The sequence below is a fragment of the Rhinolophus sinicus genome, chromosome 12 (genome assembly GCF_057876585.1).
Source record: "Rhinolophus sinicus isolate RSI-liver-muscle chromosome 12, RSI-T2T, whole genome shotgun sequence".
NCBI lineage: Eukaryota > Metazoa > Chordata > Mammalia > Chiroptera > Rhinolophidae > Rhinolophus > Rhinolophus sinicus.
The window spans coordinates 10,265,902-10,509,694 of NC_142512.1; the positions used below are offsets into that span (position 1 = coordinate 10,265,902).

The following is a 243,793-nucleotide window of genomic DNA, read 5'->3' on the forward strand; positions in this document are numbered from 1 at the left end:
TCCCCAATAAACACATGGTGTAAATGTTACTAGTATTTATTTGAAAGTCGGTAAATCATCTGTAGTATCTGTCATAAATCACTAAGTTCATATAGGATCCTTCCATCAGTATGAGACTTTTCTCTTTATAGAACACATAAAGAAAACTTCTTATATGTACTAAGTTTTAACCCAAGACTTAAGGAAGGTGAGGGACAAAAGAACTGGCTAAGAAAGAAATGAGCAAACAACGGGCAAGGAGGTACAGAGGATATTGGTGAAGAAAACCAACCTGAGCCAATCTGGTGTCCAGGCCAAGTGAGATCCTTGTTATAAAGTCTGGCGAAATCTTTTTCCCATTCCTGTAGTCTCGCTGCCAGACCTAATCAAGTCTTAGACCAAATTCCAGAAGTTCACTAACAAGCAGGTGGAAATGGTAAAGCAAACTGCAGCTTGGGAGAGGCAGCCTCAGTTCCCCCAGCAGCCCCCATGCAGAACACGCTCCCTTGCAAGAGGATGGAAGCATAGCCGTGGGTCCTACAGGCAGACGAGGCTGTGAGACCCACTTGGGAGTGGAAAGGTGGGGATGGCGAGCTCTAGACATTAAATGCTGCACCATCTGCACAGATTTCAGGGTTGGTTGGTTCCTTCTACCTTACTCATGCAAGGTTGGTAGAATGTTACACTATTTCTCATTAATCATACAGCTTAAACACCACTCATTTCATCAATGCAAAATCACTCCTAACTATTCATTATACTAATCGGACGAACCTAGTATTGATTCTGATGAGAGTACATTACAGACTAATTAACCACCCCTATGGGATTGAATAGAAATAACTTGCTCTTATGCATCAAAATACTCCTGCTAAACTATTTTAGTATGATAATACTAATAATAAAGTCATAATTTTAGATCGAAGGGAGGAGTGAGGGGGTCACAATAATAATTTGAAAGCTAACATTTATTAAACACTACCCATGTGCTAAGTATTATGCTATAGATCTGCTTTATCTTATTTAATATTTGCGACAACACTGTGAGTTGTTTGGCTTATCTTCACTTTATAAATGAGGAAACTAAGGCTTAGAGAGAATAAGTAACTCTCCTAATTAGCGTTAGAGCCACAATACGAATCTAAGCTTACGTAACACCAGAACATACTACTCGGGAAAGGAAAGGCATTCTGAACGCTAAACTCAGTGGTGTGAATTTAGACCCTTGACAAAATATTCTACAGAAAGAAACAATATTTCCACCATAAGTAGAGAAATGTGCAGAAATCTGCTCCAGTATTTCAGGTAGGAGAGCTGGAGGATGTTGAAAGTGATTCAAACGTTCAGATTTTAGGAGTAAAAGGTCCCTAATTAGGAAACTGAAGAAATGGCAACGTTAACAATGCAGAAGAAATTGGCGAAGGTTTATGACCAACCACATAAATGAGTTTTTATTTTCAACACTTTGCGCTTCCAGCTGTGTCTGGCAATAGAATGCCTAGTACAGTAGACCGACTTGGGGAGAAACTGTTCTCCCCTATCCATTGAGCACGGAGATGAAGCCTGGCTCCTTATTATATGCTCCATAAGGCAAATACCAGGAACCAAACAAACCAATAAATGCCAAAGGAATGATGGCATTATTCAAGTAAATGCTAAGTAACATATACCACAGTGAGAGATGGTGGAGGAATTCCCATCTGCACTGCAGTGTATTAAGGGCACTAACAGAGCACCCGCCACCTGAAAGGACATAGGAAAGGAACTTTACTGAGCCTGAGGATGAGGCAAGTGTCCTGGGAAAAGTGACGCTTGAGTCATCATTGAAGTATATGCAGGAGCTTCGCAGATGAGAGGGGAGGGCCATCCAGGTGGAGGAAAATCCAGCTGTGAATGGGACTACAGGGTTTGGGGAGGAGTTGGTGGCCAAAATATAGACTGGCCCTGTCGTGAGCGGGACGTGCCTGTCAAAGTAGCCGTCTCACACACGTGTGTGTCCTTCCACAATGTCAGGCTTTATCAGAACAGAGCCATGGATCTAGTCCTACTGACTCAGTTTACCTGGTCATTAACCAAGGCTCCAGCCAGAGCAGAGTCTCCAATAGTCAAGGTAGAGAGGTTTCACATGAGAAGGTCACACAGGTTTGCAAGCGATAGAGTTGGGCAAGGCAAACGGAGTCTTACCAAAGAAGGATGAGAGTCTGGTGTGTGGCGAGAGTCCCTTCGGCGCTGGGGTGCCTAGTACTGGGCTTGAGGCCGGGCTGGTGAGATGGTCAGGAGGCGAGGCTTCCAGCGCTCCACCTGGGACGAGTGCAGGTGAGGCTGTGAGCTCCTGGATTGAGGCCTGAGTGAGGAGCCGTCAGAGAGCTCCGATCTTATGCTCGAGACTGGGTGTGGTGCCGCCATCTGCAGTCTGATAACGCCGTCTAAATGGTCACTGCGCCCTGCGTCTGGAGTTATCCGGGTAGGGCGTTCACTGGGTACGCGTTCAGGGGATGCTCTGGCATGACTGTCACTTCGTGACTGACATAGCTCTCGGAATTATTAGAGTCCGTTTTGTGCTCACAACACTCTATACAGGCCCAGATGCTGTCATGCTTTGAGTTCAAATCTAGGAAGTTTGAACTTTCATGTAAACTGTGGGAATGGGGCAGGGTGGGTTGGGGGACTGGTCCCTGAAAGACCTCGTGCTAACAAATTTGCCATTTCTGCACGCCTAGGTTTCTTGGAAACAAAAACACCACCCCTAGGCTTTGAGGGAAATTAGGTGTTAAGGATTAACCCCCAACTGAGAACTTCTCTGATGGACTCAGAAGAATTCAAAGAGGAAAGGGAGCACCTTAGAAATGTCTACTGCATCGATACCCTGAGCAAACTTGGAGTCCACAGGAGTATGTAGACCCTCCTATTTAAAGCAGAGGGATCTTTCATGGTTTCAGGCTCCGGCCATGGCACGTTTTAATGGACGAGACTGTTTCTGTGCTTGGTTTATAAATCATGGAGGTCAGGGTCGTTTCTCTCCAACTCACCCACTACTGCGCCTAACCCCAGGCAGCCCGCAATTAGGCACAGACATGCTATTATTAATGAGAGCTACACTGCTGTCTGATAGAAGTTCCAAGTCGCCAGTCAGTAAATCTATTTGCATTAAAATCTAAGGTTTCTTTCTTGTTTTTAATCCTCTGCTAACTGCCCTGCAGGAACAGATGTTGTTATTCTGAGCCTGGCATATTATTGGAATGACTTAACTGCATCTTCTCTTGCCAGCTCATTGTGTTTAGGGTTTGAAGACTTTGCAGCATTTCCTTTTCTTCTTTTGATTAAAATGATGTGCCAAAAACCATATAGATATCAGAGACCATAAGTCTTCCAAGACACCATCTTTGCAGGAGCAGAGAAGTTTCTCTGAATAGCAAGGCCTGCTCTCCCTGTCTTTTCTTTTCTTTTCTTTTCTTTTTTTTTCTTTTCTTTCTCTGCAGAGCTGGCTCCTAAGTTGCTCTCCTCTGGTACAACTTGACATGCTGTGTCTAACTGGTAGTGACACAGGCTCACATGAGGGAGGGAGGGGCAGCCAACAGCCTGGAGATCCAGACCTCAGCATTTGGACTTCGCGTATCTTTTCAACAGAGAACTTCTGTTTGCATATGAAACACCTAGGAGTGTCCCTCACTTTGTCTCTCTGTATAATCTCTGCCATTTTTCTTGAATCATGCAGCCCTCTCAGTCCGTCTTTTGTTTTCCCACATTTGACATAGATGCAACAGTGTATTTTTCTACTGAAAGAAAAATGACCATGTTATCACAATGATAATTGGCCATTGACGGCTCAACGAGGAGAGTGACTGACTTTCGGGAATGATGTGGTGAACAGGAAAGTGAGTTTCCTGTCGAAAGTGGGCAACCACTACCCAGCTTTAGCCAGTGTTTGTTTCGTGGGACTGGCTTACAGACAGTTTTAACAAACCTTTTGATTGTTTTTTGAGATAAACGTTAAATACATATTTTTAGGAGAAATAGACTGGTTTTTAAATGTTGACTTGTTGTTTTTTTCTAACTATGAGGAACCAGAAAAGATGGCTATTGGATGGATTTGGCCTGCAGTTCCCCTGATGTTTCAGTTATGATCTAAGTCCACCGTCCATTTCGCAGATGAGAAAACTGAGGTCGAGAAGAAAACTGACCTCTTCACGTCTTAGAATGAGCAAGAAGCAAGCAAAAGCAGGACAAGGACCCTGGTTAGGATCCCATCTATTAACATAGATGAATAGATGGACTGGTAGAAGAATAAATGAAAAAAATCGATGAACATAGTTTCTTAATGATAAGCATCAATCAGATTGTGAGAATGGATTGATCCAGGCATGGAGGACTCCAATTTCTGGCTTATTGTAGATTCAGATTAATTTAGCTAAATTAAGTGATTAGCAGTCTTAGAGTCTCATCAAAGTCCTCATCTGTCCCCAGCCATTTCCCTCCCACCCCAAGAAAGAAATAACCTTTTGATTCATTAGTTTGTAAAGAGATACACACGTGAATGTTTACTTTAGCAATATTTGGGTAAAAATGACTGGAAACAAAGTGAATACAACTCAATAGAAAAACCACTATATATACTGTAGTCCGTCTACACCATGGGATATTACACAACCGCTGAAAATAATACATTAGAGTGATTCAGTGCACGTGGAAGGCATTCCATCAGGCATAACTGAATGAAAATATCAAGATGCGGAAAAGTATAGTATCCTTATTTTTAAAAATTCAAGCCCCTCAGTATATGTGTGTAATGTTTATTTGTACATGTATCATCTGTTTTGAAGTATATGTGTACAGACAAATTACATATATATACATACATATATATGTGTGTGTGTATACATATATATGTATTTTTATTAATATAGAGTACCTTGCTTGGGGAGACTAATGAGAGAGGAAGAGGCATTGAGAAGAGAGGGCTAACCATGCAAAACAGTAAAAGTAAAAATGGCTTCTTTTTCAGGCACTGAGGAAGAAAAGTAACAGGGGATCTCAAGAGCAAAATGAGATCTGTTACAAAGCACAAAGAAAGTTAGATTGCTCTTGCTGCACGTCTGAATAGAATTGTGCACACTTTGACCCAGCTATACTTTGCATTTCCATGTAATAAACTACATCATTCTGTTTTATGTTAAAGACACAGTAAGAAGGTCACACAGATAATGGGCCATGCCAGTAAGATTTTATTTTATGTGCATGTCACTTTTTCCAAACAAGTGTCCTGAAGATGTAGAATACCCTAGTTGCTTGAAAAAGAAAATACTTCATTTAATACTTGTTTAGTTCATTCTGTAGAAATATGTAGTGAGGTCCATCCATGATGTTGTCATGTCAGCCCACATCAGAACAGAACCCTCTGCCGGAGCTCAGACTCTGTCTTACGAGGTCTGACAATTAAGTTCACAAACTGTGTAACGATGTTGCTAATCTTTTTTTATATCAGAGGGATCATTCATTATGAATTTGTATCAACTGGACAAAAAGTTAACCGAGTTTACTATTTAGAAGTGCTGAAAATGCTGTGTGAAAAAGTTAGATGACCTGAATTTCACTAACAATTCATGGCTCTTGCATCACGACAGTGCACCAGCTCACACAGCATTGTCTGTGAGGGAGTTTTTAGCCAGTAAACAAATAACTGTATTGGAACACCCTCCCTACTCACCTGATCTGACCTCCAATGACTTCTTTCTTTAACCAAAGATAAAGGAAATATTGAAAGGAAGACATTTTGATGACATTCAGGACATCAAGGGTAATACAACGACAGCCCTGATGGCCATTCCAGAAAGAGTTTCAAAATTGCTTTGAAGGGTGGACTAGGCACTGGCGTCGGTGCCTAGCTTCCCAAGGGGAGTACTTCGAAGGTGACCGTAGTGATATTCAGCAATGAGGTTTGTAGCACTTTTTCTAGGATGAGGTCGTGAACTTAATTGTCTGACCTCATATACGTGTGCCACCCCCTCCTGCACTGTTAGTCCCCTCCCCCATCTACCGGGTACAGTTTGCAGCTTGACCTGAATCTCAGCTCATCTTCCTCCATCCTTCCCAAGGCTGCAATGCAGCCACCTTTACTCTGTCCCATCCTTTGCTTCCCTGTCTATTTTTCTTTCTACTTCCCAGTCTCCACTCTTTCTATTAAGTTTCCTTACTAACATCTCAGAATCCTCATATCACTGAAACATCCCCGACTTCTCCAACACTTGGGGAGGACTGAAGTCTCATTTTCTTTACTCACCTAAAGCTCAGTGCTGCATCTACAGTATTTGACTGGCAGGAAACCCAGTCTTTGCCGTGAGTTAGCCTCCATAAATATTACCAAGGCCACCCAGCATTTGCCTTCCTCGTTCTGAATGGCAGTCCTGGCTCTCCCTGATTGCCCACCATGAAACTGTTTATTATAAAAATAAATATAACTCAGGAATATCCAGATGGAAGAGATACACAGGACAAGTTATGGAGAAAGGGCACAGAGCTGCCATGCCCTCTCTGAGCTGGCCACTTTCCCTGACTCTCCATGTGGTCATCAACTTGGAAGTTCTTCAAACCTCCATTCTTTTGGATTTTTATGGAGGCTTCATTATATAGGCATGATTGATTAAATGATTGGTCATTGGAAATTGATTGATTCCATTTCCTGGCCCTCCCCAGAGGTCTGGGGTGGGGAGGAGGGGAATGAAAGGTCAAACCCTCTAATCACATGGTTGGTCCCCGTAGCAACCAGCACCCATCCTTAAGGTACTTTGGGGCTTTCCAAAAGTCACCATATTTGCATAACAAAAGACACCTTTAGGCTTTCATCACCAAGGGTTTTATGAGCTCTGGACCAGGGACAGGGATAAGCACCAAATATATGCTTCTTAATATAAATCACAACATCACACCTTCATTTTATGTCTTTAACATAACATAGAATGATACAGTATATTATTAGGTTGGTACAAAAGCAATTGTGGTTTAAAAGGTTATAATTGCAAAAACCGCAATTACTTTTGCACCAACCTAATACAGTGTTTCCTCGAAAATAAGACCTACACCAAAAATAAGCTCCAGTTAAGATTGTCAGCCAGATGGATGCATTTAGTACATTGTGCTGATGTTGCAGAAGAAGATGACATGACTGTATTTGAATAAATGTAGATTGTTGTACATGAAAAAATAAGACATCCCTGAAAATATGCCCTACTGCATCTTTTGGAGCAAAAATTAATATAAAAAACCCAGTCTTATTTTCGGGGAAATACGGTATAAAACCCAGTCTTATTTTCGGAAAAGCATGGTATATGACGAAAAAATGTGCAGTTGGGTTGAAGCATGCATAGTAGTAATCGGATGGACAGAAAGGATAACTGAACTTTATGCTTTGAAATTGATCTTATTTTGCTAGTGTCAAGATGGCAGGGGAAGGTTATTTCTGGCATCAGTTATGGATTTTCTCAGGGCCAGCAGTATCCTTTTCCTAAGTCTTCTACTAGAACCCCTCTGCCTTAGTTCCCTTTCAGAGGCTCAGGTGTTTTTTCCTATAATTTGGTCTCATTCTGGGCCCACTTCAGTTTGCCAAAGATCCTTAAACCCCTCAAGTTCAGTGGGCTCAGTGTCCAGTTCTATATTCTCAAGTAAAATCCTCCATTTTGATCCAAATGAGTCAAGGGAGCTCCACTCTCCGCTCAGTTGGGGTCAGAAGGCTGGGGAGCCTGGAAGGTAAATAGAAGGGGTTGGACATCCCTCCCTAGTGCTGTCTACACCTCAGTTCCTACCCAGCTGAAGAACCCCTTTATCCTTCTCCAATCAAATAAAAACCGTCAATTGTGAGAAGAAGCCCTACGGAAGTAAAATTTCAAATCTGAGAAATTTGAGCAAGAAGTCTTATTATTTAGGGAAGATTGTTATATACTCCACAGAGCCCTACAAAGTGTATTAGGACAAAATGAGGGGAAAATGAGATTCAGGATATGAAAATTCTCTGTATTATCAGTAGAAACAGCCAGCTTTTACGGGGCAGTGGCTAATACACCTTCGTGAGATTACAAATGTTGTCCCGTGAAATTCCATGCTCAAACACTTAGCCTATTGAATAATCACAAAGTTGTACATTTTACCCCAAATATTATGAGCCTATTGTTCACCAAAGGCCCTAAAATTATTTTAAGTTATGTAAGAACAGAAAAACTTAAAGAGATTAAAACTGAATGATATAGGAGTCTCAAAAGTTATTAATATGTTTTTAAAAGAACATTATATAATGAAAATAAAGTGAAAAAAAAACATAAATAAGGAATATTTCTAGAGTATCGGACATGGCTGAGCAGGCAGAGTCATACAAAACAGCACACACCAGACCTGTAAAATCAATTTCTGTGGCTCTAACCTACTTTTTCCCGAAACTCTACTCTTTGTGTTCCTGGACCAAAGACCGAACCAGGTCCAATTACTCAGTAGTTGCCAGCCAAAAGACAACTCTGGGAGGATTTTATGAGAATGAACGTTCTTTATCACATGCCGGTAGCAAGGACAGACAGTGGTGGCGGGGGGTGTTTAGTTGCCCAAATCAGCGTGTCCCGGAACAAAGGATCGGATTCATCTTTATTCAGGAAAATCATCTATAAACATCAAGGTGAGCTTCCTCCTCACATGTATAGGTAGGGACACCGCTGTACCTGCGCAGTTAGAAAACACGCCTATACAAATCATCCTGGGCATCTCCCTGAAAAAACAGGTCTGGCAATTGTCCAAGTCAGGGATGGCACAGGTATGGAAGAAAGTTTAACTAATTAAGTCTCCACCCTTCTGTTAAATGCAGCAAATCACAGGATGTGGTTAGCAAACCTTATAACATTTAGGGTGATCTAACTAGGTTTACAAGTTAATCTAAGCAAAATTATGAATTCCAAATAAATTAGTTTATGCTAGGCTACCTTTAAGGAATATGAGTTTGTAAAATTAAGTTGGCAAACTCATCCTAGAAAAAGTGCTACATACCTCATTGCTGAATATCATCATGGTCACCTTTGAAGTACTCCCCTTGGGAAGCTATGCACCTATGCCACCACCTAGTCCACCCTTTAAAGAAATTTTGGAACTCTTTTCCTGGAATGGCCATCAGAGCTGTCGTCGTATTACCCTTGATGTCCTGAATGTCTTCAAAATATCTTCCTTTCAATATTTCCTTTATCTTTGGATAAAGAAACGAGTCATTGGGGGCCAGATCAGGTGAATAAGAAGGGAGTTCCAATACAGTTACTTGTTTACTGGCTAAAAACTCCCTCACAGACAGTGCCGTGTGAGCTGGTGCATTGTCGTGATATAAGAGCCATGAATTGTTGGCGAAAAATTCAGATCGTTTAAGGTTTTCACATAGCCTTTTCAGCACTTCCACATAGTAAACTTGGTTAACTGTTTGTCCACTTGGGACAAATTCATAATGAATAATCTCTCTGATATCAGAAAAGTTTAGCAACATCATTGCAACAAGTTCACAAACTTAATTGTCATATGCGTGTGTGTGCGCGCACACCACAAAATTCCCTGAGAAACTGCCTGTGTGATAATTTATTAATAAAATTGGAAAAAGCCAAAATGTACACTTACCGTGAAGATTCAAATTCGAAACACCATATACCTCAACTACCAAGAGAAGAGAGAGGAAAGCAGAGAAGAAAATGTAATTCTTTGTTGTGCAACTTTGGCTAAAGTATCCATTTTATAAACTGTTACTCTTCAGGAGATAAGAGAGTTATGAGCAGTAAAGAAGCCTGGGGAATCCCTGAGGAAATTATTTGCTAGATATCTCAGAAAATTATAAAATTAGCCAATGCACAGGTTGTGAGGGATCTATTTAAAAGCTCATGATGTTTCCTGAGAATGGAATGCCTCCCTGAATGTGACTATGAGAATTTTTGGCCAAGACAGGGTGCCCGGGGAAGGTTCTGGATCGGGGAGGCAGCTAGACTTTGGGGCATTGGTAGATGTGTTGTGCTTTACGGTACCAGCCCTCCCAAGCACTAGAAACCCAGCATCACCTTCATGGAAGCATTATATTTCCCCAGGCCATTCAGCACAGCTTGGCAAACTTTATTTTTACAGGAGACAGATAGTGACTATTTTTGACTTTGTGGGCCAAAGGATTGCATACTATTTCTGTCACAGCCACTTAACACTGCAACTGGAGTGTGAAAGCAGTCACAGACAGGTGGCTTTGGCCTACGGGCTGTACTTTGTGGATCCTTAGACTATAGATAGACAGGCTAAATTTCAAGGTACTTAGCTTGGCATTGAAGACTCCTGACTCCCAGTCCCTAACCTGCTTTCATAACCTCATAGACCATCATTCCTTCCAACAAATAGTAATTAAGTTCTTGTTATGTTACAGGCACTGTGCTAAGCAATGGGGGTACACGGACAACATGACAAAGTCCCTATACTCGGGGGCTTACCATTTCTTGCTGGATCAAAAATTACACAGACCTTGTATGAAACCATAATGGTGGATACATGTCATTATCCATTTTTCCAAATTCATAGAATGTGCAACACCAAGAAGGAACCCTAATGTAAACCATGGACTCTGGATGATGATGTGTCAGTTAGTGCAGGCTCATCAGTTATAACAAATGTCCCCACTCTCGTGAGGGTTGCTGGTAACGGGGAAGGTGGTGCATGTGTGGAGGTAGGGGGAAATCTCTGTACTTTCCACTCAGTTTTGCTGTGAACCTAAAAATGCCATTAAGAAGCCTATTAAGTATTCCAATTATTAATTAATTTCAATGATAATGAATGCTGTGAAGAAGACACACACTGGGCTATTTCTTCTTATAATACATCAGTCTAAGCACCCACATGCAATCTCCACTTCTATTTGTTTATTCATTTCTTACCCCTTCTTCAAATCTCAGCAGAAGTCCCATTTCCTACCCCAAATCTTCCTCAGTTAATTCAGTCCTCATCCTTTGGTCAGCAGACATTATTCAAGCACCTGTACTAACTGCTGGGGATTAGCAGTAAACAAGAAAGACACATTCCCTGTCCTCATGGAGCTCCTATCTAGTCTTCAAGAACTCTCCCGCCTTGACCTGCACCAGCACTTACTGTATATGCCATTCATGGTGCACACACAATAAACTAACATGTATTGGATGCCAAGGCCTACTCTTCAAGGAAATTATAACGGATAGTTTATTCCACATACCGATTCCTCAGTGCCCAATAGAAGGAGAAAGAAAAAGATCAGGCAATAGCAAACAGGAGCTCTGACTGTTCCAAAGCGACAATCCTAAATCCATGCTAAATAAATCAACAGATGACAAAAATTGGTGTCATAAATACAGATAGAGGGGAAGTGAGTTTTAAAAGTTGATAAAAGGAGATACAGTAATCTAGATCAGGGGCTGGCAAACATTTTCTGTAAATAGTTGAGTAAATAGTTGAGATGGAGTGGGCCACACATAGGTCTCTCACATATTCTTCTTCTTTTTTAAAAACCCTGTAAAAATGTAAAACCCGGAGTGGCCGATGGGGTCAGTGGTTAGAGCACAGTGCTCATAACACCAAGGTCTCCGGTTCGATTCCCACATGAGCCAGTGAGCTGTGTCCTCCACAACTAGATTGAAAACAACGACCTGACATGGAGCTAATGGGTCCTGAAAAAACACAGTGTTTCCCAATATCCGCCCCCCCCCAAAAAAAAAAAGTAGAAACCATTTTTAAACTAGCAAAAGCAAGCCAGCAGGTTGCTGGCCCCTGATCTACACAGATGGAACAGTACAATGGAAAGCTGTCAGTTATTCCCATCTTTTTAATCTGGGGAGGCTCTGGGGAGGAGGCGGTGGTATTTTGAGACCTGGAGTGAGAGCCTGGCCTTGGCTTGACCACAAGGTAGCAGGGGGGCGGGATGACCTAATGGAAAGGAGCCGGGCCCGGAGTCAACAAACCTGAATCTGAGTCCTGGCTCTACCGCTATCGGCGGCTTCGGCCAAGTCACCCCCATGCCTCCAGTAACTTCTGTGAGTTATCGCCATGAAAAATGAGCAGAAAAGCAACTTATTGTGAGAATAAGATGAGATCATATCAGAGCACTTTGGAAACTGACAAGCATCCCAGTAAGACCTTGATAAAATTAGTAAAAGCCAAAAATGTAAGCTAAACTTGAAGATTCCAAATTCGAAATGTCACATTATTTAGCTAGCAAGAGAGGAGGCGAAATGTGAGAGTCAAATATGATCCTTTATTATACGGTCTTGGCCAAGATAGCTATTTTATAAGCTGCAAGCCTTCAGAAGATAATAGAGTTGTGAGCAGCAGACAGCTGGGGATCCCTGAAGAGGATACACAGAGCCCATCGGAATGACGCCACAAGTGTGCGGAGACGCTCTCAATCCTCAGTGGCCTCCCACAAGTCTTTGCCTTCGCAGTCTGTGTGAAGGGTGGTCTAGAGTCCCTCTCCCCTCATTCAGCACCCAATGCAGAGGTGCTATCAGAGGTATGTGTGGTCTGAGGTGGAAACCTGCTGACTGTAAATAAATAAAAAGATCCTGGAGACAGAACAACTTTTGGTTTACAACGTTTGGCTTTTAACCAACAGGGTCTGTAGAGCCCCTTGTCTCTTTCCCGGAAAATATTGTTAAAGACAAAAATTAAATTAAAAAAAAAAAAAAACAAAGCCCCAAATTCCCCGCAAAATTTAGGATTAGAAAGATTATAACAGTCAGTCCACAGAATTCGAGAAAACTATCTACTAAGATGTCTGATAGAATGGATTAAGAAAGACATTTGGTGGGTACACTCATGTTTGTTTCATGACACAGAGTGCCATGCGTCCAAATGACAATAAGGCAGCCCTCTGACTTTCCTCCTATTGGCAGCCTTACTCAGTGTTATGGGTTGAATCGTGCCCCCTAAAAGGATATGTTGAATCCCTAAACGCCGGTCCCTCAGAATGTGACCTGATTTGGAAATAGGGCCTTTATATAAGTGATCAAGTGAAAATGAGGTCATTAGGATGGGCCCTAATCCAATATGACTGGTGTCCTCACAAAAAGGGGAAATTTGTACGCAGAGGCAAACATGAACAGAAGGAATACAAAATGAAGAGATACAGGGACAATGTCATGTGAAGACTAGGTGATGAAGGGAAGCAGCTAGCCACAAGCAAAGACAGGCAGCAAACCAACCAGAAGCTAGCAGAGTGGCATGGAGCAGATTCTCCCTGTCAGCCCTCAGAAGGAACCAACCCTGCTGACACCTTAATTTCAGACTTCTAGCTTCCAGAGCTGTGAGACAATACATTTCTGCGGTTCAAGACACCAGTTTGTGATACTTTGTATGTTAGCCTCAGGAAACTAATAGAAGGGACTTAAGCCTTGTAACCATGGCAGCTCTCTCTCTACTGTGCTAGGAACACTTTTTTTGAGGCACTCCTCTCCCAACTCCATTCACATACAGTAAGAACATAGTTGAGAATACATCAACCTAAGCTAATATGGCTGGTCACAATTTCCAGGTTCTTTGTGGTGAAAACCAGCAAGTTCCAATGACTAGAGGTCTGAGTGGGCTCCAAGGTCTTCCCCACACCCACCTTATTGCCTGATGTATGTTACAGTGAAAGCACTGATTAAATTCTAGCACATATAAAGATATATATACTAATGACCAGAAACAAAAACAGATACACCACTGGGTGAAATCGCAGCTTTCTGTCCTTTAAACCCTTGATCGGTACTTAGCAATAAAATTTTTACTCAAGGTAATTACTGTAATTTTAAAGGCAGAATTCAGCCGAACATCTAGTCTGATCAGATGTTGGAACCCTCTGTCAAGTGATGGACCCAGATTTGAATAATGTTATAATCTGAAGGAGCCATGGCAGAGTTGACTCAAGAAGTCCAACACCTGATTTAAAAAAACAAGCCCATTAAAGAAACTAAGGAAGTTACTAAAGCATTACCTCCTAAAAAGAAGTTCACCCAGACAGTTTTATTTTCAAGTCGGTTCAAACTTTCAAGGAACAGATAATCCCCATGCAATATAAACTGTCCCTGAATAGTAAAAAATAAAATAAAATAACATTTCAAATGTCCACTACAACTAAGAATCATCTTGATACCAAAACTTCACAAAGATAGCACCTACAAAATGTAACTATAAACCAAACCCACTATGAACACAAATTCCAAAATGCTAAATAAAATAGCCGCCAACTGAATGAAATCATATATTAGAAGATCATCCATCATAATCAAGTAGGGTTATCAAGGAATGCTGAAACATTTTAACACTAGGAAACCAATTTACAAAGTACCTCACAGACAGATGTGCAATAATCTCAGTAGACACTAAAAAAAGACACTAGAATACAACACCTATTCAGAATAATAACTCAGAGAAAAGTAGAAACAAAATGATTTCAACATGGCAAAGATCATTTGTCTTAAATAAGTCATGTCTTAAGAGTCAAACACTGGACACTTTCCTATTAGAATCAAGAAAAAGGCAAAAATTTTTGCTATCACCATTATTATTTAACATTTTAATGGAAATCTGGCTGATTCATGAGATATAAAATGGAAATAGTTACAATCATTGCAGAAAAGCAAAATTATTATTAGAAATATGACTATATACCTACAAAATCCAGTGAATAACTACATAACTATTTGAATGTGAAAGCTTAATAAAGTACCCAGATAATATATATGGTTACAAAAATCTGTAAATTTCCCATGGACCAGCCACATGGGCTTAGATAGCATAATGAAAATGGTTATATTCACAGTAACAAAAAATGCAAAATATTTTGGAAAAGGCTAACAAGAAATGTACCAATTCTTTATGCAGAAAACTATCAAATATTTCTGAGACTTATGTAAATAGTGGCTAGCAGCACTACCTACAGACATGTTCGACTTCCCATAAGTATCACAAGAGAGGGGTCATGTGTGTTTTGGATCTTAATTAGACCCACACTGGGTAAAATAATTCCCAATCCATAGTACATGTGTGTATTAGTCAGCTATCACTACGTTATGCTGCATTAACAAACAATACCACCATCTCAGAAGCTACAACAACAAAGGTTTGTTTCCTACTCACATTACATGTTCTTATAGTTTGAGTGTGGTGCTCCATGTTGCCTTTATTTGGGGACTTGGGATAAAAGAGTGGCCCCTCTCTGGACATGCGTTTTTCAGAGCAGAGAAGAGAACACGAGCAGATTAAGCAATGGCATTTAAAGCATGGTGCTTGCATATGGCACATATCCCTTCTGATCATGCTCCATTAGCCAAAGCAAGTCACATGACAGTCCTGATTTCTTTGAGGTAGGAAAGAATAATCCTCTCACAGAAGGGACACACATAATTTTAAACAGTTTCTAATGTGTGTATATATATATATATGTGTATATATATACATATATATGTATGTGTATATATATATATTCAGTGTTCAATGGAATTATATAGGTGAAGTCTTCAGTGGCTATAAATGAAAGATTAAGTAAAGGAAGAAGCAAAAATATAGGAAAATATGAAAACTCACATAACAATGATAATGAAGATTGAACTAATTTTAGAATATGGTTGAAGTTTTCCCTAATATAACATCAATCAAACCAAACTACGAAAAATTAAGCCATGCTGACCTTTGCAGCATCTTAGAGAACATAACTAATGACATGTTGAAAGACACTTTATTGATTCCGCAGAAAGCAAAAAACTATTGGAAAAGGAGACACTGACAAAATCACAGTTACAGGAGGAGTTAATATAATACCTGCAGGCCTGTCAGTTCAAGTAGACCAAACACACATATGTGGAGAAAGAAAATCCTGCTAGTTTTCAAAGAGTAGAAACAATGCAGACCACATTCTCACATTCTCTAACCACAAAGTAATAAACCCAGAAATTCATAACAGAAGTATTTTTACAAACACTAGAAATGTTAGACTCTATTAAATAACTCTTGAGTAAAAGTAGAAATCAAAACTACAAGTGTACACTATATTTAAAATTATGACAATAAGAACAGAATATATAAAATGTAGGGGTTGTGACAAAAGATAAACTAATAAAATTAATAACATTGAGATTTGATTGCTAAACAAGAAAGAGGAAGAGTATGTAAACTAAGCATCCAATTCATTAAGCTGAAAGAGATCAAGAGAATAAATCTAAAAAGATGCAGGTAGGAGAAATATATAAATATGAAATTATTGTTTTTAATTTATTTAGAAAACTAAAAAGTATTTAAGCTGATAAATAAAGAACATTGTTTTTAAAAATAAAAAAATAGTAGAACAAGGTCAATTGAACAAAAAGAAAATCATTAAAACCCTCTTAATAAAAAGGGATACGTAACATCTATATCAGAAATAAGGAAATGGATTTTAACTTTTAATAAAGCAAGAGTAAAAACACAAATATGAGCAACAGGAATATAAAAAGCAATGTAACCACAATCATAAAAAAAGATTATTTAGAATTTATAAGAAATAGTAATAACTATATGCCACTACATTTGAAAAGTAATGATTTTATTTAAAAAATTCACTATTAAAAATTTCCAAATAAGAGGCCAAAAACTTAGACCAATAATGATGGAAGAGGATGCGTGTGTGTGTGTGTGTGTGTGTGTGTGTGTGTGTGTGTGTGCATAACAGTTAGTCCCCAAATGGTGACATTTTTCAAATTTTCAAGGAACAACTATTCTATACAGGTTAAACTTTGCCAAAATATTAAAAAAAAAAAAACATGGAATACCTCAAATTTTACTTAATAGAGCTGACGTAACTGTGATACAAAATCCTGAAGAGTTAAAGAAGTTAAATGTGTGAGCACACCCACGGAGTGCTGTGCAGCAGTCAGAAACACAGCAACGTAGATGAATCCTAAACTCACTGGGCTTAGTTTAAAAAGTAAAAACAGAATGAGATCTGTAACATGATAAATTGACAATGCACACCACATGACAATAATACACATTTTCAAAGGATTCAGTCAAATAAACAAATGCACATTTAAATTGTTAAATTAGTTGTTTGAAGGGAGGCAGAAAGAAAAGAGAATAAATAAATGTGTTATAAACTAAAGAGTATGAATAACTCAATCCTCTACACTAAATATTATCTAAAAAAAAAACTGAGAAAACTATAGACAAACTTTCCCTTATGAATATTGATGCAGAATGTTAAACATTGACAAGTATAATACACAAAAGCCAAGTAGAGTTTATATATTAAAGTGTAGAAATTAAAATACAGCTAAATGTTTAGATTTTAATTGATCAAGTTAAAAAGAGAAAAAAAACCATAGTATAACCTTGATCAAGATGCAAATGAACATTAAACAATTTTCCAACAATTAATGCCAATTAAAACTCTTGGAAAAACTAGTATATTTCCTTAAAACGTGCCTGAGACCAATATGCAAGATTATATGGAATGGTTAAACACCAGAAGCATTTCCATTAAAGTCAAACATGACATGAATAGCATATTCAATACCAATATAGTGTATATGAGGAAAGCTAAAGAGAACCAGCTGAAAATCTATTAGAATTAATAATAAGTAATATCACAAATCAAATTATCAAAGTATTTGATATTGTAAACATGAAAGCTCTTTCTTTGGAGAATGTGATGGGATGGGGAGGGCCTCATTTTGAAGATCACATTGGGGGAAAAAATTATAATGAGGAAAGTACCAGACACCAAAACAAAGTTTAACTCATAACTATTAAAATAATATGCTCAAAAAAAAGTTCAGTGCAAGAGAATAGAAAGTCCAGAAATAGCTAGGTAAGTATGACAATTTGGTACCATATTTCTTGATCGTAATATTTCTGATATCAGAATATGACTCAAGAATTTTAAATTGCTAGGTTTCTAAATCAGATGTGAATCTCACAGTTGCATTTTAGAATCAAGGAAATAAATCACATGACATCCCAAATCAGTTAAAAAGAATTGGATATTGAACAAATGGTTCTAGGACAATAGGTTAAACTTTAGGAAAAAGGGTTAAATGTTTTCCTTATGCCAGACATAAAAATTAATTCTGTAGGGTTTACAAAACTAAATTAAAAGGAAGGAAGGAAGGAAGGAAGGAAGGAAGGAAGGAAGGAAGGAAGGAAGGAAGGAAGGAAGGAAGGAAAAGAAAAAGAAAGAAAGACAAAATGCAAGTGTCTTTATTCTCATAAAACTAAATTATTTACCTTAAGAACCTGTAATAGATATTAGGCTCTTTTTTTTTACTTTTCTTTGATTGCCTAGTAAGTGAATACACCCTCCACTGCCATGAAATTTTCTCTTATGTAACACTTTAAGAGTAGAGTCCCTTTTCCCACTGAAAACCCCAAAAAGTTCCCAGTAATCCTGGAATTGTGAAATAAAGTATTGATATACCCAAGAAGTTGTGTATACCACTACAAATCACATTTGAAAAAATAGGTAAATTTGTTAAGAAATGTTCAAAATATAATGTTTGCTGAAAAATGGGATGTGATCAAATTTTTAGAATATATACTTGTACATGCATGCACACGTGTATATGCACATATCATATAAAATTACTGAAAGGAGAACCATGGAAACATTAACAATGCTTATTACTATGTATCAGGATTTAGGGTAATTTTTACTGTCTTTGATATTATTTTCCATTTTCTGAATGTCATCTGAATTTCCTCATCATCTGCCCACACCTGAATAGATCAGAGAAGTAACTGACCCAGCTGGCTGGCAATTTATGGTAGAGCCAAAATCATGCTCAAGTAGAGATATGAGTTCTTAGTTGAATAAATCAGATTCTCTTTCTGAATAGTTTCAATTGGAAAATGTCACACAAATGGTACGTGGAAAGAGAGGCCATGAAGTAGAAAGGGGCTGTGTGTGAGCCACATTAAGCCAAAATATAAGAAATAAGAAACTACATGTGAGAAGAAGCTAGTAGGCAGAGAAAAATTGAGGTTAGTAATTAGTTGTGAAAACAAAAGTAGACAGACAGAAAGGGAAACAATACATGGAGAATAAAGATCCATGACTTCAGCTGCTTCAGACGCTTTGCATCTCCTACCAGTCCTGGAGACCCAATAACACTGTGACTATTAGTCATAGATGCTTATGAAACATCTTTTTATCCTATTGACCTTTACAATTAAAAACCAAAAGAGTGAACAATATATGAAAATTCATGTTTTGTACAAAAAAATAGAACACAAGAGTCTATAAGCCCTAAAAAAACAGGAAACTCTCAATTGTTAGTGTTAACATTGGTTATCTCCAAGCACTGGAAATTTTTTTTTTTTTTCATTTTTATACTTGTGGCATTTTTCAAGTTTTCCACCATGAACATATAATACTTTTATAATCGCTTATAAAACAAACAAATGCTATTTTCAATGGCATGTGTGTGAATATGTTCTATTGACCTCACGCTGATAAAAAACCTTCATAAATTTCACCACTAGTTTCCTTGCTGAACAAGACCAAGACCTTTGCTGATATGCATCTATTTCCCACATTTTTTACAACTAAACCAAATAACCAAGTGTAGTTGTTCTGGGCCAAAGTTTGGATCCAAGGTCAATAGATTTCCCCTGCAGTGACTGAGTGGATCCAACATACTTAGAATGGTCACCCACTGATTCATGTAACAAGCATTAGTGTTCTGGAACCGGAAATGTGTATCCATCCATTTGAGCACAGAGCGCATCTGTTTACAGAGTAGTCAGCTTGCTCTAAGAATCTTTATTAAATCAAGTTGTAGAAACAGGGCCTCACATGAGAGTATTCCACTTTTCGCCTGTGACACCACTCTGGCGTCAGAGTCCCTTTTCACCCCCCTCTTCCGAAAAGGAGAAGCAACCCCAAACAGAGAATCTAAAAGGGAGAGACACTCAAGCAGGGAAGCCTGTGTGGAAGTAAGTGTCCAGCCTCCTTCTCCACTCTCTAAAACCTGCCACCACCACCCTGCCCAGGTCCAATCCCACGTCCCTGTGCTGTGACCTTGACTCCTGTCAAATATTCTTCTCTTCGGGATGATATAGATACGTGGAAGCTTGAAATGGTTCTAAAACGAAGGGGTATGAGATCTTGAGTTAGACATTTAACCTTTTCAAACTTCAACTATAAAATGGGGGTGGAGGTGAACTTGTTATGAGGTGATCTGGATTGTTCCAGCAGTTTAAGGATCTATGCATAAGAAGCTATAAAAATAAGCAGGGCCTACCAGGGAGGGCACAAATGCCATGATGCTCCCCAGGCCTGCTGCTGTCTCTGGGAATGTTTGAAGCAACCCGGATGACACTCCTATAAACACACATACCCTTTCTTTACCACTCAGTAAAGCTGCTCTCTATGTACTTTTACTGTCTTTTGCCTACAGATCTGCTGTTGAAAATACACTGCTGAGAGTTGGAAGTTTGCTACATTCAGACGACCCTCCAAACTCTGAGTTTTGATCTTATTAAAATTTTGATATGTGTTTTCAAGACACAGCTAGCAAAATAACTATCTGGTTCTAAAAGTCCTGAACTTTAAAAGACTTCTCAAGTACCAACTCATGCTCCAAAGATAAATTTGAAAGGAGTGGAGTCGAAATGAATCATAAACATGTGGATTAAATTTCCCACAAGTACCCAAACCTTTTGAAAACTGAGAGAAATATGTTTGGGGGGGAAAAAAGTCTTAATTCTACAAAACTCAAAATCATCTCTAAAAGAATGAGACATTTGCCAAATGCTTGAGTAAAGGGGGCAACACGTCAATGTAACCTCCTTTGATCTGATCTGTAGAGTCGGGATAATCCAAATGACTATGTGCTATATTTTGCACATCCTGGTGAATGCCTGCCATCATGAGATACAACCTCGGGTCCCTAGATGATGTGAGAGCACAGAGCTCTGAGCCCACCCTGGTGCATGGTTTGCCCTTCTGCTCATCAACCCAAGAGCCCCACTCACCCTGGGGCAACTCTCAGCACCATAATGGTCAGATTGGGTGTAAATTTCTAAATCCAAGTTTGTTAGTGATGATGTAAGAAAATGAAATAGCACATTCAGGTGTTTAGATTTTAGGAAATGCTTGCCATAGCAATGCCATGGACAAAACAGACCACATTCAGAAGCTTAGCAGCCACCCTCCTCAGGGTTCCAGCCATCTTGGTTTTCTCTCTACTACTAGCAAACTACTCATAAGAATTTTCTGTAGTCTGTCTACGTTCTCATCAACTACCCACTGTGAACCCCCTGCAACCAGGCCCCTGACCCAATATCCCCATCATTACCTTTACCTTTTGGAAGCATTGGCCACATTAAACCACTGTCTACTTTTCTTCCTTGTTTCTGGGACAGAACACATTCCTGGTCCTCCTCTTGTTTTCATCATGCTTCTGTTCGCCCTATCTCATCCACCTCACTTCCTGGCATGGCCAGCACTGCCTACCAAGGAAGTCACCTTGCTCACTCCAACCTCCAAGGGCACCTGGCACCCTGCCCCAATCCCTCTCTCCAACCTTATTTTTCTTCCCCTACTGTAGTTGACTCTCTGACTCAACTGGACTTCCTGCTCTTTCCTTTTATGCCAGGAGACTTCCCATTACAATAGGTTCCCTCTTATCTCCCATCCGCACTGGGCAAAAAATCATACCAATTCACCCACATTGCCCTTAAATGCCAAGTACTTCCTGATAATTGCCAGTGTGCACGCCCCCCAACAAAGTGCTCATTTCCTTCTAAAGACCCAAACTCCAGCACTATGCATTTTGTATTGTCCCCACATTTACAGCTCTTATCCTGTCACATATTACAATTCTTTGTTTTATCGCCCCTACCATAAAGAATGCTCCCTGAGAACAAGGACATTGGCCCATGTCCTTGTGTATCCCACCAAGGGCCAACCATCATGCATACAGTGGTATTTGCTGAAAGGAGAGTCCTTTTCGCAGGGAATCAGCCTCCTTATCTACAAAATTGGCATGTTTCGTGGCATATGCTTTAAAGGCACTACCAGCAAAAGAGTTCTAAGGGTCGGAGTCATTCCAGCCATCCCTGTTTCAACTGGAAGCTGGACTACCAAGTGGGAATACAACCTTGAAATGATGTAACAATGTAGGAATGAAAGCATTGAGATTTGAGGTCTCATAATAAATATTTCATAAAGGTTCCCCCTATCCTTTCATAGTGACACGATAAAGTGTGCAGAGACTAAAATTAATAGTGCTGTTTTTGAATGAATCACACACTTCCATCGAACAGGGCAAGATAAGGTGAGAAGAGTCCCATTCCTCACACAAGCAACTTCTCTAAATAACCTCAAATTGGTTTCCTAAGAATTGACCTATAAAAGTTGTTTTTTAAGCCTTCCAGATAGACTCAGTCTATTTTATAAACACTTCCTCAGATTTATGTCTGGCCTATAAAAACCAGGCTGGGACTTTGGTTGAGGGCAGGGAGAATCATATTTGGCTCTGATACCCTGGAGCTCCACTATAATGCTATTTGTGTAGCCCACGCTGGGGGCCTTCCTCCTAGGTGAAACTTCCTTATAAGGAGGTCTTTTTTTATGCTTCAATAACTATCCCCACTTTGGAGAGCATCCAAGATGGATTGTCCTTATACCTAGCTCTATAGCCAAGAGAGATATAGTGAGGTCCCAGTTTATTTAGACAAAGCTTTGATAACCAGAGTCAACTATTCTTTCTCAGCCCAAGGCTTATAGTGCAGCCAAAAGTCTGTAAAGAGCAAATGCACTTGTAAAACATTGAGTTTGTGAGCAGTTGGGGAAGCTGTCACCTGTAAAACTGCCCAGGCATGTCCTGCCTGAGTCACGTGAGTTGTACGAAGGAACTTTGGATCAAAGACGGTGGCTGTGGTAGGTGTAAGGACTCCTAATGAAGTCACAGTGAACACTTCCAAGTCTTGAGGGAAATTAAGCCTGTTCCTGCGATCTCTGTAGGTATCAGTCACAGAGGACATTTTAGGATGGGAAGACGGGAAGTGTAATTGATGGAATGACAAGTATAATGTCATTGAACTCCCTTCATTTAGAGATTTTTTTATCTTATATTCCAGCCTGCTTGTTGTTCATTTTAGAAAGCTTTAATCAGTAACTGTGAACCCTGAAAAAACTTGTTTTCTGAAGTAGCTAAGCAGAGAAGAGAAGTTGAACTCCATAGTCAGTGGAAAATAAGATCAAAACAGAAGCTCTGTCTCCAGATCTAGATGGCACACTGAGGTCACACTGCAATCTTTTCCTCTAGCCCCTAAACCTGGAATTGGCAGAAGAAAAATAAAAGAGCTGGTAATTATACTAAGAAACAATGGTTTGCTCAGAGGACCAGAAATCAGTGGAAAATAATGAAAGAGAAAAGACAAAGGTAATTAGATGGCAGAAGAGGACAGGTGCAGCCTCCCGCTTCCCCCATCCCCTACTCCATGAACCCCCTCACCATCTTGTGCAAGTTTTAAAACCATAGCTTCAAATTGATTATGCACCAGTTCTCTACAAGACCCCCACCAGGAATAATCTCATCACGCCCCACCCTCTGGGGATCACAGTTCCTCTAGGTGTCCAAGCTAAACCCATCTCCTTTATCACTGGGACTCTTCTCCTCACGTTTTGTAGTCTCTCCAGACTGATCCAACTCACCACCCATCCTCTTGCTCTCTAATGCTCTCAACATTATCTCTGGAACTCCTGATTTTTGATCCGAAAGCTCTCCTATACCCTCAGTCTCTTCTCGGAAAGCCCTTGCCTTTTCCTTATCCAGCTGACACCTTGGTGTCTTCTGACGATACTGCTATTTCTACAATTCTCTCTAGTTAGTGTTTTCCTCCTAAATGCATATGCACGGAGACAAAAAAAAAAGTTTTTTTTTTAAGTCTTCCTTTCTCCCATCACCATTTTCAAACCATTTTTCCTGCTTCAAAAATCCAAATTCATATACGGAAAGGTAGAGCAATTCTCCTACACTATCTTTGTCACATCTCTAACACTAGTTCCACCAGACTACATAAAACTGGAAGGATTTGCACCAAAATATTAACAGAGAGCATTTGTGCTTAGTGAGATATATGGGTGATTTCTATTTTCTTCTTTGTATTGTTCTGTTTTACTAAATAGGCATTGCTTTTGTTCACTTTTATTATTTCTCTTTTGTTTCAGTTTATTTATTCTACATATAATTTCTTTCTTTTGGTTTTGGTTTTCTCTTGCTAAATTTATGAGATGAATGACTAATTCATTAATTTTTCAACTTTCATGTTTTTTTCTATTACGTAAATCTGAATCTCACATCTTTTGGCACATATTACAATAATTATTTATGTGATCCTAATTACTTCATAATTTCCAATACAATTGCTTCTTTAGCCACTTCTTGTAAGTGAATTTATTTAGTTCCCAAAGATTAAGAGGTTTTTCTTCTAACTTTATAAAAAATGTGCATTGTGGCTGAGGGATGTATTCTGCGTGATATTAATTCTGTGGTGTTTGTAGTTATAAGGTTTATGTTTGTAAATATAAAGGTTTTATGTGCTTTAAAAAATGGGGGGAGACTGTGCCTAGGAATATGTATTTTGACATTAAGTCATCTTTGCTAATCATGTTGTTCATATCTGGTATAGCCTTATTAATACTTTGCCTTCTTTTTCATTAGTTTCTGATAGTGACATGTTAACATCTCTTAAACTAATTGGAATTTGTTAATTAGTTTTTCCTTGTAGTTCTGTCCATTTTTTCCTTATATATTTGAGTTTAGGTCGTTAGACTAGAATTGCTATGTCTTACTTGTGAATTTTTTTCACTTATCACTGAGTATAATCTTTTTTATCTCCATCAATGCATTTTGCCTTAAAAATAATTTTGTCTGATAAGAATTTCACCAACCAAATTTCCTTTGTTTAGTATTTTCCTGGTACATGATTTTTCTCCTCTTAATTTTCAACTTTTTTTTTTTTCTCTCCTTTCCTAGCTTTTATTAGGTGGATTAAATTATCTTCATTCCCATTTTCCTTTTCACAAGCTTGAAAATTGTACATTGTATTTTATTTACTTACATACTTAAAATGCATACTTAACATTTTTTAAAAAATGGAAAAAAAACAAGGCAAACAAAATATCTGTCCTGCAGGCCTTGGAGGAGTTCAATTCTGATCTCCCTCCTCCCATCTGCCATTTTACTGTTTCGTATTTTAACTTCTTATTTTTGACCCTCTCCTCCAAATTAGTCCCTTGTTTGTAAGTCAATGTTTATTTAGAGTTATCAAAATATTCACCAATTTGTTCCATACCATTGTAACTCCAATCCTTCTCCAAATCTGTGTGTTCAATTGTCTCCTTACTGATGAACACAATTTCACGGTTATTTTAGCAAGGGTTAGTGAGAATTTTCTTGACAATGTTCTTATTTAGCCCTCACTTTTGAATGACACTTTTAGCTGGGTATAGAATTCTAAGATGATGTTTTTTTCCATTAGCAGATTGAAAGCATAATTACATTGTATTCTGACATATATTATTACTTATGAAAAGTCTGCTGTTAGTCCCATAGTTGTTCTTTTGAGAATATTCTATCTTTTATTCCCTGTGTGTAGAATTTTTCCCTTCCCAATGTTTTACAATTTTACCCCAATATGTCTAGGTGTAGACTATTTTTAATGTCCTGCTTAGGACTGTATATATTATTTTAATCTGAAGATTTTTTTTAATCTGCAAAATTTTCTACCATTCTCTTTTTAGATACTACCTCTCCTCCATTGTCACTATTTTCCCCTTTTGGAATTCCTATTAAATACATGCCAGGCCTTCTCATTCCAAATTTTAACTTATTTTATCTCATTTAAATCTCATCATATCTCTGTAACCCATTCTGAGTGGTTTCCTCAGATCTGTCTTCTAAATCTAATTGATCCCTTATGATTTTTTGTTTCTGTTTTTGCTTTTAGTGGCTATATTTTTCATTTCTTGAAGTGATATTCAGTTGTTTTTCAAATCTGACTGATTTTAAGAGTACCTTGATTTTGTTTCATGCTGCTCACTTTTTTCACTTTTAGTAATTTTAAACATATTTTATAGTCTCTTTTAGATTTTCCTATCTTTTCCAAATATTATAATATTACTTCTCCTATTTATAGTATTTGCTTTTTTAAAAAACTGTTTGAGTGGCTACTAGGCACTAGGCATTGTTCTTGGGACTTAGAATGCATCAGTGAACACAAGAGACAAAGTTCCCTGTCTTCATGAGGCTTTCACTCTAGTGGCGGGAGAGAGACAATATGTAAGATATATAAAATACATAGAATGTCAAAAGATGCTAAAGCTAGGGAGAAAATAAAGCAGAAAAGTTGAAGAGAAGGAATGAAGGCTACAATTTTAAATAGGGTTGTCATGGAAGAGACCTGTGTATGGTGGGAACAAGAAAACAAACCCTGCAGTTATCAGAGAAAAGACACTCCTGGCAGAGGGGATTGTGATTGTAAATGCCCTAAAACAGAATCATTCCTTCCCTATTGGAGTAAAAATAATGATAACAGCATAACTGGAGGAATGGGAGCCAGGGGGATGGTAGAAGCTAAAGTTAGAGGAAGGACAAGTAACAAAGGGCATCAGAGCTCCTGTGAGGACTTTGGCTTTTATCTTAAGTGATATTGGAAGTCATTAGAGGGATTGGATCAGAGGAGTGACATGATCTGCTTTATATTGTTAAAAGATAACTCTGGCTGCTTTGTTATTAATAGACTGCAATTGAACAAGGTCAGAATTAGGGAGACTAATAGGAACTATTGCAATAATCCAATCAAGAGATGATAGTGGCTTGGACCAGGATAGTATCTATGGAGGTAGTGAGAAGTCATCAGATTATGCTTATATTTTAAAGATAGAGCTAACAAAGATTTACCGGAAAAATTGGTGGGGGTGTGAGAAACACAGGTAACATCATCATTCAAAGATGACTCCTAAGTTTTTGGCATGAGCTTTGGAAGGATGCAGTTACCATTTACAGAGATAGGAAAGACTACAGGAGGAGAAGGTTTGGGGGAAGATCTGGAGTTTGTTTTGGAAACGTTGTGTTCATTATTCATTACTGCATAACAAATAACCCCTAGAATTTAGCAGATTAAACAACAATCCTTTAATATCTCACAGTGTCTGAGGTTGGAGAATCTGACCTCAGCTTACCTGAGTGGTTCTGCCTCAGGGTTCTCATGACATTGCAGTTAAACTTTCACCAGGACTGCAGTGAGCTAAAGGTGTGACTGGGGCTGGAGGATATGCTTTCAGCGTGGCTCAGTCACATGTCTGTCAAGTTCATGCTGGTTTCAGGGCTCAGTTTCTCACCACATGAGCCTCACCACTGAGCTGCCTGAGTGTCAAGAAATGGCAGCTGGCTTCCTCTAGAGTAAGTGACCCAAGAGAGCAAGAGCAACCAAAAGAGAAGCCACCACACCTAATCTTAAAAGTGAAATAATGTCACTTGTGCTATACTCCATTGATCACACTAACCAGACCCTAGAGCAATGTGGGAGGGGATACACAGAGTGTGAATGCCAGGAGTTTGGATCTTTAGGACCATCTTGGAGACTTGCTGCTACACATACTATATTTGAAATTCTTACCAGATACCTGAGTGGAGCTATCTTGAAGATAATCTGGAGTTGAGGACCATCTAAAGTTAAGAGGAGGGGTCCAGGCTGGTGATATTAATGTAGAAATGAACAGTGTAAGGGGAGTATTTAAATAATATCACCTAGGGGGTGAGATTAGATAGATGATAGATAGATAGATAGATAGATAGATAGATAGATAGATAGATAGATAGATGATAGATAGATAGATAGATGATAGGAAGAAAGATAGATAGATATGACAAGGTATACAGACTCTCCCTCATGGTGTTTCATTCTTCATTCCCCACTCCCCAGGGAGATTTTTTTGTGCTGTGTGCTGTGAAACTATTTCTGTGGAACAGTATTGAGTTTGTTTATGTCGTATCCCTAGAGGTTAAATTTTTTCTAAAAGAGTTTTTACATTAATTTCTTGGCTTAGTCTTCTCACACCAAATGATCTTCTGTCATTTAGGCAAATACATTTGTGGTACAAGCCTGGGGTTTGACTTTCTCCAGGGTGACTTTATGTTTCTCCCACCCAAAGGAGCAATGTCCTTGCTGCTTCCCTAGTAGGTGGCATGGGTGGGTTACAAAACAGTGGCCATTGGAGGCTCCAGGCTTCACTCAGCGAGGTCTGCTCTAGCTCCGCCTTTCAGCAGGCTCTTGCCCATCACTCCTGACCCACATGGGTCAGCCCTCAGCCTGGGGTCTATATGTGGGTCTCACCACCCCTCATTGCTCCTACATATTGTTCTGGCTTACATGTATCTCTTAATTTCTGTCACCTTGTGACTTCTTCTTTCTTTTAATTTAATTTGGGATTACAAAATATCTTTTATAAGAATTTAGCCAGAATTTCTATGTGCTTTTGGCAGGAAAGGGATGTCTTGTCCAAGTTCGGTTGACCCACCATTTTGTTGGGAAGGCTTCCACATATTGCTTTTCTATTAGGAAAAATAAATAAATCTAAAACTTCTTTATAAGAAACTTGATGAAACATTTTCTATTTTTGGCTCTCTGTTACAATTCTATTGCCCACCATTCTCCCCATATAATTCCCAGACGCTATCCTAAATGCTTCTCACCCTACAAGGCCTATTTCAAAAATTATTTTCTCATAAACTCTTCCCTTTGTTAGACTAGAATTAAGTAGCAACTCTCTCATCTGAAGTCATTTTTAAAAAGAGGAAAAGTAAAAAACCTAGAGAAGATATTTTAGCCCTTCTATGGAACAGACTCTATCTAGTTCTTTCACTTTTTCTATTCAAGTCATATATATGTTGAAATTTCTTTCATAAACTGTATTTACTTACCCAAAACTCTACTTTTTTTACATAGCTATAAATGGTAAAAATCAAAGTTTCTTCTATCAAAGGTTTGGAGACAAAACACAATGAATAGCAGTTTAACTTTTTATTCAGCTAAGAAAACATTCTTTTTGTTTATCATTAGGGAGAAATGCTCCTTTATCTTCAAATCATGAAACAAAATTGTGAATCTATTTGGATAATTAGAATCTATTTAGATAATGGAACAGAATCGCAAAGCCCATTTACAACTGGCAGTAATTAAACATTGTGATTGATTTGTAGAGCCTGCCACTTTACCTCCGATCTAGCCAATCATTATTTTTTCAACAAACCATCTCATTTTAAATCAATTTGCAAAAAGGAGACTCTCCTCCTTTTTGAGGCTGGTTCACGTCATAGCTGCAGCATTTTGGGATATGTTGGCAACATGCTTTCATGGCCCTCACACAGCCAGTAGCAGAAATTGAGGGTCCCAGAGTTCAAGCTGTAATATCATGCCTCCAGACTGAAAAATACTCCTCCAGGAAGAAGCAGACTGAAGATGGGAGCCTGGAGCCCCTGACATGTTCCAGGCAAAAGCCCACCCAACTTGACCCCATGCGACTGAGCGGCCTCACTACCACAGTCTGCCTTGGAATGCATGATGGTCCATCTCCCCATTGAATTTAGTCACTACAGGAAGCCCAAGATTCTCCAGTGGTCCCTCATCACACTTCCACTCTGGATGTCACTTAGTCCAACCCCATCTCTCATGCTTTCTCACCTCTGTACACTCATCCAATGTTAACATACTTGCTATATTCCGAACCCTCCTCTGAATATTCCCATCACCTACTTGCTTTAACTAAAACCTAGCTCACCCTTGAGGACACAGTTTTCCCTACAGGCTTCCAAAGTGTTAACCACTTTCTCCTTCATATTCCTTATGCCACTGGACCTGAAGGTGTGGTTATATCCTTCCTGCTTCTCACAGCTGTTCCCAAACCACTGTCCGTCTCTCCTCCCCAACACCCTCCACTGCAAAGCTCATGCCTTCAGATTTTACCACTGGGTAACTATCCATGCTTTAGTCATCCACAGACTTCTAGAAGACTCCCCTTTATTCCTTGAAGATTTAGTTCTTAATTCTCTTTAATAATACACTTGTCATGATTCCTGGTTATTATAATATCCTAATGTCGATCCTTCCAAAACACTGGCTTCTTGTATAGAACAACCTTGCCTCCAATTAAATCATCTGCTGCCTTTTCTCAGCCTAGTTATGCCCTTGGCCTAGCTGTTAACTATTACTGCACCCATTACTCTACAATCCTAACTGCCGCTACTTAATGACTCTCTCGTAACTGTCACTTACTTTCCTAGCTCATTCTTTTGAATGATCCCCAACTCCAACAACCCTGCAGCCCCACCTGGACCTCAGTCCATTCATCCAACAAGCTCTCTCTGTCCCTCTTCTTCAGTCATCCTCACTTCCCCTCTTACTTAGCTTAGATCCCACAGTCCATCATTATAACCACTTACTTGCATATTACCTCAACTCCTTTCCTTCTCCTCTCTTTATTTACTGCCCTCTTCCCTTGCTCTGACCCTGAACCTGTGCATCTGAACATGGCTGGAGAAAGACATCTGATCACGATGACCAAAGTCACTGTAAATTAATGACCACCCATTTCAAGTGGGTACGTGGTGCTGCTCAGCCATCACACCGTATGTCCCTGACCCAGTCATTTTCCCATGTACCTAGGCGACTCTTTATCACCGCTGTCTTCAAATTTTAAACATCCTCCTCTGTTCTTCTTTAGTGCCCTTGGTTCTAATGTTTCTGACAAAATAGAAGAAACAACAACCAAAGAAACCTCTTCCATATGCTCTTACCACCCCATCTACCAACCTACTTATGTTAGTAACCATTAAAACCTCCTTCCCTTGCCTGACTTCCTGTTTACACGAATTAATTATCTGGATAAAACAAATCCTTCCATTAGGTACTGAATCCCACAACTTCTTACCTATTCAAAGCTATCACTTCAACAATTCTGCCATCTCTCCCCATCATTATTTTTTTTCCTTTCTACTGTATCATCTCCATCACAATGTAAGATGCTATATCATCTTCCATTTTTTAAAAAAAGAATCTCCCCCTTGACCCCATATGCACCATCAGTGACAGTAATTTCTTTGCTTCTCTTAAAAGAAAATTCCTTAATGGTTGGAGATACTGAGTATGGACAATCACCCTCCCAGTCCCTCTTGAATCCACTATAATCTGGTTGTCAGCCCATTTACTCTCCAAAAATGTTCATAGGAAAGTCTCTACTGACTTCCACATTGCCAAAAACCATGGTCAGTCCCAGTGCTGGCACTCAGCACAGACTCCTCCATCCCTTCCCCAAACACTCTTTTCACTGAATGTCATAGAATCCACTCTTCCCGCTACTGCTCCCTGGCCCTGCATTTTTCACCTCTTCTACCTCTTCTGCTTCACCTTTGCAGCCTTTAACTGCTGGGCCACCAAAGGATCAGTCCTGGAGCCTTTTCTCTTCTCCAGCTCTATACAGCCCCTAGCTGATTTAACCCCAAACTAGGGCTTTATAGACCATACATATTGACAACTTCCTGGACTCTAGATTCATATCTCCAAACACCTATTTGCTATCTCCACTTGGATGCCAAAAATTATCTCACACTTCACACATCTTAAATCAAACCCTTGTTTCTATCTTAGTAAAACCTATTCTCTCTGACAAATGGCAAATCCATTCTTTCAGTTGCAGAAGTGGAAAGTTTAAGCATTGTGCTTCCATTTCCTCTTCCTCACATTCCATATCCAATCTATCTACAAACCCTTTGCCTCTTCCTTGAAGATGTGTCGCAAATCCAACCACCTCTCACTCCACTTCTATTACTCCAGCTCCGGTCCAGGCCACTGTCAGTTCTCCCCTGCAATGGCCTCCCAACTTCCACCCTTGCCTCTTCAATCTATTCACAACAGAGCTGCTAGAGGGATCCTTTCAAAATGTACATCCAATTATGACACATTGCTACTCAAACCCACTGATGGTTGTCCATTTTACTTACTTACTGATGGTTGTCCGTTTTACTTACAGGTTGTCTCTCAGATCTCTCTCTCTCTCTCTCTCTCTCTCTCTCTCTCTCTCTCTCTCTGTCTCTCCCCTGGCTTCTATCAAATGGGTGGACTCCTATTGTTCTTGGAACATGAGGAGCGTTCTTCCATTCTGTCCTCCGCCTGGAAATCAGATATCTGCATGGCTCACTCCCTCAATTCCTTCAAGATCGTAGTCAAATGTCATATTATCAGGCCTCACCTGAGCACCCCTATAAAATCACAGCTTACTAACTCCTTAACCCTTGGTATGGGTTGAATTGTGTCTCCCCAAAAGATGTGAAAGTCCTAACCCCCAGTGAATGTTTTGCAGATGGTCAAGTTAAGATGAGATCATTGGGGTGGGCCCTAATCCAATATGACTGATGTCCTTATAAAGAGGGAAAATTTGGACTCGGAGACAGAGACACAGGGAGAGCACCATGTGGAGATTGGAGTTCTGCTGCCACAAGCCAAGGAACTAACAGAGAAGCTAGGAGAGAAGCCTGGAACAGATCCTGCCCTGGTGCCTTTAGGGGAGCCTGGCACTGCCAACCTCTTGATCATGGACTTCTGGCCTCAAGAACTGTGAGACAATACATTTTTGTTGGTTAAGCCACTCAGTTTTTGGCACTTTGTTATGGCAGTCCCAAAGGAAACTAATATAACAATCGCCCTTTCCAGATTTCTTTCTTTTCTTTAGACCACACAACCATCTGATATTCTATTTGATCTGTATATTAACTGCCTTCACCAAGAATTATTTTCTTATAGAAGACAGGAATGAGATACACACACACACACACACACACACACACACACACACAGAGGGTGCCCAAAAAATGTATACACATTTTAAGAAAGGAAAAAACTGTATTAAAATTGTAATACTCAATATATACTGATAATAGATGAATACAAGTCACATTTGACTTCTGCACTTACAAGAGGTGCTCAAAGTGGTTACCATCAGCATAATTTAATACAGTTTTTTCCTTTCTTAAAATGTGTATACATTTTTTTGGCACTGCGCGTGCATGTGTGTGTGTTGCTATGTTCTCAGAGCCTCAAGAATTGCCTACTACCTAGGATGTGCTCAATAATTATTTGTTGAATAAATAAATAAATGAATGAATGCATTCTTTCAACAAAATTTGACTGCCTAATCATTATATGCGAAGAATTGAGCTAACACTGTGATTTCATTGTGAACAAGAAAAGAGAAATGTGCTGAGACAGACACACGTTCTGTCTTACACTTTATAGTCCACCCAACCTCAGGATTTTTTCTAAACTCTTCAATAATTAACCTGAGGATTCTTCCCCAAGCACTCATGCCTCAATTGTTCTTGGTTTCCAGACTAAACTAACCATTTCCTTGTTGTATAAAAGAAGATATGGCCCAACAGTGCTCTTATTTTTATTTTAAATTATGCCCCAGGGCATCCTGTCAGCAAATAAATCTCAATTAACTTTCTTTTCATTTCTGTTGAATCTTTAATGGACCATTCCCCAACCAACCTGCCACCCTTGTCTCCCAAACCTTCTGTGTTGAAAGTGTTTTGTTGTTGTTTTTCCACTCCTCCTCTCCTTTTTATAAAACTTTAGCTTTGCCTGCAGATTTCCCAGTTACATCTTTGCAGGAGCACTAGCCTTTTAGTTTCTTAAATTCCCTCAAGATTACTGGATTAAGATTCAAAGATGAAAATCTGGTGAATAGAAAATACTTGATGGAAAAAAAGGAGAAATGTTGCAAACCTTTCTCCATAACTATTTTTTCTCAACTGTATTAGCACGTTTGCAACTTGGTTCTTATCCTCTGAAAATTCTGGGAAAATCAAATCTTAAATCTAAAAGTCAAAATAATGTATGTCAACTGCCATACCCCAGTGGTACCAGCAGCTAGTTTGTTGAGTCAAAAGTTACTTTGTTTTTTCCTAGCTGAGAAATCATCAAAATGTCTTTAACAAGGAAATGTTTCCGTATAGACTCAGAGTGGCATTCCTCAGAATCCAACGGAAAAATGTTCCCTCCTCCAAGCAGCTTACCGAGATTGGATCTGAGATAGATTTCTCCCTCTGTGGTATACCAAGGACACTGAGTTTAAACACTCTGGACTCAATCACATCTGCTTTGGCTGTTTTCCTCTACACGCTATCTTGCACTTTCTAAACAATAAGAGGTTTGAAGGGTGAAGTCACTGCATTTTTAAACATTCTTCACAATGCCTTTTACAGGACAGAGTAGGGTCTCGATAAAGATTTGATAGGTGACCACAAGAATAGGAAAGGTAAAACTGAAGGAAACAGATTGCCTTACCATCTCAAAAAAACAAATTACATTCTTAATTTGAGATTCCCTAAGGGTGGGATAGTCTTACCACGACTCCATCACCTGCACTTCTCTTCTCAGAATCCATTGCATTTCTGCACAGCGCACTTCATCACGGAGGTCAAATTCCACCACCACAAATTCCAGAGGACCCTCTACATGCATCTCTTTTACTGTAATTTTGTTGCAAATGTCGACATCACTCCAGTGCAGCCTTCGGTTCACAAAGTTCACAAAGCGCCGCAGCTGAGTCTAGCTCCCCCGAAGCAAGAGGGACTATAGATGATGACTGAGAACATTCTGGGGTTTCTGCACTTACATGTAAAGAAGTAAGAGGACCCCACGCAGGAGAAAACCCGCCCCTGGTCTTGGAGAGTAGATATCCCCTGCTGTTCCTGCCTGAAGTCTCAATCCTGTTTTCTTGGTAGAATAATGTTTCTTTGAGGAGAAAACTTATCTACCAAACAAGGCAGCAGAAAGTTGGGTTTGACAACAGTGTTATTCACAATAGCCGAAGGGTGGAAGCAACTCAAAAGTCCATCACAGATTAATGGATAGATCAAAAGGAGGTCTATACATACAATGGACTATTATTCAGCCTCAAAAAGGAAGGAACTTCTGTGACATTGTTCCAGTTTGCAATGTAAGGTCCACTAGCCAGAACTTTGTATGATTCTGAGCTCAAAGCAGCTCTTGTACAGAGTGCCTCATGGTCTTAGTAATATTCCCTTATAAGATCCCATCTTTCCCCACATGAGGGTGCTCTCTTAATTATACGTTAATTATACAGTGTAAATAATTAAAATAGAATTATAAAATATATTATGTCACATACATCATATGTACTAAAATTATAAATAAATAATTATTAATTATAAATTATCACCCAGAACATTTCCTGCAATCAAGTACCTCCAAGTAACAAGCATACACACATAGTCATGTTTTCTGCATGTTAAGCAAAGAAACAAGGTCCTTGGTTACCCTGAAGAATTTAAATGGCCACCGCTCCCATTGTCCCCATTGCTTTCAGACTTCCTGCTAACCCTGGCTCAGAAATTAGGTTTGCAAGTCAAGCTGTCATTAAGCAGCTCTCCCTACCTCTGCAGTAGCAAGTGTCTCCGATGAAAATGGACACCCAGATAGGACCCAGCTCTTCATCCAGGTCTTCTTGATTTGCGAGGTTCCTGGTCTTGCTACTGCTTCTCTCAGGGTACCTCCAGCACCCCTTTCAAATGCCAAACACAGTTTCATCTTCTCTGGTTACAATCTTAGTGACATGACTCAGGAAACGCGTACAAAGATGAACGAATGTGTTTAGAAACTGTGACTTGTATCCAGACCCAGCTTCCAAAACTATCATTTCTCCTTCCATATCCTACTAAACTAACTGCCCCTGAAGATGACATTCCAGTTAATGTTTCCTGGACTTGTGGGTTTAGAGTTTTTTCAGAGATAGAAGCATCCCTGCTCCTTTCAGAATTATATTTGAAATACTTTCTGGGCAAGTAGAAAATTTTACATAGAACTCTTCCTTCTATACAGACTTTACAAATCACATCAAGAGGTGAAACCTGTCAAGTGACATGAGCACCTTATCTTAAACATATAAAACATTCTTAATAAAACTTTTAATTTTTACAATGAAAAAGTAGCCTTAAAAAAATGGAAAGTGTAGTGGTGATGTTGTTGCTGTTAGTGATTAATTTTCTGGCTTTTCTTCACAAGATCTTTTACATCTCTATCCTTCACCCGTAAGTAAAAGAAAATTAAAACATGTTTATCAGGGAAATAGGGACATACCCAAAGAGATTGACGTTAGAAAGTATTTAAATATGTAGTACTGTACTAGAATATCTGTCACTAAAATAGAATCTAGATATGGCTTATTACTGACTGTCACTTCATGACTTCTGGTTTGTAATTTTAGCACTTATCAGGTTCTAGTATTCTCTTCAGCAAGGCCTTGTAATTTGAGTACACTGCCACCAAGTGGTGGTAAATGCAGCGCTCATGTTAAAATAAACAGTCTGCCTGAGATCAATGGGGCATCTATTCAACAATCATATAAACATATTGTCTACTTTTGAATAGCAAAAATATGACTTTATAAGAATAGTTGAAAATTATAAAAATATTTTCAAGATAATATAAATCAATTTCAGGAAAAAAAAAGAAATCTATGTGGTAACCACTATCATTTAATTCCACACAATTATTGATCACCGACTGGTTTTAAGGAAAGGTCCCAAAGATAAGCAAGACCATAGTCTCTGAACTTCCATAATTAGACATGCACACAAATAAATGATTCACGACTCAACAAATATTAACAAGCACCTACCATGTGCCGGGATGGTGTTAAAATGTAAGGGCTACAAGAAAAGTACTTAGAAAATGCTATGAGGACACAGAGGAAGGTGAGATTGATTCAGACAGGCTGTAAGATTCAAAACAGATTCTCCAGAAAGACAGAAATTTGTGCATGGCTTTGAGCCATGGATAATCTTTTGAAAACTGAAAATGGCAGAGACATGCATTCTAGACAACGGAAGTAGAATGTGTTTTTGGAGAAGATGAATGGTCTGGCTTTCCCGGATATGGAGGAGGTGAACGTGGAAAGGTGAGCTGGAGCAGGCACGTGGAACACATATTGAGAAACATAAATGGTCCACCATATGCAATGGGAAGACTTTGAAGCAGAGAGATGAATGGTCATGGCTGTGTATCAGTAAGAATAATCAGCTGAAGTTCGGCAGACAAGAAGGAAGCAGGTCTGGCTGCTTAGAGAACAGGGAAGAAGGGCTCATTCTAATTTTATATGAGGACCCCAAACTTTTGCAGCAACTTACCTTTCTGGGCGTTTGAGAAGTGTGGGAAGGGGAGAAGAGAAGGGCAGGAAGAGAGTAAGGGAAGGAGGGAGAAAGGAGGGAAGGAAGTCTGATGAGAGGGAGCCTACATGGGCCCTTTCCCTGCCCCCAGCTGCCAGCTGCCTGGTTTGCATCCAGTAGCCATTGATTCTACGATGCCAGACAATAATTTGAGTTCAAACCTGCCTGAGGTAGAAATTTTCAAAATCGATTTCTGAATGATACTGCACCCGGAACATACAATAACACATTTTAAACTGCTTCTTTACATGGATTTTGAGACTGGCTTCACTGATCATGATTGAAAAATAGCAGTTGACATGTCATCACAGGGCTGATGATTTTTTTAAAATGGGGTGTATTGAGGGCTTCCTTATACACATACCACTGACTGGGTAATGAAGCATAAAGACTTTAAAAGCACCATGGAGAAAAACGTTCTCATTGACTTCATTTATGACTGCATTTGTTGTCCGGCAGACACCCATCACAGACACGTGGGGGGTCCTCTGCAGATGGGGGGTGATGCCCTACAGAGAGAGGAGGGAGTCTCTGGGGCAAAGACAACATACACTGTATCTGCAGGATTTCTACCTCTCACCTCAATTCCCTCGTCCCCACAGTGCCTACACTCAGAGGCTCGGTCCAAAGTCAGGAAGGTCAATATTTGTTTCCTGGAGTCCACCAGTGGGAGAACTTAAGTCAGATTGTTTAGGGTCACAGGAAATCCCAAAACCAAAGGACCCTCTTCCAATCTCCTCTAGCGTAACCTCCCCATAGGTGAGACTGCTGACACCCAACAGGACTGCCCAGACTGGGCACATAACCCCAGTTAAGCAGTTACCCTGTGGGCACTTCCTGCAAGGGCCTCACTGAATTCTTTGCTGAAGAAAGTGAGAGGGGACCGTAACCCAGTGCTGCAAACTCAGGTGAAGGCATCCTGGCACAGGAGGAAATTAGGGACGCACTCTTCTTAGGACACTCATGGTCCAGGTCCCTGGAAGGGCTTCTGGGGAGGTGGGGCTTCCAAGAGAGACGGTTATTGAGAGTCAGACTGTCCTAAACCCAGATCTGCCTGAGCCATGTTTGCTGAGCAGGTCACTTCACATCTCTCAGCCTCGGTTTCCTCATCTGTAAAACTGAGGGCACTAATGCAACAGTTCAGTGAAGCTGAAGGTTCTGGATGTGATACTGGTGAACCCTTAGAAAGGGGGCGTGGTATTCACTAGGATTCATCCCATTTAAGAGATGTCACTGGAACTGGAATTAGTGGAGTGATCACATTGTAAGGTATAAAAATGTGGAATCACTATTTTGTACACCTGAAACTATTATAACTAATATAATAGTGTCTACCAACTATACTTAAATTTTTTTTAAAAAAAGAGAGATGTGACCGTGGAGGTGGAGTACGGTCTGGTGGGCCACACCTGCCCAGCTTCGCTGCCCTCTAAGTGACAGGCTTTGAAGAAACCACCAGGTTGGGGGTGAATTTTTGGTACACATAATCAAGTTTTCCACAAACTTTATCTGCCTGTGTGTGTGTGGCTGGGAAGGCTATATTGATGGAGTATATCATTTAGAGTAATACGCAAGATTCTGCTGCCCTTATCTGCTTTTGCACATCCAAGTCCCTGCAGGAGGTGTGCAGGGCTTTTGTACATCACCCTGCCCCTAGTACTGCTGGGAGTCCCCATATGGTACCCCCTGCCCAACTCCTGTCTGCTGATGCCTGCATGGGCCATTTTCTCCCTTCCCACTTTGTGTGGGGGGGTAGGGAGGGACTGCATGCAGGGACCTCATCTCTACCCTCTGTGTCACACACAGGGCAAGCTGCCTCATTAGTACACTGGTCACACTGGGCAACCAAGTAGCCACAGGTGAGAACTGCCTTGAATTCCCTACAGAAGAAGGGAGACTGCCTCTATGGTACATTAAAGATGGCCACAAATGCTTTGACCCTTCTCCTAACCATGGATGGGTCTACTTCCTCTCCCCTAGAATCCGGGCTGGTCTGTGATGCCATTCCAGCCTGTAGCAGGACTAGCAGCTTCTGCCTTGGTCTCATGAAGCCCTGGGCTGCCATGTTGAAGTGTGGCTACTCTGCTAGAGAGACCATACAGAGAAGCCCCAGAGAAGGAGAGGGACTCAGCCGATCCAAACCAGACACCCATCCCTGCCAAAGTGCCAGGGATGTGAGCAAAGCCCTCATGGACCAGACAAGCATCAGATCAACACGTTCAAGTGGTCCAACACCTTCAAAGGCTCCAAGCATGCCTCTTGGAGCCTAAGGATCCCCCAGCCATGCCCTGCCCAACCTGTGACCCATGAAACCATGACAGCTAATAAAATGGGGTTTGTGTTAAGCCACTGAGTTTTGGAATAGACCGTCAGGTGGCAACAGATAATCAAACCAACCTCTTTCCCTACTTCATTGTTCTGTTTTCCACCAACATCAAAACAATGTTGTTTGTGTCCTGACTTAAGACTTTAGGTGACTGAGGCTTATTTTACAGCCACACTCTTTATTAGAAAGCCACACCCCCCTCACACATCCAGCCATGGGGAGACTGGGCTAGGAAATTAATATAAGTAACATGTTCTGTTCTCAGAATTACCCCATCCCTCCAACACCTGGGAGTCAATTCAAGGCAACCAAGAGCGGATCTGACCCTTGTACTCCCTCACGATACATTTTCTAACCAGAGGCTCCTTAGACCCTCATGCAATGGCTCCCACTGGAACAGGCCTGAGTCCCAGCAGAGAACACAGCGCAGGGTTAATCTGGGACCTTGCTGTGCATTCTTTGCTCTCTGTCCATCAAGAAGCCCTAACAATGCCCAAGGCTTTCTCTGGATCCAGGGAGGTACTCCTTCCTCCACCTCCATGTCTCTTGTAAGAGAAATGAGGCACCTCATAGGCCTCTTTCCTCCAAGATGGGCCTGGGTTTCAAGGACTTTAAAGGGTGCTGCTAGCACAGTCCAGGCCAAGGGTTTTCAATAGGTTTTGGCACATCAGCTGAACACGTTGGAATATTGTCAACACAGATTCTAGAGCCGCTCAGGGCTGTGCACGGGGGAGCTGCAGGTCAGATAAGATCTGTCTGGCATGCAGCCTGTATGCAGAGAAGCATGAAGTCCTCTCGACTCAATTCCTGTCCATTTCAAGATAAATAGGCGATCTGGGTAAATAAGGTCTTTTACAGGAAGTTAGAGCTAGTGATGCAGATATTGACAACTGTATATCAGATTCCCTCCGTTTGAGGATTCAAGGCCTAAATATTTATTAGATTAGAACATGCTGGCATTTCCATGGACCTTTTAAAGATTTTATGCTTTATTGTCAAGTCAGTGTGTAGGTTCACAGGGGAGCCCTCAATACACAGTGACAAAGACACACACCATCTACAGGATAATGCAGATTCGGGAACAGAAGAAATGACACAGCTTGTACTAATGCTATATGAATAATACAGTGGTTTGCCATTTTTACAGCACTTTCAGTTGCTCATTTCAACAATACGGCAAGGTAGCTATTGTTTCCTTCTATTTTACAGGTGAGAAAACAGGAGTTCGTAGAAACTGTGACCAAAATAACATGTGGCGGAGACGGAATTCACATACAGCTTTTCTAAAGCCAGATCTGTGCTCTGCATTCATCAGTCCACCTGTCGTGAACATCGTTTGGTTTTGCCTACCCAGAATTCTCATCCTCATCTTTCTATGCTAGCATTTTATTTTCCTCTGGGGACCACCCCTTTCCTTCATAGTGCAGTCTTGATGAGCACATCAGTCAAAGTTCCACCACCCGGGACCTCCAGCCAAGGATTGCCCTCATTGGAATCTGATTCCTGGATATAGAAAACGTTGGAGCAGATCTACGCCAACAGCCGCACTGCCTTTTCAGAAGCCTGGCAGTAGTTTTACCTTCCACATGAGCTACTCCTTATCCATTCAACAGATCATATTTTTTTGTTGTTTGTTTAAATTAGGTATTAAGGTACTGTTGCTTGCAACCAAAGAATCCAAACATGGAGCCCCAATCAAAAGTAGAGTCCATTTCAGCATATGCTAATTTCTATTCTTTCATTTCTAACGTGAAAGTTAGACAATAGGAAATACTATGTGTTTTTTGCTGGTGATTATATAGCAGGACATTAGCCGGGATATTTCCTGTTGTCTCAGAATTGACAACCAGGACCCAAAATTGGGGTCAAAGAAGTATAAGGTATCATGCATTCTAAAAAGTACAAAAAGAGCAGAAACCTCCCTCAGACAAACTGGCTGTATGAACCAGGTCTTTTATTTTCTGTATTCTGATGCTTTGACATCCTGGGGCTTTGCTGACTACAAAAGGACTTCATTCCTAGAGATAGTAAACAATTTGCCTCTGGGAATACCAACCATTCCAGAGACCACATTCCCAGCTGCTTCCTCTTTTAGGATCTTACACTCTGGGCCACTATCCACCTGCCCTAATCACCAGGTACCAGACAACAAGGGACAGCCCCTGTGCTCCAGAGCCCACAGGAATGATTCAAACTCGCCAAGCTAAGCCTGCTCACCCTGCCTCACATGTTCCTTCCGGGGAAACCACAACGGAGACTCTTGCCCACAGCTCCCCCTCCTCCCTCTGTCCCTTGACTGACCTTGGCTTTTCCCATGTGGTCCTGTGTGCAGTGCCTCTTGCTCCTGGGGACCTGTGAGTATAAGAAACTTCTTATTTCATGATAGTCATTTCTATGTCTGCATGCCTTACCATCCCTGATTAAAACAAATCCCAAAGACCCTTAAAACACTGGCCCTGCTTCCCAGGCACTGCCCGCCCTACCCCCCTTTCAGAGGAGAATGAGGAGAGAGGACAGCTGCAGGTGTGGGCTGTCATCAGCCTCATGATAAACACTGGCCTCCTCTCCTCTCCAAAGTGAAGCAAGGGGAGAGAATCCAGGATAATCTCTTATAGTGGTAGGGCCCTGCAGGAAGGGGCACAGGCACCCCATTCTCCAGTCGGAGACCCTCATCTTTAATGGACTTGCTAAGCTGCGCATGTGACTGTCGGGACAGAAGAAAAGAGAACTGGAGGCAAAAGCAGGAGGGAGTCGTGGAGCGGCCCGCAGTCCGCTCTGGGCACAGCCAGGATACAGAAGTTTCCCATGGGTCGAGCGGACACTGTGGAATGCAGCTGGGCTTGAGCCATCTTTCCGGTACCCCACCAAGAGGGCTGCCTGCCAGGCGAGCGGACTTGAGTAACGGAGCTGAAGAAGAAAGGACATCGGTCCAGAGCCAGAACGCCTATATCAGGGAATTGGGCACTGGGGTGGCCCCACAGGGTGTTCCGAAGAATTCAAGCAGCACCCCCAAGAAAGCCAGTGTTTGGACCTTGGCCACACCACACAGAGCTCATAACTGGCCGGTCAGTGTCAGCCAGAGAAGCAGCAGCAGCAGCAGCCAGTAGAAAGGACTGTGAACATGCACAGTGAAAGAAAGTGAGGGGTAATAGGGGCGGGAGTTGGAGGGGTTAGAGGGGATTAATGACTGAGGGCAGTGAAAAATGGAGCTTCCCCAGAGCTTTCTATCTTTTGACCTGGTTTACACAAGTGCGTTAGTAAAAACCCAACAAATACGTTATACTCGTATGATTTGTGTACATGTCTATACGAGTATATATGTTATACTCCAATTTAAAATCTACTTTCAAAGAAAACACGGGACACTCAGAGTGACCACTCTGCCCAAGCACGAGTCCTCCACAACCCACTTCCTCACCCATGTCAAGTTGATTCTCTGGGCCCTGCGTCCTTCTGTTTCTCTCTTAGTATCTCTAACACCCCCTCAAAGGCAAAATGCATGCATCGGTTCCTCCAATCCTTTTGGGTGGTTCTTTCTCCAGCTTTGGGGATGTTTATCCACATACATGAGGTGCTTGGCCCTCACCCAAGACTCAAGGGGGACCCTCTGCAGACCTCTGGCGCTTTCTCTCGGTGCAGCTCTCTTTTCTCTCATGCATGTGCCCTGTGATGTCCAGGTGTTCTGGCACTCCCGCCTCTGACTCCTCAGCTTGGGGAGACAAGGGGTTCTGCCTGGGTTCCCTTCCCTGTGCTGCAAACTCTCTCCATGCAGTAAGCTGGCCAGTCATGGGGTTTGCCTCCTTTGTTTCCCCACTCGCGATCCCTGGCTTCTGCTACCTGATCTCCAGTGTCTGAAAGCCGTTGTCGTCTATATTTTGTCTTGGTTTATAGTTGTTTCTAGTGGACGGGTATACCTGGTACTCATTATTCCATTGTGGTCAAAGCAAAAGTCCCTGGATTTATGGTTAAGCAACCCATAGCTAATTCAACAGCATTTTTAATTGAATTGGCTTCTTCAAATTCTTTACAAGGCTTCTAATATGGTTTTCATAGCATCAACAATACTTCTTGTTCAAATTTCATTATTTTGTATGGTAAGTACCAGTGACCTAATCAGGTGTGGGAGTAAACACAATTGACTCTTGGGGAGCACACACTGATGGGAGCAGAAGTGTGTAAGTGGGACCTGAGCTCACAAGTATTTTGCTAGCATTGTCACCATGGCTTTCAAAGAGAATGGGGCATATTTGTTTATCCCAATGTCTCCTATAATAAGAGCATTTGGGGGCATGTTCTGTTTGAATCCCCTGAGGAATATCCACATGAAGATGTAGATATGATACCCACATCTTTTTACATTCAAGACAGCTAGCTGTCTGGGCTGGATACATCGACTTTGGCAGTCTTAAGCATATAGAAGAAAGTTGAAGCTGAGTACGGGGGCAGCAGAGACTATGGAGAGTGTGGAGAACAAGGTAAGAAGATGACCAAGGTAGAGTGCATGGAGCCTTGACATTAAGACATAGACAGAAAAGAGATGTCACAAGCAAAAGAGTCACTCACTATTCGTGCCCCTAAGTCTGAGTTATAGCAACCAAGAGGGAAGGTAAGCCATGAGCCAATGAAAGGTCCATATTAATCAACTTCTCTGATATTATGTTGGTGCAAAAGTAATTGTAGTTTAAAAGGTTGAAAGTTATTAAAAAACGCAATTACTTTTGCACCAACCTAATAGAATAAGCAAGAGCTGGAAACATGCTGAACCCACAACTTACAGTCAACACAAAGGCACTTTAATAAAAGTGGGGGGGGGGGGGTCTTCTGTCAACCTGGCTCCCAACATCAGAACTAAAGTGTTTGAATAAACAACCACTCTGTTTAATAAAGATCATCTTCACTCTTCACTGGACAAACAAAGCTCCAGTATAAGAATGAACAAAGAAAAATCACTAAATATAATGAAAATATCAACTGATAAGTTAAAAGCATGTGTTATTCCAGGAAATAAAACTTCAGGAAAATCTCTAGTTTGTCTTTTCAGTGAGATTCAAGAGCACATTATGTGTATAAAACTAGAGGAAAAACAGAAAAACTATCTGAAATCAGGAAAAAATATGCTTGGAGATAAAAAATATAAACACCAAATTTTAAAACACGATGTAAGTAATGAGCAACATATGACACGCTGAAGAAAACTCATCAGGGAATTAAAACCAGCTCAAAAAAATCCTCCTGGGATTTTAAAAAAAAGGAAAAGAGAAGTTCTAGCTAATGTACTAAGGAAAAAAAGTATAAATATTGGAAAGGAGGAGTAAAAATTACCATAATTTGAAGATTACATAATTGCCTTCCCAGAAAATCTAAAAGCGACAACTGAAAAATGATTCAACTAATAAGATAATTCAATAAGCTGGTTATTAACAAAATGTTTTAAAAAATAAAAAAAACTGAAAAATATGAAAAGGTAATTTAAAACCAATAAAAGTTAAATTAATAGTAAACAAAAATTTTATCATCATTGCTTACTAAGTAAGTGCCTATTAAAACAATGACAGTATTTATTAGTTAGCAAATTAGCAAAAAAAAATAATCCATCAGTTATTGTCATATATAGAAGGAAATTAGCCTTCTTACAGATTGGTGGTAAGAAGATGAATCTACGCAACTTGTAGGCAATTAAGCAACATGTTTACGTGTGTTTAGAGTTTTTGCATACATTTGATCCAGCAACCCCTTCCAGGAATTTATCTTAAGGAAATAATCATCACCATCTACAAACATACAGCTACAATGATTGTCATCATGGTATCATGGCACAGGTAATAATGGTGAATTATTAGAAACAGCCTAAGTTTTATAACAATAGAGCATTCATTAAATAAGTTATGTCATTTCTATATGATAGAATAACATTTACCCATTAAGATATGGTAGAAAAAATTAATAAAAGAAAAAGTTTATAATAAAGTAAGTAAAAATGACTTTTAAAAGACTATTTTAAATGATTCCTTCACATACATACTGGGTGTGCCAAAAACATGTATATACGTTTTAAGAGATGTTCTGTACATATTACTTTTCAAAGTTGAATTGAATTGCGGTAGCGATGTGTAATATGACAATCGCTCAAAAGATGGCATTAATCGAATTCTAGCATCACCATGCGACAGGCAGAACAGTCAAAGAAAATGGCAGAAGCATGGTTGTCGTTTGAGAAGACCATTTTGAAGTGGTATTTGAAATTTGAGAACATTGTGGAAGTACAACACCAATGGAGGCATGAGTGTGCAACAGAACCTCCAACACATCTAACAGCTGCATGCATTTATGATAAGTTTGAGACTCATGGTACTGTGGGAAGAAATTGAAACACCATGCACAGTGATACAAGGGGACACTTTGGTCAACATTGCTCAAGCAGTAGTTTGCCATAATCAGAAGTGTCTGGAGGCTGATGGTAACCAGTCTGAGCACCTCTTGTAATTGCAGAAGTCAAATGTGACTTGTATTCATCTTTTGTTATCAGTATATATGTATTCAGTATTACAAGTTTCTTCCTTTCTTAAAATGTGTATACATTTTTTGGAACCCTGTATAAATATAGAGATATCTCTATGTCTCTTTATCTCTATATCTATCATCTATCTATCTATCTATCTATCTATCTATCTATCTATCTATCTATCTATCTATCTACATTATCTCCTGGAATTGTGCACACCAAAATGTTAAAGTCTTGATGGTGGAATCATGGGTGACTTTCAATTTTTTAACTTTTCTCTTCTGTGTTTTCTAAAAATTCTAAAATTAATATTAAGTAACTTTTATGGGTTTTTTTAAAACTATTTTTATACTCTTTCCTGAAGTCTCTCTCATAGTTGTACTTTTAAATTAGGATTGCAGATGTGACAGAATTTTGAACACAGGGAAGGATCTAATTCACCTCCAATTTAACAGATTTTATACATGTTTGAATTTTATATATGCAGACTCATGAGAGATAAAGGACTCTCAAAGATGACAGCATGAAAACATACATCTCTGTACAGATTTGAACTTACAGACTTATGAAAAGCACAAAAAAATTGACTAGAGATAAGAGGTTATTAGCGTCAGAAAAAAAGAACATTTAAAGCCTTGTTGATTTTTTTTTTTTTTTCTGTTTAAATATTGGTTGAATAAGTAAGCTGCTGGATAAGGTCCCTGAGTCAGGGAAATTTTCTGTACTTTTATGGCAGATGAAAACATTCAGAGCTCAGGTAAATGTAGGCCTGGGAAAAATACTCATTTCTCTGCATTTGTCCTGTGTTTCCTACCCACCCTGCCCCACCTTCACCCTCATTTCTTCTGGAAGCCACAGAGATTCTCTTATCTTGTACACATAACTGCTGGGTATTTAGAGCAAACTTGATCAGTACAGCTAGTTGAAATTACACTGAACATCTGTCTGGAGAAGCATTTGCTTAATTGCTCACCTTTTTCCTTTTCCATTAGAGTTTGTATCTATTTTGCCAAAGGACTTGGATTTTCTTTATGCAGTGCAGCCTCCACACATCTCTTGCATACCTGGGGCACAGGAGTGTCCCCATAGATGGGTTTGTCTGGAAGGAGGACACGGCAGCATCACTTCAGGAAGCCCCCACAGGGTCACTGGGAATAGATTTACAAAGCGTAGAGCTCATTCTCAGGGACTGTCTTTTACCTTTATTTGTGTCCTCTGGATTTGCACCTGTATTAACTGGATGTCTCCACTAGAAGGCGGTTAGTTTTTTTACCTTGTGAAAAGAAGTTAAAGATGACTCTAGATAGGCCATTAGAAATCATTATTAAAGCAGTTAGTGATGGAGGAAAAACCCAGATCTAGTTTGGGCCCAGAATTTGGGGTCTAAACTCTGTTACACCACTGTGGGATTCCACAGACAGACAGATGGATGTTGTAAAGGAAATCAACAAGCCCCTGGGTCCTAAAGGTCGAGAAGAGAACGAATGGTCCTCCCTTCATTAAATTCTTGTCATCCCATAACTGCATAGCATAACCTTAATTTGCTTTTGCATTTCCCATAGTTAAGTCTTATCGTGAGGAGTGCATTCCTGAACTCCTGAACTAATGGGCACTAAACATATCCACCGGACCCGTAGGCAGGTTTGTACGTATTCTTCACAAAGTAGAGAAAAGGAAACTTTCTAAGCCAGGAGTCAGCCTACGCTCCTCCATCAGTGTCCAGATAGAGCCAAACAGACTCTCAAACACTTGGCTTCTTCACAAGAGCCATGTTCAAGTCTGCTCCTCAGGAGCGCAGACAGACACAAACAGCAAGCCTCCTGGATCCAAGAATGGCCCTTTGCCACCAACGTCAAACACATTTCACAGCTGACCTGCCAAGAATGTGGATCCTGCTTCAAGATACACAGCCTGAGACAGCACACAGCAGCCAAAAGAGGGAATCTCCGTTTAGCCTGAGTTCTAGTATATCCCCTCCGGATGGACAGTGTGTATACGGCCTGGCAAAGATCCCAGCCTTTGGCCTCCAACGAAAAGTTCAGGATTACTTCAGAAGTAGATTGAAGAGATAAAGCAACTCCTCCAAATAGCCTTTGTTTTCCATGGGGATTTGTAAAGTGGAGTAGAGGGAGATTCTCAGATCATTCCCTTTACGAGCAATTTGACCAGGACAGGGCCCATGCAACCATATATCCACCAGAAAGAGTGCAGAGACATCCAGGCTCTAAAAACCGCCCTGAATTTAGTGTGCTTAAACCTCCCTCTGTCTGTATGGCTTCCAGGTCTGCCTGGTCAGAGTAAGGGAGGGTGGCATAGGGAAAGAGCATTACACCAGAAGTAAAGAAATTTGGATTCAAAGTCCCAGTGTCACCATTGATTCTCTGTGCTTGGAAAATTCATTTTGCCTTGCTTAACTAACCTCAGTTTTCAGAGCCTTAAAAACGAAGGCGTGGGAGATAGCTTTGAACCAGAGGTCTCACGCAGACTTGACATTCTATGATTTTTTTTCCTGCCCCAAATATCCAAAAATACCTATTCCCATTATTATAGTGGTACAAAATGGCACTCATTCTCAAGCTGGAAGTCTTTAGTGGATGGCATAACCAGATCTTGTGTGATGGTTAGCAGAAAATAGTTGGATGGTAGAGGGTAGGGATAGAAAGCATATTCTGCTTTCTCTCCAGGGTGCGATGCTCCCTGTCCACTCTCAAACTAGAATGCCTGCCAAAAAGAGCTTCTGAGAGAAGTGAGGATAAACTAGTCTCAAGTGTTTTTGTTTTGTTTTTTTTGGTGGGTTTTTTTTTTTTTTAATTTTTATTTATTTATTTATTTATTTAATTAGTTTCAGGTGCACAAGACAAAGCAAAACTTAGACGTTTATCATTTATATCCCTCACACTGTGTGAACCCCCCTCCCCCCATCCACTATCCCTCTGTATGTTCCCAAAACCTCTCACCTTCCCCTTATCCCCACCCCCCCGCCCCTCTAGCAACCCTCTGTTTTTCCTCCATGTTTCCAAAACTGTTTCTGATTAGTTCATTCACTTATTCTTTTCTTTAGATTCCGCATATAAGTGAGATCATAGTGTTAATGGCTCACCATTTTCTAGACCTAATCTAAGCACCCAAGGATCTGCCCCTGGGCTCAGGGTACTTTGCTCCAATGAAGTCTCTTAACTCACTGTTTCTAGATCTATGCCTTACTAATTTCCATTCATGGGCTTTCATGCATTAGGTTTCACAAATCTGGACTGGCCTACCATTTCCTCCACAAACACAATATAAATTGCATGCCTGATCATAAAAAGAAAAAGCACATATGTACTAGAAATCAGAAAAAAAAATGTGTCAAATATACAAGAATAGAAAACGCTAGGCAAAGTTGTATCAATTTCAAAATCACAATGAAATGGATCATTTTACTTCTTTTAATTACCAAAAATTCTGATATCTGAAGATGTAAAAGAGCTCAATAGACAAGTAATCAGGGAATTTTTGAAAAATTTTCTCAAAAATTTATCTCCAAAAATACCTTAGTCCCAGATGGTTTTACTGATGGGTTCTTTAGAACTTTCATGAAAAAAAAAATAATGATGATGATAGTTGTCTAAACCATTCCAGAGAATGGGGGTGAAAATTACAAATCAGGTAGTGACTTAATTCCAAAGAACAGAGAAGAAAAAGGGAAAGTAGCAAGTTTACAGAGGACAGATCTGGCAAACACACCTTAACTAAGTGATCCACGTTCGAACTGTCAGTCATGTCATCATGTATCCTACGTATGATGTCATGAGGACGGCACCTCACCTCTAGGGTTTTCTTTTCCAAAAGCCATAAACCCCATCAAATCATGACAAAACCATTAGACAAACCCCAGTTGGGGGAAATTCTACAGGATACTCAGCTGGTACTCTTCAAAACTGTCAAGATCATTAGAAACAAGAAATGACTGAGAAATTACAGATCATAGGAGCCTGGGGAGACATGAAAACTGAATGCAGTGTGGTACCCTGAATTGGATCCCAGAATAGTAAGAGAACATGAATGGAAAAATAGCTGAAATCCAGATAAAGTCTGGAGGTTAGTTAATAGCAATGTTTGTTGGTTTTGACAAATTTACCATGGTAATGCAAGGAACTGGGTGAGCAGCATACAGGAACTCTCTGTATTATCTTCATAACCGTTATGTAAATCTAAATTTATTCCAAAATTAAAAGTGTAATAAAAAGTTAAAAAGGGTCATATTTAATATTATATTCACAGACACAAGGGAGATTTAGGGCAAAAAAAATTTTTAAGCCTGTGGCTTAACTGCTCATGAGATCTGTGAGGTGTGACTGTGCTCTAGAAAACGCTGATCCAGGACTTCAAACGTAGCAAACAAAGATGGAGGTATGAATACTGGACACATAGTGAGAGATAAGAGGATACAAGCAGCATTTGGGTTTCCCCTATTAAAGCATGAAAACTTAGGGAAATCAGACCAAAATCAGTTCCGATTTGGGAACCCAACACCTAACTACTTATAATGAATGTTTTATTTTATTTTTTTCTTCTTCTTCCTCTACAAATTTTCATCAAGGAAAATTCCAAACTGTTCTATGAAAAGGGTTGGATTTCTGGCACTCTCACATCAAAACTGACATCTTCCTTGCCCTCAGATTAATGCCCCCCCATAGCATTCTTAACACCTCTACTGACCCCAGATGCACCTCTGATATGATTCCCTAGATATACTCGCTAACCTGTTCACTCCCAGTCGCACACCTGGTCCTCTTTAAAATAACCCACTTTATTTTCGATGCCCGCCATTTTATCCCATGAATTATAGCCAACTTATTTTTCACCACAATCTTCAGACATTAAGAATTACCTAGGTGCTCAATTTCTGCCTGAAGCCCACTTTTTGAGTCAGCATACATATGCAACAGTCAGGAAAAATTGTGAAGGACTTTGAAATGACTTTTAAAAGTTTCGTGAGTATCCGTTCAATCAAACACTAAGCAACCCTTCTGGGTTACCTGATTCTATCAGGATCTGTGTCTTTTATTGTCATGAGCTATTTTACCAGTCTCTAAGTGATGCAAATGATTCTTGACTGTGGAAATACAAATGGGTTTTGTCTGCTAAAGGTGCAGTTGATTATTGTCTATGGATAATGACCAGTTTTGCGCCCGTCAGAAAATTTACTTTAGTATTTCTCATGGCTAACATACGTGTTTGCTCTTTGAAATCTCCTTTGAGCTAATTTTTAACATCTTACTGGTTTCTTCATTAATTAATGAGTTACATAAAGTCTATTGTACATGTTCATTTTCTGTTTCTGTGATAATTGTGAATGTTTCCCTTTTTAAAAATTGTTTTCTTTTGCCACAGTTTCTGATCCTCAGACCAATGATCAGAAGGAGTGCACAATCTGGGTATTCTAAGGGAGCTTACCTTGCTATAAATCAGAGTTGTACACATTGAGGAGCTAAACTCTACACACGAAAGTCCCAGTTTCAGCAAAGATACTCAAAATCATGCAAAACTATCCAATATCAAGGAACCACACACGTTAGGATAACAAGGACCTCAGCAGTAACAGAGTGGACCAAAATCCATAGAGACCTTGCCCACACTGCTCTGTGCAAGGCTCCAAGGTAATTAGTGGTGGAGGAGGTGAGAGAAGTGAGGGGATCTCTCTTCTATCTGAGATGAATTTCTTGCCACAAAAATAGGAAGAAGCCCATTGTTGATTTTAATTGAATCGATGGAACAGTACTCATACTTGCTAGATTGGTTCTAGGGAAGTAAATGGAGAAGATTCATGCTATTGGTGAATTTACAGATTTTGAGCATGTGACTCCTTAAAAGGATGGGGTCTTTTCAGCCTGACTGTAAATTGGAAGCCCCAACACCACCTTGCTCTGTCCTCTGACTGTGCAGATGTACTCTGGATTGTCTTTCCATCCAATTTTTCTTTCTTAAAGGGCAATGATAGAGTCTGCACATGGCCTTGTGGGTGTGGATTTCAGATAAAGCTGCTTGTTATATGAACAAAACCCTTCGCAACCCTTTGTTGACTATTTGGCCACTTGAATGATGGACCACAAGCTCCAGGCACAATGAACAATGACGTCAAGTTCCTTTAACTGAAGTGTAACTTGAGGCACCAGGCTCATCACTCTACATGCAATTTGATATTTAGTCCTGAAGGAATTACAGTGTGCTCACCTGTGTGGAACCTGACTTTTCCCACTACAGTTTATTCTCGTTTAGTTTGCACTTCCCTACCTGAAAGAGATGAGTTCCATATCAAAATGTAATCTCTGTGCATTTTCTCATCATGGCAGGTTATGATCACTAATAAGACTTGTTTTGGCAACATGCCCTGAACTCCACTGCAGTGAATAGTACCCATCCCTCCCCTTCATATCTGCACTTTGTTCCCTAATCTCTCATAAAACAATCCTCTGTGGAGTCTAAACATTTCAAAACTTATTTGAATGTCAAATTAGATATTTTTTGAGATGTAACTCACATTTCATATGCAAACAGCTTAAGTATCAGTCAGATTGTTACATGCCTTATACTGTTTTAGAAAATTCTCATAAATTTTATAATGTCCCTTTTGGGTTTTTGCTTTTCCAAACCCCACTGTTTGTTAGTTTAAGGGAATTTATACAACTCCTATAGGCTCCATCAGCTCGTAAGGGGCAATCACTCTTACTGGGACATAGTCAGCCCTCAGGGCCCCAGGTCACTTCTCGGCAATAAGGCGCAGGCTGTTCTTAAACTCAGAGCTGAAATCCAGCACTGCACCAGTAATTACAGAAGGAAGAGGACAGACATTTTTCCATTCAGTGTTCCATTTAATCTCTGGGCAACATCCAGACTTTGAAGTGGCTATCGTATGCCCTAGGGACTTAGTCATACTCTTAGGTCATCTGACTTAAAAAATGAGAAGCATCATAGTATACAGCTTAAGATCACAGATTCTGCAGCATGTATTCAAATGTTGCCCCCACCACTTAAAAGCCATTTGATACTTACCTAACCTGTTATCCCTTACCTCTCTGAGCCTCAGCTTCCTCATCTGTGAAATGGGGCTAACAATAGTACCAACCTCACAGAATTTCTCAGAGGATTTAATGAGTTAATATACATAAAGCTCTATATCAGCTCCTGACACATAAACTCTTTCATAAAAGATTAAAAATTCTCATACAAACTGCCATACTATCTAACATCATTCACTATTTTATTTGAATTGATTTTCTCCTGATAGAGACAGGCTAGCTCAGTTAGGAGAAATCTTCTCACAGACTGTGTCCTCGAAGACACAGAAACTCCTTCCCGGTTGAGGGAAAACAATAAATTGTGTAGCTGAGACATTCCCTGAATGATGTTTACACTTTTCAATCAGTTGTTTTGAGCAGAAACTTACTGATGAATTTTTTCAGCAAGGCTTATGCTGGAGACAGCAAAATGGAGTCTTAACTGACTCACTCAGGTACCCAGTGTCCACATTGAACTTTAAGTGGCCAATTATCCCTCTAAAACTTTTTCGAACATTCATTTCTTCTATGACTGCAAACCTTTTGACAGTTTTCTTTATTCTTTAGTCAATATTATTTCCAACTAGCCTACCCACATCTGCCAAAAGAATCTTCTACAATCATCACATACTTGTTTCAGGAATGCAAGTGGCTCCCTGATGCCAGGCACCAACTCTGAACTCCTTGCTAGCACTCAAAGCTGTCGCTCTATCAGCCTCTCCACCCTCTCCAGGTTCACCTCTCATTCCTCCTCTCTTCATCCCTGACACTACAATGATTTTTGTAATGCCATTAGTCTCCAGCCCACCCCTCTCCTCTCTACCGATCCTTTTGTCCTCCGTCTTTAACCCAAACCAAACACAGACAGCTCCTCAACCAGGTGGTGGGCTGGAGGTAGGCAGGAGGAACAGGGGATTGAAAATAAACAAAAATTAAAAAACAGAAGACTCATGCTTTTTTCTCTTCTCTACTCACAACACTCTGACACCAAATGTGTGAAGGATGTCCCCTCACTCACCAGTTCTCCACCTTCCCAGACACCAACGGGGTGTCCAACATTTCAATTCTGACCCTAACTACCCAGAGTTAGAGCAGACCCCGCAGGTCCAGGGCTCAGTCCCGTAAGACTGCCCCCACTTCAGATGCTAGTCGCAAGTCCTAGGTTGCCACCTCTGCTTCTGACCAACTGGCTATAAATCAGTGTTTCCAGGACCCCCTTCTTAGGTTCACTAATTTACTAGCATGGCCCACAGAACTCAGGGAAACACTCAGTTGCATTTACAAAAACGAACAGTCAGATGAAAATGTACACAGTGTGAGGTCTGGAAGGGCCCAAACACAAAAGTTTCTGTCCCCATAAAGTTGGGGTACAGCAACCTGGAAGCTCTCTAGACCCCTTTGTTTAGGGATTTTTTTTATGGAGGTTTCATCACATAGGCATGATTGATTATTAAGTCACTCTCTAACCTCTCTTCCCTCCCTGGAGGATGGGGGCTGAGGCTGAAACTTCCAAGTTTCTAATCATGGTTTGGTCTTTCTGGTGACCAGTCCCCATCCTGAAGATATCCAGGAGCCCACTAGAAGTCATCTCATTAGAAGGAAAGACAGTCCCAGGAAATTCCAAGGTCTTTAGGAGCTCTGTATCAGGAGCCAGGGTCAAAGACCAAATATTAGAATAAAAATGCTCCTATTGTGTTTCCCCGAAAATAAGATCTAGCTGGACCATCAGCTCAAATGCATCTTTTGGAGCAAAAATTAATATAAGACCCAGTCTTATTTTACTATAAGACCCGGTCTTATAATATATTTCTATTCTATTCTATTCTATTCTATTCTATTCTATTCTATTCTATTCTATTCTATTCTAAGACCGGTCTTATATTAATTTTCACTCCAAAAGATGCATTAGAGCTGATGGTCCGGCTAGGTCTTATTTTGGGGGAAGCACAGTATTTCCCCATCACTCAGGAAATTACAAGGGTTTTATTAGCTCTGTGTCAGGAACTGGAAGCAGAGACCAAAAGTATATTTCTTATGTCACAGATGGTCAGAGCAGATAGGCCAGGCTTCAAGTGTAAGCGAGAAAAGAGTGAAGCAGCAAGATCCAGCCCACACAGGAAGGGTCAGCATCCTGACAGTAGGGGCCAAGAGGGAGACAAAGCTGTTCCAGCATCGACCCAGGAACTGCAAAGGAGCTCTCCTCCTCTCTATAGAAAGTGTCTGGCTGAGAACCAGGTGATGGGAGATAGGTCACAACAGTCTACTTTGGAGGGAAGAGCTCTGTCTTTATAATCCAATAAGATACCCCATCACCCACTAATTGTTTGTTCCTCTTCTGTGTGTTCACAAGCACCTTGCTTTCTTCGTTACTTTGGTTTTTTGAGTTTTGTTTTTTTAAATTTTATTGGGGGGAACAGTGTGTTTCTCCAGGGCCCATTGCCTCCAAGTCGCTGTCCTTCAATCTTGCTGTGGAGGATGCAGCTCAGCTCCAAGTCTAGTCGCCATTTTCAATCTTAGCTGCAGAGGGCGCAGCCCACCATCCCATGCAGGAATTGAACCAGCAACCCTGTCATCCAGACCTCACACTCTAACCAACTGAGCCATCCGGCCGCCCTCTTCATTACTTCATTTTATCGTACTAGGATACACTGTATTTTCTCCTTCATCTGGTTATGATTTATTTGAAAAAAAGAGACTGCATTTTTGTTTATTTGGTTGTATCAATGAAAAATTCATTTAGCTGTAAGTGATAGAAAATGTGATTACGGTGGCTTTAAAAAAAGATGTTGATTTTCCTCACTTAACAAGAAGTCTAGAGGTAGGTGATCTGGTGGAGTTACTAGAATATACCCTTAGAAACCTAGGTTCTTTCTTTTTTTATCACCCTTAGCATGTTGGCCTTTGTCCTCGTGCTGTGACCTCAGGGTCACAAAATGGCTGCTATACCTCCAAGCATCATAACCATGTTCCAGGCCAAAAGGTCATTCTCTCTATTTTTTTTAATCAGGAAAACAATAGATTTTCCAGAAGTCGAAGCAAGAAGGTATCCATTTGTATCTCATTAGCCAGAATGCTAGACCATGGCCATTCCTAGACCAACTGCTAGCCAAAGGAAGCAAGATGACAATGATTACTTTTGAGACCCAGGACAAGCCATGACTCGAAACCAGTTTTGCCAGATAATAACTCTGAATTCTAGGAACAGGAGTCTCCCCTTTCCAGGATCAAAACATCCCCACAGCCATGTATCTACCCTAATGGTTACCATTTATTAAGTACTTACTAAATGTCAGATATTGTTCTTAAGCAGTTACATGAATTCCCATTTAATCCTCACAACAACCCTAGGAAATCACTACTGTTGTTAATCCTATTTCACAGAGGAAGAAATAGAGGTGTAACAAAGTGAAGTAACTTTATAAGACGACACAACTTCTGGGCAACAGAACTAACAAAGACTCAGGCAGCCTGATCACAGAGGTGATGTTTTTAGCTACTGCGTCTCATCGCTGCTCATCTCTCTCCTGTGCTGTATAGTGGTCAGTAAAGTTGGTTGAATGAATGAATAACTGATCAAAGAATGCATCTTTTCCCAGAAGAAGTCGTAACTTGCTTGGGGCTTCCAGTAGTGTTTGAAATCACTGTTCTCCATCCATCTTCTCAGCAGGGTCAGAGTGTTATTCCATGTAGAGAATTTATGTCAGTTCATTGTGCTCTGAAGGAGAACAAAAAAATCTGGTTTTCTTGCTGGGTTTCCTGCATAACAGAAAGTAAGTAAAAGAAATCTGCAGAAGTCTGAGTTTTATCAGCAGACTGAAGTAAAACAACTGTACATACATGTGCGTCTTGGGCCAAAAAATGAACAAAATGCAAAGCACGTTCAGACTTCAGTTTAATCCTTGAAAGTTCTAGTAGCATGTCCTGGGCCCCCTTGGAAAAGGCGGGGAGAAGGGACACAGGGTCATCACCGATCAGAGAACTGAGATGTAGATACTGTCCCAGTCAGTACGGGATGAACTCGAAAGCTACGGATGCAAGATGCCAGAATTCCAAAGGACAATTGAGCACTTCTGCCAAACATCTCAATATTTTGTCTACCCAGTGCAAACATCTAGACTGTGAATAAGTGATTGAATTGTTCTGGTCTCATATCGAGATTTGGCACTGCTGCAAATGTAGCTACACTCCTAAGAACTCCCAGAAAGTACTCAGACTCTGCCTCTGAGTGGAGACCCAGACAAGCCTACGCAGCCATAATTCAGTTTGATAAATATTTTCAATGTGAATTTCTTCTTTTGTAGGGTTGCCAGGTTTAACAAATGTAAATTGTAGGATGCTTGGTTCAATTCGAAAATCACATAAACGGTGAATATATGTTTAATATAAGTTATGTCCCAAAACACATATTTGGGATATACTTATACTAAACATTTATTCATTGTTTATCTGTAATTCAAATTGAACTGGGTGTCCTGTATTTTCTCTGGCAGCCCAAATCTTCTGGAACACATAAACCCAGTTATGTTTTTGTCACCGTGCTCTACCCCCAGCTATAAAGGTGGGACAGAGAGTCTCCTTTCCTTGTGTTCTCAGCCAAAGACAGGTGAGAAATACACTTTGAATGGCTGTCAGGGGAGCAGAATTTCTGTCCCAGCCCTGCCACTAAGTCTTATACGAGCTTGCACAAATGGCTTCCTTTGCCTCATTTGTAAAATGGAGGCTGCAATTCTGAAAGCACATGGTTCTTCTATCACATTCCTCTGAACCACGTTCCAGGCTAACCACCGAAAGGCACGGCCACATTTACTCTTCAGAACAGTCCTAACACTGTTCACATCTTTCACAGATGAGGAGCCTGAAAGGTCAGTGAGGTCTCAAGGTCCAGCCACTTGGAACAGCGATGTTATGATTTGTCCTTATTTGCTCTGAACACAGAAATCCAGATGCATACAACCTGAGATGGTCTAAATTCCAGTTCAGTGTAAATAATTTTTTACATGAAGACAAAAGGATGAAGGCATTAGGGGAGGAGGTCATTTCGCTTGTCTGAGAGCCTCTGGAGCACAAAGGGCCGCCTGGCCCTGAGCAGAAGAGACCTGCGATTTCCCCAGCCGGCTAGAGAGGGGAGGGAGGTGCCAAGCTGTCCCTAGGGCCAGACCACACAGCAGGCCGTCTCCCTCATACTGGAAATGTTGGAGGGGTTTTCAGCGTCTCTGTTGCCTCCTCCCCAACCCCTTCACCAGCTCAAGCCTGTGCCTTTTCAAGTTTTCCTTTTCTCTTTCTGGCTCCTTAGTGCTGCTAGAACAAAGTGTTAAGAACATTCTCTCACTGACTCCTCAGTTGCCAGGAACACCTAGTATTCGGAGAGTGCTTCGAGTTTGCACAACTCAGCTTTTGATTCCCACGGCGGTCTTGATTCAACTGTGAGGTTGGTTGCGTCCTCTCTCCATTTCAAAGATGTGGAAGAAATGTGATGAGAAAGTGGCAAAGCCACAGCTCCCAACCAGGTGTTCAAATCCTATGTCCAGGGCTCTACCCATGACATCTTATCTCTGTTAATTCGCCTACGTGACAAGCTCTGCCTTGAGGAGATGACCACATTTAGTGCCTGACATCTATGAAGGTAAATGGCCACACACAACAAGAAGCCGTTGAAGCAGAGTACTTCATACAAAACGGCTGTGCCCTGGAGCACACCTCAGCAGCTGGCCTCGGGAGTGGCGCTGCTTGGTGGTGTCTGACAAGGATTCTGATGGGAGCAGAGCGGACTGTGGTTTGGCTTGCTTTCACACTCAGGCAAAGTGAGAACCAACTGCAACAAACTGTGAGCGGAGACGGCTGTTCGAATTACACTCACTCTGGGCAACTACTTTTCTAAAAATAATTTTAACATCTTGCGGTCCAACCAGAGGCAGGAAAATACTCAGTTATTCAAATCCCACAAGTTTTGTTGGAAAAGGAGAGTGCGGTGAGAAGAGTTATTCACTCCAGGAAGCAGAATGCAAAATCCAGCACAGAACCCGTGTGTGTGTTAAATTAAAATGGACACCGGCGTCATCCTCCTCAGATCTTCCAGTTAAAACTGCATCCCCTCGTTTAGGGAGAGAGCCCCCAAGGTTGGCCAGCAGAGCTGAGCAGAGCTCTGCCCTCTGATAAGGCAGAGCAGGGACTTTGATGGAGGGGGCCCACCTCAAGGGCTGGAGATCGACTGTGAGCGTTAAGCTGGCGGGGAGCCAGCAGTCGTGGGAGTTAGATAATGGCAGTACTTTCAATTTTCTTTCAGTGTGGGCAGACGCCAGTCCTCAGGTTTGAAAGTCGTCAGAGTTGCACATTGTTTATTGCTCAGATTTTATCGAGACTTAGAATTCTGTTACTGTCATTCAGAATGGGGATGGGAAAATGTCTTTTCTCTGTATTTCTCTTGTGAAGAGTGGAAACTAACCTCCACTGAGCATGTTCTGTGTGTCAGATTCAGGGAGGCGGCCTCACCTATATTTACGAAACATATACTATGTTACCCTCTCCATGCCCTCCTAATGGTTAAATGGCAAGTGCTGGAGCAGTACACAACCTGATCCACGGTCCATGCTCATCTTGAAGGAAAGAGAAGACCTGGGCTTCTCTAGGTGCTGGGAAAAGAGAATGCTGCTACATGTCCCACCTGGATGGAGATCCCAGCAGACCCTGGAAACAGGAGGAAAGTGTGGGGGGACACGAAAGCTTGCAGGCCCAGCTGCTTCAGAACACACAGATCTGTTAGTGGCTGGTGAACAGAATTCTGGCTTTAAATTTTAGCAAATCACTGCTATGAAAGCAAATAACCTTCTCCCAGCAAGGCTGCACCCTAAAAATATCACTCTATTTCTATCCATTTTTTTTTTTTTTTTTTTTATTTCTCCAGCTTACTTTTCTTGCACTCAGTTTATCCTTCCAGCTTCTGTGGCCTTATTTTCTGTTCCTGAAATATGTTAAACAAATTGTTGTCTGGGAACAACTGGACTCTCAGTTCCCTAAGCCTTGGACACTCTGCCCCAGATATTTCATGGTGGTTACCTCTCATCCTTTGCGTATCAGCTCCATTGTTGCCTCCTTAGTGAGCCTTCCAGAAGTATCTATATTAAGTTAGCAAAACACCCTTAATCTCTTTCCATCACATCCCCCACTTTCATCCATAGCGTGTTTCACTATCTGAAATTGCTCTGGTTATTTATTTTATTGCTTATTTACTATCTAGCTTCACCCCTTAACTACAATGTAAACTCTGCTAGAATGGAGCATTGGTTTGTACTTTTCATTACAATATTCCCAGCCCTTTGAACAGTGCATACCACCAACACGGTGCTTGATAAATAATTGTTAATTCAGTGTTGATTTATGATTAACTGAATACAAATACCCAGCACCAAAAAAGGAAAGAAAGAGAGTAAAAGGGAGGGAAGGAGGGACAGAGAGGGAGAGAGAGAGAAAGACAAAGAGGAAGAAAGGGAGAAACTGATTTGTTCATACTGAGATGGAGTAGAAATTCGTTTTTGTTTTTTGGTTTTAAGTCTCTCATATGAGTCCACTCTGCAGCCAGCACTGAGAACGCCTGCTCTGGGGCACATAGGGCTGACTTAAATATCTATCCCTTTGTGAGAAGTATTATGGTATAGTCTCACCCATTTTAGTGGGAAGACATGAAGTCGTATTGTACTGCTCCCCAATCCTATGAAATCAGCCAGCCACATGAGCAGCCACGATCGCAGAGATGAGTTTAACTGATCAGCTAGCTGTCACTTTGGAAAGCAAAGAGCAAGCTTTCGCCCTCAAACCCTGATGACGAGACAGGTAAATAGTGATTGGGGTTACAGGAGAGAGATGTTTGGAGTATGGAAGGGCCACCCTGGAAGGCCTAGAATTGAAAAAAGGAAAGAAAGAGCCCTCACAACAAATAGTAATAATCACAGACATCAAGAGGGACAGGAAAGCAACTGTCCTGCAGACTAAAGAGCTGATTCCCTGAGTACAAGTGCAGGGAGAAGGTAAGAGTGAGAAGGGTGCAGTCGTGAAGGGACAAATGGGCTTCTTTCCCTCACATAGCTGCTTGAAAAGGTAAGCCAAAACCCAAATGCGTGCAATGTCACGTATCTGCCAGTGAATTCTTCCTCCCCTACGCTCTCCAATCCTGGCCAAATATGACCTGTTGCTCTGGGTTCGGAAGACACAAGTTAAGTGTGAGTAAGTGCTCTTTTCTATTTTGTATAGAGGAGTAACACAGAAACTATTAAAAGGAAAGAGGGCCATGATGACCAGGAATGCCATTTTTTCATTGTAAATGCATCCAGCCCGACATCACTCCCTGTAGCTCCAGCTCACCAAAATCTGTGTCGTGCTCCATTTACCCCCCCACCTGGTTTACACCCCACACAGGCTATCAAACATGGAAAACTCCATTAAACCATTACCGCTGTTGGAGTTATTTTTCTTTCAGGGATTATGTCTCTAATAATTACGTTACTAATATTGGCATAGGAGAAGCACTTAAATTTGTTAAAAAGGAAAGAAAAGAAAATGTGGGAAATTTCAATGAGAAAACAACTTTTTCAGAACCTCAAAAACACCACATACGCTGTATTTGGTATTCGTCTGGAAAAGTGAGGCTGTGCTGTGGTAACGAATTAATCCCCCAAATCAGTGGTTTAGCCCCACAAAGGTTTATTGTGCCTTCACGCTACACACCCAAAGCAGGTTGGTGGCAGTCTTCGCCCCACATACTCTCACAGTATACAGGTCACTGGGTGCTCCGCCATCTTGTGAACTGAGGTGTCAATACCTGGCTTTCAGGGTTATTACATCCAAGTGCCTCCCTCTTCTGTCTTTTAAGGACCCTTGTGATTACATTAGGCCCATCTGAGTCATGCAGGTTAGACTTCTCATCTCAGAGCCCTTTAGTTTCATCACATATGCAGAATCTCTTTAGCCATGTGAAGTAACTTTCACAGATTCCGGGGGTTAGGACTTGAACATTGTGGGAGGTCATTACACTTCCTTCCTTTAAACTGAGAACATTGTTTTTAATTGAAAAGCAAAAACAAGAAACTTAATTCTCCTGAATTTGCTCTTTGCTCCTCTTGGGATCGTAAACTCCACTTGTTCAGTTTGGAGGGTATCTCCTCTTTAATGAAGTGGCATTCTCAGCTGAAATATTAAAAATGCACAGGGAACGTGCTAAGACACCTCAGACCTCCCTGTTGGTATGCAAAACCTTTTTTAAAGAACTTAGGGCATGATATTTACATTTTAAAATATTAACCTCCATGCAATTCAAATGCACATTTTTAGGGAGTGGATTCTTAGATTATTCCATCCCAGAAAAGAATAACTATATTATTTTCTTATATAGTTCCACGAATTGTGGTTTCTTAAACTCCATCGTTTTCTCCTATGGTTGAAACAACTCTCGAGGTCAACAAACTTTACCTCAGATCTCATATTCTCTTTTTTTCTTGCACTAGCATCAGAAAATAGCCACTATCTTATGCACAAGGCCCAGGAAAAGAGGGGATCTTCTACAGAATCAAGCTACTAAGCCAGTTGTCAGCCTTCACACTGCTTTCCTCAAGGAAAAATAGTCCCAATTCTTTTCATATTTCTCCCACAATTCTGGCCTTCATCCCTTCCATCATTTTTTTCCAGCTTTCCTTGACCTTCTCGCAAAGGCCAAGTCTTCACACGGACTAACGACTTCAGCTGAGGCCTGGTCATCAGAGCATCCCCTGCACACAGCTGTGGAAATTCTTCCACCCCAGACCACATTCCTTGACAAGCCTGTGAGGAGGGGAAGCTGTACGGTGAACATGTCTTTCCCTCTTGTCCAGCACGCACAGTCTACGGGTGAGTCAGGAGACACTTATTTATTTTGTTGATCTGCCCCTCTGTGGTAAACTCAAAAGCCAAAACGTTGGTCCACAGAAGTGAGCAAGACACTGCACAGGGTTTGTGGTATCTGAGGCCACCCAGGCTGTGAGAGGATCAGGTTCATGGGGTCACAACACTAGAAACTGACATGTGTATATTCGATGCAACTGGACATTTGCTGCAAAGATACTTGGGAAATTCCCACATCAGGGTGAAATCCCTGTTGCTTAGTTCCCAGCTTCCACAGTGGGTTTGCAGCACAGGCTACCCTGCCTATCCAGTCAAAGGTAGGTTCCCATCCCCTCCTTACTGCCCATTGCATGACAGTATTTAATTTCTTTGCATACTAACTGCATTTATTTGTGTGTTTATGTTTACTATATGTTCCTCCCTACTTCCACTCTCCCGATAAGCGTCCTCTGCTGTCGCTCTTTTTTTTTTTTCATTTTTACTGACATCAAGTTCATCTTCAGGTGTGATTCCAGCAGCAGAAACTGAAGCTGTATACATCCTCATTTACATGCACAGACAGAGAACCGCATCTTACAATAAGACTCATTTCCGCAAGACCTGAACACTCTAATCAATCCCTCTGGACAGAAGAAAGCTATAGCCGATGAGCTGACACAGAGGCGATGGGGTTTCCTGCACTGGCTTACTCCAAGTGGGGCTCAGCCATGGAGCTCCAAACAAAATGCAGGACAGCCACACAATGCAGGTGGGTGGTTTCCCACAGGAACATTGGGCTGCCGTTTGGAAGGGAGAGGAAGAGACATGGATGCCAAATGCATGACCAATGAACACCCACAGCAACCAGCCAACCCCACCTGCTTCCCAGCTACCACTTCCTCCGTGGGTCCCAAATCAGTCACACAAGTGTCTGGCCAAATCATTAGTTTGTGTATATATGTAGTGTATCTTACATAAATTCTTTTTAAAACAAATAATTGATTTTATGGGAGACTTCTGTAATGTACTGAAGATATTGGTACAAAACTCTACTTCGAATGTCCCTATCCACACATACCTAGAATTATGCAGCATCTTCAAGGATCGTTTCTCAAATTTTAACCCACTACTTCGTTAGGGCAAATCTCATGTCTGAATGGCTTTTTGCAGCATCCAACACTATTCCTTCCAACTGTGAATCATTAAAAAAAAAGTTGGTTTTGACTTAGAGAGTTGCTTTACAGGGAGGAAGAAACTTTTGGCCACACTCCTTCATGAGGGGGATGGATCGAGATATAGCTGGACAATGTATTCAGATGGGGGAAAAAAAATTAAGACTGGTTGGTGTGTTTAGGGGGAAAAATTAAAATATGAATTTTATAAAGTTTGAGGGATTTAAGTTTTCCAGATTTCTACAGTTTTTAAATTTTCTGTAACTACCTTGTAGATTTGTTTCTCTCCTGGGTTTGGGTAAAGAGAGTATTAATACAGAAATAAAAAGTCAGTGGATTTTTCTCTGGCAACAAAAGTATATAAATATTGAATTAGGATACTGATATTTATTAGGTTCAATGTGTTAATGCACTTTAAAAGATTATGATCATTTTCTTTTTCATTATTAGAATGTTAGGGCAAGAAAGATTTTGTTGGCTGGCTCACCTTTTCGTTTTGCAGATAAGAAAACTGAAATGAAGAAAGGTGAAATGACTTTCTTTGATTCACTAACACTCAGCCCAAAGCTCTCACCATTCTAATATATGGCTTTTTTCTTCTGGGAGGCATCTTTTCAGGGAAATGCCATCTTAAGGAAGGTCATCAGTGTTCCTGGGTTAACCTGAGATAAAAGCTTGACGTGTTTTGGGGGGCATTTTTGTTTTTGTTACTTTTGCTGACATACAGACTTACATTTTGCCAGTGACTTTGGAGAAACGCAGGATTAACCAGACATGAAGTCTGAACATTGGTCCTCATTTGAATCTCATACACTCCACTCAGAGATTTTCTAACATTAAATGTTTCTCCAGCAGCTCTGTCTTCCCCCCTTATAAGCACCGGTCCCTGTGCTTTGGTAAATGTAAACCACTGCCATAGTAGCCCTGAAGGGAAAAAAAAAAATTGACAATCCCAAGGTCCACAGTGAGAACTTTCTCACTCCAGCATTTTACTCTGGAATTCCAAACTCTGAAATGCGGAAGCGGTCGGTCCTCAAGCAGATGGCCAGGGCTTAGCGTCCAGCAGATGGTTTGATCCGGGAGGTCAGGGAGGAAGGGGACCCCAGGGCAGGACCTCCGGACATGTGAGGCTCGTTATGAGCTGGGAACGAAGCCAAAGAGGCAAGATATGTATGCCGTTGGGAGCGGAAGGAGGGTCAGGGCTGTGACTTCGTCTGCACGCTCGGCGGAGGGAAGTGTGGAGGCTGGGCGTGATGGTCAGCATTGGTCCCAGAGGCCAGGGGCGTGACATCGGGGTGAGGGAGTGGAAGGCAGTCTTCAGCGATGGGGGACAGAATCAGGTAGGAGGTTTGAGGACCAAGCGTCTTTGAAGAAGGAAGTTTATACAGAAACTTTGTTGAGACAGTAAAGACCTAAACCAATTGAGTAGAGCAGAAGTAGGCGTGATAGGAAGCAGAACCTGAGAAGATGAATATCTCATCCTTTTCGTGATTCCTCCTCCCTTTACTTTCTCTCCTATGTTATGGGTTGGCTTGTGTCTCCCAAAATGATACATTGAAGTCTTACCCTCGGCATCACAGAAGGGAACTTTATTCGGAAACAGGATTGTTGCAGATGTAATGAATTAAAATCAGCTCATGCTGCAGTAGGGTGCATCCTTCACCCAGTATGACTGGGGTCCTTATAAGAGGGAAATTTGGACACAGACACACACAACGAGGAGAGCTACATATGAAGACACAGATGCAGGTGGAAGATGGTGGTGTGAAGATAGGGGCAGAGAATGGAGTGACGCTGCCACAAGCCAGGGAACATCCGGGCCTACCAGGAAGGAGCTCTGAAGGGAACACAGTGCTGCCAACACCTTGGATTCAGACTTCTGGCCTCCAGAACTCTGACAACATCCATTTCTGCTGTTGTAAGGCCCCCAATTTGTACTTTGTTACAGAAGCCTTAGAAAACTAATACTCACTATTTTTATGATTTTCAGTTGCAGCCCATTAAAGGAGAGAGGAACAAAATATTTTTTTCAACCAGTTTTTTAAATTAATTAGTCCAAATCTACCCTGCCATCCACTGTCCTCACAGAGAGGTTTTGGTTTTGTCCTCCATCAACCTTGGTGTACCTTTTTGGGGTGGAGAGAGGATGGAGCTCTCAATATCAATTTCTGAAAGAGATCGTTCTCCCTAGAATCTTTTCTTATCTGTTCTCTTAATCCTTTTATATTCTCAAAGTAGTTGAAAGAGTCTGAGGGTTGCAGAACAAGTTCTCAGAAATTCCTGATAAATATCTGCATATGGTGATTTGTCACCTCTGTTTGAAAGTTCATATCTGTGGTATCTTGGTTCTTAAGCAAGACTTTATTTTAACAAATGCTGAAAGACTGAAAAACAACAGAGGCTTGCAAGTATGATAAAGGAATGAGAATCTATTTTTTTTAAGTGATTTGGAAAAGAAACAAACATAATTTCTGGAAGTAAAATGTATAGTAATTGGAATTGAAAACATCATGGACGTGCAATGGGGTAAGGCTTGACCACCAAGGGAAGAGATCTGAAAATAATTCAATAGGTTAAAGGAGATGGTAGTTTATGTCTCTCTTATGAAATAAACTAAGCATTCTCTTATGAAATAGAGGTGAGCATTCCAGGTTGTCTGTCAGGCAGCTCTGCTCTGGGCGGTCATTTAGGGACACCAGTTCTTTCCATCTTGTTTCTCAGCCATGCCCTAGGACATAATCTCATCTGGTCACAGAGACAGGTGACAAAACAGTTCTTTTCCCCCAAATCCTTTCTGAACCATTGCTTTTGTAAAATACAAAAAAATAAATTACCAGTAAAATGATTACATGCTTGAGTATTATGACAATGTTGAATTGTTGTAAAGTGTCCAAATGCTTTTCTTTCTGTTTTTAAACAAATCCCATCCCAAGCCAGTGACAGTTTATGGACCTGCTGTGTTTGAGCAGCGTTATCCCAGCTCCCCCGTAGGATAAAAGGTATGGAAGAGACACACCTATTGTGCTAACGTGACACACATCATTTCCATTCACATCTACTGAAGACTTAGTCACACGGCCGTATCCAACTGCAAAGTTGTCTGGAAAATACCATATAGCTGAGCATCTATGTGTCCAACTACAAAACGATTAATACAGAAGAAAGAATAAATTATTGTATACAACACTTCTCTCCATCACAAAAAGGTTACAAAGCATATTGGACAGAGTACATCGGAACGTCAGTGAACTAAAGGACAGAACCAAAGAAATTATCCAGAAGACGCTCTAGAGACAAAGAAATGGAAATATACAAGACATGTTATGAGTCTTGGAAAAGGCCCAACAGAATAGGAAAGAGACGATAGTTAAAGGAGCATAGCCCAAGAATTTTCTAGAATTTTGAGAGATACAAATGCTCAGATTCATGAAGCACAATAAATCCCATGCTGGGCACTATTGTAAAGGTTCATATATGAACACATTTAATCCACACAGCAACCCTCTATGGAGAGTATTGTTATCATCACCATCTTACAGAGGAGGCACTCAAGGTTCAGAGAGGTTATATGACTTGTTCAACGTCACACAGCTAGCAAGGAGCAAAGGTAGGTTTCTAGAGTCTTTTACCACAATACTATACTAACGCTCAGAAAAAATCTGTACTGTTTTAGTAAAAACATCAAGGGCAGTGCTTTAAAAATAAATATATTGAAAAATTTTATTTACTTAGAAACTAGGTCCATAGACCTAAATATGACTCCATCCTAAATATTAAATTTATACTACCGGGAAAGATGGTAAAATTAGTGTACATTTCCATAAATCCCTCTCAGACACCCACTCAAAAACAAAAAATAAAGAAGAAAATTTCCTTTACGATGAAATTAGAAAATGGCTGCAGCTTCAACACCACAAATACTGAGGCCTCTATAGCAGGCACTGTTTTCATCCATTTATAAGAGAGACCACAGGAGACAGGTTCTCAGAGATCACACAGAGGTCCCATCTTCTGTGGCCCAAGAGGTGTTTTAAGAGACCCATCTTGCTTTGCATCCTTCCTCCTTCCCACTTTATCTCTGCTTCTCAGAATGGTTCCTCTCTCCACCCAGAGCCATGCAGCGGGGAGAGGGCAGGGCTCCTAGTTCCGAGTCCCTTACCAAGAAGCTGTGTGATATCAGGCATATCACTCTACCTCTCTGGACTTCAGTGTCCTCATTTGTAAATGAGATGCCTAATTTGCTTCAGCAGTTTTCAGACCGACCCAAGGCTCAAATCTTTTTCTCCTCACAAAACCTGTGACCAAAACATCGCATAGATGGAACAGAAATCAAGCCACTGTAGCTGAATCGGAGAAGGAGGGGCGAAATCCCTGCCCACCAGGTTTCCCCATCCCATCCCACAGGTTGGGCATGATACAGACTCATACTCCGCAGAGGAGTTTCAAAATCACCCATTCTTATGATTTCTGACACCTTTTCCAGCTGTAATGACTGATCATTCTTCTGGGAGCCTGACAACTAAATATTGGTCGCTGCTCATTCTTTGGATGAGACATGTAAAGAGTAGGGGAGGATGGGAAGAGGAAAGAGGAAGAGGAGGAGAAGGAAAGGAGAAGAAAGGAGGAGAGGAGGGATGGGGGTGCGGGGAAGAAGAAAGAAGAAGCAAACTAAGCATTTACACAAGAGCCACAAGTTATTTTCAGGCTTAATCCCAAACAAAATCTGACCACTGTCTTTGCCTAGTGAATAATTAACATGAGGTAACTAAACGAGACATTTATTAACAAGAATTATGTTGCAGTATCCCTTTTATGCTCCATCCTATTAAAATGTCTTGGAAAAAAAGAGCCATTTGTGGGCCACAGGTCTCACCTGGGGAACAGGCAGAGGGGAAGCCAAGCACCGTATCCCTATGAGGCCACGCAGGTCGGTGGTGACAGTTCTGGCTTCAACCAAACAAACACATCAGCGTCTTGTTTCTTCCACCTGAAAATTTATGTCAGCCCTCTGTGTACGCAAAGCTGAAGAATCCCAGCAAATTGGAAACATGGAGCAAGAACAAAAGGCCTCTTTTGTCTCGAAGGCAACAAAATAAAAAAGGGCTTCTTTTTTCAGGCCATAAGAAAAGAATTACTCACTTTAAGCGCTCAAGCTGACATTTTCATGAGGAAACAAATTTGGACGATTTCATTTACTGCTTGCAAATACTGAATGACCCGGAGAACTAAACAGTATTTCCACATATGTCTCCCGTCCTCTCCCCTGCCCACAGATGTTAACTCACCCTTGCCCTTTTCTCTTCAAGGGGTCCCTATAACATTCTTCTATTTATTTATTTGGGGTAATTTGGAGACTGAGTATTCTGTCTATCTGCCATGTGTTTTTGGTCAGTGTCAGTAGCAAAGTAATTCTTACACTTACATTGTACTGAGGGCTATTAAGATGACAATGCATTGATGTTGCAGAAAATGGCTCATTAGTTCAATCTCAGAGAAGCTATCCCTTCCCAGAGTGCCTCATGCTCCCCCTGTGCACCCCCGTCCCCACTGAACTTGAGTGCCCTTCACCACTTGTCCCTGTCACCTAGTACTGTTCTCTCAGATCTTCACACTCACTTTACTATATTGCATCAAATCCAAGATCTCGCTGATTCTAAAATGTACCATTATCTAATATAACTTTGAAAAATAAAAATCCCTGCCAATAAAGTGTTGACACAATGCTTTCTTAGCACTGAGAACTGTTATTCTATACTTATTAAAAGAGTTCTTTTAGGCTTATTTAGACATAGGACTGACTTGTTTATTGCTCTGTGCCTACACAAAAATGAAAATACATGCTAAATTAATTGGTATTTCTAAAATCTCTTCACATTGAGAGTCTGGCACTTCTGAATCACATTTCTACTCTGAGTCATCAGTGCCCATGTTCTTTCATGTATTTTCATCCTCTACATTCTCGAGAGTGTTGGTGACACTGAGTTTCTTATGATGGCTCCTCTACTGTCTTCGAGATTTACTCCCAAGTCACGGACATGCATCCTGCAATTTTTAATGTTGGCACTTTCTTGGCCTAACCAGAAAGTGTCAATTAAGGTTGTCAGATGACAATCAAGACTCATATGCCTTTCTCAAAATGGCTCTTAAATTGTCTGTCACATCATCATAAACAGCAACAGAATTCTTATGTGTACAGTAATAACAATATGTCATGACTGCCACCTGGCCAAAAGTGCTTGTGAGATGCTGTCAGTTCTAAGACTCATCCCAAATTCAGAAATGTGAACATGTGTCCTAACATTGAGAAACGATGGGGAATGCTGTTTTCTCTGAATGTTGTCTCCCTACCCTTTGACCAGTCAACTCCTCTTGTTCTGGAGTTCCCAGCTCAAGGGTTTCTTTCTCTAGACCACCTTCTTCTCTAGGTCTAGACTACCCTCCTTCAGAGTTTGTGTCTCAGTTCCATAATATACATTTACAAGTGTGGTTACAATACAATGGGAGAGATAAATAATGTACTGAAAGAATCAGTGTGTGAATTCCTGCTGGAATTTACATGCAAATATACAGTCAATTTGCGGTAAATTTGTATCTAGGTATAAGGAATGAACATAACTGTAACGCATTATTCATTCAACAAATATTTGTGAGCCTCTTTATGTAGTATGCATTTGAGTGGAGGAAGTAGATCATAAACAAAGATGACATAATATGATATGATGTGATATGATATGGTGTGACATATAATGGGTAGTAATGAATCATATCAAGGAAGATAAAGCAGGGAGAGGGGAGTTTTTAAAAGCTACTTTAGATATGGCAGTAAGGCTTCTCTGAATAGGTGACATTTGAACTGACCCTTGGATGAAGAGAGAAAGGAAGGCCATGAGTGTATCTGATGGAACAGCTTCCTGGACAGGGTAGGAAGGCAAAGGTCTCGAGATGGAGGGATCTGCATAGCTGAAGGACAGCAAAGGGGCTAGTGTGATAGGAGCATTGTGTGCAAAGAGGAAAGTCGTCATATACGATGTGAGAGAGGCAGCCAGAAGATCAATTTGCAGGGCCTTGAAAGCCACTGGAAAAGCACTGGTTAAACTGGTCAGTTGTCCCAGCATGTACTCAAGAGCCCTTTAACGCTCTGTGATTTCCTCAGGGATTTTAGGGGCAATGTCCCAAATAGTAACACAGGTGAGACTCCCACTCTCCTTTCCTAACCTGGGCATCATTCACTTGGATCCCAGCCTACCCAAAAGCTGCCCTGGGCAAGTATATCTGTGCAATGAGGGAGCTTCTTGCAATAAATATTGAACAAGAAGGAAGTGTAGATCCCAATGACTGTCAAGAAACATTTTTCTTTATCCCCTTTTCCCATGTAATCTTGCCCTGTAGGACCCATTATTCCCCTGGCCCTGGAAGGGGGAAGCCACAGACTCTTATTCTCACACCTGCATGAGAAACGGTGCAAAGACATGATGTCAAAGAGCATGAGGGCAAAAAACAAAATAAAGAAAAAAAACAAACAAAAAAAAAAAACTGAGAGGGCTACCAGGATTACTGCAGTCATCTTTGAAATCAATCTGCCATAGAGGCCTTATAGAAAGCCTGGGAATGTATTTTATCTAGAAGACGAATATATTTCCCACCCAGACTACTTCAAAAGTCTACTATGACCTTCAAGCATGGAGACCTGTTTAATACGTCCACTGAAAAGCTGAAAGCAGGGCTGGAGGTACAGAACAGACCCAAGTGCAAGGTGATGTGATGGAAGGGAGACTACAAGAGCTATGCCTCTGGAATATTCTACCATGCTTGCATACTGGCTGATGTGTTCTTTCAGTTTTCAAATGATTCTAAACAAACCCAAATTTATATTTCTATATTTAGCAGCCCCCAGTTTGATTCTGATCCTGTCTGGAGACTGCATGGCCTTCTGCCAGTGATTAAATTAGTCTGTGAGATATCTATTGCTCTGAGCTAACCAATAGTCATGTGATATTTTTAGCAACTGTAATATAATATTAGTAGAATTATGCATTTTATGCCTTTGTAAAGTAATCTCTAATAGTTTAAAAGTCGTGTCCCTTATTAACCCCATAAAAGCCACAGACTTCCGTAACAAGACTGAAAGAAACAGACTGGGTTCTGGATTCCTGAGACAGGCAAGACCAGAGTACATCCATGTAAGAAGTCCCTCCAACAAAACACTATACTCAGGCAGTGTTAAGCAGTGTCCCTTCTCTCCCTGGTAAACCATGTCCTTTGCCATGCCAGAAAAAAAGATGAGCAAGAAGTGGGGAAAGTGGGTGAAAGCCCCTTCTAAAAGAGCCGTGCCTCTGTGCCCTGAACAATCCACATGCTGCACTAAGAGCCTTTCTCATCAACCCCCACACGCCACCCCTACTGGAGTAATCATTCCCAGAGCACACCCAGCACATTGTCACCTTCATGGCTTTCCTTAAACAGTCTCTTCTGCCTGGATGCTTTCGACCCATTGCTGCCTGCCAAGTCATTCTTTGAGCTCAATACTACATACTCCAAGAAGGCTTCTCACATTGTCCCGGGCAGAAATCATCTATCTCTGATCTTCATATTATTTCTTTAAAAACAGGAAAATATTCTCTCTTAAGATGTTTACAAAGGTCATCCAAGGCAAAGAAAGTCAGAAACTGTCACAGCCAAGAGGAACCTAAGGAGACAACTAAATGTAATATAGTACTCTGGAAGTAGTTCTGGGGGGAAAGGGAGGCACTAGATAAAAACTAAGGAAATCTCAACAAAGTGTGGGCTTTAGGTACGAGTAATGAGTCAATACTGGTTCATTAATTGTACTAAATGTACCCCACCAGCGTAAGATGTTATTAAGAGGGAAGCAAGGTGCAAGGTATTATAGGAACTCTGTATTATCTTCACAATTTTTCTGTAAATTTAAAACTGCTCTAAAATAAAATATTTATTAAAAACACAAGAGCAGGAAGGGGCTTCACAGTTAAGCCTGATGAAGATGCGATCAACAGAGGGTCACTGCCAACCATGTCAGCCTCAGGAGAGAACAGAAAGGCCAAGAGCCCAGTGAACAGCTTACTCGTAATGGGCAAACCCTCCTTGTTGACTCCATTCCCAGGACCAGAGCTGCTCAAATACGTGAAAATGAAGATTCCACACAGAGACGAAGACCTGAAAGATGTGTGAAACTGTACAAGTGGCGTGCAATATTTTGAACAGGGAATAAAATGCCACATAATAAAAAAAAAAAAAAAAAAATTGTACAAACCGTTTTGGAAAGTCATATGCTGATAGCTATTACACTGAAGAATACACATACCCTTTGACAAAGCAGTTTCACTTTAGGACTCAACTTTTAAAATCTAACAGAAACAGATTCTTTTAAGGAAATCCAAGATGGCAGAGTGGATAAACACTGTGCCTGCTTCTTTCCATGAACACATTAAAATCACAACTAAATTATAGAACAATCAACCTGAAGAACCATCTAAAGTCTAGCTGAACAGAGGTTTTATAACTGATATAAAGAGGAAGCCATGTTGAGACTGGTAGGAGGGACAGAGACACAAAACGGGCTGGCCCCAAACTTCCACGTGGCGGTTAAGAAGCATGAGGGACATCTCAGCCACTGAAGCTCCCTGCCTCCCCAGAGAAATGAGAGCCCCCAGCCCCACACCAGCCTCCCCAGCCCAAAGTACTGGTGCTGGGAAGAGGAGCCCCCACAACATCTGGCTGTGAAAAGTAGTGGGGATTCTGACCATTCAGGTGGGACAGAAGATGGCAGGAAACCCAGATGTCCTTTTAAACAGCCGACGCATAGACTCTCTCAGGCCCCTGCCTGCTGTAAGGAGAAGTACCCCACACAGGGAAAATAGTTCCTGTCCTCCAGCCCTCACTCTGACACCCTCCAAATTACTGTCCCTCAACCAGAGCCCAAGGTGAGTGTCAGACAGAGAAAGACAGATGCAATGTGATTTTGCTTGTATGTGGAATCTAAAGAACAAAACAAACAAAACAGAAACAAACTCACAGATATAGAGAACATTTTGATGGTTGCCAGATGGGAGGGGGGTTGGGTGAAAAGGGGAAGGGATTAAGAAGTACAAAGGGGTTGTTACAAAGTAGTCATGGGGATGTAGGGTATAGCATAAGGAGCATAGTCAATAATATTATAATAACTATGTATGGTGTCAGATGGGCACTAGATTTACTGGGATGATAGATGGCAGGTAGTTGGGGAGCTGGTGAAACAGTTTAAGGGGTTAAGCAGTACAAATTGGTAGTTGCAAAATAGTCATGGGCATATAAAGTAAAGCATAGGGAATACAGTCAATAATATGGTAATAATTATGTATAGTGCCAGGTGGGTACTAGACTAGTCAGGGGATCACTTAAATGATATAAGTGTCTAACCATTTATGAATCTTTTATTGAGATATGCTGTACACCTGAAGTTAATATAAAATAATATTGATGTCAACTATACTGAAAAATTAAAAAGAGGGCGAAAGGTGAAAGGAAATAAGAGGTTCAAATCTCCAGGTATAAAACAAATAATTCATGGGGGTATAATATACAGCATAGGGAATACAGTCAATAATATTGTGATAGCGAGGTACAGTGTCAGATGGTTGCTGGACTTATGGTGATCACGTCTTTAGGTATATAAACGTTGAATAACTATGGTGTATGCCTGAAACTTATATAATATTGTATGTTAGCTATATTTTAATAAAAATCTTGAAAAAATAAGTAAATAAATATTATACTGCTCCTCGTCTCAAAAAGAAAAAAAAAACCTAACAGCAGCATGACCTGAGACATGCAAACAAGGGTCATCGCTGTGGCACTGTTTAAAAGGGCACAGACTGGGAAAAAAACCAAATGTCTGTCAACAGGGAACTGGTTGACTAATTGTGGTACAGACATACCATGCACTCATATTGCAGTCTGTCAAAGGATGAGTCCTTTCAATTGGAAGGCCGTTCCTGGTGTCTTGTTAAGTAAGTGAGAAGAGCAAGTCATAGAGGCGAAAATGGGGAAGGGGAAACGGGGAGTGGCTGGTTAATGGGTTTCCTTTCTAGGATGAAATTCTCCTGGACGTAGACAGTGAGGATGGTTGCACAACGTTGTGAGTGAACTAAATGCCACTGCATTAAATGGTTAAATTGGTGAATTTTATGCCGTATGCATTTCACCTCAATAAAAAAAGTGATAACTAATAAATCCCATATATGTGTATATTTTCAAAGTGCTCCTCTAAGAACCCCTTCTTGTTAAAGAAGACACCTGCTATTTGTGAGTGTGCTGTGGGGGGAGAATGAGCCGCCCAGGCCTGCTTAGAACCCAGGCTTTAGGTGGAAGGAAAGAAATCTCTCTGAGGGGGAAAGGGAGAATTAGGAAGGAGTACTCTGGGGTTAAGAGTGAAGGGGACAGGCCTCCTGGGTGGGATTGGGAGGAGATATCAGGGAGGAACCTGTCAAACAGGAAGGTTGTAGGGAAATTCTCAGGGCTGAAAGACGTAATCCCTCCACCTGACTTCACAAACCCTCAGTAAGCCATCATACATGCTTACTGATGCTCCGCTGGTTTAGCTTTATTGTGGGAGCCAAGGAAAAGGATAAGGTTTAAGTCTAGATCAAGAGGAAGCTAAAAAATTAGTGAGCCCCTGGGAGCCTGGAAGACAACCTCAATGAGTTCCGCTTCTTTAGAAGTCATGTTCTTCTGTGCCTCAGTTAATGCGGGTGAGGATGAGGGGGCACTCCTGTTCCATGAGGACATGCGTGGGACCTTGTCTGTCTTTATGGTCCCTGAAGGACTTAATACAATGCCAAGCACATAGTAAGTGTCCAATAAACATTTATGGAGTTGAATTGTATTAAGATGGGTTTCTTTATTGAGATATAATTGACATGCAGTAAGCTTAAGGGATACAATATGCTGATTTGATATGTTTATATATTGCAATATGATTACCACCATAGCCTTAGCTAACACTTCTATCACATTACATAATTACTGTTTCTTTTCTGTGGACAACATTTAAGATCTAGTCTCCCAGCAACTTTGAAGTATATTATACAGTATCGTTGACCCTCCTCACTATGCCAGGCATTAGGTCTCCAGAACTTATTCATCTTCTACCTGCAAGTTTGTACCCTTTGGCCAACATCTCCCCAACTTTCCCACTCCCCCGCCTCTAGTAACCATCATCTACTCTCTGTTGCTACACGTTTGGCTTTTATAGATTCCACATGTTAGTGATACCATACAGTATCTGTCTTAATACTTAATTTGTCCTCAAGATTCATCCATGTTGTTGCAAATGGCAGGATTTCTTTCTAATATAGCTAAATAATATTCCATCAGATAGATAGATAGATAGATAGATAGATAGATAGATAGATAGATGATAGATAGATAGATAGATAGATAGATAGATATAAAGAGATATATAGATACCATATCTTCTTTATCAATTTATCCATTGATGGACACTTAGGTTGTTTCCATAGCTTGGCTATTGTGAAGGATGCTTCAATAAATATGGGGTGCAGATATCCCTTTGAGTCAGTGATTTTATTTCCTTCCAATCGTTTACCCAGAAGTGGGAGTGCTAGATCATATAGTAGTTGTATTTTTAATTCTTTAGCAACTTCCATACTGTTTTTGACAGTGGCTACACACATTTACATTCCCACCAACAGTGAACAAGTGTGCCCTTTTCTCCACATCCTATATAATAAACAACATTCATTATCTCAGATTTTCTTGATGATAGCCATTCTAACAAGTATGATTTTGTGGTTTTGATTTGCACTTTCCTGATGATTATAGATGTTGAGCATCTTTTCATATACCTGTTGGCCATTTGGATGTCTTCTTGGGAAAACATATAGTCAGATGCTCTGCCCAATTTTTAACTAAATTGCTTGCTTTTTATTATTGAGTTGTATGCATTCTTTATATATTTTGGGTATGAACCCCTTATGAAATATGTAGTTTTCAAATATCTTCTCCTATTTGATAGGTTGCCTTTTTATTTTATTGATTGTTTCTTTTGTTATGCAGAAACATTTTAGTTTGATATAGTTCCACTTGGGGATTTTTGCTTTTGTTGCTTATGTTTTTTATATCATAACAAAACAAAAAAAAAAATTGCAAAGATCAGTGTCAAAGAGCTTCATCCCTGTTTTCTTCTAGTAGTTTTATGGTATCAGGTCTTATGTTTAAGTCTTTAATTTGTTTTGAGTTCATTTTTGTGAGTGGTGTAAGATAGGGGTGCTTCATTTTTCTGCATGTGGTTATCCAGTTGCCACAACACCATTTGTTGAAGAGACTATACTTTGCCCACTGAGTGTTCTTATCTCTAAATAAACTTTTTTTACATTATTTCTAATCAAGAGATAATTAAGTACACCAATAACAAACTATCAGAAAGAGAAATTAAGAAAACAATCCCATTTACAATTGCATCAAAAACATAAAATACTTAGGAACAAATTTACCCAAGGGAGATAAAGACCTGTACTCAGAAAATTATAAGTCATTTAAGAGAGAAATTAAAAAAGATACAAATAAATGGAAACATATACTATGCTCATATAGGAAGAATTAATATAGTTACAATATCCATACTATCCAAAGCAATATACGTGATCGGGCAATTAAGTTTGTGAACTCATCCTAGAAAAAGTGCTACATCTCTCATTCCTGAATATCACTATAGTCACCTTCTAAGTCCTGTCCTTGGGAAGCTATGCACTGATGCCAGCGCTTAGTCCACCCTTCAAAGCAATTTTGGAACTCTTTTCTGGAATGACCATCAGAGCTGTTGTCGTATTACCTTTGATTTCCTGAATGTCATCAAAATGTCTTCCTTTCAACATTTCCTTTATCTTCGGGTAAAGAAAGAAGTCATTGGGGGCCTGATCAGGTGAGTAGGGAGGGTGCCCCAATACAGTTATTTGTTTACTGGCTAGAAACTCCCTCATAGACAGTGCCGTGGAGCTGGTGCATTGTCGTGATGCAAGAGCCATGAATTGTTGGCAAAAAGTTCAGGTTGCTTTTATCTAATTTTTTCATGCAGCCTTTTCAGCACTTCCAAATAGTAAACTTGGTTAATTGTTTGACCAGTTGGTATAAATTCATGATGAATAATCCCTCTGATATCAAAAAAGATTAGTAACATTATCTCAACAAGTTCGTTAATTTAATTATCAAACCTCATATAGATTCAATGCAATCCCTATCAAAACACTAATGACATTTTTCACAGAACTAGAATAAATAATCCTAAAATTTATATGGACCCCGAACAGCCATAAAAGACCCCGAATAGCCGTGGCAATCCTAAGAAATAAGAACAAAGCAAGAGGTATCATGCTACCTGATATCAAACTATACTACAAGTCCATAGTAATCAAAACAGCATGGTATTGGCATAAAAACAGTCACATAGATCAATGGAACAGAATAGAGAGTCCATAAATAAACCCATGCCTATATGGTCATTTATTCTATGACAAAGGAAGCAAGAATTTACAATGGGGTAAAGACAGTTTATTTAAATAAATGGTGCTGGTAAAACTGGACAGATACATGCAGAAAAATGAAACTGGACCACTTTTTTATGCCATATACAAGAACAAACTCAAAAATGACTTACATGCAAAACCCCAAACCATAAAACTTCTAGAAGAAAATATAGGAAGTAAACCCACAGACATTACCCTTAGTAATATTTTTACTGATATATCCCTTTGGGCAAGGGAAGCAAAAGAAAAGATTTAAAAATGGTCAACATCAAACTAAAAAGTTTTTTCACAGAAAAGGAAACCATCAACAAAACAAAAAGACATCCTACTGAATGGGAGAAGATATATGCCAATGATACATCTGATAAAGAGTTAATATCCAAAATTTATTTATAAAAAAACAAATACTCATATAACACCGAAAAAAAAAAAACAATTAAAAAATAGGCAGAGGACATAAACAAGCATTTCTCTAAAGAGGACATACAGATGTCCAATAGACATATGAAAAGATGCTCAATGTCACTCATCATCAGAGAAATGCAAATAAAAATCACAATGAGATACAACCTCTCTCCTCTCAGTATGGCCATCATCAATAAATCAACAAACAAGTGTTGGCGAGGATGTGAAGAAAAGGGAACCTTCGTGCACTGTTAGTGGGATTGCAGACTGGTGCAGCCACTATGGAAATCAGTATGGAGGGTCCTCAAAAAATTAAAAATAGAACTACCTTATGAACCGGCAATTCCACTCCTGGGTATCTATCCAAAAAATCCAAGACACTAATTTGAAAAAATATATGCACCCCTATGTTTATTGCAGTGCTATTCACAATAGCCAAGATGTGGGGGTGGGGGGGGGGCTGAAATGCATATCAGTAGATAATTGGATAAAGAAATTGTGGTATATTTATACAATGGAGTGTTACTCTGCCATTAAAAAGAATGAAATCTTACCATTTGCAACAACATGAACAGACCTAGAGGATATCATGCTAAGTGAAATAAGTCAGACTGAGAAAGACAAACACCATATAATCTCACTTATGTGTGGAACCTAAAGAACAGAATAAATGAACAAGCAAATCAGAAAAAGACTCAGATACAGAGAAAAAATTTATGGTTTCTAGATGGGAGGGGAATTGGAGGATGGGGAAGAAGAGGAAGGGATTAGAAAGTACAAATTGGTAGTCACAAAATAGTCATGGGGGTGTAAAATACAGTATGGGGAATATAATCAATAACATTGTAAAAACTATATAAAGTGTCAGGTGGGTACTAGACTTATTGGGGAAATCACTTCATAAATTATATAAATGTCTAACCACTATGCTATACACCTGAAACTAATATAAAATAATATTTAATGTCAACTATAATTTAAAAAATAGTCACAAGGATGTAAAGTACAGTATAGGGAATATAGTCAGTAATATTGTAATAACTATGTACAGTGTCAGATGGATAATAGACTTATTGGGGTTATCACTTTGCGAGTTATATAAATGTCTACTCACTATGTTTTGTACACCTGAAACTAATAAAAAAATAATTTAAAAAAAGGTACACAGGGCAGGTTTTATTAGCTCGATGCTATGGATGACCAAAACAAAAATCAGAAAGTTGAAGATGCAGCAAGCAATGAGATTCCTACTCAGAATCTAAATTATAGAGATAATTTTTCTGCGTTAAATCAGCCATTCTGGGGATGAACTCTACCAGTTGAAGCCAATGTACTTGTTCACTCATTCAATCATTTGTCCCATTAATTTAATCATTTGTCTGTTTGCTAAACTTTGTATTCCTCCCATCTGGCACAGTGTTTAAAATAAGAGAAATCTTCACTAAATGTTTTAGAATTAATAAATGGCACATTTTCTTCCCTAAAAAAAGGAGCATGTGATCATGCTATAATGATAAACCAGTAAATAATCAAAATACAGTGCCATACTTATAACTATATTCATCAATTCAATTAATATTTGTTGAGTACTTACTACATGCCAGGAGCTGGGAGGAGACGGGTAGTTGTAGTGTGGAATCTGAGCAGAGTGTGAGAACTTGACTGCCTGGAGTCAAACCCCAGCTCTGCTAATTTTAGCTTCGGAACGTGGGCAAAGTATTTATGTGTCACAGAGCTTCAGTTTCCTCCTCTGTAACACGGAGATCATAAAACATACTTGACAGGGTAGTTGTAAGGATTATATTCGTTCCCATATGTAAAAGTTTCAGATAGTGCCAGGTCAACAGTAATGCTCAATAAATTATAGTTATCACCATTACTAGTTATTACTATTACGAAGCTGTGATGTAAAAAGCAGAGTCTAAGGGCCTGGTGGCTCAGGCGGTTGGAGCTCCGTGCTCCTATCTCTGGAGGCTGCTGGTTTGATTCCCACATGGGCCAGTGGGCTCTCAACCACAAGGTTGCCGGTTCGACTGCTGCAAGGGATGGTGGGCTGTGCCCACTGCAACTAGCAACGGCAACTGGACCTGGAGCTGAGCTGCGCCCTCCACAACTAAGATTGAAAGGACAACAACTTGACTTGGGAAAAAGTCCTGGAAGTACACACTGTTCCCCAATAAAGTCCTGTTCCCCTTCCCCAATAAAATATTTTTTTAAAAAGACACACACAAAAAAAAAAAAAAAAGAAAGAAAAAAGAAAACAAAGCAGAGTCTACAACTACAGGAAAAAACAGATTTTTAAAATAAAATCTATGATTTCAAAAATAATTACCATATATATATGGTACCAAAAAAATGTATACAAGTGGATACTTTGGTCAACGTTGCTCAAGCAGTAGTTCGCCATAATAAAAAGTGTCTGGATGCGATGGTGACCTCTTTGAGCACCTCTTGTAATTACAGAAGTCAAACGTGACTTGTATTCATCTTTTGTTGTCAGTATATATTGAGTATTACAATTAATACAGTTTTTTCCTTTCTTAAAATGTGTCTAATTTTTTTGGCGCTCTGTGTGTCTGTGTGTAATAGAGTGTGTGTAAAGGTACAAACGGAATTTGATTGGGAAATGAGAATCTTTTCAACAAATGGTGCTAGAACAACTGAATATCCATATGCAAAAAAAAAAAAAAAAAATCTGAAGCCCTACCTCAGACCATACACAAAATTTTACTCTTAATGGACAACAGACCTAAACATAAAAGCTAAAATTACAAAACTTAATTCCAAAATGCTACTTCATACCACTATGCAGTGAAATATCCCCCCCTACCCCGTTCTACACTTGACAACCAATCATCTGCTTGCTTTCTGTCACTATAGTTTTGCGCTTTTTTTTTTTAAAGAATGCCATATAAAGTGGAATCACACAATATTTATTCTTTTGTGTCTGGTGTCTTTGTTTAGCCTAATGATTTTGACATTCATTTATGTTCTTGCACATTTGGGAAATTGGTTCATTTTTATTGCTGAGTGGTAGTCCATGGTTTGATATACCACAATTTGATAATCCAGTCACGTGTGAACACTTGGATTATTTGCAGTTTTGAGCTATTATGAATAAAGCTGCTGTGATCATTTGAGTACAGGTCCTTGAATGGACTTATGTCTTCCTTCCACTTGGATAAATACCTGTTCACAGGGTAGGTGAATGTTTATAAGAAACTGCCAAACTGTTTCCCAAAGCAGTCATACCATTTTGCTCTCCCACAGCCTCTAAGCCCAATTAGGAGGAAGATGAGGACAGAAAGGACCACTGAGTTGGCCTCAGGCCCAATAAGGAGATGCGCATAGTGTTTCAGACCTAACCGAAAAGCAACCTTTACTCCCAAGATAGACCTTTAGGAAGACAGCTACAGAACCGAAGCACAGAGCCAACCAGTACCCTCCGTCGGAGCCCAAACCCAAGGCAGGGCCTCATGTTGGCATAGTTTCAAAATACCCTAAAGACAAGAATGACAATTTTCTTACCCTCCAAGCTCACATTCTTTATCCATGTGCTCACCCTTTGGCATACAGAATTGCAAATATTTAGGAAACGAGAGGATGTGGACTATTCTATATACAGACCAAGGGCCCCATCCTGAACCATTTCCATTTCGTGTGAGTATTTGATTCATATTTGCCTCATTTGTTTAAATTCATTAGACAGAGACTGAAGTCTGAATGAAATCCAATAATTGTATAAAATGTGAGAGGAGACAAAACCATCAGTGGTGCGTTCTGTAGAAGCGTCTCTCTGAAAGTCCTTCACTGACCACATCAGCCATGAGGCCACACAGACCCAGGCACACAGGGCTGTTTATCAAACTGGCAGAGCAAAGAGAGCATTGTGTGCTGGACAGGGCTAGGGCTGGGAGAAGGGGACAGGGGCAGGTCAAAAGGTCTAGTTGGCTGGTGCTCATGGTTACAGATGGTCAGGCCAGAATCAGCAGGTGGCTGCAGGGTTAGAGTTTAGACAGACTTCTGGGGTCTGGAGTAGGGCTTCTCATTCTACGTCCTGCAGAGCCCCAAGGCTCCCCACAGTGGACATGAGGGGGTATGGGGCTCCAGGCTACTCTCTCTGTCTTCAACCAAAGCAGCTCTGCTTTTAAGTGTTTATATATTCAGGCATGCACAAGATTTTATTGCTTTTTTTTTTTTTTAAGAAAAAAGCATTTTCTTGCTAAAAACAATTTTTAAATTATTAGTTCAGAGCTAGACCTCAAAATCAAGCCTCTACAGAGGCAGAGAGGTAACATCAAGGAGCGAAGCAGGCTGAAGAGCATATAAAAGAAAGTTAGATCAGTACTGTGGCAAACTAGAGGGTATGTACGTTGACTAAAAGGTCTGTGCTACTTGACTCCAGCAGGCTGTAGCTCTGGGGGATTGAGAACCCAGTGTTACCACATCTGCTGATTTTCAAAAGAAACAGAAATATAGACTTGCATGTAAAATATCTTAATTATTAAATGTCATCAACTGATTCAGTATATTTTAGCATGCTGTATGGATCCAAAAAGCACATTAATGACCACAATTTGCCTCTAGATCACTGACTGGTCTGGAAAATACTAAACATGAGAGCAGATTTTCATTATTGAGGCAGAGAGGGGGAGGTTTCATACCTTTCATGAAGGTAGGAGCTACTTCTGTCTTTTCATTTTCTTTTAATTATTGCATCCTCAGTACTTAGTCCGAGCCTGGCACATTCAGTGCCCAAATATCGGTCAAATGACCGACTGTGTGATTTTCATCTGACTCTCTGCTGCACCTGATTTATTTCCTGCACCTGATTTATTTCGAATCTGAAATAAATCTCCACTTCTGCTCGGACATTCCACGTGGCAGCCCTGTTCCTTCGCAGTGAGGCTGGGAGGAGCACACATGTGGCAGGTAGAAGACCATTCCTGGGTGGGCACACCTGGTACATCCATATCTCCCTGGGCACTGGTGAATAATCTGTTAGGTTCGTGCAAAAGCAATTGCAGTTTTTGCAATTATTTTTAACCTTTTAAACTGCAATTACTTTTGCACCAACCTAATAAAAAGGCAAACTGTACACCAGCTGATCAGAAACAGTGATCTGCAGTTCCCAGATCCTTTTCAGGTACAAGCAACTTCTGGTTTATGTCAGGAAACCCCCTAACATCATCAGTTCCACTTAGGAATAACGTAAGAAGGTACACTGGAGCAAAAACTTCAATGATTAAGTTTTTTGACGTTCATAGACAGATGTCAAACGGCTGTGTCAATGTCAACAAATGCCCCAAGGTAACTGAAAGCAAATACTCCCACACTACAAAGTGAGGGGTTCAACCAACTCTGCAGGACTGGCACAGAATATAACTGAATGATTCTGTGACCTATAGCTCACCTTGACCTATCTAAAAGCTAAAGAGAGTTGAAGTTGGGGAAATTAGGGAGATCCAAAATGGCGAAGTAGATAAACTATGCCTGCGTCCTTCCATGAATACATTAAAATTACAACTAAATTATAGAATAATCAACCTGGAGGACCATCTGAAGTCTTGTGGAACAGAAGTTTTATAAATAAGGATATATAGAAGAAGCCACGCCACGTCTGGTAGGAGGGGCAGAGACACAGAATGGGCCCCACACCTGTGTGTGGAGGATGAGAGTTAGAAGACATATCTCAGCCACGGAGGTTCCACACAGAGGAGCAAGGGATTCCAGCTCCGCACCCGGCTACCCAGCCCTGAGTACTATTGCCAGGAAGAGGAGCCCCACATCTGGCTGTGAAAAACAGGGGATTCTCTCCATTTGAGTGAGATGGAAGGCTTCGGGAAACCCAGATGCCCTCTTAAACAACCCGCTCACAGGCACTCACCTTGGGATCGAGCAGACGGACAGGACAGTGATTCAGCAGACATCAGAGGCATACAGGGGGCAGACTGAGATGTGAGGCTTCGGTGTGAGGGCTGGAGAACAGTCACCATTTTCTTTGGTAGGCGGGCACCATCTTTCCTATGTTGAGCCCTCCCCCTACGCTTACGTCCAAATCTGAATCTGATTGTCTGGTGAGCTCCACTGCTTTGCTCTGCTGACTCACTGGGACCCCGCCCCACCCAACTCCCTCAATGCTGGAGGCACTTTCTCGCCAGCAGCCATCTCTGCCTGCACTACACTCTTTCTTGGAAAACTATCAGAGTCCATAGGCCCCAGATGGACAGCAACTGGCCTCGGTGTGCTCTCAGACTTTTGCTGAGTAGCTCCAGGTTCAGCACTGGCACCAAACCAGAGTCTACATTAACCTGGTGACCACAACTCTTCCCATTCTAGTGACTCCCTGAGGCGCTGCTTCACCCAATTTGCATACCACACAAGCTTTATCAGTAGCTGACACTTAATGGAGCCGGCAGGTGGCAGCAGGCCTTGGTGTGTCCTGGCTTTTTGCAGAGCTACCCCAGGCACAGTACTGGTGGCAGACATCCTTGATTCACAGTGTGGCCTCTCCCACATGCCTCCAATTTTAGCACAGGCCGAGAACAACTGCAGATCACTTTGTAGCTCCTACCAGGTAGTCCTCAGCCAGTCACAGGCAGGGCGTGACCTGGGCCTGCCCTGGAGCCCCTCCCAAGAGGCCTCAGAACCAACATACTTGGAAGTTGTCTTCAGACCACAGCAGAGCACCACCCAATTAGCCCCACAAGTGGCACACAGTATCAACAGGCAACAGAGCCCTCTGGGGCAAAAATCCTACTCGGTGCTTGCACAGTAGCACATAAGCTGTGGACATGACCAAACACCACAGTCAGTCAGCCTGAGGGTTAATACCACCCACTGACATGCCAACAATAATCAAGGCTCAACAATAACAGGAGGGCACACACGGTCCTCACCAGGGACACTCCTGGAGCACCTAGTGCAGGTGACCAGGGAGACTTCCATGGCCCCACAGGAAACCTACTGCATCAGGCCACTGGCCAGGACTGGGGTACATAGGAACCCTACCTAATAGCTAGATAGGCAGTCACAATTAAGAAACAGAGACATCAGCCCAAGTGAAAGAACAGGAGAAACTCTTAAAAAAGAATTAACAAAGGCAAGCAACCTGCCAGATACAGAGTCCAAAACGATGGTTATAAAGATGCTCAAGGAACTTAGTGAGAACTTCAGCAGAGAGATAGCAAGCATAAAAAGGACACAGAACCCATAATAAAGAACCAGTCAGAAGTGAAGAATACAATAACTAAAATGAAGAATGTACTAGAAGGAATCACCAGCAGATTAAATGAAGCAGAGGATCAAATCAGTGATTTGGAAGACAAGGTAGCAGAAAACACCCAATCAGAACAGCAAAAAGAAAAATGAATCCAAAAAAATGAAGAGAGTTTAAGAGACCTCTGGGACAATGTCAAGCATAACAACATTAGTGTCATCCAGGTACCAGAAGGAGAAGAGAGAAAGCAAGGGATTGAAAACCTATTTGATGAAATAATGACTGAAAACTGTCCTAACCTGGCAAAGGAAATAGACTCAAAAGTCCAGGAAGCACAGAGTCCCAAGCAAGATGAACCCAAACAGGCCTACACCAAGACACATCATAATTAAAATGCCAAAAGTTAAAAACAAAGAGAGAATCCTAGAAGCAGGAAGAAGAAAGTGACTAGTAACCTCTAAGGGAGCTCCAATAAGATTATCAGCTGATTTCTCAACAGACGCTTTGCAGGCCCGAAGGGATTGGCAGAAAATATTCAATGTGATGAAAAGCAAGAACCTACAACCAAGATTACTCTACCCAGCAAAGCTATCATTTAAAATCGAAGGACAGATAAAGAGCTTCCCAAACAAGAAAAAGTTAAAGGAGTTCATCACCACCAAATCAGTATTACAAGGAATCTTAGAGGGACTACTTTAAGATGAAAAAAAAAAATCAAAATTATGAATAGTAAAATAGCAATAGCTACATATCTATCAACAATAACTTTCAGTGTAAATGTATTAAATGCTCCACTCAAAAGACATAAGAGGGCTGAATAAATAAGAAAACAAAATCCTTAAATATTCTGCCTATAAAAGACTCACTTCAATTTGAAAGACACACTCAGATGGAATGTAAAGAGATCGAAAAAGTTATTTCATGAAAATGAAAATGAAAAAAACAAAAAAAGCTAAAGTAGCAATACATATACCAGACAAAATAGCCTTTAAAACAAATGCTATAACAAGAGACAAAGAAGGACCCAGTAATCCCATTTCTGAGTATTTATCTGTAGAAACCCAAAATGCTATTTCGAGAGGACGTGTGCATCCATATGTTCACTGCAGCATTGTTTACAATGGCCAAGATGTGGAGGCAGCCTGGGTGTCCATTGATGGATGGATGAATGGATAAAGTGTAGGTGGCACATATATACAATGGAATATTGCTCAGCCATGGAAGAGAATGGGTTCTTGCCCTCTGTGGGGGCATGGATGGGCCTGGAGGGTATTGTACTGAGTGGAGTATGTCAGACAGAGAAAGATAGATGCAATTTGATTTCGTTTATATGTGGAATCTAAAGAATGAAACAAACAAACAAAAGCAGAAACAAACTCATAGGTATAGAGAGCCTTTTGATGGTTGCCAGAAGGAGAGGGGTTGAGGGGTGGATGAAAAAAGGGAAAGGGATTAAGAAGTACAAATTGGTTGTTATACAGTAATCATGGGGATGAAGAGTATAGCATGTGGAATATAGTCAATAATATTGTAATAACTATGTATAGTGTCAGACGGGTACTAGATTTTTGGGGGGTGATAAATGGGAAGGGGTTGGGAAGCAAGGTGAAAAAGAGGGATTAAGAAGTACAAATTGGTAGTTACAAAATAGCCATGGTGATGTAAAATAAAGCATGGGGAATACAGTTAATAATATGGTAATAACTATGTTGGGCCAGGTGGGTACTAGACTAGTCAGGGAAATCAGTTAAATCACTTAAATTGTGTAAATGTCTAACTACTATGCTGTATAGCTGAAATTAATATAAAATAATATTGAATTTCAACTGTAATTCAAAAATTTAGAGGGAGGAATGTGAAGGGGAATAAGAAGTTCCAATTTCCAGGTATAAAACAAATAAGTCATGGGAGGTAATGCACAGCCTAGGGAATATAGTCGATAATACTGTGATAACGTGGTACGGTGTCAGATGGTTGGTGGACTTACCATGGTGACTGATTCTCTAGGTATATAAATATTGAACAACTATGGTGTACACTGGGAACTAACATAATGTTGTATGTTAGCTATATTTTAATAAAAATCTTTTAAAAATTAAAAATAAATAAAGAGTTAAAGTTGAAAATCAGGGAGAAATTGTCTTTGTAAGAGTATTTAATAGGCAGTGAGGTCCCTTCCCAAACTCATGTTGGGTGTTTTCTTTTCATCTAAGCCTAGTGCGAGGGACATCAACGACTCATGTAGAGTGTTTCCTTTGCATCCCCTGGAGTTTCAGTGACATTCATGAACTGTGCTCAGGAACTTCCAATCTACCTATAATGGTGCCTGTGTCCAAATAAGAGAAGCTGTGGCTATAGACCAGAAGAGGTAGACGGGTCCACCACGTCCCGGGGGAAAGGTACGTGAGTGTGTCTAATGGATGAGACGTGAGACATAGGAGAGAGAGGACTTTTGTAGAACCACTTAAATGCTGGCCAGGGATCTGTCTGGGAGGGGGGGCATGATGATCCAAGCCAGAGGTGGGTAGTTAGACCTAGATTCCTAAGAGCAGAGGGAGGAAACGTAAGTGGCTCCTGGAAGAAAATATATCACAAATGGTATGGGAAGTACACTTGAATACTCTTTGTACACGCCCAAAAGAACCCACAAATATACCCCAAGAAACGAAGTCAGTTTTGCTCATCTACTGACTTGCTATGGTCAGAAATAGTCAACATTTAATTACATGAATCCCCAGAACTTTCCTGTCTCCCTCCTCAACTCCCTCCCCCATTCAGACCTGGAAAGTCAGTAATCTCATCTAGTAAGCTGAGGGCAGGCCAGGAGGAAGAGAAATACAAAGTATCAGACAGAAGACAAGCTTCCTACTCATTTCCTACCAATGCATACCTGCGTACACACACACACACACACACACACACACACACACACACACACACACCTCAAAACTTCCATAAAAGGCCGAGCTAGGATGGAGAGGGGACACACAATTTAACCTTGAATAAGTTGGGAGGCCTTTTTTTTGTTCTTAAACATTGCATTGTACTGGGTATATTAATTACTAAAATGAGAACATTCTTTAAGCTGAAAATGACCAGAGGACTTTTTAATTCTTAAGAATGAGCTAGCCGACTCTGTTGGCTGCCCAGGATTTTTATCAAAGTGTAAAGGAGAACTATCTCCAAAGAGCTATGGGGGGGAAAGTAAAATTGTTAAATTACTAAGCTTTTTTTGTTTTTAATATATAGGAAGAGGGAAGGGTATTCGGACCTGGGCAATAAGAGGCCCAACGGTATTAAAGGCATGAGAGTATGAGGAAGGCCAGACAGGCTGATGTGGCCAAAGCAAAGGAGAGGAAAAGGTACATGGCACCAGCTCACCAGGATGGCCTTCAATGCTCTGAAGTGTGTCCTTTGTTCTGCTGGAGAGAGAGGAGTTCTGGGAGGAGGTAGAGATTATGGTCTGTTGAGTACTTTCAGCAGTTAAACCTGGGGACAGTGTAGACAGAGACTAAAGGTCCTTTGGAGGTTATTACAATAACCCACATGGAAGATGCAGGCCTGATCTGAGAACCTATCTGGAGGCTGAGGTGACAGGAGCCAGCCCCTCTGGATGGGAGGAGTGGAGGGATAAGAGGAGTCAAGGATGGCAACTTCTTAGAGCCTGAGCAACAGGTAACTGTGTGGTGCCAGTAACGTGGATCTGAGTATGAAATTAGAAGGAGGAGGAATCTGGAATAAAAACAATGAGCTCAGTTTCAGACATGATGAATTTGAGGTGCTATTGGCAGGACATTCTTAGGAAGACATCCGAGAAGCATCTGGAAACCTGGCCCTAGAACAGCAGAGAGGTCAGGGCTGGTGAGATGGAAGTCTTTTGCCCCATCTCAGCATCCTCCTCAAGGGGGCAACTCCAGCAAAGGGCATTCATCCACACTTGGAAAATTCTCCTGATTATTTTTTAGCACATCTTAGAAACAGAGGAGAAAAATGGATCTCCTTTCAACATTTTCATTACGTTCATTCTAAAATTATACACTCCTGATTTCCAAGGACTTCCAGTGCCTGGTGTTGATATATAACCACATAACTTCGCCCTCTGTATATAATGCTGAATTACTTATGCCTCTTCCAGGGCTCACTCCTGACATGGGATGTCAAACAGAAATAGAACATGCATCTCGTGCATCTGGGCTGAAACCTTACAGAGAATTCTATGGGCTGCAATAAATAATCCCTGGTGTTCCTGGAAAGGAGCTGTGTGTGCAGACAAGGTAGGGTCATTGCAGATTTATGAGTACATCTTCCAGTCAGCAGGCTCTGCACAGCCCAGGGCACGGGCCTGCCGATAGTGGGAGGTCCAGGGAGCAACGCTACAAAAGGACAGCTGGTACTAGGGCTGTGACACCTGGGGACTTGAAGAGCCACATAGCAAACGTTTCCATTTCCTAGCTTTTTTACTGGTGCTCTTACTGCCAGAAAAAGAACTTTAGGTTCATTGAAATCTGGGTGTGTTTTCTGACAACCATTCAAGTCTGATACTGAGAACACTAGACAAACTACTAGTATCGTAAATATAACGTCTGCCAGCTACTCAAAATGCCCACAGGTTAACCTTAGATGAACTGTGCCTGCATAAAGATTGTCTCCCATCCCCTGATCCTTGCTTATTTTTTCTCATTTCCCACACCTCTCTCTCTCTCTCTCTCTCTCTCTCTCTCTCTCTCTCTTCCTTAATTTACCTATGAAAAACCCCTTCTTGTGCATAGTCTTCGGTAAATGACTTTACCTCTCAGGGCCTTCATTTTCTCACCTGCAAAATGAAGGTGTAAGACCAAGTGCTTCTCACATTTGAAAGTGTGAACGATTCCTCTGAGGATATTGTTAAAATACAGATTCTGGTTTAGTATCAGAATACCGGGGTGGGGCCCAAGATTCTGCATTTCTAACAAGCTCACAGGTGATTTCAGTTGTTGCTCTATGAAATTCACTTTAAGTAGGACAGACTCATGGATGGCACTGAATCCTCACCTGTAGGGCTATCTCCAATTATATTCATGCTCCATTGGTGAAGGCTGCTCATAGAGCTGTTGGGAGTTCTGGGGATGCATCCAGCCCCGATAAGGGAAAGGAGAATGTGGTAAAATATGTTCAAAATAAGCACATCAAATATTTGCCTTCAATAGAATAGGTGATCTCTTACATCTATACAATTCAATATTTTAAAACATTTGTGTTTCTCTTCAACACAGGGAATAGCTCAAAAGCTGTCCATGTATAAAAGAGTCTAATTTACTAATCAGTGTTAATGATGGATTATGGAGGACAGTTTTAAAAAAAGTAAGGAGAACAGAAATCATACAGGGCCAAGGAAACGTAGAATCGAAAAAATTATAGGTGGTTAACAAAACAAAAGTTGGTTCATAAAAGAGATTATTAAGATAACACTTTGGAAAGAGTTGAAGAAAAAAGAGAAGGTGCAAATAAACACAATAGATAATAGAAAAGGAAAAATAAGTATAAACATAGAAGATGTCTTAATATCTTTAAAGCAATATTATGAACAAACAAACACCAACAAATTCCAAAACCCAAATGCAAGGGATGAATTGTTTTAAAAGGTAAAATGCAAAAATTTTAATATGAAAAGCTGGAAAACTAATTTAGGCAAATAATATTTAAGAAATTGAGAAAGTAATAAAAAGCCTTTTCTTGTTACTCACACACGGACACAAAAGCCATGCAGAGTAGGGTTTATAGGTGAGTGCTACCAAAATTTCAAGTAAATAATCCTTATGTTATATAAGATGCCCTCTCAAAAAACAATTTTTTAACTTTAAAAGAAGGGAAAACGTATAAGCTAGATATTGAAATCAAACAGGGACAATACAAAGAAAGAAAATTATAGGTCAGTTTCACCTCGGAATATGAGAGTCCTAAAGAAAATATTGACTAACAGAATCCAACATATATTTTAAAATAATTCATCATAATCAGATTTTATCCCAGATATTGGTGAATGATTTAATATTATAACATCTATCAATCTAATTGAAAAATTTAACACAAAAACATGATTATCTTAAAATAATGGAAAAACATTTTATGTAGGAGGTTGGACATTTAAGTTCGCGAAATTGTTGCAATGATGTTGCTAACCTTTTTTGATATCAGAAGGATTATTCATTATGAATTTCTACCAACTGGACAAACAGTTAACCAAGTTTACTATTTGGAAATGCTGAAAAGGCTGCGTGAAAAAGTAAGATGAAAATGGCCTGAACTTTTCACCAACAATTCATGGCTCTTGCATCACGACAATGCACCAGCTCACACGGCACTGTCTGTGAGGGAGTTTTTAGCCAGCAAACAAACAGTAACTGTATTGGAACACCCTTCCTACTCACCTGATCTGACCCCCAATGACTTCTTTCTTTACTTGAAGATAAAGGAAATATTGAAAGGAAGACATTTTGATGACATTCAGGACATCAAGGATAATATGATGACAGCTCTGATGGCCATTCCAGAAAAAGAGTTCCAGAATTGCTTTGAAAGGTGAACTATGTGCTGGCGTCTGTGCATAGCTTCCCAAGGGGAGTACTTCAAAGGTGACCATAGTGATATTCAACAATGAGATATGTAGCACTTTTTCTAGGACAAGTTCGCGAACTTAATTGTCTCACCTCGTAGCTAAAGCAGAGCTTAGAGGGAAGTTATCACTGCAAATGCCTATTTAATTAAAAAATAAACCTCAAATGAATAACCAAATCCTCCACTTTAAGAAACAGAAAAAGATCAAACTAAACCCAAAGCAAGCAGAAAGGACATAATGATTGTGCAGAAACAAATAGAGTAAAAAAAAAAAAAAAAAAAATAGAGAAAATCAATGAAACTAAAAGTGAGTCCTTTGAAAGTTGAACAAAAAATTGACAAATCTTTAGCTAAACTGACTAAGCATAAAGGAGAAAAAAATCTTGAATTACTCAAGTCAACCATAAAAGAAGCCATATCACTAATGACATTACCAAAATAAAATGAATTAAAAGTGAATACTATGAACAACCATATGCCAACAATGAGTTAACTTAGATGAAATAGGCAAATTTCTAGAAAGATACAAGCTATGAAAACTGACACAAGAAGAAATGATAAATATAAATAGGCCTATACAAATAAAGATACTGAATTAGTATTCAAAATGTTCCCATGAAGTAAAGCTCAGGGATAATAGTGGAATAAACAAAGTTAAATCAGGCTGAATTTACTGATAGGGGCCCACTAAGCAGAAACTCTGGACTTGATGTTGTAGCCGAAGGGGTTAGAAAGTGTTCTCAGTTTGATTGGTTGGCTATAACCTGGACCAAAATATGATGTGCCTTAAATGAAGGTGAAACTTTAGAACTGTCTCCGTATACCATAGAGGAAGGCGTCCAAAGGCTTAGGGAAATTGGAATACTAGAGTGGGTTTGTCATGTAAGACCTGCTCACCTGCCCCAGGAGGGTCCAGAGGACAGACGCACCTTTCACCACAACTGTGAGAAATAAATAAATGTGTGAGGGGAACCCCAGCATCTTTCAATAGCTCTGTGGCTGCTCTTCTCTGTAGGTGAAAAATTACAGTGGGAACTGATGCCACTGAACTGGGATCCTTAAATGCGAGAGGACTGATTGGCTCTTGGAGCGGCCGGCAGCCAGATGATGTCCTTAGCAGCAAGATAAGATGGGTGTGATGACCACAATGGACAGTGGAATTGAATATGTCGTCAGAATAATCTAATTCACAGTCACACATGGCACTGGCTCATGGACCATGGTGGCCCTAGAAGAGAAATAGATGGGCAGTCTACTAAATTCGTACTTGATCTATATAAGCAGAAGAGTTCTAGGTCAAGTAAAAAGAAATCTAAATTGAACCACCAGACAAAGAGTCATGGCTCCTTAATTATTTCCCTGACTTGAGCCAGTTAACAGAATTAGAACCCCTTGAATGAAGGGAAGGCCGTGACCCCTTGAGAAAGAACTGTGGTACACTACCAAAAATTTAGTCTTTCTCTTAGCCTTCCCCCAAAGAAACCTACATCCTTTCACGCAGGTGACTATGCATTGGGGGAAGAGAAATATTCAGATTTTGGGGGAATTACTGGACACTGGTTCTGAATGACACTGATTCCAGGAGATCCAAAATGTCAGTGCAGTCCACCAGTCAGAGTAAGAGCTTATGGAAGCCAGGTGATCTGATGGAGTTTTCATTCAGGTACATCTCACAGTGGGTCCAGTGCATCCCTAACCCATCCTGTGGTTATTCCACCCAGTTCTGGAAAGCAAAATTGGAATATACTCAGCACTTAGCAAAATCCCTACATTGGTTCCCTGACCTGTGGAGTCAGGATTGTTGTAGGAAAGGCAAGTGGAAGCCACTAGAAGTACCTCTACTGAAGAAAACAATAAACCAAAGCCAATACTGCATTTCTAGAGGGATTTCAGTGCTACCATTGAGAACTTGAAAGATGTAGAGTGGTAATTTCCACCACATCCCCATTCAATTTGCCTGTTTGGTCTGTACAGAAAACAGAGAGACCTTAGAAAATGACAGTGGATTACTGTAAACTTCACCCCATGGTGACTAATTGCAACTGCTTTTCCAGATGTGGTTTCATTGCTTGAAATCCCCAGGTACCTGGTAGGCAACTACCGATCTCTCAAATGCTTCTTTATCTCCATGTCTGTTAGTAAGGACCACCAGAGGCAGTTTGCTTCCATCTGGCAAGGCCAGAAATATAGCTTCACTGCTTTTCACTGAGATACTCAGGGGTATACCAACTCACCGGCCTTACATCATAATTTAGTTGACAGTCACTCTTCCCTTCCACAAGATACCACGCTAATGGCAATGTGCTAATTTGACCTGGGAAGCTGAGGTAGCAACTACTTTCAACTTATTTGTAAGACATTTCTGCATCAGAGAGTGGGAAATAAATCCAACAAAAATTCAGGAGCTTTCTACCTCCTCAATGAAATGTCTAGGGGTCCAGGGGTGTGGGGCATGCTGAGTTATCCCTTATAAGATACAGGATAAATTGTTGAATCTGGCCCCTCCTACAACCAAATAAGAGGCACAGTGCTTGAAATGCCTCTTTGGATTTTGGAGGCAACATGTTCCTCATGTGAGTGCCTATTTACCCAGTGACTCTAAAAGCCGATACTTTCAAGAGGGGCCCAGAATGAAAGAAGGCTCGGCGACAGGTCCAGACTACTGTGCAAGCTTCTCTTCCAGTTGGGTCAGATGATCCAGCAGATCCAATGATGATTGAAGTGTCTGTGGCAGATGTTGTTTGAAGCCTTTTTCAGGCCCTTATAGGTGAATCAAAGCATGGGTCCTTAGGATTTCGGAGCAAAGTCCTGCCATCCTCTGTGGATAACTACTATCCTTTCAAGAAACAACTCTTGGCCTGATACTGGGCCTTAGGAAAGTCTGAACACTAACCATGGACCACCAAGTTTTCATGCAACCTGAACTGCCTGTCATGAACTGGGTGTTGCCTGACCCACCAAGTCATGAAGTTGGGTGTGCACAGCAGCACTCCATCATCAAATGGACGTGGTATAAGTGAGTTCCATGAAGAAGTAGCCCACATGCTGTGGTCCCCACTCCTGCTACATTACCTCCTCTAGGTAGCACCTATTGCTTTATGGGGGGGAGGGAGTTCCTATAGTCAGTTGACTAAGGAAAAGGAAACTCAAGCATGGTTTACAGATGGTTTTGCATGATATACAAGCATCATTCAAAACTGGACAACTGGAGTACAGCCACCTCTTTCTGGGACATCTCTGAAGGACAGTGGTGAAGAGAAATCTTCCCAGTAGGCAGAACTTTGGGCAATGCATTTGATTGTTCATTTTTCTTAAGAGAAATGGCCAGAGGTATGAGTCTATAGCTATTCATGAGCTGTGACCAATGGTCAGGAACTTGTAAGGAGCATGATTGGAAATTTTGTGATGAGGGTATCTGGGGAAGAGGTATGCAGATAGAACTTTCTGAAAGGACCGAAAACAAACAAACAAACAAAAAAACAACAACATGAAGATATTCGTGTGTTATGTGGCATCTCACCAAAAGGTGACCTCAGCAAAGGATTTTCCTAATGAAGAGGATGAGATGACCTGTTCTGTGGATACCAGTCAGTCTCTTTCCTCAGCCACTCTTCTTATTGCTCAATGGAGTCATGAACAAAGTAGCCATGATGACAAGGATGGAGATTATGCATGGGGTCGTCAATGTGGACTTCCACTCACCAAGGCCTACGTGGCTACAGCCATTGCAGAGTGCCTAATCTGCCAGCAGCTGAGACCAAACCAGCATTCCTAATATGATTCCATTTTCCAGGACCATTCATTCAGCTCTCATGTAGAAAGTTGATTACACCAAACCATTTCCATCATCGGAGGGGCAGCTTTTTGTTCTTACTGGAACAGACACTTAATATTGATATGGATTTGCTTTCCCTACATGCAAGTCTTCTGGCAAAACCACCATCCATGGACTTACAGACGCCTTATTCACCACCATGGTGTTCCGCACAATATTGCTTCCGATCAAGGAACTCACTGCATAGTAAATGAAGTGTAGCAATGAGTCGTGCTCATGAAATGTTCTGACCTTTCCATATTCTTTTTCATCCGGAAGCTGCTGGCTTGATACAATGGTGGAATGACTTTTTGAAAACTCAGTTATAGCACCAGTTAGGTGTCAATTCCTTGCAGGGCTGAGGCAAGTTCACAGGAGTCTGTATTTGTTCTGAATCAGCGTCTAATATATGGTGCTGTTACTCCCATGCCAAAGACTCAGAGGTTCGGGAATCAAGGGGTGCAAATGGGAGTGGCCCCACTTACTCTTACCCTACTGACTCACTAGCAAAAGTTTTGCTGCCTGTCCCCAGGACCTCATGCTCTGCTGGTCTAGAGGTTATAGTTTCAAAAATAGGGAATGCTCCACCGGTATATCCAATGGTGATTTAATTGACTTTGGAAGTTAAGACTACCCTTCAGCTACTTTGAGATCCTGCTGCCTCTGAATTAACAGGCAATGGAGGGCGTTACCGTATTGGCTGGGATGATTGACTCTGACTACCAAGGGGAAATTGACTGTTACTCCACAATGGAGAGAAGGAAGAGCACGTGTGGAATAACACAGGCAATGCCTTAGGGTCTCTTAGTATTACCCTGCCCAGTGGAAAATTACAACAATCCAATTGAGGCCAGACTGCTAATGGCCTAGTCCTTTCTGGAGTGAAGTTGTGAGTCACCTCAGCAGCAAAGACCCATGACCAGTTCAGGTGCTTGCTGAGAGAATATGGACTGGATCGTAAAAGCAGGTAGTTCTAAATACCAGCTACCATCACATGATCAGTTGCAGATATAAGGACTGTAATGGTTCTGAGTATTTCTTCCTTATTTTATTATGACTATGTCTCTACGTGCATATCAAATGTCTTTATTTTCTTCTCTTGTTTTTCCCCTTGCAATCTAACACAGATATATTAATAATAGTTAAGTTTAATCACATTACTTAAATTATACAATATCAAGAAAATTGAACATCACCCAAGACTACCTTTTTTCCTGTAGAAAGAGTAAGCACATTTTTGGTTGTATGCAGGATGGTTGTATCATGTTAGGCAAAAGTATGACTTTGTTATCGTCTTTACTTGAAAATAGCAGTTCTCTCCCAAATGCTTCTATTTTATCAGTAAAATGGGAAACAGGGCCATCAGCTAAAGTGGGGATGAGCAAAGACAAGCTGGAGACAAGTAGAGAGGAGGAAAAATGCAATAGTCGTCTGGGAGAATTATGAAGGTGAATGGTCTAGTTATATTTTGATTGGCAGCCTTAAATACCCACTTTGACTTAATGGTGACAAATTTAAAGGGGACAAGTAAACAGAGTTTTTGGTGTTGTTTTTTCTCCGCCAACCATTTTCAGCTTGTATGTGTGCAGAATGGAGAAGAGTTGCATTGTGTGAAGAGTTGAATGATATCAGAATCATGATTTTGCAACAGCAACAGAATACAATGAAGAGGGGTGAGGACATGATTTAAATGATTGACCATGGATTTTAAGCAGGATATGAAAGAAGCAAGGACACGAGAGGGTTGAGGGTCAGTGAAAACATAATAAGATCAGTGGATTGAAGGTCCCAAGTGTTGTTGGCGCCCAGGCTTTGCTCCTGCCAATAACTGTTAGATTCACACATTAGATTCCCCTTATTTACATTCTAAATAGGATGCCATAAAGGAGTATTCAAATAGATAAGATGATTTCACATCGTACTAAATGTAAGCAACTAAATAAAGCAGAGTAAGGGCAGAGGGAGTCATAGCAGAGATGACGGACTATTTTAAACCTATTGCTCATGGAAGACCTCCAAGCCATAGGCACATGCTCTGTAATCACTGTTCTCTACCAAATTCCTCCTGCTCTCAAACAAGCCCTAATCCCACTTCTGTCTCCTGTCCCACTCTTGCCAGATAACTGTGCCACCTTCCTCACTGGGAGGAATCACCGACCAAAAATTATTTCATGTTTCCTTATCTCTACCTCCAAATGTTTTCTCTTTCTCCCATTGACCCACATTCTCTCCAGCCTCATCAATGGGAGACCTCTTTCCTCATAAATGCCAGCCTCTCCATCTTGCTCCTTACCCATCATGTTTGAGCTTCTCCTGACTGATCTGGTTCCTTTTCTCTTACCTTCAAACAATCACAAGGTTTCCCATATGGAAAAGAATATTCCCTTGAACTTTGGTGCTTTGCTTGGGAACATCCAGAAAGCAACCTCGGCCCAGAGACTCCTCACCTATAAAATACTGAGAGTCCATGCCATGGACTGAACGTTTGCATCCACCCAAAATTCAGGTGTTGAGACCCTAACCCCCAAAGTGATGGGATTTGGAGGTGGGCCTTTGGAGGTAATTAGGGTTAGGTTAGGTCACGAGGTGGGAGCCCTCATGATGGGATTAGTGAAAGAGTAAGACACACAATACCTCTCTGAGGGTATAGTGAGGGTATAGTGAGAAGGTGCCAGAAACCAGATCTGCTGGCACCTTGACCTTGGACTTTTCAGCCTCCAGAACTGTGAGAAATAATCTGTTGTTTAAGCTACCCAGTCTAACGTATTTATGTTACAGCAGCCAGAGCTGTCTGACAGTCCATGAACCTCTCATCTTCCTCCACAATTAACTTTCTTCTCTTGCATTCCCTCTTTCTTCCTTCTGTTATTGGTCTATACAAACCCTGGCAATTAAGTTCGTGAACTCACCCTATAAAAAGTACTACATACCTCATTGCTGAATATCACTACAGTCACCTTCGAAGCACTCCCCTTGGGAAGCTATGCGCCGATGCCAGCACCTAGTCCACCTTTCAAAGCAATTTTGGAACTCTTTTTCTGGAATGGCCATCAGCGCTGTCATCGTATTATCCTTGATGTCCTGAATGTCATCAAAATTTCTTCCTTTCAATATTTCCTTTATCTTTGGGTAAAGAAAGAAGTCATTGGGGGCCAGACCAGGTGAGTAGGGAGGGTGTTCCAATACAGTTATTTGTGTACTGGCTAAAAACTCCCTCACAGACAGTGCCGTGTGAGCTGGTGCATTGTCGTGATGCAAGAGCCATGAATTGTTGGCGAAAAGTTCAGGTCATCTAACTTTTCCACGCAGCTTTTCAGCACTTCCAAATAGTAAACTTGGTTAACTGTCCAGTTGGTATAAATTCATAATGAATAATCCCTCTGATACCAAAAAAGTTTAGCAACATCGTTGCAACAAGTTCACGAACTTAATTGTCCGAACTTGTATATCTAAATGACTTTTTCTCTTCCATTTTCTTTACCTCCAACTCTCTACTGTTAAGCCTTGTTCCAATTTTCCCTCACAACATATCTCAAATTTGTCATTCTAATTCTAGCCCTACCTCCACCCATGTTAGTCGGGGCCCTTATTATCTGAGGTTTAAAAATCTTTAACAACCTTCTAACTGGTCCCTGCCCCCAGACTCACCTCCCTCTCATCCATCCTGCATAGATTAATCTTTCTAAGCTACTATTTGGATCTCTTCCTGCTCAAAATCATTTGTGTCTCACCCATGAAATTCCAGACTAAGGAGTTTGGACTTCGGCCTGGAGACAAAATCCCTGCAGACATGTTCTCAACCTATCTTTTGAGATGTTTCCCCTCACACCCCTCAAGAACCCTTCTGTTATTATGTGACCTGTTTTGCACCCATCTCCAGACATTTCCTGCCTGTTGAATTTCAGTCTTCCTCCTAACATTTTACCCTGTCTTATGACAAGCGAACTTCCCAGACAATAAGCACCACCTCTTGCTTCAATAACTATAGGATGTGTAGTATCCAAGTGCAGTACATCAACATTTGCAGGGTCTGACTTCATTACATCAACATTTTAGAGCAAAAAGAGACCTTGTATCCTCATATGTAAAGTCATGGACTGGGCTATATGATGCCCCGCACCAAAAGCCATTCAGTCACTTGCCCCAAATCAAACAAGGACAAGCAGGCCAAAGTCATTTCACTCCTTTCCTAGCACCTTTTGCCCCTCATCAACTAGCTTTCGAAGTTTGTATTTTTTATTCTTACAACATGCTAAGCACTGTTCTAAGCACTGCGGATGTAGCAATGAACAAAACAGAGGGATAACCCTGCCCAGGAAGCTAACATTCGAGAGAAAGGAGACAGATATTAAACAAAATAAGCAAGTTGAATATATAGAATGATAAGTGATAAGTGCAATGGAAGGGGGAAGGAAGTGTAGGTAGGAAGGAGGGTGCTGCAATTTTTAGGAGTGATGAGGGGAAAGGTGAGCACAGACCCGAAGGAGATGAGGGAGGGAGCTCTGCAGCAATTTGGGGTCAGAATGTGGCAGGCGGGTGGCGTAGGTGTTACGGTGGGAGCCTTCCTGGAATGTTCACTGAACAGCTAGGAGGTCAGTGTGGCTGAAGATGAGGGGCCAGGCAGGAAAGGACCAGCAGAGGAGGTCACAGACAGTTGGAGACACCACTGGGAAGGGTGGTTATAACGACTTGAGTGAGATGGGATGCCAGTGGAGGTTTTCGAGATGAGGACTGATGGACACTACTGAGAGTGTTAACAGCATCCTTCAGCCACTCTGCGGAGAGTAGGCTACAGAAGAGCAGAAGCACGCAGAGCAGTGAGGAGGCCATAGCAATAACCAGAGAGGAGATGATGGCACTTGGAGCATGATGGGAACTGCGGACGTGGTAAGAAGTGACTGGATTCTGGATTTATCCTGAAGATAGGGCCAACATGTTCACTGATGAATTCAATGTGGAAAATGGGAGAAAGAGAGGGTTTAAGGGCAACTCAAAGGTTTTGGCTGAGCAACTGGAAGGATGGAGTTGCCATTACTGAAATAAGAAAGTCTGTTGGAGGAACAAGTATGGGAGAAGATAAGGAGCTGTTTTAAATAACGAGAACATGAGACGTCTCACAGGCTTCCAAGTGGAAATTTTGTGTAAGACGTTAGATTAATGAGCCTGAAGTCCAAGGGAAAGATCTAGGTTGGAAATATAAATATGAGAATTATCTGCTTATGGGGGGGGGGGGGGTCAACTTGAAGCTTTGAAATTTAATGAGATCACCAAGGGAATGTGTGTGTGTGTGTGTGTGTGTGTGTGTGTGTGTCTTTTCTCCGGTGTATAAGTAAGTTCTTGAAAGGACTGCCTATTGCCTGTGTTTTATAAAAACAGTGTATATACCAGGGCATGGTATGTATTAAACAATATCTGTTAAACAACTTCTTTTTAAATGTAGACCTCAATAAAATGAAAAAGTATAACACAAATTTATCAGCCGAGAACTTCAGAGGGTAGGATTATTCTAAACTCTACACAGACACACCAGGAGGAGCAGTAAATTTAGCCATGCTTGAAACTAAAGTTGATTTTTATCAAGTAATTCATTAATGAATTTGGGAAATAAAAGACTCCGGTCTTCAGATTACCAGTTACTTGAATGACTATGAGTAAATCATTTCTCCTATCTGAGCCTCTGTTTCCCCAAATGCAAAAATGAGAGAATGAAACTAGCTAACCCTTAATTCTTTCTCTAACAGTCAGAAACTAAAATCTTTACTTAAGAGTTCCTGGAACTTCTTTTTCAGCTATATGGCTCCCCCAAGTGGCCAATGAAATGAATGCAACTTGCTTCTTAGTGACTTAATTGAGCTCATGACAGGTTACCCACCGTGAAATCAGACACTGTGGTAAGCATTTTGGATGCATTTTCTTGTTAAATCCAACCCATCTTGTATATGAGAAAATTGAGACACAGGATTCAAGGTTGCCACGGTAAGTGCTGACCCAGAATTCAAACCCAGGCAGTCTGAGTGTAGAATCTGAACTCCTGACAATTATGCTGGTCAGGATAAACCACTGCCCAGGAGTTAGAATGATAAATAGCCAAGGCCAGAAACGCTTTCGCGGTGTCAGCACTTGAGGAGAGGTCATGAATGGCTACCTTCATGTGGAAAAAGGGACTCGTGGCTCAGCTGGGAATGGAAGAACCTCCCTGCTCACTACCTCAGGTCAGAAAGGATTGCAGAAGCCAACCTAGGCCCCGCAGGAAAATCAGTGCCTCTCCCCACACTGTCCAGCTCACGCAGGCCTCCTCCAGCATGACTGGAAAAACCACCAGCTACCTCGAGCGGTTTCCTTGAAACACCGTTTCCAACAGCACAATTAGAAAGTGCACAGAAATGAGCTCGCTTTGCTTGCTTACTTCCAGGTAGATTGGGAGAATGTTTTTCTTTTTTGAGGTTCAATTAAGCAACCGAGATCAAGCAACCAAAAAGTGGCTGAGCCTGGGGGATACCAGGTCTGATCTACGTCCCATTCCTTGTCCCCTCTCGTATGCTATTGTTTAAAAGTTAATTTTTATTTCGGTAAAATTCACCCGTTTTGGTGTGCGTTTCTATGGGTTTTGACTAAGCATAATCCGTGTCTCCAAGTCTCTACTCCTTTCCCCAATCCGGATGCCTGCCCTTGCGTGCTGTTCAGTCTGCAAGTGGCTGCCTCTGCCACCTGTATTCTTACCTGTGGTCAGAGGGAGAGAGAGTCTGGAGGGGGTGTCCTGCATCTTCCCCAGCCCAGAAGCCCTCTAGGTAGTTTTGATATTTTGAAAAGAACAACTGATTTGTACGTAGTAGGGCTTAGGGTGTGAGGAAGACAGACATAGCCCTGCTGGCTGGGGAGCAGGTGGTGTATGTGTCTTTGCTGAGCTCCCAGGGAGAAGGCAGCTGAGGGGCGGGAGCCACAGTGGGTTGGGGCTCAGACGCTGGACCTGTGGTGTTGCTCAGAGTCCACGCCGCTACAGGGCCTTCAGGAAGGAGGCGCTGCAGGAATTTCTCCTACTGCACTAATTGGCTTTTCTATTGGATAGTCTCCATCTAGTAGCTTCTGCTCCCTCGGAAGCTGACTTAACACACATACTCCCACATCCTGCTTCCCCCAACTCAGGGGCTCGCCACCCGTGTTTCCTTTCAGCATCGGTTCCCACTGCTATCTGCATCTCAGTATTTCCCAGGTGATAGTCCTGAGAAAGAATAAATGATAGGTCCACTCATCTTTTTACACCGGGCCCTGCCTATGGCCTGGTTGATTTTCTGTGGTTCAGTAAGTGGTACCCCAGTGAGAGAGGTTAGAAAGTAGTGCCACATGTTTCTTCTGTGGCTGCCTGAAGGCTCGTCACCATAATTGTATTTTCTAGCACAAGTAGAATCTTCCCTTACCACTGTTTAAAATTATTGTTCTCTAGTATCCTTTTAAAAATTTATTGTTGGGGTGGGTGAATGACTCTGTTGGTTAGAGCACCGGGTGCTGTTGGTTAGAGCGCGAGCTCTGGGCAGCGGGGCTGTGGGCTGCATTCCCACATGGGCCAGCGAGCTGCGCCCTCCACAACTATAATGAAGTCAATAAGCTGCCATTGAGCTCCCAGGTGGCTCAGTTGGTTGGAGCGCGTCCCCTCAACCACAAGGTTGCCGGTTGGACTCCCGCAAGGGATGGTGGGCTACACCCCCTGCAACTAGCAACAGCAACTGCACCTGGAGCTGAGCTGCGCCCTCCACAACTAAGACTGAAAGGACAACTTGATTTGGAAAAGTCCTGGAAGTACACACTGTCCTCCAATAAAGTCCTGTTCCCCTTCCCCAACAACAAAAAAATTATTGTGATGGTGCCAGATGGGTACTATCTTTATGGGATGATCACACCTTAAGGTATATAAATGTCTATATTGTATACCTGAAATTAACACAGTATTGTATATCAACTATAACTGGAAAATAAATTTTAAAAAATTATTGTGAAGTATTTCAGATAAACAAGAGTATATGAAAGATATGTGTACAGTTTAAAAAATAAAGCAAACACCATATCATATCCAGTTTAAGAAATCCACGATTAACACTATGTTAGAAGCAAGCTCCTGCACAGCCTTCTCTGACTGTATCTCCCTTTGTCCCTGCCCAGACGAAACCAATAGCCTGCATTTTGAATTAATCATTCTCTTAGTTTTTATAAGAATTTTACCACCTTTTAATGTATTCCTAAAATATATGTTGTTTTGTTTTTCCTGGTTTTGAACTTCATATAAATGGATTCATAGCTTTTACACCTATCTGTGGTCTGCTTCCTATATTGAATGTTACACTTTTGAGGTTCATCCAATTTGATATGCATAGGGGTGTTTCTTTCATTTTCAATTATTTATAATATTCTATTAATACATATAGATATGTAATAAAAGATATTACATAGTTATAGCTATACGAAGTGTGACAATTAAGTTCACGAACTTGTTGCAATGATGTTGCTAACCTTGTTTGATATAAGAGGGATTATTGATTATGAATTTCTACCAACTGGACAAACAGTTAACCAAGTTTACTATTTGGAAGTGCTGAAAAGGCTGCATGAAAAAAGGTAGACAAAAATGACCGTAACTTTTCACCAACAACTCATGGATCTTGCATCACGACAATGCACCAGCTCACATGGCACTGTCTGTGAGGGAGTTTCTAGCCAGTAAACAAATAACTATGGAACACCCTCTCTACTCACCCTCTCTACTCTACTCTGATCTGGCCCCCAATGACTTCTTTCTTTACCCAAAGATAAGGAAATATTGAAAGGAAGACATTTTGATGACATTCAGGACGTCGAGGGTAATACGACAACAGCTCTGATGGTCATTCCAGAAAAAGAGTTCCAAAATTACTTTGAAGGGTGGACTAGGCACTGGCGTCAGTGCATAGCTTCCCAAGGGGGGTACTTCGAAGGTGACCATAGTGCTATTCAGCAATGAGGTATGCAGCACTTTTTCTAGGATGAGTTCCCAAAAGGAGTAGAACTTCAGTATTTCTCATACTTCCCCTACGTAGCTATCTTTTGCTGAGGCCAAGTCCCAGATGAGTGTGGTCAAGAAGTGTGGGCTCCCTTCCCCCACACCCTACTCATGGACTGGAGGCTCTACACTGGGCATGGAGACCTGAGAATATCCAGGCCCTGATGGTTCTTACTGTACTGGAGAGTCTAGCCAGGGAAATTAGAGAAGAAAAAAAACAAAAGGCATCCAGATTGGAAAGGAAGAAGTGAAACTATGTCTATTTGCAGATGATATGTTCTTGTATAGAGAAAATCCAAAGGAGTCTACTGAAAAAAACTACTAGAACTAATAAATGAGTTCAGCAAGGTTGCAAGATACAAGATCTATACCAAAAAATAAATTATATTTCTATAAACTTGCAATAATAATCTGAATACGAAATTAAGAAAGTAATTCTCTTTATAATAGTACCAAAAATACACTTAGGAATAAATTTTACAAAAGAAGTGCAAGTCTTATATTCTGAAAACTACAAAACATTGATGAAAGAAATTGAAGAAGATCTAAATAAATGGAAAAACACCCTGCATTCATGGATTGGAAGAGAGAACACTGTTAAAATGGTAAACGGCCCCCCAAACTGATCTACAGATTTAACACAATCCCTGGAAGAATCCTAGCTGACTTCTTTGCAGAAATTGATCAGCTTATTCTATCATTGATATGGAATCAATCATAAGTGATCTGGAATAGTCCAACAATCTTGAAAAACAGCAAAGTAGAACCACTTATGCTTCCCAATTTCAAAACTCACTACAAAACAATGGTAATCAAGATAAGGTGGCACAAGGATAGACATATAGATAAATGAAGTACAATTGAGAGTCCAGAAATAAACCTATATCTCTATGGCCAACTGATTTTTAAACGAGGGTGCCACGACTATTCAGTGGGATAAAAAAGTCTTTTCAATAAATGCTGCCAGGACTCCTGGGTAGACACACACAAAAGAATGAAGTTGGACTCTTACCTTTCACCATAAATGAAAATGATCTCAAATGGGTCAGAGACATAAATATAAGAGCTAAAACCATAAAACTCTTAGGGGGAAAAAGGATGTGGAGAAATCAGAACTCTCATACACTGCCAGTGTGAATGTAAAATGGTGCAACCAAGTTGGAAAACAGTTTGGTAGTTTCTCAAATGATTACCTATGGAGCTTTCCATATGACCCAGCAATCCACTCCTAGGTATATGCACAAGAGACATGAAAACATACATCCACACAAAAACTTGTATAGGAATGTTTATAGCAGCACTATTCATAGTAGCCGAAAAGTGGAAACAACGCAAATGTTCATCAACAAATGAACGGATAAACAAAATGTGGGAGATTCACACAATGGCATATTAGCCATAAAGAACACGAAGTACTAATACCTGTTACTTGGATGAACTTGGATAAAACTTGAAGACTTGTTAAGTAAAAGAAGCCTATCATAAAAGTCCACATATTGTGTGATACCATTCATATGAAAGCCCAGAATAGGAAATCTATAGAGATATTAAGTAGATTAGTACTTGCTTAGGGTGGATGAGGGGAAGGGATTTGGTAAGGGGGTAATAGCTCAAGGGCATGGGTGTTTCTGAAGTGATGAAAAAGTTCCACAATTTAGTGTGGTGATGATTGCACATATTTATGAATATAATAAATACCATTGAGTTGTACACTTTAAATGGCTGGATTGTATGGTGAGTGAATTATAGCTCAATAGAGCTGTTTCTAAAAATGTACATAGAAGACAAAAGGGTCAAGAATAACCAAGAGAACCCAGATCCAAGATGGTGGAGTGATAAACACTGTGCGTGCTTCCTTCCGTGAATACATTAAAATTACAACTAAATTATAGAACAGTTAACCTGGAGAAACATCTGAAGTCTAGCCAAACGGAAGTCCTATAATTGAAAATACATAGAAGAAGCTACATGAGACTGGTAGGAGAGGCGGGGATGCAGGACGGGCCCCAAACTTCCGTGTGGCCGTTGAGAATCAGGAGTGATATCTTGGCCACAGAGGTTCCTCCCAGAGGAGAAAGAGACCCCAACCCCAAGATCAGGCTTCCCAGTCCAGAGTACTGGTGCTGGGAAGAGGAGCCCCCACAATAATCTGGCTGTGGAAAACAGTGGGGATTCTGACCATCTGGGTGGGAGAGAAGGCTGCCGGACACCCAGACGTCCACTTAAAGTGCCAGTGCACAGACTCGCTTGCTCACAGGTACTGACCCTGGGCTCCAGTGGAGGGATGGTGACTTGGGGGGTGTTGGGGTCATATGGGAGCAGACTGGGCTCTGTGGCTTTGGAGCAAGGATTGGAGGACACTGGTCATTTTTCCTGTGTGGGGTCTTTCTCCCATGCAGCTAGCGCCATCTTTCCTGTGTTGAACCTTCATCCACAGGCCAAATCTGAATCTGATTGGTCTGGGGAGCTCCACTGGGACCCCACACTACCCAACTCCCCAAATGCCTGAGGGTCTTTCTCTGTGAGCAGCCATTCTTTCTTGGAAAACTGTCAGAGTTTGGCAGGTCCAGGCAGGCAGTGACTGGCCTCAGTGTTCTCTGACGCTTTTGCTGAGTTACTCCAGGCTCAGCACTGGCACCAAACCAGATTTAAATTAACCTGGTAACCACAACTCTTCCCACTCTAGTGACTACCTCAGAACCTGCCTCACCCAACTCAGTGCTGCATGAGGCTTTATCAGGGGTTGAACCTTAAGGGAGCCAGCAGGTGGCAGCAGACCTTGGAGTGTCCTGGCTTTTTAGGTAGGTACCCCAGGCCCAGTACTGCTGGTAGACATCCTTGGTCCACAGTGTGGCCTCTCCCATGCTCCTCCAGGAGTAGCACAGGCAGCAAACAACTGTGGATCACTTTGTAGCTCTACCAGGTAGTCCCCGGCTGGTCACAGGAAGTGGGTGACATGGGCCTGCACCAGAGCCTCTCATGATAGTCCCCAGAACAAACATACTTGGAGGTTGGCTTCAGACTTCAGACCACAGCAGAGCACCACCCAATTAGCCCCACAAGTGGTACACACAAAGGGTGGTCTCAACAGATACCAGAGCCTGCTGGGGTGAATACCACTCAGTGGGGTACGTCACCTGCACAGCAGCCCATAAGCTGTGGATGTGGCCAAACCCCACAGCCACTCAGCCTGAGGGTCAATCCCACCCACTGACATGCCAATAGCAACCAAGGCTCAACTATAACAGGAGGGCACACACGACCCACACAAGGGACACTCCCAGAGCACCCAGAGCAGGTGACAAGGGAGACTGTGCCAGAACCCCACAGGGAACCTACTACATAAAGCCACCTTGCCAAGACTGGGAGACAGAGCAGATCTACCTAATACATAGAAACAAACACAGAGAGGAGCCAAAATGAGGAAACAAAGAAGTGCATTCCAAATGAAAGGAGCAAAGTCCAGAAAAAGAACTAAATGAAATGGAGACAAGCAACCTACTACATACAGAGTTCAAAACAGTGGTTATAGGGATGCTCAAGGAATTTAGTGAGAACTTCAACAAAGAGATAGCAAGCATAAAAAAGTACATGGAAACCATAAAAGAAAAATAGTCATAAGTGAAGAATACAATAACTGAAATGAAGAATGCTCTAGAAGGAATCACCAGCAGACTAGATGAAGCAGAGGATTGAATCAGTGATTTGGAAGACAAGGTAGTTGAAAACACCTAGTTGGAACAGCCAAAAGAAAAAAGAATTAAAAAAAAAGAAAATGAGGAGAGTTTAAGAGACCTCTGGGACATCAAGTGTAATAACATTCACATCATAGAGGTACCAGAAGGAGAAGACAGAAAGCAAGGGATTGAGAACCTATTTGAAGAAATAATGACTGAAAACTTTTCTAACCTCGTGAAGGAAATAGACACATGAGTCCATGAAGCACAGAGAGTCTTGAACAGGATGAACCCAAACAGGCCCACAACATGACACATTATAATTAAAATGACAAAGGTTAAAGACAAAGAAAGAATCCTAAAAGCAGCAACAGAAAGGCAACTAGTTACTTATAAGGGAAATCCCATTAGATTGTCTGCTAATTTCTCAACAGAAATTTGCAGGCCAGACGTGATTGGCATTAAATATTCAACATGATGAAAAGCACGGCCCTACAACCAAGATTACTCAACCCAGCAAGGCTATCATTTAAAATTGAAAGACAGATAAAGAGCTTCCCAGACAAGAAAAAGCTAAAGGAGTTCATCAACACCAAACCAGTATTACAACGAACGTTAGAGGGACTTCTTTAAGATAGAAAAATATTCAAAATTATGAATAATAAAATGGTAACAGCTACATATCTACCAACAGTTACTTTCAATGTAAATGGACTAAATGCTCCAATCAAAAGACAGTAGGGCTGAATGGATAAGAAAACAAAACTCTTGCATATGCTGCCTACAAGAGACTTAACTTCAGATTGAAAGACACACAAAGACAGAAAGTAAAGGAATGGAACAAGATATTTCATGAAAGTGGAAATGAAAAAAAAAAAATTGGGGTAGCAATACTTATGCCAGACAAAATAGGCATTAAAACAAATGCTATAACAAGAGACAAAGAAGGACCCAGTAATCCTCCTTCAGGGTTTTTATGTGAAGAAACCCAAACGCTACTTTGAGGGGACGTGTGCACCCGTATGTTCATTGCAGCATTGCTTGCAATGGGCAAGATATGGAGGCAGCCTGAGCATCTGTTGATGGATGAATGGATAAGAAGTAGATGGTACATATATACAATGGAATGTTGCTTGGCCATGGCAGGGAATGGGTTCTCACTATCTGTGGTGGCATGGATAATCCTGGAGGGTGTTGTGCTGAGTAGAGTGTCAGACAGAGAAAGACAGATGCAATGTGATTTCATTTATATGTGGAATCTAAAGAACAAAATTAACAAAAAAAACCAGAAACAAACTCACAGATACAGAGAACATTTTGATGGTTGTCAGATGGGAGGGGGGTTGAGGGTGGATGAAAAGGGGCAAGGTGTTAAGTACAAAAATTGGTTGTTACAAAGTAGTCATGGGATGTAGGGTATAGCATAAGGAATATAGTCAGTAATATTGTAATAACTATATATGGTGTCAGACGGGTACTAGATTTGTTGGGATGATATGTGGGAGGGGTTTAGGGGTCAGGGTGAAAGGTGAAGGGATTAAGAACTACAAATTGGCAGTTACAAAGTAGTCATGGGGATGTAAAGTAAAGCATAGGGAATATAGTCAATGATAAGGTAACAACTATGCATAGTGCCAGGTGGGTACTAGACTGGACATGGGGATCACTTATTAAATTATATAAATGTCTAACCACTATGCTGTGCACCTGAAAATAATAAAAAAATAATATTAAATGTCAACTGTAATTGAAAAATTAAAAAAGTGTGGGGGAAAATGTGAAGGGGAAAAAGAGGTTCTAATTTCCAGGTATAAAACAGGTTAAGTCATGGGATAGGGAACATAGTCAATAATACTGTGATAGCGTGGTACAGTGTCAGATGGTTGCTGGACTTATCTCGGTGATCACTCCTTTAAGTACATAAATGTTGAATAACTATGGTGTACAATATTGTATGTTAGCTGTATTTTTAATAAAAATCTAGAAAACAAAAAAAGAAAATGAAAATGGTGAAAAGATAAGTTACTGAGAGACAATTTGGATCAATAATATATAAATGACTATAACAAATTAATGAATACAACATAAAAAGCCTAATGAGAAAATGAGCAGAAACAGGAATTAGGAAACATATCTGGCCAATAAACATATAAGCTGCTCATCATTAGTGATTAAGGAAAGTTCTATCAAGATCACAATGTGATAGCATTTTAAATGTCTTCAAGTGAAAAAAATTCAAGTGTGAAATATCTAATGTTGGATTAGCTACAGAGAGTAAATTGTTGAGACAACTTGGAAAGCAGTTTGGTATCATTTCTGAAAGCTGAACATACACATGCTTTACAATCCCCCAATGTCACTGTTAAGTATAGATCCAAAGGAGAGTCTGGCGCTTGTAGAACAGGACACATGTACAAGAATAGTCATAGTGGTCCTACTATAGAAAAATCTGGAAATAACCAAAATGTCCCTCAATGGAAGAACGGAGTTTTAAATGCAATGAAATATTGCACAGCAATCAAAAAGCTATGTGGACGAAGCTTAGCAACGTAATAGTAAGAGGAAAAAAATCCCATTATAGACAACATGATGTTTTGATAAAATATAAAAATGAAACCTAGACTCAAAAATATTAGCTATCTATCTATCTATCTATCTATCTATCTATCTATCTATCTATCTATCTATCTATCTATCTATCGTCTATCTATCTATCGTCTATCTATCGAGGGAGGAAAGAAAGGAGGGAAGAAAAAGACATAATAGTTAGAAAGGAAAGCAAGTGAATGATGACCACGGGGGTTCAGGATGATTAGCTTGTGCCAGGAAAGGCAGGGAGATGCGACAATGAGTAAAGCTGTGGTTAGATACATATATTATTGTTCAAGTTACAAGTTTTATTTTCATCAGTGTTCCTTACACTCTTATTAGCTAATAAGTAACCAAATATCTAAGTAAAAGTGAGAGGGGAAATAGTTACTAGCTAGGCAACCACATGCCAAGATAAAACTCATGCTTTTATTCCATATTTTTATTGCTAAAAGGAAGAAAGAGAGAACAGACACGAGGCGTGTGTGGTGAGGGAGGGCTGTCAGTGGTCTCCACCGTCACTCACTTTACTATTTCAATCTTGATATTGTTCGATTCTACAAGTTTTATTTGACTCATTCCACTATTTCTCAATAGACTTAATAGTCTCTTATTCCTGGCTCATATTTTCAAGCTTCCCAGTTGATTTTAACAATAAACATGTATTTGATAGTCTGTATCTGATAATTCAAGTAACTGCTGGTTTTCTCTGCAGGCTCTCACTCATAGCGTCTTGTTTCAGTTTGTAACTTTTGACTGAGCTATTCATTTTCCTTTGAGCCTTTCCTGAGGTAATTCTTTGAGCCTGAGTTGAAGGGAAGTTCCTCCAAAGACTATTTTGATTTGCTTCTGCCCGTACCCTGGGGTACTACTAATCTACGTCTGCTTGGGGTTTTTGGACCACAGAGGAAGTGTGAATTCGGATCATGAAGCCACATGGAAAGTGACTTGTGGTTACGGATTCTTGGAGCTCGTAAAAAATTTCTTCTACCCAGTGCCAAGATGAAGGCAGCTATGCTTCAATTCCATCTCCAACCAATAGGCAGATGTCTTTCTTGTCCTACTCACACTTTGTGGAGCCCTTGGAGCTCCTGGCCTTCCTGGAGGATTTCCCGGTAGACATCCCACGTTGGGCAGGCTCCACATCGTATTTCCTGAGCCCTGAACCCCGCTAATTTTAAATATGAAAGCTCAAGGTTTCCGGGGTTCAGCCGACACCCTTAGCACAGAAGACGTCATTTGTGGGTACTTCATGAGGCAGCTTTCAAAGCAAGGTCCTGACACCTTCAGGAACAAAAGTTGCTCAGAGCAAAGTTCTTAACACTTCTTTTCTGTCCTCCACTGAAGCAACTTTTCATGCTTTGAAAATGGATTTACCTTCTAAATACAGGCAAAAGCCAGTGGGGATCAAGAGTTCCTGCTTCCATGCGTGTGGGGGCTTCCCAGACTCCTTACTCTTGTGCCAATTCGGGAAAGCAGTTTACAATGAATATTTTTATTTTGTAAGTCCCAGTGCAGTTACTCCAGTGAGGAGTGTCGTCATGCTACCTAGTCAGACATCCTGGCAGAAACGGAAGCCAGGAGCACCTTCTTAATGGTAGCTGACCAGTGTATACTCAGTGCCTCAAACTGGGCTGCTAACTATTGACCGAGTGGTAGGACAGTCCCAACGACAATCTGTATTTACTTCTTTACTTTTAGCAGAAATACAGGACAGGTATGTAAATCTAATTGATTTTGCATTGTTCTAGGGAAAAACCATCTAGACTCAATAGAATGAAATGCTACCTTCAACAAGTGTGATTAGGCTTTCATGGCGTTTTTAATGGAAAAGAACTATCACTGTATGACAGCCAGGCCGATACACCATTGGGCCATAGGATGACTAAGACGGACTTCAAATAACTCACAATCAAGTAGGGAAAGAGGCAAATAATTGCAACTAAACACAATCAAATACGCATGTATATACATGTATGTGTGATTTGAGCTCAGAGGACAGAATTCGGAAAGGCTTCCCAGAGGGTGTGACATTCAACTCAGGTCTTAAATAAGTGGGCACTTTCAAAAGACACATGAAGAACAGAATTCCAGACAGAAGTAAACAGCTTAGATAACAAGGAAAATGCGTAAGAGAGCACAGCTAGTTTGGTAAACCATGAAAGGCTGTGAATGGAACAGATTCCGTAAAGCAACCCATGTCATCCAATCCAAAAAATCATTTCTCCAGCTCCCCCACCCACCCCTGCCCCACACATTTGATCAGAAACCAATCTAGCTAATTCCACCCCCTAAGTGTTCTCTTAAATCCCGTCCTATCCATTCCTGGTTCCACTACTTTATCTGCCCCAATTTTTGCCTAGAATATTGCAGGTTTCTTAATTGTGCTTCAAATCTCCATGCGTCCATTCCAGCCTCCATAGTCATCGAACTGATTTCCTAAAAGTACAAATCCGATCAAAGCATTTCATTGCTTGAAATCCCATCTAATTCTCCAGCACTTAAGAGATAAAGTTCATCCTTGGCATGATGTACAATTCCCTGTATAATTACGACCCTGCCTACCTTTTCAGACTCGTGCCTGACGTCTGACCCGTCCAGATTCCTCACTGGCTCCATGCTGTCAGGCAGGTTACTAACACAGTGAGCCCACGTCCTCATCTTTAAAATGGAGATAACAGTTCCTACCTATGTGTTGAGGGTTAAATTAAACTGTACATCTAAAAAGCTGAGTTTGTCCTTTACGTTGCATATCCCAGGGACTCATTAAATAATTTTAAACAGAATGACAGGATTGGATTAGAACTTTAGAAAGATGAAGGGCAGTAGGGGGGATGGATTGAAAGGGAACCCCACCAGTCGTGAGGGAGACCAGGCAGGCAAAAATACAAGGTGAGAAATGAGTGTGTCATGGCAATGGGAACGGAGAGGAACAAAAGGAACCAGAGAAAACTAAAGGATATAATCAAACGGTCTTGGTTCCTAACTCCAAGTAGGTGAAGAGAACGGTGTGTTGAGAAGGCAAGTTTTCAAAAGAGGCCCTGACATGTTCAGGAACAAAGGCTTATTCTAACAAGTTTTCATACTTTTCCTGCCCTCAGCTGAAGCCATTCTGCATGCTTTAAACGTGGTCCAGCCTTACAAACACACAAATTAAACTGTAAATACCATTTGGGATAAAAAGTGAGCAGGGGTAATTACATAATGATGCTTCTAATCATTGGCTAATGGCATTTTCCCAAAGGAACAGAAAAAAAAATGTTCTTATCAATTGTTCCACAGACTGGAGTAAATGTACTCTATAAGCAAGAAGGAATCATGTGTATGTAACAAGGCTTTGCTTTAAAAAACAAAACAAGAAATCTAGCCATTTTATAATCAAACCTTGCCTTTCATCACATTGTCAAATTGAAAACACGGGGTTTCGTGAGAAAAATCTCAACAAAACATCAAAAGACTTGATGCTCAACTCTATGAGCATATGACCTTAAGCAAATTACCTAATAATTTCAGACCAGTACACTGTGTGTTGGGCTAAGGCAATATCCTTCCTACCTCAGAGTTGTGTTCACACGGACTTTGGGTGTAAGTGCTAGGAAAAACCAAGTCTTACTGTGCAGTCCTTCAGCAAAACGTGGATGTAGACAGACATTTCAAATGCAGATAGAAATGTGACGCATTATACATTTCGGTTACTCAACTGTGACCTTACACTATGCTATAGGGATTGACCATTTTAAATAGCACTCACATTTTACATTTAAGAAGTGTAAATACACTTTGGCATAACATCAGAAAACCAAAAAATGTTATTGCAGATATTGAACGACTAATCCTTATGATTTCAAGGATTGGGATGAGAATTCCTGGATATTCACTGACGTCAAAGATCGGGAAGACCACAAAATACATCACCACTTCAGTGTGTAGCACATTCCCAGAGGGTACACGGAAGCTGACGTCTCACGTACTAAAGGAACTCCGTACACCACAGTCTTAGAGCAACAGTCCATGACCTGTGGTTCTTACAGTGTACTCTGAAGAGACTCACTATTGCTTTTCAGCTTTTCCCTCAAACCACCTGAGGTATTTAAGGAAACCAATAAACTCAAGATCGACAGTTTTAGCTCTCTAGCTCTTCCATCCCAAGTAGGAAGCAGATACGTGGATATGACTGACGCAGACAGCCCTGGCCGAGGGCCGGGACACAGAACCACCTGTGACCTCCAGGGTTCCAGGGCACAGTTAAGACCTTCTGTGTCCCTTATCTTCCTGCAGCTAAGACGGATGGACTCAGTCAGGGAAAGGGCACTAAAAGAGCCACCTCCAGTTCCTTTGTTGCCTAATGCCCCCTTCTCAGTGACTGCCACATAACGTCATTATGCTAATGGGGACAGAGGAGAGGCCTCCACACTGAATTCAGGTGTCACACTCATTGGGACCTAGACAGCTGCTGAACCCCCTGTGGCCCCCAGAACCTCTGACTTCCTCATTTCTAAGATGACAGAGCAGGCCTTGGGAGGGTTTAGAAACAGAGTATCCCCAATCTCCTACTTCTCAACGCCACACTTCTTCGATGGCAGTTTTTTAATTAATGTAATTTCTTATTTCTAATTAAAGAAATTAGGTTATAGTCTGGATTTGAATCGCAGCTCTCCTCCCTAACACTACCGGGCTCAGACTTTCACTTCCCTAAGCCTTGATTTTCCTCCTCTCTGAAAGGGGACACTACACTCAGCGTCCAATGAGGCTCATAGATACAGGTCAGGTCCCTGAAGCATGGAGTGCCGTCTACTCTCGCCCATGACACTCCGAGTTGGTGCTTGGCTGGGATCTGATAACTCCACGGGGTAACCTTTCCCCTAGATGCTAAGGCTCAGGTGGAGAGGCCAGGATTCCTACAGCCGCACCCTTTCCTGGAGAATGTGATTCTTACCACGTCTGTTCAGTAATGGTGTTTCCTACATCTCAGATCAGGTTACGAGCAGGCACAGAAAGAGTAAGGCACTGAATTAGTATACAGTCAACCAGTCAGGATTTGATCAATGACTGGGGGATGGTGGTAAAACAGATAAATTCAGTGCTGGAGATTCAAAGTTCTTCTCTCCGTTTCCAGGCTTCCATGACTTTTGCTCACCTCCATTGTCCTCCCATCTGTAAACCTCCCAGGTCTAACCTCAACAGGTTTTTTACCTACACAATCTCCTCTCCTCCCCACTCTCTCAGGTAGCAGTGCGTGACTGCAATCTGAGCTGCCATCTAATGCTCACCTGGCAGCCGCAGCACCAGGAGCAGAAGGCAAGGCTGGCAACCAAACCTCGGGCCCAGGCCGGCTGGGCTCTTACGAGCTGTGTCTCTCCCCCACATCACAGGTTGAAGAACAGAACCCTCTTCCTTTAGTATTAAGAAAGCTGGGGCAGGTCAGGGCAACCAACAAAGTAACAAACTTGAAGAGACGCTGCATCACTCCTACTCAAACAGAAAGCAAAACCATAAAGTAACCACAAGGAGAGGAGAAAAAGAAAGAATCCATAAACACTTCTGGAAGAAGAGAATTTTTCCCAATGTGAAATGCACAGATAATTTAATGGAATTTACTTGATTTTCCCCTCTCAGGGTCAGACTTCAGAAAATCAAATTACAAAGTCATCATCACATCCTACATTTATTACAACTGACCTGCAGGCAAAAGGATAGAACTATTACATAAACACTTCGATTCCAGGTATATATCTTAAATAGAGGAGGAATTCAAACAAGAATACAGGATAAAATATTCCAAAGCTCCAAGAAGCAGTTATGTTACTGAGCTCCATTTTTACAGACAAATAAGGCAATATCCCTGCACATTAGCTTTTTGATAATTTTTATACATTTTTCTATGGTACAAGAGAAAAATAACCAGAGCTCACAATGTACAGTTCTTACACTATTTTCACAGTTTGTGAACACTATACACCCTTTTGTTTTAATAAAGATACATTGTAATAAACTCCTTGCCCTTAAATTTATAGTTTATAATAATCTATGATTAATATACTAAAATTGCCTTTTTATGTGGTCATCCACACAATAGAACGGTCAGATTAGCTCCTGGACAGTCAGAATTGCTTTGATCTCCATTTGTAAAATGGCAAAGTGACCCTATGCTGAGCCAGCCGGGACAGCGAGAGCAGAGAAACAAATTCCCCTGGAGTCCCCGGGAGCCACGGAGGACGATGGCTTGGTGGTCAAGGAAGACGTACAGTGGTGCTTCCTTTCAGAACACTGGGAAGTCTAAGGTTTAGGAGGCAGGGGAGAACACAGGAAAATCAGGCCAGTGGACTAAAGCCATTCATCTTTTCTGAATTCTGAAATTTACAGGGATGTAACTTGAAACAGCACCATTCCCCCTTTATTGTCTTATAGTGTTTAGGACTGTCACTCTGGGAGGAGACACAGCATACCTGCCACCGTGCGGTTCTGTGACGGCATCCCCTGCATCTCAGACCATGGCTGTTTGTATTCCAGTGTGAACCACTCACAGTGCTGCCTAACTGCTATACGAAGCCTGATGCTCAGTGCCAGAGAGGCCAGAGCGCCACCTACGGGGAGGAGAGCCTGGCTGGCTGTGGGCGGAAGCACTGCAAAAGACAGCAGAGTTAAACGGCCTCTCGTAATTATTGTGGGGTTGTTTTGTTGTGTAGAATTCCAATTCCAAGAAATGACGGTGACATGCTAGAGGTTCTGGCAGGTGATGAGTGTATCTAAAAGACTGCCGTTGCATTCCTCAGCGGGTCGCATGTGTCTCTAGAAAGATGCTTCATCACCCACCACATCGGCTGAGCCCCACATTTCTCAGCCTTTTCAACATTAGAGCATATGAGAGATCTAGGGCTAGAAATCCTTGGTAAGGAACATCCCTGGTAATTATAAAGGTTTTTGATATAGGAAAAGGCGAAATATTAGATTAAGCGAAAGTCACATAGCGGCAATAGACTACATGGGTGGGGAAAGAGATTCGGAAACTGAAGGCCTGGACCAGTGGTGGCAAACAACTGAGATTTGGTCTTTTGCTGCCTACAAGAAATCTTTTATCTAATCAATCAAGGCACATTGCTACCAGCTACTTCTCCCTGTTAGTGGGTTATGATGGCTGAAGTATCAGGCTTGGGACAAAGGGGAAATACATAGCTGCTACAAGTTGTTCCAGATAAGATACTAGTATTAAAAACATCTGTAAACTTTGTCCTCCGTGCGTCTTTCTTCTTTCTGTCCTGGTGGTTGATGGCAGGGACATCGAGTTGGCAGCATACCAAATTCTGAGAATGAAAATTCTTAGGACCAGCACCTTCTCTGACAGGTGGCAGACTCCTGAGTCCTCCCCATGAAGAGCAGAGGGGCTGGGAAAGGAGAAAAGAACACATTCTGTCCCGTCTCGCTATTTGAATGTTCACCTCTTTGAACGCAACACAGTTTTTGGTAAAGAGAAATTCATTCTGATTTAACGTGGTGTTTCAAACAGGGAATTTGGCTGAGCACATCGATCCCCAAACATCGACTGTGACTGTAAAGCAACAGAATATCAAATCAGTAAATCTATTGCACTTGGTGAAGAAAGTAAAATTCCTCCTTCGTCTCCCAGCTCCAGAAGGCAATGCGTCTCGGTGCTGTGCAAGCTCTTCTCACTCAAGCCCAAGTCTCTATGTTCAGACAAAGTACATCCGTCACTGCGTTCTTCCAGAATTTGGAAGTCTGACAAAACACCATTCCAGTAGCTGCGTCTCCAGGTTCCGAGTCTAGAAATGAATTTAAGATGTGATCTAATCACAGTCAACAAGTTGATCGTACTGACTTCCACATTTCATGAACACGTCCATCGGGAAAGAGCAGGATGAGGCCTCTGACCAGCGCGAGCACTGGTCAGCCGGGTATTACGGGGATGCACGTTCTAGGTGACAGGAGTATACAGACAGGATGGAAACGAACACCACTCTTATTGCACATGGTGTCTGGGCGAGCAATAAAAACACTGTGATATGGGGTGACAATTCTTTACGTCTTGCTTCCTCTCAGCCCTTTATTCTAGAGTCTGACGTAGCAGCGATATCAATCGACATACATGGGAGAGCTGGGAGTCGCTGGCATTTGATCCAGGATTTTACAAACATAGCTTGCGACCTCTACGGTACGTTCTTCATACATCAAAATAAAGGTATGTTTCTGCAAGAAAAAAAACAAACAAGAAAAATATCAAAATTTGTATCAGAGCCCGCAGTAAACTTTTCCCAATTTCAATAGCACATAGAACGAACCAAAGGCTCCAGGCCCATGTCCTGTAAAACACGGTGGCACCAGCTCAAAGAGGCAAGTACAGCTGCATTGCAGGGAGATGTGTGAGTGGGTGTGGGCGTCCCTCAGTATGATGCATGGTGCTACGATCTGGAGTGAGGTTTGGAAACACATCTGCACACCAGGGAGTATTTGGGAGGCCGAGAGCAGCGCTGTGCCTCAGCACAAAACATGCCTGGAGCCTCTGCCACCATCGGAGCGCAGAGAAGAACTGCATAACAGCGGCTCCTAGTCTCAGGACCCAGACCACAGACGTAAGCTCCACCTGCCCATTTCCCCAGGTGCAGTGCAAGGACCTTACAGAAAGCGTTGTTTCAGTCCTCCTGACTCCCACTCCAAAACAAGCTCAGTAGAACCTTATGCTACAAACTTCTGTGCTGCACTCTCCAAAGCGGCAGCCCTGTATCTGCCTCACAAACCCACCTTTTTATACATCATCTCTATCAAGAGTTTTCTTTCTGATGGACATCTTTAGGGTCTTACGGAGGTTGGCCATGCTAGTTTGATCTAACATCCCGGAGAGCTAGAGCTAAGTGTGACCGATGGGTGGTTTCTGAAAATAGTCCCACATTATTAGATCACAATACTTCCTTCACACCTGAGACCGCTGCCACACCCAGGAGACTGCTTAAAACGCCAGGATCCCATGGAGTGGGTGAGAACATTCAAAGAAATGGGAACTGGCTGTATGATCTAAATTTACATGAGAACATTTAATAAAGGTAAGCTAAGCACAATAAATTCTTATGGATGTTACTCACACATAGACCATGAAGTGGAAAATGCCTCCTTAAAGTAAATGTTAAAATTCTTTCGGTTAATTTTTATAACGTGTCAAGGCCAAAACTTCCCATGAGAATCTAGCTAGTAAATTAGTAGGAAAATTATAATTATAAAGTTTCTCTTTTCAAATATCTTTCTTTCAAAACAGTTTTTAAAAAAAATCTCAATAAGGTCAAGCTGTTTGTCTGTGACAGTTAAGCCCGTGGCTTGCTTAGCGAACCAGTGTGCTAAGAGGATTCGGGTGTGAGGAAATAGCTATAATAATATTCCCAAGATCTCATACTCACCAGAAGTTCTTTATACTTTGGCCTTTTGGATTCATCCTTTGTAAGGCTAAAATAACATAAAAACAACATTATTAAAAGGGAGACACATTTACCCCCAAATATTTTTCTTTGCACCATCAAAATATTATGAAGAATCAAGTAGTTTTTTCCTTCAAGTAACGAACAAAGCAGGCAACCTGCCAAACACAAAACATAAAAATTAGACTATAATCTAAGGATTTTCAGTGCAGGAACAATAAGAGAAAAATTAGAAACAAGTTAGCTATTGAAAATTGGATAAATTATGACACAGCTGCATGGAAGAATATTAAATGTATATTCTCAGTTAAATATATGAATTTACGTATAAGTATAAAAGTGTGTGTGTGTGTGTGTGTGCGCGCGCGCACGCATGTGTGTTTCTAATTATGTACAGATGTATTTATACAGGCACCACCTAAGAGAAACCAGTGATCTGGAAGGCAAACTACATACAAACTTCATCAATTTATCCTTAGATTTGAACATGTTTTACCTCTGCATCTCAATCTGTGTTCTCTGGTTTAAAAGTTTACAATAGTACAACTTCACTAAGTACCATATTGATGTATGAAAAACCTCTCACTTGCTGGTATTTTCCCCTTGAATTCTACTTGTCCAATGATTATTGACAAAAGGATTTTCATTTTCTCTGTAGTGGACCATATCTTTATCTGATCTCGGACCACAGCTTAATCACTACTCTCCTCCAATCTCAAATTCATTTTCTGCTATCCGAAGTTAGTTAATCTGGGCAACATAGTTCCCCTATTTCTAAACTCAATGCTGTTTTTCATATTCCACACATTTTATGGTGGGCACTGCCCTGTGATACAAGGAATACAGCTACAGAATTCCGCTGTAGGAAGGAAGGCTTTATTCCTCCACTGCTGAGAGTGCTGCCAGCAGACGGCCTTCAGTTGTAGGCTTCCTAGGGATTATATCCGTAGGCTACTTCAGCCATCCCGGGGCAGCCCGTATCTAACGACTGATTAGATACAAGCTGCAACACCCTTCTGTTGGGTTTACTTTTCTTCTTGGCCAAGTATATCTTTTCAAAACAATCTATGAATGGTTAACTCTTAAGTCTTTCCATTCAAAAAAAAAAAAAAAATCCATTATATTTCCTTCATATTTTGAATGATAATTGAGTGCCCAGGTATAAAAGTTTAGGACAAGGTTGACAATTATTTTTCTACAGCCCTCTGGAGCTATGACTCCACTGTTTTCTGGCAATTATTTTTGCTGATAACAAATTTGCTGACAGTCTAATTAATTAATTCTACCAGCTAACATTTAAAAAAATCTTTTATTCAGAAAGACTGAAATGGCTGTATGCTAATCTGAACAGCTCGGCTGTACAATGACTTGAAAATTCCCTTTTTGATGTCCTCAAGAGTTGGATTCCATTATACATGCTTTGTACTTTCTTTAGACCTCGAAAAATATACAACGGTTTTTCAACAAGTGATTTATTCCTTCTTCCCTGTCCCATGTTTGGAAATCCTTATGGTTCCTCTGACGGTTCCTTTTGTAACAAACTTTCCTCTTCTCCCCCAGCCAGCCCCAGTGGGTCCACCTTTGCCAGCTCTGAGATTAGCGCAGGCGGTAAGACATGTGAATGTTGCTTCACTGGGAATCTTCCTGCTAACTTTTATTTCGTTATTGTTCTGTGCTTTTGCTTCAATGCCTTTTGGTATAAATTTAGTTTTGTTTATCCTACATGATACAGAGTCTCTAATTTCAATCTGAGAATATCCTGGATCAATTCTCAAATGCCTTTACTATCATCTCCTTAAACATTGCTTCTCAACTTTCAGAATTGTCTTTTGTTATTTCTATTACATACATCTTAGAACTTCTCATTCTGTTCTCCTTGATTTCTTTTTTTGTTTCCAAGCATATCTGAGACTGCCATAAACTCATCTTGATTTAAAGTAAATGTGTGTTCTATTTTGCCGGTTGCTTTTCTCAGCATTAGACTTCATCTATTTTCAAACTCTGGCTTGCAAACTCATTTTGAAATCTGAATGGTTCTGGATAGGGATGATAGAAAAATGCCCAAAGATAGTGGAAGGGGGAATGGACAAACGTGGAGAGCTGATAGGGGCATACTACAAAAATAGATATACTTCAATTGTAGACCCTAATGATTTGGAAAGAGATGGAACATGAATGTACTCAGGAAAAACAGTGGGACATTGATGTCTACAACTGTTATCTACAGGAGAGGACTGCACGAAGGGACACAACTGAAAAATACACAAGAACTATACATATATAAAACAAAACCAATAAAGGTATCAAGAAATTAAGAAGAAAGAAACCCTGGTCGAGGGTCCACAGGTGATCATCTCAGATATTATGCTCTGTGACTCACACAGATTCTTTTAACCAACTATTTCACTAAAATGGAATATATAAAAGGTCACATTTATGCAGTTATATGAACTGCAAATATGTGTGCAAGTTGATAAAAAAATAGATTGTTTTTAAAAAGGAAGAAGCAGCCAATTTGAGTCATCGTTATGATCTTCTATCTGGAAAATGTTGAGGAAATCCTCTCCCCTCTGAAAACCAGCACAAATGTAGAATTTGGTTAGAGAAGATGAAAGGGACTTGCAAACTCGAGTCAAAGATATGTTTCCTAATTATTTGAAAAGAGAGCAATGCTAGACAATAAAATGGAAGTTTTTGTAGGACCTAAATAGAGTAGAAAGAAACAGCATGCCTAGTGATAAAAAAAATGTGAGAAAAGGAAAAGCATTTTTCAAGAACGAAAAGAAGATATACTAAACATTCTGGCTTTTTGCTCATAAACATCTCTTATTTTTAAATCATGTTGGATAAACAATAATTATCAAAAATAGTCAAATGATAACAAAACAGGTTGTATTTAAAATATAGATTGAAACAGCACAACACACGATTGTATTATGGCTATACCTGCATATTTTTATTCTTATGTGCTACACACACACACACACACACACACACACACACACACAACCTGATAAAAAGTGGACAAACAACATTAACAGGTGTGAGGTCCATACCTTCCTTAGAGTAAGTCTTCAGAGAGCCAGCATACAGTACTACTAACTGAGGTTTGGGCCTGATTGTACTATGTACACCCAGCCATGTTATGTGTTATGTCAGGGCAGAGATCCATCCCTGAAAGTCTGAGATGGTACGGTCTTGACTTAGGAAAAGCTTCCCAGTGATTTTGGTACAATCCCAGGTTAGAGCCATAGCAGAATAGGATGCTCAGTCTCACCTAAGCTGTATATCTTGTACCAGGTACTAGGAATCTAAAGGCAGCAGCTTCTCCACCACTGCCATCTGATTTTCACTGGTACCTGAGTAGCAGTGTAAGAGAGTGGAGCCTCTGCAGGTTAGTTGGGACCTTCCGTGTAGCCACGGTGACCCAGAGTCCCAGCTCAGAAGGCAGCGTGATATGAATGCTCCCCTCCCCCAGTGTAAAGCACCAGCGCAGCTAAGGTTAAGCAAAACTCGTCGTGCTCAGCACATGTTTGAGTGTTTGTGAATCAGGTACTCACCACAAGTTGACAAAGTTGATGAAACTTGGGGAGAATTCCCTTTCCTCAGAATTACTCAGCTGTGGAGGATCTCCTTTCACGACTTGTGTTAGTTGATCAAATACACTATTCCACTTTGGATAAGGAAATCGGCCTGTGGCCAACTCGTACTAAAGAGAACACAGAGGAAAAAGCAAAATACACTACGGCATTATTTACTACTGCTCGCTGGAACAGCCACATTGAAATCTAAACTCCAAGCAAAACTCATTAAAATCCTTCAATCAAACCCTTATCAGGTTAAGGTGGACTCTTCAGAATTATTAAGGCTAAGTGGAAGTGATATTTAGAATCAAGATCATATAGAGAATTCTGTGTCAACCAAATTCAAGGACTTGGACTAAAGAGAGACACTAAACTTAAGCCCAGACAACGTCCCCTCCGTGCCTCTCCAGGGCAGCCTCTTCGGTTCTGAGCCCTTAGTATGAAGGATTCTGGAAGGCTGGTTTTAGAACTGTCTTAGTACAGTATGTGCACAATTACAGCCATCTGAATGGAAGGCCATGTCCAGAACAGTGGTCAAATTTGTTTCTCAGGTAAAAGAATATTCAACATACAAAAAGCCCAATCTAAGCTCAAAGGAAACAACGTATAAATCCTGTTTATAGCCATTCTGTAGTTGCTACAATTTCAACCACAGCCAGATATTCTCATTACTGCAGGAACCAAGTCAGGGTAAAATCCTTCACCTTGAAAGCCAATGGTGATGCTCAGGACAGTATCTCTAAACCAAACCAAACCAGATCCGAAAAATGTTATGGACACTATGTCTCAATATGCCAAGATCAAAAATATTTGTGAATTGTATTGTCATCTTTCTCCCACTCTGTTCAGAGGATAATGAAAACCTAGAAATTATGTTTTTCAAGAAACATCTAAATCTACAGCATGACCTAAATGAATCCCATTTTATGTTCACTGACAGGTGACTGACATCTTAATATGATGAGACTCAAAACTTATTAGAGAGGAAGATGGCATATGAGAGATAGCACAACCTGAGAAAATTGTTTGAGTTTCTCCAGCTTAAATTTGATTTTGTCAATTAGTCAAATATTAAATAGCTATTTTATACAATGAAAGGAAAGTTATGAAGCAAACACAAAGCCATCCTCAAACAGAAAGCCATTATGGGAAGGTTTTTTTCCCCAAAAGAGACCATCTTCAGCTCATCACTGTCTCCAATTACACACATATGCCCGTGGGAAAGCAGGCAGGAATGCATGCACACACACACAGAAATTCATTCCTTTGGCTGAGTTTTCTTTTCGATAAAAATGCAAATACTCGGGAAGCAATGAACCTTATTGGTTATTCACAGCATCAGGAATAACTTCATTAAATTCATTCTTGAGAACATAACAGAAGGAAAAAGCAGAATGCATATCATAAGGTAAAGGTAAAGGACACCTTATAAATTAATTTCACATACTTCATAACTTTTGTAAGATTATCCATGTGAAAAATAAATTATGAAGCAGTTATAAGTACTGAATAGTTCGCTTTGAAACAAAGTTTAACCAGATGTACTAAAGAAACTTGGTAAATTGTTTCTATGTGAAAACCTTTCACAGAACAAAAGTTTGTTTCTATAATGAAGTAAATATTTGCTTTTTAAACATAACTGGTTGGACAGATAGGCATTTGTGACATTACTATGGCTTATAGATATGCCAAGTTGCCTCAGCTGGAAGCTACAGATCTTGCTGTAGTCTTTAGGAGCAGTAGCAGACCCAAGTTCCATGTGCTCTCCTCACTAAAAAGGAAGGGATCCTTCTCCTAGACAGTTGGCATCACAAGGGAAAGAGACTCCAGGAGCTACCTTCCATATCTGGTCATGAGGGAAACTAGATGGGCGTCTAGTAGGGGTGAGCTATTAGCCCTCAGCTCTCTACACAGAGTATTCATTAGGCCTGGCAATGTGACTCACCAAGATTAACTAGCAAGGGAATGTGATTCTGATTCATGGGAAAATGATCCCAGGACTATATAAAGATAATGAACAAATGGAGATCATTTTCTAAGCTATAGAAACGTTCACTGCTCTGAATCTGGGCTATCTCCGGACTGGGTGATCTTATTGAAGATCGGAGGAAAAAGGAAGGAAAAGTTTTTGGCTGTCTACCAAACAGGACAAAGCCCTATCTAGAAATGGAAAATTCACACCCAGTGTGAAAGAAGCTGTAGAAAAAAACTACCATAAATCAACCCCTGGTAAAACAGCAAGAACAAGAAAGTAAATCTAAAACTTCAAAACAAAATTTGGTAATAAGGAAGTAAGCAAATAAAGATATGTTGTAGATAGAACCAAAATTTCAATCCAGTCCACAGGTGAGGACAAAAAAAGTTTCTTTAATTGTGCTTATTAGTTGCAGATTAAGCAGCTTTCTTACTATTCTTTCTCAGTGTTGTTCTAAGGTAGAACTTTCATATAGAATTGTCACCTAGGCAGTTCTTGGTCCTCAACAATAGAACTACTTTCAGTTCATTCACTTGTGGCTTTCCTGTTGTGACTAGGAGATTCCCAGCAGAAACTATTTTCACACACATAAATACGTATACCTAATATGTCTGCAGTTTTACTGGATAAACTACGCTTGCCTGAGATGGGAGGAGCCTGCAGGTGAGCTGCCCTGCCCTGTTCCCGTTCTTAGTGTGGGTGCCGAGTCCTACAGGTGGGGCCAAGGCATGCAGAGCGACATTAAAGAGCCCCAGGCACTTCATAAAACCTTGAAGGAAATAATCAACTCTGATTTGATTTTTAAGGTATAAAACATACTTTTTTCAACAACGAGAAGATATAGTCCCTGTGATACAACCATGAGTGAAAAAAAAATAGGTGAATAAAATCAAAGACAAGAAGAGACAAGAAGCTGTTCTTAGGTGGGGAAGTGGGGGAGACGGATGAAATTTTCTTTCATTTCTACAGTTCTTGTTACACTACCATGATAAGATTGAGTCAACAGAAACATACCAATGTGATCCCCAAACTCCAGACATCAGAGCGGACATCATATCCTTGTCGTGATGCACTTGGGTCTATTCTTTCAGGCTGGAACACAAAGAGAAGTTACTGTCATTAATTACACATACCTTCAAGGGACAGGCAAACAGAAGCAAAAAGCCAGCAAACTCCCAGAGGGATCCATGTCTAGGGTCAGATTGGGAGTAATAGGAAGTCCTCATAAAAACAATCAACAGGAAAAAAAAAACGAAAACCAAAAAACTCAATGGCTTCCCCCCATAAAGGGACTACAAAGCAACTCTTAATTATTTCCCCCTAAGGACTGACAATCATTTACAAACCTGAAGCTGAGGACAGACAAATGGAGACATAGGAACAAAACTGGAAAAAATAAAGAACTGCAGAGTCAGATTAGTAGCAAGTAGTGGTTAACCGGGGAGGGCGGGTGGGGTGGGGATGTGTGGACATAGACTAAGTCTTCTTTGTTTCCGCGAATAAGGCCATACTGCAATATATTTGAGATACAAAAGCAAATAGGAGCTAAATTTATCATTATGCGTATGTCTATTCATTTTTAACCAAATTAAACACTTCCAATATAGTAATATATTGTCCTCTCATATAAATAGCAAAAATCATTTTTAGTAAGTTCAGTGAAGGGAGCATCTTTACATTTCCTTGAAATAAGAGACCATTGTTTACACAGTGTTAGAAATGGAGAAGAAAAGAGAGAGGGTATCAGGGGCACGGAGCAGACAATGGATCCTTAGCTGAGACTGAACAACTGCTGTTGAAAGACATGTCCAGAAAAGCATAATAGCCGACTGTATTATATTCTCTGCCTGTCAGCAGCAACTTGTTTGGAGACCTATGTATTTTGTTTGGAACATGAGTACAGTGGCTACATAAATTTTCACTGGAAGCTATTTACGCTGTTTTCAGTTACAAATATATTTACCTGATAAGACATTACATAAAAATCCCCAATAGTTGACCAAGAGAGAAAACACTCCATCCAACAGCTGCAGAACACACATTCTCTCATACTTTCTAGAACACTCACTAGTATAGACCATGTTCTGGGCCATAAAAAACACCTTATTTTAAAAAACTGAAATCACACATAGCATGTTCTCAGACCACAAAGGAATTAAATTAGAAATCAATAACCAAAAGATACCCGGAAAATCCCCAAATATTTGAAGATTAAACAACATACTTCTAAATTACACATGCACCACAGAAGAAGTCTAAGAAAATGTAAAAAATATTTTGAACTAAATCAAAATGAAATTACAACTTATCAAAACTTGCAGGATGCAACGAAAGTAGTGCTCAAAGGGAAATGTATATCACTAAATGCATGAATTATAAGAGAAGACAGACAAATAACGTAACTTGACAGCTTTAAGGAATTTGATACAGAAGAACACACTAAACACAAAGCAAGTAGAAGCAAGAAATAATAAAAAATAGAGTGGAAATAAGTGAAATAGAGAACAAAAAGAACACAGAGAAAAACCAACAAAACCAAAAGTTCATTCTTTGGGAAGGTCAACAAAATTGACAAAACTTTAGCTACACTGACCAACAATAAAGAAGACTCAAATTACAAAATCTGAATGAAAGAGGGGGCATTACTATTGATCTTACAGGAATAGATGAAATGGACATTCTTTGAACATGAAAACCCACCAAGAGTAATACAGAAATCTGAATAGCCTTAAAACTCTTTTTCAATGAATTTGTTAATAAAACCTTTCCATGAAAAAAAGTCCAGACCTGGATGGGTTCACTGGTGAACTCTTTCAAACAACACCAATCTTACACAACTTTTTTTTTTTTTAAATAGAGGAGGGTATGCCTCCCAACTCGTTTTTATGAGGCCAATATAATCATTATGAAAACCTAACAAAGACATTACAACACAATTAATAAACCCTCATAAACACAGATACAAAAATGCTTAACAAAATATGAGCAAATTTAACCCAGCAACACATGACTGAGTGGAATTTATCTCAGGAATACAAAACTGGCTTAATATTTGAAAATTAATGTAAGGTATCACATTTACAAAGCACTACTACTTCTGTGCAGCATTACTGGAGCTCCGAGCAAGTACAAAAAGGCAAGGAAGAGAAAAAACACTGTCTTTATTCATAGACATTTGAAATTCTACAACTGTTTACATAGAAAAATTCTACTAAAATTAATGGCGAAACCAGCAAGGTCACAGGACACAATGTCAAAATATGAAAATCAGTTATATTTATCGATAGTAATAGCAGAATATTAATAATATATTTTTAAATTCCATTTACAACAGTAGCATCAAAACACACGAATCCCTTAAGAATAAAATTAAAAGGTGCTTCAGAGTTCCACACTGAAAACTACAAAACATTGCTGATAGCAAAAAGACCTAAATAAAAGGAGAAACACAGCAGGTACTAAAAAATACAGTAATGTCAAGCTCTCCGCAGGTGAATGGATAAATAAATTCTGGTGTATCAATACAGTGCAAAACTTCTCAGCAATAAAAAGAATGAACTAATACACACAAAATTATATACATTTATATGAAACTCTAGGAAAAGCAAATCAAATATATAGTGACAGAAAATAGGACCGATGACCTTTTTTAGATGATAGACATGTTTTGTATCTTGATTGAGGAGAGGATTATGTAAGTAACGACATTTGTCAAAATTCAAATTGTATACTTAAAATGAGAGGCTATGATTTGTAGAAGGTCATTCTGACTGTTGCATGTTTGGGTCACTAAGAGCTGGAATTTCTAGCATGTGTATGTTAGGAAAACTTATCCAATTCCTGGAAATAAGTCAAAGAAAGAATTCCATTTCCTTTCAGTGTCATACTGGAGCACTTTCCAACAAGCTGACCTGAGGATTATTTAAGTGCATGTTTGTTTCACTTGATATTTATTATTTATTAGGACACAGACATTTAAGTTACATGATTTAACTTGGAGATTTTTGTCCAGTCAGGATGCAATGATTTCTGTCCAATAACCCCAAGAGTTATTGTTTTATTGACCTGGAGGTAATAAGCAGTGTTGTATTTAAATTAGCCATCTCATTCCAACATTCTTTCTTCAGTGACTGTAAATACTAAAATACCCAAATGTGCTTTAAGCCAGTTTCACCATCCTGCCTGTCCAGTTTTCTCATTAATGAGCTAAATATATTTTGATATATGTTCATTCTTTATTTGTATGTGTAATATTTTTAAAATTTTTTAAATTATTCTTTGAGAGAAGTAAAGATTTAAGATCCATGAAATTAATTAAAGACCCTGTATCCTAAATCTAAATCAGAAGTATGGGTATGAAAAACAAAAAGCTTTTTTTAAAAAAGTATAACAGGAAAATGCCAACTTAGAGAATAGGATATGTAACATTAACAAAAATGCAAAAAGTGATAGCTAAAACAATTTCCTATCCAAAACAAACATATAATTTACAATAAACACACAACTGAAGTTGCTTTATGTTGAAATATATAAAATAAAAACCAAGGTATGAGGGAAAATTGACAACCACAATTTTAACAAATTTTGAACAAATCCTTCTCATTTTAGGGGGATTAAAGAGGCAAAAAATAAGCATTGAATAAATGTAATTAATAATACAGAACAGACCTTTTCAATATTTCATTTTTAATTGATCATTTATCATGCTAAAAAGAATTTTAATGTGTCCCAAAAGGCAAAAATGTACACGTTAAAATGCTCTGAAAGCAAATAATAAGCCAAAAATTAACAAGGGTCAATTGAACACTTTATAGTGGTTAGCTATGTTGTGTAACAAATTACCTGAAAACTAAATAGCTTAAAACAACAAACATTAATTATTTTATAGTTTCTGTGTGTCAGGATTTAGGCAGCATTTTCATGGGTGATTCTGACTCAGGGTCTCTCATGAGGCTGCAAGTAAGATGTCAACTAGGGCTGAAGTCTTTACCAGGCTGAAGAATTTGTCACCAAGCTCATTTTCATGGTTACTGTGGGAAGCCTCAGTGCCTCACCACATGGGTCTCTTCATAAAGCTGCTTAAGTATCTTCACATGTCAGCTGGATTCCCCCAAAGTGAGCAATCCAAGAACAAAAAGCAAGAGAGAAGCCACAGTGCTTTTTCATGGCCTATTTTCAGAAAGGTCACACTGTCATTTCTGCCATATGTTCTTCATTAGAAGCAAGTTCAACCCACACTCCAGGCTGTTCTTAGTCTCCATCTTTAAATGGAGGTGTATTAAAGAAACTGAATAAAATTTAATACTACCACAGCCTTGGATATAAAACACACACTCCAGTACAAGACAGCACTTACATCTAACATTTAAAACAACTAAGAAAACGTATATGTACGAGTACACGAGGTGTGACAATTAAGTTTATGAACTTTTTTTGGTATCAGAGGAATTATTCATTATGAATTTGTACCAACCGGACAAATAGTTAATTAACCAAGTGTACTATTTGGCAGTGCTGAAAAGGCTGCGTGAAAAAGTTAGATGACCTGAACTTTTCACCAACAATTCATGCACCAGCTCACACGGCACTGTCTATGAGGGAGTCTTTAGCCAGTAAACAAATAACTACATCGGAACACCCACCCTAATCACCCAATTTGGCCCCCAATGACTTCTTTCTTTACCTGAAGATAAAGGAAACATTAAAAGGAAGACATTTTGATGACATTCAGGGGTAATATGACAATAGCTCTGAGGGCCATTCCAGAAAAAGAGTTCCAAAATTGCTTTGAAGGGTGGACTAGGTGCTGGGGTTGGTGCATAGCTTCCCACGGGGAGTACTTCTAGGGTGACCGTAGTGATAGTCAGCAATGAGGTATGTGGCACTTTTTCTAGGATGAGTTCGCAAACTTAATTGTCTGAACTCGTACATATGAACGCGTGTGCGCGCATGCATACACACACACAAACACATAAGCTGATGCTAAGGAAAAAGTAAAACTTCATAGTTTTCAAAGAATTATCTGTCATTCCCCAAAGACTCCTGGCCAAGATGGATTTCAACCTCAAAGAACAGAAAACTATGCTACCATAAATGTTCTAATACCTGGGGAAGATTTTTGCGCTCAAGGAGACCACAGATATGCTTTTGCTTACTAGAGGATCAACACTTTTCACTGTATGAATAAAATAAATAAAGATGAAAACCTTCCCAATTCAATTTTTAAAACCTTTACAATGGAAACTATAAACCAATCCAACTTAAACATTTTTATGCAGAAATCATAAATATTAACATAGCAAATGTAAAAATACATTAAACATATAAACAATGAGCCATGTAGGGAATGTTTCTGGCCAGAATGGTTCAACCACAGGAAATATGTTATTATGATTCATTATAACAGTAGCTACACAGAAAAACATTTCATCATGTGCTAAACGATGCCAAAAAGGCATTTAGTAAAATGTAATAGCCATTCCTAATTCAATCTGATACCCTCTTATACACACATATTCTCACACACAGATGTACACACAAACTTAGTAAATCAGAGAAAGGCATTTGTTTTCAAGTCAAAAACAAAACAAGAAACCTACTAATAATGTCATTCAACATTGATCTAGAACTTCTAGCCAAAGCAACAAAGTAAATCCGAGAAAAAGAAACACACACACACACACATACACACACACGAGAAGGATCAATAAATACGAGGAAGGCCAAGGCAAAAATTATTTGCAGACTGATACCTTGAGTACCATGTGAAACCTATTTAAAAACAGCTAGAAACCTCAAAATTAACAATTGATAAGTTCACCCAACAACCGCAGAATGCACATTTTTCTCAAGTGCACATGGAACATTCTCTAAGATAGACCATATGTTAGTCCACAAAACAAGTCTCAATGAATTTTAAAAGACTGAATCATACAAAGTATCTTCTCCGAACACAATGGAATGCAGCTAGAAATAAATAACAAAAGGAAAACTGGAAAATTCATCAATATATGAAAATTATACAACACAGCTAAACAACCAAGGGTCAATAAAGAAAACACTGAAAAATTAGAAAATACTTTAAGATGAATGAAAATGAAAACACTGAATACCAAAACTTACAGGATTCAAAGCAGTAATCAGAGGGAAATTTATAACCTTAAACACTAGTATTAAAATGAAGAAAGACCTCAAATAACATAACTTTATACCTTCAATAACTAGAAAAAGAAGAGCTAAACTCCAAGATAGCAGAAGGAAGGAAATAATAATTAAAGCAAAGATCAACAAAACAGAAATTATAAAATTAAAGAAAAAAAGAAGAAGAAAAGAAACACAACAGAGAATCAAAGAAACCAAAAAAATTGTTCTTGGGAAAGATCAACAATATTGACAAACCTTTATCTAGACTAAGTGTTGTGGAAAAGCAGCGAGGACTGAGAGACTCAAGCGGCACGTAGAGATCAGGGAGAACACAGCTTTATTAGGCCGGCGGGCTTAGCAGAATTGTTCCCAAACACTGAGCACTTATGGGGTCGGGTGCTTTGTTTTATAGGGTTAGGCCTCTGGGTTGGGGGGATACTTGACTAGGGTGCTGGGGAGGTCCGTCCCTAGCAGCTGTGATCGCTCAACATTGTTTTGACAGGGAGGCCTCTAACTATGGTGCCCACCGGGAGACAGCTCCGATAATGAGGTATGGGAGGAGGCGGAAGGAGCTCCGAGTGAGCCCCCCAGAGACAGCTCTGATTAGTATCGGAGGAGGGGGACGGAGCTCCTAGCCGTGCCCGCAGGAAAAAACCGTCCTGACATAAGAAAGAAAAAGAAAAGGTGAAAATAATTAAAATCAGAAATCCAAGTGAGGACATTACTACCTACTTTACATAAGTAAAAAGAACTATAAGAGAATACTATGCTATGAACAATTGTATAGCAACATTAGATAACCTAGATGGAATGGAAAAATTCCTAGAAGCATACAAATTACCCAAACTGACTGAGAAGAATTATAAAATCTGAACAGTCTATCTCAAGCAGAGACTGAATCAGTAATAAAAAGCCTCTCAATGAAAATAAGTCTTAGAGGAACTGCTAAATAATTTCTTTACGAGACATTATGAAAATCTGAATGTTCATCAGACAAAGGAGAAAAAGTCTTGTATACGACTGGAAAATGAAAATTACATCCTGAAAAGTAAAGTTATTTTGAAACCAAAGGGACAGAGAGAGAAACAGAATATAAGTGAATGAGTCAGTTATTTACAAATTTGTTGAACACATCAACAATTCCCTAATGTTAATGAGCTATAACTTGATACGTGCCTAACAGGCTGTATATATTTTAAGAGAAGATTATGTTGGGGTTTTAGAAATGCCCAAGATAAATAAACTGACATACTTCAGAAATTTCTGCTATGAAATGAGTTATTTCTACAACCAATTAAGACTATCTTACAAACTAATACAGATGGGCTTCTATAATATAAGAAGAAAAGGTGTTGCCACGCAGCAGCCTACCCGTCTGTCTCCTTGTACCTGCCCCCAAAGAAAGGAGAGTCTGTGAGACGCATCCTTTCAGGGACTTTGCTTCACCTTTGTGCTTGCACCTTATGTCTCCCTGTTTGGCCCCAAAAGATGGCTGGCTAGTCAATGACAGGTAAGATTCCCCACTGGGGGGGCGGGGGAGACAACCCAAGCCAGATACAGCTGCGTGGGGACCATCTGGGGAACTAGCAGGGTCGACAGAGGTGGGCACAGCCCCACACCTGCCCCTGGCTAAGGAGAGCCTCTGCCTCTGTGGCTGCATTCCTTCCCACAAACCTGCAGGGGAAGTGACTCAATGATGTGCTCTCCATCTATTCATATGCATAAAGGTTTTGTCCCTTGGAAGTACATACATCCTGAGACTTAGGGTTCCACTGCCTGCAGGCAAGGGTGATTGGCTTAAATCAGTTCCCTATTGTAATGCATGGCATTCACAGATCCTGAGATTGAGAAGCTTTACTTCTTTTACTTCCACACCTAACTAATAAAAGCCATGCGTTGGACCGATTTGGGGCTCAGTCCTTGAGACTTGAGTCCCTTGGCCCCACTTCACTCTACTCTTGTCTACTGTCTTTCTTAACCTTGTGCTGCCCTTCTCGCTTCCCATTGCTCTTGTTGTGCTGGATGCGACAAAGAGTTACAAGAGGAAAAGCTTCTAAAAGATTGGGAAACTGAAGTGACTTTTTAAAAGTCTCAAGTTGGAGGGTAGCAGAGGGACGGGTGAAAGGACACAGGGTGAAGGAATCCTTCAAAAATGAAGATTATCAGTTACTCATTTGGGGGAGGGAAACAGAAACAAAATGAGGAAATGAGTTCCTATTTTGTAAATGTTTCAACTGCTTAAAAGAAAAAAAGCACGTCAATAAGCATTACAATTAGGGAAATAACCTAATATTATGTGCTTCGCAATGTGATGCTCGTAAATTACCCATCATCTGTGAAGAACCCATGCCAGAAAAATATATGATCTGAAATTAATACGAGGGAATAATCAGGCAAATCCAGAACGTGGGACAGTTGAACAATATTCCCAAAAAAGTCAGTCATGAGAGGAAAAAACCGGTCTAGACCAGTTTAGATTAAAATACAAAATGTAATAACTGAAAGCAATATATGATCCTGTTGTGACCTTCAACTGACAGCCATAAAATACATTTCTTTTGGACAGCTGGGAAATTTGAGTATAAACTGAGTATTAGGTGATACGATGACATTCTTGTTAATTTCTTTCAGGTTTATGTTTTAGGTACGGTAATGATACTGTGGTGCTGTAGAAGGGTGCCCTTTCACTTGGGAGATATGCACTAAAGTGTTTAGCTTACAAGTCATCGTGTCTGTGACTGCCTTTCAATAGTCCAGAACACACATGTATGTATGTATACATGTATATATATACCTAAGTGTGTGTGTGTGTGTGTGTGTGTGTGTGTGTGTGTGTGTGTGTGTGTGTAGGGAGGCGGGGAGGTGGCAAAATGTTAACACCTGGTTTATGGAAAAACTTACATTTAAACTCTATACTTTATACACTTCTTATGTTAAATAATTTAAAGAAATCACAATTCCTATAGACTAAAGACAAATGATAAGTCTTAAATAAAAAGACAACTTACACTGCTGATATCTTCTGTCAAGATGTGTCAAAGAAAAGTCAAGTCACTTAGAGGCTTGTAAAATGAATGCTGATTAGTACGTTGTTGTCCATCTATACAGAAAACTAGAACGGGCAGAAGCATTTCATATAGTCCAGTAAAGATTAGAAGCAGAGAGTTTATTATCAGCCTGCTCACTCCAAAGATGAAGGAGGTCAGCAGGAAAAGAAAAACCTCCTGGGCCTGTGAACCTTACTTACTCCTACACAAAAACTGACAGTGTACGTCTTCCTTCAGTTACTTCAATTCAACTCTATCAGGGTTACAACTGCATTTTTTTAAATCCAACATAAATCAAATATAAGTCTTAGCCACTGTTACACAGAAAAAACACTTAGTCAACTTTAATACTGAGACAAGCCCTAAAAGTTTAGATAACAGTTTATACTTAATTCTCAGGGCATCATTACTAATACGTAAATTACACAAATTCCCAAACACTTCATATTTAATTGTTTTCCTTGCTTTTGAACACACACACACACACACACACACACACACACACACACACCTCTGATATTTTTGTTTGTAGAAAAGGTGACATGAAAAGACACAACAAAACAAAAATGGGATATTAAAAATTTTAACAATTCTAAAATACTGTTAATAACAGAAAATGTTTAAATACAATGACCTGAGTATAGGTAACAGTTTGTGTACAAAAAATACATGTGATGCTGTGCATTGCACTAGTTATAGACTGAGAGATAAATGAAAAGAGAAAGAATTGTTGATGTAAAATTTACTTTCAAATAATGCTGAAGATAACACATAATCAAGTTTTTCAAATAAGTGTGAATTTGGGGGTAGCACTAAGCCTGCCCATCCATAAACAAGATAAAAAAGCTATAATATGTAGCCTATGATTTTTCTTCCTTTTCTATTGCTTATAGCACTGGGTGTGCAAATATATAAATCAAGAAAGAAACTAACAAATAAAAGGAGAAAAAATGTTATTCAATTCTAAGCTAATCTTTAGTTTAAAAGAGTTTTTGAAGACTGAAACAGGAACTAGAGGAGCGTGCTGGTCCCCAAAGAACCATGGCCACATTAAGGAAGAGATCAATACCGAGAGAAAATGATTAAAACATAGACACTAAATTTCCAGTCAAATGTAGGTCAAAATCCAGGCTGTAGGACCAGTATATGCAAACGCACTGGGCTAAGATGAGTATGACATGTACACAAGGAGAGTGCAGGTCTGTCTCCCAGAAGGGAAAAGCGGCTCCAGGTTGGGAAATACTAAGGCATCAACTCTGGCATTTGCCAGAGTGCTTCATCCACCTCTAAAGAAGGGAACGGCAATATTCAAAACACAGCCTCAGGTTCTGTAAGATATACTGAGTTTTACTAGGAGCTCAAGTCTTCCCATTCTTCTCTAACTGGAAAGAGCATCACTTAGGAACAACCTAAGACACATTAACAATGTATCTACTACAATGTTATCTGCTAGTCAATACAGCATAGAGGGTGCTAGAAACACAAAGAGGCCTTCTGAGAACTAACTATCTGGTTGATTAGTAGAGTTGAATGTAATGAAAAAATAGTAATCAGAGAAGACCACAAATGCTAAGTACCAGATAAGAGGAACAGAGTGAGACCATGAAATAAGAGTTCACTGGGATCATTTTGCATTTTCATGGAGAAGCTAGAACCTGAGTTTGGTCTTTAGGAAGAGGAAAATAGTGTAGTATGGTGAAACTGTATGACCTATGGCAGAGTCCTCAGAAGTACAGCACCACAGGGCATAGGCTCTCTGTGCTACGACTATCAAGCGAGAAGGTTGGCCTTTGCACTTACTGCCATGTATGGCCTACACCCAGCATCTCTTGTCTTGGCGATGGAGTCCACAAGCTGTCCACTGATGCCAAAATCACAGAGTTTAATATTTCCACTTCTGTCCAGAAGGATATTGGAAGGTTTGATATCTGCAAGAGATAGATATCATTCAATGTACAGGTAATCAATCAAATGACCTATATTATAAGATACTTTAAGCAAAAATATTGAAAAACCTTAGACAACATAAGTGATCAAGTCCTTAAAATTCACGTATATAAGATGAGAAATACGAAAAAAGTTTTCTGAATGCCAATGCTTAAAAATTCAAGATCAAAGAATGCCATGCAATATATTCAGGCATTCTATAATGTTGTCCTTGTTTTTATCAAGAGGTTTATGTATTCATTTACTTGTTTCAAATTCGACACTAAAGTCAAAATATAAAGAATGAATTTGATCTGTAAGAGCATACTAAGTTACTCTACAGTATGTGTCAAAGGCTATACAACTAAATACAAAGTATGCAAATTATAAACCCACAATTTAGTTAAAGGAGAACTTTATCTAATTTAGGAAAGTATACAATCCTGTACATCTAAAAGACCACAGGCTTTGGGATCAGAGAAGCAAAGGTCCAAAATCTGGGTCTGAAATTCACAATGTGAAATTCACAATGTGACCTGTGAACTTTTTGGTAGCAACCACAATTTCCTTATCCACAAAATGAAAACAACAATTCATAATTCATGGGGTTGTGGAAATAAAAACACCTAATGCAGTGCCTGAACATTATTTATACACAGTAAGTGCATCCACTTACTAATTATTTCTACTTGAGAGATTGTTCTTATCTTTGTTTTAGTTAAAATTTATTGGGGTAACAATGGCCAACAAAACTACATAGGTTTCAAGTGTACATTTCTTTTCTTAGATGGCTTCATCAAGTTTCTCCCCCCCAACCTTTTCTTAAAAGAGTCGTGCTTTAGAAACCAGATTCATGTTTACCACTCCCAGAGTGTTTGTGCTTTCCTGCAAATTTGAGAAAGGCAAATCCATTCCATTTGGATCTACAGGTTTTATAGTCTTGCCAAATTGGCCTCTGGGTTATCACCTCTTCCTCACTGACAATCAACTCACGGCCAGTGTATGCTAATCAGTCTGGCCACTACTTCCCCTTTGCTCACTAAGTCTCTATCTCTACCTTAATCCTTCTATCCACTTTGTTGTTACTATCATGGCTCAGTGACTAAAAAAGTAAAGATTAAAAATAAATACAGGGTACAAAAAATATCTGTCTATAACTCAAAAAGTGACCTACAAAAATACCCAGGAAAGATCTCTTAGCATCACTGAGATGGCTGACTTCCTATCATACATCCATTCCTAACCATACCGTCCTTTCTGATGGAACCCGCATTTAATTGAGGTACCCACCCTCCTCTGCTCCTCTGTGTAGCTCTACCCACACCTCCAAAACCCGGGTCCTGACTGGTCTAAGCTTATCAAGGTAGTCTCGGGCTCCAGGCCAGGGACTAGTGCAGGTGAGTAGGAGGCAATTCTGGTGAATGCCAAGAGAAAACAGACATATAAGGCAGATTTCCCTGCTCCTAAGACTGCCACATGGGAAGAGGGAGCTTCTTCGAGTGGTTGTCATGTCTAGATGTGAAACTGGGCACCTGCTGAGGATGCAGTTACTACGCTGAGGATGGCACTGTATTAGGGACGGCACAGCCTAAAGAAGGGAGCTTGAACCCTAATCATACTGTGCTTGCAGCCACCTTATCTTTGGACTGACTACAACAGATAATGAATTTCCTTGTGGTTTAAGTCAGTTATTAGGATTTCCTGTTACTTGTCATCAAAAGCACAATCATCAGCAAAAAGCAAACTGATCCTAATTGATAAAAAGACTGTTATAAACTCATCAATTTATTTAGTAGTCGGAAAACCTAAGTTATTTTTGAAGCTTTTCCCTCTTATTCTACTCCTCCTCAGGCACTGTCTTAGTGCTTGACTGTGATCGGTGAGTATTTCTAAGGTAACCAAGTAGCCCTAAGATAAAGGTGATACTCGCGGAATTACAAAACACAGCCAAAAAAGGAGGGAGAGCCCCAAAGATCAAGATGAACTATAAGAATAATTTTGTTTAGGAACCTAACCGTACATGATTTTAGACCAAAAGAGAAAATAAAAGGCCTGTCTAATATTATTTTAAACAAGCATTAAGCCAGGCAAAAGTAAATGAAATAGTCTAATGGTCAAGGTTAACTAATTTCAATGGTCCAGGCAGGGTTAACCCCAAACTACAATTACTTTAATAAATATGCCAATTACTAATTTCTTTAATCACTAGAAACTATGTTTCTTAGAATTCAAAGTTTTTCACGTCTCTGAATATGACCTTCACTTTCTGTCCTTTTCAAATTTACTGAGAATTGTGAACTTGTGTGCCTCTTCAAAAGGACCACCTCAATACTGAGTCTGTCATAATAATAAATAGAGCAACTGTTTAATCTATTTGCTGAACTGAATGCAGGATTCCCACTGTCTTCCAATAGATCTACATCAAATATTTTAAAAATGTGGACCTGTGTCTAATTAAGGCCGAGATCTCTGTTCTCACAAATACAAATGTTTTAGAGGAATTTCAATGTACAATACTAGTTAAAGAATCTCTCCCAATTTGCAAAAATGTCCTCTAAAGTGAAGAAGAAACATTTGCTAGGAACAGTAGCGTGCCTTTAAAATGCTCAAGGGTACCACTCTTCTGATTCGTCTTTGACTCTCCAAAGAACCACCTTCGTGCTTTATTCACATACACAGAGAAACACTAATTGTCAGACAAATGAATAACTGTTTTTGAACTAAGAGGAATAAGAACTTACAGCAAAATCTCTTTTAATTTCTAAGTACAACATACTAATAAGTTAGAATGAAATTTATAGAACCCCAAAAGGGGGGTAAATACCCTAAATTAATAATAAAGTTTAGGATACATATGTTTTGCTAAAAAGTGACACTGTAACTTTCAATTTTTTTTTCCTATTAAGGAAAAATTGTTCTATAGAACATAATCCTATACCCACCTCTGTGAATGATTTTCAAGTTTTCTTTTAAGTGGTTTAGTGCTTTCACAGTCTAGGGAGAAAAGGCAGAGATGGGATAAATAAACAATTTGCTTTTATCAAACAGCACAGTAGTTAATCGTAAGTAACAGCCCACATAAACTAAACCTTTGCATTCTTTTAAGCTTAATGTTTCAATATTCTGTCCATTTTTTCATGTTAACTGAAGATGCTGAATTATGATCTTAAATCTGAAAACTCAGTTGCCTTTATATGCTGTTTTCTGAGACCTGAAAAATCCCTGGTAACTTAAAAATTTTTTTAATTAGTCATTAACAAGTTGTGTAATGTTTCTTATACCGTCAAACTTTTTAAGAATAGAAAAATGTAGTACAGGAAAGTCCAACAGGCTAGTTCTATTATCAACCCTAATTTAATAAGTTTCTCCAAATTCTCAGTTTCTCAAAATCATTTACCCTCATGGGGTGCTAAGGCTTCAATGTAATTTTTACAGTGCCAGAGTATTTCTGCTCAGCCACTATGGCAGTTTATCCAGAATTTATCCTATTGTTTGATCTCTGCTCATGATCAGAAAATCAGAGACTTCGTCAGGAATGACTTGAATTAAAATGTCCACAACCTCAAATTAAAAGAGAACTAAAGAAGAGGCCAACCTCTTGCTACAGGCCAAGCATTTGCTACAGTCAAATCTCTGCTGTCCTCAAGCTTCTGGGTATCAGGAATGCAGAAGTGCAAACTTGTAATGTTCCAAACAGTTAGGCTTGAGCATTCATTGGGTTATTAATTAGCAAGAAGAGATTTAACACAGAAAATTTTAAATGTTGTGTTTAATATAAAGGGTGATCTATGTGTCTAGATACAGGCAAATACATAATACATAACTTATTACTGTATCTATATTACACATATTGCAATATACGATAAAACAATTTTATCTATGTTTTCCAACTTCATGATCACCCTGTCATATAGTGGTTGAGAACAGGATTCTGGGGTCAGGCTGACTGTGCTTAAAGCATTTACCACTTACAATTATACAAACTTCAAAGCAAATTAATTACTTAACCTCCCCATGTTTCGGACTTGTCATCTGTAAAAAGATGCTGACACTATTTACCATAGAGAGTTGCTATGAGGTTGAATGCCTTAAGATCTTGGCCTGACACAAAGAAACATTCAATAACCACTAGCTAGTATCATTACTATTGTTCCATTATAATTATTATGAATACTAATAAGTTCCAAGATAATACTGCATTTGGTATACTGGAGAGAGATGACTAAATTGATCAATATAAAACCTCATATACCTGTCTGAATAACGAACAAGTTTCAAGTATAACACAGCTGTTTTTTATAAAATTATATGAAAGGGTATATAACTTAATATTTAGCTCATAAAACATTAAAATTTAAGCATTAATTCAGCTAAATAATTTAAAACATTAACATGAGACCTATGAATCTTAAGATTATAATGACTAGAGTTAAATCTGATTTTTAAAATTTCATTTATACACATATACAGATATCTCTTAAATTATATAGACAGTTCAGAAACTGTCTATATATTTTAACATTTATTGTCATTAACCCTTAGTAATTAAACACGATAAAAATGATAATTAACAAGTAAACTATATTGGAGGTAGAGGATGCAGGGAAGGAAGAGATAGGAAATTACATGCAACCAGAATATCTATCTTACAACTTCCTATAAAAGTTGGTTTACACATCTACTAACCCAGGTCATGTAATTAGCTCAGATTCCCAGGTTTCTAAGAATCTTCCCAATTTTACTCTATCAAAAAGAATTTTTTTTGGAAAAAAAATTGTGAACAACTTTTGTCAACTATTATAAAAGATGAACAAGACAGAAAATGATCATGAATTCACTTTCAAAACTGTAAATGTATATGCAAAAAAGTACCTCTTTTCTTTTCGGTACTCTGGTAAAAGTGAATTGACCAAACTGGTAGTAATGCTGGTTACCAAAATTGCTAGTCAAAACTTTATATAGTTTAGACTAGGTAGCCCAAATATTAAACCACAGGAAATAATACTTGTCTAAGAGTTTTAACTAAAGGACTTCAAGGAGACTGCTGTGATTCTGATTAATTTAGGGATAAATGTGATAACATATTTAAAAATAGTTAAAGCAACAGGGGAAGAGAGAACAGAAAATTGCCTTTCCTAGTCTTATTTATAACACAATCTATTATGGTTCACTGTGATTTTACTGAAAAGAATATTGTAGTATTGATGTAGACCATATTTTGAAAATTGTTCTTATGACTTGTGTTAATTACCCCACAGAAGTGATTTTTGTCTCTTCTCCTATTACAAATGACTTTCCAAAAAAGTTAGTAGCATTCTGTGAAGGACATTCAGATATATGCATTCAAAACTCCAGCATCATCTTTACGTAAGCGTATACAGAATGAACAGTTTGAAAACCAGGTACTTACTGCTAAAGTGATTTTGCCTAAAATTTCTTCTGGAATAACATCATCTAATACACTATATACATATTTGTAAAACTTATCAAACGAGGTAGACATGAGTTCCATACAGATCCAACAGTCACCCTATAAAACAACAAATACTTGTTATTTTTACACATCTTATTAAGTACCATCTTTATCTAAAATAGAAATACAATTAGAGAAAAAACAATCTTCTTTTTGTTGTTTTGATCTTGTGCTAGTGATAATTTTTGGTTCCTTATTAAGGCTCTGAGCAGAATATTCTCCTCATTTTAAACACAAACTTATTTGCCCAATTTTCCCAACTGTTAATTATAAGGACGGAACAGTCTTACGTGGGAAACTTTTGTGCTTTTATTAAAATTTCAATTTTTGCCATAATTAAATAGAGAAAATAGAACATGCATGGGAACCTATTCATTCTCACTAACAAAGACAATAGATTACAGTAATCTTGAGATACTATAAAAACTTAAATTAGTGGAAAAAAAAAAGGAAAAATTACATAAAGCAAATCCAACGCCTCAACTCTTTGTTCAAATGCCATCTTCTCAGTTGCTAACATTTAAAATGCCTGATTTAAAATGCAAGTTGTCCCCCTTTTAGCATCCTCTTACCTTGCTGTATTCTGTATAACCCTTATTATCTTATATAAAATATAACTTATTTATTATGTTTTTCATCTATATCACCCTTAGAACATGACAGAGGCTCAATAAACATCCCTTAAATGAATGAATGCTGGCTATACTGAATGCTGAATCATTAAAAAAAATTGTTGGCAGTATTATGAAGTGATTTAAACCAGTCTGAAGGCAATCTGAGGATGAAATAAGTGTTTACACTCTTTGATAGAGTCATGATGGGAATTTAACTTAAACAAATAGTCCATAAATTACAAAAAGAAAAGCAAAACGAAACAAAACTAGTAACCCCTGAACTATCTAATAAGCAGAAATGGTACGTTATTAAGGGATTATGTAAAATTAAATTATTTTGAAAACTATACAGTTCATGGGAAGTATGCACGAGAAAACACAGACCATAAGTGATACAAGGATTCTAACACTGTAAAAGTATTTGCACGTATCAACAAGGACTACAAAGTACCTTGTGAAAGTGTAAACAGCTATCAGGATGATGATAAGAACTACCTTCAACAATTTTGTATGCTGTCACTAAACTTATAGGTCCAGCTGTATCCTCAGAGATTTTCCACCCCTCCTCTCCAACGCCTCACGTCTGCCCTGGATTGATTATACGAGACATCAATGCCCCTAACAGCACAATGGCTTGCCCAGAACAACACTGCTAATTAGTGATAGAGCCACGAACAGAATTCAGTTTACTTAACTCCTTTCTCCTATCAACACTCACAATGCAAGGATGTTAACTTCTAAGTAGAGAAAGCACATGTGGTGATGAGCACAGAGATGAGCAATAGACTCTAACAAAAGGACCACCTGCGAGAGGATTCATGGACTTTGTGGCTTCAGGGAACACTTGTTTGTAAAGTACATGTGACACAGTGAACTTTCACTTATGTACATTTCTTCAAATCTTTCTTCTCTATGTCGCTTTTTCTTTTGAGTGCTCTTGCCGAATGACTCTCAGAAAAGACTGAGTAACACCCTTCACCCAAAACACACACTTGAATTTATTTTAATCTAAAGATACCATCTCAATAGATTTACTACAATTTTTTATTGTAGAAAAAAATAGCACACTTAGCTACTCAGAAGAATATTAAGGAGGGAATTGAACTTCAGTAGTACAGCAGAGTGGAAACAGTGTTGTAAGAGTTTGAAAGACCAGACTTACTATCCAGGCTCTCCCACTTGCTACTTATATAAGCTTGAGCCCCCTCAACTCCTCATTTGTGCAATGGATTGCCCCATCATCCTCAATGGAGTATGATAAACATCAAATGAGTTAACATATGTAAAGCACAAATAAAGTGTCTGTCAGGTGCTAAAAACTATAGTTAAGAAAATGAAGGAAGGATGGAAAAATAGGAAAGCAACCAAAAAGAAAAAGAAAAAAAGAAGGACACTGGAACAGGGGAAATAAAAAGGGAAGAAGTAACCTGAGAACTGAGGATGAGAAGAGGAGGTATGAAAGAGCAATTGGCACCAGAGAGGGAAACCTTTGTAGTTTCCAAGGCACATAACCTACTGTAAACTTATTTCTTCTGGCAGTCACTTTTGGCCATAACTGAGAATAGACAATAGCAATGAGCTGCACGGGGGAAAAAAAAAAAAAAAGGACTGGTCCGCGCTGCCTCAAAAAAAAATGACAGCAACATTATTCTCATGTTCAAGCAAGAGATGGAAGGACCACATGACTGAAATACGAAAGGAGAAATTACTGAATACGGATTTACTGAAAGAAGAGCTAGAGGATAATGAAAACTGAACTAGTAAGATCAAGATAAGGGATCCTAGAGACAAGATCCAGATAAAACTAATAACTTATTTATATATCAACACTAACCAACTAGAAAATAAAGTGTTTAAAAAGACACCACTCACAACAGGAAGAAAAACTGCAAAGCACTTAGGAAGAGGCAAAATATATATGAAAACAAGTGTAAAATGTTACTAAAAGGCATAACAACCTGACCAAAAAGAGAGGCAAAGCATGTTTATGAATGTGAAGACTTAAGATCACAAAGATGCCAAATCCCTCCAAATTAACCTGAGTTAATTAGATTCTAATCAGAATTATCGTGCCCCTATACCGTTTTTTCCCAAAAATAAGACCTAGCCGGACAATCAGCTTTAATGCATCTTTTGGAGCAAAAATTAATAGTAAAGTAAGACCGGGTCTTACTTTATATGATATGATAATGATATGATATGATATATGATATGACATGACATGACATAATATAAGACCAGATCTTATATTAATTTTTGCTCCAAAAGACGCATTAGAGCTGATTGTCCGGCTAGGTCTTATTTTCAGGGAAACACGGTACAAGCTGATCCTAAAACATATAGAAAAGTATAGCCAAGAATAACATACAATTTTAAAGAAGGAAGACTCATCTACTAGACAAAGACTTTATAAAGCTATCACAGTAAAAGATGGGGGTATTGATGGGGTGGGATAAATATACCAATGGAACCGATTCAGAGGCCCAGACACATACGGAAATTTGGTGTATGATGGATACAGCAAAGCAAATGGTGGCAAAAGGATGGCATACTCAATGAATGCCGCCAAGACCAGTGGTCTTCCATACAGAAAAAAGTTAAATTAGATTACTCCATCAAATCATTCACAAATAAAAATACAAAAACTCCCAAATACATGTTTTGAAAAGCAAAAGTTTAAAACTTTTTGTAAGAGCTCTTCCTGACTTCAGGGTAGGAAAAAATTTCTTCCCAAAAACATACATGAAAAAAATAAATCACAAACGATAAGATCTGTTAACTCCATTACAATGAATATTTCTGTATGATAAAGGACACCATACCAAAAGTTCAAAAATAACATAAAAATATCTATTTGGGTGTAAAGAGACAAAGGATCAGTATCCTGAATAATAAAGGATATGCTAAATTAATTAGGAAAAGACAAAACGTAATAGAAAAATGGCAAAGGTATATGAATAGGCAATTCACAGAAAAGAAAACCTGACACACAAGTGAAAAATTCTGTACCTCACCAGTAATTACAGAAAGGTAATTTTAAAAGTGAGATACCACTTCAACCCCTCCTGATTGCCAAAAATGAAACATTTAATAATCCTAAATGATAGCAATGAGATCAGTGACAATAAATGCATATGGCACTCAAAATACACACACACACACACACACACACACACACACGCACGCACACCTTTGTTGTATACAATGTACCCCACTAAAACTACATTTCCCAGTCTGCCAGGTAGAGAAGGGCAGCCAATGAGATGTCAACACAAACAGTCAGTTGGTTGATGATTCCAGGACAGCGCTTTTAATTCTCTCCTCTTCTCTTACTTTGTGGGGACATGGTAGCTGAACTCTATGGGCCAACTTGGACCATGAGGCAACCTCAACAATGGAAACCACAAACTAAGTAAGCCACTAACAGTCTCCATTACTGATGCCTGAAATACAATTTCTGATACAGAAATTCTCATTCTTACTAGTAGGAATACAAGATGTGATCAAACAATACAGTAAATGTTTAAATTTTAAAAAATGTATTACGGTAAAAGACACATTGCCATTAATCCCCCTCAAAATACTCCTCCTCGCTTTGAACACACTTGTCCCATTGTTTTTGCACTTTCTGAAGCTGTTCTGAAAGTCCTCTTTCATGAGTGTCTTTAATTGCGCTGTCGTGGCTGCCTCGATGTCCTGAATTGATTCAAAATGTTTACCTTTCATGGTCATTTTGACTTTGAGGAAGAGCCAGAAGTTGCATGGTGCCAGATCCAGTGAATAAGGTGGATGAGGACACACTAATGTTTTTATTTGACAGAAATTGCCATATACCAGAATGATGTGTGATACAGAGCGTTGTCACGATGGAGAATGATTTATGGCACACTTTAAAACACACCTTCTCTCAGCCATAGCTCACACCTGACTGACTGCACCGAACAAGTTGAAACTTGTCACACACTGTTACTAAGGTTCAACGTGCCGCTTCCCATATTGAAGATCCCTGTCTTTCTGTTGGATGGCACTCAGCAGCAGCATTCACCATATTTTGTGATCACAACGTAAAGGCTCTGTGTCACACATCACTTCTGGTACAGCAATTTCTGTCAAATAAAAACATCACGGTGTGTCCTCATCCACCTTATTCACTGGATCTGGCACAGTGAGACTTCTGGCTCTTCCCCAAAGTCAAAATGATTCAGAACCTTGAGGCAGCCATGACAGCGCAACTAATGACACTCAGGAAAGAGGACTTCCAGAACTGCTTTAGAAAGTGGCAAGAACGATGGGAAAGTGTGTTCGGAGCCAAAGGGAGTATTCTGAGGGGGATTAATGGCAATGTGTCTTTTACTGCAATAAAAAAAAATTTTTAATTTAAACATTCACTGTAGCTTTTGATCACACCTCGTATAAATTAGTATAACCACTGTGGAGAAAAATATGACATTGTCCTATGCTATTTTATATAAGGAACTTATGCAGCTGAGGATATGGGTATTGGCAGGGGTCCTGGAAGCAATGCCCTGCAGATACTGAGGGACAGCTGTAATTAAGTTTTGAGGGAGTCAAAAGTTATATGTGGATTTTCGCCTGCGCAGGGGTCAGCGCCCCTAACCCCTGTGTTGTTCAAGAGTCAATTGCACTGTGAGAACGAGTTTGGCCATTTTTTGAAAAGTTAAACATACACCTACCATATGATCCAGGCACTCCACTCCCAGGTGTGTACCCGAGGGAAATGAAAGCATGTGTCCACTCAGACTTGTACAGCAATGCTCATAGAGGCTTTATTTGTAATAGGTAGAAACTGGAAACAACCCAAATGCCCATCAGCAGGTGAATGGGTAAACAAACAGTGGCATGTCCACACGATGGAACATTGCTAACACTGCTCAGCTGTCACAAGGAACACAGTGCTGATACACGCCACAACACGAATTGCAAAATAAGTATGCTGAGTAACAGAGTATTTTTAAAAAGGGTTATACACTGTATGATTCCATTTACATAACTTTCTGGAAAATGCAAACAGTGGCAGACGGCCAGTCGGTTGCTGCCTGAGGATGGCAATAGCAGTGAGGACGTGTGCATTACCCACGGGGCACGAGGGAGCTTCTGAGTGACAGAGACGTTCCTTCTCCTGATTACGGTGATCATTCTACAGGTGTATACATTTGTTCAAACATATCACACTGTATACTTTAAATATGTGCAGTTTGTTATGTGTCAACTTTACCTCCATAAAGCTGTACTTAAAACTCGCAAGGGTGAAGGAAAGGGAAAGAAGAACACAAGTTGAAGGAGGGATAGAAAAGGAGGAGATGACTATTGCAGCTATTGCCACTGCCTTTTATATAATCTGTAATCGCAAGTTACTCAGAATAGTATTGCCTACACTAGAATTTCTCCAGCCTCAAGATATTTGAAATAAGGGCTTCCTTGCTATTAAATTATGAAAATTTACATGTTAAAAGACATTTTTAAGTGATTCTAGGTTTCAGTATTGATAAGATAAATGGTAGGTAAAGGACTTTAAATAAGCTATAGGCTAAAAGTTACTTTTATTGTTCAATACTACCAAACTCTTTTTTTTCCCTGTCTACAAAGTCTGAAAATGAAGCTAGAAACCTTTGCACTTAGGTGTCTAAGTAACTTATCTAGGTCAAATCCAAGTTGTACTTTGGGAGTTTTGAATTTAGGTCCATCCTAGAAAGAAGTATACGTGGTTGGAGACAATGGTAACAAATTAGTTCCCAACTTCAGTATTAAATAATATTTATTCACTAGTCTGAATAAAGTTATAGAACTCAAAATTACTCTTCGGCAAGATTAATCTCGACACAGTTTCTGCAAGAAGGAAAATAACATCTCATGAGCCCCTTGATTGATGACTGATTGAACCAGACCAAAACCTGATGTCTTGTGGTCATATAAATTATGTGAAATGAAACACTCTGGAGGGTTTCTCTCGGTGACAGGAATTAAAAGCATTTGTCTCTCTCATAGTGGTGGTTAAGGTAAAAAGTCCTGACTGTGTACATTCACTTCCATTCTTTCCTATCATAAATCCAGAATTCTGTGTCTATTATTGGAACCAAAGGTCATGTCATGAAAAAAAAACTCATTTTATTTCATCAATCTTGAAAGAAAAGTGGTTCTTTAAACTTTTTTCTGTTTAATATTTTTAACCTATGAACTTTAGGAAACACACTTTGACTATGCACTCTTTAAAGGTGAACTTTCTGCTTCTAAAACTTCATTTTTTATTATTCAGAAAGTTCCTATTATTTCTTCCATTCTAAGATTTGGTGGGGAGGTTCAAGTTCATTCTGTCTAGGCATTTTGTGATTTATACAACTTAACTGTATCATTCCTAAGCTTGCACCTTATACTCAAAAAAATCATACTGTTTAAAAAATAAATTATATTTTATATAAAAGAATACTATTCAGATACTATTCCAAGCTTCTGTTTTGTTTCTAGTAACTTTTGAATCATCAGTATCACTTACTTTGCCTTCTTTTCATAAAATCAGACTTCCATGCTATCTAGCTCGGGGCTGTATATTTAAATGTTGCGTAAATGAATGATTAAATCAATGAACATGAGAAATAAATTGGCGCATTCGAGCAATATGGAGATTAAACAGAGTTAAGATGAAGCCAGTGGGAATCTATAATGATAGTGAATACAGCACTGGAAAAGCTGACTGTGGAATCGAATTAGGAGAGAAAATCTAGTCCAATCCCTAAATTGCAGAACTATTGTTCTGTATAGGATTTGAGAGTAAAGTAGCCAGAGGATTTAAGGGTTAAAAGAATAAATTCATGGTTTGGGGGAAAAGAGGGGAGAGGAGATGGCAAGATTCTTGTGCAACATGAAGAAAGTTCCAGATTCATGATCTTACTAAAGGAATAACATTATGTATTACTTAGGTCCAGGATACAGTTATGTACCTGAATACATGACTGTATACGGATACAACGTAATACTGATGTGAAATGGTGACGCAAGTGAACAAAATTCAATGTATCTGGCCATAAAAATGAATATTCAAGTCATACAAAGGACAAAAGTAAACAGAAGCTACATGAGTCTAGAATTAACAGTGGTTAAATGGACTCTATCATGAAATAGAAAGCTTCTAGTTACTAGTTACCTATTAAGAACACAGATAAATACATAAATAAAAATTCCAGGATTCAGTGGAGAATTAAATGACTAACCTCTAAGGTTTCATACATTTATACATACATTCATACATAATAAGGTTTCATACATTTCTTCTGTTCAGTGTTACATTCAGTCCTATCTTACAACATAGCATATTTCAAGTTTCAACAACTACAACAAAAACCCCAACGCTACATACCCTATGTGACTCAGTCCCAAAATGGAGAGAGGTGTGGGAGAGGTTTTTTCTTACCAGTTCATAACAACCCCACCAGCTAACATTTTCAAAATGAGAATGGTATTTTTTTGAGAGTACTTAAAATGCTTAAGAGTTCAGTTCAAGTCCTAGTCACTTAACTATAACAAGTGTATGACGAACGTCCAGGACACCATAAAGTATTTGACTCATTTATGGCTCCAGCTTTACTCCTTGGCCCTAGCTTACTTCTCTGCAGTAGGCAGTGGGATGACTGGAAATGAGGAAGTGGGTTACAGCTGGAGGCAGAAGTGATACCCACATCAGGATAGAGAATAACCAAAAGCCAAAAGAAGAAACAAGACTATGAGACCAAGGAATTAGAATTGTAGTTTCTGTATAAAAATTTGGGTAACAGAATTAGATAAAATTCTACTCTACTTTAATTTCCATGTCTGGTGGCTTTATTGAAGATTGTTGGTGGGTATGAATAAATGCTTACATTAAATGTAGACACATTTGATAACAGAAATGAATAAAAGTTTTAATAAAGTGGGTGGGGTGCATTGAAGGAGCTCAAGGCTAAAAGAGGCAGCTCTAAACCTACAGCAAAAAGGCTAACATTCAGAAGTCAGCTGATTTGTCAGGTACTTAACGAACAGAAAACATTTATAAATGAAGGAAATATGGGATTCACAAATGACAACCACTAAAAAAAAAAGTATTAGTCACCCCTTAACCAAAAGAACAATGAGTGGTAGAAATTAATGTAAAGATTATCATGGCTATATACTAAAAAATTGAGAAGTTAATTTACTACTGATGAATGGCATTTAACTGAAGATCAGAATCTAATCCTGCCATCCTCTTATTTATTCCAAGTAGATATTCATCCCTCAGCTAAAACCCGAATAATTGATTCCTACCTCTCTGAAGAGTGCACCATAAAACTGAACAATGTATGGGCAATCACTACTCCGCATTACTACATCCAAATCCATAAGAAGTTGTTTTTGTTCTTTTTCATCCACAGTTGACCGAATTCTCTGGAAAAGAATGACAAAAGATGTCATAAAAACATAAAACAACTTTAGAAACCTGAGAAAAACCGCTACCACACAAGACTGAAAATTTCCAAGCAAACTTCACAAGTAGTAACCAGACATAAAAATGATCATCTTTCTTATACTTTACAAGAACAATTTTTATCACAGAAAAACATAATAGCACTTGGGACTTTTTATTTTTAACAAAACAGCACTTCGTAATTCTTTAAAGGCCACCGAGCTTTTTAACCATAAGCATTCCGTGTTGACACTGGAAGTTACGCAACGAAGTTCTTGAGCGGTAAAAGCCCCCATGCAAATACAAAGAAAATCATAATGAGCTATACTTGAAACAGTTTTCATGTAAATAATCATAGGTAGCTTCACATATACTTCTCATCACCATTTCAGAATTCAACGGCCCTCTTCACCCCCTGGCATACTGATCAGAGATAGAACGCATTCGGAACAGGTGAAAGTGAGAACTAGCGTAGGAGGAGCACACAGACTACACCCCATGTCTCCCAAACCCTAGGCTGGAATTCTCCCCCTTCGCCACACTCTGTATGGTAAAAAACAAAACATTCTAGCTGACTCCAACCCAGGCATGCGTCAGAATGCAGGGCAGCATGTTGACGAAAACCTAAAAATAAGGAAATCAGAGGGCTGTTTGTCTATTCCTAAGCTGATGAGGACTCCTCTGCACACTGCAGACCTGGAATAGACGCCTAACCCACCTGTACAACTTCTCTGCACAATCCTAAAAGACTGCCACAAAAGATTAGTACTCCCACCTCCTGCCCAGGAACTGTACAGTCATGGAGATGGTCAGAGGGACAGTTCCCACTGCACTAGACAGACAGGACAGAGTCAAGTTCAGAAATTGTAAAACATTAATCATGAAGTTATGCACATGAAGTTGTAGTTTAACATCAAGACATGCAGACAACTTCTGTTTTCATAAAAAAAGTTTTGCAAAGTCACACCGTGCCACTGTATACAATACACAGCACATACTTACAAGGCAAGTTAGTACCAAAAAATACAAAAGGTGGCATTTTGTCTTCCAAAGACTTCAAGGTATCTGATCTCAATGTTCTTGAAAGGGATGAAAGCAGTCAATTACGCTCTTGAGCACATTTTACAGAAGAGAAGCCAGAGGCACAGAGAGTTACAAAAGACGTATACACGTCACACGACAATAAGCAGTTGGATACGGAACAGAAGCAGGTTCTCTCATTTTTATTTTCCACACTAAATGAGGAATTCTGTATATTCCAAATACAAATTTATTTTTGCTACTTAAAATGTATATATAGCCTACAGCTACAGTACTTCAAACAAAATATATGAACTGGCATTTAACTTATGTCCACTAATTATTTATAACATTTACATTGAATACTTCCCAGATTAACAAGAAAAAAAATAACAATGAAAAATAAAAACAAGATTAGACCAGAACTTTTAAATTTAAGAAAATTTTCCTTCTCTCTCTCATTTCTATATTTTCATAGTTTAGGGATTAATAGTCTTGCTTTTAAATCAACATCAGCATGTTTGCTCAAAAATGATATTTTTAAAAAGTCAAAATAGCCCAGAGATATAATTTGTATTTCTTCAAAATATGGCATTGATAATTTTTGTAAAAATTTTATTACATTTATTCCTGTTTTTAAAATATAACTTTAAAAGTGTAGCTGTGAAAATACTAATTTGGGAAACAATTATTTTTTAAGACTTAATAATTCCATATATCTAAATTCAAAAAACAAAGACGTGGTAATTAGAGACAAACAGGGATGAAAAAGCAAATGACCCTCTGGTTGGGGAAGATTGCTCCCTACCAAAGAATTCTCACTATTAAAAGATTTAAAAACATTTTTTTCTATTTTTACTTGTATGGATATATTTGCAAGTGTAAATATAGAAGCACGCACACTTACAAAACATTATTTTAAAAGATGCCCTTTGCTAGTTTATTTTTTCTTTCCCTAAACTGGTTATATGGCTTTCTAAATTTAACATTTGTACAAATGTTTATTATTTTCAACTATTGGAAAGCATATTATAGTCAAAATCTCAATAGTTATCAATTCCTGACTCCTAATTTCTAAAAACACTGCGTAGCTACAGAAAGGATACACGTTATGACATGAACTGGAGGCCTATCTTAAGTCCCAACATCTGATTAATATCTAATACTCAATCCCTGACAGGATTATTATTAATTAGAATGTAGAGAGAATTCCTGGCACAGCTCTAACCTTTGAGATCATCAGCATGGCAGGGAAATCTATTCATCTATTAATCACTGTTTAATGCCTCCACTAGTACAAAATAGAACATGGGCTCCGGAAGAGCCTAACGTGAAATTGATCCTGCCCCTGGATGCTTGTCAAAAGATGACAACACCTCCTCATGCTCTCTGAACATCTTGTCTGCGTGACAGGCAATAGGTAGAGTTTTAGGGCTGTATTGCAACATTTGACATGTGAGCACTTACTAAAATAAACCAATTCAAAAGGCCTGAAGGACTCAAAAAGGAGATTAACTACAAATACACCTACAACAGCAGTAGCTTCAAATTGATATTAATTCAATAATTCAATTCATGATTAAGTTGGAGAATACTTGATGATAATCAATGATTCAAATCAGAGAATACTTAGTCCAAACGTCACTACCAGGAAAGTTTTTGTAATGGAATATCAAAACAGGATATGTAGAAAAGATTTCTACCATTTGAAACAAAGACAGCCAGGATTCTCTAATGTTAAGGGAGCATAATCATTTAAAATGGAACACATCGATGAGAATAAACTTCCCTTCCCTTTATAAAGCTGTCCTTAGTTGAAGGAACTGGAAAATGAAAGTGCAAAGGTAAAGCCAATTATGCTACTTGAAATTCTCTTATTGGAATATGAAATGTATTGATAAATGCCTTCAACACAGGAAATTTTCATTTATATATATATCATAAATTTAAAAGTTAGATAAGGCTGATGTTTATTTGACCTCAGCAAACTTTTTTTTTTCCTCATAAACAGTGGGGATGAAAAGCCCACACAAGACCACAAAATATTTAAGAAAATTATCTCAAGGACTTTAACTTTTTAAAGAAGTTTCCTTTTCACCAAAATGTCAGAACTCATTAAAATCACTCTTGTTTCCTCTTATGCGGATATCGAGCTCTTTTACTTGTCAGTATTTTATTAACCTAAGTAATTACATACAAGCTCTTGGGACAAACTAAACTATACTCTTTGAAAATCAATCCACGTCACTTTTCCAATAATGAAGTATTTTCAAATTATTGTAAATTTTACTTCTTTTGGAATATACTGTAGAGAAAACACTTAAAATCAAAACAAGGATTACTACCCTACAAATATAAGTAGTTTCCATAGGGAAGAAATTTATACACTTGAAGCATAAAAAGGTTTTCTTAATTATTGTCCAAATCTGTATTCAAGGTTGTTTTATACTCATAATTAAGTTTTAAAAGCAGATAAATGCCAATAAAAACAGCCTGTAGCTACAGGTCAGCCAAAATGACTTCAAATAAGAGTCACTTAGAGACACAGGGAAAAGGATAAATTAAATTCCCAGTTCTCATTGGTTTTATAACTATTAGTGTTATACATGGTTCTTGTCCAATTAAAAACAATTCCAAGGAGCTTCCCTTTTCTAAAACAGCCAGTCCAACTCATGCCATTGGCTAGAGCAGCCACAAAATCAGTTACTGAGGAATTGCACATGCCTTAAGCTGCAGTGAGAGAAAGTTAACAAGCACCATAGGGCACGCTTAAAAATTTACGTTAGAAATCGTCCTCGCCTACGTCGTGCACAAAACACAGCACTTGGAAAATAGTCCCCATCATATAGGAACACCAAGAAGTTTTTGAAAGCTTGCTTCCCTTCTTTCTGTGCAACGCAGCACCTAGAAGTCAGTGGTAAATTTAAATGCTGGTAGCTTATATTTGGCCTTATTTGGAATACCTCAATTTTTAACAACTTAAATATAAAGTATAAGTACTCCTTTACTGATGCTGACCAATGTGCTTGCTTCGGCAGCACATACACTAAAAGAACTGACACTGACCAACTATTTAACTGTGGCGTGGGTCTGGCTGTCCTCTGACTTTACACTTGGGTCTTCACACTGACAAGATTCTGCTGCCTTATCCCCAGACCCTGCCAACCTGACCTCCCAACACGCAATGTGTTGGTAGTCATCAGGAATGAATGGCTAAGGACAAAACTAACTTCACTAAGTATAAAGAACCTTCGAGTAGATTAAGACACATGGTTATAATGGGAAAGGAATGGGGGAACTATGAAAACTAAATTCAGTGAAGGACTGGTGGCAGGAAAGGCAGAGAGAGAAGCAAAGAGCATAGGTGGAAACAGGCAGTAGCCAGTTTCACAGAAACTGATCTGACCTCTTCTTTCTGCGATATTCGAACTGTATTCGTGTCATTTTGTTTGTTTCTATGTTTGTTTCTCTTCCTCCCCTAAATTTATTTTCATGGGTCAGGAGAGGTAAGGAGAGGGAGAAAAGGAAAGAGTATAATGATCACCTAGTTGCTATTAGGGGGAAGGCTAGGACGGCTCAACTGTAGCAAAGAGAAAGGCTGACAACGCAATGGCTACGGGAGGAGTTGGAGAGGAAGCAAAGTAAGGAAGGCCCATAGGCAGGTCCACAGAAGCAGGTCACCAAGGAGCATTTCGCCTGGGGTAGTGGTCCCTGCCACTCTGATTCAGTTAACCCTTACATCTCCGTGTCAGAGTTCTCAGATACTTAGTTGCTAGAGGCCAGGCACACACCACAGCACCCAGGCTTCCCCTGAAATGACACCAGTCTGTGTCTGCCTGTGTCCTGATGTGACAACTCCTGACTCACCAACAACCCAGAGTTTTTCTTCCTACCAGCTCAAGCACTAAGGGAAGGGAAGGCACATGCCAAGCTCCACCTCTTGAACAATATGTGGGCAGAGAAGGCCTTTGGGTCACTTGATCGCATTCCTGCTTAGTGAAGGGGAAATAGGTCATCATATACTTGAAAGACTCGGCATAAAGAAAGATTGATGACAAGTCATATATTGTGTTGATTAAAAACAGTAGTTCCACAGTGTGTACGGCACATGTTAGTTCCAAGGATTTGAGCATCCAGGCAAAAAAGATACAAGTCATCTGAAAACATACGAATCAATAATCAAAAACTGCACAATCCAGGAACCAATTTTAGAAAAGACAAAGAGTTGAAAATAGCAACACAGTCAAATGTACTTACAAAATGTCTATTAATTCTCATACTTCTTTTTTGTTTGTTTTTGTTTTGAAATGAAGAAAATACATGGGGGGGGGGAGGGCGGAATGGCATGTGGGGAACAGAATTAAATGGGGAAACTAATGTGGAACGGCATGACCACCATCCCTGGCAGATAATGTCTCTAAATTCTCACATGACAAATCCTTGTCAAGTTTCCACAGGGCTCAGCTGAGGGTTCAGAGGGCAGTGTAACAGGTAATAACAGTAAGGCAGGTGACTCATATCCCTGCTGCACGTGTTTATCTCTAGCTGCTTAGAGTATGTTAGGAATAAGGTGTGAATATGCAAAAGTGAGGTCCCTGATCAGAAATTAGGGCATGGACACAATGAAACTCAGCAAGGTGATGGATTCAATAACTGTGGAGGAAAACAGTGTATGACTTTAAAGATTATTCTAGTCATTGATTAAAACAATTTGACATGGAATAAAATACTGCAAGCGATTAGTATTTTGGCCATTAGCAATGCAGTGTTATTTTCAATTTACCACCAACCCAAATCAGATCACCAGGAGGTATTTACTCTTCAGCAAAGCTGTGTGGGATCTGCTATCACTTGCAAGTCACTAAAACTCCTATGTCAATGACTGTGGCTCAATCTTCTACGTACGCACCTATCGTCATCAAAGGTTACCGAAAGTATTTGCATCCCATATTTCAAGTACATAATAGCCAAACGTCTTGTTAAAATGATATGATGCCAGAATAACCACTCACAAGACAAGACTGAAATCAAAAGCTCCCTGTGTTGACCGTGTGTACCAAGTGGAAGCTGATAAATAGCACCCATGTGAAAATCCTAGAACTGGTATATGAGCAAACGTATCACATGGGATCTTAGGTGGAACTCTTCTTTATGGAAAATAAAAAGTGATACAGTGAATGTTCGACAGTCTTTCATTTAAAATCAAAAGATGAAAAGAATAAGGATTATTTTCATTTATATAGCTATAATACTTTGAAAATGTGTCCAGCTCCCGGGATGTAAAAACACCAATACTACTCCGCATAAACGCAGCCTTGTTCATTAAGCATTCCTTGCTCCACACCCCTCCTAAGGTTAGCGTCTGTGAATAAGCCCACAGGGGAGTCCATCGCCCACCTTCAGCGGGTGACTTCAGATCAACCTAAATCAGTCATGTAGGGGATAGAAGAGCAAGGGTTACACTCACATCCCCCATGGCTCCTAGCCAACATTCTGATCCTTACAGACTGCTTTCCCAGCAGAAAAGTCCAGAATTTAGTTCTCATATAGAGTTGGAAAGCCCCATCATTGTGCTGTCACCTTCCTCTGGGGGACAGGGAACCTTAGGCATTTTTACTTCCCTAATTTCAAAGCAAAGATTCTACATCCCACAGATGCAGCAAGACTCTTCTCCCTGCTGCACAGGTTCATCCTAGACTCTTCTAAACAGATCACGAACAAAAGTGCCCACGATGTCTCACAGGGCCGTCACTAATGAGGCCCAACCGATGGCAACATCGGCCAAAACAAACAGAAAAACAAGCAAAGTATTTGGAATGCTGATCCAAGATGCAAAGTCAGTTTTCATATCAAAGAGTAACCATCTCTGTAAAATCAATTGTTTTAAATTGTAACAACACATGCTTTTACTAAGGCAGGAAGAAAGGATACTAATTCTTAATTGCCAAATCATCTAAGTCTTCAGAATCAATTTAGTGAACCCTCAATTGTACCTTAGTCAAATTAATTAATGGTAGTACCTCCCATTCTTCTGAGGATACTGACGCCCAATTAATTCCTTTTACATATCTTCTACTCATCGTCAGAGAACTTGGGAGATCAGTTCCAAAAATATATGCAATATTACATCATGGGAAGAGCTGCCCCGAGGACAAAGTTAATGGGACAAACTTGATAAATCTTGATAAGGGTGGTATCATCTTCTCCCTCTTTATTACATCATCCCCCTGAAAAGGGCACAATGTTAATCTTCACATTAAAATTTTTAAGGGCCTACAGATCATAAATGACAGATCATTACTTCAGTACCCATGACAATAAAGTGAGGTAAGAGGAGAAATCTAATGCATAACCAATTTCAGAGGCAGGGCCATAATACAACAAAGAATGACAGAAAATGTGCAGAAGGTATATCAAATATTAATTCACATGACCCTCATTTAGAGTGAGGTGTGATAAGATAGGTTTTCCTCCGAATAACTAAATAAGCTGGGATACAGTCCTATATCACAATTCAGTCAGATTAACCAAGTGATAGATATCCAGAATGTTCAGAAACACATAAGAGTTGATTAAAGTTCACCTACAGCAATCATTTCCAATCTGTCCCACTTGCACCCCAAAGGTCTCCTCAGAGCTCACACCCCAAGGACATCTAACATGGGTAGGTAGTGTTCCCGCCTCCTATTCCTTCCACAGACCAGAATAGTACTAATTTTGTCTATTTTATTTATTGGGGTGTATACACAATTCTGTTAACTAAATGAACCCACACTCTGAAAACCACTACCCTCTTTCCCCAAAAATAAGACCAGACCATCAGCTCTCATGCGTCTTTTGGAGCAAAAATTAATGTAAGACCCGGCCTTATATTACATTATATTATAAAAGACCCAGTCTTATATTATAGCAAAATAAGACCGTGTCTTATATTAATTTTTGCTCCAAAAGACGCAGTAGAGCTAATGGTCCGGCTAGGTCTTATTTTCGGGGAAACACAGTAGGAGCAACAGCAAAAGAAACATGTATATTAGGAGTTCTGACCCCAACTACACAGGGACCTGAGTTCAAAACCAAGGCCGTCTGCTGGGCAGCCCTGTCTCACCACTCCTGGAAGTGACCTGCTTAACACTTTTCACTTGCAACAGCTACACTATTTAAGAAACATTAAAAAGCATAAAATAACATACGGTCCAATCAATTGTGTATTTCCTCATTAAGCCACATGACCTAGCCAATCAAATGAGAACAAAGACACTGGAATTCAGTCTGAATTTAAAACAACATAGCCACGACTCCTGCATCCCACCAGCGATCTGGATAATCAAAGACTAGCTAGCTTTTGAAACTCAGCAGAACTGCCTAACAAAGCACTCTGTACCATCGGAAAGAAACTTTCCCAATATCATTCTAGTGCTTTCAGAACAGTGTGCAAGACCAATGTTTAAAAACTAAACTGAACCTCCTCCAATAATGCTCACAGTCCCACCGAAATTACTCACTGATGAAACTTCTGACAGAAATGGCAAGGTCCCTGCGGTGGCAGGGCAAACGAGCAACCCACACATGCAGAGCCCTGCCTTCCCAGAGGGGCAGTACCCTCTGCACAAGGAGACCTCCATATCCAGCAGGTGAAACCCCACCTGCTCAGGAAGGGCAGAGCTGTGGGAGGCTGACACGGTCAGAGTGAGGGCTCTGGTCCTTCTCAGAGGGCCTCAGGGTTGACCTAGGTCTCAATCCCAGGTCAAGGACACTGAGGTCAAGACCCAAATACCTAGGAGAAGCAGGAATGCATGAATCGAGGTCAGGTTACCAGCCCAGGATCAGGACCACTTAAATCAATACAACAGAGGGGTTGAACAGTAGAGACAAAACATTGGGTGTTGAAGAAATAATACAAGTTAGACAGAACACCAAGACAGGGAAAATACCTGAAACCCTTAAATACAAGGTCACATCACTAACTCAATATGGCCTAAGCACCTAACCTCCAACAGCCCATCTGTTTTTCCCAGATAACTTCACAAATAGAAGACTAAAAATTCATTATAATGATCAACGGTGACAACCTTAACATAACACCTACCCCCACCTACCTGTCCAACATTAGATCCATTCTCCAAGGAGATGACAGACAGCATTATCCCAGCATTAACCCTCCAGATAACAATTCCACTGCCTTCCATCTTTAGCAACAGCAATTTCATTCCCTCATACTCCCTCTCATTTTTGTTCTTTTCTACTCTCCCGTTTTTTCTCCCATAGCCTACAAACAGGAACAGGGAATGCATACATTCAAGAAATCAATCTGGACACGAGTCAGTTAGAAAACAACAAGGAAGCTGGTAGTGTAGCAGCAGGATTTCCGCTGCAGGCAGGGCCAGGTGAGGACACACTGTCAGGTCCCGAAGGCTCAGTCACTCCTCCCTGTTAGCAATGTGCTTGTCCTTCCACTCAGTTCCAGCCCATCGGCCTGAGCTGTGGCACTTCGCCTACTCTCCCTAACTCTTCACTCCTGGGTCCCTGGACTTGCGTTGACACCCTGATTCTGATCATCTGTGGGCCTAAGTCTGCTGGGTCTTTCTCCCAGATCTGAATTTCTCTAACCCTAGCTCAAAAACCTAATCCTGATTGCTTCTTCAAACGTTTGCTCTGAATCCTGGCTCTTCCCCATCACGACGAACCCTGCCAGAGAGCTAACCAGACATCCACTTTACTCTTCGAGGACAGGGACTGTGCATGTCTAATTTTTTTCATTTAGGGGTTATCCCAACATCACGCAAAATGGGGTATTAAATAAATGTTATCTGCAGAGGATGCCGATCAAAGCCTGGAGTACCTAGACAGAGTTGAAAGTTGTCCTTCCTGAGCTTTAAAAGACCCTGTGGTAACAATGGCTTTGCCCTCTGCAGCCTTCTGGCTCAGTCATTCAGCGGAGTTAGACAAACTAGTAGTATTGCTCCCACTCACAGAAGAGTAAGGCCCACTTCCTCGGGGGGATGCAATTAAAACTGACGAGCTCAAATTTCCCGTTTCTTTGGTCCTAACAAAGACCAACCTCACGGGCAGCTTGGGGACTGTCCTCAGGCCACAGGTCAAAAAATTATTGTAAGTACAACTCTTACAATGTTATTATGCCAAATCGGATTTATTATATTGTAACTGATTTTTAGATGAAGTCTTAGAGGTCACTTTTTCTGGTATCTAAGAAGTCATCTTTTCAAACATTTCTTATACATGGCAAAATAAACTTGGGAAAGGGCTCCTTCAAAACTGAAAATGAGGAATAATACTAATTTTTAAAAATCAGGCTAATTCCACAGTTCATTTTTATACCAATACTGCAAGTAAATCTTAAGGATAATTTCCAGGATAAAATTGCTATCCAATAAGTAATCCTTCTACAGTCCCAAGTGCATATTAAAACGGTAGGACAGAGCTACTTCAAGTGTATTTCGCATTTCACCAACAGCAATGGGAAACTCACAGGAGTGAATCACTGCCTCATAGTTCATTTAAATCTCCAGTCCTAATCTCAGAGCTAAATACAGTGGTGCTCAGTAATTCTCTTTTTTCATGTAAAATATCAAATCTAACTGCTTAATCACACATTGCCTCTATGTATTTCTACTTGTCAATCTGGACTGTGTGCCTAAGTAATGAGGGAACAAACTCACTCAGGTGTGATGAAAAACTAAGTTTTTCCAGAGACCAACAATAAATATATTTTAAAATTTGTAGCAGATGGCATATATCAGTCACCAAATTGGTATCATATTTTAATGTACATTAATGCGAAAACACTCTTCCAGTGTTATATGAAGTCATGGAATCTAATGGTACCTCCATCGATACATTGATTAATATGCTATATTATAACCCTCCCCATGCTGAACTATCACGCTTGCTCAAGAATTCAAGGTGATAAAGCTGGGTACAGATGTGACTATCAGCAGTCTGTTGGTCCCATGACTGCCTTAGTATACCTAAGAGTTGGGATTTTTAATAGCATTCCAACAGGGGCTCTCAAAATAAGGTCAGATTACAAATGGCAGACAACAATTTCCTATTTTTCACTCTTAAATTCCTTCGAAACTTGACTAAGCATTACACAGTTTCAAATGTTATCAAATTAAAAAAATGTTAAAATAAAAATGAACTACCTTCTTTATTTACCTTTAAGAAAGCCTATTAAGTATAGCTAAAGTCAATCCAGATTACTAACCAGATCATGATGTTCGTAAACACAGTGAAGCACACATAGCATAGACTGAAAAAAGCAGGACACGACCACTGAAAAGCACTTTCCCTAGTATCGGGGAGGAAAGTTTAGAACTGTAGTTAAATAGGATAGATTTCCCTTAAGGCCCAGCCAAGTAAAAGGGGACGTCATGCACAGGTAATAGGGCAATGCAGAATTCATCCAGAAAGGCCTAAATAAGATGGCTTTGCTTTCACTTACACTGCAGTGGCACAAAATAAAAATAGAGAAATCATTTCACATTCCAAGAAAAATATTTTATTTCAACATAAATCCAGAGCAGAGGTCTTAGCCTTTTCATTATTAGAGGTATACGGTTATATGCAAAATTCTGTATATGTATGCATCTTCCTGAGAAGAAAGTGGATAGTTCTAATCACATTGTAAAAGAATATCACCAAAAACAAAATTAAGAGCCCATGGAGAAAAATCACAAAATTTTTTTTCCTGCCATTAATTACTCATTTAGTTTTATGTGACCCAGCAAAGAAAAATGATCAACAATGAAGGAGGCTAAAATAGCAACATTTTGCTCACAATAAACTCCAACACAGGTAGCCTTTTATATTAATAAGATACAAATCCACTCCCAAAAATCAAGTAAGAAACTGAGGCTCCTCCTCTCATCAAGCCACTTTGAGAAACTCTCAAAATAGGGGATTAACAGGCTGATGATGAGCTTAGACGGTCTGCAAACCCATTCTCAGGTCTCGCAAACTGGGGCATTATTTACTGTCATAAGAATTTTAAGTTCCATGAGAGTATGGCCATATCTTGTTTTTCTTCTTTTTCTCTTTAAATTGCCCCCCAACCCAATTGTCAATTTTCTTAAAATAGCATACACAGAGCAAATATTCATTAAACATCTGAACAAATTACAATTACATGGGCCCAGTCCAGTAAGAGTTAGATGGAAACCATCCATTCATTACAGGTACCAACATAAGCCTGCCAGGTACAGTCTATGGGCCAATCTCCATTTCTGACCATTCTTAATTTTTTTTTTTTAATGAACATATTAAGTGACATGACACGATAAGGACAGAATGTGACAGCATTATCAGAAGGTATGCATTTCAATACAACTTTCAAACCAGGGAACAGGGCAGTACTGAGTGCAGATGAAATAAACAAACAGAAGCCGAGCCGGTCAGGACCGAGTAAGGTTGAGGTTAGTGGCAACAGCATGTGCGTGGTTTCCGGGAAACCGTCAGTAAGACTGCTGTTAGCCCTAGCCCCGCACCTTGCCCAACCCAGTGCGCTGCCTCCTCTTCCAGCTCCCGCCTGGCTCAGTGCAGCACTGCCCTGCTCCCAGGGGTGCAGCCGCCCGGCCTGAGCTCACCTTGGCAGTGGAAGGGCCTGAAGTTTAAAACACGTTAATGCATCATGCTGGAAGTGCAGCGAACATGCACACTTCATACACTCGTGTTTCCAGAGAGGCAGAAAACGCACCACCAACAAGGCAGCCTCTTACAGAACACTCTGCAAGCATTCGGAGACACAATTTTAAAAACACCCACAATTACCACAAAAGTAAGAACAGAACAATAGTGGTATTACTGCACCAAGAAATTGCACCTAATGAATTAAAGAGCCAAAAATAATTACGGGCATCACCTACTTTAACTGCCATTATTTGCCCACTTGGTTTGTGGACCATTTTGTTGACAGAACCATAAGCTCCTCGTCCAATTTCTCCAAGGTCTTTCAAGTCCTCTGCAGTGAAATCCCAGTGTTGTTCAGGGGAGATCTTCAGTTTTCCTGACGATTCAATGCTGTGTGTTCTCAGTCTCTCTCTGTTAAAATATTGGGAAGCAATTTTTCCACATTTTAAATAGGTTTTGACTTTTTTCTTTTAGCTAGCACTGATTAATGTGTTGGAAATTTGTTTTTTCACATTTACTAAAACAGTCTGACTTCCAGGTTTGGGGAGTTCTTTTGCTTGCATTGTCTTGTTAGTTTTTTTTTACAAATTGAATTAATTGATAAAGCGTTAAATTTAGGTAATCAATAAACATAGCTTTAATGGGATTTATAAAACAAATTCCCACTTCTTGAAGAAAGAAATTCTGCAGCCCAGTTCTCATTTCCAAATATAAGATCTTTGTCAAACTCTGCAAACTGCATTCATTATCAAATGCAGAATCCCAGGAGCTACAGACCTCACTTCCGAAAAGCTCTTATCCTACCTTACCCAACATTAACTATCCCAGGTGCTCAGTCAGTACAGCTGGCTGTTCACAAACTTTGCTGCGCATTAGAATCACCTGGGGAGATTTTTAAAATCCTGATGCCCAGCTATCACCCCATAGCAATTAAATCAGAATATCTATGGATAGGAGGCAGAAAACAGTATTTTTATAGATCCCTAGGTGACTCTGGCAAAGTTTGGGAACTGGCACCTTTGTGCACTGCCCTCTTCATGCTAATGCCATGCCCACGTGGGAAAATAGTTTAGTAAATAGTCAACTGGCTCCAAGAGGAAAACTCATATGCTATTCAAAATCGAAACTTTTAGCCATTATTTAATAGATAGAGTAATTGGGTGGAAAAAATGATTCATGGACAAAAGTGCTCACTCATTACAGATTTTCATTAAATGAAAACATCATTCCCAAAATTCCAACCTGGAGATCAATATATTAATTTCTAACCATGCTTTGTAAAAACAAAAAAAAAGCAAATCCAATGAAAAAAAAATGTAAAATCAATCCTCTCTCTCTCTCTCTCTCTCTCTCTCTCTCTCTCTCTCTCTCTCTCGCGCGCGCGCGCGCACGCGCGCACCCCCCATGTGTAGGAATGAAGTATATTAAACTACAGAGCACAACATACATAAAGAAAAACATTCCACTGAATAGTATCTACATTTTTCAATTTCACATTAAATGATGGGAATCTCTTTTAAAATCTGATGTGGTCACACAAGCAAGAACAATTTACATGCTTGGTTATTTACTTTTCTTCCTCCAAAATTTATGAATGTTTCTCAGATTTTTTGTTTTTTGTAGTTACTTTTAAAACAGCTACAAATTCTAAATATTTCAAAATATTTAGAACTTTAAAACTGTCCCACCAGAATAACCACATATACTAGTATTAATAATAACCAAGATTTGGTCAAAAGGTACAAACTTCCCAGTTATAAAATAAGTCCTGGGGATATAATGTACAGCATAGTGACGATAGTTAATAACACTGTATTGTATATTTGAAAGTTGCTAAGAGAGTAGAACTTAAAAGTTCTCATCACACACACACAAATTTGTAACTATATGTGGTGATGGATGTTATAACTAGACTTATTGTGATCATGTCACAATATACACAAATATTCGATCATATGTCATACACATGAAACAAATATAATGCTGCATGCCAATTATACCACAATAAAAATAAATAAAACCTCTTCCCAGTAAAAATAATGATAATAATACTAATAAACAACCAAGATTCACGGTTATAGCTCAAAGATTAATATGCCTTGTCTAAATAACTTAGTGAACTAGCATTCCAAATGCGATTCTCAAATCATAACATTAATAAGTCATAATATAAGCTTTCATTCATACAAGTTCATTCAGTTTACAAATACTTTCACCAATATTATTTATACTGTAGCATCTAAAGTCACAAGAAACCCAGAAATCAGAGGCATAAGTGGCCAGTCAGGTGAAGCCTGAACAGACTTTTTAAGATGGAAATCAGGTCTAGGCAAGTACATAGAGCCTAGTAACTAATTTTCTCAGTAATCTTTTACATGAAGTAAACAAATTAAGCCAGAAAATACTCTAACATAAAGAAGTTATACTATAATGACTATTGTTCTATGATCATTGGCAAGTAAACACCATCTCTACAGCGTGGTAAAATATACAGTTCCAGACTACTGCTGAGGATAGCTGAAAAAAGGCAATTAAATTTACATGTAAATTAGAAGCAAAAGATGAACAGGAGTTCCATTTTCTCAATTTAGACAGGAAAAGAGTTATGAAAACCACGGAAAAGCATGCTATGGATTGTCACCAAGGCATGCTCATAGAGTCTTCATATTGGGCTGTCAATCTTCTCAGTGAAACTGAATCAATTTCGCAGCTATTGTTTTCAGAGTTAGTCCAACCATGCTGGCTTCCAAAGGACTGTACAGACACAGCACTTGAGTGTCTAGATCTGGAAGGCAGACCTGAACCTTTACCACTAAACTCAAGCAGTCAATTACTGAGGCAACTGTACCAAGTGGTCAAATAAATCCTTGTTGTAGTTTTTCATCTTAAAGCAGATTTGTTAAACAAGATTTAAGTGTTATTTCTACTAGACAGTACCAGAAATTCTTAATCATTTCATTATTAATTTCTTACCTGAAAAGTTCAACTCGACTCCACAAACCTGTAAGTTATCTCCCAATGCTTCTGCCCTATCAGTAAATAAGTTCTGCCTATGAACATATATTTACTCTTACATTCCTTCTAAAATGTATGTTAAGTACTCTACATGGGCAATTCTTAACCAAGACATCCCACCATTCACTTTGTTGGGTCCACTCAAGAAACAAAGGACTGAGGTTCCTAGTTTCAAATTAACCCAAGTCCGAGACAGGCATATAATCCTGACCCTCTATCAAACCCTCTGCATAAAAAAAAAGTCCAGTAGAAAAAAAGTCCACAGAAAAATGAGTAACAGCCTCCTCTGGATTTAGAGATCTTTAATATGAAAACAAGTTGCAGTACTTTTTGTTGTAATGGGACTTGTAATTAGACTATCAAATAATACACACTACACTTACATCTTTTAAGGCCTACAGATCACAAATCCAAATTAAATAGTATATCTCTTGAATACAGTATTTCAAACAGTATGCATTTTTGGATAGATATTAACATCAGGGAAGCTGTTTAAATATAGACTGATGTTACCATTCAAGTATTTTCTTCTATAAAAAGATAAGTAGAATTTTAGTGACAAAAATGAACTTTGGTGAATTAGACATCAACACAAAGGATTAAAATCTGAAAAAAAGTCAACCAACCTTATTAACTGATTTGAATCAAATCTGAAAAATCCATTCATGGACATATTTACCACCAGATTCACAGATTAATACTATAAATAGACTGCGTGGATGTCCTATGTGGCTACTATTTTCATGTTCCTTTTCAAAAGACTATACTTCCTAGATTTAAAAGGGATGCCATATGAATGACTGGAAAATATCAAAGATTTTAGGGGTTACATCTCCCAGTTGTTTAAGGGAACTCTCACTCCACGCACGCCTCACCTTTCCATGCAGAGGAATATGTTCTCTCACCTGAGCCCTGACTGACTAGTCAGTGAACATGGGAGAAGAAGGTGAACACATCAGTTCAATTCTCTCCTTGAAAGCTAGCCTGCCTCTAGAGAGGGATGCTATGGCTGTCCCTCAGAGGGGCTACCACTCCTGGGTGGGTAAGTAATTATTTGAGGGCAGGGCGAGTTAGCAAACTATCCTGGCCTCAAATGTGGAGCTACACTTCCAAAGTGATCAAGAATAGAATGAACCTTATAATCTCTATCTGTTCGGCTCCTGCATCTCTCTCAGTTGGTTCCAAACACTAATGGAAAAGAGGCTTTTTCATTTTGTACTAGACTTTCATATAACCAAGACCCATAAATTGTTAAAAGTGTTAACAAGTACTGGATAGTAATAAGCTAAAATGCAATTATGCAATTCCTAGGGTTCAGAGAGAATAAAACAATTTCAATGTGACCTAAGATCTTTCAGGCTCCAAGAGTTTCAGAATTATGTAATAGAACCTGTAACCTAAAACTAATTCCCATTATTCCCCTTGTAGAAGTGCATAGAAGTACATAAGGAAATATTTTTGGTGAAACTGACTTATACCTGTAGCTTTCAAGTGCTACTTTATTCCACTTTTGGAAGAAGTTCACCAAGAGTCTCAAGGGCAACAAGGGATCATGTACAGCCTGTAAATTGGAACATCTGTCCTCAGACAACTTCTATCCTAAACTACGTAGGAGGCCTACAGGGGGAAAGATGTGAATAGCAGAAAACACACTCGTTGAGAAGATTGGAGTAAAGGAAAACCAGCAGCAACGTCAAGTTGTATTTACTTGCTGATAAATATTTACGTACAGTTTGTTCTTTTTTTTCTTGAGAAAAGACGGTTCCCCGACTGCTCTTTGGGATATCACTTTCTTGAGAATAGGGACTGTAGTTTATCAGAAATAGTAATTTCTAAATATCCCTCATCTTTCTTTCCTAACTTCCTATGCACAATTTTATAGAGATTATCCTTAGCTGCCGTCAGTGAACACTTCAGGGTTCCAGCTCCCAGCCCCTGGTTATCAGCCAGGGAAACACTGCCAAGAGCCCCTGTGGCCATTACTACCAGCTGCCACCCGATACCATTCTCTTCTTCTTAATGGAATCTTTTTTATTTGACGCAGCAATACACCCAGCTAAAAGGCTACCCTTCCCAATTTCTATGGACTGAACTGTGCCCCCCCCAAAAAAATTCACATCAAAGCCCTAATCCCCAATGTGACTATTCTGCAGACAGGGCCTAAAGGAGGTAATTAAGGTTAAACGAGGTCATAAGGGTGGAGTCCTGATCTTATACGAGTGTTACTGAGAGTTGCTCAGACAGGAGAGTCTCTCCCCCACCCTCACCTGCACAAAGAAGAGGTCACGTGAGCACACCGCAAGATGGCGTCACCTACAAACCACGAGAAGAAACCTCAGCATGAAACCTACCCTGTCAGCACCGTGATCTTTTCAGTCTCCAAAACTGTGAGAAATATATTTCTGTTGTTCACACCACCCAGTCTGTGGTATTTTGTGATGGCGGCCCCAGCAGACTACAAGGCCACCCGTCCTTGCAGTTGGAGGCAGCGATGGGAATGTAGTACTTAAACGGAGCTGACTCCGCTGGAAGGAAAGTTTCTTACTTTCTCCCCCCCTTTCTCCTTCTTCTTGCCTGATGACCCTCAAGGCCCTTGAAAATGGGAACCATTTACTGAGAATGAAGGAGCAGAAAATTAATGCGCTCTGGACTCTGATGCATCAAGCCATTACCCCAACCCTCAGCCCGCTATCTCGACTGCATCTCCAGAGAAGTAAACTGTCTTGTTTTAGCCATTATTTGTTTTTGTCACTGTTGTTTATATGCAAACAAACAAACTTATTTTTAGTTAACACAGCCCCTAACAGTATTTTATTTCCCAGGGATGCTCATAAGAGAAGGTACTAGCCCACACCAAGCACTGACAGTGATGGGAGGGCCGCGGAGGGCAGGAACAGGCGGCAGTTTGGTCGTCACGGTGACTGGAAAGGGCTAGGAGCATTTAGTGGCTGAGGGATAATGGTGCTAAATGTCTTGAAATCCACAGACCAGTTCCAGACAACAGGCCAAATCCACTTCCTTGAATAAAATCCTTAACTCTGGTGTCCGATTTCTTAGAGCCTATCTAAACCCCATACCTAATAATTACTGGTTCCCAGTAGCAGTTCCATACTCTAGGGAACAGAGAAAGGAAGAGAGGGAGAGAGGAAGAAGAAGAGGAGGAAGGGAAAAGAGGGAGGGGAGAGGGAGAGGAAGAAAAACTGACACAGATGCCATGGGCATCCCCAAAAAGTTAAATGTGTTCATAAATGCAACTTTTGTAAAACATGCAAGATTATGGGTAGAATACTTAATATAAAGCATGAATCCATACAATACAGGCCTCATTAAAACATACTTCAATGTACAGAAATAATTTTCTGAAATCAGGGCATTATCTTGTCAAATTAAATCTGAAAACTGTAGTTTTGATCTAACATTGTGCACTTAAGTCCTTTCTGAGTACTTTCTCCGATAACTGTTCTGGATAGAAATGACCAATTTGTCCATTTACTATTTAATATTGAGTCATTGCTAGAGTACGCTGTCATCCTTTCAGTAACCCAGACTAATCTATACATTTCTGAAATCCTACAGATTCCAAAATAACCAAAGAATTGTGACATAATGTTCCAGAATGTTAATCAGACTGGGCAGAGAAAAGCTTTCTTTCTTTCTAATGTGTCTAATAACACTGTCTGGGCTTTGGGTGGGTGGACTTGTTTTTCTGAAGAAACATAGTGATACAGCCAAGGTTACCTGTGACAGCTCGAGCCCCATCTTCCACGCCCACCCCTACACACCACTAAATTCAGTGTTTTGCAAATTCAGCAGCAGCGCAAGTACTTGAACCTCTTTATCCAATCAGATTACCAAATTCTAAATCCCTCTTAAAGCTGCACAGGTAAACAACAAATTAAAAAAAAAATCAATCATAATCCAGGGAAAACACTACTGACAACTGAGTATATCCTTTGTATCCTTCTGTACTGTGTACAGGTTACAAAGCGACCTACCCCGCCTATTACGTACAGACCTCACTTAATACATTTTGAGCTCAGTGGTTACTGTAATAGGGAGTCTGCACTGACTCAGCAACACCAGCAGCAAAGAGCCCACTGTGTCCCATCAATAGCACCCTTTTCCTTCCTGCCAACCCGAAAGGTGACTGGCGTTAGGCCACTGTTAGACAAGTTGCATTTTGACTTATGACTCTCAGATATTTGGTAAAAAATGTTTTTTTTTTGCTTTGTTTGATTTTGTTTTGCTTACTGCCTGAGATAAGACCCCTGAGTCCTTCTTGCCCAGGTTTTGGTTTGTTGTTACCGCTACTGCTAAAAAGTTCTTCGTCTACTGACATATGTATTAACCCTCTATCCTGAACTGCATGTATTTCTCCAAGGTGTTGTTTACCTTCCCATTATATATGAAGGCAGCAGAATATCATCAGGTAAGAGACAGCTGCACAAGGGGACAACCCCATAGATATGCAGGGGTCCCTCCTGAATCAGCACACACTTCTCAGGAACGTACACAAGCCTGAGGGATGAGCCACCCAAAAGGTTTAGAGGGAACAACTCCGAGGCTCAAACAAGTCCTGACCTTGGCCACTAGCGTGGAAAACTCCACAGTTCATGGGGAATAACTCAGAAGAACCTGGTACCACCTACCAAAGCTAAAAAGCAAGACCTGAAAGCATCAAACTCTTTCCAAGTAACTTAACCAAAGAACAAAGCTCAAACATATTTGTTAGAGTTGAAAAAGATCCAGCACCCAATATCTGGCATGCAATGTAAAATCACCAAGTATGCAAAGCAAGATAACATGACCCAGAATGAAGAGGAAAATCCATCAATTCAAACTGACCCAGAAATGACTGAGATGCTAGAATTAGCAGACAAGGAAAATGAAATGGTGTTTATTACTGTTTTCCGTATGTTCAAGAAACTAAAGGATGAAGAGAATATGTTATTACGTAAACATGGAATTTATTTTTTTTAAAAAGAACCAAATCAAATGTCTAGATATAAAAACTACAATGGGGCAGGAGGAAACTTTTTTGGAGGATGATGGATATATTCATTACCTTGCCTGTAGTGATGGTTTCATGGGTGTAGACATGTCAAAACTTACCAAATTGTACACTTGAAATACGTGCAGTTTATTATAGTCAATTATACCTCAATAAAGTTGTTGAGAGAGAACAAGGTCCCTGGCCCCGCTCTTCCTGTGTGAAAGGGATCTGCATGTCTATAATTCAAAACATGTCTATAGTTGGAGACATCCAGGGCTCCAGGGATAACCAATTACAGCACTCCCTGCTCCAGCGGCAAATGTCCCATCTTCTCCCTGTTCTCTAATACTGCACTCTCAACTGACAGTAGCAAATACAAAACACAATTCTCAGTTTATATTGCTATTACAATCCTTCTGTATGCTCACCCACAACACTACTCAGCACGACCATACTTCCCAGGTAGAATGTCTGCATCCATTTCTCCTCCCTCTTCCCATCCCTCCCACAGCTGTTTTCTGGGAGGCCATGCAAGGGGATGAAGATGCTGTCTGAGACTAGCGGCTCAGAAGGGACCATCTTTCCTCAGGCATCCCTGCAGGAACGCTGTAAGAGAAACCCTGAGTAACGTTCTTTCTTTTTTCTGGCTGTTATATTTGAGGTCCTATAGAGTTTAACATTAAGTTGTCTTACGTTTCTGTGTTTCATATTATCATCTTTGTTTCTTAATAAAATTTTAACAGGACGCTGCTACTCAGATTTTGTTCTCCAAATCTGAAATTGCTTTCACACAGTCAGAATTTTACTTCTTGACGCAAATAAGAACCAAGAGTCTTAACCACATTTCATTCATAATGTGTAGCTGATTTTATACTATTACTGTATGAATTGTCTTTTAAACACACCACTATGAAACAACTACAGACTCAAGCTTACTTTTATTATTTCTGGGATACATTTGTCCAAATAAGTCAATGAGAAAAAAAGATTATATTGAAATGTTTTATTAACGGACACATTTAGGAACACATGTTCTTGATATATAATATACACACTTGTAATCTAGGGTATTTTTTTAACCCTTACGGTGCTTAAATTTTAGTTTGTATGGACTATAACCAATCAGCTTAATTTAATTCCAATCTGTGCTTTAAACTTTATCTCATTCTATTGCCTTATGTTTACTCTAAATGCCTGCCAATAGAAAAAATAAAAAGTTAGTCTAACGGTAGCTGAATTTGAATCTGTGAAGCTGTTTAAGGCTTAAGCATACAATTCAACACGGGTGGCACTTAATGCATAAAATACTTTGTTAAAGGAAGAAAACTTTCAATCCCAGGCTTCCTAACATCTCAGTTTGGTATTCAGGTACACATCCCACAGACTAACAAATTTGAATAGAAAGGAAACACAGACTTCATCCAGTCTTGTCCTTCCAGAAAACTCTGCCTAAAAGTCCTAGATTGGGTTGTGTTCCTCCTCTGTACCCATGAAAGTTGAAATCAAGAAACACAAGTCCTTAGGAAATTCTGATTGACCGTCCCAGTAACATTTTGTAAAATTACATTAGGTTGGGTATTGCTTATACCATAGTCTGAACCCACATCTAACTATTTCTGCTTAATTCTTCTGATGATTGTCTCCATAAAGTCCAGAGGTTTCATTTTAAGGGGCACAGGTGGGGATCTAGGCATTAGGCCAGGGCCCCTCAAACTACAGGACAGAGGAGGGATTTCGCTGCAGCTCCAGCATCCACACAGGAATCCTATCTACTATGTGCCTCTTCACTCTGGGCACGTCTCACTTCTTCAACATTCCCAGATATACCCAAATAATGCCAAATGAAACTTCCAAGGAATGCAAGGATAGGCATGTCCTACCGTGACTACAGCTTACAAATGCGCTCAGATGGTAAGAGCAACACAGCACAGACCTTTCCTGCCTAGGCCGGTAACAGTCTGTACTCTCATAACGACAAAAAGGTTCTCCAACCAGAGTCAAGCCTCAAACTCACAGCTCTATGCACTGCTGTATACATTCTACATTATACACACACACACACACACACACACACAATTTCCCGTTGTCATAATCTAGTCTAATCCCCCAGAACTCCAATTCTTATTTTGGTGCCAACTATCTTTCATTAAAATTCCAAAGTTACTTTGTTGTGTTGGGGGAGTGGGAGTTGAGATACTGGTGGAGGTAAGAAGCTCTTCATTAGTTTCCTGTGAATATTCTAGTACTTTTTCTCCTTTGAATATTCTATTAGGTTGGTGCAAAAGTAATTGCGGATTTTGCAATTGTTTTTAACCTTTTAAATCGCATTTACTTTTGCGCCAACCTACTAGGACTACCCCTACCCTTGCTGCTCAGATTTGCGTCGCAGAGGTGGTCTTCTATATGCTTAACTATGCCGTGTCATCCTGTCCTCGAAAAGTGAATTTAATGTGCTCCCTAGCTGGTCAACAGCTTACTGCAGAGAGTATATTCTTCATGGATTTCCAAAGGAAACTTGCCAGAAGCTAGCTATTCTTAACACAGAATGTGGTCTAAGAAGCCAAAACCCAATTTTCCATAACATATGCAGTAGGCTATATCGTGCCTCTCCCACCCCCAACAAAAGATAGGTCATCTGAACCCCAGAAGGTGACCAGATCTCTACAGATTAAATAACATAAGGGTCTCAGAAAACATCATCGTGGATTAGGGTGGATACAATGACAAGTGTCCTTATAAGAGACAGAAAAGGAGAGTATATACACACACAGAGACACAGGGAAGGAAGCCAAAAGAGGTTAGAGACAGGACTTGGAGTGACGTTACCCCAACTCAAGGAACGCCAGGAACTACCAGAGCTGAAAGTGAGGAAGTGTCCTTCCTTTGAACCTTCAGAAGAAGCATGGCCTGCCAACACCTTGCTTTTGGATTTCTGGCCTCCAGAACTGCTAGAGAATAAATTTCTGTTGTTTAAGCCACCAAGTCTCTGGTAATTTGTTACAGCAGCCCTAGGAATCCAATATACCATCTAAACCACAAGTCACCAAACTTTTTCTGTAAACGGACAGACAATAAATATTTTAGGCTGTGCCAGCCAGTCAGTCTTTGTCCTAACTATGTAACCAAATGGCTGTGACTATGTTCCAATAAAACTTTATTTACAAAAACTAGCAGCAGGCAACATCTGGCTCACGAGCTATAGTTTGCTGACCATATGATCTAAATAATATCTAGTCATCTAAGTCATATCTATTAATTTTTCATACCCTTTCTCTTTCAAATTTACAATTAATCTCTGCAAGATAAACTCCATTTACCCAAATCTTATAGTTTTATTTCCAGAATTTAATCTTGAGATACATTTTAATATTTTTCTTAAAAATCCCCCACAAATCAACAGAGAGTGGGATTAAGGGTCTGATAACCCTTCCCTGATTCTCTTAGGGAAACAGGTACAGATAAGGCAGCAACAAAATTCCTTAACATCTGTCATACGTATGTATCTTTCAGCAGGTAAGAGCTAATTACCTTTAACAGATTTCTTCCTGAACATGAGAACTTGATTCCTCAAACTTGCCAAACAAAGCCTACTGATTTCCTTTTGATAAATAAATATCTTCTTGTATCTAGAACCACCATCAGTAAGAACCTTTTCTTACCTAATTAATTTGAAGTGTTTTCTCGTCTAATTATCACATTCTCCTACTTCATGTAACTTGATCTTGCTTTCCTCCGTTATCACACGTCTTTCTTCCCAAATTATTCTTCCTTCTTTTCCCCCTAAGCATCCTTGATTTTATCAAGCCAGCATATACTAAAATGCCGAAAGCTGTTTTACTCTCTCCTCAGCATATACATAGAGCAATCCTCCTTAGACAGGAAAATAAACATAACACATACCCTGCACACACTGCAACTGTTCTTCTGTGTCCATACTGTTAGGATCTCAGATGAATACTGCTTTATGCATCCTTCTGCAATGCAGCTCTGTTAATTCCGGAAATTTCCACAGTAAATTCAGTCTGCCAGTTGCCATGGAAACTGCCTGCTTCCTGGCACTATTTAAAAAATAAGTATCTTTGCTAAGATCTAAGACGAGGCAAAAGGGATAAAAAACTGAAAAAAGGAAGATGTCTAGAAGAATTGCTCAAACACTCCAAATATAAATTTTCCAATTCTGATGTCCATATTCAGTTAACAGAAGGTATTAATTATACAAATCTGCAGTATTTTGAAGCTGTGTTGATTTAGGAAGTAGAAAGCAAATTTTTATCACTAAGGAAAAGAGTAGTATCAGAAAGAGTAAGATAAATGTTCATGTTTGCATCTTGCTGGTAAAGATGGCATATTCCCTTAGAGCTGATGGTGTCAGCTATACTCCGAGCTTACCATTAGAATCGTTTTCTGGGCTGTGTTTCTTATAGAAAAAAGTTAGGAAAGCCACCCTAAACCAACAGGTTACCCATTTCCTTAAGACCCTTTCCCTGTTTAGGCCCCGATCTTCACTGGTATATAAGAAATCAGAATAGTATACGTATAAGAAATCAGAATACTTTCTGATTTCTCCCAAGTATATAAGAAATCAGAACAGTTAAAAGTGTATCTCAGAGTTGTCACCACTAAGCAGCCTTACTAGTACTCAGAACATTAGACGTAGCTGACCATGATCCTCCCCCACCCTCCCTTTGAAACAATGCTTGCTTTCTATGACATCGCACCCTACTTACTGATTTGCTTCCTACCTCTCATGTCTTTCCTGTCTTTGCCTCTTGCTCCTATTCCACCCAACCTCTAAATGTTAGATTTCCTCGGAGCTCAGCCCTGGACCCAATTCTCTCATCACGATACACTCTCTTCCTAGACAGTATTCTCGTCTACACGCTGAGAACACTCAACCTTGCATCTTCAATCTACATCTTCTGCTCTCGGTAGCTGAACTCTCACTCTTCTATACTCCCTCATCCAGATGCTCCAGACCCAGTGGTCCCCACCCAAGCAATGACCACTGAACCCATCATCCAACCTACAATTCTTCAAGACACTCTGAACATCTTCCCCTCTTTACTGCCCACATTGAAATCAGTACCAACCTTTGTTAATGCTACCTTCAAATTGTCTTGGTAATCTGTCCATTCCCCTCTACCTTCACTGTCATCCACCTAATCAGCATTCATCGTCTCCCATCCTGTGTCAGCTATACTACCACAGCCTTACCAGATCTCCCTAATTCCATTCTGGCCTCCCTCCAATACATATCCCACGCAGCACCCAGAACAACCACTTCAGAATATAAATCAAATCATGTCACTCGCCTGCATATAACCCTTCCAGACCTTTCCACAGCACTTTAGATGTCATCCCAAACCTTTACCTACAGGCCTTACGTTATCTGGCCCATGACTACCTCTTCACCCTTATTTTAAAACCACTTTTCCTTCTCATGCAATCATTCTCTAACCAAAATGGCATTCGTTCAATTCCATAAAAAGCTGCATCTCTCCCACCTTGGTGCCTTGCAACTTCAAATGCATACTATTCCCTCCATTTTCAATGCTCTTATCAGTCTCTTCCCCAAATGTACTAAAACCTACACAGGCGTACAAGCCTTCAATGACACCTTCTTTACCACCTCCACTCTAAACCAGGCTCCTCTTTTATGCTCTCACAGCATCTGGGTCTTTTCCTTCAACAGTATGTGTACTATTTATAATTACATACACACATAATTTTAGAAATGTATATATTGCTGAATGTCTGTGTCTACCTCTAAACCTTCATCTTCATGAAGTGGCAATCACATCTCTTTTTTTTTCATCATGAGATGCCGTGTGCCCACCACAGTACCTAGTAGGTGGTAGGTACTGAACAAACACTTGATGAATGCATAATAGAATTTGCACTGAGCTGCTTTGGTTTCTGACACCTATCAGCTGCTCAGAAAGCGTTAACGCACTCTCTGGACTCTATGAGACATCCTTATATCCATTCTCCAAACTCCCCCACACCTTTTTGGGCATCCATTCAAATTCCAAGATAAAGAGGAACACAACTCTTATACTATCTGACTTTGGCAGCTCCTCGGGAGAGAGGCAATAGTTACCACCTGTGTGGAACCTGCAATGCTCACTGTACCAGTGGTCATCAACCGTGGACAATTTTGTACCTCAAGGGTCATTTGACAACGTCTGAAGACAATTTTGGTTATTACAACTGGGGGAAGAGGGGCTACTAGCATCTACTGGGTAGAGTACAGAGATGCTGCTAAATATCCTCAAATGCACAGGCAGCCCCTATAACAAAGAATTAGCCAGCCTAAAATGTCAGTACTGCCAAGGGTGAGAAGACAAAGCTACTTCCAGGCTCCTAAGACAGGAGAAGGGTCAAAAACTGCCACGCTATGAAGGATTAAACATTTTTTAATTAAAAAAATACATTTCACCAGAACAAAGTTGTTCTTTAAAACATTGTTTTTAATTTAAGATTGAAAATGATCTAATTGCTATCAGTAAGCAACTAGGTAAACATACAATACACCTATAGAAAGATATATTTGATTGAAAAAGAATAGGTATATGCTAATTTAGAAATATCTTCAAGATGTACTAAGTGGGGGGGAAATCAAGCTACAAAGCAGTGTACAATAAAACTGCTTTTTTAAATAAATATTTTCAAAGATTCACATAAATTATTATATATTTTAATATTTGAACAAGTTTTTTCTGCAAGGACATATTACACTTACAGGGTTTTATCTTCAGAAAGAAATATTAAGTGCATGAAGCTTACTTTTTATTTTATAACTTTCTGTATCAGTTGAATTCTCTTACCAGAAGCATGTATTACTCATTTTTTTAAAGGGTAATATAAACTATCTGGATGGCAAGATTATGGGCCATTTTGAGAGGGGGAATGGAGGGGGATGGAGAGAGGGAGGGATGCAGGGAGGTGGACACGGAGACTAGTGAATGTCCTTTTTAAATAAAAGATAGTAAAAACAACATGTACCCACACTTTTTATGGGGGACTCCAACTACTTAGTGGTAGGTACACCATACCTGATGTGACTTGACATATGTTCTAGATTAATCCTCAAAAGATACTTGATGAATTTGTTTAAGAATTTTTGTTTGAAACATCATGACAAGGGAAACCAAGTAGGCAAAAATAAAATGTCCCAACATTGTTCTACAAGCATTAATGTTAAATTCAATAAAAACACAGTATTCATACACTTGTCAAGTGATTGTTGAAACACATAGGTGCTTTAGTATTTTCATATCGTGAAATGCATAAACCATAACTATAAAGTTGGATAACAAATGCATACACCCTTATATTTCATAACTCTAACAGGATACAGAACATGCCGTCACCCTGGAAAGTCCTCTTTTGCCATTCTTAGTCCCCTCCAGAGACAAAAAATTTTGATTTTGATCACAATAGATTGGTTTTGCATACTTTAGAATTTCACTGATAGAATCAAGCAATGTGTCTCCTGTGTCCGGCTTCTGCTCAGCATGTTTGAGGCTTCATCAATGTGATTGCAGGCATCGGTACTTTGTTCTTTGTTATTGTTGAGGACCATTTCATTGAATAATATGGCATCAGCCATCTGTATCTGCGGGTTCCTCATCCACAGATTCAACCAACCAAATATCGAAAACATTTGGGAAAAAAAAGCTATGCTGTTGCTGACGTGTACTACGTACTAAGGCCTACGATAGTTGCGTCTGTACTGAACATGTACAGACTTTCTATTCTTGTTATTATTCCCTAAGCAATACAGCACTATTTACATAGCATTTCCATTGTATTAGGTTTTATAAGTAATCTAGAGATGGTTTAAAGTACACGGGAGGAAGTGTGTAGGTTATATGCAAACACTACACCATTTTATTTAAAGGACTTAAGCATCAGCAGATTTTAGTGTCTGCAGGGTTCCTAGAACCAATCTCCCGAGGATACTGAGGGACGACTGCACCACAGTTTGTTTATCCACTCTTCCATCACTGGACATTGGGGTTGTTTCTAGTTTGGGGTTATTACAAATAAAGTGTTTACGAACATTCATATGCAAGTCTTTGTTGTATAAAGAAAGGACATTTTCATCTTGTGTAAATTACAAGTACGTAGTAGAATTGCTGGGTTATGGGGTAGATGTATGTTTAATTTTATAAAAAACTATCAGCATTTTCTAAAATGGTTGTACCATTTTCTACTTACCCAACAATATATGAGAATTACAGTTACACCATATATTTGCCAATATACTGTGTAGTCTTCTAAATTTGATCCATTCTGGTGGGTATGTAATGGTGTGAGCTAACAGAAAACACACACACACACACACACACACTGGGATGCAAAAACAGGGGTGCCAAAAAAATGTATATTAGTGGATACTGTGGTCAAGGTTGCTCAAGCAGTAGTTCACCGTAATCAGAAGTGTCTGGAGGCTGATGGTAACCGCTTTGAGCACCTCTTGTAATAGCAGAAGGCAAATGTGACTTATATTCATCTTTTGTTATCAGTATATATTGAGTATTACAATAGTTTTTTCCTTTCTTAAAATGTGTATACATTTTTTTGGCACCCTCTGTATATTGGTCTCTGCCCCCAGCTCCTGGCACAAGGCTCCTAAACCCTTGTGATTTCCTAAGTGATAAGGGCATTAGTCACATCTCTTGTTCTAAGGAGACTCTGGGTGGCTCCTGGATGTGGGCTGGTCACTGCTAGGACTAAGCCATGATTAGAAACTTGGAATTTTCAGCCCCACCCCACATTCTCCAGAGAGGGGAGAGGGCTGACAACGGAATTAATCATTGATCATGCCTACGTGAGGAAGCCTCCATAAAATCCCAAAGGGTGTTCAGAGACCTTCCAGGCTGGTAAACACATCCACACCAGGAGGATGACGCACCCCAATTCCACAGGGACAGAAGCTCCTCTGCTCGGGACCCTCCCAGACCTTTCCTATGTATCTCTTCATCTGGCTGCTCATCTGTATCTTTTATCACATCATTTAATAAACTGGTAAACATTAAGGAAATGTTTCCCTTAAGATACACTTTTCCTTGGATACAGACACACTTTTATTAAGTAACTTTGCAAGTTACTTGTAAGGCCAGTTTTGAAAATGCAGTCTTTGTGCCATTCCCCCACCCGTCCTGCCACCTGCTTTGATAAATACACAAGCTCGTTAGAAAAATAATGCTGAAATCAACCTATTTTATGTCTCTGATATATGACCAACTCTACTTCACACCATATCCTAAGTTTAAAAAAAAAAAAAAAAAAGTGGCTATTTAAAAGTAGAACTCATACCCAGCTTGGACCAAATTCTTTCCCTAATTTTTATGTCTGTGAGCCACTCTAGGAAATTAATGGAACCTGAGGAAGGGGTAGTTGGAACCTCTGATCTATGGCCTGTCAGTCTGAGGAAAGAAACACACAGTAGGTTTCTACATGGGTAGAAAATTTGAGTTTTTTCCTTTACAAAAAATATTTGTGGTTTTCATTTGCATTTCCCTAATTACTAATATTGTTAAGCACGTTTTTCATGTACTTAATCCATTCCTATACCTCTTTTGTGAAATGTTTGTTCAAGTCTTTAATCCATATTTTTAATTGGGTTTTGTTTTGTGTTCTAGTTCACTATATATACTAAAGTTCTTTGTCATATATAAACTATGAATATTTTCTCCCAGTGTGTAGCTTGCCAGTTTACTTTCTTAAGAAACTTTTGATGAGCAGAAATTTCGAATTTTGATGAAATTCGATTTTTCATTTTTAATGGTTATTTCTATGTCCTGTCAAAAAAGAAATCTTTGCCTATGCCAGATCACAAATTGATTTGGCTATTTTAGAAGATGTATACAATGTTTGCTTTTAGGTCTATAATCCATCTCAATTTTTGCATTTGGTATGAAGTATGAAGTAGGAATCGTACTGCCCCATACTTTTATACAGTTGCTTCATCACCATAAAAAAGTCTACCCTTTTCCCCACAGAACATATAGGCACCCTGGTCAAAAATCAATGACTGTATGTGTGTTTGTCTATTGGACTTTGTATTTTATTCCATTGATCTATTAGTCTATCCTCAATGTCCTTCCACAAAGTCTTAATTATTATAGCTTTACCTTTAAAGTAAACGTTGAAATCACGTAGTTCAAGTCTTCCTTCTTTTACAGAATTGCTTGTGGCTATTCTAGGTCCTCTGAACTTCTGTATCAGTTTTAGAACCAATATGTCAATTTATATTTTTAATAGTTTGGTGGGATTTCATTGGGATTACACTGACTCAGTAGATAAATGTGGGGAGAACAGCCATCCTAATAATATTGTAGCTTTTAATCCTTAAGCAGGGCATCTTGATACATGAATTTAGGTCATTTGTTTCTCTCAGCAATATTTTGTGGTTTTCAATACAGAAGTCTTATGCATTTTTTATTGAATTTATCTGTAAGTATCTTACACTTTTTCATGCTAATATAATCATTTTGTTTTCAATTTCATTTTCTAAGTGGGTTTGTTTTTTGTGGGGTTTTTTTTGGTAGAATTTTTTAAATTGATTTTGGAATAATAATCATGTATCTTGTGACCTTGCCAAAGTCACTTAATAATTCTAGTTGTTTTGTAAAGTAATTAAGATTTTCTACATATACAATCATATCATTTGGGGGGGTGGGGGATACATGTTTTGCTTCTTTTCATTCTTTTTTCTACTTTATTGCACTGGCTAGGATCTCTGGTACAACACTGAACAGACTGATAAGCGCAGACATTCTTGTCTTGTTACCAATTATACGGACAAATCATTAAGGTTTTTATCATTAACTACGACATTAGCTGTAGGTTATTCATAGATGTCCTTCTAAAAGCTCAGGAAGTTCTTCTTTTCCTACTTTAAAGAGAATTTCTATAATGAATGGATAGTCCATGTTGTCAAATGCTTTTTCTGCATCTATTGAAATGATTACATCATTTTTCTCCCTTATTTTATTACTACAGTAAATTATACTGAAAAATATTCAAATGCCCAATTAAGATGTATGCCATTTGGTTATAATATATTACCTTTTCCATTTATTGCTGGATTCAATTTGCTAATATTTTGTTGAGGATTTTCAAGTCTGTGTTCATAAGGGATACTGGTGCGTAGCACTCTCTTTTTATAATGCCCTTGTCTAGTTTTGATATCAGGGTTATGCTTACCTCATAAAATGAGTTAGGAAATGTTCCCTATTCCTCTATTTTCTGAAAAAGTTTGTGGAAGCTTAGTCTTATTTCTTTTAATGTTTGTAAAATTTACCAGGAAAATCATCTGAGGCCCTAAGTTTCCTTTGCATGAAAGTTTTCAATTACAAATTCAATTATTTAACACATATAGGGATATTCAGATTTTCCTTTTTTTTTTCAGTTTTGATTATGTCTTTCGAGGACTCTGTCTATATCATTCAGGTTACTGAATTTCTTGGCATAAAGTTATTTATGTCCTTATTATGCTTTTAGTATTTGTGGGATCTGTATTGATATCCCCTCTTTCATTCCTGACAATGATAACTTCAGCATCCTCTTTTATTTCTCATCTACCCTGTTAGGGGTTCATCACTTTTTTAAAGAGATTTTTATAAAAATATAGCTAACATACAATATTACACTAGTTTCAGGTGGCACTACACAGAGTTATTATCACATTATTGAGAATATTCCCCTATGCTAAAGAAAGATCACCATGAGAAGTCCAGCAAAAATCTGACTGTACCACGCTATTAAAATATTATTGACTATATTCGCTGTGCTGTATATTACATCCCCAACACTTATTCGTTTTATATCTGGAACTTTGAACCTCTTATTCTTCTTTATCTTCCCCCCCTTTTAATTTTTCAACTAGAGTCAAATTCAGTATTATTTTATATTAGTTTCAGGTGTACAGCATAATAGACATTTACATAATGTAGGAAGTGATCACCATGACTAGTACCTACCTGGCACTATACATAGTTTTCACCATACTATTGATTATATTCCCTATACTTTACATCCCCATGACTACTTTGCAACAACCAATTTGTACTTCTTGATTCCTTCCACCTTTCACCTACTCCCAACACCCTCCCATCTGCCAACCATCAAAATGTTCTCTGCATCTATGAGTTTGTTTGTTTCGTTTATTTTGTTTGTTAGATTCCACTTATAAGTGAAATCATATGATATTTGTCTTTCACTGTGTGACTTAGTACACTCAACGAAATACCCTATAGGTCCATCCATGTTGTCACAGATGGCAAGATTTTGCTCTTTTTTATGGCTGAGTTATATTTCATTGTATATATGTATCACTTCTTCTTTACCCATTCATCCATTCATCCATACCAAGGTTGTCTTCATATCTTGGCTACTGTAAATAATGTTGCAATGAACACATGGATGAGCATGTGCCCTCGAAATAGCATTTTGGATTTGTTTGAATAAATACCCAGAGGTGGCATTACTGGGTCCTTCTTGGTCTCTTGTTATAGCTTTTGTTTTGAAGTCTATTTTGTCGGGTATAAGTGTTGCTAACCTAGCTTTTGTTTGTTTGTTTGTTTCTAATTTCATGAAATATATTTTTCCATCCCTTTACTTTCAGTCTATGTGTGTCTTTCCATCTAAAGTGAGTCTACAGTAAGCAGCGTACGTAAGGATCTTGTTTTCTTATCCATTCCGCTCGCCTCTTTTGATTGGAGCATTTAATACATTTACATTGAAAGTTATTGTTGATAGGTATGTAGTTATTGCCATTTTATTATTCATTTGTATACTTTTTTCCTCTTAAAGAAGTCCCTCTAAGATTCCTTGTAATACTGGTTTGGTGGTGATGAACTCCTTTAGCTTTTTCCTGTCTGGGAAGCTCTTTATATGTCCTTCAATTCTAAATGATAGCTTTGCTGGGTACAGTAATCTTGGTTGCAGGTCCTTGCTTTTCATCACATTGAATATTTTGTATCAATCCCTTCTGGCCTGCAAAGTTTCTATTGAGAAATCAGTTGATGGTCTTATGGGAGCTCCATTGTACATAACTAACTGCTTTTCTCTTGCAGCTTTTAAGATTCTCTCTTTGTCTTTAACCTCTGGCATTTCAATTATGATGTGTCTTAGTGTCGGCCTCTTTGGGTTCACCTTGTTTGGGACTCTCTGTGCTTCCTGGGCTTGTATGTCTATTTCCTTTTCCAGGTTAGGGATGTTTTCAGCCATTATTTCTTCAAATAGATTCTCAATCCCTTGCTTTCTCGCTTCTCCTTCTGGTACCACTATAATGTAAATGTTGGTATGCTTGAGGTTGTCCCAGAGGCCCCTTAAACTCCCCTCGATTTTTTAGATTCTGTTTTCTTTTTGCTCTTCTGACTGGGTGTTTTCTGCTACCTTATCTTCTAAATCGCTGATTTGATCCTCTGCTTCATCTAATCTGTTGATTCCCTGTAAATGTATTCTTAATTTCCATTACTATATTCTTTATTTCTGATTGGTACTGTTTTCTGTTTCCTATCTCCATTTTTATGTTTCCTATCTCTTTGTTGAAGTTCTCCCTGAGACCACTGAGCATCCTTATAACCAATGTTTTAAACTCTGCACCTCATAGATTACTTGTCTCCCTTTTGTTTAGTTCTTTTTCTGGAGCTTTATTTTGTTCTTTTACGTAGGACATCTTTCTTTGTCTTTCCATTTTGGCTGCCTCCTATGTATGTTTCTATGTATTGGTAGAGCTGCTATGTCTCCAGGTCTTAGTAGAGTGGCCTTATGTAGTAGGTGTGCTGTGGGGCTCAGTGGCACAATCTTCCTGGTCACTTGACCTGTGCACTCCAGGTGTGTCCCTGTGTGGGCTGTGTGCCCTCCTCTTGCAGTTGAGCCTTGGTTGCTCTTTGTATATCAATGGGAGGAACTGACCCTTGGGCTCACTGGTTGTGAGGACCGGGCAGAGCAGGGTCTTGAATCATCAGGGCGTGGAAAATGAAGGGCATTATCCAGCTGGATAGAGACTCAAGATATAGTGGCCGCCTGTGTCTGCACACAGGGAAGGGGGAGGGCTCAAAAGAGAAACAATGGCCTCTACCAGCTCCTCTGTTCAGGAGAAAGCTGGCCCTCCAGCCACCGTCCTGACGCCAGACAACTCAGTTCTGTACTGTATGTCTCTGTCACCTCTCCAGCTGCTGCCCCAGTGCTGGAGCTGAGAGCCAGTGATTCCATTGGTGGTAAGTCCATGCAACCCCTTTAAGAGAAGCACCTGGGACTCCAGCTGCCCTCCATCTCACTCAGTCACCATCTTTGCTGGTTTTCACAGCCAGAAATAATGGGTCTTCTCTCCCTGGCACTGGAACCCTGGGGTGGGAAGGGGCTGAGACTCCTCACTCCTCTGGGCGGACCTCTGCAGCCAAAATATCTCTCCTAATTTTTTAATGACCACACATGGGTGTGGGACCAGCCCATTCCACATCTCTGCCCCTCCTACCAGTCTCAAGGTGGCTTCTTCTGTGAGTCCTTAGTTGTAGGGCTTTGGTTCCACAAGATTTCAGGTGATTCTCAATGACGGTTGTTTTGTAGTTTAGTTGTAATTTTGATGTGGTTGTGAGAGAAGGTAAGCAAACCATTTACCTACTGTGCCATGTTGACTAGAAATCCAGGGACTCATCACTTTTATTGATCTTTCCAAGAACACCTTTTGAACTTATTGATTTTTCTCTACTATTTGTCCATGTTCTATTTCATTGATTTCTGTTCTTATCTTTATTATTTCCTTTTTTCTACTTACTTTGGATTTCATTTGCTGTTCTTTTCCTACCTCCTTAATGTTATGCATTACTCTTTTTTCCCCCCATTACTCTTTGTAGTGATTGTGTGTTTATGACTTGCCTAGGATTTAAATATTTGGAACAATACCATGACGTTTCCTATTTCTTTCTGTTTCATTCAGAATCCATCACCATTCCCTCATATGAATTTAATTCATGTCCATTTCTTTTTTTAAAATCTCTAAATTAAGAAACAAATATTTAGATGATCAGTTACAACAGAAGCATATAATGTTTGACATAATTCTTATGTCAAGAAGCTTTATTTTAAAATCTCATTTAATGAAGAGATGTTCATATAAACATGCATTAGTCTCCCCTCACTTCTGAAACACCAATGAAAAACACAGAAAAGGATCTTTAAAATATTCAAACTCACAATGTAAAAGAGACGAGGAAAAACCACATTGGATGAGAATAGCAACATATTTTTGGAAAGTCAAAAGTAAATGGACAAGCAGTAAGAGATTTATTTAGCAAGGCAGAGAAAGGTGAAACTAAAAACTCCATGCAAAAGGGACTACCAAAAGAGTAAATTGATTTGTACTACAGAAATCCAGAAAAGTTCAAGAATGGGAAGCATCAGTTAAGGATGAAGGGTGGGGCTTAAAGCCAGGGGCAATACTAAAAGTCTACATAGGGAGCAACTAAATTCCTAGATTCCCCCAACCAACAACTGACCATCCCTCTTCTGCCTCAGCTGGTGACCCAGGGCTGTATTATCTGGAGAAACTACTACCAGGCAGAGAGAATAAAGGTGGAATGGTGGATTAAGTAAAAGCCCACACAATAGAAATATACCTGGCCTCCTCTGATCTACCACAGAACTGTAGCAGTCTGACATATATACCTTCTCAGCAACCCAGTCTTACTCACTTCCCACCATTAAGGGAGACACGTTTTTATCCCCCTTAGGAGGAACAAAACAAAGATTTGCCCAAGAGAAAAAGAGGAAAAGACTCCAGACACTGACATTTGGGGATCCTCCAAAGGCCTCCCCTTCACCTGTGAATCCCACAAAGCCTTATCAGTCAAATCCCAAAGATTCCAATCAACTTTTTGGTGTGTGTGTGTGTGTGTGTGTGTGTGTGAGAGAGAGAGAGAGAGAGAGAGAGAGAGAACAACAAAGGTCAACCAAAGACGAGAACAAAAAAGTAAAAGTACATATAAAGATGATGGGAGAAAACATTGAAGAAAAATAGGGATTCAAACTAAGATGTCCAAAACCTAAAGCTGAGTTCCAGTAGGAGAGTTACTAGAGAAGAGAAAATCAAAATAATAGAAGAAAAATAAATCATTTATCCTAGAATGAAAGGTAGTGGCTTCTAAATTTAAAAAAAAAGTCCACCAACAGCTCAGTGGAATAAAAGAAGAAAGGAAAGAAAAGGAAAATAAAACCAAGGTAGATACACTGAGATTTCAGATACTGAGGAAAAAGACAAAACCCTACAATCATCCACAAATGAAAAAACTGGTCACATTCCAAAGTTCAGGAATCATAATGGCATATGACTTTTTAACAGTAACACTGGAACACTGAAAACATTGGAGCAATGCCTTCAAAATGCTGAAGAAAAATTTCTATGCAAAAATTTTATAGCGATTAAAACTATTAATCTATTAGGAGGGTAGATAAAGGCATTTTCAGGCATGCAAAGATACAAAAACCTTACTAAGAAAAAACATTTATCTCAGAACGCTGTTAGAAAATATACTCCCCCAAAATGTAGGGAGAAACTGGGGGGAGGGAAAAAAAGGAAAATAAGAAAACATGATATCCCAGAAGCAGAGAATCAAAACCGGGAGAGCAATATAGGCATTCAACAGCCATGAAGCAGGCCTAAAAGTGCAACCTCTCCAAATTACAGAGTATAGATGAAGAGACAACCCGGAAGGAAGGAAGGAAGGAAGGAAGGAAGGAAGGAAGGGAGGGAGGGAGGGAGGGAGGGAGGGAGGGAGGGAGGGAGGGAGGGAGGGAAGGAAGGAAGGAAGGTGTGATCACCTTATGTATGTCATCAGGCTGAGAAAAGATTCAGAGTGAACCATGAAATAAGGGAATTACTGACTCTGGGGAAAACAAGTTTGCTCAAGAACAGTAATGTAATCATACTTTGACTCATTTGTAAAAGATAAAAAAAGAACACTCTGAAAAAGATATGTTTCCTTTAAATAGTATAGTTCCTTATTCGTAGATAAAAATTTCCAGAAACATGCCTACACCACAAAGGCAAAGGACCTCTATAATATTTTGAACTAAATCAGAACTCAAAAACTTGCTGCCTGGTTAGAAATCGTTGGAAAACTCATCGAAAGCAAAGAAAACAGACATATCTTTAAAGACCAGAACTTTGCAGGACTAAAGATTCAAGATCCAGGGGTATCTTTTAATGTCTGCTTAAGTCTCTGACTCAAAACAAAGATGATTTAAAACACCAAAAAGTTTGTTTTAGTAGACAAGCAACTCAACAGCATTTATCATTAATCTCTTTAAATAAGCACTCCAGAATTAAAACCCAATACCTCAGCTATAAACATCCAGCTTAAGGAGAATTATCCTAGTGAATCTCCAGGGGTGGGGGTACAGAGAAAACCCGTTCATTCACTCCTGTTCCCACCATGCTCTGCTGAGAATCACTTCTTCAGTGAATCTTGGACTTAAGAGAATGAACTGTCAGGTGCACTGAGGCAGAATGTGGGACTGAGGAAAAGATTAAATACCTCTGAACTTTAAGTACAATAATGCAAGTTTTAAAAGATTCTCTCACACAGCAGCATTACTCATTATAGTCAAAAGGTAGAAATACCCAAATGTCCATCAACAGATCAATGTACAAACAAAATGTTACGTATACATATGATAAAATATTACTCAGTCTTAAAAAGGAAATTCTGACACATACTACAACACAGATGGAGTATAAAACATTACATTGAGCAAAATAAGCCAGACACAAAAAACAAATATTATATAATTCCACTTATATGAGTATCTAGAGTAATCAGATTCAGAGAGGCAGAAAGTAGAATGGTGGCTTCCAGGGGCTGGTGGAAAGCGGAATGGGGAGTTAGTGTTTCAGGGGTACAAAGTTTCAGTCTGAGAAATGAAAGACTTCTGGAGGTAGATGGTAGTGACGGATGCACAACAATGTGAATGTATTTAATGTCACTGAGCTGTACACTCAGAAATGGTTAAGATGGTAAATTTTACGTTACGTATGTTTTGCCACAATAAAAAAAGTTTGCAGCAGTAAATCAACTGTAATGAAAAATAAAAAGATTACCCCACAGAATTTAACACCATTGGTGTTTTTTTTTTTTTTTTTGGGGGGGTAGCAATTTGTATCTATAAATATTTCTACCATTACTGCCATTTTGTGAAAGCACTCCACTATAGAAATTACTGCAATTCCAAAATTCCAAATTACTGCAATTGCATCAAAAATTTTTGGAGATGACTGACATCAAAGCATAGTACAAGGCTATAGTAATGAAAACAGCATGGTATTGGCATAAAAACAGACACACAGATCAATGAAACAGAATAGAGAGCCCAGAAATGACCACGGCTATCTGGTCATTTAATCTATAACAAAGTAAGCAAGAATTTACGGTGGGGTAAAGACAGCCTGTTCAATAAATGGTGCTGGGAAATCTGGACAGATACATGCAAAAAAATAAAGTGGGACCACCTTCTTACACCATATACAAAAATAAGTTCAAAATGGATTAAAGACTTAAATGCAAGACCCGAAAAACCATAAAACTCCTAGAGGAAAACATATGAAGTAAATTTGCAGACATTACCCTTAGTAATATTTTTACTGATATATCCCCCGGGCAAAAGAAGCAAAGAAAAAATAAATATGTGGGATTACATCAAACTAAAAAGTTTTTTCAAAGCAAAGGAAACCATTAATAAAACAAAAAGACAACCTACTGAATGGGAGAAGATATATGCTAATGATATATCTGATAAGGGGTTAATATACAAAATTTATAAAAAACATACAACTCAACACCAAAAAAAAAACCACACACAATTAAAAAATGGGCAGAGGACATAAGAGACATTTTTCTACAGGACATACAGATGGTCAACAGACATATGAAAAAATGCTCAACGTCACTAATCATTAGAGAAATGCAAATAAAAACCACAATGAGCTATCACCTCACTCCTGTCAGAATGGCTATCATCAAGAAATCCACAAACAAGTGCTGGCCAGGATGTGGAGAAAAGGGAACCCTCCTGCACTGTTGGTGGGATTGCAGATTAGTGCAGCCACTATGGAAAACAGTACGGAGGTACCTCAAAAAATTGAAAATCGAACTATCTTATGACCCAGCAATTCCAGTCCTGGGTATCTATCCAAAGAAATCCAAAATACTAATTTGAAAAAATATATGCACCCCTATGTTTACTGCAGCACTATTCACAATAGCCAAGACATGGAAACACTCCAAATGCCCATTGGTAGATGACTGGATAAATAAACTGTGGCACATTTATACAGTGGAGTATTACTCAGCCATAAAGAAGAATGAAATCTTACTATTTGCAATGATATGGATGGACCTAGAGAATAGTATGCTAAGTGAAATAAGTCAGATGGAAAAAGACAAATACTATATGGTATCACTTATATGTGGAATCTAAAGAACAGAATAAATGAACAAACAAAACAGAAATAGGCTCAGAGATATAGGGGGGGAAACCTGATGGTTGCTAGATGGGAGAGGGGATGGGGGAGAAGCAAAAGGGATTAGACAGCACAAATTAGTAGTCACAATATAGCCACGGGGATATGAAACACAGTTTGAGGAATATAATCAATAATGTTGTAAAGATTATGTAGGGTACCAAATGGGCACTTGTCTTATTAGGGAGAACACTTCATGGTCTGTGTAGATGCATGACCACTGCACTACACACCTGAAGGTGAAGTTGAATAATATTGAATGTCAAGTATAATTCAATACATATACATATAGACTCACGGGATGTGCAGTACAGCATAGGGAACATAGCCAGTGGAATTGTAACAGATACATACAATGTCAGACAGGTAGTATATTGGGGGGGTTATCACTTTGTGAGGGGTGTAAATGTCTAACTAGTACATTGTTTTGTACACCTGAAACTAAAAACAAACAAACAAAATTTTTTTCAGAGATGAAAAAACTTTTAAGCTCATGTATACTAGTGGTTTTCACTCTTAGGAATTAACCAGAGATGTCCCAGGGATTATTCTGGGGAATGAAGGCAGATAATACTATAGAGCCTTGTCCCACCCCACAACACTTAGCTCATCAGGCTTGTGCATGAGATTTTATTTTAAAAAAGTAGTGAAAAACTGGATCAATCCTCATTCTCTATCTCTCTCTCTCTCTCTGTCTCTCTCTCTCCCCTCTCTTCTAATTATTCACCATATAAAATAATTAAAGTCACTATTCTATTTCAAGGCCTGAATTGAGATCAGAGTTAAGTGACACACTCAAGGTCACAGAGACAGTGATGATGCTAGCACAGAAATCAGGATTCCAAAATTCACTAAAACTGTTAATCCGAGATAGCAAAGTTTAAAAGGTAAAGTTTTCACAATTTAACCAGCAGTAAATGCCTTGATAATTTATAATTACTGTTCTAGTTTTAAGATAAAGCTCTACTGAGTAGGCTCATCATGGACTTAAGGGTACTAATGATTAACTGGGGGAATTTAAAACTCTTTAAAACTACTTCCTAGATGTTCCATAACACGACTGAGCCCTTTTCTCCTCAAATGTAATGAAGATACATGAGATACTAAAGACCTCTTGGTCTCAACAGACATGCCCTTAAACATAGAACATAGGGCTCCAAAACGTTTAGCTTAAGCTCCAAAATGGATCTGTACACACCATTATTTATTTCCAATGTTAGCTTTTAAGTCAGTTTCTTCTTGTACAATTCTGATATGTTGTGAAGATAAAAGGGCTGTTCTTTCACAATAACAATTGCATTTGCAGCATCCTAAATGATTCAGTACAGAGAGCATTCACACATTATTCAGCATGAGAGCACGGACTATAACGGAATACCTACTTCTGTCCATGTCAAATTTATATACGGAACATAGTTTTAGCACAAGCCTGTCACAGTTATAATACCCCTGGGGTATTAAAAAGACTTACAGTGCCTAGAACAGGCCAATCAAGATGGAAATCTAAAAGGCAGCCACGTATTTTCCTTGTTTTACAGCTTAATCTTTCATTTAAAGAGCCAAAGGGCAAAATGTTAACATCTGCTACATCTAGATAGTAGGTATAGGAGTCTCTATTATTATAACACTCATTTTTTTATATGTTGGAAATGTTTATAATTTTAACCAACGATAATCAAAAATCAGGGTTTCCTGTTCAGGTTCTCTCCTTACTTTCCAAGGACTTACAGGAAAAGAATGATCGTTTTTTTTTTTTTTTTTTTAAGGAAAGAAACTGAGAGATTTAAACAAATTTCTGAATGCCTGAAAGCAGATAAAAATGTGTAGACAAAGCAAAACTGATCAACTCCACAAGAAGAGAAGAGACTCTGGTTTCAAAGACTAATCAACCGGCTGCAATGCAGCACCTTGTTTAGATCCTGCTTTAAACTATTAAAAAAAAAAAAAAAGAAGCTGAGGTTATATACTTATTTGGTGATATTAAAGAATCATTTATTCTATTAGATATAATAATGGTATTGTGATTATGTTTTTAAAAAGTAAGTCCTTGTCTTTTAGAAATACATCCTGAAATATTAATAAATAGAATAATATGTCTGAGGTTGGGTTAAAACTAAGGGGTGGGGGGGATGGAGGAATAGATAAAAACAATATTAGCCACAGTAACTGCTGAAGCTGCTAAAGCTGACTGATAAATATATACAGATTCATTTACCACTCTCTAGTTTGGGATATATTTACAACTTTCCATAATAAGGGGTTTTAAAAAAAAAAATAGTAATAGAAAAAACTACAGCCCATAACACATGGTGGGAGGGGAGCATGCAGCAGAGATGAGAGAGAAATAATGGACCCAACAGAATCTTAGAGAAGATCCATAGTTGGAAGGTATGAAGACCTAGAAACAGATGAGTTAATTAAAATTCTTCCTAGAAAAAAGTCTAATCAGTTCTTCCTTTCCTCTCCACCCTCGCCCCACCCCCCCCCCCCGAAAAAAAGAGCAAGTCTCTAAAGAAAATAAGCATAGTCTTTGGAGAGAAATACGCCTCCTAGGGTGTATGTTGACCCTATCCATTCTGGCATCTAGAATACTCATGGCCTGACAGCCAGCTCTCAAAACATTTACAGAAAAGTAAAGTCAAGCTCACCAGTTGACCATCAATAACCAGAGCTTCCAATCAGCCTTCTAATTTCCTCATCCTCAACAATCAATGGATAACCAAGAATTATAAGACATGTGGAAAAAAACTAACACAAAGGAGAAAGACAAGGATAAAAGAAAAACTGACCTTTGAGGAAATAGTTTACCCAGAGGTTAGAAAAGAACTTCAAAATTCCAGATTTTATATCCATAAATTAAGAATAGGATACTAAGAAAAAGCCACAATCCATTTGTGGAAATTAAAATCAATTGTCAAAATAGAATATTCCATAGAAGGTTCAAAAAATAAAGGAAATCTCTTAAGATACAGAGCAAGAAAACAAAGAGATGAAAAATATGAAAAGAAAATTCAAAGACCCAGGGACTTGAATTCAACACCCAAAAAACACACATTTCAGGAAGAGAAATAGGAAAACCATGAAGGAGTCTATCAAAAGAAAACCAGCAGAAATTTTCTCAGAAACAGATACTGTGTTTCCCCAAAAATAAGACCTACCCCGACAATTAGCTCTAATGCATCTTTTGGAACAAAAATTAATATAAGACCCGGTCTTATTTTACTATAATATAAGACCGGGTCTTATGTAATAAAATATAAGACCGGGTACAATGCAATATAATACCCGGTATAATATAACATAATGCCAGGTCTTATATTAATTTTTGCTCCAAAAAACACATTATAGCTGATTGTTCGGCTAGGTCTTATTTTTGGGGAAACACGGTACATGAGTCTTCAAACTAAAACAATTTATTCAGTACACAGAAAAGATGATCCAAATCTCAACATATCCTTATATAATTATAGACCACTAAGAATTTAAAAAAAAAAAAAAATGCAAAAAGTTTCCAGTGAGAGATAGAAATAGGTAATACATACAAGTAACATCTCTGCTACGATTACATAGATTTGCACATTGTACCCAAAACTTACCTTGTACTTACACTCACCACAATGCCATTCTCCACCTATCTGTTCTCTCCACCTATCTGTTCTCTACCTGTCTTCCCAAACCCAATTCAAATCTTGTTCCTTTGTGAAACTTTTCACCAAGTTGTTTATATAAAGTGATCTTACCCACTACTTGCACCATTCATTGGACATTCAATCTGTATTACCTTATGCCTTACTTCTCGAATTGCTGTAGCCAACTATCATTTCTTGGAATTTATTTAAACTGTTGGTTCTCAGAAAATAAGGGCATAGTCTTAATTTTTTTTATTTTATTTTATTTTTTTTTGGTTCTTTCACAGAATCCTGCAGCCAGGAGACATCAAATGTCAGATGATCTGAAACTGGTTCCTGGGACATATTTTAACTTCATTAGTTGCTTATATTTCATCTTGTCTTTTAGAAGACATAAACACATAATAGCACAGAGATATCTTTTTCAAAGCCCCCACAAGCTGCAAGTTTTATTTTCTAACTGCAAACTACGTATCCCCAACAGTGAACAACAGTGGTTTTAGTGCCTGACAGTACACAATTCAAGGTTAACGGAAGTGGGTGGGAAGGCAGAGGAGACAGGCCACCCTAAGTTATGAAACAACTGCCTTTGACCAATATCTATGCAGGTAGTTGCTATTCCTCATCCAAATAATAAACCAATGCAACAATAAAATTCAAACAAAGTCTGGGTCTAAAATTTTACAGACCAGAATCAAATTTTAAAGATTCTATCAAAGAGTAAAAATGCCTATGACTTGTCCTCTCAAACTTTTAGCACCTGCTGAAAAGAGACGAAGGATAAGAAACCTAGCTGGTTACAGGATTATTATGAAGTAGGTTTAAAAAAAAAAAAATCTGACTGACTCAAATGTTAGAAAAGGCTTTTTTTCACCCTGTTTACTGTTCATTTAAAAAAAAAATTGTTCATGAACCCCCTATACATGAGAAAACTCTTGAGGGATCAGGGTATAAATATATGTGAATGATTTTCCAGTTCTAAATATGAGTCAGGTTGTCTTTCTTGGGGGGGGGGGGGGTCGGCAGGGGGACCTTAAAAAGAAGAAGAAAAATCTGTTAAGTGTAGCTATTATTGTACATCCTTTGTTTCCTAGACTTCAAATTATACGGTTCAGCTAGCAACCAAGATAATAGAAATGGACTATGTTCAAGAATTAGTTCTGTACTAGCTTTCACTAAAAGTTCTAGGAAAGGAGGAAGGAGGTCCTTTTAAGAGTGTTTCCTTACTGCTGGAGCTCTGACTAAGAAGTACTAAGAGTTTCCTTCCTCAATACCATAGCCCCATTTGATGTTTCAGAGACTCTAGGCTGAGCTCTGACAAGAAATCTCATGGTAAGTACCAGTGTAATAAAATTGACAGACACCATTCCCAGTGAAATAAACTGTTACTTCAGTTTTCATTTAAATTATCTTTCACTTCCTTCAAGGTTATAGGTGAAAGTATTAAGAGCAGATGCACACGTGTAGTCACTACTCCCTTCTAGATACTGCTATTTTCAAAATAAAATATTTTCAGCACTCCTACTGCTGCAAGATACTCATCCTTCTACCAATCTGTTACTTTTTCCAAATACAATGCATATCTAACATCAAAAGAAAAGAAAATAGCAATAAATGTGCCTCTTTGGGAAGAATAAACATATCTGTAGTCTAATAATAAAGTGTGAATACAAATTGTTGAGAAATTATTAAAAACTATAAAATGATGTAGTCTGACAGTTTTTTTTAATCACACTTTCCACCACTTGCTTTATAATTCTCAACACCAGAACTAGGTGAAACTTATTTGTATGGACATGAATACAAATGTAAAAACCACTCCTTTTGACCCTGTTCATGATAGTTTTTTCGGGGGGAGAAAGACATTATTAATTAATGTATCACTTCGATTCAAAGGTTTCTGTAAAATATTATTCTGGAGGCATTATTTTAAATTAACTAACATGTTTCTAATACTTTCAGTGAGACATTATAACATCATTTCTATTTTTAATAAAAATATTCAGGGAACAAATTTTTAAAACATTCACTGACGCCTATACACTGACATATATACATTTTTTCAATTTACTATGACATGGAAATCTCTCAGGAATTCAGTTTATTAAGAATGGGAATCTATTCTGTCACCTAGTCAGTGAGGATAGTTTGTGCAGATCTACAGGAGAGAGTTGAGTTTCCTAAATAGCACTTACAATTTAACTGGAAATCCAGAAGGAAAGGTATAAACAATATTCTCAGTTCAGTGAGAGGGAAATTAAAAAGACATAAATATATCTGGATCTTCAGTGATTTTTTTCCCTTCAAGGACACTTTAAAAAGGTATGTTTACCTACTTCCGACTACAGCACCAATACCTTTCTATTTAAGTTCAAATAAAAATATTTCAAATGGCCCATAAAAATAACAGAAATACCAACCCCTCAACTTGAAAAAAATTCACAAAATACCGTAACTTTAAAACCTTTGCTTGAGTTGAGCCTTTTATTTGATTACCAGAAATACTCACATGTGTGGGTTTTGAACTCCTGTAGGATTGGGATTCAGAGTAAACCTTGCTGTAGATTTGAAAGGTGGATTTGCAAAATTCAACTTCAGTGCTTTGCGTTTACCTAAGAAATAACAAATAAAAGTAAAAGTTTCAAGTACTATAAAACAGGTACTATTCTGAGGGCATAAGAAATTCACACCAAAAGGCAGAAAAATTGGCTTTAACATATAGTTAATATAATATTTTGAAAGGCAACAAAGAATTTCTCAGAATTAAGAAAAAGTAAATAATATGATCTAAAGTTATTACTACTCATAAATTATTCATTATGTTCCAGTGAAACAGAAAACAATGCTCACTATTTCACGTTTATATGGTTCAGAGATGCTAACACTTTTGCAAATGAAAATACCACTATAAAAATCATTTACCTCAACAGATATATTGGATAATACTAAACTCTACCTTGCCAATGTTATACTTTAATGCCTTAGTTTAATAAAAATAGTTTTGCCTCAAATGTAATAGAAACAACTGACTGAAGAATCTAAAGCATTTGCAACCATGTGGGTTAAAAAATATCATGGTAGAGTGAACTTCAAATTAATAGCATGGGTATTCCAAATAATCATTTATTTGGAGCAATTTCTTTGGAGTGGGGAGGGAGAAGGTATCAATATTTTATATTATACAAACCGAACAAGTCCATTATGAAAAAGCCAGAAAATTCAAAAGAGATAAAACAAAAATATATATTACATATACACCTATAAAATATATTCGGTTTTAAAAAATATTTATATAAACATAAATTCAACTACCCCAAACTAATCATCTATTGCAGACTATTTTCTATACATAGATACAGACATTATTTTTTTCTCTACAATTAAAATCACACCACAATTCTGTTTTATAACATGCTTTACTGACTGACCATACTTCTTTCTATATCAATAAATCTTACAAATCATTTCTTTAGGAGTCTAGTGTATAGAAACTTTGTAACAGACTTGGGTTTTTAAGCATTTCTAAGCACATCTTGGTTTCATGTACATATTAGGCATATTTTTTCCAGCATTCTCTCTTCACCATTTATTATACATATTCTACCTTCTCAAACAACATCTCTGCAATCCAAACACTTTCCCACCTCAGTGGATTCAAAGACTTATTACACAGCTCACGCTGCTCAGCCTAGCATTTTCGATGAGGTTTGAAAGTCTGAGTGTGCCATACTCGCTGGACGAGACTGCAGGGCAAGAGCACAGATGTGGCTCCTGGATCCGCTCCCAGGGGTGGGCCTTTCTACAGCATTATGTGAATTCCCAAGGCCAGACCCATCGTTTTCAGAAATAAGCATAATACAGCATGATTTTTCCACTTAATTTGCCTTTCAGACACCAAGAATTTACTTTAAAGTGATTTTTGTTTGACAACAAGTAGAGCAAGGACATTCAAATCAAACATGCAAAAGGTACTCTGAAAAGTGGCATATTTGGCTGTATTAAAAAAGCAAATTCTGTATATTACAAAAAAAACTATAAGAAATTAAAATGCAAAAATTTTAACTCAAATTGGGAAAATCCTTATAAAATCAGGAACGCTAAATAAAGATATCACACAAATCAAGAAAAATAGAAAAACTAGCAAGGGTATGAACAGTAAAGCAAAATTAAAGAATTATGAAAGGCACCATCACCAAAAACAGTTAATATTTTTGTTCATGTGAAATTGGCAAAGTTTAGAGGTTTTATTTTATACATACATATTTTTTTAATGATAACATGTTAATCAAAATGACTAGATAAAATAATCACTAGTACAATACTCATACATTGTTGGTAGAGAAGTAAATTGATGTAACTTTTCTGGTGAGAGGTTTAGCAATATACAAGAAAAATTTTAAATGAATGTATTCTTTTACTTCTTGGAACTTTGTCTTTGGAAATGTTTAAAGGCAGAGGAGTATTCCCAGGCCTTGAAACCTAATGGAATTTCCCCTGCTGGATTCTGAAATTGCTTGGGACTGCTGACTCCTTTCTTCCTCCAGTTGTCTCCTATTCTCCCTTCAATTTTATCCAATGCCTAACCCACCAGTGCATTTTGGAAACAGACAGATAACTTGTCTTCTTGTTTCTAGGTTCAGAGAGAGAAAGGAATTTTGTGTCAAATGGATCACACTCAGAGTCTCGCCCACATACCTGATCGAGAGGACTTTGGTGATGAGACTCGGAACTGCTGAGCTGATGCTGCCTATGTGAGAGCTGGATTTGACCTGATGCTACGAGTTAAGAATTTTAGGGACACTGGAGTAGGGTAAATGTATTTTGCATGTGGGGCAGATGTGAATATTTGGGGGCCAGAAGGCAGACTAAATAGTGGCCCCCAAAGATACCAGGTCCTAATCCCTGGAACCTATGAATGTTACTTTATATGGTAAAATTAAGTTAAGGACTTTTGTAATCATAAATTTGAATAAGCACAATGCCCACAAACTCCCCAAATCAAACGCTGAACACCTACCCGGTACATCATCCATGATCTGTATATGGTGAAAAACTGATAAAAGAGTAAGATCAAATGCAGGACAGTAAGTGAACAAAGAATCATTGTGAAAACTATCCAAAGAAAAACACCCAAATTGGCCATTTCTACAAAAGCCCAATTTGAAGGGACAGTAGCTAACCTCTGCAGGCAAATAAAATCTATTACTACAATAAAAACTTACTCAAACTGTTTTATTGAAAACAAATATTTATATATAAAACACACACAGAGATTCCTTTTCAGCATTACATTCACATTTAAACAAAAATAAACTGTGGTCTTTAAAGGACATTTACTGCACAAACAAGCACGCACGTGTGTTAACAGAATGTGACTTAACTTCCATAAATCAGATTTAAACACACTCTACACTTCAGAAATATCTGCAACTAACTTGAAAACTATGCAAGTACTGTAGTCTGATCTTTCACTACTAGAATATACTAAATAATTCTATAAAACTTAAAAGCCTCTGTAAGCAAAGATGACTCAGAGCCTAAAACTGGTGCCAGGAGGTTTCAAGTAAGATCCAGCTCCATGGCCTGTTCTCAGCAGTGTACCCCAACTCGCCAAATGATGATCAGTTTAACGTGAACCCACAAGGCAGTCTTGAGGAGGAAAAGGAACACCCCAGAAAGTCAACCTAAGGTGAGATTCAGGAAAGGGGTAGAAAGAGGCAACTTTTACAATGCTTTCGAGGGCTATTTCTGGCTAGCTGTTGCTGATCTGTAGGCATGAGCCGTTGTTTGTTTTGTTTTTTAAACATCTCTCCTCCAATTAGCTTTCTCTAAGAACCTCTTTAGGACTGGTCTTTCTCAAGGGCTCCCAAAACTAAACCCTAAGGGCAACCTGTCACCATGTAGTCAGATAGTTTTAATGACAAAACTACAAATAGGACATTAGATCAATATGGACTTTTTTCAAAAGCCCGCACAACTTCCACAGCGAGCAAAGGGTGTAAGGAAAGAAATGATACCACAGCTGGCCTATGCAGATTGTTAGACGCTGACAGGAATTAAAATCTTTGTACAACAGGGTTAAAAGTAATCAATCAAGAAAGATTATAAATTTGTGATTATAATTCCTCCTTTGGTGAGGCTGACACCAAATAACCAATTCCTAACCAATCAACAGAGATAAACAACCCTCCTCTTTATCTACAACAGGGCAGAAACCAGGCATGATCAATCTACTTAAATTATTTATATGGCAGGAGAGATTTTCTTTCCTATGAGAAAATATTGTCTTTGTAAACTTAAAACCTAAGTTCAGTGCCTGACATAGAAAATGCTTTCAAACGTTTATTGATCTGGGAATAAATCTGACATGGACAGCCCCAGACAACTCAAGTGCAGGTTAAATTAGCTAGAATAAGTTTCTGTTGTTTGCAACCAAGCATCCTGACTGATGAGAAAACCAGTACCTGTCCTCATCCCGCCACGTTTCCAAAGCACTGCTACATCCTTCGAGGCGATACTGCCTACATTTTTCATGTTGTGGCTGAGAGAAAACGAGGACATCTGTTCAAGACACTGGGAACACAAGACTCACAGCTGGCCCGGAGGCTGGCCTAGGTGCTCAGCAGCCTACGCCCCACTCAGGCAGGCCAAGGACTGAGGGGATCCATCTCCACAGCACCCCGAAGCTCTCCCCGAACACCCGGTACCATTTCAACAGCTCTGTCCACATCATCTAACACAATTTCTTCCTCAGAGTTCTCATGAGACGCATCCCCAAGCATGGGATCTTTAAGAACACTCAGAACAATGCTTCTGAAGAACAAGAATGTGTCCGAGCATATCTACTCACTAAGGCCTAGGAATATCTTTTACTGTAATTCTGAGCACAGAGCAACTCACAGGCTCACAAAAGATTGAAGTTGGAAGGAAGACATCTTTCAGCTTTATTTAGCCTTCAGCAAGATGAAAAAGAGCCGTGAATATTCTCCCTCTACTATCTTCTCAAGCAACACAAACCTTTAACATCACTTTCTACAATCAGCGAAGCTGGCTCAGGAGTTGATCAAGTTCAACCTTGGCCAAAGATCCACCAAGGGCAGCTGAGAGTCTACCGCTCAAATATGGACGAGGACCTACGCCACCAAAAGCATCTCTCCTTCACCTTCCAGACGAGGAAAAGGTGTCATTTCCTCATTGTTCATTAAGAAAAAGTATTATTTATAGTTGTCAAAAACATCAAAACCAGTCTGTCCTCAGAGGCATACTGTTTACACTGGTCCATCTTGTAACCCTCTCCCATCCTCCGCAAGGCTGTTCCCATCATCAAATTGTGAATAATTCTGTTCTCAATGTTTAACTATCTTGATTTATCTTTGAGCTCTGCAAATCAGCTGTAACAGGTAACATGAGCAAAATAACAGTTCAACAAATACTTATGGAATTAGAATTAGTAGATTGTTTTTTAATCAACATTGCACTACCCTCTCATACAACCGAGTGGGCTTCTGTTACCCTTATGGTCAGAATGCGAGAACCAGAATCCTCCCACCCAGCCTGTAAGAATGGAATCTACAGATCTTCAACACCAAACCTGAAACAGTAATAGTGAAGCCCTTATTGTTGATGGTAGTGAAGATCACGGAAAGAGCTGTGCTACGTAACAGCTGCCTCTAGAGGATGGCACTTTTAATACAATACTAATGGATCACTGTGGGTTATACGGTAGATTGTTACAAAAATAGCCACCAAGGAGTCACAGGTTCCTGTGTCCTTACCACTTTGCAATGTAACTTTGCTGCCCTATCTCCCCACCTCTTAGAGCTGGGCTGGCCTTGGGGCTCGCTTTGACCAGAGAATACAGCAGAAGGGATGTTTAATGACTTCCAAAGCTAAGCTGCATGAGGCCTTGCGGCTTGTACTTTCACCGTCGTGGAAAGCTACGGAGTCTGAACGTAAAGCATTTCAGTCCAGCTTCCTTGATGACAAAGGACCATATGGAGCGAGAGGTCCAGAAGTCCCAGCCACCCCAGCTGAGCTTAGTTGGCCCCACTAGACCTACTAGCTAAATGCAGCCTGTGAGCGAGCTCAAGGGAGAGCAGCAGAACTACCACTAACAAACAGAATCAAGAAAATCAGTTGCTCTTTTACACCACTACTCACAGGCCAAAGGCGCTAGGTAGGAATAACCTAAAAGCAATCAGAGTAGCCGCTATGGAAGGCAGGGTGGAGGTTCCTCAAAAAATTAAGAATAGAATTACCATATGACCCAGCAAACCCTCTCCTGTGTATCTACCAAAAATTCTGAAAACATTTATCTGTAAAGATATATGTGCTCCCATGTTCATTGCAGCTTTATTTACAGTGGCCAAGACATGGAAACAACCAAAGTATCCTTCGACGGATGATTGGTAAAGAAGTTGTGGTACATATACACAACAGAATACTATTTTGCATAAGAAAAGATGAAATAGTACCATTTGCGATAACATGGATGGATTTTGAGATTCTTATGCTGAACGAAATAAGTCGGACAGAAAAAGTTGAAAACCATATGATTTCACTGATAAGTGGTATATAAAACTGAAAACAACAAAAGAACAAGACAAACAAATGAAGAAACAAAAACTCATAGACACAGACAATAGTTTAGTGGTTACCAGAGGGTAAGGGGGGAGGAGGATGGCAGGTGAAGGTAAAGGGGATCAATATGGTGATGGAAAGAGAACTGACCCTGGGTGGTGAACACACAATGTGATATATAGATGATGTATTACAGAATTGTACACCTGAAATCTATGTAACTTGACTAATCATTGTCACCCCAATAAACTTTAATTTAAAAGAAAAAAAAGAGGTAATCAGAATCACTCCCTCTTAAGGAACACCCACTGCCACCACCATAGGGAATTCCTTAGAATGAAACGGAGGGAAAAGTGAGAACTTGAAGTACAAAGCAAGTCACTCATGTAACCCCTTCAAAGATACTGGTGAGTGACCCACAGGTACTCAGAGCATAAAGGACTGCCTTAAATTCTCATTTCTCCCTTGGCTCTAATTCTCAGTACCTCGTTTTCAAAACAGAAAGAGAATCCAGAACAACTTTTTTAATTGTTTGTAAGCACTAGTTATGAAATGAGGAACATACAATTCCAAATATGCAACTTTATATTCAAACAATTTCAGAAATGAGGAAATGAAGTGGCAGACAAGAACTTACTTTCATTCCCTTTTCTGCTGAAATTATTAAGTGATGAGTGCCCTAATTCATTTCATAAGTTCAAGAGAATAAGAGAGGATGTTAGACTTGGAATTAGAAGAAATGGGAAGCTTTGTCAGATCTGTCCTAGTCTTGCAATCTCAGGCACTCCAAGCATTACATGAGCTACTAACAGCTAATGTTACATTGCCCCGTCCCTCCTCCAGCCTTTGATACGTGAGCAATTTCCAAAAATTCATAAATCTCACTTAGAACTTTGAACTCCCATCAAAAAATAAAACACTTATTCATCAGCTATGCAGCTAAGCATTCTGGAAACTGGTCTGTGTTCTGAGTTTAAGAAACCAAGTAAATATGCCAATAGCCGCTTTTAACACATTTTGAACCGCCTGTGTGAGATGGATTTGGGGGAAATCCAATATAACAATTTACATAGAAATAGGCGCACAAATGTCACAATTATACACAAGCTAGTGTGTAGAGCAGTGGAGACAAAAAGAAAAGGCAGCTGACCTAGGCACAGAGACGGTGTTGTTTGGCATCCTGTCAACATTAAAAAGGAGTGCGGCAGCAGGAAGCTCAGGGACAGGGACAGGAAGGAAATTGTTTTTGCTTGATGCTAAGTGATCACCACTGAGGCACTGGAAGCACAAAAATGGGGATTTCTGTGCTCTAGTCATTGACACACCTGTAAAACTACGATACAAACAATCCCCTATTTGGCAACACTGCTGTGGTGTGAGGATGAACAGACCTTAAAAATACAACAGCTGGTCAACGGTAGCTATGAAAAACTGGGAACTACTCTGATACCTTTCAAAACCTATCAACAACAAGAAAGAAATTCATTTTGCTTTGTAGATTCATTTAAACTACTGTCCCATAAAAATCACTATTCCTTTCCAAATCCAGCATCCATCCCAATGGTGCTCAATTAGAAACCAGAAAGGACAACAGAGAGGCAGAGCCAGTTTCGCTAGCTTTCGGTCTCAGCTCTGCTACTTACTAGCTGTACACATATTCTCTTGGGGAAGTAGGTTCACCTCTCTGCCTGAGTCCCATTCCTGCCAAATGAGATTAACATCACCTTCCTCAGAGGGGCCTTGGGAAGAGGAAAGGTGGCAGTATGTTTACCAGTGTCAGCCATTGTCATTCATTTTCCCCCAGCTTTTATTATCAATTATGTCGAGGTTTATGATGGTGAGCTCCTGTACCAGGGTGGTACTTCAGGAACACTGCTCTATGCTTCCTAAATGTTACACGTTTTCTTCAGTGGACAAGCTCAGGCCTCAGAGGCTCAGCTGCCAAAGAAAGAACCGAAATAATTCTCTCTCTGCATTCCTGACCTCTGGCAGATGATTCATAGTCTTCTTCCTGGGTAGAAAGGTTTTTTTTTTTTTAAACCTGGAATATCAAGGATTCTGTTATTTCCCCATCAGTTCCGGAAGGGGTACTGCTTTGGCACAAAAGCATAACAGCTCCTAGCAGAATCTTCCAGACTCCAGACAAAGGCAAAAGCATCATGCTACTTGTTGTACACCATATTTGACTAAAAGGCTCTTGTCTGGTTAACAGAAGTCTTCATGGATAATTTGAAGGCTTACAAGCCCCAAACTAGCTCCCAAATTGATCATTCAATCAGAAAAAAAAATTTTTTAACTCATTTTCTATCATAGTAAAATGGGGAGTTTATCAAGTTTCACAGAATGAAGCTCACAATCTGCCCTAAAATCCTTCCAAACCTAATATTAGAAACTCCTAATTGGTTCTTCATTCTCCAATTCAGCTAACCATCAACTCTGACGTTGATTATATGAGCCCCTCTATGATCACTAGTGATTTTAACTCAATTACGCACACGGTCATTATTATGGGTTTCTATATAGGTGGCCACACCGTTGAGCTAGCAATTCATTAAAGCCAACAGCATCACTTGGAGACCAGCAAGCAAATATAATTCCTCAGGCTAAACTGGCCAAGTCCAAACTCCTCCAAAACGCCCAGGGAGCTGCCTAATGCGGAAGCCCTGCTGGGATTACCAACACAGCACAGAAGCCAAGGCTTCACTGACATAAACAGGACTTGAGGCATCCACAGTCATGCACATGGAATCAAGCAGATTCTGTGGAGCAGAATCTTGGCTTTGAATCTCCATGGCCCCAGGTTCTCCTGTGGAGGGCTCCAGGTTCAATGAGGGGCAAAAAGTAAAAAACCTTTGTCTGAACTTCATAGCCCCCGCTGAAGTCACTGCCTTCTGAAATGACGCACTGAAGAAATACGGAGGGGAACAGAAGGGCCTCACGAATGCGTAGGACAGCACATATCCCAATTAGAAAATAAAGAACACAAACAGGTACTTGACAAAAGAAAGAATACAAATAAACCATTAGCATGAAATAATCATCAAATTCTTCCGGTTATCCAAAAAATTAAAATTGCACTTTTGCCTTTAATACCACACAGAAGTAAAAAGAATCCCAACATCAATGTTCACAAGGGTAAGAGGAAGTGGGCAGCCTCTTCTGAACTTATCACAGCTGCACTTTGACGTCTATTTGTAGTCATTTGGTATCTGCCTTCTCCAGGGCACCCTGGGCTCCAGGAGGGCAGAAACTCCATTTCTCATGTGCCTCAATGCCTAGAATTATGCCTGACCCATAAATTCCTAACATTTGTTCCGTAAACAAATGAACACCGGCAAATGAATGAATAAGCAAATTACTAATAGGAATATAAATTGTTCCACTTTCTAAGAGAGCAATATCTAGCAAATATCTTAAAATGTCCTTACAATTAACCCAGTAACTCCATTCCTAAGAATTTACACCCTTTCAAAAGTTAAAGAATATGCAAATCAAGTTACTCAAAGTAGTGATAGTTACATTATATCAGTTATAAAAATTACAGTACATCCATAACTGGAATACCAAATAAATACCATGTTTCCCCGAAAATAAGACCTAACCAGAAAATAAGCCCTAGCACGATTTTTCAGGATGACATCCCCTGAACATAAGCCCTAATGCATCTTTTGGAGCAAAAATTAATATAAGACCCGGTCTTATTTTCCAGGAAACACGGTAAATCAATCAATCAATCAATCAATAAAATACTGACATCAGAAAATATTAATAAATAGCAAGGGGTTTTTAATTGGGTGATAAGGCATGTGTGTAATAATCATTTTAGTAAAGCATATGTGAGTATAATTTATATCACTGGTGATTAACTCAAGGTGCTAGAATGTGATTTTTTTTTTCTTTTGCTACTTTTCTGTTTCAGTTTTTCTATGGTATGCATTTATTGTTTCTGTTTTAGTTATAATCTCTTTGCTTCTCACACCAAAGCTTTCTGAAAGGGACCAATCTTACTGAGGCCTAGAAAACAATTTTAAAAAAATGGCCCTAAAAATACAAAAATAATGTAACTTGGATATTTCCATACGCCTATCATTTTGTAATATTTCACAAATGGTATCTTTTGAGGTTTTTGAAGGTATACGGATCAGCTTAATTTAATAATATTTTAATCGCCAACAAAATAGGAGAAGCTTGTCCAACACAATCCTCCCCAACACCATGCTCCAAGAATTGTGCAAGTACAGGCTCCATGGGAATCTAAAGCGTTGGAATTGCAGTTACACACCCACCCTGAGAAGGTTCCAAATGGAAACCCAAAAGGTGGCAGCCATTCCCGTCAACACAATCTCCCCCCAGGTCAGGGCAGAAGAGGAAGAACGTGCTGATACCTCTGAGCTCTTCATTTATCTGCAGCTTGTTTAGCGTCCCCTTTACACCATCACCCTCACAACCATCACTGAGAAAGGCCTAACCTGCCACACACCGCGTGGGTTCCACTCACGCAGAAGCACTGTGGCCACATGCTGCTGAGAGTTCTAGCCAGGAAGGGGGAACGGTCGCGGCACAGCAAGTTGGTAAAGGTACTCAGCACCTTGCCCTGGTACTCAGAACACTTTTAAATCCATGCAATGCCTCAAACACAGGGCATTTATGTTCTCTGAGGGCATGTACGCCTCAAATTTGTGATCAAATCAACAGGGGCCCCATGAAGACAAGTGAGACACAAACGCCATGTTGATCAACTCCAACAAAACTTTCTATGCAGAATGGTCAATGGGATCCCTTCTTCTGTGATGTGTAGGCCATACAGTGATTTCCACCTCCCAATCAGACCCCTCAACATTCTAATTAAACTCCTCATCAGCTCCCCCAAAGTTCTAAGTTACTGTCTCACCATGCACGAATAGCAAAATATGAGGATTTCTGGAAAACCATCCATATAACTGACTCTTACTTTTTGACAGCTATCTTTCTAGTGGGACGAGGCACATAATACACAAACTTATGAAAGCTGTGTCAAGAAATGTCACAAGGCTCGTTCCGATTTTCAGCAATACCCCAGAACCCTGCAGTGGCTTCCAGCCAACCTCACCGCCAAGGCAGAGGCACATGTCACACAGCAGATATTCTCAGGACGGCTTGCTTGAACTCCATCCAGCAAGGAACCAAGTGCCCACTGGTGTTGGGCCCATTTATTTTCCCTGCTTGGTAAACCCACAACATCCTACCATCACCATTTTCACTTTCCATCACCCATCAGTAAAATAAGTAGATTAACCATTTTTCTAACTATACCATCAGATTTTTCGATCAGTGCTTCAAACCTTTTTTATATGTGCCGTGATGTGGAGAAAAGAACATCTGTACAACACAACGAAGGAAACACCGGGCCATTCCTGGCTAAGGGCCACTGACCTAGAGCTCTAGTAAGTGGCTCGGAGCCACAGGGCAAGGAGATCTGTATTTCAGCGGATAGGTAACATATTCGCAGCGGCACCCAAATTCAGGAGCTACCAAAACAACCAGATTCAACTTCTCCTTCTTGAAAAGTTTACTTAGAATAATACTATTAACCACACAATAAAGCCAGAATTTCATCAAACGTTAATTTTTCCCTTATCTGACAAAAATACCAATGAGGATTCCTACCTGTCATAAATAATTAACTCAGCTAAGTAATCTTATATAAACTTCATTAGCAAGTCGATTAGGAAAAAGAAAGCTGTAAAAAAAAAAGGGAATTTAGCATCACAGTGAAGATGCCCCTTTGGTCCGAGAAGACAGGGCATGTAGATCCTTTTCACAACAGAAAATCCACCATCTGCTGGCCGAAATGATATTAGGTACCCACTGGTCTTTCCAGGCGAAGTATATGTGAGCCATCCTAGAAACCTTACAGATTCAAAGCTATGGATGGATCTACTGCGTGCAAGGTAGTTTTGCTATAGTTTTGTGATATGAAAAATACATTTTTTATATGTATACAGTTTTTGAAAGTTTGTATTACGCCACTTCACTTTTGCTAAAGACCTACATTAGTAACTGAAAGAATTCCAGAGTGGATTTTCACTTTTACGAAAAAAGGTTAAGAGAAAATCGCATTCAGTGTTTGTTTTGCAGGAAGCCCTTATAGCGGCTGCCCACACCGAGCAGCGAGAGTGGCCGCCAGGTTCCTCCTGGGACCTACCCTCAGCATCTCAGCATCAAGCGCCACAGCTTTTAACTGTGTCTGTGAGCATCTGCGCTTTTTCTCAATTTTGTGCATCCGTTAGCAAGATGTGTCCTAAGGTATCAGAAAAGCCTGAGAGAGCTCGTGAGGGTGTTACGCTTAGCATAAAACTGGACATACTTACGCACTTCGATTGTGAACAAAATAAGGACATCGAGTGTTCCCAGGCCCAAAAATCAACACTTGAACAAAAATTTTTCCATATAAAATAATGGTAATTGCTTCTTCCCTTTATACCACTTCAGCTTATGAGAGGTGTCACAGAAATGCTCTAATTTCAGAGAGCAGGGGAAAACCTGTATTCAGTTTTCTCCCAGGTTCCTGGCAACCCTTGGTTTTCCTAAGTGATAGGAGTGTCTTTTGTCTAACAAGCCCTTTTCAACTTAACCAGAGTTTATATTAATGAGGTGGGGGCGGGGGGACCTACAAAACTTCTGGATGGGGGTAGGTCTCCAGAAAAATCAATCAGGTGACCAATCAAGTGATTGGAGGGTTATAACTTTTAGTCCCATCCCCTCAACTCCATTGAGGGAAGAAGGGTGGGAGACTGAGTTCAATCACCATGGCCAATGATTTCATCAGTCCTGCCTAGGTCATGAACCCCCGCTAAAAACCCTAACCAGTGAGCCTGGGGGGCTTCCTGGTTGGTGAACACATCAAAATCCTAGGAGGCTGACACACGCAGAGAGAGCACGAAAGCTGTGCACCAACTCTCTCCACACCTGCCCCTGTGCATCTTTTTCCATGTGGCTGTTCCTGAGTTGTATCTTTTAAAGTAAACTGGTAAATGTAAGTGTCTTCTGAGTTTTGTGACCTGTTCTAGGAAATAACTGAACTTGGGGCGGGGGTAGGGTGGGGAGGGTGGTAAGGAACCCTCTAATTTGTAGTCAGCCAAGCAGAAGTGTGAGTAGCCTGGGAACCACATTTGCAGCTGCATCTGAAGTGGGGGCAGTTTTGTGGCGCTGAACCCTTTAACCTGTGAGATCTGATCTGATGGTAATTTCAGGTAGATAGTGTCAGAATAGAATTGAATTGTTGAACACCCAGTTGGTGTCAGGAAACACCCGAGTGTCAGTATTTGAAATACTGAAAAGTAAAAAATATTAAGATTTCCTAAAGGCAACAGAAGTCAGTTTCAAGAAATAAATCTTTTACTTCCATTAATACTTGAATTGATTATTTACACTATCCAAACCTATAAGCAAGCCTAAAAACAGGTGAAAAATACTCCAATTCAATTAGAGATAAAGTGAAAAGACATCTCTTATGGATATATTTTTCTCTATCATATATCAACAGTCAATGTATAAACAGATATAACATATCATCAAAGATTATCAAGCCAGAAGTCCTCAAATACCTGGCAGACTCTTGATTTCATGAAGGTCTTAGAGCAAAGAATGAACGTACACGACCACAGCACGCTAGCTCGGGGAAATCAGAAACAGGGTCTTATTTACTTCTTTTCCTTTCTATTTGGCTCCACAATGGATCACAGTTAGCTTTTTATTCCGAGATGACTTCACTCCCTCACCCTACTGCCTAATTAGCTTATGCTCAAAGCAAATACTTCACACCACCATATAAAACTTTACCTATAATAACCTGCTTTTCACCATATGCCCTTAGGAATCCACAAAGGCAAAAGAAGGAATCAATTTTGTTGTTATATATAACTTTGCCCATATTTTAATTCAGTAAAATAATCTAGAAAGCCTTCATGCAAACTTTTATCACTAAATGGCACCTTTAAATGACAATAAGGCTCAATTTTACTGACCATTTGTACTGATGGCTGGACAAAACCTGCACTCAAATAAATGTATGAGATATTTACTGCTGTGAAGCAGTGGAAGATAAGCATTGTTACAGTAGCTGGCACTACCTAAAACAGAAGGAAAGCTTTATTTCAAAGATGACTTCCCCAATTCTAAAACACCATCAATAGTTTAGCAATAATTTAATAACTGCAGAAGGACAAAAAAGAAAAACCACCATATAACTTTTAACTAGTCATCACCAGCATACTATATTTATACAATAACCCCTTCCTTTTTTCAGGAACACACTCAACATTTGAACATACGCATTCTTCACATTCAGAACCTAAGTATTCATCTGGATGATTTCTGACCACTGTAAATTAGATATAATTGCACTTGACGTATCACAAGAATTCAAATAATTCTTGAATTAATGAATAATCCAAGGTTAAGTTTTCGATTTAACACCTTTAAGACAAATACTTTTCACTCAGACATCTCAATTGTGGGTTTTATCTGTATTCCTTAGTAGATCTAATTTGCCAATTCATTTTCTTTCTCAAGCAAAATATGTATAACTAGAACTTATGTAGGTTCTTTGAAAAAGTTAGCCAGAGCTTACCGAGAGAAATAATCTTTACTCACCAAACCGCATAACACACAACTTAGTCAGACTTCTTCTGGTTTTAAAAAAGATATCTGGCATTTTTAACTGCCTGAGTTACACAACAAGTAACAATCTTTTCTATACTCAATTTTTTCCATGTCAGTGCTGCATTACATACACTATACATCTTTTTAAAGAAATTTTAAGTAATAATTTGCAATCCAAATTTTAATTCAAACATCATTGTGTTACTCCCAAAGCAAATAACAGAGGTGGAAAAAGAATAACATCTACACAAAGCTCACATTGTGTATGTGTAAGCAACAACTACTGCCGTCACACTCCTCTCACCAGCACGTAAACAGCTTCTTTTCGGTCTCCATTGAATAATACCTCCCAGTTTAAAAATCATTAAGATGTGAATCACACTTCCATTTCTTAGTGGACACAATTAAGTTACTATTTGCTGCCCATAAATATAGTCTATAAATCGAGGTTTTTAAAGGTTAAAGCAGTATTAATCAAGAGGGTAACATGCACTCAGAGAGGATCCGTGGTAGCCTATCTACTTCCTGAACGTAGCCTACGTAAGAGTGTCCTGACACATTTCTCTAATTTGTTATTTACAAGTTGTGTAAGATCAAATCAATTTTAGAACGTCAGGAAAGAGAGACTTTAATAATTTAGTTACAAGATGGGTGACTGAATAGAAAAGGTGAAAAAGGAGAGTTGGGTAAGAAACTGCTACTACTGAAGGGTGTGAATAATGACACCTGTTGGACAAGATATACCAGCAACTCGAAAGGTAATTGGAACACAAGTAGTTCACCAGGTTTTTTAATACCCTGGATGAGAACTCTTATTTACTTCTACTCTCACGAAACTGCCTTTTGATGACTAATTCTGGCTCCCAAGTACTGGGAAGGGTAATGCCCTGAAGGACCTGAATATTCTAAGCACTGAATATAAATGAATAAACAAAGCTGGACTCCAGTTTAGGATTGATCTTAATTTGGCAGCACTGGTCTGACATACCCACTGCTTCGATAACTTCACCAAAAAATGTCAAGAATTATTATTTGACATTTAAAAGTTTAAAAGGCCAGATTAATGAATAGGTCAACTCATGTTCCAGGATACGAAGGATAAATGTCCACTTTTAATTCTCTCATAGTACAGAAAATCACAATAAATGTCTGTGTATGTGTGTGTGCATATGTACACATACTTTTATATCCTTCAAACAGTGGTGCAGTTAAGTCAGAGATATGCTTAACTCTGTAATTTGCATTCAATGGTATGCCCCAAACACAAACGGTTGTTTTTTTTTGGCTGACTACAGCTACTATTTGCAAAGCTCAACAATGTTTGGAAACACAAATTAACCAGTCCCTAATGAAGTAATTTAGACAAACATCATTGATGGTGGCCAAAACCATCACGTGAAAGGCTCATGGGGAACTTGAGTCTATACAAATCACAGTAACAGCACCTAAACCCACACTGATCAGTCTTAATGAGCCTACAACCAGAAATCACACGCTTCCTGATGTGATGCAACAAGAAACACACAGCTCCACCTATGAAGTGTTCTTGCCAAAAATCTGAATCTCTACATGAAGCCTGTCTATCTAGCTACGGTACCAAGTAACAGGAAATACAGGGCAAAGAGGAACATGTGAAACATTAATTACTAAGAGGATGTAGTCAGCCAAATCCAATGTGCAAAATGCTACAAAATACATAACCCAATTTTTTTCAACGGATAAAGGGCAAGAAAAAAAAATGAAGAGAAGAGGGAACTACTCCAGGTCTAGAGAAACCTTAAGACTTATCAACCAAATGCAATGTGTGTGGACCTCACTGAGATCTCAGCTTGAAACAATCAACTGTAAGTATGGCATTTGTAAGGCATTTGAAGAAATCTGAACATTTGAGTGGCTATCTGATAATTCTGTGTTGTTTATTTAATGGTGTAACATGGTATTGAGGTTATGTAATTAAGAGTCCTTATCACTTAGAAGATATGTGACTGACAGACCTGTGGATGAAATAATGACAATTAGAATCAGCTTCAAGATATTTCAGTAGAAATAGATGGAGGGAAGAGGAACAAATGAAATAAAATTGGCTGTATATTGATAACTGTTGATGCTATGTAATGGGTACACGGGGTTTATTATACTATTTCATTTGTGTGCGTGTTTGAAAACTTCTATAATTAAAAGTTTTAAAAATTAGATAATTTGCTCTCTTTCACCCCTAACTAAAAGAAAGTGGGCGGGACAACTCATTGTTAGGAGTCTCTCTCTATATACAAATCTGTCCGTATGTGTGCATGGCTATGCCCCCTTGTCCGCTGACTCCCAAGTTTCCTGACCTACCCATCTTGGTCAGCTGTTCTCCAGACACACAAGACTCTCACTTGAGAATCCCACAGCAATTCATTTGCTGCATCCATCTAGGCCAGAATAATTCTGAGTTCTGTACTGAACATTCTTCCCCAGTGGAAGGACCCCTAAGTCCCTAGCTTCAGAGCCACAGGAAAGAATCTTTCCACTTACTGTTGTGTCAGGCTTATTAGTAACATTATGAAACTCTGTGGGGCCAGAAAGTCAGAAATGACATAAACGGTAAGTCCAGACCTCCTGACCATTTGCGATTAAAGACCCTCAAAAGCCATTTGGTTTGAAAACCATTCCTTTGAGCGCCCACTGCTTTCTTTCAAGAATCCATAAAACACTATGGTTGACAGCATATAACCTGTGACCAGACCAAGGTCACAGTTGTGTTACTCATTAATTGTATGACTTTGGAAATTTTACTTCATCTTTCTGTGCTGCAGTTTCCTCATCTCTAATAATTATTATACCTACTTCATAAGGTTGTTGTAAGAATTAAAGGAGTTAATATAAAGTGCTTCGAACAAGGTTTGGCACACAGTACATAAGAGTTATCTAATATTATATCGACCACACGGTCTGCCTCAACATGTTCAATCACTCAAACATAAGCTTCTACAGCACGGGCTCTAGATTTAATTCATCTTTAAAGACCTCGGTGCCTCTTACCATCAGTGGTATACCTATATTTGTTAAATATCACATTTGTGTAATGTTATAAAAGGTTCTCTAAAAAGGAGTGAATATGCTTATATACACTTTTGTTTCCGATTAATGCTCATTTAATTCTACCTAATAAGGTGATGAACACCAACATGGAAGCTACAAGATTTTTTAGAACATCTTTTCATCTGGACACTTGAGCCTGGGTTTTGAAAGCATTCATAAAATCATGTAGTGAGAAGTCAAGTATTTGCTATATCTTGTTTGAAAACCATCACCCTAAATTTTTAAGCTAAGTTGAAAACCACTTTGATTAACTTGAGATTTAGTTGGGAAGTCTCTGAAAACTTTCCATATCATTTCTGCCCTTTATCTGTTCAACTACAAAAGTTTTGTCAACTATCCCTTCATTGTTCATAGTAAAGTTCAACTGGCAGCTGAAGGGAAACTTTCTGCAATGTGGGCAAATCACTAATTTTTTTTTTTTTGTTCAAATATATCACACATTAAGTTTCTCTAAATGATTTTTAAGGTGCAATAACTTTTCGAAATGAAAACTTTCTTCTTCTAGCATCAAAAACCACTTTTCAGGAGAAATTAATGTTTCCATCAGTTCTACGTTCAAAGATAAGTAGGCAACGTTCCCCCAGCAATGGTACCGCATAGAAAGGGACAAAATGAACCTTGACTCCTCCTACACCACTACTACAGACCCTGGGTTTTCATGAGTCTAGAGGCTGTTTCCAAGCAGATCGACTGTCCACTGGCAATTTACCACAGTCCACAAAGACAGTGATGAATATACTGGACACTAGTTGGGCTTATGGCTTATGGTAAATACCACAGAAGTCTCGTTTTCAACTAACTTCAGCATCTACATAAATTTAAATAAACTTTGTTAAACTCCAATAGTAGCAAATGTGGTCTTTCTGTTTCTTAGGGCTGCTGAAAAACTTAGCTTAGTTTTAAAAATTCCAAATGATAAAATGTTAGTCATTGGGTATACATTTTTGCCACATAAAATGGCAAACTGGAAATTTAATAAGCTGAATTTTCTAAGCTCTTAGTTCTAAATGTAGACCGGCTTGGCCCTCCCTCCACTCCTTACTCCCCCCAGTTTTCTCTTATACTCCCCCTCCAAAAAAGTTAAATACTCTCTTGAGCAAAACATCACCTTTTGTAGACATTTCTTATCAGGTCAAAAAACATATTAATGACATCCTCAAATTTCTAGAAAGACTCATAAAACATTATCACTCCTCTGTATTGTTTCCAACTTAAAAATAATTAGAGATACTTAATTTAAAAGACTATCTTCACAATGAAATGAGACTCTGTCATTAGGATACCTCCACTTTTTTCTCCAAATACTCTGATGTGCAGTGTGACCAAAAACAATCACTACCTGTAACCCAATTTCCATCAGTGACTTCGAAGATAAGTCACCTCTGGAGCATATAATTTTCTAAATAAACATTCCATTGCTATGCAAACATTCCCAAGGCAAACAGCTTTTAAAAGCCACTAGGTTTTTAAAGCTACCAAAAGTGTAAAAGTAAACGCTACAGACTCAGCACTATCAAAACTTGTCTTGAGCACTCAAACCTCTACAGCCATGGGCTAAAAATATCCTGAAGTACAGGAGGGAAAGAAAGACTAAAAGAGCCCTCGTGTGAAAACGAAATATTAACAGAGTATTTTCCAAACTGCTAACTACTCTCACATTGATTAGCACAGGACTCTGTTGGGCATTTTCTGAAGACAATCCCTATGCGCCTGGATCCTTAATGGGTCATAATTCTCACGCAGATTAAAAAAAAATCAGAATGGTGATACACTGAGGTAAATTGGACATTTATAAAAGGATTTCTCAAAAACTGTGTTTCTAGGCAAATCTACTACTCCCTTCAAAAAGATTGGTTTTATAAAGCAAAGCAAATCATATACTAAAAAACAGTGTTTACATGTTAGCTCATTAGAGCCATTGACGTATGATTGATAATTCAAACTTGGTCATAAATCACATAAACATCTTTACAAGTACAAATTATTTTGAAATGATAAATGATGAACTTATCAACCTTCTAAATGTAGGAGCTCTACATTGTAAAGAATATTTTTCCCTTAAGTTGTCTGACTTTCAGACTTCAGAAAAATTCAATGATCCAACAGTGTTAAAAGAAACATTGCTATTTTAAATAATTATAACTTTATTTATTACATATTATCTTAAATATATATTATCTTAAACATATATATTTAGAAAACAAAGAGCAAATAAATGCACAAACTATAATTGATTAAAAAAAAACATAAAGTGCAAAGTGGATTTTTATTGAATTTCTATAAAAATCTGGTTCCAAAATCAAATACGTAATCTCACACTATTTGCTTGTGTGTGTGTATATACTTATACACACATCTCCAATAAAACTCCACTAACTTATAACAGGCAATTGTGATAAACTGATTGGAATAGTGATGTGGTAATATAAAAAAACAAAAACTAGGTGAAAGGCAAACAATGGAAAAAATTAATCCTTCAGAGCTTCCATTAGTCATCAGAATTATCTTACAATCCATCTTTTCGATTTGTGGTAGAGAATTCAGCATTTGAAGCAGCAGTAACTCAAACTTACTACTTTTAACAAGCTCTAGTTTTGCACTCTTTTGCCCCATCCCCTCCTATGACTACTGTATGGTATATAATTATTTTTAGTAAATTAATTAGAAGTTTTTCTGATAATTCTGAAAAACTCTTAGAATAGAACTGGAGATTCTGACACTAGAATATGCCCTAACAGGTGAGAAAATACTGCTTTGGTGATTTGAAGCCCTCTATTTTTAAAGAAATGAGTGCCCACTTTCAACATAAAGTTAATGTCTATATTCCAGAGCAAACTGGAAGATTGATTGTCTGCAAATATTACAAAATTGTACTTTTCATTTTTAAGTCATGCCAATCACAGGACCAGTTTTGGAAAAAGGTGCTGAAAACTTATCCTAAAATGTAGGTACCAACAGCACAAAAATCAATGCTGTCAACTTAGAGCACCTCCAACACCCCAGCTCCAAGCCTCCCTCGTGTGTGCTCCCTTTCCTAGAATCTTCACTGAAGTCCCAGGCAGCACACACAGCTCAGACCCACTACTGGATCTCTGAGTCATGGTCTGCAATCAGGAAAGCAGCTACCCTGAGACCCCTCCTGCTCGGTCTCTCCTGACAGAACAGCAGGAGCAAAGGTGCCCAGTACACATCTGCTCTGCACTGCCTCACCCTGGGCTAAGTTGCTAGTGGTAGTTGAACACGTACAGTCAACACAAGATCAGCTCAAGTTCACTGCACTAACAGCCCACTAAGGGGAGGGATCAATTCTATTCATTTCTGTACCAATAATCTCCCTCGCTTTATGATACCGAGGTATCTAATACATGTTAAGTGAATGCATGTATAAAACTGTGTTGAATCCGAAAAGTGGGAAATGAAGAGGGGGACATCCCAGAGAGGGAGAAATAAAAAGGGAGATGTGAGAAAGCATCACAGTGTGATGAGGCAGTGAAGGCTACCCAAAGAAAGCCTCCAAATGAGAATATACATGCGTCCTTGTAGATTATTCCATGTGTATTAAAACAGGCAATGTGCAAATTTATCATTTCTATAACAATGGGAAAAGGACAGGACTATTTAGACAATCTAAAGGTATTTTTATTCTACCTACAAAGCTGTTTATAGACACTGCATACACATTTTAAACTTAATAAAATCAATGTTTCTCTTGTTTTACGTCCACAATAGGACTAAAAAAAAACGGCAACAATGTGAATGCAAAACATCAGCATTTTTCTTTAGATGTTATGTCTATAAAAACTAAAAATTATATTAAACAGACACTTTATACTAAAATGTGAATGAAAGCTAAAAACTGTCCTAGTAAATGTGTGAAAAGAGCATAGAAGTTGTAACGTCATTACATATATATATAGGTATGCTCACTATAGGAAGAAAATACCGTTCCTACTGTCTTTAATTTAAAGTAAGAGAAGAATGATAATATGGATCAATTAAAGTTTTATCCTAGGGTCTAGGTACCCTACTCTATTACTTATTATATGTTTGTATCATGGGTAAACCATTCAAGAAATAAATCTTTGTTAACTACCTTTCAAAGGAACTCACAGTATTCAATCAATGGAAATTAAGCGTTTATTTCCATCATAAAATTTAAAAACAGCAGAAATGTTTTCTCCAGATTAAACTTTGTTTCCTCTGAACTAACTTTCTTAAGAATGATACATTATCAGAGGATCTAAAACATACAGCATGGTGACTATAGTTAACAATACTGTACTATATACTTGAAAGTTGCTTAGAGAGTAAATCGTAAATGTTCTCAAAAAAGAAATATTAACTATGTGAGGTGATGGAAGCGTTAACTAACTACTGTGGTAATCATTTTGCAATATATTAGTGTATCAAATCACCACACTGTACACGTTAAACTTACACAGTGTTATAGGTCAATTATATTTCAATATAAGTAGGGGGGGAAGAGTGACATATAGAGAAAAGTGGTCATCATTCTTCCTCTCTAAGAATAAATACGCAGAAAATGAAACTAGTTACATTTATTTTATTTTGGGATGTTTTTAGATAAACTGGAGAATAGTCTGAGTTGGGATTTTTTAAAACTGCATTTTTAATACAAATGATATTTAACACAAATGATATTTAAGCTTTAAATGCATTTGTTTTAGTTCTATAAATTGTGCTTTTTACAGAAAACATATTCTGTATTCTATGAAGACTCCTGTCCTAATATAAAACATTGGGGGAGGGGAGAGGCAGGAGGAAGAAACAAGCTTTGTTTTAAAGAAAAATAATAAAATGCATTAAATATATGGTTTAAAACAAATCAGTTTTAAAGCACTAGATCTTTGATAGTTATTTATTTTTTGCATTACAATCTTAAAAGTGAACTTTCCTCAACTTGTGACTTAAATTATGGTTAAGTTCAAATTCCTACATACATCTTTCATAACTATATACGCATGTATACCTATCGATACCTTTCTATACCCTGTATATATCTTTCTAAAACTAGTATATCTTTCAACATCTATATACATCTTAATATAATATATGTATATGTATATATATATATATCTTTCTATACCTGTATGCATTTGAATATCTATATATAATGTCTTTATTCTAGTTCAATTTCAAATGGAAAACATGAAAAATTTACAATCAACAATATAACAAATTTTTTTTTCTTTTTGTATGTGGAAAAAGAATGAAAAATGGAAGCTCTTTTAATGTAAAATTGCCATGGTTGGTTAGTTGAAACAATAGTAGACACATTCCCAATACCAAGATGGATATGAAAAAAAAATAATAAGTAGCATAGTATCATAAAATGTGTAGCTTACTTTGTGCCTTTTCACAGAAGTTTATCTGAAAGCCTAAAGTAAAAGAGATAAGTTCCAGTTCATTTACTGTAAATCAAACAAACTAAAATTAGAACATGACATTGCATTTTTATATTACATTTTGAATCAAACAAATTTAGGAACAGTTCAAATCACATAACCCCCACCATCACAGAGATAACTGTAACACACGGGCTTTCTTTAAAAATTCAGCTTTTTCTAATGTAGATGTCCTTTAGTATGGTACTGAAATCAAGTTTAAATTATAAGAGTTATACTGTCTTTATCTTTATTTTACACATCTATTCAATAAAAAGAACAGCTATTAGCCCTTGGAAATTAAGAGTAACTTTTAAGACAGATTTGTCTATTCTTTCAACCTACAAATTCAAAACATATTTCCAGTTATTTTATTAACTCAGATTAGTGACTTAGAAATATTCTTAATTACTACCTATATTTCAAAACTTTTAGTAGCTCCTAAATTGTGAAACCTAAACACATACAGCAACATTTCCTAGTCTATTTATTAGCTAACTTCCAATGATAAGACAATGAACTACTGAAGAGGTGCTGAAATTCTTCTGAAGTAGGCCTGAAAAAGGAAAAAAAAGACCACGTCCCTAGGAATAAGACAGAGTAGGACTTCAGTTATAGGAAGAAAACTTGTAAATTCTCTTTAGAAACATGAACATTTCCCAAATCCAACTGAATCTGTTTATACCTTATGTATATAGTGTATACAGGTATAAGTTTTTAGAAAATGTACCCAGTAAAATAAGCTGTATAAAACAACAGCCTTCTCAAAATATTCTTTCACCCCCTTAGTTCATCGGGTGAACAGCTGGTTTTCTTAGTGGTCTACCTATGCCTGTGTTTATTACTGCTTTGGGGAACAAAATGGAGCAAGTAAATTTAGAATGAGTATCACTTAAGCATGTACTTACACAAATTCAATCAAAACTTGTTAAGAAAAAGAACCAGGACTAGAGGAAGAATATGTTTAAGTAGTCTTCCCCATTCCGTTATTAAAACGCTTAGGATTCTAAGAAGATAAAGATCTCACCTATAATGCAGAAAACCGAAAAATGCTAAGTGGCTACTTTGACAGGAAGGTGCCTTCGCGCACAGGCATAACCCACTGCTTACCACTTAACGCCACAAACGCAGTGGAGGAGGAGGAGGAATGCAGACGGCACGGAGCAGAAGTACTGGGGGCAAACCTGGAGGCAGGGCACGGACACTCGTCTCTACCACTGAAGCTCAGTAGGTGCCCCACCAGGTGTGCAGCAGAAAGACCGCGTAAAGGAAAAACTCGGAGATCCAGGGATCCTATAAGCCTAAGCAACTATCTCCTCCCCGTCAGCCATCTCCTCCCAGGCAAAATGAGCCGAGCAAAGTCAGGAGGACAGGGAACGGCTCTCTGGAAGCACCGATGGGACAGAGAGCACGGCGGAGTCCGAGCCACAGGTCAGAAGCCAGTCTCCCACGCTCTCCCACTGGAAGAGGGGAGGAAAATCCACCTGTACCACCATGGAGAGGAAGCTGATTCAACACTGAAACAACTTTAAGGCAATAGTTACTCTTCTCTGTCTAGCTTTAAATACAGACAATGGTTGCTACTAGGTAGCAAAAATAAAAGGTGAGAGAAGAGGTGAACAAAATAGCAATATGAACGAAGAAAGGAACAAGAAAAATAAATTTGAAAGGTATGAAACAATGAGTTGCATCTCTGTATATGGTTGTATAAAAAAACAGGTTACATGATAAAGCATAATAAATAAATAAAAATGTTCAAAGGTATATGTAACATACCAATTCCTCTCTAATACTTAGAAGTTAAGCCCACTTTTAAGTACTTAAAAATTCTCAAAACTTGAAGTTCTGTCAGTACAGAATTAATGCAAGTAGCTGAAAAGAGAAGGGGTGAAATTCTCAAAGCACAACTAAGACAACAGACTTGGTCTTTTTACCTAATTATGGATGAAGAGACCAGGTGAATGAATTCTAAGCCTTGTATATCAACATCCATCTCTGCATCATTTCTCACTCAAGAAAGACTTGCCGACTACTATCTGACCCAGAGTCCACTGGGCAAGTGAGGGCTAAACTAACTGGAACTGAATGGCTCATCTTTTCCTTGGAATTCCATTTAATCTTATCAATTAAATCAGATAAAAAGCTAGTTAGCTAAATTGTTCCAGACCTCTAAAAGACTATATATACTGTACTACTATATATACTATACTACTATATATGTAGATATTTATAGATACATATACAGATATATATATATATCCAGGTTATCTATATATCAGATAGATAGATAATCTGGAAAAGAACCTGCAATGGTCAGAAAATTGGTGCTTATAGTACACTTAGGGAAGTACAGGACAGCTTCCCTAGCTTACACTCAAGGGCAGGGGTGGGGGAGGGTGCCCGGGGACCACCAGCATTCTTGTACAAGAGAAAGATGGTGGGAACACAATGGTGAGGAAAATTTCCAATATCTTCAACTTGATGAAAAGTCAGTGTATGGCTATGCTATAATTAATCCATCGATATCCACTCAAATATGTTCAATTCTTGAGATCTCCCTGGTCTCAAAAGTTCTGTCTGAAAGGGTGTTTCCTTCATTTCCTTTAAGTCCTGCATCTCCCAGAATTCTAGGATCAGGTGACTCCGCTGCTAATAACCAGTTTATCTGTTAAATCTTAGGTGCAGCACTCTTTTACCCTGGTGAGTTACTTATGTGTACCCTGGGACTTAACTTTACATGACACTCCCTTCAAATTTTAGTCTTTCTCATTTTATCTGGCCCCAGGCAAGTTTTTTTCATTAAATCTTAGACCCCTAAGAATAAATATCAAGATGCATTAGACAGAGTGCCAGTACGCCTACAAAAGAAATCAAGCCATGTGGGGCACTTCACCCTCCCTCCTTTTTCTCACCAGGCCTCTCCTACCCTCTTTCCCACGTTTCCCCTCATTCTTACCCTCTTACCTCAACCCTGAGAGCCCTTAACTGGCCACAACTTAAAACCTACAATTGACTATATTTACCAAATGAAGTGAGCATGTCTACATTAGTTTAAAAGGCTGTTTAGGATGTGTGTAAGTGTACATAAAAATAAGAGTAAACAGTATTTGATAAAGCAAAAAATGAAATGAAGAATGCCAGGAGACCAGGGTTCCAGTTCAAGTGTGAAACTTAAGTCATTTCACTTGAGCCCATTTCCTCATTTGTATATAAAATTAAGAACAGTATCTGCTAATCTAATCTTAGAATTTGAAAACAGTGTGTTTACACCTAATTTTGCTTGTGTAATGACCCTCATGCGGTGTGGCAGTTACCTCTCTCCCCTTTCTCTGGGTTGCTGTTATAATTCAGGGAGGGGGCAGGGGCACGAGTGCTTTCCCCCTTTTCAGTGGTTCCTCATGGTTCCCTGGACATCTTGATATTGTCCTGCTGCAAACGTGTTGTGAGTTACAGTCTGAACCCACACTAATGTAAAGAAAATCAGAGCTGCCTCACAGGGTCACGCCCATAGACCAAGCCACCAAGACTCCCTTCTGAGAAAAACACCAAGACTCTAGTTGTCTGCAGCCTTAAAGCTTCAACCTCAGAAAGCTGGCATGTGTCTTAAACTGCAAAATTACTCATAATACATCATTATGTTCTAACACCTAAGAATTTATCTAAGCTTGTCCAAAATGTCTATTTTCATAGTATTTAGAGTCCCACAAGATGTATTTCCTGCTGTTATTTCATTTAGCTTTCCTTGCTTCGCCTGTCTCAAACGTAAAAGGGAGCCACCTTAAGTTAGTAATTTCCGGTTGTCGACATCATGAACAATTTATTAATATTAATCAAATCCTTTCCACATTGTTTTTAAAATTCAGGATCTTGTCAGTTCCCATACGTTAGTTCTTTTTCTAAGTTACGTAACTTAACGCTGTATTGTCATCTCCAGCCTGTTCACTGAAGCCTAGCACACCCAGGGAGAGCAACTTAGTAACTATGTGACTGGGCAAGTCTCTAACCTCTATCAAGCTTCAATTTTCTCATCTGTAAAACAGAATAATAATACACCAGTGCTTTGTGATGATTAAATAAGGCAATATATCTAAAATGTACAACAGAGCCTGGAATAAAGCAGGTTATTGTTATCAGTTATTATTATTCCTGGTCTCTCCCTCAGGTGAGCAACAATTGTGGTACCTTCCCTACCAGATCAGCTTAACGTGCAGAAAACCAGGCCCTCTCCTTCCATTCCCAATCACCTCAAGAGAGTTACAAGTGAAGAACTCCAGGCAGCACAGGGATCTCCGCCCCTCTCTCTACATTTCTGCTACAGCCCTTCCTACAGACTCAGCCTGGTGTCCTGAGAACTCGAACAACTCCAAAACGGTGGATACTTCCTTCCCTCCCCCCACCCGCTTCCCCCGACAGGAGCCTAACAGGAGCCCAGATCTAAGGGATACTGACAAACATATCAGGGGAACCACTTAATGTCTCTTATTTTTTAGCAAATGCAGGCAATGCATAGACACAGGCATGTCAAATATATAACAGAGCTGTATCTGGCAACACTTGTCTCCCTCTTTTTAACATTTTGCTTGCATGATTTTAGGTAAGATGCAACACAACGTGAACGAGCTGCTGGGGTGTCCATGCCATCTTTCCCTGTGGTGCAGAATGACATGTTCTTCAGGAATCAAGTTGTGTAAGATGTGATTGTTATCGTCTTTCAAAAGGTCCATCTTGAGTCGTGTTAACGACTGGCAATGCTCCCTCTCACTGTGTCAGGCCAATCTTCTCCCTCCTCGCCCTTGAATCCTTTCTGTAAGTGCACATTAATTCCTGACCCTGCCAAGAGTGTAAAGAAACACAGGAAGACTTTCTGGAGTCGGGGGAAATGGCTAGAAGGTAACCCATGCCCATTAGCAGGGACAGTAATTTGCCCAGATGGCAGATTTAGCCAGGATGACAAATTATGTTACTCTTATGCTAAATGGGTTCCTTTTATACATTATGGATAGTGTTCAAAGAGTTCTAGTACCATTCATATTGACAGTGGCTTCTTGGGCCAAGCCCTGATTCAAGTTTTCTACTTACTTGTAAATTCCCAATCAAAAGGTCTCCAAATTCGAAATGCCACTGCAAACTCTCCAGCAAGGTGAGCACTCTATTTCATACAGGTGCATCGAGAAGAAAAAGGTCTCCAAATTCCACCCAAATGTGGCTGGAGGCTTAAACCTTCCACCCTCTGACTGAAACCTAAAATAATCTCTCCCTTCTATTCCTGAATTTGCATTACTTCTGGCAAAGATTCTTCTCTCAGACCTGAGTGGCTGAAATGACCTAAAGACAGCTCAGAGAACCAGGTGAGCCTGTGTGATAGAGAAGTAAGAAGAGCAAAGGCTGCCAGTCATACAGGTGGATTAAAACCCACCTCTACTAGGACAACTTACTTAATTTAAACATCAGTTCCCTCCTCTATAAAAGGGGCTATGCCCAACTACCCTTAAAGGATGCATATGAGCATCAAATTAGGTAAGATACAGAACAAGAACCGTTGACTATTAGCGTCCCTTTTTAAGTCTGAATTAAAGTTTCTCAGGTTGTTTCATTTGCACCATCTCTGTCTCCTAGAGATGGGAGACTGCAAAGGAGATGGAACTGGACTATGTGTGATAGAATTGACTATGATCTCCAGACCCCTAAAAGGAAAACTCTGTGGGCCCAAATCAATCCAGCTTCTCAAATTAGGTAGAAGAAATAGGATGAAAAAGAGAACTTTATAAAAAAAGAAAACATGACTCAAAATACAAACTTAACTTATATCGCACCTTAAACAAGTTTCAGCACACATTCCCTGTGATAAGGTACATTAAAGCAAACGTGATAAAATAAATATCCTAAAAGCAATATATTGTTCTACTTTTTAAATTTTAATACTAGAGTTGTTCTCATTTTTAAGCAAACATAAAGAAATGTAATATGTGTTTTCAGGAGGGACTAATTTTCTGAGCTGGATTTTTATCAGGTTATAGCAAATAAATGGTTAAATAAATAAATAAATAAATAAATAAATAAATAAATAAAATGCAACACACTGGGAAAGGCAAGCAATTCTAGGACTTGGGACTACGTACATCGAATGTCCACACAATTCAGTTCTTTAAAATTAAGGTACAGGTACCCTGCTATGGTTCTTGAAACCACAGACTAAATGGCAAATAGATAGTCCAATACAATCACAAATATTATATACTCAAATATAAGAAAAAAGTATACTGATTTTAAATCTTCACATTTTCTTAATGGATATGCTTCATTACACTTGAAAGATTTGTGTGATTTTTAAAAAGTAGAATCAAACTATCATCTTTTTACTTAAATTGATACTTATCAAATGTTCAGCTGGGGATAAACAGGTAAAGGTCTGGACTAGTCCATAAGTTTCTGTTCAATATCTATGTTTGAGACCTAAGAAGAAAAAAAGAATACCTGTCTAGCACAGCACAGTAAGAGAGACAGAGGCACCAACAACATGTCCTATGTTTCCTGTGACAAGTACTTTACAAATGCCTCCATGTTCTTCAGAATCTGCTATAGATTCTAACCATTATTTCTTTTTTAATTTTTAAAAAATTGACGTCTTAGTTACCTGAATAAAGTTTGAGAACATTTTACTTTTCCCTGCTTTATCTTCTATAATAAATTTAACATCTTGTGTTTATGAGATCTTTTAAATCTAGTCCATTTTAAGTGACTAGTAACAACTAACTCAGGTAACCATGTCTAATAACAATTCTTATATCCTTACAGATATCTTACAATTTTCAAAGCACTTTCACATGCAATAATCTAATAATGTGATTCTCATGATAGCCCTGTAAGGTATTATCCCTATTTTAACAGACGAAATACTTAAAGAGTTCAGAAAAGGTGGGTAATTTCCCCAAGGTCACAGAGCTTGTACATGGCAGAACAGTTGCATGAAACCAGGCAGAATAAAGATTCATCAAGCATATTCTGAAAGGAAATGCTCAAATGAAAAATGGAAATCAACAGGTTAGAGAGAAGGGTAGGACCCATTCATAATGAAGCTAAAGAAACTGTGAGTGGATCATGAGGGGTTAGAGACTCATCTACTAATAATGAAAGAGACCATTAATGAGACCATTACAAATAGCAGTATTGTTGCTATTAACAATGATGGTGGCTAACATGTATCGTATCCTTATTACATGCCAGGCCCATGCTTTACATGCATTCTCAAAGTACCTGTGAAGTAAGGATTATTCCTACTTTGCAAATGAGAAACTGAGGCTTGGAAAGGTTAAATATCTTGCCCAAGGTCACAACAATCTTAAGTCCCGATGAGGGGATTCAAATCCAGGACTCCAGAGCTCTGGCTCTTAAATAAAGCACTATGGTTAAGAAAACAGTATTTCCCAACCTGGACCTCTCTTGAACCTCAAATGTCAGAAGTGGTCCAGGCTGGGAAATACTGAAAAGGTGTGCAGGGTTACCCAGTGGCCCACACCCACCCAGGGCCTATCACACAGAAGGACCTCCAATGTCTGTTACGTGAAATGTCTTCCATATGTCCCAGAACTGAATCCTGCTGTTTGAAAGAACGTAGTCATTAACTCCCAGAAAGGCAGTGTTTGGGGTGGTTAAGTAGAAGCAGACTGTGGGGAAGGGGTGGAAATATACCAAACATCTTTTAAGGCCATCTCTGAGAAGTCTGACCTAAAGTCAAAGATCTTTGGTAGATGAAGTATTGGAAGTTAGGCTCTAACATTACAAAACAAACAAAAAAGAGAAATTCTAAATTGCTGCTTAAGTTCATGCTTTATAACCTGAACTGTGCTGGACAACATCCTGAGAATTTCGAGCACTTCTCTTCATTCTTAGTAATCGAAAGTTCCTAGAATACTCCAAGCTCTTTCCCACTTCAGAACCTACACACACTGTTCCCTCAGCCTAGAACTCTCTTCATTAGCATAAGAGAGTCATCTTTCCTGGCAGGTCTTCATTGACCATCTATCTTATCAAAGTAGACTGCCCTCTCCCCTATTATCATCTATCACAAAACCCAGCTCATTATCTTCCTAACACTTTTCTCAATTAGTAATTTTTCTTATTTACCTGCATATTGTCTTCCCTCCCCCATCCTATCAGGAGGGTAAGCTCCATCAGGGATGAGACAGTCCGAGTCACTCTTTTCTATATACCCAGCACTAGAGTACTACCGTGTTTCCCCAAAACTAAGACCTAGCCGGACCATCAGCTCTAATGCGTCTTTTGGAGCAAAATTAATACAAGATTTGGTATTATTTTACTATAAGACCAGGTCTTATATTAATTTTTGCTCCAAAAGACTCATTAGAGCTGATGGTCCAGCGAGGTCTGTTTTGGGGAAACACGGTATACCTAGCACTGGTCAAATGCTCAATAAATATTTTTTTAACAAAAAAATAAATGTATACAGTTTTTTCACATTATCAACCTCCTTACCCCTCCAAAAAAATACCAACCCCAAAAAAGATTTTTGCATATTCTTATGAGTCACCCATTTTGGATACGCAATACAATTCCAAATTTTCATTTTGCTGTTTCATTTCACCACTTACCACCAACTAGATTGTAAAGCTGTAAGATCAGAAAACCCATCTTACACTTCAACTGTACATTGTGCTGTGCAACACAGTGGCATCCGATAACTAATTCAATTTGAATTAATGACCGAAGGTCTGCACAGAAAGTGTCCTCTGAGCTCTGACATCATCCTGTCTATACATCTATCACCATTTTTTACGTACATTAAAATTATCTCATGGGGTGGGTGACAGGGTTATACAAATGAATATAAATCCTATCTGTGCTTCCTGAATCACACACACTCTCGTAAACATGAAATAGTCAATAAATGTTGAACCTAACTCGACACACAGTGAAGACACCAGAAGCCCTTTAGGAAGATTCTAATCAAAGAGTAACCACGGTCACACGGATCACCAACTGCTCCTGCTGATCATCCAACAGAGGCAGTTTGCTAAAGTTGTCAAGAGATATCTGAGATTCCCTTATAAAAAGGGACTCTGCTACTCGACATTCCCCAATAAACTTCAGGAAATGTTCCCTAATGGGCTGGGGCCTGGTATTTTCACAACAGCCCCTGTCAAGAGCCGCACAGGGCTAATAAGCATTTCCAGTGGGAAAAGCCATTAATTAGGAGAGCTGCCTCAGATGTCCAGACACTAGACAGTGCCACCTTGACCCCTGCCTTTCCATTTCCTGTATCTCTCCATTTAAACCACTCTTTATATATTTATGTATTTATTTTTCTGCATGCATCGCTAACACAGAAATCCTGGCCCGGAACAAATGGCCTCTCAGGCCAACGGCTGTGTACCTTACAGGTGGCACAGGCCTGAGCAAGCCCCCGCCCCGCCCAGCGCACAGAAACCCCGCAGAAGTTTGGACACAAACGGTCCAGCAGAACCGCGGAGCCCAGAGGTCAACTCGGGGGTCCGGCTGCAGCTGTGCCCTAAAGGGAACCAAGATGGCCCTGAGCGGGGCCCCACGGCGGCGGCGGCGGGGAGCCGAGCAAGGGCGCAGGGCCGAGGGGCGCCGGGCCGGGACGCCGCCGCCGCCGCCTACCTGAGCGGCGCGGGGACCGGGAGCCAGGCCCCGCGGCGCCTCCCGCCCCGCCGCAGCCCGGGCCGGCGCGTTCCGGCAAACGCGGGCGGGGCGCGCGCCAGGTAAGCGGCGGCGGCGACTGGGGTGGCCGCGGGGGCGGTGCTGGGCCAGGTGGGCCCCGCGGATCGGCGGGGCAGCCAGGCAGGGCCCAGGAGCCGAGCGCAGGCGGAGGCCGCGGCCGGGGCCTGCGCGGGCCGGAGCCCGGATCCAGGCCGAGCCCGCGGCGGCCGGCATGGGGCGAGAAGCCGCGAAGGAGGGAGGCAGGCGCGGGCGGCTCCGGCGGCTGCCTCAGCCGGGTCCGGGGGCGTCCGCGGCCGCAGGGACAGGCCGCGACGACGCCGACGGCCGCGCCAGGGAGCCGGGGTCTCAGCGCTGCTGCGTTCCTTACCCTGCATGCTGCTGACGGCCGGGTGGCCCGGCGCCGGGGACCCTATGGGGCCCGGGGTGCCGCTGCCGCTGCCACCCCCAGAGCCGCCGCCGCCGCTCGGGCTCGGAGCCGCCATTGTTGGGAGTGAGGAGCCGAGCGGCGCCGCGGCGGCTGCAATGCAGCAAGCTCGGCCTCTCGCTCGGCCAAGGGGCGCGGCCTCCGCCCGTCTTGGGCCCGCCCCCGGCACGCCCCGGACACGCCTCCGACACGCCCCCGCCCCGGCCTGACGCGGAGCCGCTCCAGATGCTGAGCTGCAGAACCGCCCAGGTCCGGTGCCGGACCCGAAAGGCAGGCAGAGGTCCTGCACCCAAGCTGCGCGTCGGCTCGCGGGGCCTAAAGCAGTTTGCAGAATTAGGAGTGTGCGTGCATTTGGGGGAATAAGAAGGTACGTATAGCTTGCAACATTCCCACAGAGGTCTGTGACCCCAAACGTTTAAGCACCCGCTTGTTGCATCTCAGAACCCAAAATCAGAATAGTAATGCTGAAAGTGATCCCAGGGGTCATGCTTCTTGTCTAGTCGCTGACGCGGACCTTCTAGAGCAGAGCTGGCTCTAGCTATGGTTCCATCTGGAGCTCTTTTTAAATCCTGCTTACACTCCAATCCTCTACACTGCCCTGGGGGTTTTAAAGGGTGCTACTCAAAGTACTGTTCATGGACACATCCCAAAACCGCTGAATCATAATATACATTTTAACATTATCCCCAGATAATGTGTGTGCACATTAAATGTGAAGAACAGCATCTTAAGTACCCAACAGTCCCTGGCCTCCCAAAATACACAGCCCACATCACCGTCTTCCCTTGAACACACACTGGATTCCCTCCCACACTTCCTTGGCACCTTATAAGACCAGTCATAGCCGTTATTATGAATTACATAAAATGACAATCCCAAAAAACAAAATCAGATTTCTTCCAGTGCTTTGCACAGGGACTTTGATTTTAGGAAGTCAGCAGCTGAAAGCAGAAAAATAATCCTCTGAGGCTAGGGTTTGTGAGCCCACATAAATGTAATTAGAATACTGAGACATAGGTCTCTGGGCAAAGGTATGTCTTGCCTAAATAGAATGACCAACTATGCGATATCCCAAGTTATCTGAACTGTGGAATTGGATGTTCCCTGCCCTTTGGAAATATTGCACAATGTATACCAGGACCTTCTTCTCCAACCTCCCTCCACCCACCTTATCCGTGCTGGGATTTCCTCATAGCATGCTGGAAATGTGTCCTTAATCAAAAGAGCTCCGCCTTCTTGCTCCAAACCGAACCTCAGCCATCACCTCAATTGTTCAGATGCTAACAGAAGCTAGAGATAAGGCTTAGGGGAAGTAAAGTGGGGAGTCAATAAAGACAAGGGGAAGGTGAGCTAGAATAGGTGTACTTAAATGCAGAGCCTTTCACATTCCTGTCTGCCAGACTCTCCCTAGAGGGTTTGGCTGACTGAGCAATATCTCCAGTCCAGGTCATTATAAACATTGCCAAGTCCCCATCTAGGGTGAATCAGCAGCCCACCTTGCTCTTGTATGTACTGGGGAATCCTAAATGTGGGGTCCTTAGAGGAGAAATCTCATCAGAACCAGAAAGGAAAAGTTCCCATCTAGGCTATTCAGCCCAGAGTACAGACGAAGTCGTCTATCTACATGTTCTGCATAGTGGTGACGGAAGAGAAATAACAAATGACGAAGAAAAGCAGGAGCTGTGGCTCCCTCCATTGTCCCCTTTTAAGGTGCAGATTGGAAGATGGCTTTCTTTACTTTGGGGTTTGTTTATATTTTAGTGTCTGGAGGAGTTAGTATCAATAAGCAAGTGAAATTCCTCTTTCAAAACATCAACACAACTTGCCAACAATTAGAAAACATTGATGCAGAACAACAGGGACACACACACCTTGCATTTCTGTTGGGTTGTCCACTTTGGCATACTGACAAAAGGCATCAACAGCCCCACAGTTTGCTGGCAATGAACCAAGTACAGTATCCTGTCTTTATCGGGCCCCAGGTGAGGGATGACCAGATAAATACCCGATCGTTCTATTTGAGCAAGTTTCTGACACTTTATTGCGGTACCTGCCAGTAGGGTTCCCCACCAGTTCCTCTTGTCTAAATGTCACTGTTGTGTGTGTTATCTCATTTCTCCTTTCCAGTTCCAGAATCCTACCCCCATTCTTTGATGTGGGCAATTGATATGGTCACAGTATTATGTAAAGTGCTACAAGCCCCCTTTTCCATAGAAACTTATTATCTCTTCAATAGAAATCCTAGAAACAATACTAGAGATTAGGCAACTGCTAGGAAAAAAATTTCAAAAAACATATAGTTTTTCAGTATTGTTTTAGATTATGTATGTTACATTTAAATTTGTTCAAACAGAATTTAATCAAGTAAGAAAAACATTGACCTGATAGAGTTAAATTAACATAAATGAGAAAAATATATGTGACAAATAAACCTAAGGGAAAACATTTAACGTAGGAAATTCAGGAAAGTTGAATTAAAAGAGTAATATATAACTAATTAGGTTTTTTGCTTAATCATACCTAATGCTGGGTTTGTGATAAAACTGACAATATACTTGCATTGATGTTAGCCTGGTAAATTGCTGGCTAAGAACCAGGAAGAAGAACCATCGATTACGCCAACATATGGGCAAAAACGAAAAAGGACCTCGGTTTGTTCAAACTGATGAAGCTATGAGATTTTTTAACTTTTTCGTAGCTCATATTTTTCTTATGGCTTTATGGGTTTTTTTCTTATGTGTTTTATGGTTTGTTATTGACTGAATTGTGTCCCCACAAATATTTGTATGTTGAAGTCCTAACTCCCAATACCTCAGAAAGAGACTGTATTTGGAGATAAGGCCTTTAAAGAGGTAATTAAGGTAAAAATTAGGTCATATGGGTGGGCCCCAATCCAATATGACTCGTTTCCTTATAGGGAGAATAGGCCACAGACACATAGAGAGGCAAGACCCTGTGAAGACACAGGGAGAAGACAGCCATCTACAAGCCAAGAAGAGAGCCCTCAGAAGGAACCAACCCTGCTGACACCTTGATCTCCAACTTCCAGCCTCCAGAACATGAGAAAATAAATTTCTGTTGTTTAAGCCACCCAGTCTGTAGTGTACTTTGTTATGGCAGCACTAGCAAACTCACACGTGGTTCAAAAAATGAATTGCTTAAAAGAAGTACAGACTTTTTAGTAATAATAGTAGTAGCGGGCATAATTTGGGAGGGGTAGGGAAAGGCAATTAGGCAATATGTATCAATAACCAGCCAATTCACATTTATAAGAGTTCCTTAGGAAAACGCCCAAATGGGCCTGAAACTCTTGGCTCTGCCATGTAGTGACTTTTCCTTCCTACTAGAGAGGATGGGAGTAACAGATTCAAACCATTGCTATGAGCAGTGTATAGCAAGATCAGAATGCCCTGTCCTGAAAGAGGCTACAGAGAAGAGTCAAGTCTGCATATACCCTGCTTAGAGCACCTTTGCTTAGAAATCTAGCTTGCTGGTTCTTTTTGATACATATGTCTCAATGGTTAGATTAAGAAGACATTTTTCACTTCACATTGCAAATAAATTAAAAGTAAATTTCAACCGGATTTCACCTTAGGATGTCAATTTCAGCCTCCAAGAAGGTAATAAGAAGGGTCAGACACCTCTATGGTATTTGGCTGGACCAATCACCAGATATTCTCTATAAGCACTCAGCAGTGGGCTTTGAGCAAAACCTATCTCCTGTCTATCTCCAAATCACTGAGGGCTCAAGACCAGGCCATCTGATGACTGATTTAGCCTCTAGACAGAGGGCTGCAAGCTGTACAGGTTTCTGGATATTGGCTGATACTGCATTTAATTAGAAACAAACAGCATATGAGAAACTTGGACTAGTTCATGCCATCAAAGAACCACAGTTCTCTCTCATTCAAATAAAAGGAGACAGTACTAATTTTGACTATTTATAACCCTGCATAGCTATAAAGATTTATAGGCAAATATTCATCACAACATTATTTATAAGAGCAAAAACAAAAACTAGAAACACCTCACTCTAGGTCACTGCTGCTACGTGAAAGGTAATATTGACAGTATTCGCTGTGGTCTGACCAGATACAAATATATACTACAAAGGCATGATTCTCATCTGTTGGACCTATACCCATGGCCTGTCCTCATATTCTGTATTCTGTTCATCTATCCTCAGTATGTTTACAAGAAAAAAAAAAGATACTAAAAAGGAATAAAGAGAACAGTGGGTATATCTTTGGGGGAAGGAAGGAGCACCACATGATTGCCTGGGAAAGGGCAGGAGGCAACTTTCTAGGTAATGATCATGTTCTATACCTTGATAAGGGATTGGGTTACAGAAGTATACACACTTGTCAAAATGCAGAGAATATACGCTCAGGATTTACATACTTCAAAGTGTGTAAATCACACATCAAAAGAAACCATAAGTAAATATCAAACTCCAGCTAATTATATAAATATTAAAGTTTTCAAGAGGATACTTACTGATATCTGCAATTTACTTTGAAATATGTGAAAAGCAAGCTGGATGAATGAAAGGATAGCAGGATAGGTAGATGGATAGGTATGTGCTAAAACAAGCATAATAAAATGTTAACGGTGATATCTAGGTGGTGGGTAGCCTGATGTTAACTACAATCTTTTCAACTATATCTTTGAAATCTTTTATAATAAAATATTAAGGGGAAATGAAAAACAATAATTTTTTTTTAAAATCACACAAACATTAAACTTATTGCTAAATTGCATTGCCCTCTACAGCAAAAAGTACAAACCAAATAATATAACTTGTAATGAGTAAGTACAGATTTATCTAATTGGGTAGGTTTTTTATAAAAATCAGGACTTCCTGAAACTTCTCATCTAAAAGGAATCACCTAGGGTACAGCCATTCAGTGTCCTCATATGCAAGGAATAGGTCTCTGTGGACTTACAAGGTGTGACAATTAAGTTCGCGAACTTGCTGTAATGATGTTGCCAACCTTTTTTGATATCAGAGGGATTATTCATTATGAATTCGTTCCAACTGGACCAACAGTTAACCAAGTTTACTATTTGGAAGTGCTGAAAAGGCTGCATGAAAAAGTTAGACGACCTGAACTTTTCACCAACAATTCATGCCTCTTGCATCACAACAATTCACCAGCTCACATGGCACTGCCTGTGAGGGAGTTTTTAACCAGTAAACAAATAACTATTGGAACACCCTCCCAATTCACCCAATCTGGCCCCCAATGACTTCTTTCTTTACCCAAAGATTAAATATTGAAAGGAAGACATTTTGATGACATTCAGGACATCAAGGGTAATACGACAACAGCTCTGATAGCCATTCCACAAAGAGTTCCAAAATTGCTTTGAAGAGTGGACTAGGCGCTGGCATCAGTGCATAGCTTCCCAAGGGGAGTACTTAGAAGGTGACTATAGTGATATTCAAAAATGAGGTATGTATGGGCCGGCCCGGTGGCTCAGGCAGTTAGAGATCTGTGCTCCTAACTCCGAAGGCTGCCAGTTCGATTCCCACATGGACCAGTGGGCTCTCAACCACAAGGTTGCCAGTTCAATTCCTCGACTCCCACAAGGGATGGTGGGCAGCACCCCCTGCAACTAGAAAACGGCAACTGGACCTGGAGCTGAGCTGCGCCCTCCACAACTAAGACTGAAACGACAACAACTTGAAGCTGAACAAAACCCTCCCACAACTAAAATTGAAAGGACAACTTGACTTGGAAAAAAGTCCTGAAGTACACACTGTTCCCCAATAAAGTCCTGTTCCCCTTCCCCAATTAAAAAAAAAAAAAAAAAAAGAATGAGGTGTGTAGCAATTTTTCTAGGATGAGTTCGCAAACTTAACTGTCACACCTCCTACATGTAACCACACAGGCATCCCTGATTAACTAAAGATTGTAGAATTTAATAATTAATTAGGGGAAGACATTGTGGGTTTTGTTTTTGTTTTTGAGATTATGTAACAGTATCTGGTTTGAATTTAATAACACTTTTTGTTTCATTGTGGGCTTTTTTTGTTTTGTTTTGGAACAGCCCTACTGAGCTGTAATTCTTATACCATAAAATTCACTCATTTGAAGTGTACAGATCAGTGGGTTTTAGGATATTCAAAGTTGTACATCATCATGAAAATCAAATTTGGAAGATTTTCATTACCCCAAAAGAACCTCCATACCCTTTGTAGTCTCTATCGATTGGCCCCAAGCCTCCCACACCCCCAGCTTTAGGCTACCATTAATCTGCTTTCTGTCTCCATAGATTTATCTATTCTAGACATACTATATAAATGACATCATACAACATGTGGTCTTTTCTTTCCAATTTCTTTCACTTAGCATAATATTTTTAAGGTTCATCCATGTTGTGGCATGTATCAGTACTTCATTCCTTTTCATGGCTGTATAATGTTTCATTGTATGAATATACTATATATTTGTTTATCCCCAACTAATGAACATTTTGGGTTGTTTCTATCTTTTGGCTATTATGAATAATGCTGCTATGTACATTTGTGTACAAGTTTTTGTACAGATATATGTTTTCAAATTCTGTGTGTGTATACCTAGGAGTGGGATTGTTCAGTCATATGGTAACATTATGTTTAACCACTTGAGGTTAACTGCCAGACTCCTTTCCAAAGTGGCTGCACCATTCTACATTACCAATTGCAGTATCTGAGTGTTCCAATTACTCCACATCTTGGTCAACACTTATCATTATCTGTCTTTTTTATTATAGCCACCTTAGTAGGTAGCATTGATTTTGAGGCATTTCATCTATAGTGTCCACTGAACTGGATGTTGGCAGACATGGTGTATTTTATAAACTAAAAATTAAGCGTATGTTCATTTCAACACAATTCTTGTGACCATAGATCAGTCGCTTTTGGCGCAATAGACTACATCAAATTCTACCAATCAGAGCTGAAGAAAGCGTGCACTTTTCCAAGAGGTACGCAGAGTTTTTGACTTGCTCTAACCATCAGATAGCAGTAACTAAACTCCATTAGTAGTTGATGGTGTACTTTATCAACTACATACGTAGATTAATTGAAGAATTATTGCTGGACACATAGGAAATTATATATTTTTGGAATGCTGAAAATACTTGAATCACTCAACATCAGAATTAATAATAAAGTTATGCACTACACACATATGAGAATATGTCACAAGGACAAAAAATCTGAATTAAGTTTTACAAAAAGACAAAGTGGACACTTAGCAAAAATGTAACTTACCTCGTAGTAGTCAGATGCTGAGAACTTTATTAACTCTAAATACATATGTCTCTGAAAACTATCACCCCTCATACTCCAGGAACACATTATATTTTTGTTTAGTTGTTTGTAATATAAGCGACACACAAACTTTTATTTATTTTAATACCTAAATAGCACATAAGCCAATAAATGAACACCAACCATGAAATAGAACAATGAGTAAGAGATAAATAAATATAAAGGCTTATAAACTAATGATTCTAAGTCTCATTCATAATTACAATAATATGCATTAAAACAATCAATGATACATAATATTTTATTTAAAAATTGACAAATATAAAAATATTTGATGATTTATTTTTCTGTTGACCTTTCTAACATAAGAGTTATCTCAGCTACAAGCTCCCATTAGTTTAAAGAAAGGTCATCTCTTTAACTCAACTCAACTCAACTAATTCATTCAAAGTAATTCTCTCCCTGATCCTGTCACAGTTTTTAGACAGAAAAACTGGCAGACTGCCCCGGTAGCTCACAAAATGTAGGTGTATTCTACTACGAATCTAGAGTTGTAAGGCTTTCACATGATACTGCATCAAATTTTGTTATGAATAAATAGATAAAATTTCAGAAAGAACTAGAATTTTAGCACTTTGTAGTTAAATCACCTTTGTTCACCTTTTCTTTCTCATTGATATCTCCATATTTCTCTTCCTTTATATTTTTCTTTAAAAAAAAAATTCTATCTTTCTGCTTCTCTCTCTAAACTGCGGTTTCTCTGCCTCTGTACCATTGGCATTTTTGTATTAGATGCTTTATTGTGGGTGCCGCGTTGCCCCGTGCGTTACAGGATGTTTACCGGCATCTCTGGCGTCTCCCCAATCATGACTATCAAAAATGTCTTCACATGTTACCAAATGCCTCTTGGGGGCAAGATTGCCCCTCGCTGAGAACCACTAATCCAAAATCTCCTTAATATGTATTTGTAGTATATTTCTTAATTTATTACATTTATTAAGTGAAATTTTATCAATCCACTTCTTGGAAATGGAGCGTTTTGTCATTATTCTAAAACCTAAGTGAAGTTACTTTTTACTTTTTATATGACTCACAATTCTTTTTTCTATGGATTGGTCATACTTTATTTAAAAAAAAAAAGGTTTCATATTCTTCATCTGAATAAAACTGGACAAGCTGATTACAAAGTTCATATGGAAAAATAAACCAAAAGAGTCTTCCAAAAAAGTGAACAAGAAGAAAAATAAGTAGATCTAGCGCTGCCATATATTAAAATATTTTAAATCTACAATAATTAACTTTATGGAACTGGCACATGAAAGGACAGAGACAGAACTAATTAGGGAGACCAGAAATAGACTCAAATACTTCTAAGGGTATAATATAATTAAAAATAGGATCTCAATCCTGGGGAATTGTACATTTGGGAAAAAGTAAATTTGAATTCATACCTGAAACTTTAAATCAGAATAATTTTCAAATTAATAAAAAATATTAGTGTAAAAGAAAAGAAATCACATTAAAATATAAGATAAGCCCATCCTTTCTATGGATTGCACACAGCAGATAAAGAAAAATCTTTTTTTTTAATTCCTCTTGGCAAAAAAAAGCAATAAGCAAAGTCAAAAGACATACAACTCACTGGGAATATTATGTTTCAACTTATATAGCAAATAGAGGGTTAATTTCACTAATAAAGATTTCCTACAAATCAACAAGGAAAAGACCAACAACCTAACAGAAAAATGAGCCAAGAATATCAAATAGACATTGCAGAAAAGGAATATAAGTGTCACTTTAAAATTGCAAAGTTGTTCAATCTTACTCAAAATAAAAGAAATGCAAATTAAACCACACTGGAATATCATTTTTCAATTATCTAACAAGCAAAGTTTAATAACACAATATGTCGATGAGAGTGTGGGAAACTGGCATCCTTATACATTACCAACGGGAATGCACGTTTGTACAACTCAGTGAAAGGCAATTAAGCAATGGCTATCAAAATTAAAAATGTATATGCCTTTCAACCCAGGAAAATTATTAATATATATAATATATGTCACACATATATATCACATATATATGTCCTAAATGACATATATGTGATATATATATATATATATATATATATATATATATATATATATATATATATAATTATTTAGGATAATATTTTTACAGAAAAATAGTAAACCTACCTAAATGTCCTTTATTAGGAAAACAATTAAATAAATACGGAGGGAACTCTACAACCATGACAATAAGGGAGCTCTTTATGTAGTAATATGGAACAGTTGCCAATATATATTGTTAGGTGAAAAAAGCCAGATGAAGAACACCATGGTTAATATACTACTATTTGTATGACAGAGGGGAAATGGATATTTAATACAAACACACTTGTTTAAAATCTGTTTGGAAGGATACCCAAAAAACTAACACTGTTGATTGTCCCAAGGGAATGAAACTAGGTGACTAGGCAACAGGATTGGGAGAAAGTCCTTTCATTATAATCTCTTTGGTAGCTTATGAATCGTGAATATTGTGAAGGTAATACCTAATGAAAATTAATTAATTAATATGTAATTAAACCAGGAATGGTGGCTGTCCTTTCTGTTGTTGTTGCAATGAACATGCTTATAAGACGATTAAAAAACATTCATTAACATATATTTATATTCTTTTACAGTTTTATTTAAAATGACTCAAAATAAAATAAATTATTTTTTTTTTTAAGATTTTATTGTGGAAGGGGAACAGGACTTTATTGGAGAACAGCGTGTACTTCCAGGACTTTTTTCCAAGTCAAGTTGTTGTCCTTTCAATGTTAGTTGTGGAGGGTGCCGTTCACAGCTTCAAGTTGTCCTTTCAGTCTTAGTTGTGGAGGGCGCAGCTCAGCTCCAGGTCCAGTTGCCATTGTTAGTTGCAGGGGGCGCAGCCCACCATCCCTTGTGGGAGTCGAATCGTCAACCTTGTGGTTGAGAGGATGCACTTCAACCAACTGAGCCATCCAGGAGCTCAGTGGCAGCTCAGCTCAAGGTGCCATGTTCAGTCTTAGTTGCAGGGGGCGCTGCCCACCATCCCTTGCAGGACTCGAGGAATCGAACTGGCAACCTTGTGGTTGAGAGCCCACTGGCCCATGTGGGAATCGAACCGGCAGCCTTCGGAGTTAGGAGCATGGAGCTCTAACCGCCTGAGCCACCGGGCCGGCCCAAAATAAATTATTTTTGAAAAGTCTGT

At 39.4% G+C, this 243,793-nt stretch overlaps 1 protein-coding gene, 2 long non-coding RNA genes and 1 other non-coding gene across 8 annotated transcripts; 2 read left to right on the top strand and 2 right to left on the bottom strand.

The window, feature by feature from the left end:
* The first annotated feature begins 41,829 nt into the window (after positions 1–41,829).
* On the top strand, positions 41,830–46,176 carry LOC141568802 (uncharacterized). Its single transcript, XR_012492015.2, has 3 exons — positions 41,830–41,930; positions 43,941–44,051; positions 45,731–46,176. It is a non-coding gene; the product is annotated as an uncharacterized LOC141568802 (long non-coding RNA).
* A 71,472-nt stretch (positions 46,177–117,648) lies between these two features.
* On the bottom strand, positions 117,649–233,425 carry MAP2K4 (mitogen-activated protein kinase kinase 4). Of its 5 annotated transcripts, none has more exons than XM_074320699.2 (13): positions 233,233–233,425; positions 223,128–223,160; positions 202,472–202,507; positions 199,964–200,054; positions 166,520–166,694; positions 153,479–153,598; positions 144,507–144,626; positions 142,039–142,090; positions 138,971–139,098; positions 127,995–128,072; positions 124,982–125,130; positions 121,404–121,449; positions 117,649–120,204 (listed from the first exon to the last, which is right to left on the bottom strand). In XM_074320699.2, the coding sequence occupies exons 1-13, from the start codon at positions 233,345–233,347 to the stop codon at positions 120,091–120,093; spliced, it is 1,257 nt and encodes a 418-aa protein (XP_074176800.1). In that variant the 5' UTR covers positions 233,348–233,425; the 3' UTR covers positions 117,649–120,090. The 5 variants fall into 5 exon arrangements, with proteins under 5 accessions (XP_074176800.1, XP_074176799.1, XP_074176802.1 ...); XM_074320698.2 differs by having other exon boundaries at positions 199,964–200,066; XM_074320701.2 differs by lacking the exon at positions 202,472–202,507.
* Positions 122,934–123,059, bottom strand: LOC141569033 (small nucleolar RNA SNORD22). Its single transcript, XR_012492427.1, has one exon. It is a non-coding gene; the product is annotated as a small nucleolar RNA SNORD22 (small nucleolar RNA).
* A 92-nt stretch (positions 233,426–233,517) lies between the features above and the next one.
* LOC141568996 (uncharacterized) lies at positions 233,518–236,379 on the top strand. Its single transcript, XR_012492354.2, has 2 exons — positions 233,518–233,656; positions 236,207–236,379. It is a non-coding gene; the product is annotated as an uncharacterized LOC141568996 (long non-coding RNA).
* Positions 236,380–243,793: the final 7,414 nt, after the last annotated feature.

Bases quoted from the DNA above. Each gene is read 5' to 3' on its own strand.
- MAP2K4 (XM_074320698.2), bottom strand. From the start codon at position 233,347: ATGGCGGCTCCGAGCCCGAGCGGCGGCGGCGGCTCTGGGGGTGGCAGC. The intron at 139,099-142,038 runs GTGGGTATAGGA...TATCTCTTGCAG, and splicing joins CTTGAAAATCATTCACAGAG to ATATCAAACCTTCCAATATC. The intron at 120,205-121,403 runs GTGAGTATGAGA...TTTTTCTTGCAG, and splicing joins CAAAGTATAAAGAACTTCTG to AAACATACCTTTATTTTGAT.